General features: G+C 46.0%; 5 protein-coding genes and 1 non-coding gene across 12 annotated transcripts; 4 read left to right on the top strand and 2 right to left on the bottom strand.

Annotated features, from left to right (window-relative positions):
- Positions 1-1,958: 1,958 nt before the first annotated feature.
- On the top strand, positions 1,959-68,695 carry MTMR1 (myotubularin related protein 1). 5 transcript variants are annotated; one of them, XR_009698870.1, is made up of 16 exons: positions 1,959-2,116; positions 7,869-7,974; positions 25,651-25,726; positions 28,100-28,194; positions 28,582-28,689; positions 34,465-34,566; positions 34,885-34,968; positions 35,979-36,128; positions 36,940-37,128; positions 46,297-46,482; positions 46,933-47,139; positions 52,568-52,660; positions 57,174-57,287; positions 60,989-61,165; positions 66,627-66,903; positions 67,263-68,695. XR_009698870.1 is itself a non-coding variant. In XM_061177867.1 (16 exons), the coding sequence occupies exons 1-16, from the start codon at positions 1,959-1,961 to the stop codon at positions 66,786-66,788; spliced, it is 2,058 nt and encodes a 685-aa protein (XP_061033850.1). In that variant the 3' UTR covers positions 66,789-68,695. The 5 variants fall into 5 exon arrangements, 4 of the variants coding, with proteins under 4 accessions (XP_061033850.1, XP_061033847.1, XP_061033848.1 ...); XM_061177867.1 differs by adding an exon at positions 21,778-21,828 and having other exon boundaries at positions 66,627-68,695; XM_061177864.1 differs by having other exon boundaries at positions 66,627-68,695.
- LOC133081607 (uncharacterized) lies at positions 42,970-44,735 on the top strand. The gene is made up of 3 exons (XM_061177868.1): positions 42,970-43,083; positions 43,202-44,142; positions 44,259-44,735. Exons 2-3 carry the CDS (start codon positions 43,666-43,668, stop codon positions 44,472-44,474), a joined length of 693 nt encoding a protein of 230 aa, XP_061033851.1. The 5' UTR covers positions 42,970-43,083; positions 43,202-43,665; the 3' UTR covers positions 44,475-44,735.
- Positions 68,696-69,820: 1,125 nt separating the features above from the next.
- On the bottom strand, positions 69,821-174,241 carry CD99L2 (CD99 molecule like 2). The gene is made up of 11 exons (XM_061178870.1): positions 174,005-174,241; positions 122,557-122,616; positions 113,200-113,268; positions 112,064-112,138; positions 96,191-96,259; positions 95,981-96,076; positions 93,561-93,626; positions 79,377-79,415; positions 78,775-78,894; positions 73,604-73,669; positions 69,821-72,437 (listed from the first exon to the last, which is right to left on the bottom strand). Exons 1-11 carry the CDS (start codon positions 174,069-174,071, stop codon positions 72,370-72,372), a joined length of 795 nt encoding a protein of 264 aa, XP_061034853.1. The 5' UTR covers positions 174,072-174,241; the 3' UTR covers positions 69,821-72,369.
- A 1,862-nt stretch (positions 174,242-176,103) lies between these two features.
- On the bottom strand, positions 176,104-183,437 carry LOC133081940 (translationally-controlled tumor protein-like). The gene is made up of 6 exons (XM_061178246.1): positions 183,151-183,437; positions 182,910-183,060; positions 181,444-181,512; positions 180,246-180,344; positions 177,727-177,842; positions 176,104-176,157 (listed from the first exon to the last, which is right to left on the bottom strand). The coding sequence occupies exons 1-6, from the start codon at positions 183,421-183,423 to the stop codon at positions 176,104-176,106; spliced, it is 762 nt and encodes a 253-aa protein (XP_061034229.1). The 5' UTR covers positions 183,424-183,437.
- Positions 183,438-197,755: 14,318 nt separating this feature from the next.
- Positions 197,756-197,828, top strand: TRNAK-UUU (transfer RNA lysine (anticodon UUU)). Its single transcript has one exon. It is a non-coding gene; the product is annotated as a tRNA-Lys (tRNA).
- A 35,759-nt stretch (positions 197,829-233,587) lies between these two features.
- On the top strand, positions 233,588-238,532 carry HMGB3 (high mobility group box 3). 3 transcript variants are annotated; one of them, XM_061177878.1, is made up of 5 exons: positions 233,588-233,665; positions 235,859-236,013; positions 236,290-236,429; positions 236,907-237,081; positions 237,516-238,532. In XM_061177878.1, the coding sequence occupies exons 2-5, from the start codon at positions 235,864-235,866 to the stop codon at positions 237,654-237,656; spliced, it is 606 nt and encodes a 201-aa protein (XP_061033861.1). In that variant the 5' UTR covers positions 233,588-233,665; positions 235,859-235,863; the 3' UTR covers positions 237,657-238,532. The 3 variants fall into 3 exon arrangements, with proteins under 3 accessions (XP_061033861.1, XP_061033859.1, XP_061033860.1); XM_061177876.1 differs by lacking the exon at positions 233,588-233,665 and adding an exon at positions 233,798-233,887; XM_061177877.1 differs by lacking the exon at positions 233,588-233,665 and adding an exon at positions 235,243-235,265.
- The last annotated feature ends 49,826 nt before the right edge of the window (positions 238,533-288,358 follow it).

Genomic DNA, 288,358 nt, shown 5'->3' on the forward strand with positions numbered 1-288,358 from the left:
CTACTATGACCCAGACCTGTGTCAGCTGATCTTTGTTGGGAAACAAAACTGAGTAAAACAGTGGCCTCCTTTGAGTGTCTGGCCTAGTAGGAAGACAGTTCAGTTAACTGGTAATTCCCATGCAGGGTGTACCCTGCTCTAATAGAGGCAGATTGGGGGGCTTTGGGGCCAAGATAGGGGGTCAAGGAGGAACTTCTTGGGAATGCAGTCAGAACTGAGTCTTCTTAGTTAAATAGGAGCTCGGTGATATCTCATCAGGGGAATGTACGTTCGAACCACAGTGGGATACCACCCCACACCCACATATTGGCAAACCTTTTAAAAGTCTGGCAGGGCTTCCCTGGTGGTGCAGTGGTTAAGAATCCACCTGCCAAGGCAGGGGACACGGGTTCAAGCCCTGGTCCGGGAAGATCCCACCTGCCGCGGAGCAACTAAGCCCGTGAGCCACAACTACTGAGCCTGCGCGCCTAGAGCCCTGTGCTCCGCAACAAGAGAAGCCACCGCAATGAAGAGTAGACCTGGCTCGCTGCAACTAGAGAAAGCCCACGCGCAGTAATGAAGACCCAACGCAGACAAAAAAAAAAAAAAAAGGCACTAATCCCATCATTTCAGGGCCCTAGCCTTATGACCTTATGACCTAATCACCTCCCAAAGGCCTCATCTCCAAATACCTCAATACCAATTTGAGGTTTAGGGCTTCAATATAAATGGTGGAGGTGGGGGGAGAGACACAAACATTCAGTCTATAATAGTGGGTTAAACATTTGATTTAGTAATTTTGGAAAACCAGAAGCCTGCAAGAGGTGGGTCTCCAGTGTATCTGGAGATCTTCCCTTCCTTCCTCCCAGCTCTCCTCACCCTGTCACCCTTTCACCCCAGGCTCATCCCCTCGTGGGTGTTAGGATGGCTGCTGGGGTTTCAGGCATCACATGCTCACAGTTCAGTTGGAAGTTATTAAGCTGGGAGGGCAGGATGGGTTTGGGATGGGAACTAGTAACTCCTTGTCTACAGGTCTGCCTTTTATCAGGATGGGAAGTATTCCCTTTATATTTCACTGGCCAGACTTGGGTCATAGGTCATACCCAGGGCAATCACAGGCAAAGCGGCTTAGCCATGATTCCCATCCCCATCCCCATCCCCAACTAAATCAGGGGTGGGTTGAGAGGGGATGAGCCCGTTGGATATGCAAACCCTAACAAAATGAGCAGGGAAATAAATATTGAACAGGAATCAAATGTCCTAAATGCCTTTATCATCAGATAACTGCCCTGATTTTCACAAGCGGTGATTTAGCTGACAGAAGTTAAATGTTACTGTTAATATAAAGCAAGGGCGGAAGTTCCGAGGGCGGTATCAGAACACTTGGTTGCCCTACAGACGGCTGGGTAAGAACGGAGTGAGGAGGGGTTGCTAAAATGTGTGGAATTGCTCGGGGTTGGAGACGTCAAGACCAGGGAGGCCCAGGGGGCCTGGGCTTCTCCCACCGCCAAACTTTTCTGGGAAGGAAAACTGAGGGAAAACAAATCACGCTGAGTAGTTGAATTTCCCTAAACTTTTTTTTTTTTTTAACCCTGCATCTCTAATGTCAGTCTGGTAGTTTCCTGAGCAGAGCACGTTCTTTCTGCATAATCCATTGGTGGATTTCGACCCCAAGTGGCTGGGGACGTGCCCGGTCGCCCAGGCCCTACCTCGCCGGCTCGCGGGCCGGGCGCCCAGGTGGGGTTCGGGCGGGGCGGGGTGGGGGGACCCGGCTCCCGGCCGCGCGCCGCCCTCCCCGCCCCCCACCCCACGCGCGAGGCCTTGTGGGTAACGCGGGGCGCCAGGTGACAGCTAATGGCGGCGGCCGCCTGAGCCGGGCGGGCGGCAGATCGCGGCTGCCAGAGGCGCGCGGCTGGACCTTCCGGGGCGCCGCTCCCCTCCCGACGGCGGCTTCCCCGCGGCGGCGGGCTCGGCGCGCCATGGACAGGCCGGCGGCGGCGGCGGCGGCGGCGGCGGCGGGGGGCGGCGAGGGCGGCGGGGGCCTGGGCCCGGGGCCGGCGGGCGGCAGGAGGCCCCCTCGGGTCGCGGGGGCCCCCGCCGCCGGCTCCCGGCAGCCCAGCGTGGAGACCCTGGACAGGTAAGCGGGGCCCGGCCGCCGCGGCCTCCCGCTCCCCGACTCCCGAGGGCCCCGCGCGAGGCCCGGCTGCCCCTTCCCCGCGCGCCGGGCCGAGGCCGAGCTGGGGCGTCCCCCTCCCGCGTCCCCTCCGGAGCCCCGGGAACCCCCGCCTGGTCCCCGGGGCCCGCACCTGGCTCACTTCCGCCTCGCGCCGGAGCTCCCCGCACCCCGAGGGGCTTCACAGCTGTCAAACCGCGTCCCAGGCCGCTTCCTACTGCACCTTGGAGCCACCTCGGCAGCCCTTGCCCCGGCCACGAATCGTTTGGGAGGAAATTTCACCCCGGCGCCCCTTTTTTAGCGTGACCTTGCTTCGTGTGATCTGAAGACCCAAATCCCGCCGCCGCTGCTTGGGGTCTTTGATGCTGGGGTTGGTAGGGGGCAGTTGGGGGGCGGAACCCCGTGGGTGTCGGGCTAGCGCAGATAGAGGCAAAGATACCCTCATTTGAAAAGCTGGGATGGAAAACTTCCAAACTGCTCCCGATTCGAGAACACATCATCGTTTACTTTCAGTTCTTCACACTTTGAAGGAACCGGTTCATTGTTTTCACAAACACGTAAGCCTACTGCTTCTTAGGCAGTCCGAGAACTAAGATGAATCAGTTAGAAGCACAAACCGACCAGATCCAACTGGGAGGGCCACCGTGACACTCGGGGCAAGGGGTGGGTGATCCCATAGCCTGGAATGTGCAGCTTTTCCACATCTTGGCCATTTCGCTGACGCTAAACTGCAGTTAGGCGAGACATACTGTTGTAACACCACTGGGTCAGTTTCAGATGCTGGTTCCTGCCTGTCTTAGTCACACCCCTGAGCTGAACTTTTGGGAGTTTCCAAAGGCAGAGGAACAACAAGAAACATTCCCTTTGTTTCTACCTCAGTGTAATTACAATGTATTTTAATAAAGTAATTACCTAAGTGGTCAGCTTCACTGAAGACTAATCACAGCCAAGACAGTACGTGGAATGGTCAGGGTTTCACTCACCTGCAGATACTCTGCAATGTATGAGGGCTTGGAGAGTCAGAGAATAACGCCCGACGGCTTTCGCTCTCTGGCTTACCATCTAGTGGAGAATACAAACAAACCAGCCATTGAAATCAAGTGTGATAAGTGCCAGGGTGGAGGTACGCTTGGAAGTGCTCTGGATGTGGTGTGTGTGGGAATCATCTGAGTAGCTTTTTAAGAACACCAGGTGGCCAGACCCCAGTCCTGAGGCTTCTGATTTAGGAGGTTTGGGTGAGGCCCAGGAGTTAGAATTTTTCAAAAAGGCTCCACAGCCTCAGTTGTGATCCACTGCACTGTGGTACACGGAGGTGGGATATTCGCTTTAGTTTTTAGTGGCGGGACGGGGGCAGGGGATGCTTTTTGGCCACAGGAGTGGAACGTGCAGCCATGTGGGCTGGATGCTGGATGTGGGGAACTGGTAATAGAGAAGACTTGCGGGAAGGCAGGAGTTAGATCCTGAAGGGGCCTGTGTGCCTTCCAAGGAATTGTGCCTTTGTCTTCTGGGCCGATGCTTCTCTGCTCAGTTCTGTATAACCTGAGTCAGGATCACCTCCAGTGCTTGATTCAAATGCAGACTCTTGGATCCCACCCTAAATCTAATCCACCATTTCCTGGGTAGAGCCTGAAATTTTGCATTTTTAATAACCACCTTAGCTACAAGTAGGGTGGGCTTTGTGGTCTCTTTGGCCCCAGATGGTACAGGGTACTGGTCAAGCCAGTGTAATTACCAGTAGCATCCTTCTGCAACTCACAATAGTGTCTTGGTTTGGATGAGAAATTATATGGTCACCCTAGTTATGGGGGGCACAAAAGGATTTCCATCAGGGGAGCTACAGGATGGGGTAGGCATTTGAGAACAGTTGCTGTGCAGTAGTGTTGTGAATGGACTGCAGGTGGGCCGTCTCACTGAGTTGGGTTAAGTTGGTTCTGGAAATGCTATTCTCTCAGTCATTTATTCTGCGAATATGAGTGCCTGCTCTGTGTCCGGCACTGTGTTAGCCCTGAGGATACGGCAGGGAACACACACACACAAATCCCTGCCCTCGTGGAGCATCTTTGTAGTGCGAGAGAGAGAGAGAGAGAGACAAAAGAACACGTCAGATGTGTTCTGTGTTAGGTGCTGGGGAAGAAAAGTCAGCTGGGAGGGGGTAGGAAGTGGTGGGGCTGTGCATTCTGGGGAGTGGTTGGAATTTGGTGCAGGGTGGTCAGGGAGAGCCTAGTTGAGAAAGGTGGCCTTTGAGTAACACCCCAGAAGAGGTGAGGGGCCTAGTCATGCACATATCCAGGTGGCAGTGTGCTCCCTGAGGCGGGAGGGTGAGCCAAGGGTTCAGGGGTCAGCCAGGAGACCAGTGTCACCAGCAGGGAGGGAGCTAGGGAGATAGCAGTAGAGGACAAGCTCAGAGAGGTCACAGGGGCAGATGGTGGACAGTCATGGGAGCAGAGGAGGGACAAAACCTGGTGTGGATTTCAGGACGCTCTCCACAGCTGCTGTGTGGACAACGCACCGGAAGGGGAAGGAGTAGAATCAGAGTCTAGCAGGTGGGAGGCTGTCGCAGTTATCAAGGCGAGAGAGGAATGGTGGCTGCGACCGGAGCCGTGGGCTGGAGGAAGGGAGAAGTGATCCGATTCAAGATATCATTTGAAGAAAATCTGCAGGGTAGAGCCAGTAGGGTTTGCGAAGATTGGTTGCCGGGTAGGAGAGAAGAAGAATCAAGGACAATTCCAATGTCTCTGGCTTGCGGAAAACGATGTTGCTGAGATGGAGAAGCCTCTACGTGGAGCGGGGTTAGGAAGTTAGCAGGCTCTCAGCCCTGGATATAACAGTAATGAGATATCAGTTGGATTTCCCAGAGCAGATGTCAAAGAGGCAGTTGGTTTATTTAAGCCTGGAGTTCAGGGGTGGTGTCTGGGCTGGAGACCAAAATTTGGGAGTCACCAGCATAGAGGTGGGGCTTAAACTCACAAGGCGGGAGAACACGGACAAATGATGGGCGTCTGGAAAAGGTAATTGGAATAGGGATGGGCAAGGTGCGTTCTTATGATACTTAGAAGATAAGTGTGACGAGACTCGGTGAGCATTCAGATGTGAGAGCGAAGTGGGGCGTGGGCTCCAAGGTAAACCCCAGCTTTGGGGCCTGGGGCCCCTGGGTGAGGCTGTGCTTTTCCCTGACTTAGGAAACGTGAGGCCTGGAGGGGCAGGTTGCAGGCTGGGCGGCTGATGCTGGTCTGGACACGTGGAGCCGGCAGGGTCTCTGGGACCGACCAGTGGAGCTGTCTCATGGGATCCTCGGTGTCCAGATCGGGGGAGTCCAGGCTGGAGAAACAAAGCTGGGAGAACCCCAGACTGCAAGTGATTGTTGCCACCAGGACTGTGGAGGGAGACTGCACTGGCTAAAGAGCAGAGAGGGGAGAGGAGACGTGGCCTTCCTCCTCAGTCCCGTCGTTGTGACCGGCTCTGGTTCACGTTCTTCTTTTAAGAGACCCCCAGAGTAGACCCTGGCTCTGCAGCTGTGGCTCAGCCGTGGACCGTGGGCCCTCCCCTCTCTTCTGAATACCGTACTTCTCTTAATGCTGACGGAGTTGTGGGCCTGCTAGAGGATGTGGCTCGCTCGAGGTCACGGAGCTAGCTGGTGACAGAAACAGGACCCGGAGCCAGGCCTCCTGTCTACCAGCCCACCATGCCACCCTGTTTATAACTGTGTTGACCAGGATGCTTCTGGTTGCAGGTACCAAAAACACAGATCATTCTAGCTCCAGCCATCACTGCTGCAGCCAGGGCGAAAGATGGCCGCAGGCACATTCAGAGCCAGAGTTGCAAACAGTGTGGATGAGGCTTCCCACCTCTGTTTTCTTCATGTCTTACTCTCTGTCTCTGTGGGTTCCTCGAGGTGGTGGACGTGGGGAGTGGCCTCCGCCAGTGCTGGGGGCGGGTCTACACAGCTCCGGACCCAAGAGGAAAGCTTGGGGTTCCTCGCCTCCAAGTGGAGGAGGAGGAGCAAGGGGTTGCCTTCCCCCTCCTGCAGAATCCTGTGACATGCGGAGGGCAACTCCCTACCGTAGAGAGGAGTGTCCTCACTAGAAGGAAGGGGAAAGGAAGGTAGAGGATAACAGCAGCCCCCCTCCAACCCGCCCCGTCCGTGGTGGGTGAACAGGTGGGTTCCTGCTGTTAGATCTGCGCTCAGGCCCAGGTGCTGGCAGAGGAAAAGGCAGCTTGGCAAGAAAAGCATGGGAGAACCGGCCAAAAAAGGTGCCTTAGCCTTTAAGAGGAAACTAATATCCCTCCCTTTCCCCTCCTTCTTCCTCTTAGTTATTAATTGTGGTAAATAGAGTCTTGGCGTATGACAGGAATGTCTGCCCATTCAGCGAATGTTTTGACTTACATTTTCGGCCCCACAGATAACTACTAGGCTGTTCTGGTCAGAGAATGCAATTTAGATCGCTCGTAGAGCACATCAAATGTCTTTATTTCACTAGTTACGTTATTTTACACACTGCCTAGGGATTCCAGGTTTTTCTATCCTTCCAGTACACGAGTGTGGATTTAATTAGTGATGAGATTTTCAAAGGTCTGGAACACTGTTTACAGTGAAAGCTACCTGCAAGGTAAACTTTCATAAGTATCTTTTGCCCTTTTACTTGATTTCTTCAGTGCTTTCATGAGTTGAGAGAGGAGCCTGGCCTCTGGAGGCAATTTTCAATTCCCTCAGTGCTTACTTTGCTTACGTGGTCCTTTAAGTCAGATGAGCACAGCCTGACCACTTACCAGCCGTGTGACCTTAGTCAAACGCTAGAGCCTTAGTTTTCTCCTCTGTAAGGTGGGTCACTGTGAGGCTCGGGTGACGCTGTGTGCAGAAATGTGTTGAACATTTGAGAGCAGCACACAAGCGTGAGATGCCATTTTCTCTGCGTCCTTGTGTTCTCGTGTAAGGCAGTGGCTAGCATCTGTGGCGCCAGCCTCTGTTTTGCCCTGTGGTTCTGTGAGTTGGTCACCGTTGGTGGTATCATATCCTGGAAGGACAGCCCCACCACTTTGTGACGGGCCATGTCGCCTCTGCACCTCAATTTTCTCATCGCAGAAACCTGTTGGCTAGTCCCTGTTCTGCCTTCTTATCACATGTGGTTGTCAGGCTCTGATATCATAATGGCCTGGAAGAGCCTTTTGTAAGTTGTCAGAGCACTTAACAGAAATGTAAGGTCGCATTATTACTACACACAGGACATAACTTTTCTAGTCTGTTCTTTTTAAAATCATACAATCAGCTTTGCTCCATTAAGAGTCACTTTGATTCGCTTGAAACTACATCGTTTTCTAGATTTAAAACCACCAGCATGAAATTGATTGCATTTTTGAAAAGCATATGCTGTAAGATAAATATTTCACTTTAGAATTAATTTTCTACTAACATTAAGAATATTCACTCTATATAATTGTAATTGAGTGATATTTTATTAAATGCTAGAAAATAACATGCTTAACTGTCTGAGGCCTAGAATCTTAACCTTAAAATAAATTGGTTGATTCATTTCAAAACAACCTGGAACCTAATCTTACTTCCTAGTGGTCAGTCGATATTTCAGTTCTTACATTAAATGTAAAGGTAACCAAAGTTCATTCTCTAAAAAAAGAAATGTACATATATCCCTAGTCAGTGCTCATTTTTCTCACTCAGAGCCTATGTCTTAAAATATTTTAATTGCACTATTTCTTTTAGTCCTACAGGATCACATGTTGAATGGTGTAAACAGCTTATAGCTGCTACAATTTCTAGTCAGATTTCAGGTTCAGTGACATCAGAAAATGTATCCAGAGATTACAAGGTAAGCGGAATTGAGTCCTTAATTCATTTTCAATATGCTAAGTAGCCAAGAAGCATTGCAGTTTTAATTCGAGTGAGACTTTGGCCCCTTGATGCTCACCGGCCATTTGCTTGGGAACAAGGGTGAAAGGTTCTCTGTTGTTATAGATCTGAACTTTAGAAGAGACATTTTTACCAGGATCTAGTATATGTGATCATAGTTTTATAATTGAGAGGAAAAGCTGACTTTCGATTATGATCATTCTTTTAAAAATCCAGATCCATTTTATTATTTTATTATATATTATATTTTTAGATTTGATTATAATAAATGCCTATATTTTATTTATTAGTATTCTGAATTTCAGAAAATGTCTGATAGATAGTATTTCCTTAACTTCACAATTTGTTTCTGTATTTATGTACTACCTATGGGTTTTCAGCATTAATGTGTGATACTAGAATGCAAAAAACTTGCAAAATCTCAAGAATGTTGTATGGGCAGCCTCATTTTTTAGTCCTTATTGAATTGAGAAATCTCTTCTTGTTTATTTTAAAAGTTGGATTCCCTGCTTATTCTAAAGTTAAGAGTGATAAGCTCCTTGTCAGCAGAGACTGGGGCTCTTTTTCTCACCACTGCTCCCCCAGCACGATCCTGGAACATAACAGGTGCTCAATAAATTCTTGTTGAATCAATTAACACATAAAACGCTTGCGTGCTCCATCTTTGTTAAGGCTAAAGACTAACTTTGTTTTAATGTCAAGAAACTATTAACAGGTACATTAAGTGAAACCATGTTTACATTTCAGTAGTACAGTTTGCTTGAATTGAGGATTCAGTTTATTTTAGTCATTTTTGCCCACTAGTAAGAGAGAATAGATTTTCACAAGTATGTATGAATTACATTTTAGTATCCTGTCCTACCCTAGGTCAACGGCTCTCAAAATCATAGTCCTTGCCAGGCATCAAATCTTACAAAGAGTTCAAGAGCTACGATAACGATGTTAAGTCATTCTTAATAGCTGTCCGTGTTGAAGGGCCCTACGATCTTAAGTCATTCTTAATAGCTGTCCGTGTTGAAGGGCTCTAGCCTCACTTCCTCTTTAGCCCGTCCTGTAACAAGTGCAGAAACTGACTCCAGAGGCTGTGTAATTGAGATTTGGCTATGGTGCTGGACTTGCTTCGTCCAAGCCATTGGATGCTGTTGCTTACGCCTCCCAGAGGAAAGCATGGCTGGAGATGAACAGAAATTGGATAATATGGCCAGCCAGAAGAGCGGCAGTATAGTTCTTGATAGGTTTCTCCGCTATCTGGTTTTCGTGTTTGCCCACGTCGGAGGAGCTGGGGCTCCTGTTCCTCAGAACCTGACTGGGCAAAACGTGACTGCCGTTTCCAGGTGGGAGAAGCATTTGCTGCGTCACCTACACCTGAGTGGCTGGTCACTGGGCAGCTGCTGACCCCACTGGTCCCAGGTGCCCTCTTGCCCCACGTTAGCGGAGAAACTGCCCTACTGAGTGGAGAGGCTCAAGGACCCATATTAGCAGAGAATAGCTCTTAGACCTCGGATTGATTTTCTTTATGGACAATTATGTGTTAACTGTAATGTTTTCATTATGGTTGAATAGTTGTTAGTGCTGTGTGGGTTCTAGAAAAGGATGGTGACTGTGTGCATAGCTGTCTAACCTCTACATTAGTAGATCAGACTAAATCTATACTTTAACATGAAGCAACTAAGGTTTTTAAAAAAATTTTTTAGTTTATTTACAAATTTTGTATAGCAGAATTAGCTCGTGTTGGAATGGTTTAACAGATGGTATTCAGAGAAAAAGAAGGCTTTTCTATATTTTGTAAATTGAATTTTAAGTGCCTACGTCAGATCATTGCTAAAGCTTTAGATGAATTATTGTAAGAGAGCATTTTTAAATCATTGTCTTTGTTAGATTCGCCCTGTAACCAAGTCTGCAAATTTGGTGTTAAATTTATAATTCAGGAGTTGTTATGTTTTCTTCAAGGAGAGAGTTCTTTTAAATAATAAAAGCGTAAAATGTTTCTAAACCACAGATAATTTTACATGCTGTGTGTAAAGTAGTTCTTAGAATCAGGGTAACCAGCGTGGGCCTTTGGGACACCTCTGGCATGGGAGCCATGCATGGGGTTGGCCCTGAAGGTCCAGATACAATTCCTTGAGGATTTAATGTGCAGTCATCCGTTGATAATATTTGAAATTATATATTGTGCAAATATCTTATTTGAAATACACACTCAATTTGGGGGTTAATTTATTATAGGTTAAGCTCAGTGTCAGTACTGAAATGGGAGCAGATGTCTGTGGAGCAGAGCGCTTGCACCTCGATTTGGAACGCTGACTGTGCTCTCAGCCCTCTAGCACGTGCAGCGCTCTATGGTTTTGTAATACTTTTGTGACATATCATCCATTTACTTCTTAAAACAACCCAGTGAGATGGCTTTTATTATAATCATCATTTAACAGATGAGGGAAGCAAGGCTCAGAGCGGTTAAGTGACTTGCTTAGTATCATGCAGTTAGACTTGGGGTTTGAACCCAAGTCATCCTATTGAAAAGCTAGAGTGATTTTTAAAATTTTGTACTGCCTTCCTGTTCACTGTTTTTCAAAATGTGGCCCTTGGGTGTTCCCGCACCAGCACTCCCTGGGGTGCCTGCAGAAATGCAGCTTCCATGGTCCCCGTCCCCTCAGTGAATCAGAATCTCTGAAGGCGGGGAACAGTGTGTCTCATGCATTTCTTTCTTTCTTTTTTTTTTGATGGTGTATTGTTACTTATTTTTACAAGATTGGGATTATATCCTACACATTATTGTTAAATTTGCTTTTTTAAAATTGGAGTGTAATTGTTTTACAATGTTGTGTTGGTTTCTGCTGTACAATGAAGTGAATCAGCTATGTGTATACATATATCCCCTCCCTCTTGGACCTCCCTCCCACCCCCCACCCCATCCTGCCCATCTAGGTCATCACAGAGCATCGAGCTGAGCTCCCTGTGCTATACCACAGACTTCTACTAGCTACCTATTTTACACGTGGTAGTGTATTTATGTTAAACCTAATCTCCCAATTGATCCCCTTCCACCCCTGTGTCCACACGTCCATTCTCTACATCTGCGTCTCTATTCCTGCCCTGGAAGTAGGTTCATCTGTACCTTTTTTCTAGATTCCACATATATGCATTAATACACGATATTTGTTTTTCTCTTTCTGACTTACTTCACTCTGTATGACAGACTCTAGGTCCATCCGCATCTCTACAGATGACCCAATTTTGTTCCTTTCTATGGCTGAGTAATATTCCATTGTATATATGTACCACATCCTCTTTATCCATTCGTCTGTCGATGAGCATTTAGGTTGCTTCCATGTCCTGGCTATTGTAAATAGTGCTGCAGTGAACACTGGGGTGCATGTGTCTTTTTGAATTATGGTTTTCTCTGGGTATATGCCCAGTAGTGGGATTTCTGGGTCATATGTTAATTCTATTTTTAGTTTTTTAAGGAACCTCCATACTGATCTCCATCGTGGCTGTATCAATTTACATTCCCACCAACAGTGCAAGAGGGTTCCCTTTTCTCCACACCCTCTCCAGCATTTATTGTTTGTAGATTTTCTGATGATGCCCATTCTAACTGGTGTGAGGTGATACCTCATTATAGTTTTGATTTGCATTTCTCTAATAATTAGTGATGTTGAGCATCTTTTCATGTGCTTCTTGGCCATCTGTATGTCTTCTTTGGAGAAATGTCTCTTTAGGTCTTCCACCCTCATGTATTTCATTCATTCATTCATTCATTTATTTAATTTTATTTTATTTCACTTTTGGCTGTGTTGGGTCTTAGTTGCAGCTCGCGGGATCTTTGTTGTGGCATGTGGGATCCTCCGCTGTGGTGCACAGGCTCCTCGTTGCAGTGCGCAGGTTCCAGAGCCCATGGGCTCTGTAGTTGTGGCACGTGGACTCTCTAGTTGTGGCCTGTGTGCTCAGTTGTTGCGGTGGGCGGGCTTAGTTGCCCCGCAGCATGTGGGATCTTAGTTCCCCGACCAGGGATCAAACCTGCGTCCCCTGCATTGGAAGGCAGACTCTTAACCACTGGACCACCAGGGAAGTCCCTATTTATTTCGTACAATAAATTGTAAAAAGTTCAGCTTCCCTAGGTTTGTATCTGTTGAAATTGGTGATGAGACCATACATTTCTGGTACATTCCCACAAACCTGAATAATTAGCAACTCATGTTAGATTTTAGAGTACAGTTGTTTTATTATTTACCCATGTCATAAATTGACAGTTAGCTTAGGGTCAGATCACCCAAGGTGTGGTAAGAATATCACTGGCATCACATGAGATGAGTTTAGATGATATGCCCATGGACATGTTTTAACAGTTATGTAATTATTTTAATGTGTAGTAGAAAACCTGGCACATCACACTTGTGATTTAGTGGGTATTATTACTTAAAGCCAGGTGAAATATGAAAAAAGAGTGGATTTAAAGTCAACATAAAGGGTTTCCCTGGTGGCGCAGTGGTTGAAAATCCGCCTGCCAGTGCAGGGGACACGGGTTCGAGCCCTGGTCCGGGAAGATCCCATGTGCCACGGAGCAACTAAGCCCACACACCGCAACGAAGAGTAGCCCCTGCTCGCCACAACCAGAGAAAAGCCTGCGCGCAGCAACGAAGACCCAATGCAGCCAAAAATAAATTAAAAAAAAATAATAAATAAAGTCAACATAAAGATAAATACTAATATTAGTACAGGTGATATGCATATAGCAAACCAGACTTGTAGAGGTGGTATATAAGATGACAGAAGTTTGGAAAACATTGTCCCTGTTGAAAGAGTAGATAGCTATTATGTGGATTATGGATTAACTAAATTAATAAATGTATGCCTTAATGCCAAGTCATCCTGAAGATTTACCTGATAATTAAGAGTACTAGAAGAAATGTAATAAAATGTTTTGTTTGCCCACCCCCTACTACTAACTCAGTTGCTTCCATTTTTAACGGGCTAAGAAGGAGTACAAATCTCTCTCTTGAATTTGTCAAAACATTTAAGAACAAGATCTGAATGTAATGTTCCAAAGATTAGATGAAAAAGTACAGTTATAACTTGAAATGAAACATTTTTAGGAACTATTAGCAGAAGTGACACAGTTGATCAGCTTCCATTGTTTGCAAAGCAGAACTAGGCCAAGAAGAGGGAACATGGTGGAGTAGTACAGATGGTACTGGTTAGCTTTGTGACCTTGTATAACCTCTGAGTGTCTGTTTCCTTTTGTGTAAGGTTAAGAGAATTTGGATTAGATTTGAAGTCTCTAAATTCCTTTCTTTCTAGAACATTCTTCAATTCTGTTTTGTCCAAAAGGATTTGATTCTGGCCAGCCTTCAGGAAATTAGGACACTATAGTTTTAATGTGATCATACTCTTTCCTCTGGCTCCAACATCGTCGTCGTCGTCGTCGTCGTCATCATCATCATCATCATCACCATCACCACCACCCCTCTGTCCCTCTCCTCCTGTTTCTCTTACTCTCATCCCTGCACACGCATTAGCTAGATCTCTTCTATAAACATTCTGAAGAAAAAGGAGAAAATGGAGAGAGTCCTATACTAAATTTAATCATTTAATAGGTTAGTACAGTGATTAAACTCTGGATCCTAAACAAAAATTTCCAGAAGGGCTTTGGAGGGAAGTGGGATGCAGTGTGTGGGAAAGGCTTCATTATGCTTGAGCTCGGTCTTAGTTAATACTTCTTAAATTGAGTACTAGTCTAGAAGGAGGGAAGCTTGAGCACGATCTTTTCGAATCCATGACCATAGTCCACTGTTAATAGCTTGGCTTCGTGATCTGTTTATTAAATCAGAGTTTGCAAACACAGATGTCTACAGGGTATAGCTAACAAGCTAAACAGACGTGGCTGTGGAGAACTGGAGACTGCAGCATGTCCCCCTAAAAACAATTAAATTACAAAAACAACCCTGCTACTGCCTGTTTGAGCAATAGGCCTCCAGTTTGTAACCACTGTAATGTCAAAGTACTATCCTATCTCTTAGGATTACTTGTGGAGTAGAATTGTTTCTTAAAAATATCAAGATTTGGGCTTCTGCTTCTGGAAGGATGGAGCAGATGTACTTTTTTCTTATTTTTCACTCTCAGTACAAATAAAAACCCTGGACGTTATCTATAAAATAGACGTAAGAATGCCCTGAAAGGTAGAGAGAAGAAGGCAGACCGGTTAGGGACCTCAGGACCTAAGGAACGACAGGGTGGTGCTATCCCTAGGTTATGTTTTTGCCATATATAACCCAGACTTGTTGCTGAAGAAGCCAGCAACCCAGAAATGCCAACGGGTGCAGACAAGAAAAGCCTAGTCTCTCTAGCCAAAGGACAGGAAGGGGGCAGCCGAGTAGAAAGAAAACTTTTAGACACTCACCACTGTGCTCCGGCCCCACACCCACCCCGCCAGTAAGGCCAAGCGGGGAGCCTAGATTCCACCGTTGCCAGGCTGTAGCAAGGCACAATGACCCCTGCAGCTGTGGTGTCGGAGGCCTGGTGGAGAGTCAGGACTTTCACTACCGCCCACTGGCAAGGAGGCCACACCTCCACTGTGGTTACAGTGGCGTCAGTCATGAGTGCTCCTGCCACTCCCAGCTGGGCAGGTACGGGCGGAAGCCTAACTGGGAGCTAGAGCGCTCACCCCCACCCAGAAGTAACTAGGAGGCCCCTGTCCTTTGATGGCAGCGTTGGCGGAGAGGGGAACCGGGACTTGTACCCACACCTGGCTGTAATGAGGCAGTGCTCACCGCCCCTCTGCTCCTGGAGCAGGAGAAACAAAAAACAAAACAAAACAAACAAACAAAACCACCAAACCCTCAGTGGATGGGTTCAACAGCAGAACAGAGAGGACAGAGAAAACAATTGGCTAAATCTTAAGGGAATTACACTGAGTAGAAAATGCCACTCCCAAGAGATCACATACTGTATGATTTCATTTGTGTAACAGTCTTCAAATGACAAAATTAGAGAAATAGAGAACAGATTAGTGATTGCCAGGGGCTAAGAAGGGGAGGGGCTGGGAGGGAAGTGGATGTGGCCATAAAAGGGTAACATTAGGTGGTGAGGAAATTGTTCTGCATCTTGGCTGTGTCAGTGTCAGGGTCCTTGATCTGGTATTGTTCTATAGTTTTATAGTATGCCACCATCGGGGAAATTTGGTGACATGGTACACTGTACATGGAATCTCTATTATTCTCACAACCGCTTGTGAATCAACAGTTATCTCAAAATTAGAAATTTAATTTTTAAAAAGTCAAGATCTTTACAGACTGCTCAACGACTCTATATTGCATGTAGAATAAATTTTGATTAATATTTCTAACAACTCATGATATATCAGAAGTATTATTTAAATGGAGCATATAGTTATGCGAATAAAGATGTTAGAATCTGGTTAGTGGAAAGGGTATCAGCAGTTATCGTGTACTAGTTCAATTGCAAGTATGCTCATCCCTTTTGTACATGGCAGTTGGGGCCAGCATGCTTCATTGAACGGCTCATTGGTCACATTTCCTGGAGGGCTTTAGAGAGTGGAGAGTGATTGTTTCAGGCTAGGCTTTGACAAGAGTCAGGCCAGGTTCAGGTGTGGCTTGTTTCCCAAAGACCAGGGTTGTATTTGGATGACTGGTTGAGATTTATATTGGCCTGTCCTTGGCCTCTGGCTGCAGCCGGTGGTGAGGAATAAGTTGCGCAGACTCCTGCTTACTGAGGCCCCTGCAGCAAGCGGAGCGATCTCCTGACCCAACAGGTCAAACTCTTTAACTCATTTTGTAGTGGTCTGATTGCTAAAGCAGAATTACTTTATAGACTTTATGCCTAAAACAGAGAACAGTGGTGTTTTTACTCCACTATTACAATCTTTTCGTGAAATGAAGCCTCTTAGAGGCGTAAGCTCAAAGATAACTCATTTATAAAAAAAAAAAACAAAACTGATATTTATTTCACTTAGAATCATATGGTTTATCAAAAAGATCATAAAATTTGGAGTCGGGGCACTTTGCCTTGAGTCCAGCCCTGTACCTGACTAGCTGCCCAACAAGTTACTTTACCTTGCTGAGCCTCAAGTGTCCTCATCTGTATAGTGGGTGTTACAGCAGAGGTTTAATGTATTGAAAAGGGCAGCATATGTATGAAATGCATACAGTGCTCATTTACTGTATGCTATTACTCTATGAAAATGTATATATGTAAAAATGACTACAAGAGGAGTGTATTGTAATTGCTGAACGCCAGTCCACTTCCATAAATGTGATGTGAGCACCTAACATGCACAGGGGCGGGGCTGGGCTGGGCTGCGTGGAATTCATAGAAAAGAGACTCCAAAAAATACAGTACAGGGCATTCTGGGCATTAAGCCTTGAGGGCATTTGTCAGCCTGCTCAGAAAGGGAACAGGTTTAGGTGGGGCTGTATAGAGATTAAGAGCGTGGGCACTAAAACCAGTCAGCTTGGGTTTGAATCCCCACCCTCTTAGAACACTTGTGACACCAGATGTGTGGGTTTTCCCCCCCACTGACGAATTCTCCAAAACCAGCTGAGTGTTCTACAATTCAATTCGATTCTGATACTAACCAGAGTTAGTGCAGACCCCACAGGTTAAGGGCTCAGTCCCACAGAAGTTCTCACTTCAGATGCCAGTTTCAAGTAGTGGGTACCCAGGTTACCCACAACTTCTGCTTAGCTTGGCTACAAATCATGGGTTCCCACAAGTCCCTCCTTGAGTCCGATCATTTGCTAGGAAAACTGACAGAACTCAGGTAAACACTGAGGTTTACCAGTTCATTGTATAATAAAGAATATAAAGAAAGATACAGCCTGTGTGGCTGGCTGAGTTCTCGAGGGCCGTCAGCACTGGAGGCCGATTTGCCCCCCACCAAGTTTAGCTTGGGGAGATGTTTTCTGAAGTCTTCCAATGAAGCTTAAATGACTCCTAGGGTTTGAGGGCTGGTCAGGACCTCGCAGCCATTCGTAGACTCGTTTCCTTTTGTACGTGTAGAAACTGAGGCCGAGTGCAGGCACACGGAGGCCCAGAGTCTGCCGGTGAGAGCTGGCCCCAGGCCGCCTGACTTCAAACCACCGCTCTCTGGCTTCGATCAGAATCAGATTCAAGAAAAAGGAAATGAACCTCTCTGTGCGCCCGAAATGGCTTATTTCAGGAGAGATGAAAACTATAAAGCAGAAACACATGGGTATCAACTCAGGTGACCTCCATTGACCTTCCCGGCCTCCGACCAAGAGTAGTGAGGACTTACATACAGCAGGTGAAGAATTGTGTGGGTGGCAAAGCAGACGATCATCCTGCCCCTTTCCTTTTGATTTAGTTTCTCCTTCCAGTAGCAAAAGGCTTGTTGACAGTGGTATATCTCCTACATCTAAGGCCCAGTTATGCTGCTTGTGACTGCTGCTTTCTAGTTGTCAATTGTTACTATCACTTTATAGACAAAACATTACAAAATTAATTGCAGTTACAGAACAAAAGTGAAAATAATAACCTGTTGGAGCAGAGGTTTGGAGGGAGCAAGGAGAAGCGAGGGAAGAGGTTGTGGTATTGCTTTCTTCATCCACCCTTAAGGGAGTTAAGAGAAAGCAGATGAACATTTGAAGGCTTTAGTTAATGTGGGTTAATTAAACAGTGGCGCTAGGCTGAGGCGGTGTAGTAGACTATCTGGGTTATAAGTACTTGCTCTGAAACCTTGAACTTGGCCAGATTACTGAACTGTGCCTTGGTTTTCTCATCAAAAAATGGGGCCAATAATAATTTTTATCTCACAAGGTTGTTCTGAGAACGAAATGAGTTAGTATATACAAGGTTCTTAGAAGAGCGTCTACCACCGAAAAATTATTTCATGAGCTTTTTTTAAAATGATGCAGCTGCTGCAGAAGGACAACGATAAAAAACTAAAAATTACGATTTCAATCAGCAGAGATTGGGAAGAGGGAAGGAGTAGTTTGAGAAAGCATGTTTCTCATCTAGCTAGGCCACTAGGTACTGTTTAAAGCTGACAAATCAAGAAGTAGTGGTGTAAGCATACTCATGGTTATGGAGGCAGCCCTCAGAGTTAAAAAAAAGTCTCGTTAAACGTGGTTGTCACTGACAAATGAAGCTTGGGAGGGGAGACTATTTTGACTTTTTATTACCATGTATGTCCCATTTTGAGTTTTTTATTAACATAAGCATGCATTTTATTTATTTTGTACTAACTTTCCTGTTGTAATTAACAAATGATAAACTTCACATATTTAAAGTATACAGATTGATAAGTTTTGATAGGTGCCCACTTGTGAAACAAGCACCACAATTAAGATGATAAAAATATTCATCACCACCACCCCCTCAAAAACAAAAGCCAGGTTTAAGCTTCTTAGTCTAAGTAGTCTATATTTAGGAACTTCTGGGCTTTAATTCCCTTTGAGCTACAGCATCCCTTAATTCAGATACCTTTTTTACTTCAAAGAGTATTTTCTTTTAATGGTAACAATGATGACCTCTATATTCTCATATTCATGTGATCTTCTTATCTTTCCTGAGTAAAACCTATAAAGCTAATAAGAACCTACAGTGATTTTTTTTTTAAAGCGATCTGTTTTCCATAGAACTTCCAGTGTTCATCGTATGTAACAATGATCGGATTTCAGACTCGAGAGTGGGGAACAGATGATTCATGTCTTCCTCAGACTGTTAGCACTATTCGCTTTTCAAAAGTTCCATCCGTTCTCTGGGCTGTTTCCCCGAACTCTCATGCTGCACGTTCAAGTAGGAGTCACAGGAATAACCTCTCTAAAATCAGTGTCCCGATTTAGTAAAGCTTGGCTTTCCTTGCACGGAGTCTGCCCTCCCCGGCCCTCCCCTCCCCAGCAGCTACCCTTTCCCAGCTGAGGCCACCCCTTCCCCATGCAGTGGGGCTGGGCTGGCGTAAGGGACGGGCACCTTCTCCCTGTGGGGCGGCCGCATCGGGGAGTTTAATTCTGGAGTCCCAAGTGCGAATTGGAAATAGAATTCCTGTAGAAACCAGATTAAGATTTGTGCTTAATTAGGCTTTATGATCCCATTAACGCTGTGGCTGAGCTGTGCTCTGTGCCAGCTGTGGGCGCTTTCGTGGTTTCTTGGTTCGGATTTGTTTTGTTTCTGTGGGCTGCTTTGGGAGCAGAACCGCCTTTTCATATCATTGTTTCTATGCGGAAAATGCGTTCAGTATTCCAAACAGACACACAAATGAATTTTTCACACACAGCCTGTTCACACTGTCTTGTAATAGCCCTTGACAGAAGGGGTTTGTGTTTAAAATAATGTAGTTTGTCTTAGCCTAAGGGCAATAAGTTTCTCCAAGTCATAGACTTGCCTGCAAATTATAGGACAAATGTGTTAGGATTGATTGGATATCGAATGGAACTTAGAGGGCAAATGTGTTAGGATCGATCTGCTCGGTTTTATTTGGAGGCGTATGATGTTTCTTAGGGCATGGGCTGGCGAACTTAATGGCATCTTTCACAGGTCAGTAGTGACGTGTCCGTGCTGATGATGTTCTGTGTTCTAACTGACAGGTTCTCAGGAGGCCTGATACAAGGGTAAGGATATTTGGCTTTCAGCCCATGGGCCTCCTCCCCGTGTGTTTCTGTGCTTTATCGAACACTTAGTCTATTTAGCGTTCTTTGCCTTCTCACTGATTTTATGAGTCACTCAGATCAGTTTGCTCTGCTGTGTCATAGCTTTCAGTGTTCACTAGAAATGCTTTATTTGTTACAACGTTTCTATGTGCGGAAAAAGCCAGTGTGTGTGAGGGCAGGATGCTAAAATTGTTACCACTGTGCAATACTGACTTCTGTTGTGTTACATGAATTCTGACCGAATGGGTATTCATGGCACCGGGTTTATAAGGCTAGGCCTACAGAGTCCTCTTAATTTAACCTCGTTCGTCATGTAATTCATGCTAAAGTATTTAATAACAACAACAAGAACAACAACAAAGTGGTCAGTTGTCCTCCTTCCTGAGTAGGAGATCTAAGTAAAATTTCAAGTCTTGATTACAAGATCAAGTAAGATTTCCTGTTTGCATGCTGAATCCTGAAAGCAGAAGTGCTAATCTTGAAGATAAATTTAGCAAAATCAGCCCCATTTAGTATTTCTTAAAATATAGAGGTAGCTGTTACAGCTAGTAGATTATAGTTTCCTCATGATTTTCCTTCCCTTTATTTCAGAATATTCATAAAGCAAGACAAAGATTGGTAATGTGCATGCATTTAAACCTGAGTATCAGATGTTGAAAATTAACCTATTTCCATTAAATGACAACAATGTGGATTTTGACAGAATCATTTCATGACTTCAGTTTTAAAGTTTTAATCTTATTGAAGCCAATGAAGTAGTACAGAAATAAGCAGGTTAAATCAAATTCTTGTTATTCTAGTTGGTTTTTCTTTGTTTAATTTTGTTTTTATCATGTTTTCTTTTGCTCATGGGAATCATTTTCTTTCACTGATTCACATTGTTAAATATTAGTGTTTGGCTTTACACTTGCATGGACTTTGAAATGCTGTGGGTTTTTTTTTATTGTTGTTTAGTAATTCATTCTTCTGTTTTTAAAATTTTTATCAAAGAATGATTCCGTTTTCTTTGTATTTAAAAAAAGAATGTAAATTTTAAAAACCTGGCTGCATTTAAAAAATTGTCCTGCTCTGAAGGGTAGCAGTACCAACTGTGTACTAAATTCAATCTGATGATAAAGTATAAAAATATTTTAAGTAGCTATTTTATTGTATTGACAAAAATGAAAGGTGGGAAAGAGTACATTCTTTTAAAGCTTTGCTACTTCTTCACTGACTGCCTCTTAAAGAAATGTAGTCATTAGAACCAAAGTTTCTTGAAGGAAAAATATATTGATGCTAAATTTTAATATTTTCAGCCTCAGAGACTTGATACAACTTTTAAAAGGTGTTATAATCTTGTCATCTTCAATATTCATGCTCATTATACCACCTGCTAAACTAAAAGTCCAAGTTTTTAGAGTTTCAAAAACTGATTCCATAAAGAAATTAAATTAAGAAGAGTATACATGTAAAGGGATTGGAAAAAATTTAGATAAAGATATGTGACGCTTTTCTTCGAAGCGCGTTGATACTGTAATTAGAAAGATTTAATATGGTTTTGAGTCATAAATCACAATATTTAATTAGCAGTAAGTAACAGAGTGTATGTGTGTATCTGCATATGTATGACCCCAGCATGTGATATGCGCATGCACATGTGTGTGGGAATGTTGTTAATTCCAGTGGTGTTGACCCCTGGACAGCATAATAGTTCCTTTTTTAAAACACATGTCTATGAACTGCCTTTGTATTTTGGCTTGATTTTGTTCCTTGCCCTCTGTGGTATGTTTTATTTTCTATGAGCATGTTATGCGTCTGTTATTTTGTTTCTTGGCTGTATGCTGCAGTATTGCTTGATTTTAAAAAGACAGTACATTCTTTGAAACCCATGATGTTTGTTTGCTTTTCGTTTTTCTACCCCAACACAAACACAGAATAGATACTCCATTTTAGGCTGAGGATGCTATAGATGGCCTACACGTTCTTTCCTTAACTCCAAGGGGGAAAATGTTGGGATATGCAAAGCCATGAAAGGTGTGTCGACTTTTACATGCTTACTGTCTCTTTAAAAAAGAACTTCTGTCTTTCACCTGTCTGTTTGCACGTGTTTCTCTTTCCCCTCTTTGCCTTTTCTTGTCCATGCACCTGGTGCTGTGCAGGAGATTCAGGAAGAACACAAGGGCTACCCTTCTGAAGCTGAAGCTGATCAGGTGGCAAGTTCTACGTGTTCATCTGTTTGTAGTTACAGATCGTGTATTTAGAAGCCATTTCATACTAGATTTCTAGACAATCAGCAAATGCTTTTTCCACTACAGTAGTACTCTCCTGTCCAAGTTTGGTAGATTCCATTATGACATTATTTGCAAAAATTGGTTTATCCAACATTTTGTCAACCAGAAATTTGTTCATCTCTGCTTCTTGGTTTTCCCAGGTAGATTTACTGATGAGGTTAATGAGCCTCAGTCATGACGGGATTCTGAAGTGCCTTCACAAAGACTTAGAGGGGACAGATGCATACGCTAAGCGTGCTCCTCGAGGGTGCAAACTTTGCTTTATTCAAATTTGCAAGGTCTGTACCCAGCACAGCGCCTGGCACGCTGTAGGTGTTTGTGGAATGAGTCCATGTATTTTACAGAAGAAAAAAAATCATCGAGGTTTCTTGAGTGCTTACTCTTTGCTCAGTACCTCTGGACTCTCAGGAGTTTTTTAAAGCAGCAGAATTTTCCCCAAAGCTTATGTATGAAACCTCTAGAAGAGCTGCTCTAGGGAAGCATGGCAAATTCCCTGTGCTCAGTTGTGCCTTTGCCCAGCCCACCCTCCCTTGGTGACCCTGGGAGCACCCTGAAGAGCCAGTTTGAAAAGCACTGCTTTCGGCAGGCGGCTGTTACATCAACTATCCACCCAGCAGCCTTAGGTTCAGGAGGAGGAGAGAGTACTGGAGAGGCCAGGAAGTTGATGGGCCGTCAGCTGGACCTTCCTTCCGGGTCGCCGGCACAAGGTTGGGATGAGATCATCAGAGAGAATTCCTCAACTGGGCAACACCTTGAGCAAAAGCACCAAGAGGGCTGGGTGTGTTCACGAGACACATTTTATCCATAAGGACATTCCTTCTTTGATTATGCTGTACATGGGTTGGATAAATCAAGGGTCAAATCATGTCCTGTGCAACTTGGAAGTTGCAGTTAAAGCTTAATATAGCACAAGTGTGAGTGCTATCTCCTAACACCAGCTTTATAGAGGGAATCTACTGTACTCGCAAAACAGTGAGCCTTTAATAGCCATTCTCCTCTCAAATTCCTATGCTAAAGCTGAATGTCTTTCCTGTACACAGCGAACCTTTTATGGGGATATCTGAAGCAGTAGGATCAATTGATTTGTTTTATTCTGATAGTTGCTTTTTCATCACTTAAAAAAGCATGTCCCAGATTTCATTATTAGTAGTGAGAGGTTTGTCTCACTCTGTCTCACCAACACGTTCATGCTTCATATAAATGCACAAGTATTTCAAGCCAGATTTAACATGATTATCAGAAGAGAAGAGAAACCTTTGATCTCCAGCCTCTATCTTGAGAGCCTTGTACCTTCTCAAAATGGTCCCAATCACTGCGCCTCCCATCAACGACATTTTATTAGTTAGTCCCGGGTTGAGAACTTTAAAGTGTTTGACGTGACTTGCTATAAAGCTTAAAGTGAATCAGACTTCCCCTCACCTCTTCCAGATTCAATTGATTAGAACAGCTTGCTTTAGTAAATATATTTCAAAATAACCTATTCCCATTTATTTTTAAATATCAGTTAAGGAATTTAAGTCTACATGATAATATTTACCCATTAAAATAAGCTTTAACAGTGTAACATTTGAAGTTATTTAAAACTTGAATATTGATTAAAATAGCTTTCTGACTTTGTAACTATATTATAAAAATAGTCACTAGTTTAGGCAATAAATTAAAGAAAGCAGACTTTCAAAAAAAAGGCTTCTATTAAGATTGGTGATTTTTTTAGCGTTTCTAAAACTGGACATTTTTCAAAAAAAAGGCTTCTATTAAGATTGGTGATTTTTTTAGCGTTTCTAAAACTGGACATTTAAACTCACATTAAAAGTATAAATACTGGTTTATGCTTTATTGTGTCAAAGATGTATTTCCAAATCACGTGTGAGTATAAATGCATCCACAAACACTTCTCTGTGTCCCCTTTAACAGTTCTCTATGTCCCTAAAAATGTTGATTGAGAAGTGTCTTAAAAACCAATCTGAAAACTAACACACCATTGTAAAGCAATCATACTCTAATAAAGATGTTTAAAAAAAAATTGAAAAAAAAAAACACCAATCTGGGCTAAAAATTTAAACTGAATAAAACCGCTTAGGGGAACCATGAACACTAATCTGTATGATTTTAACCGTGTATCTTGAGGAGGAGGGCGGACTGTGTCGTTTTGTGCCCTCCCCGAACGGACATACCTTGACCAACATTTAGCATTGAGTTTGCTCTTTATATTTTGACATTTTCCCTTCTTTATTTTATAAAATTGGATGAACCTACTATATATAGTGTTTTTAAATGGACCTTTAAGTCCCTTTATAAAATATATTGAAACATTCTTATAACTGTAAAAAATAATTATTTTGAATTTTCAATAATTTTGATTAGAATTATACCAATTTTTAATATTTTGCTTTACAAAATTATACTGAAAACTTAGTATTGTCTAATCTGTTTTCCGCTGAACACTAGTGACCTCCTGATGTTAACAGGTATTTTTTGGAGAAAGCCCCTGATGACTAGGTAGGGGAAATACAGCCTACTCCAGCGCCCCCTGGCTGATTCGGCATGCATTAACATGCTAAAGCCTTGCCTCACAAACAAAAAACCCCCCCAAAAAACCCCAAAAAAACCTAGCTAAACTTGTTTCCTTTAACCCAGCATTTCCCAAACTTTTCCCCAAAAGTCCTATTCACATCTCTTGGGAATTTAATGCTCTATGAAACACAGCTTGGGAATTGCTGGGGTTTTGAACACCTTATTCTTATTCGTGACACGTTATGTCAGAGATGCCCAGGAGAAAGTGACCAGTTTCCTTGGCAGCATCTCACAGGGTGGCAGTACCTTGGAATAGGCACCGAGTTCAGGCTCTGGTCCCCAGCATTGTAGTTCAAGAACACCATTTTCTTAGCTCCCCTGAGTTATCTGGTACTATCCAACCAAGCTTGCAAGAGACTAGCTACTGGGCCACAGTGCAGATCTGGACATTTAGAAATGTGGGCATGTATCTTTCCAGCCATCCAAGACATCCTTTTCCTAGTGGCATTGTAGCAGGAACCCTGATACCTCATTAGCAATTTGCTTGGTGAGCGTGGAAACAGCACAGAGTGAACTGACTTGGGAGAAGCCTGATGAACACACCCTGCTCCACAGGAGTGGGTGAAATACTCTTGTCTGCCAGATGAGGGCGCATTCTTGTGGCCTGGATGGGATACACACTGACAGGACGACTCGCCCGTCCCAACTGTACGCTTTGTGCAGACGCAGGTAGCTGGGCTGCAGTACAGAAGCCTAGGGCTTTCCTTAGTAAGAGACCCCTCCCTGGTTTCTTGTTAATTAGACTTTGGGGTTTCCCACGCAGTCTCATAGCTGGGCCATTTCTACAGCTAACTAAGCATCTGCATCTAATGTTGATTTTATTTGTATTAGTTTCACGCTCAGAAGGTAACCTTTTTTGACCTTATTTCCCTATTCTGGAGGCACCTTGTAATAGCTGTCTGTGTCATGATCACAGTATCTATCTGTCACGTCAAGCCATTTCTGTATTAATGCTTTCTAACTGTGAACTTTAAATATGTGTAGCAATTTGCTAGACTATGCAGCATGGCGTCCTGTGATGCTGAGCTTTGAAACTGTCTTGTACGGGGAGGGGGGGCACACATTTTGCACGCTTCTGTAGCCTCGTAGCAAGAGCGCAGAACACTACCATTCTTCCCAGGTCTACAGTTGGAAAGTGAGATTTACTCCAGTTTGGTTTCTTGCCAGGCTCTAAGGGATGGAAATAAGCTGGCACTGATGGAAGAGGCACCCCTTTTCCCAGGAGAATCAATCAAGGCCATTGGTAAGTTTAACAAGTACACTTTGCTTATAGAGATCCATAAAATGAAATGGCACTTTACTCGCAAGCACAGATGATGTATGTGCTGGAGATCAGCCAGACCAATTTAATTAGGGGACAGATGGACTAGACCTAGTCATTCTTATTAATGTCACCATGACCTTAAGAGATAAGGGACTGTAGAGGACCCGTTTAAGCTCCGAGCGAGTCTTAGGTGGCAGTACCAACAGAAGAGGGGTCCAGCTTTTCCCCATGAACTGAAGGCTGATGAGACTCTCACGGTAACGTCAGTTCGCTGCTTTGTTGGAAGGCTTCACTATAAGGAAAACGTACTGACAGACGATCCATATCATACTTTTAATGACAGTTTTGAGAACTTGGCAAAGACATTTTAGTGGCTTATAAGAGTCCAGAAAGTACAATTTTAGTGCAGGAAAAGGGCATGTGTCGCCACCCTGGATTGTAAGGGCGACGGCCTGAGGCGGACTGCCGGGGCTGGAGGGGCGGGCAGCCGGCTGTGGCCTCTTCACCTCACGATTGCCGGGGTTAGGTCGGACGGCCTGCTTTGCGAGGCCGAGTGTCGCCTTCTTCCCTCATGGCTCTCTCCCAGAGGCGCGTGCCGGGTCTCAGAGCATGGTCATCTTGTGTTTGAGTAGCTGGGCTCTCCTATCAGGACCTCCAAACAACTACTCCTGCTGGATAGCCTAGTCTGTGGCTCAGGGCTCTGTTCAGCCCGACCTGAATTTCGAAACTGTTTTTCTCTTTGGCTTCTGGAACTTCATTCACTCCTGGTGCTCCTCTGGCCTCTCTGGGCTTTCCTCCTCTGGGAGCGTTTCTAGCCCTGCCTCCGTGCTACTCTGGGAATGATCTGACTACAATGCAGAGCTAATTATGTCATGCCTCTTCTTCTGCGGACAACAGACTGCACAGATTTAAAGTGAACGTGAACAGTTTTGACACATTTATACACCTGGGAAACGATCATCACAGTCAAGATAATGAACATATCCACCAGCCCCCAGAAGTATCCTTAGGCCCCTTTATATCCCTCTCTCCCGTGCCTTCTCCCCCTTCCCCAGGCACTATAGGCTAGTTGTTATTTTCTGGAGTTTTATAGAAATGGAATCATTGAGTATGTTCTTCTGTCTACTTATCCCATTCTGCATAATTATTGTGATAGTCTTCCATATTGTGAGTGCCATGGGTCAGCAGTCATGCCTTTTCATTGCTGCGTAGTACTCCATTGTGTGGGTACACCACAGTGTGCTTATCCATTCATCTATCGATGGACGCTTGGGTTGTTTCTGCTGTTTGGCTATTACAAATAAAACTGCTATGAACACTCATGAACAAGTCTTCTCTGGCCTCGTGTCCCATCATCCTCGTGCACCCTTTGACCCAGCCACACTAACCTCTGGCAACTCACTGATCTCTCCTCCCTTCCCCTCCCCCGCTTCCCTGCTGAGTTAAGTCATTCCTTTTCTGAGTTCTTATCACATTGAGTCCACATGGTTCTGATAGCATTTATCAGGCTATATGGTAATTTTCTGTGTAGTATCTCTCACGGGTCAGCTGGTGGGCAGGAACCTTGTCCAGGTATACCCAGAACCCCAACAATAGGAGCCGCTCGGTATATAATGAGTTACAGAAAAGTTTATGCAAGTGTTTTGAGAATTTGGCTGAATGACATCTTTAGTACCATTATTCATCCCCTCGGACTCATCTGTAGCTGTGTCCATTCCTGCCATTTCAATGGAACAGCACTTTGGGAAGATTGGGAAGATGTGGTATCTTTGTGATAGGCGTGAGCTTCTTAACATTCATAGGAGTCATATATGTTGTTGATTTTGATACGAAAGATATTGATATTGATATTAACATTAAGAAAATAAAATTGATATGGAAGCTGATGAAGAATTTGAAGCAGTCTTTTCCCACTTCATTGATGTGGTTTTGGTTTTTGTCATCTGTAAAGCAGTTTCTTTGGAGGTGCATCAGGGGACAGTGTTTAGCTTTAGTTAGTTTTCATTAGCAGTGATTTATGAAATGGTAGCCCAGGTTCTTCAGAGTTTAATTAATGTTTTTGAATGTGATTAATTTATCACTCAGGGAAAACGTGAACCACTTGGAAAAAAATGACAAAATGTAATTTATTATGAGGCCTTTTACTTAAAACCTCAAGTAGCAAATCAAAATTTTGTTTTAAAAAATGGAATTTTATTAGAAGACTGTCCATCTATGCCTTTATTTAAAGTAATGAAAGAATTTAAATTCCTAGAAAACTGGAATCACAAATTTATATATTTGGAAACTCATGTTAAGATTTATTGACACAAGTCAACGGCAGTAGATGATATTTTGGGTTTTTTCTTTCAGTGAAAGATGTCATGTATATCTGCCCATTTGTGGGAGCAGTGAGTGGCACCCTGACAGTGACAGACTTTAAGATGTACTTCAAGAATGTAGAGAGAGTGAGTATTTAAAAGTGTGTTTTATTTTTTAAAGAACTGCAGAAGAAAGTAAAGAATAAAGAAGACAATAAATAGTATCCTGAAAGCCCATCACCCTGAGAGAAACAGAGGGTCAGTTTTAAGATGTGCGCATTTGCAAGCAGATTTTGTATCTTAAAAAAAGGCTGTTAAAGTAGCACTTCCACCTGCGCTGGGGGTAAGGGGGTTGTTTAATTGTAGTCTCGACGTCTACTTCACAAAGCAGGTTATAAATCAGACTTCGGTGTCTTAGCCAGGACCAAGAGGAAACGCGAAGTAAGCAAACGTGTTTTAAGCCAGCGAAGACTTAAAATGGGAAGGCTCTGTTAGCCGACACTGATTGGCATTCATGTTAATTTGTGAACCCAGGACCCGCATTTCGTCCTCGATGTCCCCCTGGGAGTGATCAGCAGAGTTGAGAAGATTGGAGCGCAGAGCCATGGAGACAACTCTTGTGGCATAGAGATCATGTGCAAGGTACGGTCCAGACACGAGAGAAACTTAGAGGGGGCGGCTAGCTTGGAACTTCTTCACAGCCTTTGGACAGTAAGAGTAATTCGGACATTAGTGACTCAGATGTTTTCAGGACCCATACCTCTTCAACCTTTCATCAGCCAATTCAGACCATTATATAAGCCGTTGAAGTAAACCGCTTCTTTTCCATTGAAGTGTTCTAATTAACATGGACCTGTAACCTAGGCGGTGACGATATTTGCTACATTTCAGAGAAATCAAGTGGAAAGCAGAGATCAATATTTTTTCCAGTTTGTCGTGATAAGACTAGTCTTCAGTCAGAGACTTCCTAAAGGGACAACAATATTCATAAATTCTGTGATTAAAAACACAGTTAAGTTTCTTGGCTATGTTGGAATTTGCACATGAGCCATGCTTATTTTTGGTTTTCGCCCCTTCCTCCAAGGGGTTAAGTAAAATTTGTGCGACAGCTTTGATGAGGACTAGTCATTTAAGAAACGCCTTAACTGATGTTTTATTCCCAATGACTTTGCCTCATGGAATACAGTTTATTAACAAACCCACCTAAAATACCAGGCAAGAGAACCGGCCTACAGCATCATCAAGGTCCCTTCCCAACTTGGGGTTTGGATTAGATTCCTGCCAGTCTGTTTGCTTTAATCAAATCTCTGAGGAGACGTTCCTCTGGTTGGCCCTAGACTGCAGTTGAATCCACTTTTTCAAATAACCCTTTACCGTGCCAGGTCGGGAATCTGCTGGCTTACTAGGCTTACCTTGGGCACCACACGGCAGTCCTCCCCTAGGACCAATCACTGCTGTCCCGATTCTCAGTCCAGCGTGCCGCACGCAGAGCAGTGCGAAGCCGTTGCAGAACTGAAACCAGAGGGGGGTTTGATCAATTCTGCAATTCTGGAACAGGTCATTTCCCTACTCAGAACTCTTCATTAGCTGCCCATTACCCTTGGGCTGCAGGAAAAACTTACAGAGACCCTGCGGTGTGAGCCGGACTTCCTTTCCTCGGCAGCTCCCTCTCCAGCCACCCTCCCCTTGTTCTTGCCATCCAGGTTCCTAGAGTTGTTCACACTTGCCTTGTACCCCCCAATCCCCACCCCACACAAACTCCTGGGGCTTCACACATGCTGTTTCCTTTGCTTGTAACGCCTTTCCCTCTGAGCAATCCTAAATAGCAAGTCAGCTCAGTCAGTGAGCTGGCACGTGTGTAGCCAGAGTAGCTTGGAGGGGGGGCACAGCAGGAGCTTATGTCACTTAGGCAGATGTCCTGTGGCTGTTTTCCTATGGTATTTTTTGTGGCTGGGGTGAGTTTTTGCTATTAGCTGCTTTAAAATGTTTTCCAGCCTAGAATTACCAGGGCCGTGCTTAAACAGGTGATATGCAATTCAAAAAATACAAAAACTGTGTGTAGTAAAAAGTAAGTTTCCCTCCACCCAACACCCAGCCACCCTGATCTGCTCCCTGCAGGCACCTACTGTTACCAGTTTCCACAGATGGCCTATGCACACAAGTATGTATTTGAAAATGTGAATGGTTGTATATTACATACACTGTCCTGCCCCTTTTTTTCCCCCCTTAACCATGTATCTTGTGTCTCCTTAAGAGCAGTATATAACGAGCTGCTTCTTGTTTGTAACAGCTCCGTAGTATTCCATTAGTGGTACTGTAGTACATTTAGCCAGACCCTGTTTATTATTTATTTATTTATTTTAACATCTTTATTGAAGTATAATTGCTTTACAATGGTGTGTTAGTTTCTGCTTTATAACAAAGTGAATCAGTTATACATATACATATATCCCCATATCTCTTCCCTCTTGCATCTCCCTCCCTCCCACCCTCCCTATCCCACCTCTCTAGGTGGTCACAAAGCACTGAGCTGATCTCCCTGTGCTATGCGGCTGCTTCCCACTAGCTATCTATTTTACATTTGGTAGTGTATATATGTCCATGCCACTCTCTCACTTTGTCCCAGCTTACCCTTCCCCCTCCCCGTATCCTCAAGTCCATTCTCTAGTAGGTCTGTGTCTTTATTCCCATCTTGCCCCTAAGTTCTTTATGACCATTTTTTTTTTCAGATTCCATATATATGTGTTAGCATACGGTATTTGTTTTTCTCTTTCTGACTTACTTCACCCTGTATGACAGACTCTAGGTCCATCCACCTCACTACAAATAACTCAATTTCGTTTCTTTTTATGGCTGAGTAATATTCCATTGAATATATGTGCCACATCTTCTTTATCCATTCATCTGTTAATGGACACTTAGGTTGCTTCCATGTCCTGGCTATTGTAAATAGAGCTACAGTGAACATTGTGGTACATGACTCTTTCTGAATTATGGTTTTCTCAGGGTATATGCCCAGTAGTGGGATTGCTGGGTTGTATGGTAGTTCTATTTTTAGTTTTTTAAGGAACCTCCATACTGTTCTCCATAGTGGCTGTATCAATATTTATTCCCACCAACAGTGCAAGAGGGTTCCCTTTTCTCCACACCCTCTCCAGCATTTATTGTTTGTAGATTTTTTCATGATGGCCATTCTGACAGGTGTGAGATGATATCTCATTGTAGTTTTGATTTGCATTTCTCCAATGATTAATGATGTTGAGCATTCTTTCATGTGTTTGTCGGCGATCTGTATATCTTCTTTGGAGAAATGTCTATTTAGGGCTTCTGCGCATTTTTGGATTGGGTTGTTTGTTCTTTTGATATTGAGCTGCATGAGCTGCTTGTAAATTTTGGAGATTAATCCTTTGTCAGTTGCTTCATTTGCAAATATTTTCTCCCATTCTGAGGGTTGTCTTTTCGTCTTATTTATGGTTTCCTTTGCTGTGCAAAAGCTTTTAAGTTTCATTAGGTCCCATTTGTTTATTTTTGTTTTTATTTCCATTTCTCTAGGAGGTGGGTCAAAAAGGATCTTGCTGTGATTTATGTCATAGAGTGTTCTGCCTATGTTTTCCTCTAAGAGTTTGATGGTGTCTGGCCTTACATTTAGGTCTTTAATCCATTTTGAGTTTATTTTTGTGTATGGTGTTAGGGAGTGTTCTAATTTCATTCTTTTACATGTAGCTGTCCAGTTTTCCCAGCACCACTTATTGAAGAGGCTGTCTTTTCTCCATTGTATATTCTTGCCTCCTTTATCAAAGATAAGGTGACCATATGTGCGTGGGTTTATCTCTGGGCTTTCTATTCTGTTCCATTGATCTATATTTCTGTTTTTGTGCCAGTACCATACTGTCTTGATTACTGTAGCTTTGTAGTATTGTCTGAAGTCAGGGAGTCTGATTCCTCCAGCTCCGTTTTTCTTTCTCAAGATTGCTTTGGCTATTCGGGGTCTTTTGTGTTTCCATACAAATTGTGAAATTTTTTGTTCTAGTTCTGTGAAAAGTGCCAGTGGTAGTTTGATAGGGATTGCATTGAATCTGTAGATTGCTTTGGGTAGTATAGTCATTTTCACAATGTTGATTCTTCCAATCCAATAACATGGTTTATCTCTCCCATCTATTTGTATCATCTTTAATTTCTTTCATCAGTGTCTTATAATTTTCTGCATACAGGTCTTTTGTCTCCTTAGGTAGGTTTATTCCTAGATATTTTATTCTTTTTGTTGCAGTGGTAAATGGGAGTGTTTTCTTAATTTCACTTTCAGATTTTTCATCATCAGTGTATAGGAATGCTAGAGATTTCTGTGCATTAATTTTGTATCCTGCTACTTTACCAAATTCATTGATTAGCTCTAGTAGTTTTCTGGTAGCATCTTTAGGATTCTCTATGTATAGTATCATGTCATCTGCGAACAGTGACAGCTTTACTTCTTCTTTTCCGATTTGGATTCCTTTTATTTCTTTTTCTTCTCTGATTGCTGTGGCTAAAACTTCCAAAACTATGTTGAATAATAGTGGTGAGAGTGGGCAGCCTTGTCTTGTTCCTGATCTTAGTGGAAATGGTTTCAATTTTTCACCATTGAGGACGATGTTGGCTGTGGGTTTGTCATATATGGCCTTTATTATGTTGAGGTAAGTTCCCTCTGTGTCTACTTTCTGGAGGGTTTTTATCATAAATGGATGTTGAATTTTGTCAAAAGCTTTCTCTGCGTCTGTTGAGATGATCATATGGTTTTTCTCCTTCAATTTGTTAATAAGGTGTATCACATTGATTGATTTGCGTATATTGAAGAATCCTTGCATTCCTGGGATAAACCCCACTTGATCATGGTGTATGATCCTTTTAATGTGCTGTTGGATTCTGTTTGCTGGTATTTTGTTGAGGATTTTTGCATCTATGTTCATCAGTGATATTGGCCTGTAGTTTTCTTTCTTTGTGACATCTTTGTCTGGTTTTGGTATCAGGGTCATGGTGGCCTCGTAGAATGAGTTTGGGAGTGTTCCTCCCTCTGCTATATTTTGGAAGAGTTTGAGAAGGAAAGGTGTTAGCTCTTCTCTAAATGTTTGATAGAATTCGCCTGGGAAGCCCCCTGGTCCTGGGCTTTTGTGTGTTGGAAGATTTTTAATCACAGTTTCAATTTCAGTGCTTGTGATTGGTCTGTTCATATTTTCTATTTCTTCCTGGTTCAGTCTCGGCAGGTTGTGCATTTCTAAGAATTTGTCCATTTCTTCCAGGTTGTCCATTTTATTGGCATATAGTTGCTTGTAGTAGTCTCTAGCCAGACCCTGTTTATTGATGGACATTTAGGTTAGTATTTCCATTCTTTCGCTGTTACAAATAATATCACAACAATAACTTCCTCACTTCCCCAATTGCTCTTGCTTTAATTTGTTTGTGGTCATATTTATTTTCAAATCTGATATAAGGTTAAAGAAGAATGAGATTTTTGTGTTTAGCTAACGATGTAGGTTTAGAAAGGTCAGGGGGTAGTGCTCAGATCAGTCCCTGGAAGAAACTGCACCGTCAGAGCCACCTCGTTGGCATTGCTCCTGACAACTTCCACTTGAGCTTTGGGCCAGCAGCTCGCATGGCAGGGTGCTTTCAGAAACCGATCTTGAGAAACAGCATTATAATTTCTGTAAGGAAGTCACTGAGGGCCATACATGACACAGAGTCCTTGCTATGAGTTCAGAGGAGAAACCTCTGTCGCATTTCTATTTGATGGATGGTGTGAATTCCGTAATTGACTCTTTTAGCAGCTTAAAGCCCACAACTGATTCTATGGCACACCTTTAGCAAGTAAGTGCACAGGAGTTGATGGCATGTCTTTTATGTACTAACCTTATTCTTGGTTCCGTCTGATGAGGTTTTTCCCCAACATGTCCCCTTTGTTCCAATTTCCTCACTTTATCTTTTATTATCTTGTTGGAGGTGCTTTGCGAATTGCCTTGGTATCCACTGGTGATTGGTTACAGGACACCCCCCTCCCCCCAGCAAATACCAAAATCTGGGGCGCTTAAGTCCCCTTATATAAAATGGCGTTAGTATTTGTATACAGCCTACGCACATCCTCCTGTGTACTTCAAATTATCTCTAGATTATTTATAATACCTAATACAATGTCAGTGCTACGTAGGTAGTTGTTGGCACTCTGCTAATTCAAGTTTTGTGTTTTGGAGCTTTCTGGAACTTTTTCCCCCAGTGTTTTCGATCCGTGCTTGGTTGAATCTGTGGATGTGGAGCCTGCAGATAGGGAGGGCCGACTATATTTCATGAGAAATGAATAAAAATATTTTATTTATCTCTTCGTAGCGTGGTGTCTACTTCATAGGTACTCAGTACATGTTGAATAAACGAGTTTTGCTAATTGTTTAACAGGATATGAGGAACTTGCGACTTGCTTATAAACAAGAAGAACAGAGTAAACTAGGGATATTTGAAAACCTCAACAAACATGCATTTCCTCTTTCCAATGGGCAGGTAAGTACACCAAAATAAATCTTTTTATGTGTGGGCCTAAATGCCTTCGTGGAGGTCTAAAAATTTCATGTTTAACTATTCTTTCTTCCAGAGGTTTCCTTTGTCTCTTTTCTCTCTGTTGGTAACTAATATTAGAATATTTAAAATTTGTCAGTTCTGTGTAGGATGAAGAAAACTGCCAATTTGTTGCTTCAGAATTTACAGATTAAAGTAGGAATCTTAATACATTCAGCTCATAACTGAATGAAAAGCTTTAATAGTGGGCATATGACATAGCAAAGAAATGCTGACATATGTATTTTGTGGTTTTGTATCCAGACACTCTTTGCATTCAACTATAAAGAAAAATTTCCAGTGAATGGATGGAAAGTTTATGATCCAGTATCTGAATATAAAAGACAGGTAAAGTGTGTTGCTTATCAATCGGAAAATAATAGGTTGAGCATCTTTTTCCTAAAAGGGTAGAAATGTAGTGGAGAAGAAACCTTTTGAAACATGTTGTCCATGGGTGTAACTCATCTAGTTTGTGGGTTCTTCAGCTCTGGATGTCCGTTCTCCCCATACCAAACCTTTGGTTATGGCGCTGTTTGTTCTTCCTTTTTCCAGAGGGCAAGTGGAGTACAGGGACGGGGGTTGACAAACCAAAACAGCCAGATGATTTTTATTAGATATTTTGGTAGCAAATTGATGAGTAAGGATCAAAACCAATGGTTTAAATTCGATTTTAAGTATATGGCATGGCTACAGCGGTCCGATGAGGTGTCCCTATGCCTAGAAGCTCTTCAGTGCGTGGTTAGTTTGAAGATACTCCAATCAGACATTATTTTCATGACATTTACTCTTTGCCTGCACCTTATATTTGGTATGGTCATTTTATATTCCTTATTTTAGACATTTTTAAGAACTTTCTCCTTCTCTAAATGACTTCCGTGGGTATTTTTAGGAACAGCACTATGCTCGTTCGTTATAGAAAACATGACAAGAAATGCATACGACTGGGATTCAAGTATACAATTTTCATGTTTTAGTATGTTTGGAAATTATGCTTCATTAGGTTTTTTTTAAAAAATGAGTTAGGTAGGAAATGGCTTATATTAAATAAATGTGTATTTAAACTTTTAAGTGGCAATGAACAATGAATTACAAATGGATTTTAGTAGAAAATAAGAAATGGGGACTTCCCTAGTGGTCAAGTGGTTAAGACTCCGCGCTTCCACTGCAGGGGGCTCGGGTCTGATCCCTGGTCGGGGAACTAAGATCCCGCATGCCATGGCCAAAAAAACAATCAATAAATAAATTTTTGAAAAAAAAGAAAAGAAAAGAAGAAATGGATGTGGTTCACGCTTAGTACTTTTTGAAAGTGTAAAAGTGTGCTCCTCTCTGCCCCCTGACTTTCCTCTGACACCCTGCAGGGCTTGCCAAATGAGAGTTGGAAAATATCCAAAGTAAACAGTAATTATGAGCTCTGTGACACCTACCCCGCCATCATTGTCGTGCCAACTAGTGTAAAAGATGATGACCTTTCAAAAGTGGCAGCGTTTCGAGCAAAAGGCAGAATCCCGGTAAGTAATAAACATTGTCATTTAGATATAAATATATACTGTACTCGATCTAATATGGAAGAAAGCAAGACAGAAAAAATTTAGTGAATCATCCTCGAGAAAATGCATTCTTTCTTAGATACTGAGTGCAAGGCTCTACCTATACTGGAAGGGGCACCATTGCAAAAGTAGACAACAGCCAGCAGGGGGTGAAGTTTTTTAAACAGCTTTGTTGATATATAAAAAAAACTCCATGTGTTTAATGGATACAATTTGATGAGTTTCGATATATGTGTACACCCAGGATTCTATCACCACAGAGAAGCAGGGAGCGAACGTTTTTGAGCCCCGAGTTTGTGCTCTGGTATAACCCTGAGTCACTTGGCTGCTGGAGGAAAATGGGAGGTTTGGGGGCTTAGCTTTAGATTTCATTAAGAGACTGTATATTTTACTTTGTCCTCATACGGCCACATATGCCACTGTTGAGATCCAAAGGTGTTTTTAAATTAGGAGACAAAATAAAACTAGTCAATCAAATAGAAATGGGGCTTGATGTCAGTCATAGTTTGACTTAGTCTCTGGTTTTCTTAGAATCATAGAATTTTAAAGGTAGACGGGGATTCTTAGAGCTCATTTAGTCAGACTTCTTTCAGCCTGACCCAAACATTGAGTCCCAGGGCCACTATCACGCTGTCCTCAGGCTGACTCCTCCCCTTTGAGGAAAATATGCAGAAGCATCTGTGCTTGAGAAGAGAACTTGTTTTCACTACCTGGTCATTAGAGCACGTATTATTTTAGGACCGTACTAATATTTATGGTTTTCAAACACTAGGTGTTGTCATGGATTCATCCAGAAAGTCAGGCAACGATTACCCGTTGCAGCCAGCCACTTGTGGGTCCCAATGATAAACGCTGCAAGGAAGATGAGAAGTACTTGCAAACGATAATGGATGCTAATGCGCAGGCTCACAAACTCATCATCTTTGATGCCCGGCAAAACAAGGTCGCCAGCACCAACAAGGTACATTATCGATACTGCTACAGAAGTTTTTCTTCTGTACTGTTTGTAAATCATCATGCCGTTCAAATAGCCCAGTGAAGGTGGACTCTTTGCGGGGTAGCCCACAGCTGGGCCTCCTGGGTCCCTAGCCCTCGGGAATCCTGTCGTCTCATTGCCCCTCCACAATCCTGTCTGCTGAACTAATTAAGTAAAGACCCAGAAAGAGAATGATCGCCTAGAGAATCTAGTAAGTATTTTAATGAAAGGATCATGAGGCCCTTGGAAGTCCCTTTAACCTGTGAACTATGGTGATTACTTGATTAATTCATATCTGCCTGAAGTTCTGTTAGAATGGAGTCAGCTATGTGAAACAAGGCAGATACACAAAGTTGCCATCCACCAGCTCCCATCTGATCCCCACCAGCTGAAGAGGCCCAGGCTGTGCGGTCAAGCCTCCAGTACCCGCTTTCCAACGGGAAGGGCTCTGAACGGCGTCATTTCTGTTTCCCACAAATGACTTGCTGATAGTGTGGTCCTGCAGGCAGGCCTCTGGCAGTCAGAGTCCTGACCCCTCCACAAGGAATTTCAGGTATGAGGATGGTGGGGACAGCCCTTACCATCTCACGCCTACCTGTAAGGTGATGCTCGGGTAATAAACACGTAATGAGCATGTACTAGGGACAAGGTGCTGGGGGAAACACCAGGACAGACAAGGCTGCATGTAGGAGGTGTCAGCTCAGTGTGCTGGGGGAGCTCGTGCTGCTGGGTGAGGCTTCACAGAGGAGGTGACATTTGAGCTGGCTTTGGATGATCAGCGGGAAGAGACGGGCAGGGCATTCTAGACAGCACGGGACCCATTCAGCGGTGTGCCAGAGCATGTCATTCACGAGAATGGCAAGAAGGGGGGTGTCTGAGGGCTCCCCCGCCATGTCCCCCTAAGCAGTGCTTGGGGGTCTTTGTTTCTCTTGGCAGCTTGTGCCCCTTCTTTGCTCACTGATGATTCCATCGTTGACCACAATCTCCAAAGAGCCAACGTCTTGCGTCCCCCGTCTCACTCTCGGGAGGAGCCCTTCCCTCCTACTTCAAAGAGCAAACAAGCCGTCAGGTGCGCCCATGGCCCTTGAGGCACGTGCCTGCCATGGGCCAGGTGCACAAACTGCCAAGCGGCCCCCACCGTGAGGCGGGGTGGCGGGGGGTGTCCAGCGTGCTCCGCGGGAGCGTAGAGGCAGTGTGGTTGTTTGTACCTGACCGTGGGCAGTTACTGCATCTCTCTAGACCACGATCGCCTCATCTGAACTGGGAGTGGCAGCACACCTCCTTCCTGGAGTGGATGTGAAGGTTGCTTGGGTGCCTGTCCCAGAGAAAGCTTTCGGGTCAAGTTCGCCATCTCTGCTACTGACCCGGAGTGGACGGCCCCATTCTCTTGACTCTCATGACATCTCTGCCCTGGACCACTCCCTCTCTGCACCCTGGCCGGCTCAGCCTCCTTCACTGCTTCCTCTCCCTCTTCCCAACTGGCAGATGGCAGCACGCCTGGAACCCAGTCTGGGGTCCTCTTTTCTCCTTTGCCCAATCTCGCTGGGCCATCTCCTCCAGTGCCCTGATTCTCAACACTCCCTGTGTGTTCAGTTTGCCACCCAAGTTTCTATCCCGCTCTGATCCCTCCTGAGGTCCAGATGGGATTTCCATCCCGTCGTCTGGTTGGCATCCCCTCTTGGCTGTCTCCCAGGTAACAAAACCTCAGTGTATCCAGACCAGCCTAAGAGACAGGGTAGTGAGAACCCTCAGCTTTGTGTTCAGTTACATGTGGGGTTTCCTCCCTGCTCTGCCACTTAGTGCTCGATAGAACCCTGAGCAAGTTACTTAACCTCTCCAGAAGCCTCTTCTGTAACAGGGGAGGTGACAGTGTCTCATGTAGAGGGCTGCGTAAGGATTGAAATTGGGTGAGGAGAATGCACAGTGCCGGGTGTATCAGTATAGGATGCTGAGAGGCTAGCCCCACCCTGCCCCGGGGTCTGGCCTGGCAGTGAGTGGTGGTGTCAGCTACTGAGTCGGGGAAGCTGGGAGAGGACCAGGGTGGGGAGAAAGATGGGCAGCGCGTGAGTTTCCTGAGGTGCTGAACCAATGACCACAAACTTGGTGGCTTAAAACAGCACACATTTATTCTCGCACAGTTCCGGGATCTGGCAGCACTGTGCTCCTTCTGAAGGCTTCCGGGGAGATCCATTCCCTGCGTTTTTGGGCTTCTGGTGGCTCCTCTGTGCACATGGCAACCGCCCTCCAGTCCCTGCCCCTGTCTTCGCACGGCCTCCCCCTCATTGTGTCTCTGGGTCTTCTCCTCCTCTCTCTTCCAAAGGCACTTGGGATGGCATTTAGGGCCCACCCAAGATAACCCAGTATTCTCACTTCATCTCAAGAACCTTAATCACATCTGCAAAGTCCCTTTTTTTCCCCCAAAAAAGTCACATTCACAGTTGCCGGGGATTTGGTGTGGATATCTTTGTGGGGAGGGGGGAAGGCGGCATTTGTCAGCCTACCGCGGGGAGTCATGCTTAATTAGCTCGCCTTGCTCCTCACGCCTGGCGGATCAGCGACCCCTGTCAGTCTTTCTCCGTCTCTGCGTACTTCCTGTCACCACAGTAGTACTGTCCCCAGGAAATAAAAAAAGAAAAAAAAATGAGAAAAGCTACATTCACAGAGGCAATCTCTAAACATCCAATAGAGCAAGGGCAGTGCATTATATTTTATCCCATGCAGAGGAGACAGGAGCAGGACGCCAAACTGCATGTCTAGAATGATGTTAACTATAGTGGTGTATGTGTCTAGGAACCAGACAAGGATAGTTATCTGTCCAAGTCCCCATTAGCTCTTCTATATGTATCATGTCATCCGCAAGTAGAGAGAGTTTTACTTCTTACTTTCCAATCTGCATGTGTTTTATTTCTTCTTCTTGCCTAATTCCCTGGCAAGAACCTCAAGTACCATGTTTTGCTTTTTTTTTTGAAGATCTAATTGGCTTGATTAGGCAATTCATGAATCTGGCAGAATCCCATCTAGCAGCCAGCAGGGTACTTACTCTCTAGGACCATGTTGAATAGAAGTGGTGAAAGCAGGAATCCTTGTTTTGTTCCTAATCTTAAGGGGAAAGCTTTCAGTCTTTCACCACTGGGTATATTAGCTGAGGGTTTTTCATACATGCCCTTATCAGGTTAAGAAAATTCCCCTCTATTAGTTTGTTGAATGGTTTTATCATGAAAGGGTATTGGATTTTCAGGGGCCTTTTCTGTATCAATTGAGATGATCATGTGTTTTTTCCCCCCCTTTATTCTGGTAATGTGGTGTATTACATTGGCTGATTTTTGTATGTTGACTACTGTAGTGGAATGAATAGCATCTCCCCCAAATTCATGATCATCTGGGACCTCAGAATGTGACCTTATTTGGAAATTGGGTCTTTGCAGATGTAATTAGTTAAGATGAGGTCAGACTGGATTAGGGTAGACCCTAAATCCAATGATTCGTGTCCTGATAAGAAGGTGATGTAGAGACACAGACAGAGGGAAGGTGGCCATGTGATGATGAAGGCCAAGATTGGAGTGATGCAGCTACATGCTAAGCAGCCCCCAGGATTGCCGGCAGCCACCAGAAACCAGAGCCTCCGGAAGGAACTAACCCTGCCAATAACTCAATCTTGGACTTCCAGCCTCCAGAGCTGTGAGGGAATCAATCTCTGTCGTTTTAAGTCACCTGCTTTGTGGTACTTTGTTACTGCAGGCCTCGGAAACTCATGTAACCCCCTTACGTTTCTGGGATAAATCCCACTTGGTCATGATGTATAATTTCCTTAGTATGCTGCTGGATCCATTTGCTGGTACTTTGTAGAGGTTCCCTTCAATCCTGTCTCCACATCATGGCCAGAGTGATTTTCTAAAGGTCCAGCTCTGTGCGCGCCCTTAGTGCTTTGAGGCAGTGACATCCAGTTCCTGAACAGGGCTCTGAAGCCCTCCAAGCAGCGGGCTCTTTCCTTTCGGCCTCGCCACACCTCCCAGGCCCACCTCCCAGCTATGACAGGTGTCTTTCAGCTCCTTAAGCATATCCCAGTGTCGTCTCCCAGCCTCTGCCCACGTAGCTAACCACTACCCCGTCCTTCGGATGGCACTTCGAATGTCACTTCCCCAGGGCGGTCTCTCCAGATGAGCGGAAGTCTCCCGTGCCGTGGCGCTCTGCTCTTTCCTTTCTGTGGCCCTCGGCACACGGCGGATTCCTCATTCAGTGTGCGTCTTGACCCTCGGCCATAGGCCACGTGGTAGCAGGGACTGGAGGATCTTGAGCACAGCTGGATCCCCAGAACTGGGCCGTCACACAGTAGCTGCTCCCCGACTGGAACAAAGAGCTGCTGGCTGGTGGGCAGGGTCATCTCTCAATGGAGGACCTGTTGGTGAGTGGCATTGTATGTTAATTCAAAAGTCCAGACTCCATTATGGAGGTTTTCAGGTCAGCTTTCTTCTTGAGAAAGTGAACATGCAGGCAAGGAATTTCATTTTAACCTGTTGCAGTTGAGGAGCCTGTGTGGGGACGATAAAGCTCTGGAACTCAGAAAAAGGTCAGGTTGGAGGTCGAGTGGAGGTTGCAGCCTTGGAGGGGAGTGGATGAAGTTACCTAAGGAGCCTAGGTCATGTGAGCGGGGCCAGGCACCAGACCGCCTGAAATGCTGTCTGTGGAGGGTAAGAGAGGAACTCAGTGAAGGAAAGGGTGCTCCAGGTGGTCGGGAGGAGACCGCAGAGAGGGAGGGAGAGGTCCCAGATGCCGGGAGAGGAGGAGTGTCCAGGAGAGAACTAGGGGGAGGGGTGTCTTAGCTTGGACAGCTGTAACTAAGTATCATAGGCTGGGTAGCTTATAAACAGCAATATTTATTTCTCAAAGCTCTGGAAGCTGGAAGTCTAAGATCAAGGCACCAGCAGATTCAGTGCGTGGTGAGAGCCCGCTTCCTGGCTGTAGACAGCCCCGTTCTTGCTGTGTCCTCACACTGCCAGAGCAGAAAAGGGCAAGCTCTGTGCCGTCTCTTCCGAGAAGGGCACTAATCCCATCGTGAGGCCTCCTCCTTCATCACCTAATCTTTCCCAGAGGCCACACATTCTAACACCATCCCATCAGCAATTCAGGTTTCAACATGGGAATTTGGGGGGATTCAAACGCTCAGTCTGCAACAGGGGGAGGTGTGTGGACTTCGGAGTCTGGGGGCGTGGGAAACCTGTCCTGCCACTTGCTGCCTTTGGCCTTTGGGAGTTGCCAGCCCTCTCTGAGGCTTTGCTTTTCTCACCTGGGAATCCTCCCTGCTGCCTAGGATCGGCATCCCGGCGGGCCTTCACCAGGCGCTGAGCAGCTGGCTTGAAATCATGAACCCGGAGTCCATCCTTCAGCTGCCTCCGTCCCAAGGGGTGTTAGGCTTTCTTCTCCCTGAGGGTCGAGGATGGCCCTGCCGCCACTGCTGCTATGAGCTGATCCTTGGGGACTTGGGGGCCAGTGGGGAACAGTGTCCCAACATCGCTGGCTTCCCTCTGGAACCCTGCTTTGCCCCCATAGAGAGAGGTCTGGCCAGCAGGTTCGAGTCTTCCAGAACTTTCTGAGCCCCCTCCCCCTGTCCCTGCTGGGGTATGGGTGGGGCCCCTTCTCACCCTCCTTCCCCCTCTTCTGTCTCCAGACCTCCGGGTGCCTGCTCTCTGTCCTAGCATGGAGTAGGCACTTACGCTCATTTTCTCCCATGATCCCATTTTCTGATTGTCATTTGTCTTGTTTGGAGCTTTAGTAATCAGTTTCCAGGCAACAAACTGGCTTTAACTACATTCTCCTGGTTAACACCAGCCCTGAGCACGCACGCCCTCCATGCTGAAGTGCTTTCTGGGCGTGGGGCCTGTGCCCCAGCCTCAGGTCTCCCTCAGCGGGACGGGGTCCCTGCCCAGCTTGGGACTTTTCGAGGTAGGTGCTGGGGGAGGTCATAATACATCAGTGCCCGAGTATGGGGGGCGCGCACCGAGCCTCGCACGGATTAGCTTTCATTAAGATCGTTTATTTAGTTAGTATTTAATCCCCACAGTGAGCCCCTGGAGTCTTTCCGGTGAGAAAGCTGGGCGCAGAGAGATGGTGAGGACCCATAGCTACTTGAGTGGCAGACCTGGGATGACGAACCCACGCTCCGTGCCACCAAAGCCTGTGCCTTTAACCCCTCGGCCAGCAGTGTCTTCAGTGGGCGCCAAGGATATCGTTTATGAAAACATCATCCTGCCACGCAGGCAGGACCAAGCTCTAGGCTGCTTTGGCCACAGTTTGTGTTCAGAGAGTGTTCTGTTGAGTGAGAGCGCCTCACGTCATCCTGTGCCGGCCAGAGGACGGGTGCATCCAGACCCGATGACGACATTCTCTTCTTTCCCCGCCAGTTGTGTTTGCGGCTCCTGAGCTCGAGCAGGTCCTCGGCCCCTGCTCCGCCCCCGGTGGCTGGGCTCCGGTCCCCCGGCATGGCTGTGGCACGGGCTCGGGGCACACTCCCCTGCCCCCGCCTCCATGCCCGCCCGCCCCAGGCCCACACCTGGGCCGCCGAGCGGGACCCCAGGCTCAGGCCCCGGGCCGTGGGCTCCTGCTGGGCTCCCTGCCTCCCCTGGGCCCTCCAGGGGCTGGGTCAGCCCTTTACAACTCTTTCTCTCCTGGATGGCCCTGCCCCACGCCCTTCGTCCTCGACCCTTTGGCACAGAACACACCCAGCCTCAGACGGGAACTCCCTCCCACCCTGTCCCTACCTCCACGCCCCGGAAACTAGGGTGGCCTCCCCGCTGTGTCCTCCCCCGACGCCCTGCCCCTGTGCCCACTCCTTCCTGTGAAGTCTGTCCCAGCTGTGCAGATAAGCCCTCCCCGGAGTCACCGTCCCCGTCCCCTCGCAGCTGGCTCCACCGTTCCCCTGCCCCCGTGCCCGTCTTGGCCTGGACTCTTCACGGTAAGGCCACCGAGTACCTTCTTGTCACGACCTCGCGAGCTTTTGACACAGTGAGTACCCTCTCCTTTTTGAAAGACTCTCTTCCCTTTTCTCTTTATCCTCCAGTCTTTGGCCGCTCTCCTCAGTCTCTTTTGCTCTGCATTCCCTAAATGTCGGCCTTCCGCAGGCTCTGGACGTGACTGCTCTCCTCACCACACACGCTGTCCCTGAGCCCTGGACGCCGTCCCCAGAGCTGCCGCCCTGCCCCTCTTCCGTGCTCCAGAGCTGTGCGCCCTGCTCCCGAGAGGGCTCCACCGCTCAAAGCCCAGCACTCTGTTCCTCCCCCAGAAACCAGTCCACACTTTACAGTTCAGTGCCTTCTGGTCTGTTCACAGTGTTGTGAGACAGTCACCACTGTCTCATTCCAGAGCGCTTCCACGGCCCCAGATGGAAACCCTGTGCCCACTGGCAGTCGCCGCCCATCCCCCACTCTCCCCAACCCCTGTCCCCAACACCTGCCAACCACTAATTTACTTTCCATGTAGATTGCCTTCTTCTGGACACTTCATATAAATAGAATGATACACTGTGTGGTTTTATGTGCCAGGCTGCTTTCACTTGGCGTGATGTTTTTACGGTTCCTCCGTGTTGTAGCGTGTACCAGTACTCCGTGCCTTTGTGTGGCTGAAAAATAGTCCATTGTAGGGTTACAGCACAGTTTATCCGCTCATTCATTGATGGACATTTGGGTTGCTTCCACCTGATACCTGTTGTGGATATTCCTGCTATGATTTGTTGTGTACAAGTTTTCATGTGAATACCTGGTTTTAGTTGTGCGGGAGTTGGAATTTCTGGACCAGATGGTAGTTCCGTGTTTAACTTTTTGAGGAACCATCAAACTTTTTTCCACAGAGACTGTACAGTTTAAATTTCTGCCAGCAATGTATTAGGATTTCAATTTCTCTATATTCTCATAACAGATGTGTTTTGGATGTTGACCTCTGCAAAATATAAGCTAATTGTAGACCAGAGTTTGTTATGAGATTACCAAGGGGTGAGCCATATCCCTCTTTTTTGTTACACTTGCATTTTATTTTACTTAAATTACTTAAATAAATCTCACTGTTTGGGATTTACAAATTGTTTTATATAGAAGTTTTGTGGTAGTGCTTTATATTTTTTAATATTTATTTATTTATTTTTATTTTTGGCTGCGTTGGGTCTTCGTTGCAGTGCACGGGCTTTCTCTAGTTGCGGTGAGCGGGGGCTACTCTTTGTTGCAGTGTGCGGGCTTCTCATTGCGGTGGCTGATCTTGTTGCGGAGCACGGGCTCTAAGCGCGTGGGCTTCAGTAGTTGTGGTGCGTGGGTTTCAGTATTTGTGGCACACGGGCTCAGTAGGTGTGGCTCGTGGGCTCTAGAGCACAGGCTCAGTAGTTGTGGCGAACAGGCTTACTTGCTCCGCGGCATGTGGGATCTTCCCAGACCAGGGCTCGAACCCGTGTCCCCTGCAGTGGCAGGCGGATTCTTAACCACTGCGCCACCAGGGAAGTCCTCAGTACAACTTTTTTATTTAGATAGATGGTAGAACGTTTTAAAACCCAATTCGCCTTGTGTAAGATCCAGTTGTTAATCGTTTTTAAAACTGATGATGGATGATGGAAGATTGTTGTGGGTTGAACTGTGTTTCCATTAAAAAAAAATGTGTTGAAGTCCTAACTCCTGGCACCTATGACTGTGGCCCTGATTTGAAATAGGGTCTTTGCAAATGTAATCAAGTTAAGACGAGGTCGTATGGAATTAGGATGGGTCCTAATCCAGTCTGAATGGTGTCCTTATAGAAGAGATACAGACACAAGGAGAAGGCCATGTGAAGATGGGGCAGAGATTAACGTATCTATAAACCAGAAACACCCGGGGCCACCAGAAGCTGGAAGAGGCAAAGAAGGATCTTCCCCAAGAGGGTTCTGAGGGAACACAGCCCTGCCAGTACCTTGATTTTGGACTTCCAGCCTCTAGAACTGAGAGAGGAGAAATTTCTGTCACTTTAAGCCACTCAGATTGTGGTACTTTGTTCCAACAGCCATGGGAAACTCATACAAGGATGTAGGAGGCTTATTATAAACAGATGAGTTTGTCGCTTCTTTAATGGTCTCTATCTGGTTAACACTAGAAGGAACAGAAAAGTTAACTCAGATGAAGTGACATATATCTTTTGTTTTCACAGGCAAAGGGTGGGGGCTATGAAAGTGAAAGTGCATACCCAAACGCAGAACTCGTGTTCCTGGAGATCCACAACATTCACGTGATGAGAGAGTCGCTGCGAAAACTGAAGGAGATCGCGTACCCGGCCATCGACGAGGCACGGTGGCTGTCCAACGTGGACGGGACGCACTGGCTGGAGTACATTCGGGTACTTTACGTGCTTTCTGCTTAAGATTTCTCTGCAGCTGGGCCATAAAGCTGTCTGGCTGTCTGTCTATCTGGGTGGTTTCTTAGCCTTGCAAATGAGTGCATCTTTGCTGTGTACTTGGGCTTTCATAGTTTCCATGGGCAGCATCCAAACTGTGGTCTTTGTTGGGGGGGCTTCTGTGACGTAACAGAAAGCGATAATGCTTGCCTCAGATCAGGTTTTTAAAGTACTTTGTGGCCCTTTGATAAAGGACCCTATTTACTACTGTAGTTTTTTCTTAGTGTAAGTTTCTCTTTTTTCCCTCCGGTTACTAACGTTTCCTAGTGATTCTTAAATTGATTGCATTCTTGTTTGGTTCATTGACCTGAACTTCCAGTGTTCTCCACAGAATTCTTTTTGCTGTAATAGAAATTAAATGTAGCCTGGTTTAATGTGCCTTCTTTTCTGAAGATGCTTCTTGCTGGGGCAGTAAGAATTGCTGATAAAATAGAATCTGGGAAAACCTCGGTGGTGGTGCACTGCAGTGACGGTTGGGACCGAACATCCCAGCTGACGTCTCTGGCCATGCTGATGTTGGACAGTTATTACCGCACCGTTAAAGGATTCGAGGCTCTCATAGAAAAGGAGTGGATAAGCTTTGGACATAGGTTTGCACTGGTAAGTTGAGACAGTGAGGTGCACGCTTCATTATTTTGCTATATCATATGCATATTCGAATCACGCATCACACACACACACACACACACACACACACACACACACACACAGGAGACGGCTTTGTGCTCCGTGTGAGACCTGAATTGCCATAAGAGAATGCCATGGACCTCAGCATTGTATGTTCCTGGCAGGGCAATCTTTTTTATTTCCCATGTAGGTATGCCTTTATTTTTGTAAAGAATTAAGGTAAAATTCATATAACATAGAATTAACCATCTTAAAGTATATAGTTCCGTGGCATTTAGTGCATTCAGTGTTGTGCAACCACCATCTCTATCTAGTTCCAGAACATTTCATCACCCCCAAAAGGACACCCTGTACACATTAAGTAGTCATGCCTCATTCCCCTCTTCCCACCAGCCCCTGACAACCACTAATGTGCTTTCCATCTCCCTGAACTTGCCTACTGTAGATAACTGACATAAGTGGACTCATACAATATTTGTCTTGCTGTGACAGGCTTATTTCACTAAGCACAATGTTTTCAAGGTTTATGCATGTTATAGAACCTATCAAATTTTATCAGTAATTCCTTTTCATGGCTGAGTGGTATTCCATTGTGTGGATATACTGCATTTTGTTTATCCATTAACCTGTTGGTGGACACTTGGGTTATTTCCATCTGCTGGTGATTGTGAATAATGCTGCTGTGAACATTGGTGTACAAGATTTTGCCATACAAAGTACCATAAGACTGGGTGGCTTAAACAACAGAAATTTATTGTCTCATCATTCTGGAGGCTGGAAGTCCAAGATCAAGGTTCTGGCAGGGTTGGTTTCTCCTGATGGCTCTCTCCTTGACTTGCAGACGGCTGCCTTCTTGCTATGTCCTCACGTGGCCTTTCCTCTGTGCACACACATCCCTGGTGTCTCTCTGTGTCCAGACTTCCTCTTCTCATAAGAACATGAGTCAGACTGGAACAGCCTCATTTCAACTTAGGGCCTTTAAGGATTTGATTCTCTCCCAATGCAGTCACATTCTGAGGTACTGAGGGTTAGGACTTCAACAGTGCCGGACACACAGTGGTGCTCAGTTACGTGTATCCTCCAGTTTTAATCTTCTAGTGACCTTGCGAGGCAGCTGCTACCATGGATAGATGGGGAAACTGAGTATGAGCTATCTGCCAAGGTCACCCAGCTATTGAGGGTACAGCCAACCTTCAGGCAGGGGTTTCAGGCCTGCAGTCACTCACCCGCTGGGTCCGTCTACTATTCCTTCCCTCGAGTTTCTGTGGATGAGCTCCTACCTGAAGCCAATTTCTGTCCTTGCCCACCTGTCCCGTCATCCAGCTCACGGGCGGTTCCTGCCTCCATCCCCCCTCTCCCCTTGATCGTTTCCATTGATAGAAACGTGCTGTTACTTATCCCACCCTAAAACCCAACCCTCTTGACTGTACTTCCCCTTCCAGGTGCCACCCTGAACATCTGCTCCCCACTACAACAAATCTGCGCAGAACTAGTCTGTTCTGGCTCTCACTGTTTCTCCCCTTCTGGTCGCTCTTGAACCCGCTTCAGCCAGGCTGCCTCCTCACTCCCCGCGCCTTCGCCCTGCCACTGCTCTTGTCACAGTCACCAATGGCTGCCACTCTGCCAAGCGCTTCTCCTGTTTGGCCTGAGCATTTGATACTGGTCATTGCTCCCTTCTTCTGCGAACACTTTCTTCCCTTGGCTTCTAGGTGGCTACAACCTTCTGAATTTCCTCCTACCTTCTGGTCCTCCCTCTCTCCCCAACTTCTTTTTTTTTTAAACACCTTTATTGTTCATCACTGTTTGTTTGCTCTTTAGTTCTTCTAGCTCCTTGTTAAACGTTTCTTGTATTTTCTCCATTCTATTTCCAAGATTTGGGATTGTCTTTACTATCATTGCTCTGAATTCTTTTTCAGGTAGGCTGCCTATTTCCTCTTCATTTGTTCGGTCTGGTGGGTTTTTACCTTGCTCCTTCATCTGCTGTGTATTTCTCTGTCTTCTCATTTTGCTTATCTTACTGTGTTTGGGGTCTCCTTTTCGCAGGCTGCAGGTTCGTAGTTCCCGTTGTTTTTGGTGTCTGGCCCCAGTGGCTAAGGTTGGTTCAGTGGGTTGTGTAGGCTTCCTGGTGGAGGGGACTAGTGCCTGTGTTCCGGTGGATGAGGCTGGATCTTCTTGTCTTTCTGGAGGGCAGGACTGTGTCCGGTGGTGTGTTTTGGGGCGTCTGTGAAGTTAGTATGATTTTAGGCTGCCTCTCTGCTAATGGGTGGGGTTGTGTTCCTGTCTTGCTAGTTGTTTGGCATGGGGTGTCCAGCACTGGAGCTTGCTGGCCATTGAGTGGAGCTGGGTCTTAGCGTTGAGACAGAGATCTCTGGGAGACCTCTCGCCGATTGATATTACATGGGGCCAGGAGGTCTCTGGTGGTCCAATGTCCTGAACTCGGCTCTCCCACCTCAGAGACACAGGCCTGACACCCGGCCGGAGCACCAAGACCCTGTCAGCCACACGGCTCAGAAGAAAAGGGAGAAAAAAAAGAAAGAAAAAAATTTAAAAATTAAAAAAAATAAATAAAATTGAAAAAACTATTAAAATAAAAAAAATTTTTTTAAGTAATAAAAAAAGAAGAGAGCAGCCAAACCAATAAACAAATCCACCAATGATATCAAGTGCTAAAAACTATACTAAGATAAACATAAAAATCAGGAACAAGTCAGTTGCATACAGCAAACCCCAAGTCTACAGTTGCTCCCAAAGTCCACCGCCTCAATTTTGGGATGATTCGTTGTCTATTCAGGTATTCCACAGATGCAGGGTACGTCAAGTTGACTGTGGGGATTTAATCCACTGCTCCTGAGGCTTCACTCTCCCCAACTTCTTAATGTTGGGGTGCCCTAGGGCTCAGTCCTCACATCATTTCTTTTCTTTCTGTATGTTTCATCCCTTACTGATCTCAGCCAGTCCCACGATTTTAAATGCATGTATTTCAAATCTGTCATCTCCTCCCCATTGCCACTGGGTCCCCCTTAGTTCAGGCCTGGCCAGCTCCCTTGGAACTATTATGGCAGTCTCCCTGTCCCCTTCCAACCCCCTGTCCCCACTGTAGCAGATGGGGCATTACATAAAGCAGATCTGGTGCCGACTCTCCTCAGCACAAACCCCTCCGAGTCTGCCCACAGCCTATTGGGTTGTGGGCAAACTCCTCAGCGCCACGTTTGGGGCCCTTGGTGATCTGGCCCTGGCCCACCTTTCCAGCCTCATCTCACCTCTCTCGCCTTGCCTCAACCGTGCCCTGCTACTTACGGCACCCCCGGTGGCCACCACCAACCCCCCCCCCCCCGAGCCTCCCCACTGCTTCTCATAGAATCTATCCCTGGCCAGCCAGAAGCAAGTTCCTGCTGGTCCTTCAAGTTCTATCTCAAATAAGACCTCCTCCATGACTGTGACTCATGACTTTCCCTCCTAGCTTCCTCCTCTAGACCATCCCGGGATGGCTGCTTGTTCCTTTGCAGCCCCACCATATGCATCTCAGACTGGGAAGCCCCGGTGCACTTTATCGCCTCTGTTATTTACAGGTCTTCTCCTGCGACTAAACCACAAGTGAATTATTCATTGAGCCCAGATGCTGGGTCTCATGTGTCTTGGTACCCCAGGTTCCTAGCCAGGGGCCTGGCCTCCACTGGACCCCATGAAACCACCTGAAATCCTGAGGGTTGGGGTGGGGGACGCCTTGCACGCACCGTAAGAGTTCAGTGTGTGTCTGTTAAAAGAAAGAATGAATCTTAAATTGTAAACTGTCAGTGCAAAACTTGCCCTGGTGCCTGAAATACTGAGGAGCAGGTTCCACACATTATTTTATAAAGAAGTACAGAGATAATGCAGTGCACGCGGCCACTCGGAAAACAGTATGGCAGTGCCTCAGAAAATCAAACATAGAGCTGCCATGTGATCCAGCAACTCTGCTTCTGAGTATGTACCCCAAAGAAGTGAAAACAGAGACTCAAACACTTATTTGCACACCCATGTTCATAGCAGCATGATTCACGATAGCCCAAAGGTGGAAGTAACCCAGTGTCCATCAACAGATGAATGGTTAAATAGATTGTGGTCTATCCATACAGGGAATGTTATTCAGCTTTTAAAGGGAAGAAAATTCTGACACCTGCTACAACACGGATGAATTAAGAGGACATTATGCTAAATGAAAGAAGCCAGTTGCAAAAGGACAAATAAACTGCATGATTCCACGTGTATGAAGTATCTAGAGCAGTCAAATCTGTAGAGACAAAGGAGGATGAGGGGGGCCAGGGGCTGGGGGAGGGGAATAGGGAGTTACTCTTTCAGTTTGGGAAGTTCTAGAGACGGATGCTGGTGATGGTTGTACAACAGTGTGAATGTACTTAATGCCACTGAACTGTACACTTAAAATGGTTATGATGGTAAATTCGATGTGTATGTTTCACTACAATTAAAAATTTTTTTAAAAAAGAAGGCAGCATACTGTTCCTTTGAGGTGTTCATGTTGACTTGGTCATTTCCTTCTTTTTCTGTCTTTTCTTGGTGGCGATTTCATAGGCCCAGTATTTCTCGATCTTCCTGTGTGGTGATCGCCTTGTATCTTCATAACTTTCTTTTTCATCCTTTTGCTTACTCATCAAATTACTTGAAGTTTCTGTTAGAATGCTCACTCCTGAGCTGTTTTTAACTTGACATTTTCAGTGTTTTTGTCAGTCCTGTTTATGTGTTTGAAATTATCTTTTACCTTTTAATGTGAATCTATTAACATCTTGTAAAATATCAAAAGGTATGATATACAATACTGGATATCAGTTATGTCTTAAAACTGGAAAAAAACCTGGAGATACAATCCCGGACTGCCTCGAAGACTCCCCATTACCATTTCAACAGTGAGGCTTTGAGGTTCTCTGAGTCATGCAGAATTGGCTAAAACTTGTAGATTGTTAATTGTTGTTTTGATTCTCAGACTTCCTGACATTTCTGAAAAATGGGGGGAAAAAACTACACTTGTGGAGAAAACGGCAGTTGTCATGTGCTTTGTGAGCTGCTAACTGCTGGTCACATGTTGACACTGAGCACTCGGAGTGGTGGCTGGGGTGGACTGAAAAGTTGGCTGGCCTTTTGCTTATAACTTCTCGATCTCGACTATATTAAAGGGAAGTTATAAAACAATCAACATGTAAAAACAGTACACTGAAATTTTGTTTCCTAAGAGTAATGGCAGTCGGTTCAACGCAATGAACGTTTTTGAGTGCCTTTTATGTGCCAGGAATTCTGTTAGGCCTTGGGACATATAAATGAGACATGCTTCTTGCCACCAGGCAATTTAAAGTGACTTTGAGAGGACCATGGCACACATTAAAATGTTTAACCTCCTGATTGTTTTCAGCGAGTGGGCCATGGCAATGACAACCATGCAGATGCTGACCGATCCCCTATATTTCTTCAGTTTATTGACTGTGTTTGGCAAATGACGAGACAGGTGAGAGATTTCAAGTCTATTTCTGACCTTTATAGTCTCATCCAAACATATCTTAAAGTTGAAGACAAGCTTTAATTTCAGGTTCGTTCAAAGTGAAGATGTGTGTGTTAAATATGACCCCTTCTGTTATTTAACTCAGTTTGATTCTAATTACTTAGAAATATAAGCAGCCGTGCAAACCCTGCCCCTCAGTCCTTCTCTTTCTTTCACTTGCCCTCTCTCTGTCAGGGCAAGCAAGCACAGCCCGCTGCTGGGCAGGTGCTGGAAGATTCCCAGGTGTTAGAAATGGGGATGTGACTGAACAAAGGGGGTGGAGACCAGGGAATCCAGGACCCTCTACGCCCCGCCCCAGGCCACAGCCCCTCCCACCCCAAGGTGAGGAGGAAAAGGACTGTCCCAGGACCAGTGGCAGATAGGAAGCTGCTGAGCGTCTTGTCATTCCTTACCCGGCAGTGCATGGGGCCCTGGTAAGCCAGGTGGCCACGCAGGGGTCTCCCTTCCCTAAGCCAGTCGGCCCGATGGTCAGCAGGCCAGAAGGCATGTGCTGTTTCTTCCCTCATCTCCAGCGTCGAAACCCGAGTTTGGGGTCTTACCCTCATGATAGGACATTGTGCCGTACAAATGGACCTGGAATCAGAGCCAGAGAGCAAGCCAGAGTGCCGGAGAGAGCCAGAGGGACAGAGACAGGAGGGAAACCGAAATAGGGGCAGAGATACAGTGAGAGGGACAGAGGCGAGGGAGAGGGAGAAAGAGCAAGCAAAGTACGGAGCCCTTTCCAGAGTGCCTGCTTGGGTGGGATTGTGGGGAAGAGAGGATAGAAGAGCGTGGCCTGGGCTCTCTCCTTCCTGTTGACCTGGAGGTCTGGCCTTGACTGCTTCAGGCCCATGAAGGGGACCATATCATATTAAAGATGCACCTGCTTGGGCCCTGCCCCTGGAGACCCTTCTTCCTGTGGGCCTGGGGAGAGGCCCAGGTGTGTGTAGGTCTTAAAAGCTCCCCAGGTGGTTCTCATATGAAAATGAGCTACAGGACAAGTGATCCAGACAAGTGGTTCCCAGTGCAGTCCTGGGGCCAATAGCCTCAGCCTCCCCGGAACTGAGAGATGCAGATTCTCAGGCCCCGCCCCAGACCTGCTGACCCTGGATGGGGGGCAGCACTCTGTTTCACAAGCCCTCCAGGGATTCTGCTCTACTGGGGCGCTGCTTAAACTTCATTGTGCACACAAATCCCCTGGGGATCTTGTCAAAATGCAGTTCTGATTCATGGGTCTGGGGCAGAGCCTGAGAGCCTGCATTTCTAACAAGCTCCCAGGCTGTGCTACTGGTCCACAGATCACACTGGGGTAGCAAGGATCATGAGAGGATAGACAGATATACCTTCAGAAATTAGAAAAAAAGTGGGGTGGCGTGGGGTTCTAAGCAGCCAAAGTCGATTTCACAGAGTCCTCAGGCCCTCCCTTAGAACTTACTCGTACTTTTAGACCCAGCTTCCCCAAGCTGATTGGGCTCTTGCATCATCTGAGTGCTAGCTCACGGCTGATTCAAAGCAGCCAGTTAGGTAGAGGGGTGGGAGGTAGAGGAGGGGCGGTCTCAGGGGCAGGCACCCGATGGTATGAGTAACAGGGAACGGCAAACACATACTCAAAAGGCATGGACACTGGCCTGAAGTCTTACTGTTTTGTAGTGCCATGTACTCGCAATTTGTACTGATTCCAAGCCAGTAACAAAATTAAATGATGGTTACATTCAGGTTACATTCAGGTTAAGACAAGAAGGTATGAAATACATTTCAGAAAAATTACATAAAAAGGCTGAACACAGAAAATAATTCTGATGCTTCTGAAGGGATAAGCACCATTTTTGTGGATGTGAAGTAGCTTATTCCTCCCAAATGCCTAAAGTGTGTGTGTGTGTATATAGCATCTTCAAACTGACTTCCATTCTTCATATTGCTTAGTGCCTATTTTCATGTCTAATTTATATAATTTTTGTAATGTTTACTGGATTTTTAAGAAAGAAAATGAGGGGTTTGGGTTAGAAGATTTCAGATGCCTCTTACAAGCTTTAAGATTCTGTCCATGAAATGTGTATAATTAATTTCTTTTAAAATACCATTGTTAATGCATTAGAAGGAGACACACCAGTAATCAGTCTAACTATGAATTAAGTTACAAGTGAATTAGATATGTAGCTTGTCAGAAAAGATGCAGTAATGTGACAAGATTAACTTATTTTTAGGTTTCCTACTGCTAAATCAAATAAGCTAAGTCAGTGTAACGTTGTTAGACATCTCAATGAAATGAACTAGTCTGTGTGCACAAATTGATATCAAAGGAACTGAGGGAAAAAGTCATTGAAGGACTCCAGAGAAGAGTCTCAAAGACATTCTGCAATAACCTCAGTTTAACAGACTTCTTACCCTTTTGGATCGGTTTAATAGTTGATGTTTTTGTCCATCAAGAGGTGCAGAATTTCATTGTGGATTTCTATGGGGTTTTTGAGACCACACTTTTTACAGTATTTGGTATAGTTTCCAGGAGAAAAGGCTAAAACAAACTGTGAATCACAGAGGCTTAATCTTTAATCTGTATCTAGCGGTTGCTACTTCCTCTGATGAAATGTTTCCTGAACTGAGTTTAACACTACAATGCCCTTCGGATGCGAATAGCAGTCCTGACCTAACATGAATAGATGGAGCCTTTGTGTCCCCGTGTTGTGGGTGCCAACCGGCTTGGGCTGAGCCCCGCCCACCCTGACCTCCCATACCTGCTACCCACCTGGCCAGAGTAAGGCTTGTAGTCAGTGGCGATACCCACCTCCACGGCCCGCCCAACCAAGCTCCCAGATCCAGAATGCGGGCTCAGGGTTAGGACTAAAGACTCATATGACTTCAAAAATATGTCAGTAGAAGCTTTGCTGTCCTGTTGATAAATGTATATTTTTAAACGTTTGAAAATGAAATACAGACCTTCCATTTCTATCCTTGATTTAATTGCTTCAGTATATATGTAACTGTTATATTTTTGCTTAAAATTCATAAATTTCTTAGTGCCAATAACTTATAAATAGAGCATGACTAAGCTGCACAGAAAAATACTAGAAAAAATTGACATACTGTACTTGGCCAGATTTAGTTGTTTTAGTTCATCATTGATTTGGTTCATCTAAGAACAAGATTAAAAAAAAAAGTTATGTGTTTCTCTGAGAGCAATCCTTAAGGTAGAGAGAGGCAAATCTTAATCTAGGGCAGCTGAGCAGAATTCCTTAGGTTGGCTAATGTCATAGCCTGGTGAGGAAAATAACAATTTCAGATGGAGTTTGGACAGTCCTGAATTGACCACTGTTTCGAATTGAGAAGCTTGTCTCTGGTCTAGTAAAGTAATAAAGATAAGCTTAAAAAATAAACTTTCCATCAGTGACCCTGGTTGTCACTCTAGAGATGACAGAATTAGTTGTGACAGTGTGCAAACATCTCTGATTAGGGAATAGATCTTTAAAGTACGCTGATGCACAAAAATATGCTGGGTAGTTCTATTTAGTTTTGTTCTAATTGGCTTTGCTTCATTGAATAGGCGATGAATATTTCACTATGTTTTTACATTAGAATTCTGGTACATGGTAGGCTCCCAGTACATGCCTGCTGCTAGGATCATTATCGTCATTTCCAGATCGTCTCTATCATGGCTACTAAATGTCAGCTACTGGCTAGAACCTCACAGCAATGGTAATTCTTTGCTGGAATTTTGCTAGCCCCATTAAGAATTACCTGAAACAGCAACTGAGAGGATCGTGTGGTTTTCCTCCTTATTCTGTTAATATAGCGAATTACAATAATAGTTTTTTTTTTTTTTTTTTTGGTAACCTTGATCTTCAAATCTTAAACCAGCCTTGCATTCCTGAAACAAACCCCACTTGGTCATGTGGTGTTACCCCTTTTACATTATATATTGCCAGGTTCAGTGTGCTTACATATTGGTAAGAATCTGGGGATGTATGTCCATGGAGTTGTCTCTGTGGGAAGGTTTTTAATTTCGAGTTGTTTGTTTAATAGAAAAGGACTTTCTATTTCTTCTTCAGTCACTTACCTGGGAATCCCCCTCCCTTCTCCGTGACTCAGAATGTGCTTCCCCAACGGAAGCTGGGACAGTAGTAGGACTTGTCTCATTGGTTTCCATTCTGAGCTGGGTCATATATTTTGTCCAGCTCTCTAGTTGTTTCTGGCAGAAGGGTGAATGCAGGCTGTTCTGTCATCGTGGCAAGAAGTGGAAGCTCCATAAGCTTTCTTAGGCACTGAAAAGTACAACAGTTTTTGTTGCTTCAGGTTGTTTCTCAGCCAGATCTATAAGCTTGGCCCGGAAACTAGAGACAATTAAGTTCTACATGGCCTCAGTTTTCCTTTTAATCTTTGGCTATATTCCAAGTTGTAGCTTAGCTGTCTTTCACAAAAAAATTAGTACCAGTTTGTTTTAGAAATTGAACTTTAAAACTAAACCTTATTTCTCTCTCCATTTAAGTTTCCTTCAGCATTCGAGTTTAATGAACTATTCTTGATCACAATTTTGGATCACCTTTATAGCTGTCTCTTTGGGACTTTCTTGTGCAACTGTGAACAGCAGCGACTGAAAGAGGTAAGTGTGTTATATCCTCTGGCTTTCCTGATTGCTCGAGTGCCTTTCCCATTAAGTTCCACTGCAGAAGGGGGACTGAATGGAGAGGGGACTTGGGTCTCGCCCTGCTGCTGTCTGTAAATGGAGGGGTTGCACGAAATGCCCCCCCAGGGTTCACCAGCCCCAGCGCATGTGTCTAATCTTCCAGCTGAGTTGACGAAAGCCCCTTCCTTTACGGGTGCTGGGGCCCAGGGAGCCCACAGCTCCCTGAGGTCTCCAGGGTCAGGACTAGACTCTGGATCCCCTAATCTCCAAAATGCTATGATCCTGCTCGTCTTTCTCTGTGCTCTTGGGCAGAAGGGTACTGGGAGACCGTGGACAAGGAAGTCTGTAGATGAGCCCAAACCTCTCCCGAGGTAGCAAGCTCAACTTTGTTTCCATCAAGCTGATAAAGGAGCAGTTACCAAGCTTCTCTGTTAGATTTACCTCTTCCTTTTCTCCTCACTTTGGGATAAAAGACAGAAATGATCAAAAGTGAGGAAGCATTGGGGGAAGGCAGCTTAAAGAGTGTCCTCTGGTTCATAGAAAAGGACTTCTGCCAGCGGGTTTAGTGTGCTAGAACATTCGAGAACTTAGGAGAAAATGGCAGGCCCCCAGAGCCCACCTCCCTCTCTCTCAGTGCACAGCTGACCACTCCCTCACCCCATGCCCTCTCTGGTTCTCCCCCACCTCGCTGGCCTTCCCTGCTCAGTCTCTTTCCTTTTAACCCATCTCTAAACTTGGAGTCGCCCGGGCCCGGGTCCTCTTCTTGTTCTCTCTCTAGGTAACTTCATCTGTCTTGGGGATCCAAATGCTGTTTTCCTCTTCCTCCCCCACCCTTTTGCATCCCACTCAGTGGCACCTCTGCCCATCTAGGTGCTAAGGCCACATACATACATAGGGACCATCTTCAATCCCTCCCTCGCCCTCACCTCAGCTGCCACGTTCAGTCCCTCAGTGAGTACTGCCAGCCCTGTCCCCAGGATGGATTTGTAATCTGGCCACCCCTCACTACTCCACCACGACAAGCCTAGTTGAAGCCTACCCAGCCCGCGGTCTCGCATCTGGAACTAAGGCAGCTGCCCGGAAACGAGCATTTCTGACCTCCAGGGAATCCAAGCATAGCGACTAGGGCAGCGCTCCCAAACTTCAGACCGGTCACGTGCCTCTCCTCTGCTTGAAACCTCCCTGTGGCTTCCCACTGTGATCAGGGTCAAGTCCACATTCCTGAGGGCCCAGTGTAATGGGGCCCTGTTAACCTCCTAATGAAGAAAAAGAATTTAAATGAGTGAATTTTATGGTATGTGACTTATCTCAATAAAGCTGTTTTTAAAGAAAACGTCAACAGAACGATATGGTTCATATGTAGAATTTAAATCCTTGTGGTCTTATCTTTTTTTTAAATCAAAATGTACTCTAAAAAATCAGCTCTCTTGAGATATAATTTACATACCATACAATTAACCCTTTTAAAGTGGACTGTTCAGTGGTTTTTAGTATATTCAGGGTGCAACCATCACCACCATCTAATTTCATAAAATTCTCATCACCCCAAAAAGAAATCCCATACCCGTTAGCAGTCACTCCCCATTCCTCCCTCTGCCCAGCCCCCGGCAACCACTAATCTACTTTCCGTCTCTATGAATTCACCTCTTCTGGACATTTTGTATAAATAGAATCATACAGTATTTGTCCTCCTGTGTCTGGCTTATTTCACTAAGCATACTGTTTTCAAGGTTCATCCATGTTTAGCATATACCAGTGTGTCATTCCTTTTTCATGACTGAATAATATTCCATTGTATGGACAGACCACAATTTGTTTATCTAGTCATCAGCAGATGGACATTTGGGTTGTTTCTACTTCGGGCTCTTATGAATACTGCTGCTGTGAACATTCATGTTCAACGTTTTGTGAGGACATATGCTTTCACTTCCCTTGGGGAGACACCTAGGAGTCGAATTGCTGGGTCATATGGTAGCTCTATGTTTAACCCTTTGAGGAACCACCAGACTGTTTTCCAAAGCAGTTGCAATATTTAACGTTTTTACCAGCAATGTCTTAGGGTCCCATTTTCTTCACATCTTTGTAGACACTTGTTATTGTTTATCTTTTTGATTCTAGCCATCCCAGTTGGGTGTGAAGTGATATTTCATTGTGATTTTCGTGTGCATTTCTCTGATGACTAATGATGCTGAGCATTGCTTCATGTGCTTATTGGCCATCTGTATGTGTCTGTGGACAAATGTTTATTCAGATCCTTTGCCCATTTTTATTTGGGTTATCTTGTTATTATTGAGTGAAAGAGTTCCTTATGTATTCTTTACATATATAAGTCCCTTATCAGATACGATTTGCAAATATTTTCTTCCATTCTGTGCACTGTGTTTTCACTTCTTTGATGGTGTCATTTGAAACACACGTCTTTAATTTTGATATAGTCCAACTTATCTGGGGATTTTTTGTTGTTATTGTTGCTTGTGCTTTTGTTGTCATATCTAAGAAACCATTGCCTAACTCAAGGTCATGAAAATTTAAGCCTGTGTTTTCTTCTAAGAGTTTAGCTCTTATGTTTAGGCCTATTGTCCATTTTGAGTTACTTTTTGTATGTGGTGTGAGGTAACGGTTCAACTTCATTTTTTTGCATGTGGTTATCTAGTTGTCTCAGCACTGTTTGTTGAAAACGTTGTCTTTCTCCCATTGAATTTTCTTGGCATCCTTGTTGAAAATCAGTTGACCATAAATGTGAAGGTTCATTTCTCTACTCTCTATTCTATTTCATTGATGTATATGTCTATGTCTATCCATCCTATGCCAGTACCACCTGTATTGATTACTGCAACTTTGTAGTAAGTCTTGAAATTGGGAAGTGTGAGACTTCCAAATTTGTTCTTTTTTCCCAAGATTGTTTGGCTATTTGGGGTCCCTTGAATTATTGCTGGTGTTTCTCTTGTAAATATAAAATATAAAATATGAAAAGATCCTAATCTCTTGTGTCTAGATAACTTGGGGAGAAGTCAGCTGTCTTGGGAGCAGCAGAATGGTGGAAAACACTCCTGGCCTCACCGTTTTCTCACTTTGGCTTTGTACTTGATCCATGTTTAATGTCTGTCTGCCCCATCATGCCTGTGGGTTTGGGTGTCTGCATTCCGATGAGCAATGCAAAGTTACAGTGTACTGTAAAATTGGGAGGTGGGGATCTATAATTTAATGATATATTCTCTATATAAGGCTTCTTCAGCCTGCCACCCCACAGGTTTCCCCCCAGATAGCCATGATTTTCCAGTGAAAGGAATCTTATCTGTAGATTCTACCTATGGTCCTTAATATTAAGGGTCACACAAGCAAGGTGCAAAAAAGAATAAAAAATGTATTTGTTAAATATGGGCCCCATCATCCTGGGATTGTTAGAAAGTTCTAATTCTGCCTTCAAACAGACACAGTCGCCAGATGTCATCTGACTCAGCAATACGTTTTTCTAGGACAGTAACTGGTTTGTTTTTGGGTCACCCCAGCACGAGGCCGTGCGTGCAGAGGGATGCGGTGGGACTTAGTAAATGTTCCTGATTTTTATCAGTTGAACCCGCTTCATTATTCAAGTCCTTTTCTCCACGTGGTACAAATTCTTGAGGCTCTGAAGGAAAGTTGAATTTATTTCAATGTATTCCTTTTTTGTTTTTCAGGATGTATATACAAAGACTATATCTTTATGGTCTTATATCAATAGCCAGCTGGATGAATTTTCTAATCCCTTCTTTGTGAATTATGAAAACCACGTCCTATATCCTGTTACTAGTCTGAGTCATTTGGAATTATGGGTAAACTATTACGTGCGATGGAATCCACGAATGAGGCCTCAGGTACCTTTTTGTTTTTCTTTTCAAAAAAAGCATATCTTTCTGCCCAAGGAAACATGGTGGTGTAGAATTCTGTGAAGGTACACAGCTGATGAAGTGTTGTAAATTACTGCATTTGTCAGTCCTTCCGATGACTCGACTCGGTCACAGCTTATAGACTCTGGTAGCACAACAGAAAGAGGGCACGTGCCGAGTCACAGAGCACGCACCCCCTTGAGGAAGTGGTCGTTTCCCCCTCCCTTTTCACTGTAACATCTGCTGAGATTGAAGAAATATTACAGAACAGTGCACAGCAGGGCCAGGCAGCCGAGCTGTGGTCGCCCTTGGTGTTCAGTGGCTGAGCTCTTCCAGCTGGGTGGCCGGGATGTGGTGGGTGTGGGTGAGGAGAACAAGGCAGCCAGCCCTCACCTCCACGGGCAGATGGCTTCCTACTGAGGGTTCTGGGCTTTTTTTTTTTAAGTTGAATTGTCTTCGGGTTTACTGGCCGTGCACCAGGAGCATGTCTCCAGGGCCCAGTTTGACCTCATCACTTCTGTCGGCCCCAGATGTGCAGATATGCCTTTCCTCTCTGCCCTCCTCCTGCTTGGTCCCTCCCTCTTCTTTTTGCCTTCAGAGTCTCTCCAGGCATGTTTCATCTGTCTCCTTCTGCTTGGGCAGCCGTGACAAAGTCCCACAGACTGGGTGGGTCAAACAACAGAAATGTATTGTCCCCCAGTTCTGGAGGCCAGAAGTCCAAAATCAAGGTGTCTCAGGGTTGGTTCCTTCTGGGGGCCGTGAGGGCAGGATCTGTTCCAGGCTTCTTTCCTTGGCTTGTAGACGGCCATCTGCTCCCTGTGCCTTTTTTTTTTAAAGTTTCATTTTTTTAAAAAAAAATTTATTTATTTATTTATTTATATTTATTTTTGGCTGTGTTGGGTCTTCGTTTCTGCGTGAGGGCTTTCTCTAGTTGCGGCGAGCGGGGGCCACTCTTCATCGCGGTGCGCAGGCCTCTCACTGTCGCGGCCTCTCCTGTTGCGGAGCACAAGCTCCAGACGCGCAGGCTCAGTAATTGTGGCTCACGGGCCCAGTTGCTCCGCGGCATGTGGGATCTTCCCAGACCAGGGCTCGAACCCGTGTCCCCTGCATTGGCAGGCAGATTCTCAACCACTGTGCCTCCAGGGAAGCCCTCCCTGTGCCTTTTCACATCATCTTCCCTCTATGTGTATCTGTGTCCAGATTTCCCCTTTTCATAGGGACACCAGTCATACTGGATTAGGGCTACCCTACTGACCTCATTTTAACCTCATTACCTCTGTAAAGACTCTCTCTGCAAATAAGGTCACATTCTTTGGTACTGAGGGTTGGAATTTCAACTTACGAATTTAGGGGGGGGGACACTTGTAATAGTCCCCAAGCCCCACTAACCATGGGGAGGACTGAACTGTTCATGTCCCTCTCAGTTGCGTGGCATGTGAACGTGGACAAGGCCGTCACTTCACTAACCTTCCCTCCATGCTAGAAGTTCGCTTGCTGTAGCCTCGGCCTCGGGCTCCGTCCTGACAGTGCAGCCTGCCGCCTGGGGCACCACTTCCTGCTTGTGCGCGGCTCACCACTCACCTCGCCTCGCCTCGCCACTCGCCTCCTCTTTCCCTTACTCTGTTTCCTTGCTCTGTCCACCAGTTCCGTGAAGCTTCAGCTATGGAAGCCCTTTCGTCCTCTAACCCTCTGAGTTGGCTGCGCTGCCCTGGAGACCTGAGGACTGTCCTCCAGAGCGTCACTATCAGGGCCTGTTCAGCACAGTACTTGTCCTTCTCCCGGAGCAGCCCCTGAACCGGGCCTCCCGTCGCCCCCCACCTACGCCCCCGTCTCCTGGCCTGCGATGGATGCCGCATCCCGCCAGGGGCCCCTCAAACCCTCTGACCCCAGAACGCTTTCCCTGCCCTCGGCCTCACACCATGCTGACAGGGGACGCTCAGAGAACCTTTTCTTATGAAACCTTCCCTGACCTGACCCGCCCCTGCACTTACTCTGAGGGCCCAGCTTCTGTCACCGCATAGGAGGCAAATGTCTAACGCGGGCATGGGGCCACTAGCTGCTTCCCGCGTTGAAGTGGCCAGGGCAGCGGGCACGTCCACACCGGCGCGGACATGCTGGGCGCCAGCAGGGCCAGAGCACGTTTCTACCTACTGAACACCAGGGTACTGGATTTAATGTGTGTTTTGAGTAGCAAAAATGCCAACTTTTAGGAGTTGTAAAATGTTCCCTTTATTGAACAACATCTGAAGTTGAGGCACAGTCTCAGCTCTTTTCCCATGAAACCAAACAACAGTATACAGTTTTAGGCAACTTCTTTGGTCAGTGGTCAGTATTCGAAATACAGGTTTTCAGTTTCGTGGCCAGTAAGCCATCAGTCACTAATTTCAGGCGTCCTGTGCTCACACCTATACGGACAAGCACCCCTCCTGTTAGTTCCATGGCATCTGGAAAGTTAACAATCGGCCGTGGCCTTCAAAAAGCCACCTCACGAGCATGGTCCCCAAACCTGTCCCCTTCCCTCTTGTGAGTAACCCACGCGTCTTGTGACCCTGGACTCGTGCAGCCAAAGTCAGTCCCGCGACGGCCCCTTTGGCGCCTGGCGGCCTCCTGTCACCCGCCCCGCCCCCTCAGGCCTCTGGGTCTGTCATCTCAGCTCCCGGATTCCCTTCTCCGGGCCACAGGGACAAGGTGGTGTTCATCGCCATTTCCCTCTCCTCTTAGATTTGGCATTCTGCAAGGCTGGCCCCTGACACAAGCGCTGTCATGAGATTGAATCACCCCCAGGCGAGCTCCCGGCGCAGCGCTCCGCCCTGATCCGGTGCCCTGACCCGGTGCCCTGACCCGGCTCGTGGTCTTAGGCTGCCAAATCCAGGGCCCCTGGAGCACTGCTTTCCAGTCTTGAGTCGCTTAGGCACCCAAGCCTTCCGGCAGCTCCTTCCTGCGTGTTGTGTTGTTAGAAATACACCAGGGCTGAGGTCTCCTACCGCCCCGCCCCCCTCCCCCGCCCGGCTCCCTCTGCTGGCGCTACCAGCCTGGCCCTGTGCTGGTCACGAACTTGGTGAGGACAGGGCCCAACTCCTTCTTCAAGCCTGCATGCTGCACGCTCCTCTGTTCTCGAGAGCACTCGAATTCGTACTCATCTGAGCGCACTCAGCTCAGGACGATCGTGAGAAGCACAGGCATCGCTGCTCCGGGATGAGGCTCTCGGGGGCGCCCCGGCCAGGGCCAGACCCCGACCCTGGCAGTGAGTCAGTGCCCGCTGCGCGGAAGGTCCCCAGCCTCCTGAGACCTCGCAGGGGTGCGAGTGGCAAACGGATCCCTACAGAGCCCGGCACAGTGCTTGGAGGGCTCAGGGGGTGGTCTAGCTTTGTGCGTCCCCCCCTGCATCTTCAGGTGAGGACTTGATCGCAGGGGCTGTGGGCCACCGCGGCTTTGCAGGAGGCTCACGGTAGCAGCGCAACACAGCACAGGCACGGGAAGGGCAGCAGCGGGGCCTGGCCAGGGGATCAGCATGAAGGCTGGCGTCCAGTGATGGGGCAGGGAGCCGGGCTGGGCAGAGCAGAGGCGGGGGCAGGAAAGAAAGGCAGGGGCACAAGGCGGCTGGCCTCTTTGAGGAGGAGGGGCTAGGATAGCTGCCTGGAGGGGGCCGCCTGGGCCTCCATCAGAGGATGGCTGTGTGGGGACTCTCGTGGCGTTTTGTGTCACACATGCTAGCGCTGGGCGACTGGCCCCAAGATGGGCATTTTCTCAAACAAGCCTGCCTTTGATCTATTGTAAATGAAGATAACGTGTGAGAAAAGATAACGAAGGCTGCGTGGAGACTAAGATGAGAGTCTCGGGCCTGGGCGGGTGTGAAGTCGCGTGTCACCCACATGGCCCGCCTCTCTGACCCCAGGGCCTGGCTGTTGGTAATGGTAGCTTGATCGCAAAGCGACTGGAATCAAGTCCCACAAAACGGGAAAACACCCAGTAGGTCCGAGGCTAAGAGGGGAGCTGTTGTCCACCTCCCAGTGGCCTCTCCTTGTCTGGGGGCCTTTGCCATGGGCCTCCCCCACTGCCGCCCCCTCTCTCCTCCCTGGGGCCGAAGTCAGGAGTGTGTTCTGAGCCTCTTCTGGGCGGGTTACCGGGCACCCTCGCGCGTCGCGGACACCTGGCCGCCTCCCCCGCCGCCCCTGCCTTGTCTGGCTCTGTCGTCCCTGTCCCTCTGCCCCTCATCCCTCGCATGCGCTCACCTCTCTGGTCGCTCACTCTCGGGTCTCGCGTCTCTCTCACCTGTCTCCTACCTTCCCTCTTCGTCCACTGGGGTGCTCACCACTGGCACCCCTGATGGGATGGCTCCCAGACTTCGTGGGGAGGTCACGATGAAACACGCAGGCGTGGCAGGAGTGCAGAGTCTCCAGAAGGCCCCCGCCCAGAGCAAGTGCCCTTCCAGCCTGTCCCTGTAGGATGAAGCCCAGCCTGTGAGCGAAAAGGGTCGGGGGATGGTGCCCCAGGCAGAAGGGACAGCACACGTGTGGCATCTTCCAAAACCTGGAAGGTTCGGGAATGCAGGAGGGGAGAAGAGGCAGGACTTGGTGAGGGGTGACCAGGGGAGGCAGGCTGGGGTCAGACCACACAGGGCCTTGAAGCCAAGGTCAGGATCTTACCTTCAGGCCTGCAGGAGGAAGCCACTGGAGGCTGTTCATGGCGTCCCGGAGCCTGGCTGGGGCTCAGGACCCAGGCTGGTGGCTGCTGTGCAGAAGCTGGACGGGGGCCGAGGGGAAGCAGGGGGAGCTCCCCAGACCCCACCCCATACCCCCTTCGCCCCTCAGGTGGCGACTTCCCTCCCCGGTCTGCTTCGCTCCACGAGGGCAATGCCAGGTCTGGGCTGTCTGGGCTGCGGCAGGTGCCCAGGGCAGCTTGTGAACTGAGCGCGGGAGGGAGTGGGCGCTGTGGCCAGAAGAGTCAGGCTGGGAGGCTGGGAGGCCCCACAGCCCGGGAGCACTGTTCTCATCTCTGTGCTCCGCGCATCGACCGGTGCAGGAATCGGCTGAGGCGGGGGGCGGCGCTGGCGTGGCCGGCACAGGCTTTGTGAACAGGGACGGGAGCCAGTGGCCTGGGCCCCTCCCCTGGCACTGCCCCCTCCAGGGCCTTCTGCCCGCGCCCGTCCAGGCTGATGAAGACACGCGGCTGCGAGGTGCAGGAAGTGCTGGTTTAACAGCAGGGTTTTCAGTCAGCAGCGCGACGTACGGAGATGCAGAAACGGAGGTGCAGGGGGTGTGCGGGGCCACGGCCATCGATGCTGCTGGGTGGTGGCCTCAGCCGAGGGAGCACCCGCTGGGGAGGACGACCAGGCCACGGCTCGCGGGGAGGGGCCCCTGTGCCCGCGGCAGTGAGGGCGAGGGGCGGGAGGCGGGGACCGGGCTGGGGAGCGGCGGGAGGCGGCGCTGACCCGCGTCTCTGCCCGCAGACGCCCATCCACCAGAACCTCAAGGAGCTGCTGGCCGTCCGCGCGGAGCTGCAGAAGCGGGTGGAGGACCTGCAGCGGGAGGTGGCCGCGCGCGCCTCGGCCTCGTCTGAGCGGGGCTCCTCGCCGTCACACTCGGTCACGCCCGTGCACACGTCGGTCTGACGCCGCTGTCCCTGCGGCCCGGGCGGGGCGCCTGCGACTTGTCCGATTAAGGCCCGTGCCCGCCGCGTCTCAACGGCACTTTCCACCAGTGACCGACCGTGTGCTAGGGGACAGCGTAAGTGCTGTTGTGTCGTCAACACCCTTTTCCCTCCTGCCAGCGCTTTCCCAGGGCCGAGTGGGGGACAGTCGAGCGAGCGGAACGCAGGGCTCAGGCTCAAGGTGGGGAATCCTCGTGAAAAGCCACCCCGCTCCCCTAGAGGCCACGTGGCAGCCCCGTGGCTCCTTCCAGCTCTCTGCTCCCCCTCCAGGGCTTTTCAGTTAACTCTGTGCCAGGGAAGACAGGCCGTCACCGTCTTCCCCAGGGCCTCCTCGCGCCAGGGGTCCTCCGGTACCACTTCCTGTTGTGTACATATAAGGTATTTTTAAAAAAGAGAAACATGCCTTTATTTTCCTACGTCCTTTTTTTATGTTTAGACTAGTCACCCAAGGAGGCATCTGCTTGACGGGACTGGGTGAGGAATTTTCAAACCAAGCTCATGCTAACTTTGACGTGGTACATTTGAAGCACAATTTGAATGTGGCCACTTAAGGCCACGTGTTCCGTCCTCACCCGACTCTGGGACCTGCCACTTCCTACTGCTGACAGCTCTCTGTCACAGCGGGTCTGCTCTCGCCTGTTATCTGCTGTCTGAAATAATAATCGTTCTCGTTTTATCGAGATCCCTTCAACTCGGTTTATTCCCGTCACTGCATGTCGGTATTTTAAAGCAACCACTGCGCTGTGACTTCAGATGCCGAAAGCAGAGCACTCGCCTCCCTCCGTTTCCTCATCTCAGAGCCACTCGGGCCTCTCCTCCCCATCTCACACCTTCACTCACCGGCTGGGCTCTGGGACTCCATCATCAGTCTGGGCAGGAATTAATTGACCGTCAGCTGGTTCATCCACTAGAGCTAGAGCTCTGAGCTGCTCCGCGTGGCGCGTCATGCAGAATCTTGCACATTTGCGCCCCGCCCTCCTCCTCCTGGTGCCCAGGGCCGCGCCCATTCCTGCCAGCCCCGCCTGGGACCCCAGCGCTGCAGGAATTAAGCTGGCCTTTGAGTGGGGGGAGCTCATCGGGTCAGACCTGCATGCAACTGCCTTGTAGTATCTGGTTGGTTTCAAATTCCTGGATGCTACCCAAAGCCCTACACAGCGACCTGATTTTTGACAACATCATTCTTAAAGGTTTCTTACACTCAAATACTTACTTAGAGAGTAGATGTTTTTTCAACTTGGAACCTTCTGATTCTTATAGAAAATTATCTGGTATCTATAAGGTATCAAATATTTATTCGAGGTAATTTGATAACCTAAAATCAATTCTCCATTTTTATCATCTGGGGGATTTGCTTCTAAACTGTGTTTTAATTGACATAACTTTTGAGTCATGCTTCCCACATAGCTGAAACCTTATTTATGAAGGGATAAACTGGATTATTCATTGACATACTGATTTTTTTAAATGGGGAACCCATTTTTTCCCCAGAAATATCACATAATCCCCAGCTGCACTAAGACTGCCAACCTTGGTATGGGCTGGAGGCGGCTTTTGACAGAGCCAGCGAAGCCAAGTGGGCCATCCTTGCCAATGTCAGCATCCTGGGCCCTAGGAGGACCCCTAGAGGCTCCCATTCGGTTTGAAAGCAGCACAACAGATCATTTTCCTTTGTGTGTTCCTAGCACAGAACTGTTTCTAAAACAAACAACTTGAAGTACAGTTTTGTTACCTAAGCACTTCATTTTTTGGTTTTATTTAAGCGTACTAGAATGTAAAACCTTTACAGTTCAGATTTTTAAAGACTGGTGCAGTATTTTATTTGCGTCATCCGATGCACTGTATTTCAATCTGTAATTAAAATAACGTTTGCTCCGTGGTCTCATTTTTTGTTGTCCTTTTAAGTTTTTTTTTTGGTGATTTTTCCCTTGTGGGAAATTCGTAAACATTCAATACACGTCATTTTATTATATGCCAAGCACAGTTAGTGCATGTAAAGTACCCTTACATGATTTAATTCATTTACTAAGTTGTAAGTGCAATTTATCATAAGACTTGAGTGTTTTGGCTGAAATGGGTAACTATTCTGATTTTAAAATCTGAAACGCCCCCGCACCGTAACCTTGAGAAAATGCTGAAGGTGTGAGGAAAGGACTGGACCCCCTGAGAGGCAGGTGTGGCCCCGAGGAAGCAAGGCCAGCTTTCCAGCCCATGAGTCCTAGCTCTTAAGTGGGACAGACTTCTGCGAAGCCCTGGGGTCCCCCTCCCCCCGCTGCAGAGTCTCCGGAGGGAATGCTGGCCTTTACGGGGCTATAAGAGGCCTGGACGAAACCACGCCGGCCCCTGCGGCTCCCCCTTCTTCTAAGGCCTGGTGTCCCTCTCCTTCTCCACGCAGCGGTCACTGCAGCCATGGGCCCCGGCAGCGACAGCCGAGCGGCAAGGCCGGGAGGGCCACAAGTGCTGCCCGGCAGAGTCACGAGGGGGCTGGGTTTGAGGACTCGGTGCTGTTTTACTACAAGGCCGCTATGGCAGGAAGGCGCCACCCAGCGCACTGTGAAGCCCTGCCAGCGGCCCCCGCGTCTTCCTCACGCTCTCGTCTCAGTTCGCAAGGCGCACCGTGTGACAAGCGCACACCTCGTCCGCTTTCTCGGGCTCGAACAGCCACACGTCACCCGAGTCGACCCCGGCTACTGGCCTTCTTTGAAGAAGGCAGAGCAGTGGGCTTAGGAGTCGCGAGTTGCGGGCCTGCCTCTGCCCCTCCCTACCCCCGTGACGTGGGGCACGGCCTTAGCTCCCCGTGCCACGCAGGGGACCGCCGCCGGGAAGCCCAACACGAAGCCGCACAGCAAGAGGCGAAGTGCAAGAGCCCTAACCCTCTTGAGAAAGGCCCTTGGCTGGCGGGGAGGGGAAGGAGGTCGCCTCCATATAATTAATTAGGAAAAACCAGCATCACTTAACAAAGGGAGTGCCTTCACACCATCAGAATACAGGGATCTGTTAGGTTCCGTTTTGTTTAATGCGAACATGAGAGAGCTTACAATTCACAATTAAACACGAGCACAGAGAAAGTATCGGGGATCCTGAGGTCAGTGTCCACCTCTTCTTCCTCAGAGAACTGGTACTGACCCCCACCCCAAGCAGCCGAGGCGCTGCTCTCTGGGTGCCATGGGGGGAGGGTGCCCAAGCCGGCTAGGCAGTCCTGCCTCCTTCCCCCAGGGGCTCGGAGTTGCTACTGTAAACACTGAGCCCCCTCTCCCCGTCCCCAGTTAAGCTGACAGTGATCAGATACTGTCAGCTGGCCTTTCTAGCTCACTCACCATCTCCACTACCACCTGGGACGGGCCCAAGCCGGTTGATGCAGCCTCCAGGTGGACACAGCTACAAGAGCCCCCGGGCATCGGCCAGCATCGGTCCCCCACCCGCCCCGTCCCCAGGATGTGAGCCCTGCAAACGGGTGGGTGAGTGACTTTCAAGGCCTCTCCGGTCACTGGCACAGGGCTGGGTGCTGGGCTCTGGGCTTGCCACACAGGGCACTGAGATAGACAAGAAGAGCACGATGGGTCTCTCTTAACCAAAGTCAGTGCTACTGAGAAAATGGATTTGCAGAGGGCGCTGACTTCACATCACAGATAGGATTTCAGGGTCTTCACCATCAGATGAGCCTCGCCGCAGAGCTAAGGTGGCCCACCGGGGGCGCCGTGCCCGGCCATGCCCAGAATCACATGGGCCACGTCACTTCCTAGTCACTGCCGTGACTGACTTCTCTATAAATGTGCACCTTCCCAGTGGCTGAGACAGAAGCATCTTACCACACACAAGTGCTGCCTCGTCTCCTTCTTTAAAATGCCTGGGAACGTTGGTGAGCAGCCCTCCTAACGCGATGAGCTTCTGAGCGCTGCCCTGATCCGTCCCCAACTCCTGTTACTCAGGACACGGGCCCTCCCTGGGCCCTGAGGTCACCCTGTTTTGCATTCATAGCTTGATGTCACCTAAAGTCCCTCAGAGCCGCCTCCAGCCCAGCAGCACGGGGGTGGGGACATCAGCCCTGGCCAGCCTGGAGAGGGACGAGCCTGGCAAAGCTGACAACAGCCTGTCCCACGAGGGCAGGGCGGGGAGATCCTGGAAACAGGCAGACCTCACCAGCGACCCCTCTGCTGCTCACTTCCTGGAGCTCGGGGGCCGCACACGATCCAGCCTGCCTGGCATGAGCCTGCAGGCGGGGGCGTCGGGGGGCCCACGGCACGCCCTGTATAACACGAACACACGAGGCCATCTAAGCTGCGGGGTCTGTTCAGATGTCAACTGTCTCCCTAAGAAGTCGGAGTTGCCTCATCCCAACCTAGCGGACGTGAAGGGGCTGACACAGCAGTCCTGCAGCACGTGAAGCTGGATTAATAGGACCCCGCCTTCCTGCTGACTCACACGATGCTTCCAGAAGTGCTCTCTGACACCGCAAACTCATTATCCATAGACGGTGGCTCTAGACTCTAGCTCAGCCGGACAGCAGCGCTCCCAGGATCAGGACCACACGTGGGCCTGACAAATGTTCCAGGAAGGCAGCTCTGCTCCAGCCAAACACGACAGCGGCCGCCGGTCCGGGTGCCCGCGGGCCCCCACGCGCTGTCCGTCAGAGGACAGGCAGGATGACTAGAGACTCACCGAGTCCGGTGAGCTCCCACTCCAAGCCAACGTCCCTCTCCCCTCCCCTCCCCACTACGTACATCTTTAGGCAAACAACGGGCATGCTTCAGGCTCTGACGCTCGTTCCTGACGTCTGTAGCTTTTGCTGCCAAAATAAGCACACACATGCCCCCAGCCCCAGTAGAAAACTCACCGCCACAGCATAAATGATCCCTCAAACTAATCGTGTCAGCCTGGAGACCACGTCCGGTCCCACGGCATCATACGGGAATTAGGCCTGAGAGCCACAGCCTCCTACACATCCAGAAGATTCCTGAACTCTCAAGGCAGGGATACTGTGACATGCACGTTTTCACTTAAATGAAAGGCCACCACTTGTGCCAGCTCTTGGGAAGCCCAGCGGCATAAGGCCTGGAGCTGGAAAGAAGGATGGAAATAAAAACACCCCTGGGTGTGGCACGTGAGCGGTGTCACCCGGCACTCACCGGCGTGCTCCTCGCGGCCGCACCCCTGCCGACAGCCCTTCCAGGTCACCGCCAGGACTGCCTCCCGGCAGAAACCCGCCCAGCAAGGCAGTGCAGCGGAGGGGATGGCAGGGCCCCGGGTTCAGACTCTTGCCCTGCAGCACGCGTGGCCTCTGGCCGCCCTCCGCTCAGTCTCCCCCTTCCCAGCTCACTAAGGATTTCCGCAGAAAGGCTCTCCGGAGGCCGTGCGGCAGGGCGGGTGCACGAGCCAAACTCCCGAACACCCAGAGCTCGTCCGGAAACTGAGAACGACAAGAAGCCAATGACATCGAAGGAGCAGCGTGGCAGCCGTGGGTCCAAACGTAACAAGGAGCTGGGTCCCAAGCAGCGGCCCTGTGTGCCCACAGCCTGCCAGGCGGAGCGGGGCCTCGCGTCAGCCCCTCAGATCCGGGGCGGCTCCGGCGGCGGCGGCGGCTCCACGGACTGCGTCTGCAGCGCTGAGTATTTTACTAGGGACAGGAGAAACCCGTCAGCAAGGAGTCATGTCCAGCCCACACGAAGACACAGAGACACAATCATGTCCTTCCCTGGGCACAGAAATCCGGTTCCCCGTCTGTCTGTCCCAGACAACTGGCCCCTGGCGCCTGCTGTGGCCCTGGAGACGAGGAGGGAGCAAATGGACCCTGTGACCAGCTCGGCCTCCACTTTCTCATCTGTAAAGTGGGAATGGTCCCGGCGGAGTGGCTGGGAGGAGTTTTTTCGATTTTTTTCTTTTTTTTGGCCACGCTGCGTGGCTTGTGGGATCTCCGTTTCCTGACCAGGGATTGAACCCGGGCCCGGGCAGTGAAAACACCGAGTCCTAACCACTGGACCACCAGGGAATTCCCAAGGGAGGAGTACTTTAAATAAAGCACATAACACAGCAACTGGCCCATGGTAGGTACCAACACCGTGGTGGCCAAGAATTGAAAACATGAGTACAGTGACCGCAGCCGTAGAGTCCCTTTCCCCACGTTTGAAATCCAGCGCTATCGAGTCCATCCGGCATTCTATCCTAAGTGACCGGATGGGGCCCTGCACCCATCGCAGCCCTGGGCGGTCCCTCCGGCCGCAGCCTCAGCGCCCAGCCCAGCAAAGGCACGCCTGGGCTCCGGTCTCTCCCGCCCACCCTGGCCTGGAAGCCCTTCCCCGGCCTCGGCTGATGCCAAGCGTCCTGCTCCCCTTCTCCGTGAAGCCTTTCCCGGTCGCCTCGTTGGCATTCTGGTGCCACAGGCTGCATCTGCCCTGAGAGGTTGGCCACTGCAGGCCGGCAGCCTGACGTCACGCAGCCTGTAATCGCTCACCGCACCCGGCAAGTGCCTGACGATCACAGGACGGCGGGGGTGGGCCTCCCTCTTGCCTGTGGCAGTTTTCAGATGGAAAGGGCCCGGGTCTAGGTCTAAAGGTCCCCACAGCTTCCGTCGGCATCTGGCCGGCGCGAGTCTGTTTCCGCTGGCGGGGAGCTGACGGCCCTGGCTGTGGCCCCCGTGTCCCTGGCGTCAGCCCATCGTTCTGGCTGGAAGTTCTAGAAATGGATGCCTCTGAGCGTCCCTGCTTTCCTAGCCCAGTCCTGCTCAGGGCTGCGCCCACCCGCCAGGCGGCCTTCGGCGGGGGACGGTGGCCTGCAAGTCCTCACCTTGGGGCTCCTCACACGCAACGGCCTCCAGGTGCTCCCCCTTCACGTAGTCCGCATTGAGACCCTCTGCAAAAGGCAAAGGGCGGAGTTGGTGACTGACGCGGAAGCAAAGGGTCCCCGGCCATGAGGGGGAACTCCTGACCAGGCCCTCCGTCGTGTGAAAAAGCCCAGCCCCCTTGACGAACGCAGACCCCTGCAGCCTGGGCCCCCCAAACGTCTCTGTCCCCTCATCTGGGCGGAGAGCGGCTGGGAACGCGTTGCCCTGCCCTGGACTTCTCATCCTCCTCCTCAGATGTGATGTGCGGCAAAGGCCCCGACACCCGTCCCCGTTGGCAGGTGCCACCACGCTGTGAGACTGCGGGCCACACAGCAGCTCCGCCCGGCAGGGGGGGCACCCGATGGCAGGGCTCGGCGCCACCCCTGGGTCCACGTGCTGGCCCAGGAGCCAGGGAGGCAAAGAGGGAGCCAAGCACTGCGTGAGTGACTGATGGAGACGGGGCGGGGCAGATGGCTGGATGGGCTCCACCGGGCAGCAGGAAGGCGGCTGTCTGGGCCCCAGAGTGGAGGGCCCAGGACCCACGGACGGCTGCTCTGGTCTAGTGAGTTATTTGGGCTTCCTCCCCACCTGCGTCCAAGAGGGACCTGGGGACTCTACAAAGCATCCTCTGCAGGCCAGCACTCAGGCCGCTGCTTGGGGAGACTCAAGAGGCCATGTCTTGTCCCTGGATAAGCCCAGTTCTAACCAACCGACTGAGCAGGCGCCAGCGTAAGTCACTCCGCCATCCCGGGCTGCATTCAGGCTCCTCACGTAGAAGGGACGCCTGCCTGCCCTGGTGCTCGCTGGGCTCAAGGCGGGCACCAGATGGGCCCAGGGAAAATGCGGGTGTCGCTTGTTGGCAGGTGTGGGGCGGGATGGGTGACGGAGCCGGTGCAAGCTGTTCCCAGCGGATGGGCCAGGGCCAGGGCCAGGAGGTGCGCCCTGAGCCTCCTCATCGCTGCGCAGCTGCCAAGCTAGCATGCGCCAGACTGCCTTCTGCCCATGGGCAGGCCTCTGGTTGCTCCACGGGGATGACCACCAGTGGGCATCTGAGTCCTGAACAGGGCCTCCACGCCCGCCCCAGCACCCTGAAACGCACGTGGAAAACTAAAGATGGTCGTGGTTTCAGCCAAGTCGGTGAGCGCCAGGGAAGGGGACGGGCGCGGGGTGGAGAGTGGCGACAAGGAACGAGAGCAGTGGGGGGTGGGGGGAGGTGGGGGGAGGGGAGGGGAGGGGAGGGGAGGGGAGGGGAGGGGAGGGGAGGGGAGGGGAGGGGAGGGGAGGGGAGGGGAGGGGAGGGGAGGGGAGGGGAGGGGAGGGGAGGGGAGGGGAGGGGAGGGGAGGGGAGGGGAGGGGAGGGGAGGGGAGGGGTGGACGATGAAGTGTAGAGGCCAAAGCAGAAGAGGAAGATGAGTAAGTCAAAGCACGTCGTTACCTTGACCTTCTGCTGCATCTGAAGGCAAGACACAAAGCTTAGGACCCTGGAGCAAGAACTCAGCCCCCGGCAACAAGCCACGTGGGCTTTCCACGCGACACCCCGACCCTTGGCACTGAGGGCAGAGACATGGGGAGCAGAGGGTCCCCAAGGCTGGGACCCCTTTGGTGGCAGTCGATACCGCAAGCCCCTGAGCACCACTGCGGGGTCAGGCCCTCCCGGCAGTCACGTGCCATCCCCCAGGGCGTCCCCGTGCACCGGGTGCAGAGCAGCTTCTGCCCTGCCTTCCCTGACTTACTTCCCCGAGGAGGTGGCTGAGGCCACTCTGGGCAGGCGCTTAACAGAAAGCGTGGGCATGAGAGTCCTGTCCCCCAGCTTCTCAGGGGATTAACCACCCAACGGACATCCATGGGGCTCCTCCTGATGCCAGCCCAGCCTAGGTGCCAGGGACACATCAGTGGCTGAAACACACGCAGTCCCCCACGGACAGCGATGGGCTGGGGGGTGGGGCAGCAGCCGCGGACACAAGCCCACAAGCCCCGTCCCACCGCAGCGGCCGCACGGCGGGGCAGCAGGGGGCGCTGTGGCAGCGTGCAAGGCAGACATCTCCGCTGGCCCACAGGCTGGGAGGGCGGGAAGGCTGCCTGGGAGGGTGTCCCAGGCCTGAAGGAAGAGGGCTGCTAGGGGAGTGAACGGGACGCCGGGCGGGATGCTGGAGCAAGCGGCGCCCACTCGGGTAAGTCAGTGCGGCTGTGGAGAGGCTCCTGGGGACAGGGCCACGGGCGGGGAAGAGAAGGGATGCGGGCGGAGCCAAACCATGAAGGGCTGTGAATGTGAAGCTCAGGGGCTGGGCCGGGAGGAAGTGTGCATTTGAAATGGATCCCGCCGGCTGCTCAGAGCAGGGAGAAGGGTGGGGGAGACCGGGGCAGGCGGGGGGCTGATGGAACCATCCAGATGGAGGACCAGGGCGGTGGCGGTGGAGAGGTGTGGCCCGAGAGCAGAGCTGCACACGAGCCCCAGGAACGGGGACCCCGCTGATGTCATGTCAGGGGATGGAGGACCCAGGAGGGCTGGTGGGATTCATAAGGGGAGGCGGGAGTGGATACAACTTACACACTTGGAAAAAAATGTTGGTAGCACAGCGGGTGGACACAGAAGCAACGGGGGGCTTCTTCAAATGTGGGGATGCGCCACACTCAGTTCCCTTCTAAGGAAACTGGGGGTGATGGTGGTACTCGCACGAGTGTCCAGCTGAGGGGCTCAGGACAGTGTGGGTTTAGCAATGACAAGGACATCACCGACAGACTAAGGGGAGAGGACCGGGGGGAGGGCCACCCACCCTCAGACGGAACGGGGGGCTGGGAGAGGCCCGCAGGTTCCGTGAGCTTCCTGGGAGCCCCCGGGAGCCCCCGTCAGTCCTGCAAGCACGCTGGCCCCCCTAGCCTGGGCCCCCCGGCACCCAGCCCAGCAACATAACACCCTCACCTCCAGGCCACCCCCCAGAGAGAGAGGTCACATCCCATCGCTCAACTCTATGTAGCAAGGCCTTCATGTTCTCACATTTTATTGGGTTTTGCCCGCTAATCCAGTTTGCAAAACCTCACATCTGTTTGTTTCAGTAAACAAGTGTGAAAATAATGTACTTTCACCTGAGTGCCCCCACCGGGACAGACAGACACAATCCAGACATCTATTCTTGGCTTTGGACATCAACCTCTTTCCCCCTCCTTGTTCCCATCTACTGGCACCCCTTCCCTTCTACATTCACCGCTTCTCGTCTTGAGTGAGTTCCTTCAACAATCCCCTCAGCCTCTGTCTCCTCAGCTATAAAATGAGGGTGCCCGGCACTGCTGCCCCATTGGGCTGTGGCAGTGCTCAGGGCGGTGACCCACACTCAGTGCCGGGCAGTGTCAGGCGCTGGCGAGCGTGGAGCGTCTGGGAAGCCATGCTTACTATAAGTTTAGGCCCAGCTTTTAGTTTCTCGTTTACCCAACATGCATTTTAAAGTCTCAAAAGCCATCCCGTGGCACACGAGCCACCTGGCCCAGCTCTGCAGTGGCCATGTATTTGACAGCCGTGGATTGCACTCATCTCACTGCTAGGGTTACAATGCTGAACTGGGGTGAATGGTGGCCCCTAAAGGCTATGTTCATGTCTTCACCCCTGAACCTGTGGATGTGACCTTATTTGGAAAAAGGGTCTTTGCAGATGTGACAAAGTTAAGGATCTCAAGATGGGATCATCCTGGATTTAGGGTGGGGCCCACACCTAAATGACAAGTGCCCTTTAAGAGACAGAAGATGACACAGACACAGAGGAAAAGGCCACCTGAAGACAGACGCAGAGATCGGAGTGATGCAGCCATAAGCCAAGGGATGCTCGGGGCCACCAAAAGCTGGAAGAGGAAGGAAGGATGCTCCCCTAGAGCCTCCAGAAGGAACCAGCACTGCTGCCACCTTGATCTTGGATTTCTGGCCTCCAGAACCATGAGAGAATAGATCTGTTGTTTTAAGTCTTTTGAGCTGGGACAAGTGATAGCTCTAAGGCCAACCCAGCCTCCAGCTCTGCACTCCCTCTCACTCTTCCTGTTCACACCACTCTACAGCCAAGCTTTGGGCATGATAGCAAGTGGGTGGGAACTCAAGCAGGGCAGCCATGAACAGCTGTGCAGGTTGTGCGCTGAGATGTGAACCCTGTCCCTGGAGCACTGCTATGCACAGCCCGTGGAGCACCAAACACAATGGAGATGGCGGCAATATCCGCACACAAAGCATTCTGGGACCCAAGTCGTTTCCTGGGAAGCTCAGGTCCAGGCTAGAATTAAGCGCAGAGGCCCAGAGCAAGGGAGGGGGAAGCCTCACAGGGGATGGTCCTGAGCTGCAGGAAAGAGGAAAACTATGGCTGAGTCAGGGTCCCTCACTTGAACTAAAAATCGCCTGTCTTCAACCAGAGACACTCTCGGCAAACAGCGACACATCGACACTGTGCTTATGAAACCATCAACGATGGCATCCCCACGGGGCTCCCCCGACACGGGGCTCCCGTGGCTGGGCTTCTCAGACACATTCCATCTGTAACTATTCAGTTCACACACCTCGGATAGAGTCACAGCTACAGCCTAAAATGAAAGCCGCCTATGTTACGAAGCTGGTGTGTAAGGGGGGGCAGGGACCACACTCTCCTCTTCCTTTAAAACAATTCATGATTCTCTGGCTCACGGGGAGGAGCGGGGGCACCCAGGCAGCGGGCAGCGGCTCCTTGGGATCTGAGAGGGAGGGGAGGGCTGCCAGGACCTCCGAGGTCCCGGGGACGCCTGCCTTCTGCCTCCGAAGGGCCCACATCCCCTTGGGTGAGGTCCGAAGCCACGTGGATATTCAGGGGCTCTCCTGTTCTACGAGAAGCCCACGGCTCACCCTTGGAAGATGAAGGTCATTGGGCCCAGCCCAGTCCTCTCTTCCAGGCCGCTTTACACTTCAGTTTGGCCGAGGTCTGTCCCCAAGGGTTTTAAAATGTGCAGCACCACCTCCACCTCAGCCCGGGGAGATCTGCTGGGGAGGTGTCTTGGGCAGGCTGTGGAAGGTTCCTGAATCTTAACTTGCTTGGGGCTCTGCCCCTTCCCCTCCAAAGCCCTGGCCCCTCTGTTCACGTCGAGCAGCGGGAGGGTGCAGCCACAGGCGGCCGCAGGGCAGGTCCACTTACGCTGAATGCTGAAGCAGAACTTCTTCTGCTGGTAGGAGATATAGCTGGAGACAGCGCCGATCAGGGCCATGGCCAGAGCACTGGCCACGCCGGCGATGGTGCCGGTCTCTGCGGACATGCCTGGGGAATGGAGAGAGGCGGGGTCAAGCCCACGACGCCACGGGGATCGGCTCAGGCACCTGGCTCTCCTCTAGCCAGCGAGCTAAGCTTGTTCTAGGGCCCGTGACCCCCAAGCTAGTGTGCGGGGCTGTGCCATTTATACCGAAGGGCGTAAAATGACACAGTGTGCCCATGTGTCTACCAAGTACTTCCCGTTTGCCGTAAGGATTTCCATATTGAGCGGCTTGAAAGGTGGCCGTGGAGGTGCTGCAGCCTCCACCCCGCCAGCTGAGGCCCAGATAGGCCAGCGGGCTGCCCCTGGGGCCACTCCCCTGGGATCCAGAGCTTCACGCTTAATTCCTTTAAAGGGCTGCATTCCTCTGCTGGTGGCCTCACGGATGGGTCTCTACCAGGAACCGTCACGGGAGGGTCGGGAAGACCAGCTCTGAGAGAAAGCGGGCCAGTTTGTGGTTTCCAGCAGAAACCTCAGGACTCAAACTCACCGGATCCTGAGTCTTCCCCGTTGCCATACTGGCCATCACCTGCAGAAAGGACAAAAGCCGTCAGTGTCCTCCGTGACCACCAGCTCGGGGTCGGGAGGGACAGCCCCTTCCCGACTGGCTGAGCCTTCCGGGTCCACCTCTGCCCCAGGCCCCGCCAGCACAGCCCCCGTGGGCTCTGCCCTGACTGTAGCGAGACCTGCTTCCTTATGCCTGTCACCTGCCAAAGCCCAGGTGGGACGTTTTATTTTTGAAATGACAGCGACTGTGCACTGAGAACGTGTTACATCCTGGCTCTTCACACGCAGTCCGCTGGCACAGGTGCGCCCAGCAACCATCCCCAACAATAGCGCAGGGAGCAGAGGTGCACAGGCGGGGGACTTGCCGGCAGGTGGCGGAGCTGAGCCCACGCCAGGCGAGCCTGACTCTGAAGGATAGCACCGCGTGGGTCCCATGCATCTAGTGTCCCCTGTAAAATATATTTATCGTTTACCTAATTATAGAAACACGGTTATGTAAAACTTTGTTTTAAAAAAGGACGAAAGACTAGCATAAAAATATTTCATCATCCTACTACCCAAAGAGATTTACAGTTAATATTTCAATTTCTTTTCCTCCTGCCCTTCGCCCTTTACCTGGTTTTCTTCAAACCCAGATGCTTCTGCTCATGTAACCTAGGTACACATGCGGTGCCCTTACGACATGCTACAGGACTAAGTGATAATCAGGAGTTTTTTAGGGGCCATCCACCTCTGGCTTGGCTTATAGTTTGAGTTGTTCTTGGAACATAAATCAATGCAGGCTGACAATCGCCTATCTAGGATTTTGAAATTCAAAAGGCTCTGAAATATCACAGGGATGGAGAACAGACTAGCGGTTGACAGGGGTTAGGGAGGGTGAAGACGGAGGGAGTTGGCTGTGATGAAAAGAGGAAAACGGGAAGGATCCTTGTGGTGACAGAAGTGTTCTTTTCTTGACTGCAGTGGTGGTCACACAAACCTACACGTGATAAAATTTCATAGAACGAAACAGACACTCTCTCTCACACACACACACCCCCCGCAGCTCCCTAACAAGCAACCGGTGCCATTTGGGACGTTAATTAGCCTTGAGCCTCCCTTCACGGCGCCCTCCTCTTCGCAGGACATAATGCTCATTCATGGAGGGAGCCCGTGTTCCCAGAGCCCAGGGTTCTTGGGGGAAACTGCTCTAGTATGCTGGGGGGGGGGATGTAGGTGCATGAACTGTAACAAATGTACCCCCTCCGGTGGGGCATGCTGCTAATGGGGAGGCTGGGGGCGCGGGGAACTCTCCGTACAATGTGCTCAATTTTGCTGTGAACCTAAAATTGCTCTAAAAAATAAAGTCTTTTTTTAAAAATAAGAGTCTTGGGGGAGAAAATGAGGTTTGCTATGTTCCCACCTGGGACTGAAGCCTTGAGTTAAATGCATTTTACAGACATCCATGATTGGAAATGAATGGTTATTTACAAAACAAGGAGCACTGGCATTTTCAAAAACACAGTCACTGCTGTTGGAGGAAGCAGAGCAGAGAGGAGGACATGAGTCACCCTGTGCGTTAACGTGTGAGCAGCGAGGTCACCTGTGAGGACCTGGAGTCCGGCTGCGCTGGCCCATCACTGGTCCCTTCTGCTGCGCTGGAGGTGGCTGTCGTCAAGGGTAGCGGCGAGCCCCCTCACAGGCGTCCTCTGCTGACGTGTTCATGTCACTAGATTTCCAGATAGGAATGAGCAATTCAACCCACTCTTTGGTTCACCTTGAGCTGGAATGAAGCTGAGTGTTCCCAAGTCTCCCTTTCCTGATTAATTCTTGATCATGAGGATTCACAACAACTTGAACCTCACAATCTGTATGGCCAGGAGCTATGAGGGTGTTGCATGAAATGTAAACAGGAAGGCCCCCTGATCTCCAGGGGCATCTGGAGAGCTCTGGCTCCCCCTGGCTGTCAAAAATATTCAAATGCTCAATTCTTCAGTCTCTAGGAATCCCTGCCTATCTGACCATCTGTGATTGGACAAAAGCGTTTTTCTAAGAAGATGACAAATAAATGTTACTCCCTCCTCAAAAAAAAATGTGATCCCATCCTGTGGGTTACTCACTGCTCAGATGGGCACGTGGGCTGAGATACTAAGAGGTTAAAGAACAATTGGAAAATAAGACCCCAGTCATTCTAGATCCTTCCATCCCTTCTAGTTGCATGAGCCTGAAGTAAAGTCCGCCACCAAGGCTTGCCATTGGAGTTAGCCAAGCCAATGTCACGGTTTTGATCCCTATTTGGCTACTGAGCTCCATTCACTTCCTCTGAGCACAGGCTGAACCCATGCAAAAAGTGGTATTGGGACAACTGATGACTCACTGGCATAACAAACTTATCCAAACCAACACCACCAATGGAAGTAAGTTTCCAATAAATATAAAATGGATGAAGCCATAAGAGCACTACGAGAAAATGTAGGGCAACATTTATATTGTCTTGGGGTAACGAATGACTTTCTAAACCTGGCCCTCAAGCCAGGAGCCTGAAATGGAAAAGATTATATCAAAAGTCAAAACTTCCGTACTAAAAGCACAAGAAACGAAAGGGAAAAATGGATAAATCGGACTCTGTCAAAATTAAAAACCTTTGTGCTTCATAGGACATCATCAAGAAAGTGGAAAGACAGCCCACAGAATGGAAGAAAACATTGGCAAATTCTATATCTGACAAGGGATGAGTATTGAGAATAAAGAACTTCTACTACTCAATAAAAAGGCAAATAATTCAATTTTAAAATGGACAAAGGATAGGAAGACATTTCTCCAGAGAGATATACAAATGGCCAATAAGCACACGAAAGAGCTCAGCATCATTAGTCATCAGGGAAATGCAAATCAAACCCACGATGAGATACCACTTCACACCCATTAGGATGGCTAGAATCCAAAAAAAAGGTAAATAGGTGTTAGTGAGGATGTGAAGAAATTGGATCTTTCAGACAATGCTGATGAGAATGTAAAATGCTACAGCTGCTATGGAAGACAGGTTGGTGGTTACTCCCAAAGGTAAACACACAGAGTTTCCACAAGACTGAACAATTCCACTTCTAGATATATATATATATATATATATATATATATATATATATATATATATATATATATATATATATATACCCAAGAGAATTGAAAACACTTGACCACACAAAAACTGGTACACTGATTTCATTGCAGCATTAGTCGTAAAAGCCAAAAAGTGGAAACCACCTAAAGGTTCATCAATTGATGAATGGGTAAATAAAATGTGTTTGGAAGGTATGAAAAGAGATTAATAATCCCTAATGTAAAAGGAGCCCTTACACATAAATGAGTAGAAAATGGGACAATGGGCATGAATAGGCAATTCACACAATGTATTAAGAGTGTCTAATAAGACAGAGGTGAAAAGTGTTTCACTTCTTGGGTGCAAAGAAATGGAAAATTTAAACAGGATAGCATTTTGTACTGATCAAATCTGCGAAGATTACAAAACTAAAAATACCCAGTGAAGGTTGAGTATATGAGCAGACAGGCAGCTGTTTCCTTCCTAGTGGTGGGAAAAACCCTCTCTGTACAAATATAGGCCCTGGTTAAAGAAGTCACAGTGAAACACAATATTATGCAGTGGTTGACATGATTTTTTAAAGGACTCCCTAATACAGAAAAAGATATTCAGGGTATTACTGAATTTAAAATACTGGTTTTAAAAAGGTAACACGATCCCATTTTTGTAAAAACATTTACGAATATATACTTTATGCATAGAAAAAGTACTGTGAGCATATACTCCCAATTATTACTAGTGATTCTCCCTAGATGGTAAAACAATAAACAACTATTTTTCATAGAATTTTTCAAAGAATGTTTAAAATATGCAAGCCACATGCAAATCTATCTACATCGACTTCCCCACAACTGGAGAAATAGTTCAAAGAGGTTATTTCACAGGTCACTGGCAGGACCTTCATTTTCATGGACAATATGTTTTGTATCCTCACCTGCCTTCTGAGTTCACAATTATACATCACAACTACATACCAAAGAGTCTAGAGTCACCTTCTATTGTACTAGAAATTCCCCGGTACAGCATATCTCAGATTACAATTTGCTTTGAGTATAGACACCCATACATGTAGATAGTTATGGAATGCCAGAGCTCTAGGGACCACTGTCATAGCGATAGTGACTGCCATAGCTGTAGGAACTGCCACCATAGCTCAAGGGACCCCATAGCTATAGTGCCCACCATAGCTATAAGGGCTCCTATAGCTATAGTGACCACTGTAGCTACAGAGAACACTGTAGAACAGGAGGCATTACCCTGTTGTCAACAGAAATGTTACCTCAGCATCTTCCAACATAAAAGACAACAATGCACACATACTGATACATACAGACATATCAATCCTGAGTCGCAACAGCCGCATGCCTGTCAGACAGGGATGCAATGCACCGACGTGTCCCTCACTGACAACAGTGCAATTCCAGGCTCACAGCCAGTGCCTGACACGTCTGATTTGCCACGGGCATGGAGAGCCACGTGACAGTGGTAGATAGCAGCTAGAACGGCCGAGGGGGGACGTTCAAGTGTTTCAGGACCTTTGTAAGTATGCTAGACTTCCAGCAGCCACAGCTAGGAGTTTTAGATTTTTTAAAAAATTATCTTCATTATTAAAAAAGTGGCAGCAGAAATGCAAAGTAAAATTTTAAAAAACTGAAAAATGAATAAACAAAGACGGACAAACACTTGCTTCAAATGACCCATGGTTACAAAGTCAAATCGAACTGAAAAGAGTCAGCCAGAACATGGCTCCCTAGGCTAACCGCTGGGGATGCCATTCCTCACTGTTCCAGAAAGTCTCCAAGGCCCAGATCTCCTCCATCCCCCACCTCAGGGAAGAGAACGGTCACCCTACCCTCTAGATAACGTGACAGGTGCCCCAGCCCAACACTGAGCCGTACACCCCACCTACCTATGGCAAGCTCCCAAGACGCCAGAAGTTACCTCAGAGAAAAGCCCTGTGTTCACGCTGCACTCGTGCGTGCGTGTGTGTACGTGCACGTGTGTTGGGGGCAGGGGCTCTGAGGGAGCACGCGGGTTTTTTCACATTCTAGAACACTAGAACCAGAGAGCTGTTCTTCACATCTGAAACATCCTATTTCTTCATGTTGTGAAAGCTGAAAAAAATACAGAAATGGGTCCATAGAGAGACATGGAAAGGGCTGTCTGGGGGCAAGTCCCTAACTTTTTTCAGCTCCCAATAGAAGGCAATGTTTCTGGGGTAAGCCCTTCCACTTAAGCTCTTTTGCCATGATTATGTTCCCATTGAGACCCAATTCCCTGTTGCATGAGATCAACTTAATGGCTTGGAAGGGACCATGACAGGGCCCAGATATTTCGAGTCAGTGACTGTAAATACAGTAAAAATGGAAGAGGAACGATTTCTTTAGACTCGGGAGGGAAAGTAGATAAACACAACGTGGTATATCTATACAATGGAATATTATTCAGCCGTAAGAGGAAGTGAAGTACTGAGCCATGCTATAACGTGGATGAACCTTGAATACATGCCAAGCAAAAGAAGCCAGACACAAAAGGGCAAATGCTATACGATTCCACTTACATGAGGTACCTAAAGTAGTGACATTCACAGAGGCAGAAGGTAGACTAGTGGCTACTAGGGACTGTGGGGAGGGGAGAATGGGGCATAACTGCTTAATAGGTACAGTTTCCCTTTGGGAAGGTTCTGGAGATGGATGGTGGTGATGGTTGTACAATATTGTGAACATACTTAATGCCACTGAATTGTACACTTTCAGTGATTAAAATGGTAAATGTTATGTATGTCTTACTACAGTAAAAAAAATTTAAACTCAGTCAGGAACCCTGGGGGCCTGGAAGACTCTAGAAGACTGGAGGTTCCAGGTGGGGAGCAAGCAGAGGCCTCAGCAAGGCTTCCCATGCGTGGTATTAGAAGAGAAACAAATGGAATGAAAATTCAAAGGCAGGAAGCAGTCTGCCGACTCTGTCCAGGCACCTGCGAGACAAGAGGGGCGAGCAGAGGAAGCCGTCTGTGCGAAGCCCTGGAAGGCAATCCAGGACCGAGGCTCCTGGGCCCCGGAAGGCTGCAGCTGGAGGGAAAGGGCACTGGAAGCTACAGTCAGTTAACTGACCACCGCCAGAAACAGCTTCTCATTTAACCCTGGAAAGTAAAGGTGATGGGTTCCCGCTTCACACGTGGGGACACCTGCACACACCTGGAGGAGAACGTCTACATCTCTTTAGAGGTATGGGTTTTGGCTCTTGCCTCTGGTTTTAAGAACTACATGCTTTGGCCTTAAAAACTACCATCTGGGAGTAAAAAGAGTGCTCAAGCTGGTTCTAATATGAAATTTTCTTTTTTGACTAAAAACAATGATGCAGTATTTTCTGCTAATGACATCCCTGCTCCCCTCCACGCTCTTTCCCAACTGAGGACAGACACCAGGAGCCAGAGGAAGATCAGGTAAGGCGTTCGCTTCATGAACGGGGCTTCCGAGTACTTCTCCGCTCCCCGCCTGCCCCTCACACAACCACCTGGGGGAGAGCTGGGTTCACAGATCAGATTCATAGAGCTCACCTCCCGGAAGAGTGCACACTCACCCCCCAGTTACATGAGGGGCACGGCCTCCCTCATCGCTCCCTTTGGGGTCCAAAAGAAAGCATTTCATGCCACGATGCCATCACTCATGTGGCCCAGAGGGTCGTCAGCCTAGCCAATCAAATGTGTCACTCTTCTCTTCATGGGAAAGCGTGGGCGGGAGGGTAGAGAGCAAAGCCAGGTGTTTGGTCCGTCCTGGTCCCCTTCATTTCAGGAAACTTTTATTGGGGGTGCCAGGGATACACAAGGAAAAAGGTGCCTGCCTTCAGGAAGCCCAATCTAGCAGGAGTGAAAAAGCTACACGTGACTCGGTGTGACTCAGTAATGATACGGGCTATGCTGTACCAGCAGGATGACAGAAGTTCTACGAGAACCAAAGGCACGAGATGGGTGCTGTGCCACAGGGCCACAGGGCCACAGAGGGGAGGAGCCTCCAGAGAGGAGGGGATCTTTGAGGTGTCCCTTAAGGGATCAGTGGCTGAGCATTTGCTGGACATGAGTGGGAATTCATCTGGTGGAAGAAAGGCATTTAAACAGAGGAACAGCATGCGAAGGCACAAAGATAGGCACAGACCAGCTCATTCACATGTTTGGAGGGGAAATGAAGTTGACGGTCTAGGGCAGAAAGATATGTCAGCAGGATAAGGGGCTTGAACTTATCTTATAGGCATTAGGGAGCCATTAAAGAGACTTTTTGTTGTTGTTGTTTTGGCTTAAAAAATTTTTCCCAACAATTAAGAAAAAGTTCAAACGTTCAAAAAAGTTGAAAACACTGTACAGTGAACACTCATATACCCACCATATGGATTCTATAATTAACAGTTTACATTGTTCACTTTATCATATGTCCATCCATCCCTCTATCCATCCAATCTTATTTTTGTGATGCATTTCAAAGTAAGTCTCAGACATCTGTACGCTTCACCCATACACATATTATAACCTAGAGTTCCATGTTTGCTTGTGATTCTTTTTTTAAGGTAAAATTTACATATAATAAAATACTAATCTTACATGTACCATTTCGTAAGTTTTCGCAGATGCATACACCTGTGAAACCCATACCCCCACTGAGATACAGAATTAACATCAGTCCAGAAAGTTCTCTCATGTCCCTGTCCAATTAATCCCCGTTCTCACCCCAATCCACAGCAGCCATGGATCTCATTTGTAACATTAGAAATTAGTTTTGCAAATATTAGAACTTCACATGACTGGGCTCATATAGTATGTACTGTTTTTTCACTGGCTTCTTTCACTCAGCATAATATTTTTGACATTTATTCATGTTATTCTGTGTATCAGTAAGTCATTCCAATGTATGAATATATACCACAATTTGTCTATCCATTCTCCTATTGATAATTAGGCTGTTTACAGTTTCTTTTGTTGTTGTTTTGCTATTATAAATAAAGTCGCTTTTAGAATTCTGTTATAAGTCTTTTTTGGACATAAGTTCTCATTTTTCTTAAAAATAAGTGAAATTGCTCGGTTATTGGGGAGGTCTATGTTCAGTTTTATAAGAAACTTTACATTCACACCAACAACGTACAAGCGTTCCAGTTGCTCCACTTACGCACTAACATTCGGTATCTGTCAGTCTTTCTGATTTTAGCCATTCTGGTGGCTGTGTTGTGATAACTCATCATGGTTTTCATTCGCATTTCCCCAATAAAGATTTTGAGCATCTTCATATAACTTCTTTTATGAAGTGTCTCTTAGGCTCGTTTTTTAATTGGGCTGTTTGTCTTTTCATTATTACACAATAGCTTTAAACAGAGGACTAACAAGATCATGTTCCTGGTGATTCTCTCTGGCAGCTGCATGGAGGACAGGCTGGAGCCAGGAGACCAGTTAAGAGATTAAGGTAATGACCCAAGGGTAGGTGATATGGGCCTGGGCTTGAGGAGAGGCAAAGAGAAAGAATATTCCAAATTCAAAAGATACTAGCGGAGAGGATGTCTGGCATGAGGGGTTGAGGAGGTCAACAAATCCTCTTCTCAAAAAGCAACTATAACCCTGGACAATCAAAGACAGCCATTTCAGGAAACAGATTTAGTTCCTGTGAGAACAGCTGGAATCTGAGGCCTTTTCCCCCAGGGTTGCTCTCATTTCCCCTTCTCCCAGGTCTTTCAGCAGCTAGTTTAACTGGGGAGAGGTGGACAGGCCATGGAAATCAGCAACTGCACTGCAGCTGCCAAACGGGACCCACATGACTTGGAGCACCGTCGGTTAATGTAGCAGTCTCAGTGGCAAGTGAACAGGGAGAGCTAACCAGTCAACTAGCCAGGGATTTAACAGAGACGTGAGACAACCACAGGGGGCTTGATACACTCTCCACGTTGCCCCGAAGCTGAGGACATGCCCACCAGAGACAGTACTGGTATTGGCTGAAGGCCAGCTACAGACAACAATGGAGCAGAACTGAGAGTCCAGAAACAAACTCTTACATCTATGGTCAATTGATTTTCACCAAAGGAGCCAAGACAGTTTAGTAGGGAAAGGATAATCTTGTCAACAAGTGGTGCCAGGACAACTGGATATCCACATGCAAAAGAATAAAGTTGGACTCCTATTTCACACCATATACAGATGAACTAAAAGATGGAACAAAGGCATAAATGTAAAAGCTAAAACAATAAAACTCTTAGAAGAGGACATAAGAAAAAACCTTCATGAACTTAGTTGTTCTTAAAACACCAAAGCATGATCTGTAAAAGAAAAAAAATTGATAAATCGAACTTTATAAAAAAATAAATTTTATTATTTGATAAACAACACTATGAAGAAAAGGAAGAGACAAGCCACAGACTGGGAAAAAATATTTTTAAAATCATATACCTGAAAAAGGATTTGTATCTAGGTTAAAAATAGAACTAATAAAAGCAAACTGAATTTTTCACATGGGCAAAAAATCTGAACAGACTTCAAAGAACAGTATAAAATAAGAATATAAAAAGATGCTCAACATCACTTCCCATTAGGGAAATACAATGAAAAAACAATTAGATACCCCTACACAAGTATTAGAATGCCTAAAATGAAAAAAAAAAAAAAAACAAACCCTGACAGAACCCTCTTACACTGTTGGTGGGAATGTAAATTGGTGCAGCCATTATGGAAAACACTGTTACACTGTTACACTGTTGGTGGGAATGTAAATTGGTGCAGCCATTATGGAAAACAGTATGGAAAACAGTATGGAGGTTCCTCAGAAAACTAAAACTAGAACTATATGATCCAGCAATCCCGCTCCTGGGCATATATACAGACAAAACTACAATTCAAAAAGATACATGCACCCCAGTGTTCACTACAGCACTATTTACAAAAGCCAAGACTTGGAACCAACCTAAGTGTTCACTGAAAGATGAATGGATAAAGAAGTTGTGGTACATATATACAATGGAGTATTACTCAGCCATAAAAAAAGAATGAAATAATGCCATCTGCAGCTACATGGATGGACCTAGAGATTATCATACTAAGCAAAGTAAGTCAGAGAAAGAAAAATACCATATGATAACACTTACATGTGGAATCTAAAATATGACACAAATGAACTTATCTACGAAACAGACTCACAGACACAGAGAATAGGCTTCTGGTTGCCAAGGGGGGGGTGGGGGAGGGAAGGATTGGGAGTTGGGAATTAGCAGATGCAAACTAGTATATATAGGATGGATAAACAACAAGGTCCTACTGTTGTAGCATGGGGAACTATATTCAATATCCTGAGATAAACCATAATGGAAAAGTATATATATATATATATATGTATAACTGAGTTACTTTGCTATACAGCAGAAATTAATACTACATTGTAAATCAAATATACTTCAAAAAAAATTTTTTTAAAAACCCTGACAATATCAATTGCTGATAAGGATGTAGAGCAACTGGAACTCTCATTCATTGCTCATGGAAAAGTATTGGGTTGGCCAAAAAGTTCGTTCGGCTATTCCCATAAGATGTAAGAGGTTGGGTTTTCTCAAACGAACTTTTTGGCCAACCCAATATAATGGTACAGCCACTTTAGAAGACAGCTGGGAAGTTTACTGTAAAGCTAAACATAGATTTACCATATGACCCAGAAATTATATACCTAGGTGTTTACCCATGTGGATTGAAAACTTATGTCTGTACAAAAACCTGTACGCAAATATTTATAGCAGCTATATTTATAATCATCAAAAGCTAAATGCAACCAAGATGTCCTTCAATAGGTGAATGGACAAACTGTGGTACATCTAGACAATGAAATAATATTATAAAGAAATGAGTTGTCAAGCCATGAAAAAACATATAGGAACCTTTAATGCACATTGCTAAGTGAAAGAAGCCAGTCTGGAAAGGCTACATACTGTATGATTCTAACCATATGACATTCTGCAAAAGGCAAAAGCTATGGAGATGATAAACAGATTAGTAGTTGCACTAAGAGAGAATGGATTAGGGTTGAGGAAAGAGAGAGTGGCTGAGTACCAAAGGGGTATACAGAAGAACTTTTATGGTGACAGACTGTTCTGTATGGTACTTGGGTGGTGGACACATGACTATATGCATTTGTAAAAACCCATACAAATGTATACCACAAGGAGTGACCTTTAATGTATGCAAGCAAAACATCAACCAGGTTGGTGGGGGATCCCAGGATGGAATGTAGACTGTGACAAATGAATGTATCTGCATTATAAATGTATGTCAGAACTGCACTGAATGGAGGGGTAATAAAGGAGCTATGCAAGTAACTTTAAAAAAATGGTATTTTGACTGAAACTGTAAGGTAAAGACAAAAGAAGAAAAACAAACACTGGACTGTAGTTGGTAAAGCTGCGTCTCATAGGGGTAGGGGTTAACAATTACGATTGTGCTATACACGTATAATACCAGAATTGAGCAAGTAAGCAAACAGTTGATGGATGGTAGGTTTCTCATTGCCAGAGAGAGAAGTTAAAGATCAGCAAGAAAAGAATACTAAAATATGTCTCCAACTGTAGTCTACTGCCAGAAGGCTTAAGTATGAACTCATGTTTAGGTTAATACAGATGCTGATGAATAGATACAGAAATAATTATAGGTACATATATATACACGGTTTATTAATAAAATACACCCATGTACTTCCTGTTTCCTAGTTCTGCCCACTTAAAGGGTTTAGAAATAGCAACATCCCACTAATGAATACACTCAACACCCAGATCTTGGTTTCTAATACCCTTCCCTTTCAGTGGGGAAGAGAATGACACACCGAACTGGACGTCCAAGGAAAGAGACCCACCAGGCAACAGTGTTTAGGAAGAAGAAGTGAATGAGAACAAGAAAGTAGGAGAGTGCCAGGTAGGGCCCAGGAGGAAAGAATGTGAAGGAGGAGGTGGTCATCAAAGTAAAATGCTGCAGAGGTCACATGGGACAGAGGGCTGTGACCACCAAGAAATGACTGGGGACCAAATAGCAACTCCAGGGGAATGGGAGTAGAGGCTTACATACACTAAGGTGTAGACCACAGAGGGGACAGTGAGGAGATGAAACTGATTGGCTCCAGCTCTTCAGTCAGTGAAAATGCTAGGGAATGGAGGAGGCTGATGGGACCTGTTGACGAGAGACAGTCACTACTACCTACAGACAAAATGTGGGGCACCTACAGGGCCATTAGAAATGTTTTCTTGAGAAAAAATATACAACAGATAACATACTATCTCAGAAATACACTCCAAAACTATAATTGAGTCTGTGTGCCTAAAACCCACAGTTATAAAATGCATTAATTAGGATTGTTTTTATGCTGAAGATCATCATTTATTCAAATGTGGTGTTTTATCTTCATACATGGCATTAGCACGTTTGCATAGAGGAGACTGTCTGAGAACTTCATCGTGTGCTTATCATAACCTGAGTTTCAGTTTCACACTCGTATTTTTTGCCGGGACTCTCTGCTTTCTTTTACTGACACCTATAATGACAGAGAGTATATCTTACGCTAACAATTGATTATTCTTTACAAGAGAAATTCAAATATGAGCTTAATTAAAGAATTTCCTAACACTTCTTCCTTGTTAAAACATGTACTTTTAATAAGGAAACCCCTCTCTTCTCACCATCTGGAAATACCGTTTGTCACCTGGGAGTAATTGGCTAATTTGCTGGGTTTGCCCTTTAAATGTTCCATGTTCTCCTGGCACCTGTGAGTTTCATTTAGAGGTTTTTGGAGATTTTAACTCAAAATGACACTGTTTGGAAAGGTGGTTTGAAGGACAGATTTGACTACAGTATCCTTTGATCAGAAGACAACACTGTTCCCATACGAAAGGCACACAATTCCTACAAGAAAGAAGCAGATGCTAGTGCCACAGCCTAGATTGTGGGGAGTATAGCAGGCTGACACCGGATACAATCACGACATGTTACACTCAGAACTTGTTGTTACACTCATAACCACAAATCACAACCACAACAGGGAATCACCACAAAATGCTATACCCACAATTTAGCATCACAACAGGTTACCATCACAATAGTTACAATCATAAAAACTTACCACCAGAACTACAAGTTATAATCACAACATACCATCAGAACAGGTTACAACCACAAGTACCAACCACAAATTACAACCCTAACTTATTTTGCCACATCAAATCTGGCTAACACTGTCTCCATACTAGGATCAGATCTTGCCAACATATTAAGATAAAAGGTTTAAATCTTTGGGTGATTTGCGGGGGAACTAAAACTACCTGGCCTTGGGGGAGGGTGTGACTATGAAGGGCTGACACATCTGATACAATTCCATCGACCCAGACCCACGAGTGCATGTGTCCATGTGTATACACACACACACACACACACACACACAAGTGCCTGCAAAATCGGATGAAATCTGAATAAGGTCTGTATGTGACTTAATAACAATATTGTACCAGTGTCAGCTTCCTGGTTTTGACAATGTAACTATAGTTTTGTTAAGATATCAGGGGAAGCTGGGTGAAGGGTACATAGGAATTTTCCTGAACAATTTGTTTATTTTTACAACTTCTTGTGACTCAAACTATCGCAAAATAAAAAGATATTTTAAAAGATATCTGACTCGTTACGGGTGTCTTAAAAAAGTTCTTGTCATGATGAGTTTTGCTCCCCCCATCCCAAGAGTGACAGGCCCCCCAGGTTGGGAAAGCTGTTCCCAATGAGTCCTCTGACCTTCAGTTACTGTAACTGGTGCTGCCTTGGCAAACAGCTTCTGCTAGTATGGACACATTAACCCATGCAGCACCTTGGCTTAAGGAACATCAGGGAAAATGTGTGGCTTTTCCAAACTGGCTCATAAATCCCCCCCTTGAGCTGCACAGTCTCTGTATCATTCCAAGTCAACCCCAAACTGCAAGCAGGGATGTCTAGGAACTAACTACCTTTGATTTCCCAGAGTCTGAGTAAGAACAGCTCCAATCAACCTGGCTGCTGTATAATCCTGTCTTTAACGAGAATAAGGCATCTGGACAAATCGGTGCTCCTACCTTTACCCTTGTCAGGTTTGTATTCACCACCCCCTAATAGGTCTTCAAGATCCTTGTCTGAAAAACCTGGAGAAAACGAAACACACATCTCAATGTCAAACACATTGCTCAGAGACAAGAAATTTGTTACTTAATGTTGTCCAACATCCCCAGAAAGTGACTGCCACTTAAGAGGATCCCTGATGAATGCGTAGGCAAAACTCTAAAGGGGCCCCCAAGATTCCCGCCCACCAGTGTACACACCCCAGCATCCCATGACTGGGTGCGAGTGGAACCATGCATAGGATGGCTATCAACCCGTGATTAGGTTATATTACATGCCGAGGTGAACGGACTTTGCAGATGTAATTAAGTTACCGCATCAGTTTGACTTGGCATTAATCAAAAGGCAGATTTTCCTGGGTGAGCCTGAACTTAATCAAGCGAGCCCTTTAAAACAGGGTTGAGGCCCTCCTGAGCTCAAACACTAGAAGCAACAGACTTAGCCTTCCTCTCCCCCTCCCCGCTCTTCTCTACTCCCCCTCCCCCTCCCCCACCTCCCTTCTCTCCCCTTCCATCTAGTCTCTGTTTTTCTCCTGGTGGTCTTTCTTTCTTTTTTTTTTTTTTAACATCTTTATTGGAGTATAATTGCTTTACAATGGTGTGTTAGTTTCTGCTTTATAACCAAGTGAATCAGTTATACATATACATATGTTCCCATGTCTCTTCCCTCTTGCATCTCCCTCCCTCCCACCCTCCCTATCCCACCCCTCTAGGTGGTCACAAAGCACAGAGCTGATCTCCCTGTGCTATGTGGTTGCTTCCCACTATCTCCTGGTGGTCTTAAAGAAGCCAGCAGCCACTTGTTCTAGAACTGCAAGGAAACGGTTCTCTGCCAACGAGCACACGAGCTTGGAAGACAACCCAACCTCAGCTGAGACCCCAGACCTGGATGACACCGTGACTGAAGGTGTATGAGGTTCTGAAGAGAAAAACTCAGCGGAGCCGTTCCTGAACTCCTCACCAAAAGAAACAGCTTGTGATCATTTGTTATGGTGGCAACAGAAAACTAATACAAGGAAACCGAAAAATTAATTTTATTATAGCTCAACCATTGAGTACACATCTTTTAATATTCTGTGATGAAATGGGAAGCACGCTTACAGCATTTCTGTTCCACTCCAAAGTCCTATAGTTGACTCAAAAAAGCACATGTGTGACTGTTTCAATTCTGCTTTGTATTAGCTGCTTTCTGTCATGAAAGACTACTTTTACTAGAAAGAAAGAATGATGGGCTAACTATGGTTATGGCAGCTTGAGGATTTGGCAGATGTTTTCTTGAAAATGAATGAAATGGGGCTGTCACTTTAAAGAAAACCACTGGCAGTACTTGTTGCCAGTGATTATATTTCAAACAAAAAAGAGAATTTTGAAAAATCTATATCTACCACTGCGAGCTTAACAACTTTCCAATACTTAAAGACTTTTTCTAACGAGATGGTGGTGATATTAACAAATGTGAATTTGGGGCACTGCATAATGAAATATGGCATTATTTGGAAGGTCAAAAGACTTAAGAACATCAATATTTTCCAAATGACCAATGCGTAATGCACAAAACCATGAATGGGTAAAAGTTCCACTAAAAAGTATGTGAGAATCCCTGGGGAGTTTAATGAAATCAACTATGGAAAATTCGTTGATATGGTTTCACATTCTACACTGCACTTAACCTATAAGAAACAACCAGTGGTCGAGTTTGGGTGTCTTACCAAAGAAAAATGATGTGAATCAATGATCTGAAAAGTCTATTAAAATATTCTTCCCCTTTTCAATGGCGTATCTCTTATAAAGCCAGATCTCCTTCATGTACATCAACTGTAACAACATATCACAACTTGAGCCCAGAAGGAGATGGAGATGTGAGAGTCTAGCTCTTCTTTTTTTGGCCGCACCACAGCATGTGGGATCTTAGTTCCCCAACCAGGAAGTGCGGAGTCTTAACCACTGGACCGCCAGGGAAGTCCCCTAAGCTTTCCTACTAAGATAGGCATTATAGAAATTTGCAAAAATGTACAATGATACCACTTTTCTCACTAAACTGTCTTTATCTTGCCATAGTTATTTCTCATAAAATATGCTATTTATGTTACTAACATGTGTGTGTTTACTGTTGTTCATTTTAATTTTTTTCCAGTTTTAGATTCGAAGATGATAAATATCAATAGATGTGACCCACATCTCAATAGAGATTCTCAATAATTTGGGGAGTCCTGAGACCAAAACGCTTGAGAACCACTGTTGTAGGGTTCTCCTGGGCCTTGAAGTGCCCCCAGCTCTGCCAGGCCAGGAGTGGCTCTGCGGGCTGTTGTAGTTAATGAGCTACACCCTGACCAGGGAGCTACAGCACTGGCCTGTGCCTTCAACCAGTTATGACTTACCTCCTCCTCCTGCACTCGGCTTCCTGTGGCCATGATCTTGATCATTTCGATCATCCAAGGCATCGGCCAAGTCAAATTCTTTTTCTTCAGGGGGCCCTAAAACATAAAAGACAAAGTCAGTTGGTTAAATTACAGGTAGCTCATTTGGACATGGCCCCAGAGAGCTCCACGGAGTCTTCCTTAGTGCCCTCCTCAGAACAGCCGTGTTACCTGCAGGCTTTGCCGGAGCTCTGGTCGCTCCCGGTCTCCTGGTTGTGGTGGTGACATGGTCCCGTCTCTCTAAAAGGGGGAAGGGGGACAGCAGGGGGAGCACAATTAGTAACAACACACAGCAGCCACTGCACGGCTCAGGGAAGTCACAGCATGAGTACAGCACTCCTGTCCTGGTCCTTGAGGCCCCTCTAATGCCTCTGAAGAATCACCTTGAGGATGACAAAGAGATGTAAGAAGGTTTACATGAGACGAGTTCTGCTCGTTTTTCTTCACAGGATGGGTGGTGAGGTGGACATGATCCCACATTTGATCTGGTGATTAGTGGAGCTGGGACTTGAGCCCAGATCGACAGGAGATGACCACATGCTTCAGGGGGTTCCAGAGCTTGAGCACAACCCCTGAGAGCTCCAAGCCTTGGTTGTCACCACTCTCAACCTGGCACCGTAATCACAGATGATACTGCCCAGGGATGAAGTGACGTTATGTTCCCAGTAGAGTATGGGAGTGTCTCATAAACTGAAAGTGGTTACAACACCAACAAAGTATTTTATATAAGTGTGGTTACTGCTGTTAATGCTAGGTCTTTCAGCTCAACCATATTCCTTTAAAATTGTGGACTTCTTGCACATCAATTACGTAGCATGCCACACATGAGTTTTCCAATAGTTTTTCTTGAACTTCAAGACTCCCATAACTGTTCCTATAATTGGAGGTAGCAGAGGGACAGGAAATTTAAGGGAAGGGAAAGGCATAGACAGTGCTGTATACAGTAAGCACTTAGAATAGAAACAGCAATGCTTGTGGGGAAAAAAACCTCAACGACTTTTACAGATCAATAACGTAATCCTCAAACTGCCCAGGTAATTTACAATGCATTACCTATCTTTTTTGGATAGAGCCTTGGGGTTGTCTATGGATCAAAGAATTATAAGTCTGAATCTTCTGGAAAGAGTGTTAAAAACACAGTAAGACATGACCTGCCAGTTCTCACTAGCAATAAAGGGGGATGTCACATAATGATAAAGGATCAATCCACCAAGAACACATAACAATCATAAATGTGTATGCACCAAACAACAGAGTCTCAAAACACATGAAGCTAAAACTCACAGAGCTGAAAAAAGAAATAAACAAATCCACAAGTATAGCTGGGGACATCAATACTCTACTATCAGCAACTGACAGAACTACTAGAATGAAAACCAGCAAGGATATATAAGAACTAAACAACACAATCAGCTAACAGGATGTAACTGGCATAATGGACACTACCCAATCGCAGCAGAGTAAGTAACTATAATGGACTATAATGGAATCAAACTAGAAACAACCAAACCAAAAACAAATAAGAGAAAACAAGAAAATCTCTAAACACTTGGAAATAAACAACACACTTCTAAATAAAACAAGGGTCAATGAGAAAGTCTCAAAATGAAATTTTAAGAATAAATAGCCCTAATGAAAACAAAAATACAGCATATCAAAATATGGGAGATGTAGCTAAAGTAATGCTGAGAGGGAAGTTTACAGCACTAAATGCTTAAATTAGAAACAAAGAAAGGTCTCAAATCAATAATCCAAGTTCCTAACCCAAGATACTAGAAAATGAAGAGCTAGATACTAGTAAAACAAACCCAAAGCAAGCAGACAGAAGGAAATAATGTAAGAGCAGAAATCAATGAAATTGAAAATAGGAAAGTAAAATAGATCAACAAAACGGCTTGTTCTTTGAAAAAGTCAGTAAAATTGATACACCTCTAGCCTTACTAACAAATATAATTGAAGAAAAAACCCCAAAATACTAATATAAGGAATGACAGCAGATATCATTATAGATTCTGCACTATTAAAAGGATAATAAGAAAACGCTATGAACAACTTTATGTATTTGACAACTTAGAAGAAATGGACCAATTCCTCAAAACCCACAAACTATCACAACTCAACTCAATCCCGTGTTCACGTAATGTAAGACTAATATTGTTAAGATGACAATACTACCCAAAGTGATCTACAGATTCAGTGCAATCTCTACCAAAGTCCAAAACAGTCTTTTGGGCAGACTTAGAAAACCCCATCCTAAAATTCATATGGAGTCTCAAGAGACCCCAAATAGATAAAAGAATCTTGAAAAAGAAGAAGAACTCACTTTCCTCATTTCAAAACTTACTACAAAGCTACAGTAATCAAAACAGTGTGGTACTGGCATAAGAACAGACATATAGACTAATGGAACAGAACAGAAAGCCCAGACATAACTCTATGGTCAATAGGTTCTTGACAAGGGTACCAAGAAACTGAATATCCACATGCCAAAGAATGAAGTTGGACCCTTACCTTACACCATATATAAAAATTAATTCAAAATGGATCAAAGTCTTAAACATAAGAGTTAAAACTATAAAACTCTTAGGAAAAAACATAGGGGAAAATCTTCATGGTATTGGATTTGGTAATGACTTCTTGGATGTGACACCAAAAGCATAGGCAACAAAAGGAATAATAGATAAATTGGCCCTCATCAAAACTAAAGCCTTTTGTGCAAAGGACACTATCAAGAGAATAAAAAAACAATGCCAGAATGAGAGAATATATTCATAAATCATATATCCAGTAAGAGATTAAAATCCAGACTATATAAAGGACTCCTACAACAATTAAAAAAATGAGACTTAAAGATGGGCAAAGAACTTGAATAGACATATCTTCAAAGAAGATATACAAATGGTCAATAAGCACATGAAAAATGCTCAAAGTCATTGGTCATTAGGGAAATACAAATCAAATCCACGAGGAGGTACCACTTCACACTCATTAGGATGGCTATTATCAAAAGAAAAATGAAAAATAACAAATGTTGGTGAGGATGTGGAGAAATTGGAACCCTGGTATGTTGCTGGTGGGAATGTATAAAATGGTGCAGCTGCTGTGGAAAACACTTTGGTGATTACTCAAAAATTTAAACGTAGAATTACTATATGATCCTTTGATTCCACCTCTAGGTATAGGCCCAAAAGGACTGAAAGCAGGGACTCAAACGGATACCTGCACAATGTTCAATACAGCACTATTCACAACAGACAAAAGGTAGAAACAACTCAAACGTCTGTCAACTTATAAACAGATAAAATATGGTATATACACACAATGGAATACTACTCAGCCTTATAAAGGAATGAAATTCTGATACATGCAACAACATGGATAAACTTTGAAAACATTATGCTAAGTGAAATAAGCCAGACACAAAAGGACATATCTTGTATGATTCCACCTATTTGAGGTACCTAGAATGGGAAAATTCTTAGAGACAGAAAGTAGAACAGAGGTTAGCAGGGGTTCAGGGTAGAGGAAAATGAGGAGTTACTGTTTATTGGGTACAGAGTTTCTGTTTGGGATGAGGAGAAAGTTCTGGAAATGGATAGTGGTGATGGTTGTACAACACTGGGAATGTACTTAATGCCAATGAACTGTACATTTAAAATGGTTAAAATGGTAAATTCTATGTTAGTATGTTTACCACAATAAAAAAATAATTCAACCTAGATGAAAACACAATCTGAATATTTCTATAACCATTAATGAAACAGAATTTTTAATTTAAAAGCTCCTACAAAAAGAAATTTCCAGGCTTTTTGATGGTTTCACTGGTAAATTTTACCAAGCATTTAAAGAGGAATTAACACCAATTTTATAAAACCTCTTCCAGAAAATAAAGAGGAGGGATATTTCCCAACTTATTTTATGAGGCCAGCATTAACCTGATAATAAACACAGAAAAAGACTGTATTAAGAAAAAAACTACAGCCCAATCTCTCTCATGAACTAATATATAAAATCCTCAACAAAATATTAGCAAACTAAACAGAATGTATAGAAAGAATTATACATCATGAACAAATGGGACTTGTTCTAGTTATGCAAGGCTGGATCAACATTTGAAAAACAATGTGCCCTACAATATCAGCAGCCTAAAGAAGAAAAAAATCATATACAGGCATACCTCGGAGATATTGTGGGGATGGTTCCAGACCACTGCAATAAAGCGAATATTAATAAAGCAAGTCACATGATTTTTTTTGGGTTTCCCAGTGCACATAAAATTATGTTTACACTATACTGTAGTCTATTAAAGTGCAACAGCATTATGTCCAAAAAAAAATGTATGTACATTAAAAAATATTTTATTACTAAAAAATGCTATCCATAATCTGAGCCCTTCAGGGAGTAGTAATCTTTTTGCAACAGGAACATCAAAGATCACTAATCACATACCACAGCAAATATAATAATAATGAAAAAGTTTCAAATAGTTTTGAATTACCAACATGTGACACAGAGACACGAAGTAAGCAAATGCTGTTGGAAAAATGGCACCGATAGACTGGCTCAATGCAGGGTCACCACAAAACTTCAATTTGTAAAAACGCGATATCTGCAAAGTGCAATAAAGTGAAGCGCAATAAAACGAGGTCTGCCTGTAATCTTATCAACATGGAAAATCCAATACCCATTTATGAAAAAAATTCAGCAAATTAGGAATAGAGGGAAGTACTTCAACTTCATAGAGAGCATCTAGAAAACACCCATAGCTCTTGTCAGACTTAATGGTGAAAGACTGAACACTCTCTCCTGAAGATCAGGAACAGGCCAAGGCCATTGTTCTCACCACTCTTATTTAACATAGCGGGGGAGGTTCAACATTGCAATGAGAAATAAAAGACATACAGATTGGGAAGGAAGAAATAAACCTATCCCTATTTGCCGATGACATGATCATCTACATAGAAAATTCCAAGGAACCTACAAAAAACGATTCCTAGGATCAGTTAAGTGACTTCAGCAGGGTCTCACAATATAGGAGCAACAAATATCAAAATCAATCATATAATAGCAATGAACATACGGAATCTAAAATTAAAACACATAACCATTTTAAATTGTTCCAAAGAAAATGAAATACTTAGCTGTACACTTGAAAAACATGTACAGGACCTGCAGGCTGAAAATTACAATATGCTTAGGAGCGAAATCAAAGAAGACATAAATAAATGGAGAGACATACTGTGTTCATGGATTTGAAGACTCCCTTAAAGACATCAACTCTCCCCAAATTCAACTACGTATTTAACACAAGTCCTATCAAAATCCCAGCCAGGTTTCTCTAGACATAAATAAACTTATCCTAAAACTTGTATAGAAAAGCACAGGCCCTAGAATAGCTAAAACAACCTTGAGAAAGAAGAATAAAGTGGGGGGGGGGGGTAATCAGCCTACCCAGTATTAAGGCTTACTTTATAGTTACAGTAATCAAGACAGTGGCAGAAGGGTAGACACACAGAGCAGTACAACAGAACGAACTACCTAGAAAGACCCGCCCAAATATGCTCAAGATATTTCTGTTAAAGGTGCAAAAGCAACTCAATGGAGGAAGGACAGCCTTTCCAACAAAAGGTGCTGGAGCAACTAGGCATCTATATGCAAAAATAATGAACCTTGATCTAATCCTCACACACCTCATACAAACCCTAACTCAAAATTGATGACTTTTTTGGGTATTAAATGTAAATCTATAGAACTTTCAGAAGGAATGCTATGAGAAAAATCTTCAGGACTCAGGGCTTGATGACGAGTTCACAGACTTGACAATAAAACCATGATCCACAAAAGAAAAAAATGGATAAATCAGATGTCATCAAAATTTAAAATTTCCTTTTGTGAAAGACTCTATTAAGAAGATGAAAAGACAAGCTATAGAGTAAAAGAAAATATTTGCAAAACACATACCCATCTAAGGACTAGTGTCTAGAATATATGAAGAGCTCTCAAAATTGAACAGTAAAATCAAACAATCCGATTAAAATGGGCAAAAGACATGAAGAGACATTTCACTGAAGGGTTTACACGAATGGCCAATAAGCACATGCAATCAGGGAAATGCAAACTAAAACCACAATGAGGTATCACTACACACCAATCAGAATGACTAAAAAAAAATAGTGATAACACTAAGTGCTGACAAGGATTCAGAGAAAGTGGACCACTCATTTATTGCTGGTGGGAATATAAAATGGTACAGCTAGTCTGGGACACAGGTTGGCAATATTCTTAAAAAACTAACCCTATGACTACCATAGAACCCAGCAATTACCCACCTGGGCATTTATCCCAGAGAAATGAAAACTCATGTTCATACAAAAACCTAGAGCCCAAAACTGGAAACAACCCAGATGACCTTCATAAATAAACTGTAGTACATCTACATCATGGAATACTATTCAGCAAGGAAAAGCAACAAACTATTGATACATGCAATGCCTTGGATGGACCTCAAGGGAATTATGCTGACTGAAAAAAAGCCAATCCTCAAACATTACATACTACATGATTCCATTTACATAACATTTTCTAAATTGCCAAATTCTATAGATGGAGAAAAGATTAGCACTTAGGGACAGGAAATGGGGGTGGGCACAGCAGAAGGGAGATAGTTGTTTTTATAAAGCACAGCAAGAGGGTCCTTGTGATCATGGAACTGTTCTCTGTCTGGACTACCATGGTGGATATATGACCCTACACAGGTGATAAAACTGCATAGACGTGAAGACACACACACACAGACACGAGTACAAGTAAAACGGAACATCCGAATAAGATCACTAGATTATATCAACATCAATATCCTGGTTGTGACATTGTACTATAATTTTTCAGGTGTTACCATTGGGGAACTGGTATAGTGTGATGGGATCTCTCTGGAGTATTTCTTACACCTTCATGTGAATTTTACAGTTAGCTCCAAAGAAAATGTCAATCAAAAAATAGTTAATGATTGATTTGAGCATCGTAGTCATTTCTGATAGGGAAAAAAAAAAGGTCTGACACGTAAATGGCTGGTCTTCAGGGGTGCACAAATGTCTATTATCGACCTTAAAAACTAAGGAGCAAATCGTGTAGACCTCACCTTAGGGGAAAAGAGCAGTAGGTAAGAACATCTAGAAGGGAGGCGGTACATACAAGGATGTTTTCCAGACAAATGAAGCCGATTCCTTCCTGATCCCAATGGTTCATACAACACCGAAAATCTTCCAGAGAGAATATCTTTACAGAGCAAACAGCACAGCTCTTTTTCTCTTTGAAATGAAGATACAACGTACACACTTCCTAGAGGGCCTGGGTCACTACTTTTCTGTTATCACACTGTGCTTACCTCTTAAAGACCAGCCCCCTTTTCAGCTTTCTAGATCACTGGAGCGAATCTTCCACGGATGAGGAGGCCTGTGCCGGCACCCCTGCGGCCAGGTGCACGAGCTGACCCTACACTCACCTTCAGGTCATCACCACCTTCCTGGGCAAACACTTCTAAGAGCCACACACACAGAGGAAGAGGCCCTTGGGGTGAAGCCAGGATGCCTGGGCCCGGGCCAGCTACACTGCTGGCTTATTATAAACGTAATATATGCTCAGTAGAAAAACGAATCCAATGGTGTAGAATCCTAAGAAAGAAAATATAAAAGGCAGCCAAATCTATCCCCACAGGTAGCTACTCTCAATCTTTTCAGATCTGCATGTGTCTGTCTCGCTCTCTCTCCATGTCTCTGTGTGTGTGTGCCCCTCTCTCTGTGTCTCTCTCTCTTTCATGTCTCTCTCCGTGTCTGTCTGTGTCTCCCTGTCTTTCTCTCCCTGTGTCTCTCTCACCGTCTCTGTGTGTGTCCGTGTCTCTGTTCGCATCTCTCTCTGTGTGTCTCTGTGTGTCTCTCTGTGCATGTCTCTCTTTCTGTGTCTCTCTCTGCCCATATGTCTCTCTGCATGTCCGTGTCTTTCTGCGTGCGTGTCTGTGTTCACATACTCTTAAATTTGATAGAAATCGATTCATACTACATATATCCTGTTCTGTAACTTGCTTTTCTCATGCCAGTTCCAGAGATCTACCTTATTCTTTGAAATGGCTGCAGACTATGAATGGTTTAGAATTTATGTATTCAACTGTGTTATTTAAGAGTGTTTTAATTTTGGGCCGATACAAAACACAAGAAAGCTGCAAACACCATTTCAAATGTACCTCTGCACGCATGCATAACTGTACCCAGATGGAAAATGCTTTGAAGTAGAACTACTCAAAGATGTTATCAAATTGCCCTCTCAAAAGGTTGAACTAATTTATACAACTGTCTAGAGAAGTGAAACTGTAAAGGTATAGCTCAATACAACAGAAGACATAAAATGATCTTCCCGCTCGCCCCAACTCCACAAATACATGTTCACTGCACATTAACACTGACGAGATCATGGATTCGAATGAAAACACACTGATGCCACATAAATATGTAAGGGCATCTTCTCAGTCAGTAGTTCACAAAGAGTGTTCCATGGACCCCAGGGGTCTGTCAGGTCATAACTATTTCCATAATCATCCTCAAATGTCCTTTGCCCTTTTTACAGGGTTGACATTTGCACTGTGATACAAATGCAATGGTGAGTAAACCTCCCGGCCCTTTGCCTGAACCAAGGAAGTAAGGAGCACCAAACGCTATGAGAAGTCATTAGATCCTTCGCTATACAATAACAGTTGAAAGAGAAGGCCAGTTTCACTAGTGTCCTAGATGAACACGGTAGGCAGAACTCGAAGATAGCTGCCGAGACTCCCGCCCCCTGGTGTACACACCATGTATAATCCCAGCCTGCTGAGTGTGGGAGGGACTGAGTTACTTCCATGACCAGGTTATGACATGGCAGAGGTGAAGGGATTTTGCAGATACAATTAAGATGCCCAATCCATATGACTGAATTACTCAAAAGGCAGAATATTCTGGGTGATTTGGACATAATCAAGTGAGCCCTTGAAAAGAGGGCTGTAGGCCTTCCCTGAGCTAACATTAGAGGTAGCAGACTCTCATTCTTTTGCTGACCTTGAAGAAGCAAGTGGCCATGAGTTCTATAGCTGCACAGAATGGAATTCTGCCAACAATCCCAACCTGTGAATATGTCACCTTATGTGGGAAAAGGGACTTGGCAGATGTAAGCTAAGCACCTTGAGATGGGGAGACTGGTCTGGATCATCTAGGCAGGCCCAGTGTGATTACAGGAATACTAGTAAGAGAACGAGACCAGCAGGAGAGTCAAGGAAGGAGATGTGATGATGGAAGCAGGGGTGAGAGTGAGAGAGAAATCTGAGGTTGCTATTCTGTTGGCTTTGAAGATGGAGGAGGTATCCAACAAGGCAAAACTGCAGGCAAAGGCGAGGAAACAGGCTACAGCTTCCAAAAGGAAGACAGCCCTGCCCGTACCTTCACTGTAGCCCAGTGAAACGCAAATCATATTTCTCACCTCTAGAACTATAAGATAATCAGTTTGTGCTGTTTTAAGCCAGCACATTGTTGTAATTTATTACAACAGCAATAGGAAATACCTAAATAAATACCTAAAACTGTGGAAGCAACTTTGGAATCGAGTAATAGACAAAAGCTGGAAGAATTTTGAGAAGCATGATAGAAAAAGCCTGACTGCCTTGAGCCGACTTAGTAGAAATATGGATGTTAACAACTAGTAACAGCTAGTGAAGATTCAGAAGGAGGTCAGGAACATGGTAGAGGAAACCTATATCATACTAGGGAACATCTAAATCAGCATGAACAGACTGTTGACAGAAATGTGGATGTTAAAGGCTTTGCCAGTGAGGTCTCAGATGGAACCAAGGAAAATGTTATTGGACGCTAGAGGAAAGAAGATCCTTACCATGTAGTGGCAGAAAACTTGGCTGAATTGTGCATCCTGTAGTTACGTGGAAAGCAGAACTTCTAAACAATGAACTTGGATGTTTTATCTGAGGAGATTTTCAAGTAAAGTGTTAGGGGTATGGCCTATTTTCTTCTTGCTGCTCATAGTAAAATGCAAGAGGAAAGGAAGAGATTGAAGGAAGAACTCTTGAGCAAGAAGGAACCAGGACTTGATGATTTGGAAAATTTTCAACCTATCCTAATTGCCAAAAAATGCTAAAATTAGGGGACTCACTGTCAAGAAAGCAGGCTCTGGGGAGAAAGTCAATGGTGTGGCTGGAAAACATTATACGAGTACCTTGGAAGGGTCAAAAGGTCAGATTAAACATAAGATTATTCATGGATCCCCTTCGCCATCTCAGCAGAAGCCAGAAGTATAGATGGCATTATCCAAGAAAGATCTGTGGAGGAGCCTCTTTCCCAGTGGGTGATCACCACTACATACATGGGAAACCCATGGAGTTCTTGAGAATTTTACAACAGCAGGAACACTGCCAGCCTGGAATTAAAAGGGACAGAAACAGAAAAAAATGTAAGAAGGCTGTTAGACGCCCCAAATTCTACAGGCAGAAAATAGGCTGATATAACTACTCAGCTGCAAACATGTGCTATTTTTCCTGAAAAAGGGAGGCTGATTCTGAGGGCAGAGCTGCAAACTCGGAACGTAGAGCTGTGAAACACAGTGCATCATCCCTAGGCCTGGAACCTAAAGGACTTGGATTTGGGAATTTCTTGAGACTGGTGAAGTCTTCTTCTTTTTTTTTTTTTTTTCCACTTAAAGCTTGAAATCTTTTTACCTGATGTTTTCTCACTTTTGTAAATTGAATGCCTATAACCATTATTTTATGCCTGTCCGTTGTATTTTGGGGAGCAGATAATTTGTTTCTTGACTTCCATAGGTTTGTAGATGGAGAAGTGTTAGAGCCAAAGCTTCACCCATGCCTGACTTATATAATTTAGATGATGAGATTTGGGACGTTTCTGCTTATGAAATTACGATGAGATTTTGCAATTTGAGTTGACGATGTAATGGGATGAAACTTTTAAAGAAGTTGGAATGGACAATGTATTTTGCAGGTGGAAGGGACATGAAGATTTGTGAGCCAGACGGCAGATGTGTTAGCATTAAAATGTCGCCCCCAAGATGTCAATGTCCTAATTCCCAGAACCTGTGAATATGTTACCTTATGTGGCAAAAGGTTTTGCAGATGTTTTTAAATCAAGGACACTGAGATGGGGAGACTATCCTGGATTATCTGGGTGGGTCTGGTGTAATCACAACGGTCCTTAAAAGAGAAATAGAGAAGCAGGAGGGTCACAGTCAAAGTAAAGATGTGATGACAAAAGTAGGGGTGAGAGAGAGAAAGATCTGAAGATGCTACCCTACACTGCTGGCTCTGAAGATGGAGAGAGAGGGCCATGAGCCAAAGAATACAGGCATCCTGAAGAAGCTGGAAAAGGCAAGGAAACAAGAGACTCTACAGACTCTACTAATTCTGTAGAGTCTCCAGAAAAAAAAACAGCCCTGCTGACACATGGATTTTAGCTCACTGTGATCCATTTTGGATTTCTGACCTCAATAATTATAAGATAATAAATGTGTGTTTTTTAAGCCACCAAGTTGCCAGTAATTCGTTAGTGCAGCAACAGGAAACTAACACAACCTCAAACCTCAGATGAGACTCTAGCCCCAGCTGACACCTGCATGGCAGCCTCGTAGGAGATACAGAGCAGAGGACCCAGCTAAGTAGAACCCAAACTCCTGACCCAGGGAAATAAGAGAATGAATGGAAATTGTTTTAACTCAATAATTTATGGTAACTGATTATGAGGCGATATAAAATTAATAGGAGGGAGTAGCAAAAATATTTCATTAGCGCTCAACCTTGAGTATATCAACTTTTTAACATTCTGTGTTATGAAATGGGAAGGACTGTTAAAGCATTTCTGTTGCACACCAAAGCATCACAGGTGACTTGAGGAAGGTCACTTGTGTGATTGTTTCAGTTTTCAGCTGAATTAGCTGCTTTTCTCATGGGAGAACAAATTTATTTCAAAGAGTAAATCACAGCAAACTGTGTCTATTCATATTTGAACATTTGCCAAAAATTTTTTTGGAAAATGAATTAAATGAGCCTGTCAATTCAAGGAAATCAACCGACAGTATTAGCTGACAATAAGAAAATTTAGCTTTCAAAAAAATATACACAACTTTGGAAAATGTGTAACTGGCACCATGAGCCTGTCAGTTTCCCAATAAAGATTTTTCCTATCAGATCACTGGTGATATTAACAAATATGACTTTTGAATATTGCATAAGGAAAGGTGTCATCATTTAAAAGCTCGACACAACTCAGGACACTAATGTTTTCCAGATAACGTATGTAGGACGTTACAAAATCATGAATGGGCAAAAGATTCATTCAAAGCGTAAGAAAGTCCAACGAGGTTCAATGAAAACAAATAAGGAAAGTTTACTGATATGCCACTTAGCCTTAAGAAACCACAGCTTCTCCAGTTCTGGTGTCTAAATGTGCATGTGAACATTAATTAAAAAAAAGAATAAGCAGGAGTGGCTATATTAATAGTGGATAAGGGAAACTTCAGAGCAAGGAAAGTGCTAGAGAAAAAGAAAGGGACATAATGATAAGAGGATAAACCTATCAGGAAGACATAATGATCCTAAATTTGTATGCACCAAAAAATCAGACTCAAAATACATGAAGCAGAAACAGAGAGCTAAGAGGAGATACAAATCCACAACTACAGTTGGGGAATTCAACACCCTACTCACAGCAATTGACAGAACTACTAGACAAAAAATCATCAAGGATGTAGAAGAACCAGTAAACACAACCAACCATCAAGATCTAAGTGACATATAGAGAACAGTCCACCCAACAACAGTAGTTATAATGATGGAACCGTTCTGTGCCTGACTATCATGGCAAATACACAAACCTGCACATGTGATAAAACTGCAAACAACTAAGCACACACGCACACAGAGGTGAGTACAAGTAAAAACTGGGAAATCTGAATAAAATGGTTGTGACAAACAAAACAAACACACAGATACAGAGAACAGAATAGTCATTACCAGAGTGGGGGGGGGGTGAAATGGGTAAAGGGGATCAACTATATGGTGATGGAGGAAACTAAATTTTTGGTGGTGAGCACCCTGTAGTGTATACAGAAGTAGAAATATAAGGTTGTACACATGAAACTTATATAATGTTATAAGCCAATGTTGCCTCAATAAAAACCAAATTTTTAAAAATACATATGAGTTTTTTTACAAAACAGACAAAAAAAATGTTTGTGATATTATAGTACAATTTGCAACATGTTACCACTGGGGAAAACTAGGTGAAGGGAATAACGGCTCTTTCTGTAGTATTTCCTACAACTACATGTAAATCTGTAATTATCTAAAAATAAATTTCTTAAAAGTAGGCAAAGGGGACTTCCCTGGTGGCGCAGTGGTTAAGAATCCGCCTGCCAATGCAGGGGACATGGGTTCGAGCCCTGGTCTGGGAAGATCCCACATGCCGCAGAGCAACTAAGCCCGTGTGCCACAACTACTGAGCCTGTGCTCTAGAGCCCGCGAGCCACAACTACTGAGCCCATGTGCCAAAACTACTGAAGCCCGCATGCCTAGAGCCTGTGCTCCGCAACAAGAGAAGCCACCGCAGTGAGAAGCCCACACACCGCCATGAAGAGTAGCCCCCGCTCACCACAACTAGAGAAAGCCCGTGCGCAGCAACGAAGACCCAACACAGCCAAAAATAAATAAATAAAAATAAATAAAGTACAAAAAATAAAAAATAAAAGTAGGCAAAGGGAAAGTTGAGAATCAAGGTCATTTTGTCAAGAAAGGTTTGACAGTTAAACATCTGGACTTCAGCAGCACAGAGAAACTTAGAAAATATAGGGTTGGACTCTTCCACTGTTGGTGGGAATGTAAACTGATACAGCCACTATGGAGAACAGTATGGAGGTTCCTTAAAAAACAGAAAATAGAACTACCATATGACCCAGCAATCCCACTCCTGGGCATATACCCTGAGAAAACCATAATTCAAAAAGAGACGTGTATCCCAACATTCATTGCAGCACTATTTACAATAGCCAGGACACGGAACCAACCTAAGTGTCCATCGACAATGAATGGATAAAGAAGATGTGGCACATATATACAATGGAATATTACTCAGACATAAAAAGAAACGAAATTGAGTTATTTGTAGTGAGGTGGATGGACCTAGAGTCTGTCATACAGAGTGAAGTAAGTCAGAAAGGGAAAAACGAATACACTATGCTAACACATATATATGGAATCTAAAAAAAAGGTTCTGAAGAACCTAGGGGCAGGACAGGAATAAAGATGCAGACGTAGAGAATGGACTTGAGGGGAGGGGGAAGGGTAAGCTGGGACGAAGTGAGAGAGTGGCATGGACTTATAAATACTACCAAATGTAAAATAGATAGCTAGTGGGAAGCAGCCGCATAGCACAGGGAGATCAGGGAGATCAGCTCAGTGCTTTGTGACCACCTAGAGGGGTGGCATAGGGAGGGTGGGAGGGAGACACAAGAGGGAGGGGATATGGGGATATATGTATACATATCCCTGATTCACTTTGTTATAAAGCAGAAACTAACACAACATTGTAAAGCAATTATACTCCAATAAAGATGCTAAAAAAAAAAAAAAAGAAAATATAGGATTGGCAAAAAAAAAACCAACAAAAACCCCGAACGAACTTTTTGGCCAATCCAATAATTGAAAATTGTTTTAAACCAGCAAGTTTGTGGTAATATGTTAGGCAGTACTGGAAAACGAATATGAGCAGAAAAATTATTACTTTTATGAAAGTGTGCCCTCTTAATATTCTGATAAAACAGCAAGTATGTTTAAAGCATTTCTGTGCCACCTCAAAATACAGAGGTTGACACAGGAAAAGCATTTGCGCGACTGTATCAGTTCTAAGCAGTGCTAGCCACTTCTCTCATACAAGGTTCTTCCTTGAAGGATTCAGTAGTACGACTACGGTCATACTGACTTGAAGATCTGACAGACATTTTCTTGAAAATGAATGAAGTGAGCCCATCACTTCAAGGGAAACAACTAACAGTATTTTTTGCCAATGGTAAAATTTAAGATTTCAAGCAACATTAAGAATTTTGAAAAACTACTACTTTGAGCTTGACAGCTTCCCAATACTTAAAGACTTTTTCCAATGAGATGGGTGGTGATAGTAACAAATGTGATGTTCTGATGTAGAATGAAATGCGTCAACACCGGGAAGGTCTGCATAAGGCAGGGCACCGACATTTTCCCAGGGACCAGTGCACGATGCTCCCAAACCACGACCAGTAAAAGATCCATTCAAAGGATAAGAGAGGCGGGTTCACTGGGGTCAAGGATGGAAGATTCATTAATACGGTTTCATACTCCACACTGCACTTAACCTGTAAGAAACAACCAATGGCTGAATTTTTGTCTCATATCAAAGAAGAATGTCCATAATTACATGAATAGTCAATTGAAATATTCCTCCTTTTTCCAGCTGCATATTTATAGGAAGCCAGATTTCCTTCATATACTTCAACCATAACAATATATCACAACAATTGAATCTAGAAGCAGATGTGAGAGTCCAGCTCTTCCACTAGGACAGAGATCACAGAAATTTTCAAAAATATACAAAAAAATCTTCCCACTAAATTCTGTTTTTGTCTTGCAAAGCGTAGTCATTTACCATAAAAATATGCTATTTATGTTAACAGATATGGCTGTATTATTGTTCATTTAAAATTAATAAAAATATTAAAAATTTTTTTTTCTGTTTTAAGTTCAAAGATGATAAATATTGATAGACGTGACCAACACCTCAATAGAGATCCTCCATAATTTGAGGAGTCCTGAGACCAAAACGTTTGAGAACCACTGTTGTAGGGTTCTCCTGGGCCTTGAAGTGCCCCCAGCTCTGCTAGGCCAGGAGTGGCTCTGCGGGCTGTTGTAGTTAATGAGTTACACCCTGACCAGGGAGCTACAGCACTGGCCTGTGCCTTCAACCAGCTATGACTTACCTCCTCCTCCTGCACTCGGCTTCCTGTGGCCATGATCTTGATCATCCAAAGCATCAGCCAAGTCAAATTTACTACCTTCAGTGAGCCCCAAAACATAAAAAAAAACAGCCAACTGATTAACAACTGGGTACAAGATTCCAAAAAAACAAGTCAACATTCATGGGCTCTGCTGATCAGCGAAATCAATGAGTTAAGACAAAGAAACTTAAATTGGGGTCTGACTCCTTCTACAGACACTGATAATGAAAATACCAACAGGATGGAGCAAGTTACTGCTTTCTGCCTTTGCAATTTATTACCAATTTTCCACTACTTTATATTCCCACACATGCTTTGCTTAGGCCAGCAGTCAGACCATTTTAACAGTAAACTCACTGATTATAGGTATTAACCCAAGATTCAAAACCAGCTGCATAGAGTCAGAAACTGGACAATCAAGAGGGAGGCTACGTGGTCACAATGCACCTCTTTGAGGGTGCAGATGTGAAGACGTGAGGGCAAACTGTAAAGCAGCACTCACTCTTTTGGGTCATGACTGTCTCTTCAGAAGAAAGGTAGCTATCCACTTCAAGGAACATGGTAGCATGCTCCTTAAGTACTAGTAACAAGTTGCCAGATGGGAGCAATGACTGCGCTCCCCACCCCGAGGCTACGTTTCTCTTTATATCAGTGAAGATATCTGAATAGTAAAATGGCCCATCTGGAGAAAAGTTAAAACAGCTCCAGGAAAGAGTCACAAAGAAGCAACAAGTTCCAAAATCCTTCAGTGAAAGATGACACTGTTAAGCAAATGCCATTTCAAAATGCTCCAACTGCCTAAAGAAAATGTTTGATGGGCTTCATAAAACCTAAACAATTATATCTTCCCTGATCTTAGAGTGTAAAATGGTTGAAAAGGGGAGGAAGTCCAAATGCATTTTTCTCTTGAGATTCTCCCAAGCAGGACTTTTCATAAAACACACAGAAGTCATAGTGACTGGTCATACTCTATTAAGTTAAACCCAGTGTTCAGATGAAGGTCTTGGTTGGCATTGCACACACAGGACTTAAAACTATGGGTAGTTCAACTGGATACTACCCCAGAGGGAGCTCCACGGGGTCCCTCCTTAGTGCCCTCCTCAGAACAGCCGTGTTACCTGCAGGCTTTGCTGGAGCTCTGGTCGCTCCCGGTCTCCTGGTTGTGGTGGTGACATGGTCCCATCTCTCTAAAAGGGGGAAAGGGGACAGCAGGGGGAGCACAGTTAGTAACAACACACAGCAGCCACTGCACGGCTCAGGGAAGTCACAGCATGAGTACAGCACTCCTGTCCTGGTCCTTGAGGCCCCTCTAATGCCTCTGAAGAATCACCTTGAGGATGACAAAGAGATGTAAGAAGGTTTACATGAGACGAGTTCTGCTTGCTTTTCTTCACAGGATGGGTGGTGAGGTGGACATGATCCCACATTTGATCTGGTGATTAGTGGAGCTGGGACTTGAGCCCAGATCGACAGGAGATGACCACATGCTTCAGGGGGTTCCAGAGCTTGAGCACAACCCCTGAGAGCTCCAAGCCTTGGTTGTCACCACTCTCAACCTGGCACCGTAATCACAGATAATACTGCCCAGGGATGAAGTGACGTTATGTTCCAGTAGAGTATGGGAGTGTCTCATAAACTGAAAGTGGTTACAACACCAACAAAGTATTTTATATAAGTGTGGTTACTGCTGTTAATACTAGGTCTTTCAGCTCAACCATATTCCTTTAAAATTGTGGACTTCTTGCACATCAATTACGTAGCATGCCATGAGTTTTCCAATAGTTTCTTTCCTTAAACATCAAGACTGTGTTGTTAAAAAAATAAAAATAAAAATAATGAAGCCCCCCAAAAAAGACTATGCTGTAACTGTTCCTACAATTAGAGGTAGAAGAGGGAAATGAAATTTAAGTAATGGGAGAGGCAGAGATGAAACAGGTTTGGCTTTATGCACAGCAACCATTCAATAATTAATCAACTACTCAGAAAAAAAACAGCAAAAATAGAAATTGGTTGAAAGTAAAAGGATGGATAAAGGTATACTATGCAAATAGCAACCATAAGAGAGCTGGGAGAGCTACACTATTATCAGATAAAATAGTCTTTAAGACAAAAATTGTCATAGGAGTCAAAGAGTGACATTTTATAATAATAAAAGGATAAACCCAGCAGTGAGATATAAAATTTTAAACATGTGCACCTAACAACAGAACCCCCAAAATATATGAAGTAAAACGTAACAAACTGAAGGGAAGGATAGACAATTCAACAATAGTTGGAGATCTCAATACAATCCTTTCAATCATAAATAGAACAAAAGGGAAATACAAGATTTGAACGACACTATAAACCAACTAGATCTACCAGACATCTATAGAAGGCATGCCCTCAAAATAGGAAACACATTCTACTCAATTACACATGGAACATTCTCCAAGAAAGACCACAAGCTAGGCTACAAAACATACCTCAGTATATTTTAAAAGTCTGAAATCATACAAATTGTGTTCTCCAACCACCATGGAATGAAAATAGAAATCATTAACAGAAGGGCATTTGAAAAATTTCCAGCTATATAGCAATTACACAACACACTCCTAATAACCAATGGTTCAAAGAAGAAATCACAAGGGAAATCATAAAATAAACTGAGATGAATGAAAATAAAAACACAACATATTAAAACTTCTGTCACAGCAAAGGAAACCACTGACAAAACGAAAAGACAACCTACTGAATGGGAGAAAATATTTGCAAATGACTGATCGATAAGGCATTAACATCCAACACATACAAACAGCTCATACAACTCAACATCAAAAAAACAAACAACCCGATTAAAAAATGGGAAGAACTGAATAGACATTTTTCCAAAGAGGAAATGCAGATGGCCAACAGACACATGAAAAGAGGCTCAACATCACTTATCATCAGGGAAATGCCAATCAAAACCACAATGAGATATTACCTCACACCTGTCAGAATGGTTATCATCAAAAAGACCACACCAAAAAAATGGTGGCAACAATGTGGAGAAAAGGGAACCCTCCTACACTGTTGGTAGGGATGTAAATTGGTCCAGCCACTGTGGAAAACAGTATGGAGGTTTCTTAAAAAACTAAAAATAGAACTTCCATATGGCCCAACAATTGCACTCCTGGGTATATATCCAAAAAAAACCCCAAAACACTAATTCAAAAAGATACATGCACCACAATGTTCACAGCAGTATTATTTACAATTGCCAAGATATGGAAGCAAACTAAGTGTCCATCAACAGATGAATGGAAAAAGAAGTGATGTGTATATACACACACACACATACACACACACACACACACACACACACAAATGGAATACTACTCAGCCATAAAAAAGAATGAAGTTTTGCCATCTGCAACAACATGGAAAGACTTGGAGGGTATTATGCTAACTGAAAGACAAATACTGTATCATAGCACTTATATGTGGAATCTAAAAAATAAAACAAACTAGTGAATACTTAAAAAAGAATCAGACTCACAGATATAGAAAATAAACTAGTAGTTACCAGTGGGGAGAAGGAAGGGGGGAGGGGCAAGATAGGGGTAGGGGACTAAGAGGTGCAAACTATTATATATAAAATGTGCTACAAGGATATACTGCACAACACAGGGAATACAGCCAATATTCTATAATAACTATAAATGGAGTATAACCTTTAAAAATTGTGAAGCACTAAACTGTACACCTGTAACTTACATAATATTGTACATCAACTACTATACTTCAATTTTAAAAAATGGGCAAAGGACTTAGACATTTCTCCAAAGAAAACATACAAATGGCCATCAGGTACATGAAAAGATGCTCAACATCACTAATCATCAGGGATATGCAAATCAAAACCACAATGAGACATCATCTCATACCTGTTGGGATGACTACTATCAAAAAAACAAAAGATAATGTGTTGATGAGGTTGTGGAGAAAAAGGAGCCCCTCCTACACTGTCGGTGGGAATGTAAAATGGTACACCCACGATGGAAAACAGTATGGAGGTTCCTCAAAAAAATGAAAAACAGAACTATCATTTGGGGACTTCCCTGGTGGTGCAGTGGTTAAGAATCTGCCTGCCAATGCAGGGGACACGGGTTCGAGCCCTAGTCTGGGAAGATCCCACATGCCGCGGAGCAACTAAGCCTGTGCGCCACAACTACTGAGCCTGAGCTCTAGAGCCCATGAGCCACAACTACTGGAGCCCGTGAGCCACAACTACTGAAGCACACGTGCCTAGAGCCCGTGCTCTGCAAGAGAAGCCTGCGCACCACAACGAAGAGTAGCCCCTGCTCTCTGCAACTAGAGAAAGCCCGCACAGCAATGAAGACCCAATGCAGCCAAAAATAAATAAATAAAAAATAAGTAAATTTATTAAAAAGAAAAACTATCATTTGATCCAGCAATCCTACTTTTGGGTATATATCCAAAAGAAATGAAATCAGGATCTCAAAGAGGTATCAACATGTCCAAGTTCACTGTAGCATTAATCTCAATAGCCACAATATGGAAACAACTCAAGTGTCCATTGATGGATGACTGGATGATGAAAACGTGGCATATACATGCAATGGAATAGTATTCATCCTTAAAAAATAAGAAAATCCTGCCCTTTGGGACAACATGGATGGACTTGGAGGACATCATGCTAAATGAAGTAAGCCAGACACAAAAGAACAAATACTACATGACTCTACTTTTATGAGGAATCTAAAATAGTCAAATTCATAGAGAGTAGAATGGTGGTCACCAGGGGCTTGGGGGAGAGGGAAATGGAGGAGGTGTCAGTCAAAGGGTACAAAAGTCTGGGGGGAAAAAGGAAAATAAGCTGGTGAGGATGTGGAAAAATTGGAATCCTCATACACTGCTGGTAGGAATGTAAAATGGTACAGCGACTGTGGAAAAAAGTTTGGCAGTTCCTCCAAAAGTTAAACACAGAATGACCATATGACCTTGTGATTCCACTCCCAGGGTATATACCCTAAAGAATTAAAAGCAGGTATTCAAACAAGAACATGTACATGCAAACAAAAACATGTACATGCATGTTCACAGCAGCATTCTTCATAATAGCCAAAAGATGGAAACAGTCAAATGTCCATCAACTGATGAATAGATAAAACTGTGGTCTATCCATACAATGGAATATTACTCAGACATAAAAAGGAATGAAACACTGATACATGCTATAAGGTGGATGAACCTCCAAAACATTATGCTATGTGAGAGAAGCCAAAGACAAAAGGTCCCACATTATATGATACTATTTATATGAAATATCTTGGAGAGATCAGTCAACTGATACAGAAAGTAGACTGATGATTGTCTGGGGCTAGGGGGAGGGAGAAATGAGGAGAAACTGCTTAATGGGTAAGGGTTCTTACTCTGGAGTAATGGAAATGTTTTAGGACTGGATAGAGGTGGTGGTTGCACCACGGTGAATGTCTTAAAATGCTACTGAATTGTTCGCTTTAAAATGGCTAATTTTATGTTACGTGAATTTTACTTCAATAGATTATTTACAAAGAGGGAAGGGTGGGAAAGGAGAACATCATCACAACTGCATGTGCATTCTACCACAATTCAGTTTCAGTAAAAGTATATAGGGAAGTTGAGAATATGGAAAGTCTTTCTCTTAAAATGATCATACTTCCTTCACTCTTTGCGAAGGCTTTGGGTACACGAATGCATACTTCAATGTGGAGGCCACACCAGTGGATGGATTTTTACGGTAAGGGAACCACAAGTGATAATCTGTTGTCATTATGTATTTTTTAAAATCTAGATCATCAGTTTAGAGATAGTTTTATATCTATAATTTCCATTTGACTTTGCACCTATAATACGAAGAAGTACAGCTTACCTGTCTAAATGAGGCTCCTTATGTATACCTTATATTATGGTGATATGTATACTTAGGAAAGAGCAATGACATTACTGAAACCATTATTTGTGCAACTTTCAGACAAGCAATTGCCACTTATATAATATTAGCTTAAAATCCGTATGCTTCATGCAGTGCTTGTGTAAAAATATTTCTTCTTCCAGCTTAAAAAAAAAATCAACTGAACGTAGATGTGAAGGGTTTACTTGGGGGACTCTGATTTCTGTTCTATCCTTATGCTGTGCCACACCGTCTTGATCACGATAGCTTTGTGGAGCTCTGCCCTACTACTCACAGCTTCTGAGGAGCCTGGTTTCTCGGAAGATCTGCAGGTGCCAGTTCAAGAGAGTGTGCTCCTTACATGTCTAGGGAACCCGATGCTGTGCCAGAGCCTGAGCCTGCAGTGATACAGAGCATGACCTTGGATTTGTGCACTTTTAAGATACCATTAACTACAGATTTTCTTGTTGTGAGCCTTTGAATGGGATTTATTATCATCCATAATTGAGATGAGCAAAGTCTAGCTACTTATCAAGGAATTAGAATAGTAGGTCACCGTCATCAAAGCAAAGAGCTCCTAAAATAAAGACATCTGTTTCTTTGAAGCCTTGCTCAAAATGACAAACTTAGAAAGGATTCTCTGATGCTCAGCAAATGCTGCCAGCAACACTGCACTCCTGCCGGAGCGCCTCTTTGTAAGGTGTGCCGCACCTCTGGGTGTGGCTTAACGACAGTGCCACGGCATTCGGAGAAAATCGGGGCACTCATAAGAAGCTTGATTCGGCAAAAGCAGAAGTGGGTTCCCCGTGAGATGATTGCACACAGAGAGAAAAAGGGAGAGATGACGGGAGAGATGGAGGGAAGTGGGGAGTGAAGGCGGGGAGAGGGAGGGGCAAAATTCTGAAAGCAACATGGTGAACCTTGAAAGTGTTATGCTAAGTAAAAGCAGCCAAAAGTAAGTCCACATATTATATGACTCCACTGACATGTCCCAGAACAGGGAAATCCAGAGAGACAGAAAGGAGATCAGTGGTTGCCAGGGGCTGTGGGGGGAGGTGAAGAATCAGGGGATCAGAGGGTAATAAGTCAAGGGTACAATGTTTCTTTTAAGGTGATAAAAATGTTCTAAAATTGGCTATAGTGATGGTTGCACAACCGTGTGAATATACTAAAAGCCACTGAATTGTACATTTTAAATAGGTGAGTTGTATGGTATGGGAATTATCTCTAAATAAAGCTTTTAAAAAAATATTGCAGGAGCTTCCCCTTGTACTTAGAATAAAGTGGTCACTGTGCCCAATAACAACCTATATGATCCAGCCCCTGCCAACTTCTCCTTTTCTCCAACATCCTCCACACTCTGGCCACACAGGCCACCTTCCAGGCCTGAGTCAACCCAGTTCTTTTCTGCCTCAGGGCTCTTACACTTGATCCCTTGGCCTTGAAGGCCCTTTCCCTGCTCTTGCATGTCACCTTTCCTCAGAGAGGTCTCTACTGCTTGATCTAAAGTAGCCAACCCTTTTTGGGGCCCTCCCTGCCCCATCACCCTACTGTATCTGCTCCAGAGTACTCTATAATATCTGAAATTATTTTATGTACTGTCTGTGTCCTTCTGGAGAGAACAGCTCCATGAGGGCAATGACCTAGTCCACATGGTATGCCCAGCAACTGGAGAAGTGCCTGGCAACAAGCAAGCACTCAATAAACACTGTTGAATGGATGAATGAATGTCATGTACAAATACCCTGACCAAGGTGTCAGGGACTTTTTCAACAAGAAATGTACAATGTACAAAGTAGAATGTTCTCCAACCGGAAAAACAACTGAGCCAAGGAGAGATGGACGGGCCTATCTCTTTGAAACCTCAGTTGCATGAAATGCAAGCCAAGATAGAAAAAAAGGATGGCAGAGTGATGTGGTCTTGAAGGATGTCATTCAACCGAAGACACCATGTGCTGGTGGTCCTACAGGTCCCAGACACACTGGCTGATGGGTGCTGATGAAGATCAGAAAAGCCGGTGCACAACTGACAAAGGGATATAAATATTAAAAAGTCCTCCATCAGGAAATTAACAAATTTACTAGTTAGGTGTCTGTTTATACTTACTGTGTTTGTTTTGTTGTTTGGTCATGATTGGTTTCGGAAATGTTAAACAATTCCATTAAAACCATCACTGCTAATAAATTAAGTATATTTATTTTCCTGGGAATCTAAAAGGCCACCTGCATGTACAGGACTGTGGACATGCTCAGGAAAGACCTGAGAATGCTCAAGGCTCTCACCTCACACCACACACAAAACTATAAAGCTCTTAGAAGTTCATTTTTAGGTATATGATCCATTTTGAGTTAATTTTTGTATAATGTATAAGGCAGGGATCCAAATTCACTTTTTGCATGTGGATATCCAATTGTCTCAGCACCATTTATTGAAGACACCATTCTTTCCCCATTGAATAGTCTTGGCATCTTGGTCAAAAGTCAACTGGCCATAGATGTAATGGTTCATTTCTAGACTCTCAATTCTATTCCATTGAACTCTATGTCTATCTTTATGATAAGTACCACGCTATCTTGATTACTGCAGGTTTGTAGTAAGTTCTGAACTTTAGAAGTGCGAGTCCTCCAACTTTTTCTTCTCTTTCAAGATTGTTATATAACCCTTACAATTATTATTAATTTATTATTATTAACCTCATGCAACAGATGAGGAAACTGAGGTGCAAAGAAGTCAGATAACTCACCCAAGGTAACAGTTAATAAGTGGCAGAGGCAGGGTTCAGACACAGGCAGTCTAACTCCAGAGCCCGTGCCTTTCTCAGTCCTGAATATACAAAGAGACCTCTCAAACTCATTAAAAAAAAAAAAAAAAAAAAGACAAGCAACCTGGCAGAAAAATGGGGAAAGGATATGAACAGACAATTCACCAAGAGGAAAATGCAAATGGCAAAAAAATATATGATTTTTTTGTCCATGATACTGGTAAAATGTTTTTGATTGGTAAAATCTGGCGATGGTACGGGTCTGGGGGAAAAAGGTACTCTTGTAACAGTATCGGTGGGAGTAGACGATGGCACATGCATTGTGGAAACAATTTGTCAAAATCTATTAAAATATAAAATACATAAACCCTTTGGCCTGATAGTTTCATTATACTTGGACACAAAGGAAATAGACCAGAATGTTCACTGAAGTCCCATTTGTAATTGTGCAAAACAGAAACAAACCACGTGCCTGCCAGTAAGAAGTGGCATCACTGGCCATGGCCAAAGCCACACCACTGGAATGCCAGCTCCATGAAGCATACGCTTGTGAATGAGATATAGGTATAAAAATACAGATATATAGATAATATAGTGTGTTTAATAGTGGCCCCCAAAATATATAGCCAAGTCCTAAGCTCCAGAACTTACGAATGTGGCCTTATTTGGAAAAAGGGTCTTTGCAGATGTAATTAAGTAAAGATCTTGAGATGAGATCATTCAAGATTATCCAGATGGGCTCTAAAACCAACAAAAAGTGTCCTTATAAGAGACTGAAGAGGAGAAGACACACACACAAGGAGAAGGCCAAGTGAAGACGGGGGCAGAGACTGGAGCCATGCAACTGCAAGCCGAGGATCACCTGGAGCCGCCGGAAGCTAGGCTAGGCAAGGAGGCATTCTTCCCCTAGAGCCTTCAAGTAGGCGTATGGTCCTACCGACACCTTGATTCTGGACTTCTGGCCTCAAGAACTGTGAATAAATTTCTGTGGTGTTAAGCCACCCAGTCTGTGGTACTTTGTTACAGCTGCCTGTAAGAAAGGAAACTAACGTAGATAGCTATATTCACTCAGGTCTTCAATACATATTCAGTTTTTTTAAAAGTTGTGAAATACATATAACTGAAATGAAAAACAGCCCTACACATGTTATGTAAAACAAAATCACTGAATAATCTATGAGTACAGATGTTCACAACAGCAGAGAAACCTAGTTGGGACCAGCATATCTCAAACTGACTTAGGAAGCTCCCTCTTGGGATGGGAGTGGGTATTGTAGGATGGGGAGGGATCAATGGAAATATCAACTTTACTTTCTAAGCATTCATGCATTTTTTTAAAAGAATGGTTTAAATTTTTTTCTCAAAAAAATGTAAAGAGAAACTGATGACAAAGCTTAGCATTTGAGAGACTACCTGTAGATACCGTTCTAAGAATACCTGTTATAAAAAGATCTAAAAGGAGAAACAAATCCTTTATCCATTTCCAAGTATCTTTTTCTGAGCTAGAAAAAGATAGTCCTTGGAGGCCACTGCTGAGGTGTCACACCAGTAAAGGCTATGACTTGAGCCAGAGAAAATCCTGTATCAGTTATTGCACATTTTTGGTATTCTCCACAAAGGAAACAAAGGATTTTAAATATTCAGATTTTCTTTAAATAATGCAATTTATGATAACCATGTTATACCTGATCAAGTGAAATACAGGCCACCTATTGTTTTCCCTGAATGTGTATTCTGAATGGGTAATGCCTATTAAGCATTATTATTTGCTTTCAATAGTTTGATTTACTACTCACGCTTTACTGAGGAAGTTTCTTCCAATGCATCCTCCAGACTGAAACCAACGTCCCCAGATCCTAAAAATTAAAAAAAAAAAAAAAAAAGATTTTTAAATGTAACTGCCTTTGCAAGACACAAAATAATACTGAAATACTCTTGTAATGGTCACTTCCCTTTAGACAGTGTCATGAAGATAATGCCACAAGAGGAAATCAGTTGAAACCACCCAAAGATATATTGAATTGATATCCTTTGACAAGTAACCTATTGCTACCAAAACAACAACAACAACAAAACAGTCTTCAGTCTACTTGAAGGCTGAAGGCTCAACTGTATGAAACATGAAGTACAATCTTACTAAAAAAAACTTTATAGTATGACTTTTGCAACAGGGAGTGTCAGAGCCCAAAAACTCCACTGATAATGGACAAGTTCTTCCACCCCATCCCGTCTCTCACACAAAGGCTGCTCTGCATTTTGGCAACCCAGGGCACCTTCCCCCCTGATCCCAGCAACTACACCTAGACTAGTATCTCTGACTAATTACACATAACTAAAAAGGCGCTGAGGAAGAGTTTTTCACAAGAGAATTTGTCCTCCGAAGTGGACCCATCTGCCCAACCCTGACTGCTATTGAACTTGACAGCTTTCATTCCCTCTAGATGGGCATGTAGTTTCCCATGGGGGTATATACATTAACTCTCAAGCAAACCACTATGCATATATACTGAAGTTGAACAAATAAGTAAATGGACAGTGGATTATAAAAGCCAGGTTTCTCACTGTTGGAGAGGGAGGTTACAGATAAGGAGAGAAGGCTAGAATGATCTATGTGATAGTGGATCGGAGTTGGAGACCTCAGTATGAACCACATTTAGCTTGATATATATACAGATGGTTACATACAGAAATATTCATAAACATGTGTATAAACATGGGTTAGTATGCAGATATATATTCCCTTGCTCTGTCAGGTGAAAAGACCTAGAAGCAACAACACCCCAGTAGCAATGAACACACCGAGCACCCAGATCCTGGTTTCTAAATACCATTCTCCAGTAAATGGAACCAGAGCTCCTTGGAGATATGGCTGATTCTAGAATTGGGGCAGGAAATATCTAGATGAGTTTGGAGCATCTTACAGTGCTAGGAAGTACTTTAAAATATATTGATATTGGTTGGTATATGTCAAAGGACCACAGGGCCGACTGAAAGAGTTCTCAATGGCTAAAGCTGGAACAATTTTAAGCAGCAAAATAAAGTGGTATTGGATTATGACCCTAAGTATAAAATAAATTTCCATGAGTCCAGGCTGATATAAATAATTGAACAAAAACATAAAAAGGAGGGAATAGAAGAATTCAAATTAATTTATATAGATATTTCTCCTCTCCGTAAGTGTTGACTTCCTTCCAAGATTACAGTATGAGAAGGTGGGGGGAAGAGATAGTAACTTTACAGTGGAGAAACCTGACAAACTCTACATCAGCCAGGCGATCAAGGTTAACTTTAACAGTGATGAGTCATATTGATACTATATTCCCTTGATATGATGTGATGACAAGGGCACTATACCTGTGTGGTCTTCCTCTCAAGGAAGTGTAACTCTATAACCCCAGTATAATCATAAGGAAAACATCAGAGAAATTCCAATTGAGGGGCATCCTACAAAATACCTGACTAATACTCCTCAAAACTGTCAAGGTTGTCAAAAACAAAGTTTGAGAAACTGGCATAGCCTGAAGAGCCTAAGGAGATGTAATGATGGAAAGTCATGTGGTACCCTTGATTGGATCCTAGAACAAAAAAAGGACTTTAAGTAAAAACTAAGTAAGTATGAATAGAGTATGGACTTTAGTTAATAATAGTGTATCAGTGTTGGTTCATTAATTGTGACAAACGTACCATGCTAATATAAAATGTTAATAATGAGGGAAACTGGGCGTAGAGCACATTAGAACTCTTTGTACTAGCTTTGCATTGTAAATCTAAAACTGTTCTTAGAAAGTTTATTTTTAAAAATACATTTTCTATAGCAAAAAAAAAGGGGTAATCACTAAAAGAAGAGTTATATGATATATAACCTCTAACTTATTCAAGAAAAAAAAAGAAAGGTCAACACCAACAACTAAAATTCAATTCAACAAAAGTCACCAAACAGAAAAAAGAAACAGAAACATGTTAAATAGAAAACATGGACTTTAACATAATATGTACAATCATATCAGTAAAAAGTGAGTGTAAATAGAGTAAATCTCCTATCAAAAGATAAATGGGGACTTCCCTGGTGGCACAGCAGTTAAGAATCTGCCTGCCAATGCAGGGGACACGGGTTCAAGCCCTGGTCCAGGAAGATCCCACATGCCGCGGAGCAACTAAGCCCGTGCGCCACAACTACCGAGCCTGTGTGCCACAACTACTGAAGCCCGTGCGCCTAGAGTCCATGCTCTGCAACAAGAGAAGCCACCGCAATGAGAAGCCTGTGCACCGCAATGAAGAGTAGCCTGCACGCCACAACGAAGAGTAGCACCTGCTCGCCACAACTAGAGGAAGCCTGTGCGCAGCAAAGAAGACCCAACGTGGCCAAATAAATTTTTTAAAAAAAGATAAATGGGATAAAAAATTACTATATGCTGTTGACAAAATATACACCTAAAACAAAACATATATATATAAACATATATATATAAACATATATATAAGCATATATATAAACATATATATGTATATAAAATAGAGAAATATATCAGGCAAATGCTAACAGGAAGGAAACAATATTAATATAAGACAAAGATAAAATTTAAGACCTAAACCTCTAAACAGGAAAAGAGCAATATTTTATGGGAATAAAGCATATAATCCACCAATAAAATAAAAGTCTTACACTTAATAACCTAGCTTCTAAAATTCTAAAGTAGACTTCTGCTTCTTGCTATGATGAAATAATTGGTATCAGATTAGCTTTCCCATCATAAACAACCATAAAATAGACAAAACACGAGGCAACAGCTTTCAGCACTGAATAAGCACTGAGAGACCGCAGTCCCTGAGATCAGGGAAATCATGACAGCTAAATCCAACAGGTGTTCCTGGATTGGATCCTGAACCTATAAAGATCATCATTGGGACAACCAGTGAAATCTGAATGAGGTCTGTGGACTAGATGGTAATACTGGATCACTGTCAATTTCCTGATCTTGATGGACGTACTCTGGTTGTGGAGGAGGGTGTCCTTGTTTTTAAGAAATGCACACTGAAGTATCAAGAGGTAATGGGCATCATGTTTGGGACTGATTGTGAAATTGTTCAGAAGAAAAGTATTTGGAGATACATATACACACCAGAGCAAATGTGGTAAAACTGGGAAATCTAGGTGAATAGTAAATGGGAATTCCTTGTATTAGATATTACTGGAACAACTGGTGAAACTTGAATGAAGTCTTAGGATTAGGTAGTATTAACGGATCAATGTTAATTTTCTGATTCAGATGGTTACATTGATGATATACAAAAGGATGTTTGTAGGAAACGGACTGGAAAGTATGCTGTGGGAGAAGAGATGATAGGGCATGGTAACATATTCTTAAATTATTGGGGGGAGAAAAGTTCCATGTACTGTACTTGCAAGTTTCCTGCAGGTCTGTAACTGTTTAAACATTTAAAGAATTAAAATAATTTAAATATGCATATTTCTTAATCCAATAATTGTACTTCCAGGTACGTGTTACAGAAAAATACTTATACATGTGCCCAAAGAGTTATGTACAGGATGTTCATAGCAGTACTGCTTACAACAGCAAAAAGAAATGGAAACAGACCAAGTGTGCAAAGAGTTGAATTAAATATGGTAAATATGGTTCTTCAATACAATGAAATGTTCTGTAGCTGTTTAAAAGAATGGGATATTCTCAGTAAACTAGGACTAGAAGGCAATTTCCTCAACTTGATAATGAATATCTACAAAAAACCTACAGCTAACATAATATTTAAGGGTGAGAAACCAAAGCTTTAGAAGATCGGGATCAAGGCAATGATGTCCCTTCTCACCACTGCTTTTCAACATCATACTGGCAGTCCCAGCTACTTCAATAAGAAAAGGAAAAAAAGGTATAAAGATTGGGAAGGAAGAAATAAAACTGTCTTTGTTTGCAGAGGACATGATCATACAAAATAATCCACCACCCCCCCAAAAAAAAACCCAAAACAAAAAACTCCTGGAACTAGTAAGTAACTACAGCAAGGGTGCAGGATATAAGGTTAATACAAAAGTCAATCAATTTCCTATGTATCAGCAATGAACAAATGGAATTTGAAATAAAAAACACAACACCATTTACATTAGCGGCCCCCCCAAATAAACGCCTGATATAAATCTAACAAAATTTGCACAAGATCTATATAAAGAAAACTACAGAACTCTGATGAAAGAAATCAGAAGAGAACTAAATAAATGGAGAGATATTCCATGGATAGGAAGACTCAATACTGTCAAGATTTCCGTTCTTCCTAATTTGATTTATAGATTCAGTGCAATCACAATCAAAATGTCAGCAAATGATCTTGTGACTGACAAACTGATCAAGTTTATATGGAGAGGAAAAAACCCAGAATAGCCAATACAATACTGAATGAAAAGAACAAAGTTGGAGGACTGACAACTACACAGCCTCAAGACTTACTATAAAGTTAGAGTAATCAAGATAGTGTGGTATTAGCAACAGACAAACAGATCAATGGAACAGAATACAGAGCCCAGAAATAGACCGACATAAATATAGTCAACTGATCTTTGACAAAGGAGCAAAGGCAATACAATGGAGAAAAGATAGTCTTTTTAACAAATGGTGCTAGAACAACTGGACAACCACATGGGAAAAAAATCTAGACACAGACCTTACACCCTTCACAAACATTAACTCAAAATGGATCATAGTACATTGTCTTTTTGTTTTGTTGATAAAAGCTTTTGCACAGCAAAGGGAACTAAGTTGAATTAGTTTCCATTTATTTTTGCTTTTATTTCCTTTACTTCAGTAGACGGATCCAAAAAAATATTCCTGCGATTTATGAGGAGTGTTCTGTCTATGTTTTCCTCTAGGAGTTTTATAGTATACGGTCTTCCATTTAGGTCTTTAATCCATTTTGAGTTTATTTTTGTATATAGCATTAGAGAATGTTCTAATTTCATTCTTTTACATGCAGATGTCCAGTTTTCCCAGCACCACTTATTGAAGAGACTGTCTTTTCTCCATCATATATTCATGTTTCCTTTGCCATAGATTAATTGACCATAAGTGTATGGGTTTATTTCTGGACTCTCTATTCTCTCCCATTGATCTATGTGTCTGCTTTTGTGCCAGCACCATACTGTTTTGATTACTGTAGCTTTGTAGTATAGTCTGAAGCCAGGAAGCATGATTCCTCCAGCTCTGTTCTTCTTTCTCAAGATTGTTTTGGCTACTTGGGGTCTTTTGTATTTCCATACAAATTTTAAAATTATTTGTTCTAGTTCTGTGAAAAATGCCATTGGTATTTTGATAGGGATTGCACTGAACTGGTAGATTGCCTTGGGGAGTATCATCATTTTAATAATACTATTAAACAGAATACTGATACCCAGAACACAGTGTATCTTTCCATCTCTTTGTGTAGTCTTCAATTTCTTGCATCAGTGTCAAAATGGATCACAGACCTAAATATAACACACAAAGTGATAAAACTCCTAGAAGATTAACACAGCAGAAAATATAGATGACTTGGGTTTGGTGATGACTTGTTAGATACAACCAAAGGCACGATCCACGAGAGAAAAAATTGATAAGCTGGATTTCATTTAAATTAAAAAATTCTGCTCTGCAAAAGACACTGCCAAAAAATGAAAAGACAAGCCACAGACTGGGAGAAAATATTTACCAAAGGCATATCTAATAAAGGACTGTTATCCAAAATATACAAAGAACATTTAAAACTTAACAATAAGAAAACAAAGAACCCCATTAAAAATGGGCCACATCCCAAGGGTCCCTGGTGACTAGTCTTCTCCTGCAGACCTGGGATCCAGGCCCAGGTATATGAAAAGATGTTTTCCAAAGAAGATATACAAATGGCCAACAGGTATATGAAAAGATGCTCAACAACACTAATCATCAGGGAAATGCATATTGAAACCACAATGAGTTATCACCTCACACCGGTCAGAATGGCTAGAGTGAAAAAAACAAGAGCTAAGTGTTGGTGAGGATGTGGAGAAAAAGGAATCCTTACGCACCGCTGGTGGGAGGTAAATTGGTTCAGCCACTATGGAAAACAGTGGGTCTTCAAAAAATGAAAAAGAGAATTATGATCCAGCAAATCCCACTTCTGGGTATACAGCCAAAGGAAATGAAATCACTATCTCAAAGAGATATCTGCACCCCCCACACACACCATGCTCATTGCAGCATTATTCACAATAGCCAAGACATGGAAACTACCATTGACAGATGAATGGATAAAGAAAATGTGGTATATAAATACACACCATAGAATCTTATTTGCCATTAAAAAGAAGGAGATTCTGCCTTTTCAACACATGGATATATCTAAGAAGGTATTATGCTAAGTGAAATAAGCCAGACACAGAAAGACAAATACTGTATGATCTCACCTGCATGTGGAGTCTAAAAAAGCCAAACTCATAGAAACAGAGTAGAATGGTGGTTGCCAGGGGCTGCAAGGGTGGGGGAAATGGGGAGATGTTGGTCATAGGGTATAAACTTCCCGTTATAAGATGAATCAGTTCTAGGGATCTAATACAGTATTATTAGACAGTAATATAGGTGACAATAATTAGCAATTTTCAGGTATATAATACACTATTGCTAAGAGGGTAGATCTTAAATGTTCTCACCAGACACACACAAAAAATGGTAATTAGGTGAGGAGGTGTTAACTAATCTTATCATGGTAATCATTTCACAATATATACGTGTACCAAATCATCACATTGCCAATTATATCAATAATGCTGGGGAAAAAAGAGATAAAGAAAAATTAAAGATATGAACCATGTGAGTCAGAGTTGGTGTATGCCTTGTTGGAATGTTTCTCTAAAACTATACACATAAACAAAAGCTGACCAAGAAAAACACAACGGGCCAAAGACCTTAACATACACGTCACCAAAGAAGATAGACAGATGGCAAATAAGCATATGAAAACATGTTACACATCCTGTCATTAGGGAAAATCGAATTAAAACATCCAAATGGCCAAAAATCCAGAACGCGGACAACAGCAAGCACTGACAAGGATGTGGAACAAAAGGAAATCACATTACTGCTAGGAATGCAAAATGGTACAGTCACTTTGGAAGACAGTTTGGTGGTTTCTAACAAAACATACATACCATATGATCCAGCAATTCTGCTCCTTCATGTTTACCCAAAGGAGTTAAAAACTTATGCCCAAACAAAAACTTACACAAGGATGTTTATAATTTCTTCATTCATAATCGCCAAAGCTTGGAAGCAACCAAGATGTCCTTCAGTAAGTGAGTGGATAAATAAACTGTGTTACATCCAAGACAATGGAATATTATTCAGTGCTAAAAATAAATAAGCAATCAAGCCATGAAAAGACACAGAGGAACCTTCAATGCCCATACTCAGTGAAAGAAGCCAATTGTAAAAGTAACACAGTGTATGATTCCAACTATCTGACATTCTAGAAAGACAAACATTAAGACAGTAAAAGGATCAGTGGTTGCCACGGGCTGTATGGGGTGGAATGACTAGGTGGAGCACAGAGGATTTTTACGGCAGTGAAACTACTCTGTATGATACTCTGATGGTGGATGCATGTCATTATACATTTGCCTAAACCCACAGAACGTACACCACCAAAAGTGAACCGTAATGTAAACTATGGACTTTGGGTGATAATAATATTGTCAATATAGGTTAATCAATTGTAACGAAGGTAGCATTCTCGTGGCGGGGGGGGGGGGGGTGTTGGTAATGAGGGAGGCTGTGCATGTGTCGGGGCAGGAGGTATATGAGAAAACTCTATACCTTCTGCTCAATATTGCTGTGAGCCTAAAACTGATATAAAAAAATTAAGTCTATTTTGAACAAAAGAATGGCATAAGCCTATATACTGACATGGGAGAAAGCTCCAAGATACAGTATTAACTAAATAAAGCAAAGTGCAGAGAAGTATTTTTCCATGAGTGTGTATCTACATTTATAGCTGTAAAAATCTTCTGGAAGGTAGCTTACACACAGTAATTGGTAACAGTGGTTATGTTTAGGGAATGAGAAAAGTGGTCAGGGAGGAGCACTGTACTATTAATTAAAACCCTTCTCTTTTTTTTGTTTTTAATCATGTATAAGTATTTATATTATTATTATTATAAATAATTTTTAAAGTTCTGTATCAACCCCTCCAAAATCATAAGCCAATCATCCTACAAAACTCTATCCCTACTTTTTCACCCAAGAAGTGAGAGAGTAGGTTCTTCCAAATAACACCTTGTACAAGTAATAATGTTTTTAGCCTCAGCCATTCCCCTACTGTTTGCTGATATATCCTGCTACATGTCATTAAGAGTTAAGAGCAATACAACACACATTTTTCCAAAGAAGACATGCAGATAGCCAGTGGGCACATAAAAGGACGCTCAACATCGTTAATCACAGGAAAATGCAAATTAAATCCACGATGAGATCACCTCACACCTGTCAGAATGGCTACCATCAACAAGAACACAAATAACAAACATTGGCGAGGATGTGGAGAAAAGGGAACCCTCCTACACTGTTGGTGGGAATGTAAACTGATGCAGCCACTGTGGAAAACAGAATGGAGCTTTCTTAAAAAACTACAAATAGAGCTACCATATGACCCAGCAATTCCACTCCTGGGTACATATCCCCCAAAAATGAAAACACTAATTCAATAAGATACAGGCACCCCCCAATGTTCAGAGCAGCATTATTTACAGTTGCCAAGATATGGAAGCAACCTAAGTGTCCATCAACAGATGAATGGATAAAGAAGATAGAAGATGTGGTGTACACACACACACACACACACACACACACACACACACACACAATGGAATACTACTCAGCCATAAAAAAGAATGACATTTTGCCATTTGCAACAACATGGAAGGACTTGGAGGGTATTATGCTAACTGAAATAAGTCAGACAGAGAAAGACAAATACCGTATGATACCACTTATATGTGGAATCTAAAAAATACAACAAATTAGTGAATATAACAAAAAAGAAATAGACTCGTAGATATAGAGAACAAAATCCTGGTTACCAGTGGGGAAAAAAGAAACAGGGTAGGGGCCAGATAGGGGTAGGGGATTAAGAGGTACGAACTAGTATGCATAAAATAAATAAGCTACAAGGATATATTGTACAACACCGAGAATATAGCCAATATTTCGTAGTACCTATAAACAGAATATAACATTTAAAAATTGTGAATTACTATGTTGCACACCTGTAACTTATAAAATATTGTACATCAACTATACCTCAATTTTAAAAAAAGAGCAATAACACAATTCTGCAGTATTTATTAATCCCTCGTTGACCTTGGATTCAATGGACCCAAACCATCTGTGGACAAAACCATTCAAAATCTCAATCTACATCCTGAGCTATTAAGACTTCAGAGTCTATAACCAAGCACAGCTGCTAAAATCAAGATGGGAACAAATATTCTGAGATACCACACCTCAAATGGTCTAAAATAGGGTTGTATTGTGGTGATCATTTTGTAAAGTACAGAAATATCAAATTGCTATGTTGTGCACCTGGAACTAACAGAGTTGTAGGTCAGTTATACTTCAATAAAAAAATAAAACTGTACCAGGGAGATAGCTCCATATCAGAAAAAAAGAAATAAAAAAGGGTTGTATCCCACAGCTCTTCTATGTAACGTGTAACTCAACGACTCAGTTTGGGCATAGGCAGACAGGAATCCTGTGCATTAGGGACACTGGCACAAGGCACACCCTAGAAAGCAGCTGACTCATCGTAGGCTCAATTTACAAGGCCCAAATCACTGTACCTGGGGGGCCAGTGTTCTGGCATCCAGCAGAAAAGTTATCTCGTTCCACTGCAGAGGGCTACAAATTTCTTTTAATGGAAAAAGCATGTAGTGAGCTGGTCACACCTATCTGAAAACATACGGCAGAACTTTGGAAATCGTACCCACAGGCTTGTGTGTGTCCTTGAGAAGATACATCTAATAAGGAAAGTGCCGGTTCTATCCACAGATGCCCCGGCAGCCTGAGTCTGTCCTGAAGTGGATTGTGTCCCTTTGGGAGGGAACACAAACTTGACCTTATATTGCAACCTGACCCACCGTGCCTGGGTGACTGGTGTCTGAAGCTAAGGGCACATTTAATGAGGGCTATAAAACCAGGCACAGCAGGCCCTTGTTAGAGGTTTCTGCCATGAAGTGGCTGAGATCCAGCACCTGCCCAAGCCTTGACTGGAACATCTCATCCACGAGAGAGCCCATCTGATGTGCCCCTTAAGTACCTTTCATGTGGATTTGATCACTCCCTCCCTCCCTCCCTCCCTCCCTCTCTCCCCTGTCGTCCTCCCACCCTTCTACTGAGCTCATCCTGAAAGCACACCCACCCCTGTCAGGTGTTATGTTCATCCTCTCTAGACCTGCCCTGTCCAACATGGTAGCTCCTAGCCACATGCGAGAAGGCCCTCCCTCAAGGTGTGTTCCCTGTGACCATCCAAACTCTGTCCCCGTGCTGTGAGAGGGCTACCAGTAGATCGTACCTGATATGACTTTGTAACAGATCCATTTGGGTCTCATGCCAAGAGCAAACTCATCTCTGCAGAGGGAGAGACTGCTCCCTCTGCTGGATTCAGAACTGCAGGGGCAGCCGGATCTCTGCTTACCGAGGATTTCAGCGGCAAAGTCGCAACCCAGCCAGGCAGATGCGTGCCTCTCGAGTGCGCAGTCACATCCATCGCCCTGCTCTCTAAGGATGGTTTCTTTTCCACCTTTTTCTTTTGTACGTATAAGCAGTTTTCAAGTTTTGGGGAATGGGTCCGGTACAAATCCTAAATGAATAAATATTCACCCAAACTGCTTTGGTTCTCAAATTCTCAAATGTTGTCCCTTTTCTGTGACTGAATAAGAACCCGAGGGAGAGAGTGGCATGGACATATAGACACTACCAAATGTAAAATAGATAGCCAGTGGGAAGCAGCCACATAGCACAGGGAGATCAGCTCGGTGCTTTGTGACCACCTAGAGGGGTGGGATAGGGAGGGTGGGAGGGAGGGAGACGCAAGAGGGAGGGGATATGGGGATATATGTATATGTATAACTGATTCACTTTGTTATAAAGCAGAAACTAACACACCATTGTAAAGCAATTATACTCCAATAAAGATGTTTAAAAAAAAAAAAAAAGAACCCAAGGGACATCTGAGACTAGTAAATTGTAGATGCCTCATCTTAGGATTTCCCATTTGTCTGTCCGAGTGAAGCTTCCATAAATACTGAAACTACATTTAAGTTTGTCCGAGAAAGCCAGGACAACACCCACCTGCCTGGCATCGGGGCTAGTGCCTGCATCTATGCCACAACTGCAAAGGAATAGAGTTATTTATCCAAGAGGAAACTGACTCGGTCAACAGCGAGGCTGTTAACAAGTACAGAGAAGATCCACACCAGAAGACGGGTCAAAATGAAATTCACGCTGGAGGGGTCAAATCATAACCCAGTAAATATAACCGTGGCACAAGCCCCTTGATCATCTGAGTTCGGGGAATAAGACTAAAATCAGCCCCAGAAGACTGAACCTCCTGACGTAGGGGTGGGGGGACAGCTTGATTGAAGCTGAAATGAACCATGGAATAAGGATGTTCTACTTTAATATGACAAAGACCTCGGCTGACACGGCTGCGTGTAAAGCCATGCATTTCCCCAGCCCTCTGGCCGGGGACCACTGGGCCGCGAGTAATAAAAAGCAAACCTGCAGGTCAGAAAAACAACTTCCCGCCCCTCTGCTGCAGGGGCTCCCTGCCGACCACGGAGATGCTCCTGAAAACTGCCTGTGGGGAACCTCCGCAACAAACTCATCGGCACGCATGGTCAATTTTACAAGCGTCTCTTTGAACACACTTTCTCTGTCTCCCGCCTCGTGCTAGAGAGGGTGGGAGCAAACTGAAAACGCTGTTAGGCTCGTCCCCGATTTCCCCGAATTTCTGCACTGTTTTAACTCTTGTTGCCTCAACCTAGATTCAAACGCATGTGTCTTGATAAATTTATGCTTTTACACCTCCAAGCATGCTGAGTAATTAATATCCTCTGGGTTAGCTAGACGCTGCAGCCTTGCAAGGGAACATGAAAATGGCTTTCCTCTGATTCCGATTACTAAACGGATTTAGCTACTGCCACCTGAGCTCGCACCAGTTTCATGAATAAATTTAAAGCAGTCCCGGAGAGGACAATAATAGCGCAAAGGCAGCAGTTCACCAGAAGGCAGGGATCAGCATTTCAGTCCCCAACAGCCACCACCATCAACACATCCGCAGTGTCCAACCCAGGCAGCTGGCTGCCCGTATTCACAGGGCACACCTCTCGCCAGGCACCTGCTGTGTAAAGGGGAACTTGGTAACGCAGGGAAGGATGTAGATGCGGGTGACGTGGCTAAAAGTCTTTTTACATATTTCCAGGAAGCATCTAAGTGTCCTACATACATGGCAGGTAGCTTGATTTTCAATGTCGGGGGAGGATTTTTGTTTGTTTTACAAATTGCATAAGTCACTTTGCTGATTGAAAGGACAGTTTCAAAAAAAATAATTAAGAAAAAAGAAAGGACAGTTTCTTCCTTTCCACAAAGAAAGGTACATGCCTATGATGGCTGTTCAGAGGAAATTCCAAAGGTTCTCGGAAAGCCTGCAAGGATAACCTTTAGCTAAAGAAAACTGCACTGGATACCAGGGGCTGGGGGACTGAGGACTGACTGCTAATAAGTATGGGGTTTCTTTCTGGGGTGATGGGAATATTCTAGAGGTAGATAGTAGTGATGGTTGCACAACCTAGTGAATATACTACAAACCGCTGAATTGTTGACTTTCAGTTGGTGAATTTTATGTTATGCGAATTATATCTCAATTTAAAAATGCAGTAGCTGTCACCAGGTATCGTCCCCAACATTCAGCTCTGCAAGGGGGTACCCTGGGACCTTAGAGATCAGGGTGGGGAGGTGAGGACCACAGCAGTTAATCATTCGGCAGCAGAAACAGAAATGGTCCTGGAGCCAGCAGATACGATGTCTCGTCACAGCTCTGCCACTCACCGACTGGGGGTCCTGCAGTGTTCACTTGACCTCGTAGAAGGGACCTGCTTCCCGTACGTAAACTGAAGCTACCACATCTGGTTGCTCAACCCCCAAAGCAATAAGGTGGATGGCATGATGGAAACAAAGCCACCATGGACAAATAAATAAAGTGCCAAGATGATGTACCAGGAGGCTAGGGGTCTCAGGATAGCCCTACGACAAGAAGCACACTGCTCTTGGGGTCACAGTTTCTGAGAAGCAATGCGAGATACTAAGTGCCTTGCCAAAAGCAACCCTGCTGGTGTCACATCAAAAACTGGAGCCTAAGGCTTCCCAACTCTGGTCCAAGGCCATTTCAAGACAACACATGAGGATATCAACGCTGATGACCAGCTTTGGAGTTAAAGAGCCTGGGGTCAGGTCCCTTTCTGCCATTCACCAGCAGAGACACCTTGGACAAGAGCCTCGACAGCTCTGTGCCTCAGTTTCCTCATCTGTAAAATGGAGATAACAAGAGATTCTACTGCAGTGGGTTGAAGCGAGGAATAAATTGATCATTATATATAAAGTGATTAGCCCACTATCTGACACATAGGAATCTCTCAATTATCAGCTACTATTACTATATTTGGTACTAAGTAAAGTAGAATCGCCTGGTAGATCTACAAGTAGAAGGCCCTCAAAAAATATGTACGAGTAAATAGCTTACAGGAGAGTATTAAAATGTTCAAAAGCTTAATAGATGCAGACAGAACAAAGTCACATTCTGATCTGAACTTACCCAGTGTCTGATGAACCTCTAGATCCTACTGAAGTGATATAAGCCTGGGAAATCGAGGCACAAGAACATCACAAGGCCATCCCGAAACACTTCTAAGTCACAGGCTCTTGACTAATAATCATCAATGCGCATGGCATTTCCTTCCCCTTTAGCCAACATAAACATAAACACAAGTGGATATTGGTGTAATTAAATTTTTTTTTTAATCCTGTGTAATTCCTTAAGTGAGGAAGCTGTCTCTGGTTGATGCTGCATAGATGGAAATTTCCCAATCAGGGCCAGGCAGCGCTGAACAAGACCTCAGAGATCGGCTAGTCCAGCCCACTCATTTCTGAGGTAAAGAGAATCCATTAAAAGGTTGATATAGTTGAGGGGGTGGGTTGTTTCAAGTTGGTTAAACAAAAACAGGAGAATCTCATTATAATACAGCTCATTATGCAGTACACATACGTTCTGATCAAGCCTGGGTTGCATCATGGGCCCTCAAAGAGCCCGCCTGGATCGAGAGCCTGATCTACCCAGTCAACTTCAAGGGCAAAGCCAAGCAATCATGTCATGAGGTACGGCAATAAGCTAGGGGCTTCCCTGTCCGTGTTCATGAGTAGGATCGGCGGTGGAATCTGAGTCTACGCTTAAGAGGCCCATCAAGATTTCGGCCTTACCACCTGGCCAGGCCAGCGCAACGGGAGAGAGGCGCTGCCAGCCCAAGGTGGCTCCTGTACATCCACAGCCCAGATCTTTCTCCCGAAATCCAATCCTGCAGGTCACGCTACCCAGGGGAGATTTCCACAACTCCAAAGAAACGTGCCCAAACTGGCCTCTGTCTTCCCTTGTCTTCCTAGCCTGGCTTCCTCCTTTTGCACAGAAGAGCTCAAGTGAACGCATCACCACCTACCTAGGCACCAAGTCAGAAGCATGGCCATTATTCTTTTTTTTTTTAGAATTTTATTTATTTTTTTATACAGCAGGTTCTTAATAGTTATCCATTTTATACATATTAGTGTATATATATTCTTGGCTCTTCCTTCCTCATTTATGATTCATCCAAGACCAAATTTTACCTATTTTACCACCAAATATTTCTCATACCCATTCCATCACCTCCACTTTTGTGGTCACCCCCTTAACTTCTCACCTCAATTATCACAACAGACCTCTAAGTGCCCTCCTTAGCTTGAGCCTTCTATTCTGCTGCCAGAAAAATATGCTACATCAAAAGATCTAGTTGGGTAACCCTTGTTACTCAAAAATTACCGATTTCTCTCCATTCTTGCCTAAAGAACAAGTCCAAACTCCTTGCATATCATTCAAAACCCAACCATTCTCTGCACTTTTCTACCTCCCCACCCACTGCTCTCTTTTCCCAAACCCCTTTCTCTTCCTATAGATGCCGTCAGCATCCTCAGAGGTGCCCATTCCGTGGAGCCCATTGATGCCCGCCCCCTTTGCCAAGTAAAACTTGTCACATGGGTCATCCATCTTTCACTCTAACTGTATCAGATACATCTGGGCCTGTCACCCTCACATTTGACTGTAAACTCTTTGAAGACAGGAGAAAAGCACAAGGACTTGTCCTATAATATCACTCAGTTCACTGCCCCAAATCAACTCCTACTCTTCTAGCACATGCTTAGATTGGAAACCCAAGACCATCTACGTTCAGGGAACCAACACTTACAACTTATTCTTTAAATTAGTGAACAGACAGATCTTCTGCCAAGGAAATCCATAGTTTCTCCCGTAAGCGCTGAAGTTTTGATAAATAACTTTATAACAAGCTGGTGCCTGCAACTTAGGAAGACAATGAACGTATAGGCCTCAAACTTCAATTTTTTTTTTTTGGGTGTTTCTTTAAACGTTATCTACCCCTTCTTGGTTGCTGAAAACATTCTTTATTACTAAAGTTCAACAATTTAAAATATTTATTCAGATTTTTTGTTTTAAATGGTAATATTTGACAGGATCCTGGGAACACTTTTGAACTTCAGGCTCAGCTTATCTTTTGTCAAACCTCAATTCTGAAATGCTTCCTTACTAATCCATCTGTTCCTGATAATAAGTCTTTGAATCAAATGGCAACCTTTTGGATCAGTCAGAAAACATAAGTCACTTTCAGGGAAAATACTCCCCCGATTAGTGGCCTAAAAGATGTGAAAACTTCTCTTACCAAAGAGTCCTCTATGCCATAGGGCTAGTGAGAAGAAAAGAGAAAAAGGTCCATGAAGAGAAGTATGTAGATTATTTGCTCATTTTTCAATCACGTTGTATTTTCTTGTTGAGTTGTAAGAGTTCTTTTATATAATCTGGATACAAGTCTCTTACCAAATATGTGATTTGCAAAAGTTCTCTCCCATTGTGTGGTTTGTCTTTTCACTTTTTGGATGGTTTCTGGTGAAGCACAAACGTTTTTTATTTTGAAGTCCAATTAATTTTTTTTCTTTTATCACATATGCTTTTGTGCCATATCTAAAAAGGCCTTGCCTAACCAAGGTAATGAACATTTACTCTTATATTTTCTTCTAAGAGTTTTATAGTTTTAGTTGTTACGTTTAGACCTATGATCCATTTTCAGTTAATTCTGTGTATGGTGTGAGGTAGAGGTCTAAGTACACTTTTTTTTTTTTTTTTGCATATGGAAATCCAGTTGCGCCTGAACCATTTATTGAAAAGATTCTTTCTCCCACTGAATTGCTTTGGCACTTTTGTCAAAGTTCTACTGATGGTAAATTTGAGGGTTTATATTCCAACTCTCAATTCTATTCCATTGATCTATATGGTTGTTCTTGTGCCAGTACCATCCAGTCTTGAATTCTGCTATGTTGTAATAAGTTTCGAAATCAGTAAGTGTGAATCCACCAACTTCATTCTTGCTTTTCAAGACTGTTTAGCTATTCTGGGCCCCTTGAATTTCCATATGAATTTTAGGATCTATTTGTCATTTTCTGCAAAAGAGGCAGCTGGGATTTTGACTGGGATTGCCTTGAATCTGTAAATCAACTTGGGAAGTATTATCCCGTCTATTTTTAAACATGCTCAAATCTCTCTTTTGACTGTACATCCCTAGCCCGATACTGCCTTCTCTCTCCTCCTGTTCATAACCAAACTTATAAAATGGCTGGTTATACTCGATGCTTCCAACCCCCTCCCCTTTCAATCACTCCTCAATGTCTCACAGCCACCTCACACTCAGCAGGTGCAAAACCAAATACCTGCCCTTGCCCCTCCGACCCAGACCCCTTTCTGGGTTCACCTGTTTCACTGAATGGTACAGCTACACGCTCCACTGTCCATGCCAGAAACCTGCACATCATCCTGGACAGCTTCCTTCTCATGCTCCACAGCCACACCATGAAGCACGGTCAATTCTACCGCATGCCCTCGGCCATCTGCATCCACTTCTCCACATCTCCGCTGCAGCCATCATCTCTTACCTAGACAACCACAAGAGCCACCTACCTGGTCCTCCCAGGTCTGCTCCCCATCCCAACCCATTCTCCGCACAGCAGCCAGGGAGACAACCTTTTTTATTTTTTTAAACAAATATCACAGCACATCATTTCCTTCCTCAAAACTCTCCAAGACCTCCTCACTACAAGGAGTATACACTCCACATGCCTGATTACAGCCTGCGAGGCCCAGTCCGATGTGGCCCCCGCCTCTCTCTGTAAGCCTCTCTTGTACTATGCCTCTCACTGTTATGTGATTTTTGTTACTTGTTTTCAAGTAAGGTATGTCCATTGTGGAAACATTAGAAAATGTAGAAAAGAAATAAAATACAAGCAAGTGATTATAACACAGATGAATCTTGAGGACATCATGCTAAGTGAAAGAAGCCAATCACAAAAGGACAGATACTGTATGATTCCACTTACACGAGGTACTTTAGAGTAGTCAGATTCATACAGACAGAAAGTAAAATGATGGTTGCCGGGGGCTGGGGTGGGGGAGGGGAGTCGTTGTTTAATGGGAACAACATTAGTTGTTAGTTTTACGAGATGAAAAAGTTCTGGAGACTGGTTGCACGACAACGTGAACATGCTGAACACCACTGAGCTGTACCCTCAGAAGTGATTAAGATGGTAACTTCAGGTTATGTGGGGTTTTTTTACCACGCTTAAAAATAAAGAAATAACAGCAAGTGATGGTTTCTTGAAAAGAAACTTCACAAAGACAACCACCTCGGGCATATTAACTTTGGGCAGAATCTGTAATGTCATCTAACCAACTGTCCCTTAAAATGCAGCGAACTCATCTCCCTGTATAACTCGGAGGTTCTCAGCCAGGAGGGGCAGGCTGACTAAGTTTAGGAACCTCTTCCCTCCCAGAATCACCTGGGTTGGGGGACCAGGCAGGTGCTTTTGAAGGTCATTCGTTGGAAGAGTCAGGTTGTTGGAAACTTCTTCTTTGTGTTCACCTCAAAACTGGCCCTGATCCCCTGGCATTATAAAGAATAAGCCCATCCCCTGTTACCCATGACAGTCCTTCAGACATCTGAATCCTGCTATACTCCTCGCTTCTTCCTCAACACCTTCCCCCTTTGACTTGTACGACTTTTCTCCATGAACCTGTCCACGTGCATCATATTTGCAGGAAATGGCTTGCTCTAATTCTTTCCCTGATATACCCAACGGCAGATTGCTGCTTCTATCAACAGCCCTTGGCACTTGTGTGGTGCTCTGTAAAAAGTGACTAAGCAATCCGAGGAGCAGTGTCAAAACACAGAACGAGTCAGCCTGTGGGTATAAATACATCCCGCTCCGTAACCTCCTCCTGGGGCTAGCTTACCACTGGAGCAGGCAATCCATCTGGCTCATCCTTCAACACAAATCCTCAGAAGGAGTGAGGTCCCCCACCCCCATGGCTGCCATTTTTCACATCTGTGGAAAAAGAGAGACTGCTGTCCTGGGTTACGCAGCAACTCCCAAGAACTTATCCAAGCCTGTGTTTGCTTGATTTGGCCAACCAAATCCCTAAATCAGCCAGTTCTATGGGGGAGTATAAATCAAATAAGTGAATTAATACTATGCAAAATAAAATCACAGCTGTTCAGCTGACCTTTCCCCTTTTTACCACTCTGTGCTTGTGCCTCTGCACACAAGCTGGTGGTGGGTGCTAGGAATACAGATGTGCACCACGGAGCAGAATCCAACTTACCCACTTTCTAAGCTTCTTTCCAGCCCAAGTGCGTCCCTTGAAACATGAACCACCCAGGCTCAGCAGCAGGCATGCTCACCTTTAAGAACCTCAGCAACTTAGACTATGTTTATTCCCCAACTGCACCCGACATGGATCGCCCACAGTTAGAAACGTACTTTGCATCCCCAACCAGTACAGGCAAGCAACCAGCAGACAGCAGACAGCAGACAGCAGACAGCAGACAGCAGACAGCAGACATCTATGTAGCAACCAATGTTGCAACACAGTGCTACTGGCTGAACTGTCTTGGCAGCTTTGCCAAACAAAGGAACAGATTCAGCAAGTTGAATTCTAACTTTGTTCATGGCCATGTTCTCCACAGAAAGGGGGTCTGGAAGGTCTGAGGCAAGGCTGGGCGTGGCACAGGTCCACTGGGTATTCAGCACATTTTTCGCATGAGGTCACCTAGCCTGTATATATATAATATATATATAATATAAATATATTATATATATATATATTTTTTTTAATTAACACCAAACCTTCAAAAAGGAGACTTGCCTCATTTGAGGGAGGAAAAGGAATGAATGATATACACACCAACATGGATAAATTTCAGGGTAATTATGCTGAGTGACAGAAGCCAGACCAAAAAGAAAGAGTAAGTGCTGTATGACCCCATTTCTATAAAATGCTAGGAAATGGAAACCTGTGGTGACAGCAAGCAATACTTGGGGATGGGGATGGGGATAAGGGCAGAGAAGGATTACTAGGGGTACAAGGAAACTTCTGGAGCTGATGCCGACAGTCATGATCTCGACCGTACTGATGGTTTCACAGGTGTATACATATGCCAGAACTGATCAAATTGTACACTTTAAATGTTAAAAACAATGAGATATACATCCCTTGTGAGGAAAAATGTATGTGCCTAAGTCCTCACAATAAGCCCCTGCTTATGAACCTCTTCTTCTAGGTTTTTTCATTTCTTGTTTTCATAAAGTCTGGAATAATATATACCAAAATGTTAACTGTAGTTATCCACAGGTGATGCCTATTTTCTGAGAATCTATTAATTCTACATTCAAAAACAAAACTATTTTTTAAAAGCAATGTAACATAATGCAAAGTTAATGTTATAACAACCAATACCCTTTGTGGCAGGCAGGACCCCTCAAGGATGTCCACATCCTAACCCCTGGAACATGTGAATATGTCACCTTATATGGCAAAAGGAATGAAGGATACTGAGATGAGGAGATTATCCTGGAGTATCTGGGTTGGCCCAAGGTAATCACACAGGCCCCTGTAAGTAAAAAGAGGGATGAGGGAGGGTGAAAGTCAATGGGATGGGAGGAAGGAGGCCATGAGAGAAGGAATGCAGGTGACCTCCAGACGCTGGAAAAGCCAAGGAAACAGATTCTCCCCTAGAGCTTCCAGAAAGAACACAGCCCTGTCGACACATTCATTTTAGCCCAGCAAGACCCAAGTCAGCCTTCCAACCACCAGAATGTAAGAGAATATATTTGTGCTGCTTTAAGCCTCCAAGTTGGTGGTAAGTTGTTACAGCAGCTACAGGAGACTAATAGTCCCTTCCTTTCTTCTATGTACAGGTTTATCTCTTCTGCCAACACGACTTTGCTGAGCTTCTACTTGTGTCAGATATCATCCTAGGCCTGGGGAATAGCAAGAACAGTACCTTACCTGCCCAGAAAAGTCACCAGAACAGCCGGCATCTGTTCAAAAGAAGCCAAGTGTCCACCTCTGTTCGTAACTGTCATGCAGTACTCACTTGGAAATCTTTCCAGATCCTATTCTGCTAACCCTGTAATGTCGTTATTTCAACAGGCAATTATTCTTTAAAAAAAAAAAGTCCTGCTTACAATTATGTATATTCTAATTGGGCAATATGACTGACAAAGGCCTTAATTATGGTCCATAATTCACACTTAGTATATTATTAGACCCTTGCTACAAGTTGGCATTTGTGAGCATTACACCATTGTTCTGTCATTTGTGCAGCTTTCTCCAATTATTGTACTTGCAGGGCATTAGTGCAATACAAGGTGAAAAACAATGGACAGTGGTCCAACTACCAGAGCCTTTCATTTACCTGAGAAAAACATCTTTTGGTGACTCTAACCCAAAACACACAGGCTTTCAGTGGGGATCAAGTATCCACAAGGAACTTGATTTGCTAATCTTGTGAATTATCACAATACTCATGTAAAGGCAGGCTGACTATATTCCCATTTTCAGGTGAGAAGACCAAAGCACAAACCAGTCAAAGGCAGCAAGTTAAGAAATGAGAATTCAACGGGTACCTGTCTCACATTTCCATGTAGATCTTGCAGTACGGGCTCAACATGATCAGCCACGTGGACTTCCTTTCCATCAGGACATGAACAGTCTTCTTTTGGTGGTTTTTGTACACAGTTGACCCTTGAACAACATGGGTTTGAACTGTGTGGGTCCACTTCCACATGAATATTTTCCAATAGTAAATATTAAAGGACTACATGATCCACAGGTGTGGAGGAACCACGGATACCAAGGGCTGACTGTAAGTTATACTTTGATATTCAACTGCAAGGGAGGTCGGTGTCCCTAACCCCCGTGTTGTTCAAGGGTCAACTGTACTTCTCTTTGCTGTAATGAAGTCTACCTATAACACTGTACTGGGTTGAATAGTGTCCCTCCAAAATTCATGTGAATGTGACCTTGTTTGGAAACAGGGTCTTTGCAGATGTAATCAAGTTAAAACGAGGTCATACTAGATTAGAGTGGCCCTTAATCCAATGACTGGTATTCTTATAAGAAGAGAGAAATTTGGACACAGACACAGGGAAGAACTCCGTATGAAGATGGAGGGAGAGACTGGAGCGGTGCAGCTGCAAGCCAAGGAATGCCAAGGATTGCCAGCCACCAAGAGAAGCTAGGAAGAGACAGGATTCTACCCAGAGTCTGAGATGGAGCAAAGGAGCACAGTCTTGCCAACACCTTGATTCAGACCTCCAGAATTCTGAGAAAATACACTGTTGGTGTTTTTAGTCATCCAGTTTGTGGTACTTTGTTAGAGCAGCCTTAGGAAAGCAATATAAGCACACATTACCTAAGCATTCTAGAATAATTCAGAGTCAGGAGTAGAGAAGGTAGGGTTAATCTGCTAAGACTTCCTGGAAGCTGTAACCTTAAGAGAAGCTTCTAACAGTAGGAAGAACATAGCTTGGGAAGGAGAAGGACAGGGGACAAAGGACATTCAACCAGAATACAGAATCCCTCCCCAGCCAGGAGATGGCAAGACATCTGCACAGGCGTGCATGAAGCACGATGGGTAGGACCACAGAGGTGAAATCTTTATCAGAGCTGCTCAGCACGATGAGATACCACTTGATACCCATGGTGAAGGCAAGAGTGAGAATGACGGACAAAGCTGAGATCTGGAAAGAATGTGGGAACACGGGAACCTCTGGGTCCTGCTGGTAGGGGTATGAACCGGCATAGCCATTGTAGAAACAAGCTGGCAGCACTCGGGCGAATCCACATGTGTGCACCCCATGACCCACAGCCCTACTCCTGGGCACGAATCTCCGGGAGGGTCTTGTGCACAGGGCCCACAGACACAGAGGAGGACGCTTGCTGCAGTGCTGAGCACAAGGTGGGAAACTGGGTACAACTTGCGTGGGGGTCCATGACTGGCAGAGCACGGAGGTACACGTGGTGATGCTTACAAAAAAAATCCATACCCTAGGGCAGCTGGAAGCAACACACCCAACGTAGCAACACGAAGAGGCCTTGAGAACACCATACTGAATGCAAACAGGAAACAGAAGGGCACGGTACAATTTATGCAAATCCCACACTCTCTCTACATATTTCAAAGGGACATGTGCATATTTAATGACACATATCAAGAACAAGTGCTTAATGGGGGGAGGAGAAAGAAAGTGGGGATGGGAGATGAAGGGGAATAGAAACTATGAACTGAAAGAGGGGCCTCGCAAGGCCCCCATGGTGACAGTGGGCCAGGACCCTGGAGCGAGAGGAACTCCATTCTCCTCACTAGAGAGCCGAGAGAGAAAGATTAATGAGGCAAAGATGACCTTGGCCCATCTCAGTGACTGGTGCACAGGAGGTCCTCCGGAAACGGCAACTCTCCCCTCCCCAGCAGTAATGCACTTTTCCACAGGCATACTTGGAAGCAGAATCACTGAGTAACCTTGAACTCCATCAATCGTAACAGCAACAAGAAAAAGAAGATGAAACCTACATCGAAGTTTGGGTAGCAGTGTTTTTAAAAACCCAATTTAGGAAACCTTCAACCATTCAGACTGTGGAGGACCCAAAGACACTGGGAACTCCAATCTTGGAATTCTTGACTATTTGGCCCAGTAATTCTCAGAGGCAAAATGCCAGGTAGGGGATTAGATCCTGGAACAAAAAAGAGACATAAGGGAAAAACTAAGGAAATCTGAATAAAAGCTTGGACTTTAATAATAATGTATCAATATTGACTCATTAATTGTGACCAATGTACCATACTAATGTAAGATGTCAATAATAGGGGAAACTGGGTGTGGGGCATATGGGAACTTTCCACGCTATCATTGAAGTTTTTCTGTAAATCTAAAACTGGTCTAAAAAGTATTAAAAAAAAAAAAAAGTCCAGGCAGGGCCCTAGACTTACTTCATCCCACTTCTCACCCCAACTTTAAAGGAGGACAGAAGCTCAAGGACGTAGGTGGCTTCCTATGGAAACTTCATTCCTTTGAATAGAGCCCATGGAAGCATATTTGCAAAGGTCTCATTACAGAAGATAATTAAAACCGAATCAATAAATGGTTGGACTTCTTTGATTTCTTTTGTAGTCTGCTGGCTTTTCCGTTCTTCTATAGGCTCTCTCACAGTCAAGGCAAATGAATGGGACTTTCCTGGATGATCAGTTGAAAGGTTCTGGGAATGAGCCTGTCCTGATGTGGGTCCTGATGGTCCCTGCGCTTCTCCTTGGGTCCTCGAGGAGGCTGTCGCAAGCAGGAAAGCCTGGAGGCCTTGAATTGGGTTCCGTGTCCAGCCTAAGAAACCTCCTTGAAATGTTCTTTCGTTTGTCTCAGGCAGGGTCTAAGCTCTTGCAGATATTTTAGATTCTGCCTTCACTACACAGACAATTCACCCAGGCTCATCGCCAGCCTCAGTTGTGGTGATCAGCAGCTCTGATTTCGCTCAGAGAGGGCTGCCCTGCCCTCAGAAGTCAGGTCAAAACAGGAAAAACATACAGGAAAAAAAAAATCCTAACTAAGAGCAGTTACCGAAAGCATCAGCTCCAGGGGAGACACTGTCTTTGCAGTACTTGCCACAGGGAGGTTTCTACAGGGACGCCTGCTGCAGCACCGCTACACAGAAGCGCTGGAAACAGCCCAGCTGAGGATCAACGGAGCAGTACCTCCATCTAATCAGGTACAGCAATAGTGTGGATGTGAGCCAGCAGTGTATATGAATGACAGAGATCTACATGGAAAGATCCTCAAGACATACAACTGAGTGGAGCAGTGATGCACAGAGTATAATGGCATTAATGTAAAATCAACTATACGCCAATAAAAATTTTAAAAAACCCATCCATCAACAGACGATGGAGGAAAAAAAAAGTGGTACATCCCTACAACAGAATATTATTCCAGCATACAAAGGGATGATGTACTGATTCATGCTACAACATGAATGGCCCTTGGAAACATGATGCTAAATTAAAGAAGCCAAACCCCCAAATCCACATATCGTATGATTCCATTGATGTGAGATGTCTAGAATGGGCAAGTCCATAGAGACAGAAGTCAGATTAGTGGGTAACAGGGGCTGGGAGGAGGAGGGGAGAAATGCGGAGTGACTGCTTAACGGGTACAGGTTTCAGGCTGGGGTGATGAAAATGTTCTGCAATTAGCAGTGGCGATGGTTACACAATTGTGAACGTACTAAAAAAAAATCCACGGAATTGTATACTTTAAAGGGTCAACTGTACGGTATGTGAATTATAACTCAAAGAAAAACAACAGATGCATGGGTGAACTTGAGCAATTAAACTGGGAAGGTTATTTGGGGACAAGGATGAGAGAGTGAAGGGGCAAGGTGATACGAGAGGATGTGGAAGTTTCTAGCTCACTCACAGAGCTCCCCTGTAATACATTTCACTGGACCCCTGGGGATCTGAGTAGCATCTGGGTTTCCCTGTGTACGTCAGGTCATTACCAGTAGTAGGCCTGCCATGAATCTAGTAGCTAGCTTTAGGGGCTTTGGTTGGGGTGACCGGCAGAAGAGGCACAGGGGACCCGCTAGGCTCAGGACCCATTTTTGGAGCTGAACTGTCTTTGACACACAGGTCCCCAGAAGCAGCCAGGGAGCCACGAGTCCCCACCCCCAACAGTGATCACCCAGTCCCAGAGCCCAGCCCCGTGGTTCCCTCATCTTTGTAACTAACACGAACCGACAGAGGGATAACTAATCCCACAGCTGCCACACCCACTCAATCGGGAAGGGGGAGGCAGCCCAACCAAGGGGATGGGGAGTGTGCAGGACAGACAGACTGGGGGCCCTGTCCAAGTGCCTGCTGGCAGCCCGGTCAAAGGCCAAAGTGCTAGGCCAAGTGCATCCAAACCCAGCCCTGCCACTCACTAGCTACGGGACTTCGGGAGGGTTTCATGCGTCTCCCAGAACCTCCGTTTCCTCCTTTGAGGCTCATCACTGTAGGTCCCTGAGGCTACTGGGAAGACAAAACGAGATCGTGGACAGGGATGTGAGTGCGCCTGGCATGCAGGGGCACCCCGTCCGGCGACGTCACCCTCCCCCAACCTCCAGCTCCAGCAGCTCCTTCTCTGCAGCCTGTGAAATGCTCAAGCCTCCCAGCCCCTCCTGCCCCTTGGCTGCTACCCTCTCCATCCTGCCCCTCACAGGCGGGAGGAGTAGGCACTCTGGGCCTCCTTCCCTAGGGTGGCCTCACTCCATCACCCCCTGCAGGCTGGCTTTGCCCACCGCTCCTGGAAACCGTTCTCAGGAATGTGAGCTGGAACTCGGACATGGCTTCTTTTTCTTCTGATTTTCTTTCCGCCTCTGTGGCCATCCCTTCCCTGGCTCCTGACTGGCAACTCTTCCTCAGCCTTAACCTGTGCTGTCACCCTCTCCATCCATCCTTCCTTCTTTCTCCACTCACTCCCTGGGTGATGTGGTCCAGGCCCACGACTTGGTTTCCACCTCATGTTGAGACCTCCAGACTCCTGTTTCCAGCCGCCCTAGCCCAGGCCACCATCACCTCTCCCACAAGCACAGTCATTGCTGAGACTTGGTCTCCTCCTCAATACACTGGCAACGGTAATCCCAGAGCTGCTGTTGTGCCTGGCACACAGCAGGTGCCGACTCCAAAGCTCTGACCTAATGTGCCGTGTGACCCTCTGCAGGCCCTCAACCTCTTTCTCCCTCGAGTTCGCCACGTCTCAAGGACATGGTACTCAGGACAGTAGCCCCAGGTGCAAAAATCAGACAGCATGTGCTAAAATACTTAGGAAGTAAAAGGGCTCTGAAACACAAAGCATCTCGAGGTTATCAGTCTGTCAGTATTGGCAAATCGTTCCACTGGGCTAACACTTTCTGGGCCTCCTTGCCAACTCCAACTCTAAACCTCTCTGCCGATGGGGAAGACGGGCTGTCTTCCCTCTGAGGGTTGTTGCTGCAGACGGAAGGCTCTGGAAGAGGCTTCTCATTGGTGTTTGAGGGCCTCCTCCATACCAGGCACCGTGCGAGGTGTTCTACATCATCCATAATGTCCCCAAATGCTCTCATGACTACCCCTGCCAAGTGGGTCTTATCCCAGCCCTTACTGGGGAGTGACAAGGCTAAGAGAGGCACAAGCATAGCCCTGGGGTGAAAGCGCACAGCCTGGCATGACTTCAGAGTCTCTCGCTGGTGCTCCAAGCTGCCTCCGTGTGGGGCTAAAAGCAGACATTCTCTTTTCCTTCCCCAGACCAGGCTCCCCAAATGACCACCAACTGAGTAACCGGAACCCCCAGTTACTGCTGCCCAAGCCGGAAATGTGGGCGTTATTTTGCCCTTGACCCCTTCCCCTCCCCCTCCCACCCATCAATGAGGTCAGTCAATTCACCTGAAAAAAAATCTCTGGAATCTAGCCATTTCTTCCATGCCCACCGTCACCACCATGCTCTAGAGTTACCTTGCATTTTGTGTCTGTCTCATCTGTATGTGAGTCTAATGCCTTGTCCATACGTGTGGTCAGGCTTCTTGCACATCTTCCCGAGGTGCTCAATGACCCAACAGAAGACACTCTTTAGACGGTCTGAATCTCTGCCAGGTCACACAGAGCCCACCATGAGATGGCAGGTGCTCTTGTCACTGTCACCAGCTGAGACCTCTGCTCGGGCCCTTTCCTTGCCTCCCTCAATAAAGAGCTATCTTATAACCTTTGCACTAAGGACAGAGGCAAATAATCAGAACCCCTCTTTGAGAGATTGTCTTGAAAAATGACTATCCGTGTAAGCAAGTTGGTTTAAAAGAGAAAAACCTTTCAGATGTGTTTGCATCTCTGGCCTCTGGAAAAACGGGTGGAAGGGAAGAGAAGGCCCAGCGGACTGAGAAGGCTGCTCTCTTCCCCACCGCTGGCGAGGCATTTGATTTCATGAGTATTAATCAAAATCACTCTTGATTATAGCAAAAACAACCTTTGCTATAATTTTAATGCAATTAACTGGAATATATGGTAATTCTGAGCAATCCTGCTCTTGAGATTAAAGAACAGCCTGCCAGGAAACAGACGAATAAAGCTTTAAGATCAAAATTTGCATAATTAGGTTTCTCCCCTGCTCTCCACCCCCATCCCCAGCCTCTCGGGCTGTGAGAGGTTCTATTGAAGGGAGGTGTGTGGAGTCGGCACGCCGACAACCTGGGCTGGCACCGTGCGCTTCCCTCCCGGGCTGGAATACACCTTTCCAAGAGCGCGTTCACATTTCTCCAACACATCCCTGATGGACTAACAGACAGCCAAAGACAGGCGGACAAACGACAGAGGGCGGAGATTCTGAGCCGCCCTTGCAGAGCTGGGGGCAAAAAAAGTAGCAACACATCCCGCTCTGAAGACGTAGCATACTCTATTCTGCTGCTGCTTTTTTTTTTTTTAAACATCTTTATTGCAGTATAATTGCTTTACAATGGTGTGCTAGTTTCTGCTGTATAACAAAGTGAATCAGCTATATGTATACATACATCCCCATATCCCCTCCCTCTTGCGTCTCCCTCCCTCCCACCCTCTCTATCCCACCCCTCTAGGTGGTCACAAGGCACCGAGCTGGTCTCCCTGTGCTATGCGGCTGCTTCCCACTAGCTATCGGTTTTACGTTTGGTAGTGTCTATATGTCCATCATACTCTATTCTTGAAACCATAACAACCTCAGCAATACTTCAAACCCCAAACTTAGAGTTTTGTTGATGACACGTTTTAATGTCTGGTCACAGGCTCCCGCCAGCCCAGGCCCAGGCATTGCTACCACAAGGCCCCACCTCCTACCACTGTCTTACAGGGGCTGTGACAGCCAGAGCCACTGCCTCACTCCACTGCATCCCCTCCCTACCAGCCCTAGAGTCCCTAACCCTCTGGGGAGAGCTTGCATTACCCCGGGAGGGAAGGAAAAGCATCAGTTACTTTTCTGAAGACATTACAAGCAGGACCATGCGCACTTCTACTCCTAAGAAGCAGGCTGGGGGCTGAGTATTCCCAGAACCTAGCGAAACAATTCCTACCCCTTGCCTTCGACCTCCATCTCATACAGAGATTTTCCATTCAATCCTACCCATGAAAAGATCTTTAACATTTAAAATCATGTAAAATGTCAACAGTCCCATTTCCTCTTAAGTAAGTTATTCTTGGACCTGCAGTAAAGTTTAGGCTGAAAGGTTAATACTCCTTTATCAGAAGGCTTGGAGGAAACAGACATCATCACTTTTGTTCTTTGCTGCTTTGAAAACAAATGTGGAAAAGAGGAAGAATACAAAACGGGAGAACAGTTGGTCCTTTCTCACAGAGACCTTCAAGATGTAATGCCACACTAGAGACTGCTCGGATAACGAAAAATCCGCCCAGATTTTCCGTTCCGGATGGTGGACACCAAGCACATTTATACCCCTGTCTCTCAAAACCACTGGGGAGTATCAGGAAAGGAGCGCACAAGTGAGTACATGCAGACGAGCCCTAGGAACAAGGGGGTGGGGAGAAAATGGGCAATCCAAGGACGAAGATGAGCTTCCAGAAGAGCAAAGGTGGATGAGATCAGAACAACAGATAAATCAAAGTCAGAGGAGCTGAAGAGACGTGGAAAAGGAACAGCTGACGCGTATTATAACATGGATGGACCTTGGAAATATTATACTGCATGAGAAAAGCCGGACACAAAAGGGTAAATATGATATGGTTTATTTCTATGAAATTCTAAAAGAGACAAAACTAACCTGCGGTGTAAAAATCAGCTCAGTGGTTGCTTGGGTGAGGGATGCTGGGAAGTGATATGAAGGAACTTTCTGGGATGATGAAAATGTTCTGTCTTGACATGCGTTCGTCAAAACTGATTGAACTTAAGGATCTTAATACCTTAGCATTTAACTATATGTAAATCATACCTCAATAAAAAATACTTAAGAACCTTACTAGAACCAAGTGCACACAAATTTTTAAAACGCTACTGAAGAACATTCCTGAAAATCTTAACATCTGAGGTATGTAAATTATACCTCAATTTAAAAAGATCCTTAAGAAGTATACTAGAACTGAGTGAAGGAAAAAAATGAAACCAGTACAGCTGACCCTCAAACAACGCAGGGGTTAATCCGCATGCAACTTACGGTCAGCCCTGTGCATCCACGGAGTCAACCAGCCACAGACTGTCTGGTACTGTAGCATTTACTACTGAAAAATATCCGTGTATAACTGGACCTGCGCAGTTCAAACCCGTATCGTTCAAGGGTCAACCGTACTGAAAAACACAAAAGACGACTTGAACAAATGAAAAGACTAGGTTGTGGATAGGAAGATGCGATATCATACAGGTGCTAATTCTCCCAAATTTCTAACTATGACATGTTTCCAATAAAAATGGTAATGACAACAAATGTGGGAAGGAGCCAAGCTCAGGAGCACATCCCCTGTCCAGAAGGAGATGTGGAAGCTGGGTGGAAGACCCCCTCCCTCTCCCCCTCCTCAAGTCAGTGTCGGGGAGGAAGACAGCGGGAGAGGGGAGGGGAGGAGCCTAGGGAACCGTGTGCAGACCTGCTTCTCCCCTCGGCCTCATGCGCAGCCCCCTCACGACAAGAGAAGCTGGACATCTTCCCTCCAAACTGAGCAAGCTGGCGAGGAGGAGCCGGCGGCCCAAATGGGCCTGGGACCCGGAAGAGGGTCTTGTTCAGGCTACCCCAGCCTGCTCACTGGTCCCTTCCCTACCCACAGCCTTCCCCTCTCCACACCGCGAGCTCCCATCCACCGGGCTGCAGCCCACCGCCGAGCCCCGGGCGAGGAGATCCCGGCTGCGTCTCCACTGACAAATACAAGCAGACCCCCAGAATCACTGAACAGGAAGCTCCATTCATTCATCCAACAAATAGTTCCTGATGGGCAGGACAGGGTGCTCAGCTCTGATCTCGGCCCTGGGAAACGTCCACGAAAAAGGCAGCTACAAACGGTGGCCTCACAGCACAGAATTCTACTGGAAGCGGTCTATCCGTGCCATGACATTATTTGGTGATAAAAAGGAAAAGAAGGACTGAGCCAGGCTACAACCTGCATGAGCCTTGAAAACCTTATACGAAGTGAAAGAAGCCAGAAACAAAAGGCCACATAGTGCATGATTCCATTTATATGAAACATCCAGAATACGTACATCCACAGAGACAGAAAGCTGATGAGTGGTTGCCAGGGGCTGCGGGAGGGGAGAATGTAGACTGACTGCTTAATGGGTATGAGGTTTCCTCTTTGGGCGATGAAAATGTCTTGGAGCTAGACAGAGGTGACGGTCATACAACTTGGTGAATGTCCTACATGCCACTGAGTTGTACGCTTTAAAGGGGTGAATTTTATGTTATGTGAATTATATATCAATTTCTTAAGCCATTAAAAAAAAAAAAAGGAAACCTGCATTTCAGGATGACATTCACAGGGAAGCCAGTGGAAAGATGATTTGAGTCAGAGACTACAGGGAACCGGGCGGAGCCAGCCCACAGGAGGGGGAGTGGGAGGACGGGCGTGAGGGGGAGGAGAGGGCAGATGTCTTGCTCTCTGTAAATACACCTGGCCCCGAACCAGGCTCGGAGCCTGACTGCCCAAACACGAAACAGGGCGTACTTCCAGGGGCTGCTAGGGTTTGCTCAGACATAACACAAGTCTCATTCAGATTTCTGCAAATCCAAATCATATCGTCAATGACCTAAGGAGTTTTCGTTTGAAGGCAATCCTTCGGTGAATGCTTTTCATAGGATTATAGAACCAAAAAGTTAGCGCAGGACTATTCAGTCACCAAACACCACGGACCAGGGACTGGGAGAGAGAGAAAGATGAGAAAAGCAGAGTTCTTGACCTCAGTCCAGGGGTGGAGATATTTAAACAAATGGGGTTATGACAGCTGCGTGTGCCAGGCGGAGCTGGTGACTGACGGCTGCTGTGATTGTGTGGCAGGCTTCAGGGAGTGGGCGGCAGCTGAGCTCAGATCGGAAAGGGAAGCAGAGGGAGAGGGCCTTGGGGCATAGGCAGCCTCCCGAGTCAAGCCTCAGGGGTGCAGGAGCCGGCCATTCGCGGAGAGCAGGGGGAAGTCAGGAGGGCTGGAACAGAGTATGCGGCAGGGAGTGGTCAGAGAAGGCGGCAACAGATGAGGAAGGCCAGGCTGGGGAAGGGCAGTGGGGAGACTTAAGAGGGGTTTCGGGGGGGAGAGGAGTGCAAGGATGACCTACATGTATCCCTTGGCATATGGACGAGAATGGCGACACCATCCGCCCAGCTGGGGAGCACGGGGGGAGAGGTCAGCCTGGGGGAGAAACACCATGTCCAGGTTCACATGTGGTGGACTTCAGGGCTCCTCCTGACGCTCCACCAGCTCTGACACCACTGAGCAACCTTCCTTGAAATCTGTGTCCTGAAGCTGGTCCTGCTCTGTCCCCCTCTTCAATTCTGGGGCTCCCCAGGTAGCTACCGCTCACGTTCACCCAGTCTCCCAGCCAGATCCCACCTTCTCCTGTGACTGCAGCTCTTAATGCCCACCACACCAAACAGAAATCCCCATGGGCAAAGTGGCTCTGAGCTCTGGGCCCAGGGTTTCCTGCCAGACACCTCTCCCTCCCTGTGTGTCCCCTGTTCAGAATCATTATTTTGAATCACCTCTTGCTTAGCTGTTTTGTATTATTAAGTAGATGTCTCCAGGAGGGTTGCTGAGTGACATATAGCTTCCAAAGCATTCCATTTTTTAACTGAAATTTTTATTGAGATAATTATAGATTCCCATACAATTATCAGAAATAATACGGGGGGGAAGGATAAATTAGGAGTTTGCGATTAACATATACACACTACCAAATATAAAATAGATAACCAGCAAAGACCTACTGTATAGCACAGGGAACTCTACTCAATATCCCATAATAACCTATAAGGGAAAAGAATCGGAAAAAGAATCTATGTATGTATGTATGTATAACTGATTCACTTTGCTGTACACCTGAAACAAACACAACACTGTAAATCAACTGTACTTCAATTTAAAAAATTAAATAGTCAAAAGAATAAAAATACTGTTATCCACACCTATTAACCTAATTCTATGTTAGTATTACATTAATAAATATTGTATATTAACTATAAAAAATAAAATGTTAAAAAAAGAGAAATAATATAAAGAGATCCCTTGTATCCCTCGTATACTTTGCCTAGTTTCCCCAAAGGTCATATTATGCAAAATAGTATACTATCACAATCAGGATACTGACATTGATACAACCCACACATCTTATTCAAATTTCCCCAGTTTTACTTGCACTCATTTGTGTGTTTATTAAGTATCATACAGTTTTATCACATGTGTAGATTAATGTGACCACCACAGTCAAGATAAAGAAGAGTTCCATTGGCACAAGTATCCCTTATGCTGCCTCTTTATAAGCATACCCACTTCTCTCCCACCTTTCCTCTTCACCTCCCCTACCTGTGACCACCACTAATCTGTTCTGCATCTCTATATTGATGTTATTTCAAGAATGTCATAGAAATGGAATAATGCAGTATGTATTCTTTTGAGACTGGCTTCTTTCACACAGCATACTACATCTGAGATTCATTCATGAGGTTGTTGTGTGTATCAACAGTTTGTTCCTTTTTCATTGCTGAGTAGTATTCCACAGGGTAGGTGTACCACAGTTTATCCATTCACCCATCAAAGGGCATTTGGGCCGACTCCAGTATTTGGTAATTACAAATAAAGCTATCAACACTGGGGTATAGGAAGCCTTACATTTTTCAGAATGCCTTTGTATTGCCTCTCCATGAGAATGACAACTTGATCCAAACTTTTCCCCTCAAAACTGTGTAGAGGTATTAACCCCATGTCTTCCAGCATCAAATACTGTCATGAAGCAGGGTGACGTGAACCCGACTTATATTTCTTTCCTCTAATAGGCGACTTGCTCCTTCTGCCTAGGTTTCTTTAAAAAATCATCACCAAAGCGCTAAATCACTCACCAAGCTAATCATGGAAAAAAAAAAAAAAGAACTGATACCCAAATTAGGAGTGAGAAAAAATACAAAGGAAATCAAAATAATAATACAAATATTTATAAGTACCTACTATGTGCCCTGCTTTGTTCTAGGTCCTAAGGATACACCAGTGAACAGACAAAAAAATCCTGCCTTTATGGAGCTTATATTCAACTAGATTAAATGGATATTATTCTAGAACTACATAAATTTTTAAAATTTAGTTAAGAAGAAAGAAAACCTAACATATAGACAGAATAAATATATATAATAGAGAAAACCTAAATAGAGCACCATGAGGAAAAAACTGTGAAAGCTGTGTATGAATACTGCTCTAGAAGAATCAACCAGGCTCAATCCACATGAGAATTATTTCAATCCTCAAAAGACAGATGATTTCTCTACTGTTCAAATTTTCTAGAGCAGAGAAATGAGAAAAACTTCCCATCTTTTAGTGACACCTGGAAAAGGTAGCATAGAAAAAGCACACTATAGACCAATCTCATTTTGAATACTGATATAAAAATAAAGTGTGCATTGGGACTTCCCTGGTGGCACAGTGGTTAAGAACCCGCCTGCCAATGCAGGGGACACGGGTTTGAGCCCTGGTCCGGGAGGATCCCACATGCTGCGGAGCAACTAAGCCCGTGCGCCACAACTACTGAGCCTGCGCTCTAGAGCCCGCGAGCCACAACTACTGAGCCCGCGTGCTGCAACTGCTGAAGCCCGCGCGCCTAGAGCCCGTGCTCTGCAACAAGAGAAGCCACAGCAATGAGAAGCCCACGCACGGCAAGGAAGAGTAGCCCCACCTCGCTGCAACTAGAGAAAGTCCGCGCGCAGCAACAAAAACCCAACACAGCCAAAAATAAATAAAATAAAAATTAAAAAAATTTTAAAAAGTGTGCACAAATAGAATCCAAGCATGTATTCAAAATGAATACGTCCACAGCACAGTGGGATCACCTGGATGCTCACCAGGAGAGGCCTAGGGATAGGATTTACTATATTAATGGGTTAAAGGGGAACACACAGATCTTGAGATACCAAACCACCACTAGAGACAATTCAGTGTCTAATTCTGATTTTTCAAAAATCCCAATCCTTTGTAAAACAGGAGGGAGGATTTACCCTTAATAAGACAAAGCAATATATCACAAACCAAAGTCACAAACAAGCAAGGAGGTCCCTTAGCACCACTATTGTTATTTAACACAGTCCTGGGTGTGGCAGCCAGGAGAATCAGATAAGAGATTACTAAGGGGCAAAAAAATACTGGTAAAGAGGCAAAGTCATTGTTATTTTCAGATGATATGATCATATACCTGGAAATGCCAAGAGAATCAAGTGAAAAACTAGAAGAAATAAAGATTGTTTAGTAAGGTGGTTAGTAATAAAAAAATTACATATATGTACAAAAATCAGTAGCTTTCTCAGACACCAATCATTACTTAGAAAATTTAATGAGAAAAAAATCCCATTTATAACAGGAATATAAAGTACTTGGGAATAAGTCTAACAAGAAATGTCAGGTAGAACACGAAGAAATATACAAAATGTGAAAGAAGAACACAGAACTAAATTGAAAAACCAGTTTGGATGGGAAATTTTAATACTGTTGTTTAAAAAAAAAAAAGTCAGCTTTCTTAAAAATCGACCTAGTCAACGCAATTCCAATCAAAATCCTAACAGACTTTTTTTTTTAACTTGAAAATTTGACCCTATAGTCTGCATATGGGAACAGAACGTTTTAGAAAGAGTAGTTTAAGAAAAGCCTGTCCTATCAGACTCTAAAATTTCTGCAATTTGTTTCATCAGAGCAACATCTAAATACATTTTTAACTCCAGTACATGAATGACCCAGCTGCATCACTGATTGTGTTTACAGACAACACTGGACCCCAATGTCAGTTCAAAGGCCTCAGGGGCCCACTATTTGAATATCACTAGTCTAGACATTTCCTGCCACCAGTTCTATGCACCCCTACTTCCACTGCCTGCTCTCTACTAAACTAATTCAAGAAGCTCCCTGTATGCATCTTCCCAAATAACCCTACAGTAACAAGGGAGAATCACCCCACTCCTTCCAATTCCACACCCCAATGAGGTCACCAGTATCAATGATCTGGGACCTGCTACTTCAATATCTACTTAAAAAATACATTTGCCCTGATGGTCTCAGTGAAACCTCTGAGTAGACCAGTGGGGCAAATGACGGAAGCCACACTCCAGTTTGATTGAGGAAAAAAGGGAGATGAAGAGGAAGGGCAGGGACTGGAGATCTGGAGGAGGAAGGGATAGGGTATTAGCTTAAAAGGGAGGCAAGGGAAGGAGAGATTCTGCAGGATGAAGGAAAACTTAAGCATGTTCTTAGGTGAGTGAAGAGAACCAAGGAAAGGGAGAGGGTGCTGACTGAAACACAGACAGTAACTGATGGATCTGATTAACAAGGTCCCTGCTCTCAAGAAGGGATGGGGATGGTAAGATATATTTGTAACAGGAACAATATACCATAAAGGACCTGTGACTCAATCAATCTAACAAGCAATGTTAGAAGCGCCCACTGTGAAACAGAGCACGGCTACAGTTAGCTCCAAGCCTCCTGGTTCCCACTTTAGTGCCCTCTGCATTGGAGAGACTTTCACTCAAGAACATAACCCAATAAGCACAGGAAAGGACGCTCAACTTCATTAGTCACTAGGGAAATGCAAAGCAAAACCACAATGAGATACTACAACAACAGAAAATAAGCATTGGTGAGAATGTGGAGAAACTAGAACCCTCACACGCTGCTGGTGGGATTGTAAAATGATGCAGCAGCTTTGTAAACCCGCCTGACAGTTCCCAAAGAAGTAAAGCACAGCATTACCATCTGACCTAGCAATTCTACCCAAGATAATTGAAAACTTACATCCACACAAAAGTCTGTACATGAATGTTTACAGCAGTATTCATAGTAGGCGAAGTGTAGAAACAACCCGTGTCCATCATCTGAGCCATAAAAAGGCATGAAGCACTGACACGTGCTACAATATGGATGAACCTTGTCAACATTATGCTGATTGAAAGAAACCAGATACAAAAGGCTACACACTGCATGATTCCACTCCTATGAAGTCTCTAAAATAAGCAAATACACAGATACAAAGCAGACTAGTGGCTGCCAGGGAGGAAGGGGGGTGGATTGGGAGAGGGGCTGCTGAAGGGCATGGGGCTTCTTTTTGGGGTGACAGAAATGCTCCAGAATGCAATGTGATGGTTGCCCCACTCTGAATATACTAAAACCCACCGAATTGTACACTTTCAGTCGGTGAATTGTATGGTATGTGAAAATGGAACTATTTCAACTTGTGGGAGGAGAAGGGAAATCAACCTGCTACACAAAGGCTTCTGCACTTCAGAGGCAGTGGTTATAAAGGTTACCATCTGTGACCATGGGCAAGTACCTTTACGACATTTTGCCTGTTTCCTCCTCTCTAGGGAAGATCAGGCCCTCCAAGAAACCCACCCTCACCCTCAGTCAGCCCTCCCTCCTCTTGTGAGGCTGCAGCTACCTAGCTGCTGCCCCTTTCCTTAAGGCCATCCTCTCCTGACTTCCAGCATATTCCCTCCGAGTCATGGAGCGAGTGGAGCCGCCCGGCAGTGGCTGGGTTCTCCCTCTAGCCCAAGTCAACCTAGTATGCTAACTGCGGCCTGGGTATCCTCCAGATCCTGCCCTCGGCCCCTTCACCACCTTCCGCATCTCCAAAACCCTTCACCCACCTCACTCTGCTAAAGGCAACTGCATCCCCACTCGGCACAAGAAACTGCACCACCTTGGAAATCCCACTCTCTGGTCCTGGCCCCATCTTCCCACTCCCGGCCGAACCTCCTGCCCCAGCTGACCTGCAGAGCCTGCCAGGCAGCGCTTTGGCAGCCCCTCCTGCTCCCCTTGGGGTACAGCCCCAGCGTGGTCACAGCAGAGACCCGAGTGAGCATCAGCAATCCGTGTCACAACGTTCTGCTCTCACCCTACTAATCCCCAACCTCGAGAGGAGAACCCACTCTCTAGCCCCACTACGCTGGGACCTTCTGGAAGCGAGGCCAGTGCCCGAGTCACCTCCGTTGGCCCAGTACCGAGCAGGGTGCCTGGAGGCACTTAATTAACACCTCCTGGAGGGGACCGAACATATGCCCAGCAACCAGCAGCCTGGCCACGCTGTCTCACACCCCTGTGCTGACTGGCATTGGCACAGCTGCCAGTTCAGGGTTTGTGACTCGAGCCAGGCCCTCAGGGTACCTTGGCAATCCACGTTCCTTAATCGGCTCCCTTTGTCACCTGACATTACTCCTCTAACCCTTAACTGTCTAGCTGGCTCCCCACACGCTCGGCACGAGACTGTCTCCTCGTCCGCAGGCCCCCTTGGCCACCTCATGTGTGTATGTGATAAGAAAAGGAACAACAGTTGACTTGAATGGAGCGCTAAGGTTCACACCCTCTCTCTCCGCCCTCTCCCAGCCACCCTGTCATTAGGTACCATTATCGTCAGCCAAATATTATGTACAAACGTTTACTGAAATGTAATTTATAATAGCAAAGACCTGGAGTCCACCTTAATATCCATCAGAAATCATGTATTGAAAACAATTTTAATTACACAAGAAAATGTAAGGTTACATAAACAGGATAAAGATATATCAATTTGTGTTTCTAGTAATGGCAGGACAGATTATTTGGAGCAACCTTCCAATTAAGAACAACTAAAATGGGTGATTTTAAAAAAGTACCCTTAAAAACACTGAAGAACTGACAAAATGGTAAAAAACAACAACAACAAACATGGCAAAACCTAAGAGACAGCAGGAAATCCAGAGATGCGGGAACCCATGCACACCCAGCTGGACAAACTTTGCCTTTGATTTTGGCAACCTTCCAAGACAGGCAAAGGGGACTGTAGTTTGGGACCATGACCACCTAAATTGAGGAATCTATTTAATAGAAAAATTCTTCCCACATTAAACTGGGACACCAGAGGGCTATACCCTTGGGGTAAGGGTGACTCAGAAACAAACTTGCCCCTTCCCAATTCAACCTCCAGAGGACTGCAAGGAAGGCTGCCTTGGTGCTGTGGAAACAAAGGGAAAAAATTAGACACTTGTTTTAAGTAGTCCCAGGCTAATAATGTCCTAAGGGCACCTGACAAAGTCAAATACAAATCTTCTCTGGAAGAAGGTACATTTATCCTAGACTTCAAAGCATCCCCACATATATAGTTCAAGGGCAATGAGTAGTACACAGCCAAAAATAACCAAGCACATGAGGAAATAAAGCATCGTGTGTGAGAACCATAGGAAAAGAATAGATCAATGAGCCAAGACTTGACCAGGCAATTCATAAAGAAATCAAATTGGACAATAAACATATGGAAAGATGCCCAACTTCATTAGTAACCAGAGAGATGCAAACGAAACCATAAAAATATAAAAGTACACACCCACTAGTAGCTAAAATTATACAGAAGTCTGACAGTGCCAAGTGTTGGCACAACCACTTTGGAAGACGGTGTGGCATCACCTGCTAAGACTGAAGTTACAAATACTACATAACCCAGAAACTCCACTCCTAGGTAGAATCCGAGGACAGCAATGTTCAAACTTTTTGGCCTTATACGCTCAAAACTTGAGAATCTCAAAAAGCTTTTGTTTATGTGGGTTATATCCATTGACATTTATCATATTAGAAATTAAAACTGAGAAAAATGTAAAACACAAGAAGACGCAAGCCCACATTCCATTAGCCATCAGAGTAATGTTGTTACACATCACATCAACTCTGGAAATAACATACACTCATGAGAAAATAATGCAAAATGCATTTAATATCGTAGTGTTATTATGAAAACAGCCTGACCTTGTGGACTCCTGAAAACACTTTGGGGGCCCTCCAAGGGTCCCCAGACCACAGTTTAAGAACCAGCACCCTAGATATATATATACAGTGGAACTCTACTCAGCCATAAGAAAGAATGAAATGCCACTTGCAGCAACATGGATGAACTTAGAGATTATCATAAGTGAAGTAAGTCAGAGAAAGACAAATATCATATCACTTATATGTGGAATTTAAAATGTGACACAAATAAACTTACCTACAAAATAGAAACAGACTCACAGACATAGAGAACAGACGTGTGATTGCCAAGGGGGAGGGGGGTGGGGGAGGGCTGGATTGGGAGTTTGGGATTAACAGATGCAAACTGTTATATATAGAATGGACAAACAACAAGGTCCTACTGTAGAGCACAGGGAACTCTATTCAGTATCCTGTGATAAACCATAATGGAAAAGAATATGAAAAAGAATGTATATATAACTGAATTACTTTGCTGTACAGCAGAAATTAACAACATTCTAAACCAAGTATACTTCAATAAGTTAAAAACAAAAAAAGAACCAGTACCCTAGAGAAACTTGTACATATCTACGTAAGAATGGTTATGACAGAACTGCTTGAAACATTCAAAAACTGGAAACAACCCAAATATCCATCAGTAAGAGAACAAGGGACTTCCCTGGTGGCACAGTGGTTAATAATCCTCCTGCCAATGCAGGGGACATGGGTTCGAACCCTGGTCCGGGAAGATCCCACATGCCACGGGGCAACTAAGCCTGTGCGCCACAACTACTGAGCCTACGTGCCACAACTACTGAAGCCTGCGTGCTAGAGCCTGCGCTCCACAACAAGAGAAGACATGGCAATGAGAAGCCCACGCACCGCAACGAAGAGTAGCCCCTGCTCGCCGCAACTAGAGAAAGCCCGCGCACAGCAACAAAGACCCAATGCAGCCAAAAATAAATAAATAAATAAATTTTAAAAAAATAAAGAAGAAATGAATTTTTTAAAAAACTTGTGGTATATTCAAACAGTGGAGTAATACATAGCAATGAAAATGAATGAGCCACAAATACACACAACAGATCATTAGCAATGGTGGGGGAAAGAGGCAAAACACAAAAGCCTACATAGAGCGTAATTCCATTTCTACAAGACTACAGGACAGGCCAAACTAAACTATTTAGGGCCACATGCATAGGTGGTAGAAGTATCAAGCAAAAAAAATGACTGCACAAAAGGCAGGCTAGTGTCACCTCTGGGGGGAGGGTGGGTCTGTGATCAGGAGGGGCACACAGAGGTCCACCTGGGTGCTGTCAACATTCTATTGCTTGGCCTGATTGGTGATGACACAGATCTTCACTTTATACTTATTTGTTAAAGGCCTTGCACACTTTTCTATATCTATGTCATATTTCACAATAAGGGAAAAAGCTATATACACAGGTCAATACTAATAATGTGAAATATATATTTCTACAGAGAAAAAAACTACTACTGAAATACGGTATTCCAGGGAATTCCCTGGTGGTCCAGTGGTTAGGACTCAGCACTGTCACTGCCAGGACCCGGGTTCAATCCCTGGTAGGGGAACTAAGATCCCGCAAGCCATGCAGTGCGGCAAAAAAAAAAAAAAAAAAAAAAAAAAAAAAAATACTGTATTCCAACATGTTAACAGTGGTTAACCCTGGGTTATGGGGTTTGCATTTTCTTGACACCTTTCTACATTTTCAAATTTTACTACAAAGAGCACATATTACTCATGTAACCATGTAAACACCTGGTATTGTCAGACTTCATTATAGTTTTTAGCTTACTGGAGGGTATGTAATTTTATCTTATTATAGGTTAATTTGCATCTCTCCAATTACTAATGAGGTTGAGCATATTTTCATGTTTGTCGTCCAATTTGATTTCTTCTTTTATGAATTGCCTGGTCAAGTCTTTGGCTCATTTTTCTGTTTATTCTTTTTCACCGGTTCTCAGAAAATGGTAAAACGTATTTAAAAAGACAAGGTCGTCAGCTAAAACTGAAGCTAATAAGGATCAACACAAACTAGATGGGACAAGCCATCTGTGGGAATCTATGCAGAAAATAACTACCTAAGGAGATTGGTGATGCACCTGATCTAACTAGGATGAGCTCAAAGCTCACCGAGGAGCCTACGGTGTTTTCCTGGTTGGCTGTGATCGGATTTACTCTCACATGTGTATCCTGAGGCAATGTGACGATGACAGAAAACTCCAGTGACTCACGAGGAACTGAAAATGGAGAGTGGAATCACAAAGAATACGTCTGTCTGTTCAGCAGCGGGTCTCAACCTGGGCGGTTCTGCTCCCAGGGGCCATTGAGCAATGTCTGCACTCATTTGGGGCTGGCTGACTTGGGAGGGGGTACTACTGGCACCTAGTGGGGAGAAGTCAAGAATGCTGCTAAGTATCTCATGATGCACAGGACAGCCCTCCCGCTGAATTCTCCCACCCCAAATGTCAACGGTGCCATTGTTGAGAAACCCTGCTCAACAGCCTCTATCTGGGGTAAAACTGCTCCACCTTTTGTGACCCTTCTCCAAGTAGAAACAGTCAAAGCCCCGAGCTGTCCCACCTTGATGGGGGTGCTCCAAAGCCCTCGAGACCCACCATGCAACTACCTGGGGGAGGAACTTCTAGCCAGAGGAGAGGGCAAACAGGAAGATGCCAAGGCGATGGACTGCTTAGCATCCTGGAGAAGCAGCAAGCCAGCCCCGGGCAGGGGTGGGAGCCAAGGTCAGAGCATGCGTAGGCCCCATTCTGTTGGAACTTGTAGGCCACAGAGGGGTTTAGGTTTTATTTTCATTACAACTGGAAGCCACTGGAGGGTTCTGGGCAGAGGGATGCAATGCGATTTAGGTCTCTAAAGATGGTCTGGCTGCTGTGTAGAGACTGGACCGTAGGGGGCAGAAGTGAACCCTGAGACACCTGTTGGGAGGTCACTGCCAGGGCTCCAATGAGAGGGGACAGTGGCCCAGCCAAGGGAGGTAGCCAGAGGAGGTGAAACAGGTGGGAGTCTGGATGATTCCGAGGGTGGTCACAGGCGTGGTCCGCTGACAGATCAGATGGGGGCCATGAGGGAAGGAAGCCATGGAGGAGTGGCCAGAGCCCCTAGCAGCATGGGGATGCCAGTTACTCAGGTGGGAGGGGCAGGCTTGGAGGCAGCCAGCAGCAGCTCAGGTTTGCACTGGGTCTTCTGTGACGCGTATGAGCAAGGGTAATAGTCAAAATAACTTAACATGGCTGCACACGGCATGGACCCTTTGGTTGCTGGATTATGGGGAGGTCCAGGAATCCTGAGCGAAGGGCGAGGACTCAGTTGGTGGGAGGGGAGAACAGATGAACCGGAAGAATTTCAGTAACTTAACACCAGCAAGACATCAGACGACCACGTGGGGATGCTGAATGCAGGCGCCTGGAGGTCAAGAGAGATCAGAGCTGGGGATAGAAACTGAAGAGTGAAAAGCATGCAGATGGGATTTCATTTAAAGCCATGAGGCTGGTGAAAGCACCTGGGAAGCGAGTGCAAGTAAAGCAGGTGGACTAGGCCCAAGGCATCCCCACAAGCCCTAAGGTCAGAGGTGAGGAAGAATGGCAAGGAACGACCAGTGCGGCTTCCCAGAAGCCAAGGGGAGAAAGTGCTTCCAGGGGAGGGTGTCAGATGACCCTTGGACCTAGCCACACTGAGGTCATCACTAACCTTGGCCAGGAGCAGCTGCGGGGGAGGGGTGGGAAGCCAAGTGTTGGGAGGAAATTAATGGGAGCCCCAAACTTCTGCAAGTCCACATGGTATACTGTATTTTACGAATGAAAGATTAAAATATAGTTCTTGTTTGTTTCTTTTTAGGCACTACTTTGGATTTTTGCTTTTTTGTTTTTAAGCTGGATGACAGAGCCAAATGAATGAATGGTGAGAAAGTAAAATGGATTGCTCCCGAAAGATAGCCCAGAACTCTGCAGGAGGCCAACGGGATATGAAGAGCAACTAAATTAGAATTGCTCCCGGGACAGTTCTTCCTCTGAGCTCATTGGGACTCTGAGCCCAGCTCAGTAATTCGGTGGGCATTTTGGTTCTGGTCAATAAAGGCTTTTGTAAACGAAAGCCCCTGAATGCTCATTAGAACCAATGCAAGCAAGCAAAGAAGGCAGCCCTTGGGCAGGTGGCCTCTTTCCCATTCTCTTCCCCTCTGGGGAGCCTAACTTGGCTAATAGCTGGACAACACAGCCTATTTGCATTAGCAGTTAATTGGCTACTCCAACAATTCTGTGAGGCCGACAAAGCAGAGGTCAGCAGCCTCTTGGTGCAGATAAGGCAACTGTGGCCAGCAAATGGTGGGGCCACACTGGAATGCAGGCCCGTGTTAATTCCATCATCCCAGGCTAGCTGAAGCAGCAATAAAAATAAAAAGAAGGTCAAAATGAGCCCTCAGTGCCTTGGCACTATTTTGGGGGTCATGAATTCCACACTGCAACAATGTTTCTTGCTGAGGGTACCCCCTCTAAGTTGGAAAACAGTCCCAAACAGAACCACCTTGCAATGCCAGCCAGAGGCTGTCTGGCCGCTCCTTTAAACAGATGTTCACTGAGCTGTGGCACTCCTCTCTGTGGGATTCCACTACAGTTTTCAAAGTGTTTTTGTTTTAAAGTTGCAGAACCCTCTGACATCTGATGAGCAACCCCATGTAGAAAACAAACAAAAACAGAGCTCAAAACTACTCGAGGGCTTACTTGGTGACGCAGCGGTTAAGAATCCGCCTGCCAATGCAGGGGACACGGGTTCAAGCCCTGGTCCGGGAAGATCCCACGTGCCGCGGAGAAACAAAGCCCGTGCGCCACAACTACTGAGCCCGCGTGCCACAACTACTGAAGCCCACGCGCCTAGAGCCCGTGCTCCGCAACGAGAGAAGCCACCGCAATGAGAAGCCCGCACACTGCAACGAAGAGTAGCCCCCGCTCACTGCAACTAGAGAAAACCCACACGCAGCAACGAAGACCCAACGCAGCCAAAAATAAATAAATTCATTAAAAAAAACTAGTTGAAGGTGGAGTGGCGGTCCAGGACCACCCATTTCTGCTCTGGTCCTTTCCCCCAACCCGCCTGGGGACAAAGGTGAGCCGGCAGCCCACTTCTCCTCCTCAGCAAAGGGGCAGGCACAGCCCAGACAAAGAAGAAAGCCTGTCTGCTGTACCCAGACTGCACCTGCTTCAAACGCAGCCATCATGACTGGGGGGGGGGGCGGGGGCAGGGTGTAGGAAAGGCCTTTTGGGACACAGCCGGGGGCCCCCGATACAGGTGGCCCACTACACAGGGCGCACTCTGCAATCTCCTTCAGGAGTAGTTTAAAATCAAACCCAGGCAAAAGAAATCCAGCTGCCTTCCAGGGCCCTCAGAGGTGCTTCAAAGCATTCATTGCCGCACCAAGGCCACCACCACAATCCAATTTTCTGCACATTTATTTTAAAATCCTGAACTGAGAGCAGATTGGGGGTTGATTTAAAATGGCAAAATTGAAACAATGTAAAGAAACACCACAAGCTAGTTTTTTCAAAGAATGAAGAGGACGCTAATATCCACCCCTTAGCTTCTCCTAGCTTCCTCTTGCTGCTGTAATAAATGATGGCCAACGTAGTGCCCTGCAACGCACACTTTTATCTTACAGTTTGGGAGGTCAGAAGTCCAACGCGGTCTCACTGGGCTGAAATCAAGGTATTGCCAGGGCTGCATTACTTCTGGAAGCTCTAGGGCAGAGTCTGTGTATTCCTTGGCTCCTGGCCCCTTCCATCTTGGGAGCCAGCAAAGGCAGTGGACTCTTTCTCACGTGGCATCACTCTGACCCTCACTCCTCTACCTTCCTCTTCGATATTTAAAGGAACCTCATCCTTTAATTAGCCAGCATAACCCAGGAGAATCTTATTTTCAGGCCAGCTGACTGGCAACCTAATTCCACCTGCTACCTTAATTCCCCTCTACTGTTGAGGAAGGAGATAGATAGGCCCTGGGTTAACCTGCTACAACTGGTTTCAACTGGTTTCATGCTGACCCTTTGAGATAAACTACCAACAAGAATTAAGCGCCGTGATTGGCTGAAAGACAAAGCAGCCCACCACAGCCTCCTCATTTTTGTGGTCAATATTTCCCAGCCCGACACATGTGCAGAAGGGGTCCCAGGTCATCCTCTAGTGACCTTGGCCACACTGTAATATCATTAGCATTGTGGTTTTGACCCTTCCCCCTCTCCCCCTGGGTTTTGCTTAGGTGCTCACGAGAAAGATTCAAAATAGTGCTTGAGGGGCTTCCCTGGTGGCGCAGTGGTTGAGAATCCGCCTGCCAATGCAGGGGACACGGGTTCAAGCCCTGGTCCGGGAAGATCCCACGTGCTGCGGAGCAACTAAGCCCGTGCGCCACGACTACTGAGCCTGCGCTCTAGAGCCCACGAGCCACAACTACTGAGCCCACGTGACACAACTACTGAAGCCCATGTGCCTAGAGCCCGTGCTCCGCAACAAGAGAAGCCACCGCAATGAGAAGCCCTCGCACCGCAACGAAGAGTAGCCCCCGTTCACCGCAACTAGAGAAAGCCCGCGTGCAGCAACGAAGACCCAACATAGCCAAAAATAAATAAATAAATACATAAATTTATTAAAGAAAAAAAAATAGTGCTTGGTGGAAGCCCAAATAAGGAATTGCAGATGACATGATCATAGGGGAGAAAAAAGGAGGGTCACCCTCATCTAAACCCCAGAAGACTAACCCCATATTAACTACCTAAGCTACCCCAGAGCGCAAGGCATTGCTACCCCTACTCCATGAGTTTGCCTGTGTGCTCTCCCACATGTACTGTGCTTCTAATAAAGTCTGTACCTGCTTTGCAGTCTTGGTCTCTTTGCTGAATTCTCTCTTCAAAGAAGACAAAGACTGAGGTCCTCTTGCCGGCCGAAATCACTATGTAACCTCCCATAGTCACAGGTTCCAGAGATTAGGGCATGGACATCTTTGGGGGCCATTTGGAACACTGACCTGCATGAAAGATTTCTCCCCTGTTTCTATTACGCGTTTAGGATGACTTTAGGCTTTTACATGCAAACCAAGATTGGCCAGTCAGTGGACCTGCGAGCCAGCCTCAGGGAGGGCCCAGCCTGGGCTGGGGAACAGGAACCTCCAGACAGAGCCGGGCCTCCCCCCACACGCCAAGAGCAGCAGAGGAATACATGCCAAGTGCAAAGGGGAGGAGTGGACACACAGCAGGGAAAGCACCAACACCAGGTGGGGGAAGAACCCAGAACGGGAGTCAGTGCGCCTGGAAAGGATCTTTCCTGAACTCACGAAAACCAAAATCAGCTGCTCCCCACACTCCCCTGCGAGCTGCCAACAGCCTCTTCACCCTCATCGCCGTCACCTCTGCTGAAGGACCCTCCTCAGTGCCTCCTGACACTGACTCTTGGGTGATTTCTGTGTGTGTGCGCCTGTTTAAGAAACACACACATTTTTGTTACCTGGTATCCAAAATGATGGAGGGGATGGGATGTGACCCTTGCCAGTGAGGAAGGGGCTGCAAACCAGTCAAAACAGGTGAGACTAAAAGGCAAACAGTCCCTAGACCCTGTCAGTCCACTGCAGTGACTGGGGTGCATAAGGGCAACCCTGAGCCACGCAGGACAGGGAAGGTTCCCCCCTGCCCGGGATGCACCTTTGCAGGGGCCACTGCTGCACTCAGGCGAGCAGGGTTAAGTAGCTCTGGGCCAACCCTGCAGGTGCCCCAGGGGTCTGTCTGGCTCAAATCCAATAGCCCAAGTCAGCCCACAGGGCTTCTGCCTGGATCCCAGCGCCACCAGCACTCGGGGCCCCCCCTGCTCTCGCTCTCCCTGGCCCGACCAAACTCAGGGGCCCTGAAGACCAACCCCAACCCAGGGGTCACATGCTGCCACCTCCCTCATTTGTTCTGCTTGGACTGCAGTGAATGTTTTAAACGGAGATATAATCCACATACCATACAACTCACCCTTTCAAAGCGTACAATTTAGTGGTTCTTGGTACATTCACGAGGTTGTACAACCACCACCTCTATCCAGTTCCAGAACACTTCCATCACCCTAAAAGGAAACCTGGTACCTATTAGGCAGTCACTCTTCATTCCCCTTAGACCCTGGCAACCACTAATCTACTTTTTGTCTCTATGGATTTGCCAACTCTGGACATAACATATAAACGGAATCATGCAATATGTGGGCTTTTGTGTCTGGCTTCCTTCACTTAGCATAATATTTTCAAGGTTTGCACTGTGTATTTTTTAAATGTGGCTTGGAATAATAGTTACTAGCACAGAGCTCACTCGGAGCCAGGTGTTGTGCTAAGTACTTTATCCATTTGCACTCATTTAATCCTAGTAACAGCCCCATGAGGCGGATGGTGGTATTATCCCCATTTTCCAGATGAGAAAACTGAGGCAACAAGCAGTTAAGTGACTTGCCCTGCACCGTGGTAGCGCTGGGCAGGCCTGCTTCGCAGACTGGCACTCTCCCTCTCTTGGCCGGGCTGCCTCTCTTTAAAGGAGCAGGCACTTGGAGATCTGCCAGCACGCTCATCACACATTCTTGGCCACGGCTCCCATTTCTGTCACCTGCCCCATCCCTGGATATATCTGCATTTATGACCCCTCCTTTGATTACTCAGATAAACCTGAGTTCAAGTCCAAAACCTCACTGGACCACGTTTTTCATCTGAGTTATGGGTTACCACTCAGTTACTTTTCAAGGCTGTATGCAAACAGCCATTACGAACATCAGGAGACAAGATGGGTCACAGTGCCAAGCTTTCAGGGTAGTTGGGAGGTGTAAATGTGAGGCCCTGAGGGCCTGGCGCGTGGAAGACACTGGGGAAGTGGAGCCCTCGTATGATTGTTACCCACCCGTACAACTGAGATTCTTCTCCCCGGAAGTCAAACGCGCAGCTTCCATTTCTGTAGGTGCAGACAGGGGACATACCTGTCCTCAGACGATTTTTCAGAACTAGTAAAATACACAGTGAACTAAAAGCCCATCTGTAATTAGACCAGGAATGACTTGTTAACCACCTTTTAAACTCCTGGGAGCCTAAAATCTGTCTCAACTTGCCCGAGTCTGTGCGGATTTCACAATCATGCTTCGAGGTTCTGAGTGTCTCCTGAGGCCTGCCAGGCTTTCTAGGTCACACCTCATTACTGAGGACCAGGACCAAGAAGAAAGTGGCTCTTGGGCAGACCCACCTGATCCACCACCTGGGGGCTCCCGGAGAGCCAGTGGGTACCTAACTGAGACCTGCTTTGTGTTTGTTCATTTTGACACAGTAGCTCTGAAACTAACTGCCCGGATCCCCAGAGGGGACCACCAATGCAAAACCCGTATTTGTCATGTTGTTCTGCACAAAAGATCCAGGAAACTGGGGCCCTACCTTGAAGCAAAAGCTTCTTCTGGTTCAGCGTTAATTAACATTTAAAAAGATCACTGGCTAGCAATCTTAAATGGGTGGGATTCTGGCTCTATCCTTCCGAGTTATGTGACCAGGGACCCCTCATCTGGAAGGCGGGGATTATACCTAACAAGCCAAACTCCTGGGGCAATTAAAAAATATATATGTGAAGTGGTACACAGCAAGCACTCAGGAGATGGTAGCTGGTGGCAGGGCTGCAAATCTGAGGGTGACACACGCCTGGTTCCCTCGAGATACCTTTATGAGTTGTTAGGCATTATACAGATGAGCAAACCGAACCAAGTTCAGAGCACTTTCCCAAGGCCACTTGGCCAGTAACGCGTAGGAGGAGGGCAGCCTCCAGGTGTAAAGGCATTATGCCTAATACTTAAAAGCAAGGACAGTGGAATCAGACAAGCCTGGAATCAAATCTTAGCTTTGCCACCTGAGGCAAGTTACTTCGCCTCTGTGCGCCTCCGTTTCCTCATCTGTAAAACGGCTGCACCCATTTGCAGTTTCCCCCACCGCTTTGTAAATCACCTAGTGTAACCCGTGATGATGAAAACCTGACACCTCATCATTTAAATTCCTCACCTTCTCAATGTGCCTACCATGTTGAAGACTTGCAGAAGACAGCCTTGAAGGGAGCATCATTTTTCGAACTTTTTTGCGCTTCCACTTTCAAATGTCCCATATCATTAGATGCAAGTTAATCAAGTGATCATACTTTTCCCCACAAATGCATCATAAACAAAATAAAAATCTTAACCCCAAAGGGAAAAATGAAACAAAATTCAACAACCCTGTAACTTGCTTTATTATTCTTCACTGCACGAATAGTATATAGATTGCGATGTTTGCACTTATTTTCTCCCGCATCAGGATGTCAGCTCCACGAGGACAGAGCCTGAATTTTGTTCACTGCTGCAGCATCAGTGTCTAGAACAGAGCCTGGCACCTTTGTAGAATGCTGAATGGCTCTTCTTGTACAGACTCCAGGAGGGCTGCCCGCATGAGAAACATTTCTACATCTTTTGCAAAACTGCTTTGGACTGTCTGCTGTTTTCCAGTGTTCCTTATAAGTAACATAACCCTCACTAGAACGCACTTATAGGACACGGTTTTGTTTTTGCTGAGCTCATGTGTTTTTAACTAGCTGAATCTGCCTTTGTGTCAGGAAGCTCAGAGCACAATTCTGTGCTCAACTGCAGTGTTTTCCTCAACCTCTTTTTCTGATGTGGAGATGAGATAAGTAAGTGTAAGAAGATTCTGCTGGGACTCCTTGGCGACCCGATTTTTAACCACAGACTGCATTTATTCTAAGAAGATGCTTCTCAAACATAAATGTGCCTGCGAATTACCCGGGGATCTAGTTAAGGCAGAATCTGACTCAGTAGGTCAGGGGCGGGGCCTGAGATGCTGCATTCCTAACAAGTCCCAAGAGATGTCCTTGTGGGCCTTGGACCACACTTTGAGTAGCGAGGGTCTAAGAAACTTGCTTCCTTGATTTGGTAGAATTTCTCTGTCCTTCTCCTTGGCAAAATATCACCAATGGCTCGAAAACTGGGGCGGGTACCAGAAGCTCCTGGGGAGCTGGTTAGACTTACACGCCGCCGTTCCCCGTCCACCCCCCGTCCACCCCGCCGAGATCCTGACAAAGTAGGAGTGAGCACAGGAAGCTCCCCAGGTGCTTCTGCTGCAGGTGGCCTGGAAACACATTTTGAGAAGCCCTGCTCAGGGAATGAGTGCTCTCTTCAAGGTTTTTCCAACGGCAATCTCCCGGGGACAGGTGTTGTCACCGGCGGAGACACCTTGTTCAGGATTTTAAGGGGGGAGTATCCCGCTGTTTCTAGCCCAGCACCAAGAGGGGTCCCGGTCCCTCCCCACCGGCCACATGGACTGCGGCAGGGTCAGCCCCCGCGGGCTCGGGGCTAGCACCCCCGCCCCATCCTCCCGCACGGCCCCGCCTGCCCGCCGGCAGCCTCCGCAGCAGGCCCTCGGGCGGGGGCCGAGCCGCTCATGCGCACCACCGGGCCCACGGGGCGCAGGGCCCCCGCCCCATGGGCCCAGAGGGCGGGGTCCCCGCGTGCCCCCCGCCCGCCTTACCTCTCTGGACCAGAGTGGCCAAGGAGAAAGCGAGGCAGATGAGGAACGCCGAGTGCCAGGCCACCATGGCTGGGAGCGGGCGGACGGGGCCCAGAGAAGCACAGTTAGCGCGAGAGCGCCGGAGGGGGTGGTCGGGGAGGAGCCGGGAAGGAGAAGGAGGAGCAGAAGAGGGAGGAACCCTGCCGCTACTGCAGGGCCTCGCCCAGAACCGGCGCGCGCGCGGCGCGGCCCCGGGAGGGCGGGGGAGGGGCGCGCGCGAGCTCTGGCGGGGCGTGCCCGACGGAGACGAGGTGAGGTGGGGTGGGACTGCGACTGTGGTGCGAGGGGCGGGGCGAGCCTGCAGTCTAGGGGGCGGGGCCTATGCGCGAGGGGCGGGACGGCAGCCTGCGGGCGGGGCTGGAGCTTGAGGGGCGGAGCCCGCGGGCACCCAGCAGGTTAGGCTGTCTGGGTCCCGGCCAGCGCCGGCCAGCGGCTCGCGGGCCCATTCACACCCCGCCCTCGAAAGGGAAGTCTCAGAGGTGGGCCCTGCGGGCCCGGAGCAGTGAGTCAACAGTGGCTGGGGAGCCGGAGGCGCCGGCAGCAAGGGTGTGCGGTGATTTCCACCCGGCGCGCCAGACTCCTCTAGGGCCCGGAGCAGGACCCAAGGCGGCGCACAAGCCTGGTGCGTTCTGCCAGCCGGGTGACCTTGGACAGGGCTCTTCCCCTTCTGGCCTTGGTGTCCTCCCGGTAAAGCGCTGTTCCCTAGGGGTCCCTCCAGCTGCGGCTCCAGGACCCGGCACCCGCGCTCCGGCCCCTGTCGCCTTGGCGGAACTTGTTTGTCAGAACCGCCGGCTGCCCTCCCACTTAGCTGATCCTGCAGTGGAGCCCTGCCCAGAGATGAAAGAAAAGGGCCATTTTCGTGGCTGGCCGCGGTTGGCAAACAGCGGCACGTCTGGAGGAAACGAGCCTGAGGCCGGGGGCGCGGGGGACAGGCGAGAGGGAAGTTGCGGGGTGACCTGGAGCCGAGCGCCGCGGGCCCGGGGGAGGAAGGAGGAGGGACAGGGTCAGCTCCCCCGAGGCTTTGATGAATGCGCTGAAAGCGCGAGTTCACATCGGCAGAGTCGATCTGTAAACGTGCTCAGTGATCGACACACGCGCTGCAGTCCTTTCCCATGAACCCCTCCAACCGAGCCCATCTCCGGGACCGGGTGAAATCAGATTCCGACACTGACTGTAACAGCAAAATGCCCGCTGCAGCCTTTGACGTGAACGCTCTCAAGAAGGGCTCCGGCTGCAGCCGGCTTTCAAAGACAAAGAGAAAGCGCCGCTGCTCCCCGGAGTCGTCGAGCCTGTCCCTGCCATTATTCGACACAGGCTGCCCTGGACCACATCCTCCTTGAGGGTGGCTACTACCATCTCCCCCCAGTGTCCCTTCGGTAGGCTTCCTGTGTCTCCCACAGGGTCACACCTCCATACCCCCCCCAGAGGCTTCCCCCACCCTCTGAGCCATAGTAGGGGGCGGGGGTCTCCCTGAGATGGAGCCAAAATCTTTCCCTCTGTGACTTGTATCCATTGCTCTGAATCTTGGGGCTGCAAAAACAAAACATACAAGGAGTGAGCGGATATTCTGATTTTCAGGGCAGTGCTTATTCTATGACACTAGCAGGAGAATTAACAGAAATAGCTAGTGGTTATTGAACACACACGATATACATGGCACATTCCAGGCATTTTATTCTTATTTTTTATTCCCACAACAACTTCATGTATCACCTCAATAATTAATGAAGGAAAAGGAGCAAAATGGAGATTCCTTGAGGTTGGGGAGTTAACCAGGTCCAGTCCCATAGTGTCAAAGGGGGGCACGGGGATCACCAGGAACCCCAGCAGGTGAATGGCTAAGAACATGTGCTTCCGAGCCAGACAGAGTGGCGATCCTGGCTGGACGCAATAAGGTCGTGCTAAGGATTAAATGAGATACTGGAAAGCAAGTAGTCTGGGACACAGTGAGCTGAGACGCATTACTTGTTACTCTTATAACAGCTAAAGAAATACTGGCTACTGTGAGGTTGGGAAGTTGCTGTGTATTCCAGGATGCGAATATGCCCCCAACTTTCCCACTAACTCTGGGTGCCCTGTGCCATTCCCTTGCCCTCGGGCTTCAGGAGTCCCACCTGTAAGGAGGGCACTAGACATCATGCTCTTTTAGAGTCCTTCAGGCTCTGATGGGTGAACCTCAGCACCTACACACTCAGCTACACTGAGGAGGCTTGAGGAGGTGAGGAAAATGCAGCCTCTAAGTGAGGCATCTCAGTCACACGCAGCTGGGGCTCTAACTGGTCAATGTGTAGTAGAGATACCTCAATCCCAGCAGCAAGACACTGGCCACAGTGTAACATGCAGGAAGACTGTTTTCTAGCTCAGGGGTGGTTGGCACACTGGCCTGCAGGTCAAATACAGCCCACCCGCCCGTTTGTATGACCTGCAAACTAGGAATGGTATTTGTACCTTTAAATGGTTGAAAAAATCAAAAGAAGGTTATTTTGTGACAGGGGACATTTAGACAAAATTCACGTGTCAGGATCCACGAAGCTGGTGGGAACACAGCCACGCGCATTCGTTTCTGTATTGTCTACGGCTGTTTTTGTGCTACCACAGCAGAACTGAGTAGTTGCAACAGAGACCATGGAGCCCACACAGCCTAAAATATCTACTACCTAGCGCTTTACAGAAAAAGTGTGTTGGCCTCCATTCTAGCAGATTGAACTATGGCAAAGGATGAATAGTAACAGGCGATGGTGCGGGGCCTAAAGAGTGTGCTCCTGTAGAACAGGGGATGAGCACAGGAGCTGGCACGGGAACAAGAAGCAACAGAAAAGGATCGTGTTTATCATGTGCCAAAAGACACCCACTCAAAAAAACCCAAAGAACAAAAAAACAGGCCTTTAGTCAAAATATTGCAAATGTCTGAGGTCAGTTATCCTGCCAGATAACTCTCCCTATGTAAAATGACTCATCTGAGGCCTGGTTTGTCTCTCAGTCTCTTATAAGTTAGGTTAGTGTGAGTCTGAGGGAACCGATGACATCAGGCCCTGAGCCTACCAGGCTGAGGACCTCCCTGGAACTTGGTGAGCCTCTCAAGTAGCTGCTACCCTGCTGAACTGCAATTGATCATGGAGCTGATTTACATACAGGAAATTCTACACTTAGAAACCATGATTCTGTGCCCCCCGAATACACACACTCCCCACTGCCACTGCATGTGGGTGCTGGGACTGACTCCTGGCCAAGCCTGCCTTGTCTCCACACCACCCTCCTTGTCCTCACCCTCTTGCTACTCCTCACCCCTTCCTGAACTTCTCATATCCTGCAGATGTTCACCACTTGGGAAGCCATTTGGCCTGACAAGCTCCTCTCCTAAAACGCCCACCTTTCCTCAGCACTGACCTAGGCAGAGAAGTGTGACATGGACAAATGGCCACCAGGCTAGTCTGGGAGTACAGGAGAGGCACAGATGGAGCTGGGAGGGCTTACACTAATCTGAGTTACGTAGGCTTCTGAGGGCAAGCCTGGTCTTCCGTCACACCCCACCATATCCTTAGGAAGATGTGTTCTAAATTCCAAAACAGCTGTTCTCTCACTATTAGCACAGAGTTCCTGTGCTTGCTCCCAAGTGCCACAAACCGCTCCTTGCAAAGTCCCCCAAGGGGGCCACCCTCACCTGTGGCCAAAATTAGACCCACCTGGTAGCATCTGCCCACCAGGGCTCTAGGAATGGCCTTGCCATCAGCCCCATCACTGTTGAAGGTGCCCATCTGGAGAGCACCACTCTCCATGTCAGCAGTGCCGATTCCTGATCCTTGGGGCGCCAGAGTGGAGAGGGAGTCCACGTGAGGGCAGGGGCGGGGACAAAGGACTTGCCCTGACTCAGAGTCACCCTTTGGCCCCGGGGCCCAAGGCAGCTCAGCTTGTGCTCAGGGCTTCAGCAGCCCTTCTGTCTGCTTCCTCTCCTCCCACAGCCTTGGGTCCTAATCCCTTTAACCAAAGTAGTTTGAGGGGCCGGGATGGGCTCCAGAGTAGGTGGGAAAGGGACCAGCACTCTCCCCACCCACCCAGCTCCCCACCCGCAGGCCAATTAAAAGACATAGCCTCCCTGCGAAGCGCTGGAATGCAGACAGCCAGCTGTGGGAGCCAGTGCACCAGGGGCTACAACAGTTCCCCAAATGCCTGATAGCAGGGGCGAGTCTTTACCAGTCTCAGGCAAAAGAAGAAAGTGAGACTGTTGCGGTAATTCCCCCCCATAAAGCGAGAGTGCTGACCTTTATCCTGAAATCGTGGACTTTTCTGGGTACACAGAAGTCCTTTATTTCACGAAAAGATGGCAGTGTTTTGTTCAATGTGCCTGCTTTGCAAAATAAAAAGTTGGCAACCCTGCCCGTCCCCAAATTTAAAATAAAGAAATCTACTCACCAGTGAAATTCACAAGTCTGCGAGGCCCTGGCTATGCCAGCAATATTTAGCCCATCCAGGGCCCTGATACATGGGGATTTTTTGGAACACACCCCATATGTAAACAGAAGCCCTGAAAATGGATTCTAAAACAATGTTCCCTCTCATATTTTTTGAGTTGTAAGCAAATTATCCCTCTGTCGCCTCCTCCTCTCCACAATGTTCGTATTCTCTCCTCTCTTGGATTTTCTAGTAAGGCAAGGTCAGGCAGAGCCTTGAATGCCATGCTAATGAGCAGAGCTTTGATCCTGAGAACAGAGGGAAGCCACTGAAGGGTTGTAAGCATTAAGCAGCAGAAAGACAGGGAAAGTGAGGGGCAGGGAAAGTGGTCCACAGGAGTGGCTACTGGCATCATCTCGGCAGAGAAGCTGGGAGCCTGGGGCTGAAGAGAAGTGTCTGGATTCAGGCTATGTACGTGGCAGAGGCAACAGTGGCCATAGAAAGGAGGGGATGGCTGTGTCCACCTGGCCCTGTTCTCAGGGAACAAAGGATGTCCAGGGTGCCCTGTGGGGAGGAAACAGACAACAAGCAGTCAAGTGATAGAGGCAGTTAGAGAGGGGAGCACAGGGCACTGTGGGAGCATGGAAGAGCTGACTTAAAGGAAGAGGAATAGTTCACTGTGCAGATGGCGGGGCATGTGGGTTCCAAGAGAACCGCTGAAGCAAAAGCCCAGAAATGAGCCTTTGAATTTGAACTGCCTGGAGCCAGGTCATGCAGGGTTCCTAGAGCAGGTGAAGTTTGGACTCTATCCAAACGCAACTGGGAACCCCAAAGAGTTTTAAGTGGGGCTCGGGTGAGGCTGCAGGGTGACGAGATCAGATTGGTATTTCATGGTTCCATTTCTTTCAGGAGACTCAGGACTCTGTTGTACAGAACCCAGCATCTGCCTCGGAAAATGCTGCTCTAGGCGCCAGAGCCATTGAAGAGTGAAAAGCTAGGAGAAGTGGGGAAGAGATTGGGCAGGGGCATGGAGACAGGGAGAAGAGTGAGGAGGCCAGTGCAAGGGTCCTGAGAGATGGGCTCAGGAAGGGGGCGGGCTGGGATTCCGCTCTCCAGCTCTGTCGCCCGGAGACAAGGCAGTGTGGCCGGTCAGGAGCTTCAGCTTCACAGACAGCGGGCAGATTTGCATCCCGTGTTTCCACAGAAGCCCCCTCCCTCATTCATTCCTATGGCTACTGCATGCGACAGTTGCTCACCCCTGGAAGGGACCCTTTGACCGGAGCATTTTGTAATCCAGTGCAACAAATTCCCAGGAGACACAAATCATCTCATCCTTTTTGATCCCTGTTAGAATTCCCACTGCGTGTTTGAAGTGTTTCCTTAACACATCAAGGACCATACTACAGTGACGATCATGTCAATGATGGTCACGGTGACAAGAATCCAGAAGGAAAAGAAGACAGGTGCAAAATGCCAGTGGGTCACCACCTAGTTTCAAGGCTCATTACCATGAGAAGGAGTCCTCTGCTCTGGAAATCTAAATGCAGAACACCAACCCGTCTTCTGGAAGCCTGCGTGCCAAGTCAAGCAGGGCAAAGCCTTATACCTGCATATTTTCCTAATTCGAGAGACTGTTCCGTAAATTTCTTTCTAGGGCTCAATCGAGTTAATATGGAATTTGCATAAGCACTTGGCAAAAAATAACTTATCTCTCTGTAATATTTGTGAGGCAGCATTTCCCACTCTGAACCCTGACCTCTGAAGGACTAGGACTTAACATTTGCCTCCCAAACGTGGACCTTATTTAACGCACCCGGTGAAGTCTCCCTGAAGCACTCGGGAGACTCAAACCACAGAAACCAGCGTTTGGCCTCTTTATGCCTTTGCATGTCATCAAAGCAGTTGAAGAAACCTCCCGGAAAAAGTTACAGAACGCAAGTGTGGAAACAGCATCCGATTAATAGTAATAACATCGTGTTCAAAAATACCTCTTGTCGGACTTCCCTGGTGATGCAGTGGTTAAGAATCTGCCTGCCAATGCAGGGGACACGGGTTCGAGCCCTGGTCCGGGAAGATCCCACATGCCGCAGAGCAACTAAGTCCATGCGCCACAACTACTGAGCCTGTGCTCTAGAGCCCATGAGCCACAACTACTGAAGCCCGCGCGCCTAGAGCCCGTGCTCCACAACAAGAGAAGCCACCGCAATGAGAAGCCCGTGCACCGCAACGAAGAGTAGTCCCCGCTTGCCGCAACTAGAGAAAGCCCACGCGCAGCAACAAAGACCCAACGCAGCCAAAAATAAATAAATAAAATGAATTTTTAAAAAAACAAAAAAAAAAGTTAAAAAAATTAAAAAAATACCTCTTGTCGGTTTTCAATAGGCATCGCCTTCCGTTTGGGGCACTAATACATCAAACACCTCCCTACACACACATACACAGACACACACGTGCACACACACGGAGCACTAGTGTATGTGAATTCAGATATTATGGGAGCCCAATCCCAGTCCAACCAACAAGTGAATGATTCCCTTAACTCCTATGCAAACATCAAAGCTCTGTTTGAGTGCAGACTTTTCTCACCTGGCCTGGGTAAACTAAGGCAAGGAAAAATGAGGGCAGCATGGATCTACCTCTCACAGACTATGTGAATTTGAAGAAAAACATGATGAACATGTATCCACTGAGGTCTTCAAGACTTCTCAAAGCTCCCCTTTCTCTCCATCCCCACTAAGGACACCTGTGGAAACAGGGCATCTTAACTGGGGTCCTTCCTTCTCCTTTCCCTGCTCTCCCCCACTCATGCCCCGCCGTGCCTTCGTCCCATTGTCCTTGGGATGAGTCTGAGCTCCTGAGCTCGGCATTCAAGGCTCTGCAGGCCCTGGGCCCAGATGACCTCTCCAAATGGTCTCCCTCCCACCACTCCTGGCCCCAGGTTCCAGCCTTACCAGAACACTCCCTGTTCCCCAAAGCTCGGTGTTCCTTCCTGCCTCTGTGCTTTTGCTCACATTGCCCCGTCTGCCAGGCCCCGTCTTCCTCTCGCTCTATCCCCGCTCCCTGGGCCATCTCATCCACACCTACGGGCAGATCACACCCACCTGCTCCTCCTGTGAACCCAGATATGTCCATTCAAAGGCCTGTTTTGCATTGTCTAGTGGCTTTTCAGAGGGCACTGCAATGTCCAAAACAGGACTGTCCAGCCTTGTCCCCGAAATCATCCTGCCACTCCCTCGAGTGGTCCCCATCTCAGGAAATGGCACCACCGATCTCCCAGTTGCTGGGGCCCCAAAGCTAGGAAGCAGCGTCGACCCCTCTCCTAGTCTCACCCACTCCATGACTAAGGCCCGCAAACTCTGCCCTCTAACCAGCCTTGGATGTGCGCACCCGTATCTGTCGGGAATAACTGCAGCCCGTTCTCCACCCAGCAGCCAGAGGGAGCCTCTTAAAAGGTAAATCTAATCATGTTTTTCCTTTGCTTCAGATCCGTCAATCTCATGTTAAGGGCTCTCCATCTCAATCAGAGCAAATCTAAGCTCCTGCCCACAGCCTACAAAGCCCTACATGAGCTGGCCTGAGCCTGCTGTACTGCTCCGTGCCTCCAGATTTTCCTACATGTTGCCCCTGTCGGCAGTGACCTTCCTGCCGTTCTGGCTGGCTCCACTTTACCCCTCAGGCCTTACTAGAACGTACTGCCGCTCCCAGCCCAGGAAGAGTTAAGGGCCCATTCTTTCTACTCCCAAGGCCTCTGCACTGGACTCTACCTCACTTCCGGCTTGCTGCTTTGAAATTCGCTGTCTCCTTCCACTGGTCCCCTGGTTCTCAACCCTAGTGACATGATAGGATCATCAGGGAAGCCTTCTTTCTTTTTAAATTGAGGTAAATTTCACCCTTTTCAAGTATACAATTCAGTGGCATTTAGTACATTCACAGTATTGCATGACAATCACCTCTATTTACAATACTTCCAGAATATTTCCATCATCCCCAAAGGAAACCCCAAACCCATTAGCACTCACTCCCTAGTTCCCCTCCCCCAACCCCTGGCAACCATGAATCTCCTTTCTGTCTCTGTGGATTTGCCTATTCTGGACAATTCATACAAATAAATCACATAATATGTGACATTTTGCGTCTGGCTCCTTTCACTCAGCATAATGTTTTCTCGGCTTATCCATGCTGCAGCGTGTATTAGAATCTCGTTCCTTTTTATGGCTGAATAATATTCCATTGTATGGGTGCACCACATTTTTTTTTGACTTTAAATGCATTTTATTTTTAGACAACCTACATGACATGTTTTTTTTTTTTCTCAAAAACAATGCCTCCGCTCCAAACAAATCAACATCAAAATGAAGAGGTCAAGACGGCATCAGTCCCATTTGTCTAAGTCCTGGTGTTGTGTGGATGAAAGGCAGCAGCCAGCCAGTTATGACGAGCAGGTGATAGATCCAAAGGAACAGCCAAATCTGTTGACATTTTTCCATTTCTAAACCATCCTTAAAGGAAATCATACACGGGGTCACACCATCCTCACTGTAGTCCAGCAGAGCAGCCACGCCATCTGGAGTCATGCTTTCACCAATAAAGAACTGATCGTTTTTGAAATTAGCAAGGATGTGCTTGATTTGTTCTGCAGCCCCTGTCATAAAAGGTTTTACTCTTTCTGGTCTCTGTTCTTCAAGCTTCCCTTTGATTGACTTCATGTAATCTTTGATGTACTTCTTGTAGGCTTCTTTTGTGAAGCTGGTTTCCTGCAAGTGATGGTTCATGACAATATCCACACCAGTGATTACTGTGCTTTCCATACCTTCTCCCTCGGGGCCTTCAGCGGAGGCGTTTCCACCAATGAACGAGTCATCAATGTTACCCCCTGTGCTACGGACCATCTTCCCCTCCACCCCCAGACACAGGCCGTCCTCGACCTCCCGGATCTTGTAGATGTCGGAGAACATCTTCTCATGGCTGATGAGGTCCCGGTGGATGATCATGATGGCGACTGGATGGAGACGATGGCGGTGCTAGCTTAGTAGGAGCCCGGAGCTCAGAGCGAGCGCGGTGCAGCCGGAGCGGTGCTCGGGGGGAGGGGGGAGAGGGCGGAAAAAGGGATGCACCACATTTTGTTTATCCAGTCATCAATAGATGGATATTGGGTTATTTCCAGTTTGGGGCTATTATGAGTGATGCTGCCATGAACATGTATGTAAAAGTTTTTGTGGGGGTGTATGTTTTCATTTCTCTTGGGTCTATACTGAATTGCTAGGTATCAGGGAAGCTTTTAAAATTATCCCCTGCCAGGCACCACTCTGAGATTTTGATGTGCTTGGCCAGGGTGGGGTAAGGCACTCGTGTTTTTCTAAAGCCTCCCCTGGTGATTCTAATACACAGCAAAGGCTGAGAATCACTGACTGAGACCATGACCGGCCAAACTAGGGCCCCGGGGCCAAGGGTCGCCTACTGCCTGTGTTCACATGGGCTGCCAGCTAAGAATGCTTGAGAAAAATTAAAAAGAAGAATATTTTGTGACACGTGCAATGATGCAACATTCAACTTTCCATGTCTATAAGTAAAGTTTTATTGGCACATAGTGACACCCATTCATTTACCTATTGTCTATAACTGCTTTTGTTATAGACAAGGGCAGAGTTAAGTAGTTGTGACAGAGATCGTATGGCCCACCAAGCTGAAAATATTTACTATCTGGTCTTTTACAGAAAAAGTTTGCTTTCATCCATTCACAGTCCTCTCATACTTGGTCTTTCAGCAGCGGTCGGCACCGTTGATCACCCTACTGCTTGAGATACTTCCTTCACTTGACAGCTGGAAACCCGCTCTCTCCTGGAGCTGCCTCTCTGGAGCTTGGGGAAGCCCCATGGGGGTGGATCTAGGTGCCCAGTGTTTGGGAGCTGGGCCACTTCCACCCCTCATATGGGCGCTGGTGGGGGTGTGTGTGAGGGTGAGGGGAAGGTGTTAGGAGATCACTCGGAGGCTTTGGGCAGCTCACTCTCCTTCTGGGTTGGACAAGACTGTCTCTGAGGTCCCTTGCAGTTCTGAGTTCTCTGGTGGTCATAGTGCCAAGCACTGTCACCTGCATCACCTTGTCGAGTTCTCCCAGCAACCCAATGAGGAGGGCGCCATTTCTATCATTATCACAATTTTACAGAAGACAAAACAAATCTTCAGAGAGGAAAAGTGACTTTGGCCAGGTTGCCCAGCAAGTCTGTGGCCTTCAAACTCAAGTCCAGCCCACCTCACCCTGTCTAGTAAGATGGATGTACCAAGTGCCTATTGTTTAAGCTGATGAGATCTCAGAGAACTTGGGGTTGCTGGGGAGGGCACACTGGCAGGTGGTGGCTGGGTCGGCTCTATGTTGTGGATGTGGGCAGCTGTGAGTGGGACCCAAGATGAGAAGAATAAATTCTTGAGAGGCCTTGGGCAATGCGCCCAACACCGTGATATGTACTTGACTAGGATCATATTTACTAATTTAAATACTCCGTGAGGGAGGATTAGTTTTTCTGTGGCTGCTGTAATGAATTACCACAAACTCTGGTAATTTGGTAAAACAACACAAATTTCTTCTCTCCCAGTTCTGGTGGTGAGAAGTTCAAAGTCAAGGGGTAGACGCCTTCCTTGCCTCTTCCAGCTTCTGGATGCTGTCAGGCAATCTTTGCTGTTTCTTCGCTTGTAGGTGCATCACTCCAATCTCTGCCTCTGTCTTTGCACAGCCTTCTTACAAAGACACCGGTCCTTGCACTTAGGGCTCACACTAAATCCAGTATGAGTGCATCTGGAGATCCTTAGCTAAATTACATTTGCAAAGACCATATTTCCAAATAAGATTGCATTCTGAGGTTCCTGGTGGATATGAATTTACGGGGACACAATTCAACTCACTACAGGGGAAAATATTAGTCTCAGTCTACAGTTGAGAAAGCTGAAGCCCACTCTCATGACATGAGAGCAGTTACCCCCTTAGCTAGCTCCTTAGTGACTTAGGAACCAATGCCCAGTCCTGTATTATTTTAATGCCTCAGTTCTCATAGATAGGAAAAAAAAGATATACAAAAAACCCAAATCACCTTTACCTTACATTGTATACAAATAATACCTCAAATTAGATCAAAGACCTAGACTTGAGAACTAAAAACTATAAAACTCTTAGAAGAAAACGTTGGTCAAATTCTTCATGATGTTGGATTTAGAAATGACTTCATGACTCTGACACCAAAAGCACAGGTAACAAAAGAATAAAGATAAGTTGGACTTCATCAAAATTAAAAACTTTTGTGCGTCAAAGGACACTATCAACAGAGTGAAAAGGCAACAACCTACAGAATGGAGAAAATATTTGCAAACTGTATATCTGACAAATGATTAATATAAAGAACTCCTGCAGCTCAAGAACAAAAAAAACAAGCAACCCAATTAAAAAATGGGCAAAGGCCTTGGAAAGACAGTTCTCCAAAGAAGATATACAAAGCCAATTAGTACATGAAAAGATGCTCAACACTACTGTTATTAGGGAAATGCAAGTCCAAACCACAATGAGATACCACTTCACACCTATTAGGATGACTATAATTTTTTTTAAAAACTGAAAATAATAAATGTAGACAAAGGTATGGAACACTAGTACATTGCTGGTGGGAATGCAAAATGGTGTAGCCGTTATGGAAAATGGTCTGGCAGTTCCTCCAAAAAATCAAACATAGAATTACCATATGATCCAGCAATTCCATACAGATAGATATATAGATAGATATAGATAGATAGATATAGATATAGATATATCCTGAAGAATTGAAAGCAAAGACTCAGTTACTTGTGTATCCATGATTATAGCAGCATTATTCACAATAGCCAAGAGGTGGAAAAAAACCCAAGTGTCCATTGACCGATGAATGGATAAACAAAATGTGATCTATACCCACAATGGAATACTATTCAGCCAAAAAAGGAACAAAGTTCCTACACCCGAAACTAACACAACATTGTAAATCAACTGCACTTCGATAAAAATAAAAAGGAACAAAATTTTGATAGATGCTACAACATGGATGGACCTTGGAGAGTTATGCTTAGTGAAATAAACCAGATACAGAAGGACAAATATTGTATGATTCCACTTACAGGAAGTATCTAGCTGGAATAGACTAATTTATAGAGACAGAACATAGAATAGAGGTTACCATGAGTTGGGGGTTGGGGGAAAGGGAAGTTATTACTTAATGGGTAGAGTTTATGTTGGAGATGATGAAAAGTTTTGGGTATAAATAGTGGTGATGGTTACACAACATTGTGAATGTAATTAATGTCACTGAATTGTGCATTTACAGATGGTTAAAATGATAAATATTATGTACTATATTTTACCACAATTTTTTTTTCAAAAAAAGACTGTTTAAAAAGAAAACAAACCATATGAGCTTCAAGGAAAGCATTTTGGAAGAGAAAACACGAGGCTCCCCGAATGCATGACAGCCAGCTGGGCACAGTTCCTGCCGCCTCGCCTTGCCTCCCGTGAATGTTCCCCGAAGCTGGTTCTTTCCCTGGGGTTTCACCCTATTTTTTCTGCTTAGGCAGAGTCCTAGGAGAAAGAGGTTTTCATGTACCTGTATCTCCTTCTTTTATTCTCATCACTCTTTATCGTCCTCTACATCCCGCCCACTTGTGATCACGGATCCCCACTTCCTGTCACTTCTCTTTGGTCCCCTGCCCCAGTCTGACAGAGCCCTGAGAGTGACGTTTGCCGTCTTGCTGCTCCACGCGCTCTGGCTGCTGGTGAGTGGTGGCTTGTCTTTGAGAGCGTCCACCACCCCAATCATCTCCTCCTTTGGATGTAACGTACCCCTGCTTCCCCGTTGCTTATGTGATCAGGCTGCATGCCTTGACCTGGCATTCAATTCCCAGCCTGCCCCGCCTTAGTGCATCTGGCTCAACAGGTGACCTCACCGTCTCCTGAACAGGCTTCATGCCTCCCTGCCTCCTTGCCTTTTCTTATGAGGTTTCTGTTGCCCATCATGCCTTCCCTTAGCCCCTCTATCTTGCTATCCAAACGCTAATGTCCCCTAAGCCCAAGGTCAACATAAACCTCTTTCTCGAAGCCTTGGGAGGTCAAATATTATCTATTTAACAAGGAATCATTTGTTACTGCCTTGGGTGGGCATTTCCATCTTTTGTTATTTTCAAATATACCCGGATGTTGATTTTATCTATCGAGAAAGCTTGTGGAAGCCAAGGACACATCTTATTCCGTGTTTCTCTCTGGGAGGCCTGCATTTCATTGCCATGAAATGAACATTGTTTCCACGCAGGCTTGGTGGAGAGGAGGGTACTTCTAAATATTTGGTGCTCCTGGCACTTCGGTCCCTCCCTCCTGTGCCAGCTTCACACTTTCCATCAGACTCCAGCAGAGGGTTGAGACCTGGGCTCAGAACATAGGGAAGTCAGTAGTCCCCCCCCCACTTCATCGGTGGGAATTTTCCTTTAGAAACTCTGACCTTTGAATTTTTCCAAGACTTTCTGTGGCAAAAAACAGTGAAAGAACTGAGTGAAAGTACCCCACTCAGACGCCTTACTGTGTCTTCTGGGACTGCTTCCTCCTCACTGCCACAGCTGTCTCTGCCATGGTTCCAGCTGTCACCATCTTGCATCAGAATTGTTGGACCAGCTGTACCCTGGTCCCTCTGACTCCAGCGCTGCCCCCATGAACCGATGCTCCACACGGCACTCAGGGTGGCTGTCCTAAAACAGATTTCTTCCTTTTACTCCCCAGCTGACAAATGGCAATTTGTCTCCGAGAAAAAAACCAAGATCCTGAGACTGGGGTTCCAGGCACTCTGACCATCTGACCCCCAAGATGCAGCCCCTGTCATAACTCCTATGATTCTGATACTTCACTTATGTCACAATTTGTTTATTTCTAAAATGAAATGGACATATCAATGCCTCTGGTGCTCAGTTCAGGCAAGTCTCCCCTCCTGGAATGTCTGACCATCTGAGACAAATTCTGAAAGGTTCACCTCCTCTCTAAGCTCCATTTCCTCAGCTCTCCTCCCACCTTGGGGCTTTGCTACAGTACGAAGCCAATAAATAGTCTCTGAAGAAAGCAATTAGGCCACAATGAGATCCCACTTCATACCCGCTAGGGAGACTATAATGAAAAGGCAGATAATGACAAGTGTCGTTGAGGTTATGAAGAAATTGGACACATCCTACGTTGCAGCTGGGAACATTGTCTTAGTTCAGGCTGCTGTAACAGAATATCATAGACTGGGTGGCTTATAAAAACAGACATTTATTTTTCACAGTTCTGAAGGCTGAGTAGTCCAAGATCAAGGCACCAGCAGATTTGATGTCTGGTAAGAGCCTGTTTTATAAAGGGCTGTCTTCTCACTGTGTCTTCACATGGCAGAAGGGACAAGGGATCTCTCTGGGGTCTCTTTTATAAGGACACTAATTCCATCCATGAGGGTTCTGCCCTCATGACTTAATCACCTCTAAAGGCCCCACCTCCAAATACGGTCCCATTGAGGGTTAGGATTTCAACATGTGAATTTGGTGGGGGACACATTCAGTCTACGACATATGTAAAATGTTGCTGACGCTATGGAAAACTATTTGGGAGATCCCCATCAAGTTAAACGTAGACTTACTATATGACCCAGCAATTCTACTCCTAGGTATATACCCAAGAAAAATTAAAACGTATGTCCATGCAAAACTTGGACATGAGTGTTCATAGCAGCATTATGCATAATAGCCAAAGTGGAAACAGCTCAAATGTCCATCAGTTGATGAATAAAGAAACAAAATGTAGTGTAGTCATACAATAGAATACCGTTAAGCCTTCAAAGTATTATGCTAAGTGAAAAAAGCCAGACCAAAAAGACCACATATTATATGATTCCATATATACGAAATGTCCAGAATAAGCAAATCGATAGAGACAAAAAGATGAGCGGTTGTCAGAGGCTGGGGGTGGGGCGGAGGTGGGAGGTGATGGCACCGAGGGGCAGGGTTTCCTTTGGGTGTGATGAAAATGTTGTGGAATTAGATAGTGCTGATGGTTGCACAACTTTGTGCATATACTAAAAACCACTGAACTGTGCACTTTAAAGGAGGAAATTATACAGTGTGTGCATTATATGTCAATAAAGCTGTTAAAAAAATAAAGAAACCACTTGGCAAGTGTATATTGAACAGTTACTCCATGCCCAACACTGAGCAAGTATTTTCCAGGCATTAAGTCCCTAATTCTCATCAAAATCCTATGAGATAGGGGCTTCGCTGGTGGTGCAGTGGTTAAGAACCCGCCTGCCAATGCAGGGGACACTGGTTCGAGCCCTGATCCGGGAAGATCCCACATGCTGCGGAGCAACTAAGCCCGTGCGCCACAACTACAGAGCCTGTGCTCTAGAGCCCGCGTGCCACAATTACTGAAGCCCGTGTGCCTAGAGCCCGTGCTCCGCAACAAGAGAAGCCACCACAATAAGAGGCCTGCGCACTGCAATGAAGACCCCAGGCAGCCAATAAATAAATAAATAAATAAATAAATAAATAAATTCTTTAAAAAAAAGAAAATCCTATGAGATAGTGTTATAGACTGAATGAATCACTGCTAACTTCATATGTTGAAGCCCTAATTCCCAATGTCATGGTATTAGGACTTGGGACGTTTTTGGGGTAATTAGATTTAAAGGAGGTATGAGGGTGGAACCCCATGATGGGATTAGTGCCCTTTTGAGAAGAGACACTGCAGCTCTCTCTCTCTCTTCCATGTGAGGGCACAGCAATAAGCCAGCTGTCTGCAAACCAGGAAGAGAGCTCTCACCAGAATGTGAACATTGCCAGAACCTTGATCTTGGACTTTCCTGCCTCCAGAACTGTGAGAAATAAATATGTGTTGTTTAAGCCACAAAGTCTATGGTATTTTGTTATAGCAGCTCAAGCTGACTAAGACAGGTAGGTACTATGTTTATATCCATTTTACTGCTGAAGAAACTGAGGCACAGTAAAGTAGCTTGCCCAGTGTCACTCAGCCCATAAGGGGCAGCACCAGGATATGAACCCAGGCAGCCTGGCTTTCAAACTCCTGCACTTGACTGCCTCTCAGGTAGACAAATACGTGCTACTAGGGGTTCATGGTCAGAAAAGGAAGAATTGGTTCCTCCTTTGCACTCCAGAAGAGGGATTCAAGGGGGTCCCAACCCTTAAAAGTTGCTTGTCCCAGGGGGTTCTGGCAGAATAAGCCCCCAGATCCTGTTTACAAAGAGATATGCCTCTGCTGCCCTCCATCCATCCTCAGCCTTGAAATTTGAGCCAGTAGACCAAGCCAAGCCAGCAGGGGTGCTTGTCATCCCAGGGGACATGTTCTGGAGGGCCAGGAGAGAACCAGGGTGAGCATCACTGGCCTTCGGCTTTCCTGATGTCAAGGGCTGGGCCTCGGCCTCTGTATGTGCTGGACCTTGCATCATGGACCAGAGGCATAAGGAAAGGGGGTCCTGAAGCCGATATTGGGGCCTGGCACAGCTTGTTGCTAGTGGGAGATTAAAGGCACGGGGTCACTCAGTGTATAGAGGATGGCATTCAGCCGGAGAGGTAAAGGTAGAAAGCGTGGACGCTGCAGCCAGCCCCTCTGGCTTCCAACTGTGGTTCTGCCACTTACTAGCACTTCCTGTGTGACCTGGGGCAAGTCACCTTGCTTTTTGGACCTCAGCGTCAGGATATATGAAATAGAGAGGAAACACGTTCACACGCATGCAAAGTGCACAGAACAGTGCCTGGCACATCGTATGCTCCCAACAGTAGTAGCTTTTTGTTTCATCTTGTTTTAACTATTATTATTTTGGCTAATCAGATGGGAAGGGAAGGAGACACAGTAAGAGATACATCTGGGTTATAGATGCTCCCTGAATCACCACACAAATAGTTTGACATCTTTTTTCCATATATCCTCTTGACAGGCCTCATTCTGATCTAGAGGGAGGCAGGTAACAGTCTGACGGTCACAGTGCCTGGCCGTCTGCCCTGTTCTGGCTCCCAGTAACCTCGCTGAGAGATGTTAACAAGCTGGATTTACCTCAGGAACCAGTGATCAGGATGTCAAAGGGAACTCAGGATGCTCATCCAAGGAATCATCTTGGGGAGGGTTTAAGCAAGAGAAAAAGATGACTTTAAGGGATGAAAGGGAGAAGAGTGATGAGGGAGAATCCTGGGAGGAGTCATGAGGGATTTGGTCTGTGCTGTGTGTCTGCTACTTTTGGAAACAAGGATAAAGGGGACAAGCTATGGGACGATGGATTCTGGCACCTTCTAAGAGGCAGGACAACCTCAAGATGGAAGAGCCGGCTGGCCTCCTGGGGACGCTTAGTTCTGGTTCTCTGGCCCCCCTTGGATGCCTCTTCTAACCTGGAGACCCTGTGAATCACTCCCCTCCCCCACCAGGTTTGGGCCAGGACAAAAGTGAAGGGCTGGTTTCCAGAACCGCTAGAGCAAAGCAAACAGGGGGTTTGGCAGGTCCTTTGTTTAGTCTAAGCCCGAATTTGAGACACACCTTTGAGACTCTGCCACGTGCCGCCTGTGGCCAAGCTGAACGTAAGCTGCTTTTCCTGCCCTCCATCCCCCCGCCGCCTTTCTGCTCTTGCCCTGTGAGCCCAAGCTGAGGGAGCGAGGCTGGGAGGGAGCTTCTGCCAGGAGCTTTTACTTGTCATCTTGTCTTTAGATACAGGATGAGTGGGTGAAGGGGAGAGCATGTGTACGGAAATAATTCCTGGGATCCTATCTAGATCAAGGCCAGTGTCTAGCTGCTAGTTCCAGAGAACTCCACTCTAAAGTGCATTTCTCAATGCGCCCCTTCATCTCTTGAAAATGAAATCCTGGCTTTTAAATGTGATCCATGTCTTTTACAAAGTTCTTCGTTCAGATTGGTGTTGAAAGGTACATGGGATGCTTTCCGAACGCAGCCCAATAGTGCAGAAGGTGCCTTCCTTCAGTGTCATCTAGTTCAGCAGCTCCTCATTTACAGATGAAGAGACGGAGGCCTAGAGAGGGGAAGCGACTTGTCCACGGTCACACGGTGAGGCATCGGCAATGTAAACCAGGCCTCCTGCCTTCATGTGGAGTTGTGGGTGGCATGGCTTCCTGCGCTGTGGCTTGTGGCGGCTCAGCAGCACCCTGGGGGCCACACCTGCCTCCCCGATCTCCCAGCTCTAAGGCCTTTCATTTGTACCAGCTTCTTCTGCCAAGTTTAGCTCAAGCAGAATCGTTTCTAACCAGCAGCAGGGTTTTCACTTGTAAATAAACCACAGAAGAGACCAGCTACTGACCCGACAGAGGAACAACTCGACTCTCTCGAATGGGGCCCAGCGTTTGAAGGGGTGATCATCGTTGATTTAAATGTTAGTAAGTTAACACTTGTAATTTACAAGTGATGCTGTTTCTCTTAGTGCCGTTTCTTGTGGACAGTTTGGAAGTGCAAACGATACTACCCTTTATCAGAGGATTTGTGCCTATTTTGGGTTTGGCTTGCCCATCTGCTCAGAGAGAGAGAGAAGTGTGGAGAGTGTGCGGAGTCTAATTCTGCTGTGCCCCACGATGAGCCCATGTGCGGCGTTCTACTTGCGCTCTATGAATCAAGTGCTATTCATGGGCACTGAACAGAATGAACCAAGCCAAACCATTTAGCTTGCTAGCCATGCGTTAAATCCCACTCCCCACTTTCAACGCACAAGCTCAAGGCCTGTTTCAAAGGGTAAATTTTGTAAACACGAAGAAATTGTCACAGGTTGTACTTGGAAAGAGTTCAGCTGATGTTGAACTACCCTGACCTGTAGGTAGTATGTCTTCAAGGAGCTTCACTTGAATGGATTTAGGTTGAGTAACAGTCAATAACAAAAGAGTTATTCCTACATTCAATGTGGACACATTCTCACCACATAGGGAGTCTGTGGGGCAGCCCTCTCACAGGTTGATCTTGGATTATGGTCTAGGAGGTCTGCAGGTAAAGGTTTTCTAGTCTAAAGCAATGATTTAAAAAGATAATAGCCAAAGTCAACTCCAGATTTACCAGTTGATGTCCCTCCCCTGTCCTCCCCCACACCTGAAATCTGATTTAGGGGTCATTTCATGGCTCAGGAGGGGAGCTAAGATGCAAACTAGTCAATTTTGTAACACAATAACAGCCCCAGTAGCAGGTTGCCAAGGGGAGAGAAAGGGAAGTAGGAGCTAAAAAAGGAAATTCTTGCAATTACCTTTGTTTTTCTGTTTTCTAGGCTGTCTGTATCCTCCATCAGCATAGAGATCCAGAGTTGAGGCACTGGATTCTACTGCAAGGTGCATCTTGATAAACCTAGAGTTACCATCTGACCCAGAAATTCCATTCCTAGGTATCAACGCAAGAGGAATGAAAACATCTGTCCACACAAAGACCTGTACACGGGTGTTCACAGCAGCATTATACATAATAGCCAAAGTGGAAACAAATCAAATGTCTATCAATTGATGAATAGATAAACGAAATGTGGTCTATCTAGAGAATGGAATATTATTCAGCCATAAAAAAGAATGAAGTACTGATACATGCTGCAACATGGATGAACCTTGAAAACATTATGCCAAGAGAAATAAGCCAATCACAGAAGGTCACATATTGCATGAAACTGTTTCTATGAAGTGTCCAAAATGGGCAAACCCATAGAGACAAAAAGTAGAGGGAAGGGGAGGGATGAACAAGGACTGCATAATAAGGGTGGGATTTCTTTTTGGAGTGATGAAAATGTTCTAAAATTGATTATGATGGTGATTTCACAACTCTGCAAATGTACTGAAAGCCAATGATATAGTACACTCTAAAATGGCTAAAGTGGTAAATTTTGTCTTTAAAATTTTGTTTTATTGTGGCAAAATACACATAACATAAAAGGTAGCCATTTTAAGTGTACGATTCAATGGTGTTAATTACGTTTACACTGGTATTCAACCTTCACCACTAGTCACCTCCAGAACTTCTTTGTCATCCCAAATTGAAACTCCATACCCATCAAATAATAACTCGCTATGACCTCCTCCCTCCAGCCCTTGGTCATCTCCATTCTACTTTCTGTCTCTATGGGTTTCACTGTTTTAGGTCCCTCATAGAAATGAAATCACAGACTATTTTTCCTTTTGTGTCTGGCTTCTTTCACTGAGCATAATGTTTTCAAGGTTCATCCATGTCGTGGATGAGTACATCCATGTTGTAGCGTGTGTCATCCATGTCGTGGATGAGTACATCCATGTTGTAGCGTGTGTCATCCATGTCGTGGATGAGTACATCCATGTTGTAGCATGTGTCATCCATGTCGTGGATGAGTACATCCATGTTGTAGCGTGTGTCAAAAGTTCTAAACTGGTAAATTTTATCTTATGTGAATTTTCTCTCAGTAAAAAACATTGAGTCCTGATGGGAGACAAAAGTAGTCCAGGGAGGCAGGTGTAAAGGCTGCAGGTAGTAAAGGGAGGTGTTGGTAGACACGGGGCTGACCCATTTGCAGGGCTTGATCGTGGAATGCCTTGAAGCCAAGTGGGGACGTCGATTTTGGTCTCACAGTCAGCAATGGGGAGCCACTGAAGGACTTATCAGGTGTGATGTGGGGAGACATGGGCGTGAGCAAGTTCACGCTGGGGCGGTGAGGGGTCAGGGTGTTCATCAGAGAGACCGGTTAGCAGGCTGGCATGCCATTATGCCCTTGCAAGAAGTTTAGGTGTTGAGAGTAGGACTTTCCTCGGGGGAATAGATGTGCCCAGCTCTGCTGTGTCTGTAACGGCTCAGTTACATATATGAAGGCTGGAAAGCTCAATGATACATCGACAAGAAAAGCAGGTGGCCTTCTGACGAGAAGCACCAGCTTACAAACAATAATCAGGGGATGTGGGGCTGACTCACTGTTCGGGGATCCACAAGACCTGGGACTGGTGGTCACTGTTGGCCCCAGGAGTGGAGCAGATCTATAGCCAACTCGAGGCCCACCAGGTGGCTGCTCTGGTCTCCACTCAGACCAGCAGAAAGGGAGCCTCTTGAGGGATCCTGGAGTCTCTATCGTTGCTACTTAGGGGAGAAGGTTTGGGTTGGTCAATGTAGGTTCTAAACCCACAGGCAGACGTTTTCACCTCCATTTCTGTGGGAGGCTGAATAATGGCCCACAAAAATATCTGAATCCTAACTCTGAGAACCTGTGAACATTACCTTATATGGCAAAAGAAACGTTGCAGACTGTGATTTAATTAAGGGCCCTGGGATGGAGAGATTATCCTGGATTATCCAGCTGGGCTCTAAACATAATCACAAGCGTCCTCGTAAGAGAGGCAGGGGGACATTGCCCACAGAGGCAATGCCACCACTGAAGCAAGATGCTCCGCTGCTGGCTTTGAAGATGCAGCTCTAGATGCCGGAAGAGGCAAGCAAACAGATTCTCCCCGAAAACCTCCTGAGGGAGGGTGGCCCAGCCGACACATTGGTTTTGGCCCAGTGAAACTGATTCTGGACTTCTGACTTATGGAAATGTAAGAGAATAAATGTATGTTGTTTGAAGCCACTGAGGTGGTGGTAATTTGTTACAGCAGCTGAAGGAAATGAATACAACTCCCATGATGTGATATGCTTCGAGAAGGTGCTGTGGTCACAGGAGTTTGGGCTCAGGAGTAGGGCATTCAGTGTCCATTTGCTCCTTGCCAAAGACAGTCTACACTGGCCTGCCTGTGTTCCTTTATGTACAATGCCCTGGCTGCTCTGGAACTTGCTGGAATATTCCATGGAATAATGGGAGGCATGGGAAAGGACCATACTCTTCAGTCCTAGCAGACCAGCTTCCCAGTATACAGAATCCTGCTCCCCTAGCCTGGGGTTGTGGGTAGAGCCTGTCCTGCCCAGCTCTGCCATCTGCCCTGCCTGTCAGTGCAGAATATGGTCAAAAAGAGTATTATCCTTTCATTGTCTTAACAAATCTACTCTGCAGGGTAGAGAAATGAACTCCTGATCCAGTGGCTTTTTCCTAAGTATCTCTTGGCTTGTCTAGTAACCATCAGGCTTTTATGAGTTTCTACTCTGTGCCCTCAACTATGCTTGGGTTACAGTCTGAACTTTGTTGATTCATTCACCAAGGGCCACGTTCCCTCTAAAGGCTCTAGGTAAGGGTCTGTTGCAGGCCCCTCTCTTAGGTTCTGGTGCCTGCCATCAATCCTTGGTGTTCCTTGGCTTGTAGTTGCATCACTCCAATCTCTGTTTCTGTCTTCATCTGGCCTTCTTTATTTTTTATTTTTTGGCCATGCCACACCACGCCACATGTGCAATCTTAGTTCCCCAACCAGGGATCGAACCCAGGCCCCCTGCCTTGGAAGGGCTGAGTCTTAACCACTGGACCATCAAGGAAGTCCCTTCATATGGCCTCCTTACAAGGACACCAGTCACTGGCTTTAGGGCCCACCCTAATCCAGTATGAACTCATCTTGATTTGATTACATCTGCAAAGATCCTATTTCCAAATAAGGTCACACTGACAGGCACCAGGGATTAGGACACCAACCTATCTTTTGGGGGGATATGATTCAACCCACGATACCTTCTAAACAGTCTTAGCAATGTCTTGCTGCTTTGAGGCAAAGCTGACTGTTCCTCCCATTCAATATCTGCTGTGTTTCTCTTCTTCCTGCTAGCTACAATACTGGGATAGGAAGCAGCCATCTCTAGGGCCTGGATATTCAAGACTGGCCAGTGGGCTCAATGGACCTTCAAGACTGGCTGACAACAGATGAAGAAATGTGTACAGCTCCAGACACCATGGAATAATCAATCTCCTGGCTGGCTTCAATCAAGCAGGCCTAGCTAGGAGGGGCTGTCAGCAATGGTGCGTATTCCCCTGCCCCAAATTTAGATCAAGTGAAACCTGTATACTGATATTCACAGCAGCACAATTCATAATAGCCAAAGGGTAGAAACAACCCAAATACCCATGAACATTTGACTGGATAAAGAAACTATGGTCTCTCCATACAATGGAATGTTATTCAGCCATCAAAAGGAATGAAGTACTAATACGTGCTACAACATGAATGAACGTTGAAAATTTCATGCTAAGGGAAAGAAGCCAGACACAGAAGACCACATACATATTGTATGATTCCATTCATAGGAAAGTCCAGAACTGGAAATCTATAGGGACAGAAAGTAGAGTAGTAGGTGCTTAGGGTTCGGTGGGGGGATGGGCTGGAGGTAAAAGACAGTGATAGCTGAAGGGTACAGGGTTTCTTTTTTAAGGTGATGAAAATGCTCTAAAATCAAGGAATTCCTTGGCGGTCCAGTGGTTAGGACTCGGCACTTTTACTGCCGAGGTCCCGGGTTCAATCCCTGGTCAGGGAGCTAAGATCCCGCAAGCCACTGGGCGTGGTCAAAAAAAAAAAAAGCTCGAAAATTGACTGTGGTGTTTGTTGCACAACTCTGTGAATATACTAAAAACCATTGAATTGAACACTTTAAATAGGTGGATTGTATGATATGTGAATTATATCTCAATAAAGCTGCTTAAAAACATACATTACAAATTCTTGCTATCTGTACATAGTATGTACTATATATATATTATATTGTTCCCATTCAGTTATGCTTACATGAAGGTCTCAGACTCAACTTTCTTGTCATTACATGGTTGTTTTCTTTAATTAATTTGGGTTTATTTTAAAATTATCACTTGGATTCAGTCGACATGCAACAGAGAAATCTAATTTTACTAAATCACCTACACTTAGTTCTTTAAGATAATTGGTATTTACCTGCACTATGTTCTGTTCTATAGTATTAAGGCTGGCCTTTAGCTTAGTGAATGCTTTAGCTTCTTATTGCTGCTGTAGCAAATTCCCACAAACATAGTGACTTCAGAGGACACAAATTTATTATCTTGGAGTTCTGGATATCAGAAGTCTTAAAATCAAGGTGTCAACAAGGCTGCATTCCTTCTGAAAGCTCTCAGGGAGAATCCGTTCCCTGGCCTTTTCCAGCATTTAGAGGCCACCTGCATTCCTTGGCTCATGGCCCCTTCCTCTACCTTCAAAGCTAGAAACATAGCATCTTCCAATCTGTCTCTCTCTCTGACTCTGACCCTCCTGCCTCCTTTTTACAAGAACTCTTGTGATTACATTGGGCCCACCTGAATAATCCAAAATAACCTCCACATCCCAAGAGCCATGACTTTACCACATCTGCAAAGTCCCTTTTGCCATATAATAAGATAGTCACAGATTCTGGGGCTTAGGAATGGACATCTTGTGAGGCCATTACTCAGCTGACCACAGTGAAGTCCTCCTGCATCTTCTGTAGATGCCTCTCCCATTTGGAAATGCCATGAGGTAAATCTACTTTCCTGTGTGCAGGCTCGCCACCAACTGAAGGATTGCTGCCTTGAGTCCTGGCCACACCGCTTTGCACACACTAGGTGCTTGGTAACCGCTGGCTCAAGGCTGACTGGGTCCCGGTTGATGGGCTCTTTCAAGGTCATCACTAAGGAAACTTCTCAGTTAACAACTCCCCTCATGGAAGCTCTTTGCTGGAGCTATTTTAAGTCTCTCATCCCACGATGGAAGCCAGTTTACTTTGCTCTTGTGTAGTTCTTAGGGCAAGTGTACGATCGCTTCCGAACAGAGCATGCACAGACTGGGAAAGCACCACTAATTTACTTAGGCCATTTGAGCAGGTGAAATCATTTCAGCTCCTTTCTGCTTTCTGTGCAGGGCCTTCTTTCTCAGGAATTACCCACACTGCAAAAAGCTTTACTCCAGTTTTCCTAAAAGACCCAGAAGTTCTCCTACGTCCAATCTCTCACTGCTAACAGATACCCACTGAGTGGTCTGCTGTGAACTCCCCTTCCTTCCATCTCTTCCTACTGGGTTTCTGTCCCCTGCTGGTTCCTATTTGTTTCACTGAAGGCAGGCATCACAGCAGAATAGAAATAACGTGGGATTTGGAGCCGGAAAACATGAATTGGAGTTCAGCCGTGAACCTGTTGGCTGTGACCTTCAGCCAGCCACCTCTCCTCCAGAGCCTTATCTCTTCATTTGAAAGGGGGCTGGGGCTGGGAGTGGGAGGTGGTTGAAAATTCCAGGGCTCATCCCCTCCCTCCAAAGGGGTGAGAGGCTCCTCCGGCCCTGCTGACGAGTCTTGCTTTGTTCCCCAAGCCTCCTGATCAACTTCTAGCAGAACTTAGCACTGGTTGAACATCACCTTTAGAAACTCAAAATGAAACAACAGCCTTAGCGAGTAAGACTTTGAGCCAGACAGAATGTAAATCAGGCCAGCCATCCTTGCTATCAACTCAAAATGGATTAAGGCTTAAATATGAGAGCTACAGCTATAAAAGTATAAAATTCTTAAAAGAAAACACAGAGGCAAATTGTCACGACCTTGGCAATGGTTTCCTAGATACAACACCAAAAGCACAAGCTACCAAAAAAAAAAAAAAAAAAAGATAGATTGGACTTCTTGAAAATTAAAATCTTTTCTGTTTCAAGGATACATCCTGGCAAGGATATATCCTGGCGAGGGTACTTCTTTGCCATTATATTGTTTCGATAGCCCTGAATTTAAAATTGCATAGGTATGATACTGGCATAAGAATGGACATAGAGATCAATGGAATAGAATTGAGAGTCTAAAAATAAACTCTCACATTTATGGCCAATTGATTTTCTACAGTTGTGCCACAACAATTCAATGGGGGAAGGAATAGTCTTTTCAACAAATGGTGCAGGGAAAACTGGATATTCACATGCAAAAGAGTGAATTTGGATCCCCTACTTGTCACCATATATGAAAATTAACTCAAAAGGGATCAAAGACCCAAATATAAGAGCTAAAACTATAAAACTCTTAGAAGAAAACATAGGTGCCAATCTGTATGACTTTGGATTAGGCGGGCAGTGGTTTCTTAGATATGACACCCAAAGCACAAGTGACCAGAGAAAAAGTAGTTAAATTGGACTTCATCAAAATTTAAAACTTTTGTGCTTCAAAGGACACTATCTAGAAATTGAAAGATTGGAACCCTCCTCTATTGCTGGTGGAATTGTAAAATGGTGTAGCCATGGTGGAAAACAGGTTGGCAGTTCCTCAAAAAAATAGACATAGAACGTATGACCCAGCAATTCTACTTCTAAGTATATATCTAAGAGAATTGCAAACTGGTGTTCAAACAAGTACTTTGTAAACAAATGTTCATTACAGCACTATTCACAAGAGGTGGAAAACAACATAAGTATCCACCTATAGATGAATGGATAAACAAATTGTGGTGTATCCATTCAGTGGAATATTATTCAGCCACGAAAAGGAATGAAGTATAATACATGCTACAACATGAATGAACCTTGAGAACATCATGCTAAGTGAAAGAAGCCAGACCCAAAAGGCCACAGATTGTATGATTCCATGCATACACAATGTCCAAAATAGGCAAATCCATAAGAGAGAGCAATAGATTAGTGGTTGCCAGCACCTGGGGGAGGGAAGAATGGGGAGTGACCGCTTAACGGGTATGAGGGTTCATTTGGGGGTGATGAAAATGTTCTGGAATTACATAGCAGTAATGGTTGCGCAACCCTGTAAATCCACTAAAAACCACTTTAAAAGGGTGAATGTCATGGTATGTGAATTCTAGCTCAATAAAAATAAGCTGCACGGGCCGCACTGAGGGCGGGTGGTGGGTGCATGGGTCAAGAGCATGGGCTTCAGAGTCGGAGGGACACGGATTCAAATCTCAACTCCCTCCCTTCCTAGCTGAGGTCTGCTTTCAGTCTCTGCTCCCTGAGACCTGACCAGTAAAACGAGGAACTATTCATTGAAAGATGTTGGGGAGAATTTTCTACAGGGCTTTACCCAGGAGGCAGTGGGCCGCCTTGAGAGGTAGTGAGGAGCGGGTCGCTGGAGGTGTGCAAGCAGAGCCTGGACGGGTCCTGGGCCGGTCTGAGCCAGACAACCTTGGGCAGCTCAATGTAAGGGATTCCACAGTGAGTCGGGGGATGGCGCTCTCTCGTGACCTGGAGGAGAACGCCAGTAAATAACGCGGTGACAGGCCCCGTTCAGGAAACAGACTCTGTAAGGAGGTGGCTGCCTGCATGCGTGCGCGTGTGTGGCCCTCCTCCTGGGGTACAAAGAAAACCCTGCTCTCTCCAGCCTCCTCCTGAGAATTAAACAGGTAGCCCTCCTTCTCCTCTTCTCTTGGGACGCAGCTCCAGGGAAGGCCAGCCTGGGGGGTGCGGGGTGAAGACGCAGGGAAGGGTAGGTGTCTGCGGGGACGGGGACGGGCCCCTCCCCCGGGGGAGAGGCTGCGGCGGAGTGGGGCTGGTCCACGCCCCCGAGTGAAGGCGGGTCGCCTTCAGGCCTTACCTCTGAATGCTTCTCCAATTATGGAGTCTGCCCTCAGTACCAAGGAACCCAGCCCCATTCCCCAAATCCTGCTCGTCAAGCCTTGGGCAGGTTTCCTGTTGAAAAGTTGACTATTAAAGTTCACATGTTAGTTGCTTCATTAACAAATATTTTCTCCCATTCTGAGGGTTGTCTTTTCGTCTTGTTTATGGTTTTCTTTGCTGTGCAAAAGCTTTTAAGTTTCATTAGGTCCCGTTTGTTGATTTTTGATTTTATTTCCATTACTCTAGGAGGTGGGTCAAAAAAGATGTTGCTGTGATTTGTGTCATAGAGTGTTCTGCCTATACAAGCAGCTCGCGCAGCTCAATGTCAAAAAAACAATTTTATTTTTCTCCAACCCTTTCAATAAATGTGACCACCAAGATGCAGAAAAACAAAAACAAAAACAACAAGCCAATCCAATAATGGGCAGAAGACCTAAATAGACATTTCTCCAAAGAAGGTACACAGATTGCCAACAAACACATGAAAAGATGCTCAACATCACTAATCATTAGAGAAATGCAAATCAAAACTACAATGAGGTATCACCTCACACCGGTCAGAACGGCCATCATCAAAAAATCTACAAACAATAAATGCCGGAGAGGGTGTGGAGAAAAGGGAACCCTCTTGCACTGTTGGTGGGAATGTAAATTGATACAGCCACTATGGAGAACAGTATGGAGGTTCCTTAAAAAACTAAGGAATAGAACTACCATATGACCCAGCAATCCCACTACTGGGCATATACCCTGAGAAAACCATAATTCAAAAAGAGTCATGTACCACAATGTTCATAGCAGCTCTATTTACAACAGCCAGGACATGGAAGCAACCTAAGTGTCCATCAATGGATGAATGGATAAAGAAGATGTGGCGCATATATACAATGGAATATTACTCAGCCATAAAAAGAAACAGAATTGAGTTATTCGTAGTGAGGTGGATGGACCTAGAGTCTGTCATACAGAGTGAAGTAAGTCAGAAAGAGAAAAATAAATACCGTATGCTAACACACATATATGGAATCTAAAAGAAAATAAAATGGTTCTGATGAACCTAGGGGCAGGACAGGAATAAAGACGCAGATGTAGAGAACAGACTTGAGGACATGGGCAGGGGGAAGGGTAAGCTGGGACAAAGTGAGAGAGTGGCATGGACATATATACACTACCAAATGTAAAATAGCTAGCTAGTGGGAAGCAGCCGCATTGCACAGGGAGATCAGCTTGGTGCTTTGTGACCACCTAGAGGGGTGGGATAGGGAGGGTGGGAGGGAGACGCAAGAGGGAGGGGATATGGGGATATATGTATACATATACCTGATTCACTTTGTTATAAAGCAGAAACTAACACACCATTGTAAAGCAATTATACTCCAATAAAGATATTAAAAAAAAAAAAAGTTCACATATTAGATTCATAAGAAAGTCCAGACTAGGGGAGTCTATAGAGCCAGAAAGTAGATGAGTGGCTGCCAGGGGCTGGCAGGATGGAGAGGGTATGAGGTGTCTTTAGGGGGTGAGAGGAATTGACTCTGGTGATGGTTACACATATCTGTGAAGTCACTAAAAATCATTGAATCGTCCACCTCGAATGGGTGAATTGTATGGTATGAGGCATATGTCAGTAAAGCTGGGTTTTTTTTTTTTAAAGAAAGCCTTTTTTAAAGGCAGTCCTTTGTTAGCTGACTTACCTCTCTTGAAATTTCCAAGAACTCTCAGAGGAATGCATGCCGTGGGTCTGTCTGTCTGTGCCTGGCCTGCATGGGCGTCGTTCTCGGGCCTGTTGTCGCTGGCGCTAGGGGCTGCACCACGGGGCCGGGCGGCCGCAATCTGATTGCAGATGGCTGGCCAAGCACACTGTGTGCGGGCAGCGGTGAGAACTCTCTGGAAGGCATTTAATATAGTGACTCACAGGGTCATGCTTGGAAAACGAATTCAAATTGGCTTGGCATCGGGCCAAGAAAAACTGTCTGAAGAGGCTGTAAACAGAAGGTAATGGATTGAGTTGAAGGAGGGCTAGCGGGAAGGCAGCGCAGGAGCCCGGCCACACGGCCCCCAAGGCAGCTAGCTGGGGGCTGGGGAGTGGGGCGCCGATGTGGTGACTGGCACGCTCCGTGCTAGACTGGGCACTGGGGACTGGGGCCTAAGTCCCGGACCTCTGGCTCCCCGCACTCCCACTCTGGAGGCCCTGGTACCTGGTCCCTTCCCCCAGGCCACACTGATCCCTGTCGCCCCGGCTCCCCCTGGCATTCCTGATGCTGCTGTTTGCACCTCATCTCCCTGCCCACGTGAGCTCCTGGAGGGCAGAGAGGGGCAGCTGCAGACAGATGATCGCTTGTGTCTGCCCCAGAGAGGCCCTGGAGGGCTGCCGAGGGGCCCCGTTTTTATAAGCCCACCCCACACTAGACAAAAGTACTAATGCAAGCCTTTACTTCCAGTCGTCTGTGCTGGGAAAATAATAGGTTTCTTTATGGGTTTTCCAAAAAGGTGTTATAATGTCTTTGTTTTTTTCCCAGATTCATTGAGGTTTAATATAGATAATGTAAATTGAGGTGTACAATTCAGTGATTTTTAGGAAGTTTGTATAGTTGTGCAACCATCACTACAATCACTTTTTAGAACATTTCCATCACTGAATATGTCTTTTAAACTCCACATTGCCCCCGTATTCTGATAAACCCAGAGATGCAAAATGTCCCCTTTCTTCCCCTTCCCAGCTCCTGGAAGTGAATGCTCAGTGACCTGGGGGCCAGCCCCCCGGGTCCTCCCCATAGCTCTGCTACTAAGTGGTTGTGTGACCATGGAGAAGCCGTTCCCCTCTCCGGCCAGTTTTCCCTCCTGGAAGGTGGCGAAGATGGCACTGGGGAGGGGACGTGGCTGTCCTTCAGAGGGCCCTCCAGCTCCGGCACCATGTGAGCATCTCTGCCCTGGCATGAGGGAGCTGCAGAACCCTGCAGGTCTAGAGCCTATCACCTGGGCCCAGCTGGCACCTGCACAGGTCAGAGCGGGGGCATGGAAGGCTCCAGAGGCTTCCTGGGCACAGTGCTTGCGTGTGGGACTCCTTCCCCAGGCAGTAAAATGATCCCCCCCCAAACCGCAGGCACACTTACCGTCCCTGCAGCTGGAGGTGTGGCCCATCTTGGGCAAGCAGAGCAGAATGTAGGCATCTTTAGGAACCCTGATTCCTTCAGAGGGGCCCCTGGGCGGCCTCACACATTTGCCCTGCCCCTGTGGCCCTCACTGCCTCCCCTGGCTGAGTGAATTCAAATAAATGTTTCCTGAACATCTACTAAGGGCCAGGGCTCAGGTGGGGAGGCCCCGCAAGGGATGTGGACGTGAGCAAGACATTTCAGGCCCTGGAGAGCCCCAGTTCTGCGCAGCAGAGGAAGCGGGGTATACAAGTTTCCTATTGCTGCGGTAACCAACTGTCACCATTTAGTGGCTTAAGACAACACGTATTTCCGACCTTACAGTTCTGGAGGGCAGAAATCCGAAATGGGTCTCCCTGGAGTAAAGGCAAGGTGTTGGCAGGGCTATGTTCCTTCTCTCCAGAAGAGAGAGCCCTTCTCTCTAGGGGAGAGGCAAATGCCTTGCCTTTCCCGGCTTCTAGAGGCTGCCCCCATTTTTTGTCTTGGGACCGCATTGCTGAACCTCTGCTTCTGTCGTCACATCTCCTTCTCTGACTCTGACCCTCCTGCCTCCCTCTTATAAGGACACTGGGCTCATGCAAATAATCCAGGATAATTGTCCTATCGCGAGATCCTTATCATCTCTGCTAAGTTTCTTTTGCCAGGTAAGGTATGATATCCAAACGTTCCCAGAATTAGTATGTGGACATCTTGGAGAGTCATTATTCTGTCCACCCTACAAGGCTTCAATTGAGCAGCCCCTTTGGGTGCCACCCAAGTAGGCCAGGTGAGAACACTCCAGATAGGGAGACCCAGCCTGACAGCACGTGTTCACACACACACACACACACACACACACGCTCGTTGTCATTTTTCCCCAAACCATTGGAAAGTAAGTTGCTGACGTGATGCTCCATTACCCCTAAACACTTCAATGTGTATTTTCTAAAACCCAGGACACTCTCCTATATAATCACAGTATACACATCGGAAGCGGGTAATTAACATTTAACACTACTACCTGATCCATAGACCCCATTGAAATTTCTCTGATTGTCCAGTCATCAATGTTCTTTGTAGCGAAAGAACAAACGAACAAATAAAAACCTACTTGGGTCCAGGCCTCCCGGGCGCGTTCCGCCGCGGCGGTCCATCCTTGCAGCCCCGAGTTCCATCCACCGCCTCCACCTTCCACCCCGCGCCGGTTGTCGGTGCGACTGTCGCCACCTTCCATCGTCGCGCGGCCCTTGCGGCGGCGCCCAAGCCCACATGGGCCCCACCGGGGACCTGGGCATGCCGGTGGAGGCGAGGCGGGCACAGAAGGCGAGGACGACGGCTTCGGGGAAGCAGGATACGCTGCCATCAACTCCATGTTGGACCAGATCAACTCTTGTCTGGACGACCTAGAGGAGAAGGACGAGCACCTCCACGCCTGCCTCCAGGAGCTGCTTGAATCCAACCGGCAGACGCACCTGAGTTCCAGCAGCAGCTTGGGGAGGCCCCCCGCGATGCGAGCCCCTGGCTCTGGGAGCCCCCAGCCAGGCCCCAGCCCGGCCTCACTGGGCCAGGCTCTGGCCTGAGTGCTCACCACCTGGCTTAGACACCTTCTCAGGGGCTGGCCTACAGATCTCCTGGGGGGTCTGCCTGCCTAGGCCACCCTTCTGCTACTTCCCTTGGCGTGCCTGGGCCCACCCCACCTCCGGGCATCCTCTCCTGGGGCCAGGTGTAGGCCAGCGACCCACCCACCTTGCCTGCCCGCCCAACTCCTGGACACTCCCCACGCTGCCCAGGCCTTGAGTGTCCACATTAAATGGGTCTCCAACAACAACAACAACAAAAACCCACCTTGGCCACCAACAATAACAACCCCCGACACAAAACCCTTTCGTTTTTCCCCTTTCCTTTCTGGTCTGAGATCCAATCCTCAACCATATGTTGTATTTAGTTGACATTTCTCTTTAGTCTCCTTCAATCTGGAATGCTTTCTCAGTCTTTCCTTGTTTTTTATGACCTTGACCACTTTTGAAGAGCACAGGCCAGTTATTTCGCAGATTGTCTCTCCATTTGGGTCTGGCTGATGTCTCCTCAGGAACAGCTGAGGAATGATGTGTCCTCAGGACATCATATCAGGAGGTATAGGATCTTGATTTGTCCCATTACTGAAAAAATTAACTTTGATCACTGGATTAAAGTGTTGTTTGCCAAGTTTTTCCACTGTAAGCTGAATTAGCAAGGATTTTATATTTATTAATTTATAAGTAATTAATAAGTATTGGGGGAAATACTTTGAGATTATTAGATATCTGTTCCTCATTAAACTTTCACCCACTGGTTTTAGCATCCATTCATAATTCTTGCCTGAAGAATCAATTATTATTATCATGGTTGCCAAGTGAGGTTTTCCCAATTCCATCATTCTTTCTACATTTATTAATTGGCATTCTACTATAGAAAAGGCTTTCCCTCCTCTCCCACTTGTTTGTTTGTTTGTTTATATCAGTATGGGCTCGGGAATTCCTATTTTATTCAACAGATAATATATCATTCATTACTATCATTTTTTATTTTGACACTCATATTGTCCCAGACTTGGTCCATGGGAGCCCCTTCAAACTGGCTTCTGCATCCTCTTAACCTGTCCCCATCATTCTTTGAGTCCATCCTTACACTCTTGGCAATACAAGATGTTCTAGGCTCATCTGGCAGCTTTACTGCCACCAGGGAGTCAACAATTTCTCTAACTCTGGTTCATTTAAAATTATTTAGAAGCTAAGATCTAGGGGCTAGGTGTGCTCGTTGTTACTGGGATGTCATGGTGTCTAGGCCCTCTCAACAGACAGAGCAAGGAAATATATGTGTCTATAATCGCACACGTGTGCGCACACACACACATCTACACCCATATCTCTGTATCTCAAACTGGGAATACACACCAATTCCCGCCTTTCGAATCCAACAGCCCAGAGTTTATTCTTGCCCTCCACTTTTCCATATTTGCATTTCCCTTTTCCAATAATGAGAAACCTGGTCCTTATTATTCTCAACATATTAACTTGTTCACTCAGTTCCCCCATATGACACTAATGTCCTGGTCACAAAGGCCGTCTCAGCTGTGGTCCACTGGGCCTGCCAGCTGGACCTGCTGAGGCCCTGCCCTGGCCCTGCCAACGCCGCTGGACCTGACACCAACGTGCTGTGGAACCTTGGCCCCCTCTCTTCGCTCCCTTCATCTCACCCAGGCAACAGGAGTGGCAGGTAGAAATCTGTGCCTCTTCCAAGCAATGTGTGGGGCTAGAGCTTAGGCTGGGGCATGAGAGATGTGAGTTAGCGCTTCTCAAACTGGGCCTCACAGAGTCCCCAGGGCGGCTGCTGACTGCGAGGGAGGGCTGGACAGCTCCGGAGGAGTAAGGAAGAGTGTGAGCTGGAGGGAGGAGATCAAATGTGTATTTTCTTTGGAGGCTCTGGCAGTCCTGGGAGAGCGTGAGGGGAAGGGGCAAGCGGATGGGAGAGAGGGATAAGACAGAAGGCAGAGACCAGTTAGAAGTTTGCTGCAAGAGGCCAGGGAGAGGGAATGGAAGTAGAAACTAAGGTAGTGGCCATGGAAGAAGAGGAGCAAACGAGAGGGACGGCCAAGTTCAGGGAAACCTTTTCCTTTCTGTGGCACTTAGAGGCCAACCTGAACGGTGAGGCCTCAGTCAGAGCCTGGGACTGGGAGGGAGGGCTGTGGGGAGGGGAAGGGCAGAGGGAGGGAAAAGGAGGGACTCTTGATTTGGAGACGACAGCAGGACTTCAAAGTAAAGCCTCTGCACCGGGCAGGTGAGGATACAGAACGCAGAAGAGGCACTCTACCGGGGACAGTTCATCAAGGCCATGGGAAGGGGTGAGCTCCTTGAGGGCCAGACAGTGTGAGGCCCAAGGTCAAGGCCTGCATTTTGGGGTGGTGGGAGCGTGGGGCAGACAAAGAAGAGCTCGGGGAGGGAAGGAGGGGGGACAGGAGAGAGTGTGACGCGCCCTGAACAGCAACGCGCCCAGGCTGAGCCAGATCCCCATGTGGAGCCTTGACGCACCATCCCCGAGACAGGAGGCTGTCTCACCATCCTGGGCCTCTAGAGTGGCCCTTGTCCTTTAACTCCAGTGAACATTCCAACCCCCTCCTCCCCCCCGGGAGATCATCCAGCACGAAGATCCCAACCCTCTCCCACCTGAAGGAAGGCTCATCCATATGGGCCCCATTCAACCCCATGGATTCTGCAGTCGTTAAGCGCCCTCTCCTCCGTGCAGGTGACCACAATTTGCAGGAGGCTCTGAGGATTCAGATGTTCCCGAAGAGTCACATGTAAATCCAGTCTCACACCTTGTACTCCCCATGGTCAGTTTCAGGGGGGCCATCCTGCTTCGGCATCACTCGCTCGGCCCCAGCGCTGCACAGCGCCTTCGCTTTCTGTCTATCTCCCGTCCCTTTGTTGAGCAGAAAGCGGCAGCAAGACTTCTCTTCTCACCCACTCCTTGTCCCGTGTAAAGCCACCAGCCCACCTCTAACTCCCCTGCTGCCTCCACCCTCCTGGGAAGGTCCAAAACTCTCTAAGAGGTCACGTTCCCAGGGGATCACGACAGCAGGGGCTGGAGCCAGAGTGGAGGGCGAGGCCCCCAGGGCCCGGTTCTCCTGCTGCTGCCTGCGCAGAGCTGCTCCCCATCCTTGCCAGGAGCACCAAGCACGTGCTGCCACAAGCAGGTGCCACCTCCCCAGCTGGCGGCGCGGGACCCACCTCCACAGAGCTCACAGGCCGGCTTGCAGGTGGCTTCCTGTAAGCCACAAGCCGCCTTAGGCCGTGTTGGATGCATCCAGCTTCTCACAAGCGTGTGCTTTATAGACTGTCAGCAGTCAGTGATTATTTGTTGCTGACTTCCAAAGCCGTGTCATATCCCACTTAGCGACTTGGGGAGGTCGATTCATTGATGGGCAGGCGCGGATCTCAGGGCGATCGCAGGCCTGGAGAGAGGAGCAGGGAAGGGCCCGGCAGGCAGCCAGGCCGGCTCACGGCGCCTGCCCCGAAGCCGGTGGTAATTAACATCCCTTCAATTCCAGCCACGGTTCCGCCGCTGCCCCTGGTGACAGGCCCAGGGCAGGTGCTACGGGAATCCAAGGTGAGGTGGCAGCTCCGGTGCTGACCTGCTCAGCACTGCTGGGCCCGGGGCCAGGGGGCACGTGACCCCGGGGCCCAAAGCCCACAGGCCCGCTGGGACCGGGGCGCTCTGCTGGGGGCTGGGGGCTCCGTACCTCCGGCGCCTCCCTCCCTCCCCCCTCCCTTTCCCGCACTCACACCCAGACACTCTCACACCACACATGGCCAACACCAGCCCTCCCAGAGCCATGCTCACACCTTCTCACGCTCACACACAGATGCCCTCACGTACACACACACTCACACACTCATACACATGTGCCCTGTCACACACCCCGGAGCTGCCACATACACACACACGCTCACACAGGCTCATGCAAACTCTCACTCACATACATGTCTGCACTGACACACATGCACATCCACGTCCCTTCACACAGCCACACCCTCAGGCTCACACTGTCACACAAGCACACACCCATCCACCTTCCCACTCCCTCCTGCCAGGTCTCGGTCTCTACACTGTCGTTTGTGGCCGTTGACAATGCAGAACGTGGTAGACAATACAGTACACAGTGCTTTGACCAAGCCTCGAGAGCCCCCTGCCAGGTGACAGGAAACGCAGGGGCTAGACACACGTGTCCCCAGCACATGCGTTCATTCATTCAGTCAGCCTGTCTGTCACATACTCCTAAACATTGACTGAGCACCTACTGAGAACCCAGATGTCAAGAATACGCACAACCTCGAAGAAGAAGACACAGTCCCTGGCTGGCAGAGCTCACGGTCTAGTGGAAAGGCATACATCCACATTCCACTTTCTGGTGGAAAGTGGATGGCAGTGTGGCCCAAGGGCTGCTGGGACAGCTGCTCTGTGGGCACATCAAGGAAAGGGCCCTCCCTGACCAGGGTGACCGTGTAACAGAAGTCCCTGCTTGCTCTGTGCTTGGGGGATGGGGGAGGCATACGTGCAAATAAACGAGCTCTGTGGTCGGCAAACTTGAGGGCACATCAGCATCCCCTGGAGGGCTTGTTACAACACAGATTCCTGGGCCCCAGCCTAGAGTTTCGGAGTCTGTAGGTCTGGGGTGGGGCCTGAGCACGTGCATTTCTTACACGTTCCCCGGTGATGCTGATGCCACTGATCTGGGGATCACACTGGAGAACAACTGCACCAGCTCAGGCCCTGCCGTGGACGTCTGTGTGGGGAGGGGCAGGAACACATCTGGCTTAGGGAAGCAATGGGCTCTGCCAGGAAAGGCTCATAATTATACAAAGACAGCTATATTCGTTTCCTAGTGCTACTGGAACAAATTACGACAAACTGAGTGGCTTTAAATAATACAGATATATTGCCTTATCATTCTGGTTGTTGGAAGCCTGACAAGGGTCTCACTGGGCTAAGATCAAGGTGTCAGTAGAGCTGTGTTCCTCCTGGAGGCTCTAGGGGGGAATCCATTCCTCCCCCTTTCCAGCTTGTAGAGGCCACCTGAGTTCCTTGGGTCATGACCGTATCACCCCAACCTTTGCTCGGGTCATCACATCTTCTCTCTGACCCTCCTGCCTCCCTATTCCCTATATAGGACTCTTGTGATTAGATTGGGCCCACCTGGATAATCCAGGACAATCTCCCCATTTCAGGATCCTTATTTGAATCACATCAGCAAAGTCCCTTTTGCCTTGTATGGTAACATATTCATAGGGATTAGGGCATGGACGTATCGGGGGCGGGGGCATTATTCAGCCGACTACAGCAATGGAGGTTAGAACCAAAGAGTAATGCCAGCTAATCCTAAGAGAGCACCTACTACAGGGCAGGCACTGCCCTAATGGTTTCACACCCACCATCTTGAATTTTCACTGCAGCCCCATAAAGTAGATCCAGTGGGACCCCCGTTTTATGGCTGAGGAACCAAACTTAGAGAGGTGAAGTGATCTTGAAACCCACGTGGTTGGTACGGGGAGAGGGCCAGGGAGCTGTTACAGGAAATCCAGATCTCAACCTGGGACCCAGCAAGGGGAAATGGTCAGCTTTAGGTTTATTATGTGTTAAAAGTGGATGGTGACCTCCCAGAAGCCCCCTAGTCCCAGGACAGCATCCTAAGATCGTGGGAGAGGTGTCTGCATCTGGGTACTTATCCTTCTCTTGCAGATTTATCAGTTTAACCCTACAGGTGTGCCTCCAGGGCAGAGCTTGGACCTTGTTCTTGTAGCTGTCATAAGAAATTATCACAAAGTTAGTGGCTTAAAATTACAGAGATTGAGTCTCCCTCAGTTTTGGAGGCTAGAAGTCCAAAATGGGTCTCACTGAGCCGAAATCAAGTTGTTGCAGAGTCAGAGTTCCTCTGGAGGTTCTATGGGAGAATCTGTTCCTTGCCCTCCTGCAGCTTCTGGTAGCTGCCAGAATTCCTTGGCTTGTGGCCACATCACTCCAGTGCCTGCCTTCATCTTCACACGGCCTCCTCTTCTTCTGCGTGTGTGTCATAAAATCTCCCTCTTATAAAGCTACATGTGATGGCATTTAGAGCCCACCTGAATAACACAGGCCAAGCTCCCCATCTCTAGATCCTTAACCTAATCACATATGCAAAATCCCACCTGCTATATAAAGTAGCATTAACAGGTTCCAGGGATTAGGACCTGGATATCTTTGGGGCATTATTTACTCTCCCACAACCCTCAAGTCCCTAGCCTGGAGCCCGGCTCACAGGAGGTGTTCAGAAAGATGTTTGTGGGCTGGCTGAATGAATTGCAGTTTGAACTCTAAACTCTAAACCCAGTGGCTTCGATGTGGATTCTGGGCCCCCAAGCAAAGGTTTATTTTGGAGTTAATTGTTTACTTGTCCCTGTACTGGGGGAAGAAGCTGTTATAGTTAGTTGTGGGCTGTAGGGTATAGAGACAGAGGAGTCCAAGGTCACGAGTACTAGGTTAGCTGGGCTCCTTAGAGTAAGCTGATCACCCTCTCTGGGCCTTGGTTTCTGCAGTGGTAAAATCAGATTTGCAGTTCTTGTCCTGTCTTGCACTAATGCTTCCAGGCATTAGGGCAATGACTATGTGAAGTAGGAATGTCGTGTGTTATATGAATTTCAAGCTTGTTAGAAATATTGTTATAGAGTTTAAAAGGGGGTAGAGGGGAGAGGGCAACGTTCTACTCAAAGGATTGCATCTCTAATGGTGGAATTTAGGTCTGTGGGAGGCCTGTAGGAGCCTCCCAAACCCTGTGGCCTCCTCTAGCTACCGTTAAAGTGGCCCCAGTGGTTCAGCTACAGCCTCTTCACGCTATTCTGCTGCCCTGGGTACAGGGCTGGAGTGGAAGGCTGCCCTGAGGGCTGATCTGTTGCTAGCCTTCCCTCTGCTTCCCCCAGTGTATGAGCTGAAGCCCAGAAAGCCACGCCACCCCTCGTGGCCCAGAGATGGGGAAGCGCCGCCCCAGGAGCCCAGGAACCCAGCTCCCAGGCCAGGGCGCCTTCCTTGGGGACTGAGGACACCTGAGTGGACCAGGCCCTGGAGAAGAAGAAACGCAGCAGTGAAGTTAAGTCAGATAGTTTCGCTCCTGAGGCTTCTCTGTGAGCCCCAACATGCGGGCCCCTTCTGCAAACCAGGGCAGAAGCGCACAGGAGAAGCAGCTGAGTCATTAAGAGCCACCCTCAGTCTTCGTCTCCCACCTGTGCACAGCGGGTTTTTCATCCAGGAAGCACTGACTCAGGCGTGGCTTGGCTACTGTGCTGCCAGGGGCCATTTATCAGTGGCCTTTGGGTCCTGCAGTGAGTGAGAGGGAGGGCGCGCCAACTCTGGCACCAACTCCGGAGCCTCAGGGCTGCAAAGACCCCAGAGGCCATCTAATTCAAGCCCCCAGGAGCAGCCAGAGATGAGAAACAGGAACCAGTGAGGGCAGGTGGGCCAGAAAAGATGCTGAGAAGTGGGAAGGAAGGGTCCAGGACAGAAGAGGCACCCACCTAAGGGGCTGGAGCCAAGGTTTGCGGTCTCCACTCGGTCACTGACGGGCCCTGGGACCTTGGGCAAATCACTTCCCCTCGCTGGTCCTCAGTTTCCCCATCTGTCAACGAGGGGGTGGGACTGGATTCAGTGGTTTATTCACTGGTTAGCCAAATATGCCTTGAGCACCTCCTGTATTCCGGGCTTATTCCGGGCTCTTGGCGCAGAGGATGCTGGGGGAGCAGAGAGGAAAGAGAGTGTTATCGTTGGACAGGTGGATGGGGAGGCAAGGTTGCACAGCGTCCCAACGATCCAGCACCTGAGCTGAACGTTGCAGGCAGAGTAAGGGTGTGGAGTGAGAAAAAAGGGCCAAGGACAGAAGGAGCTGGATGTCGACATGTTTCTTCAGCGGCAAAATACACAAAACATACAACGTACCATTTTAAAGTGTACAATTCAGCAATATTTCATTCATTCACAGTGTTACGTAAACACTACCTCTATCAAATTCCAAAACCTTTTCATCATGCCAAAAAGAAACCCCCTCCCCGCTGAGGAGTCACTCCCATTCCTCCCTACCTCCAGCCCCTGGTGAACACTCATCTGCTTTCTGTCTCTGTGGATTCGCCTACTCTGGACACTTTCTATAAATGGAATCGTACAATATGTGGGCTTTTGTGTCTGGCTCCTTTCACTCGGTGTAATGTTTTCAGGGTTCATCCATGTTGCAGCTGTGTCAGTACTTCGTGCCTTTGTATGGCTGAAAAATATTCCATTGTATAGAGAGACCACAGTTTGTTTATCATTCATCATTGATGGACATTTGAGTTATTTCCACTTTGGGGCTACGATGAGTAATGCTGCTATGAACGTTCATGTATAATCCCTGTTTGGGTGGACAATCCTGGTCCCTGTTTGAGATCTTTGGGGTCTATACCTAGGAGTGGAATTGCTGGGTCATATAGAAGCTCTCTGTTTCACTTACTGAGGAACTAACAGGCTGTTTCCAAAGTGGTTGCACTAGTTTATTGATACATTCCCACCAGCAGTGAATGAGAGGTCCGATTTCTCCACATCTTCACCAACACTTGTTATCGGGATGCTGACTTGTAAGGGACAGGTTAAGGAGGAGGAATCTGAATGAGACCAGGAGGAGCAGCTGGGGAGGGAGGAAGGTAAAGCTGGGGCAGGGGATTGAGGTCTGGCAGGAGATGAGGAAGAGGAGAGAGTGTGTGTGTGTAAACGCAGATGGCGGGGCTGGGAGGGCGTGGTCAACGTGGTGCGGAGAGTGGGGTGGGGAGTGCAGAGGGGGAACGGGGTGCAAGGGAGCGCTTTGGTCAGGGCCGTGGGACTTGCACAGTATCTTTTGATCTGGCTCCCCAGCTGGAGCAAGTGCTGAAGCCGAGGCCCGGCTGGCTTGACAGTTTGTTGGAAGAGAGACTGTCAGGACCCAGCAGCCAGGAAATCTGGCCGAAGCGGTACTAGGGGAGCCAGGGAAGACAGGATCTGGGGAAAGTCCGGAAAGCGGGGACTGTGCTGGAACCATCCCCACCATTGAAATGACAGGTCCCTCTCTCCGAGGGGAGAAAGTCCCAGGGCCTGGCTCAGTGCCTGGGAAATGGTGGAACTCAATCATGTGTTTGGGTGAATGAGGGGAGAGAGAGTCTTCCCAGGAGTCCATTTGCATGAGATCCTGTGAGGTTCCTGGGGTGACCCGCAGGGCTCAGGGGGCGGGCGGTGGTGGCAGCTGCTGCAGCTGTGGGCAGCTGGGGGCTCAGGAGACGAGAGGCTGGCAGGCCAAGCAGCCTATGGGTCATTCCAGGCCACGTCCCCCTGCCCTCTTTTCCTTGGCCTGCTCCCCACCACGTGATGTAAGGGCACCCAGTCCTGAGCCCAGTTGGCAGGGCCTGCGCCTGACCTCATTCCGTAGCGCCTGGTGCAGGCGGGGGCCCAGTGAGTGGTGGAGGCTTGGACTGGCCTGGTGGGGGAATCCCAGGGCCCTGGACTCTCTGAATGGCCTGCCCATCTCCCCAGGCTGGTCAGCTTTTTACTGAAACCTGGGAAGGCTGGACTTTTAGAACTGAAAGTAAGACCTGGAATGCAAGATGGGGAGATCTGGCAAGGACGCGGGGGGAGGGCTGGCAAGGACTGGTGGGGGAGGGCCGGCAAGGGGGTGGGGACCATCCTGGTGTGCTGCTTCTTTTCCAGATGGCATGTCACCCTTTCCAAAGCCTTCCCCCTACTCCGGAGGCTAGGCCAGCCTCCTAGCGCCCATTCTGGCGGGGACACCAGGGGCCTTTCCCCCCATCCAGCGGCCTCCCTGCAGACGCCTCGCCAAGGCTGTTCCCTTTTCCTGTCCCTTCATCCTCCTCCTTTCCCTTTCCTCACCCCCTTCCGCATTTTCCCTCCCCTTTCCCCTCCCATCTCTGTTCTCCTCCCTCCCTGCCTGTTTCCCTCCCTAACCTCCCCCCTTCTCCTTCTCTTTTGTTCTCCTTTTCCACCTTTCCTCTCCCTCCTCTACTTCCCTTTCCTCCCCTCGCCCCTCCCCCCAGTGCCCTCCCCCTCCCCCCCCAGCACTCTCTCTCCTCCCTTCCCCACCCCCTCTCCGAGTGGAGCTGGATGGAACAGCAGGAGTTGCCTCACCTGCCTTCAGCCTTTCGTGCTTTCCTTCCAATCTTCGCCCCCAGCTCTGGGAACATACCAGTTGGAGCAGGAGGCTGGACCCAGTCTCCATGCCTTCTTCAGGGGCAGGGGGCACAGCAGAGGGAGGGTGGGGGAGGTAGGCAGGGAGGAGCCTGCTGCGGGCTGTGGGGTGGGAGAGGTGAGTCCTGTCTACACCTCCCCCTCCACCATGCCGCGCTCCCCTCCTGCACACACCCGGTGGCCCCGGTCGGGAAAGGAACTGATGACTGAAGGCAGGGCTGCTGTGTCCCCTGGATGCTTTCCGGGCACCTCTCGGCTTCTTTCCGCTGGACCAGCCGTGATGACAGCAGTGCTAATGGAACACACTACAGGGTGGCTGCCGGGAGTCCCTTTGGCCATTCGCCAGCAAGTCCCCATGCCGTGGAGGGGCACGTGTGTGTCCTAAAAGAGTCCTTTTGAGGTGAGTGTATGAAGAAATGAAGAGAGCGCTGAGCAGGCCGTTTGGACTTGGCCACCAGTGTGACCGTGGGCAAGTCACTGACCTTTTGGGGACTCTCCCCGAGCGGCTCTCCAAGTGTGGTCCCTGGGCCAGCAGCAGCATCCCCTGGGAGCTGATCAGAAAGGCAAAACCACAGGCCCTCCTCCAGACTCGCTGACTCAGCAACTCTGGGGGTGGGCCCAGGAATCTGGGTTTTAGCAAGCCCTCTGGGTGATTCTAATGTGCACCCAAGTCCGGCCCATGTTGTACATGTATGTGTGTGCACACATGCACTTACTCTGTTTGCACAACAGTCGCTGACAAGCTCTGCCCCCCACTCTGTTGACAGGCTTCCTTTAGATAGATTTGATTACAGCAAAATTCAGGATTTCTTTCCATGAAGGACAGCACAGGTCGTTAACAGACAGACAACAGATGGGGAGAAGATATTTGCTGTTTAGAGCTGACAAGGGATTAATGGGTAAAACATACATGAAAATTCTGCAAACTAACAAGAAAAAGACCCAACAGGAAAATGAGCAAAGCATATGAATAGGCAATTCCCAGAAGAAGAGACCCAAAAGGCTAGAAAGTAAGTCTGTGAAGAGATGCTCGGATTCATTAGTAATCAGAGAAATGCAAATTAAAACAATGAGATAGGATACACACATGTCGGATTGGCAAAAAGCAGCTATATGATGCCAAGCGTTGGCTAGGATAAGGAGAAAGGGGAACCACTGTGTGCTACTACTGGGAGTCCAGCTAGATTGGTGCAGCTGCTTTGGAAAGCCACCTGGTGGCACCTACTCAGGTCAAGTGTACATGTCCACACTGACCCAGCAATCCGCCTTCTGGGTACCACCCCAAGAAATTCTCCTGCGGGCCCACAAAGGGGCTATTAGTTCACCATGGTTGCTGTAACAAATTATCATAAACTTAGTGGCTTGAAACAATAGAAATTTATAGTTCTGAAGGCCAGAAGTCCAAAGTCGGTATCACTGGGCTGAAATCAAGCTGTCAGCAGGACCACACTCCCTCCAAACACTCTAGGAGAGGATGCTTCCTTGCCTCTTCCGGTTTCTGGTGGCTGCAGGTGGTCCTTGGCTTGTGGCCGCATCACTTCAGTCTTCAAGGCCAACATCTTCACATCTGTCTCTGTTCCGTCTTCACATCGCCTCCTCCTCTGTGTGTGTGTGTGTGTGTGTGTGTGTGTGTGTGGCATCTACCTGCCCTCCCTTTTATAAGAATACATGTGTACCGGTCGAATAGTGTCTCCCCAAAATTCATGTTCCCCCAGAACCTCAGAAAGTGACCTTAGGAAATCGGGTCTTTGCAGATGTAATTAGTTAAGTGAGGTCATCCTGGATTAGGAAGGACCCTTCATCCAATGACTGGTGCCCTTATAAAAGGAGGAAAAGACACATGGAGACATAGGAAGGCCCTGTGAAGACGGAGACAGAGACAGAAGGGATGCTGCCACAAGCCCAGGAACGAGCGCATGGGGCCACCAGAAGCTGGAAGAGGCAGGAAGGATCCTGCCCTAGAGCCTTTAGAGGCCGTTTGTCCTGCTGACAGCTTGAGTTTGGACTGCTAGCCTCCGGAACCATGGAAGAGTAAATGTCTGTTGTTTTAAGCCCCCTGGTTTCTGCAATTAAACTTCAGGCCCACCCTGGTAGGTGGAACACCTCTGCAGCCCCCGAGTCTTGAGTTAATCACATCTGCATAGTCCCTTTTTCTATCTAAGGTCACATCACAGGTTCCAGGGATGAGGACCTGATATCTTCGGAGGCCATTACGCAGTGTGCAGCCTACACGGACCCACACAAGGAAGGAGATCATCACGCACTGCTGTGCTAACAGAGGGTCAGAGGCAACCTAGGTGTTTACCACTGGGGAAAAGGAGAAGCAAACGAGCAGTTACAAGCAATAGACTGAAACACGCAGCAGCGTGGAGTGGTAACATACACAGGGCTGAGTGGAAAAGGGACCCAGGAAGACAGTGAACAAGTTCTCCAGGACACTCTCACTTGTGTTTATTGAAAACACATGGACACACTACCCTACATGTTTGCCAGAGCACACACTCAAGTGTTTGCTGCTGAGGGGAGGGAAATTGGGGTGGCAAACAGGAATTACAGGGACTGGATGGGTGGCTGGATTGATCCAGCCAGAGTGGGACCTCACACACCAGTGATGGTGATGCCACGAATTGAGGACCGTCATTACCTGAAGGCCAAAATAAACCGAGGAAAGTAGAAGTCCCAGATGAGTCGTTTCATGAAGGCTGCCCCACTCTGGAAGCGCCTTGGCTTGTTTTGCATAAAGATATCTTTATGCCAGTGAGCTTCACCTTTCCTTTCCTTTTGGGAAGGGAGGAACCACATGGCCTCCAGAGTGGAGGGAGAACATCCCCCTAGCAACTCCAAGGAACAAAGAAAGCCACACGAATGCCATGTGCCGTTGCCTGACATCGTCGTTGGCTCACCCACTGGTCTTGGTTCAGACCTCCCATGGTTTTGTTCATTCTTGGAACACGCAGAACACACCCTGCCTCCCTTTTTCCAGATACAATACTTCTCCCAATGCCATTTGATCAAGTAGCAGGAGTGCAGAATAGAACGAGGCCAGTGGCCCTGGAGACAGTCATATACATCACCATGGATTCCGAATCAGTTTGGTACTTGGTCTGCTGTTTTAACCTGTGTGGATGGGGTGGTGGATCGCGTTTGCTTCTTCCCCATTGGGTTCCTCTTAGTTCCCTGTAAAGTTCCCTTTGAAAATGCCATCCTTCTTGCCTATGCTTGGGAAGAAAAGAGAATGTTTTGTCTGTTAGTACTAAGGCCAGCGGGAAAGGGGGGCGGGTTACATTTTACTGTAACCTTTACTTTATCCCCTACAAAGGCCTTTTAGCAGAACTGACCTTCAGTATTTCTGAATCGAGCAACAAGAATAATCTCATTGTGACATTCAGCAGCGTTCTTGTCTGGGCTCTCTTTGATCCACTTAAGGATTCATATTTTCGGGTACACTACCAGCTGCTTCATTTTGCTATTCATTCCTGCCACCTCATCCCTCCTGTTACAGGCATACCCGGAAGACTAAATTTCCAAACACAGGTGAGGAATCAAGCAGTGGCTTTTCATCTCTGAAGATGCTTTAACAGCCGGCTCAAGGTCGGGGCTCTTCGTGAACGAATATTTCACTTGAGCCTTGCCGCGTTTGACACGGTTGGCAGTCCTTGTTCAAAACAGAAACTCATCTAGAGACGCCAATGTATCCTTAGCTATTTGCCTGGGAGACAGGGTTTTCGTCCAACAGGAAAGGGAAGACGAAAGAGCAGACAGAGGTAGCTTACCTCATTCACTCCTCACAAATATTCCTTGTCTGCCTACCAAGAGAGGCCTTCAGCCAATCACCCAGCCCCCCAGAACCTCGGCCTCCCATTTGTAAATGAGGTGCTTGGAACTAGGTATGCGTTTTTACAGTCTGTTGGTGGAGAGTTCTGGGAGGTGCTTCAGGAGCCACCACGGAGAAAGGAGACCTAGCAGGTAGGGATCTCGCCCCCTTTGTCCACCACTGCCCCTGTACTTTCATCTGTTATCTCAAAAGCCCGTGGCATATGATTTCCTTCCTAAAGTCCTTGATTTTGCTGCTAAAAAGGTATGGAAACCACTGGACTAGATCAACTCTAAGGGCCCTGTACTTGTTTCCTGTGGACGCCATAACAAGTGATCATAAATTGAGTGGTTTGAAAAAACAGAAATTTACTCTGTTCTGGTTGTGAAGGCCAGAAGTCCGAAATCAGTATCACGGGACTGAAGTCAAGGTGCTTCAGGGAGAATTCATTCCTCATCTCTTCCAGCCTCTGGTGGCCGCTGACATTCCTTGGCTTGTGGCTGAATCTATCCAATCATCAAGATCTGTGTCTTCAAATCTCTGTCTTCTCTGTCTTTACATCTCCTTCTCCTCTGTCGGTCTAGCCTCCCTCTGCCTCTTCTTATAAGGCAACATGCGATTGCATTAGGGCTCATCCAGGTAATCCAAGATAATCTCCCCATCTCAGTATCCTCAACTTCATCACATCTGCATCTCCATAAGCTTTTTATTTTTTTCCCATATAAGTTAACATTCAGAGGTTCTGATGGTTAGGGCAAGGATATCTATTGGGGGCCCATTTTGCAGCCGACCACAGACCTTTCCAACAATAAGATTCTAAGAATCACCTCCTCTCCCCCGAATTCCCATCTTAGTAGCCTTCTCTATATTCCCATGCCTTAAAGAACCTAAAAATACAGCATTATTTTTTCATTCAGCTCAGAAGTAGGGAACTCAAACTTCATTCTTTCATCATGAATGCATGTAGATTTGAGTGCCCCACCCGACCTGGGTGCTTTTATTTCTATAAAAGTCTCATGGGAATTATGAGTTGGTTTTGCATTGGTTGGCCTGGCTGCTGGAAGATGCTGTGCTCCATGCATGGCCACCAGGCAGCATAAAGGGAAGCACCGGTGCTGGTCCCAGGGCTCGAGACCACAGTCTCGGCACCTGTCTCCCAGCTTGGCCTCTTTCCTCTGCCCTGTGACCCGGCAGCATCTGTCTGCCCTCTGACAATAGGGAGAACACCTGCAAGGCCTCGCAGCGGTACCTTCTAGAATCCGTTTGAAAAAAAATTGTTTTTGCAAGGATAGTTTTCTCCCCCTTCTATTTTTTTTCTCGTCATAAAGTAATCCCTGCTTAGGGTCAAAAAGTATAAAGAAACAGAATAAAAGATGGCCCATAATTTCACCTTTCCAAGACAACCACATGTACTGAATGCTTCTTATCTGCCCAGACGCAGGCTAAGCGAACTCCATCCTTTATCCTCTGCCATCCTCACAACTACCCTGTGAGGTGGGTCTTATCAGACCAATTTTACCTATGAGGAAACTGAGGCACGGGGAGATTCAACAACCAGCCCAAGGGCATGAGGAAGGGATGGAGGTGAGACTTGAACCCAGGTACTCCTGATTCCAAAGCCTGTGTTCTGGGGACTTCCCTGGCGGTCCAGTGGTTAAGACTCCGCGCTCCCACAGCAGGGGGCGCAGGTTCGATCCCTGGTCGGTCACTAAGATCCCGCCTGCCGCGTGGTGTGGCCAAAATAAATAAATAAATAAACAAAGCCCGTGCTCTCTACCTCTGCACCCACCACGCACTGTAAGTACAAGTTTGTATTCGGAGCTGTGAAAACAATCCGCCGGTAAGGCTGTATGCTCGCAGGGGCATTAGCCCACCAGGACACACCCTCGCTGGGATGCGTTCTTGCAAGAGTGTATCCTCACTGGGATTCACTTTTATTCTGTTCTGCTCAAAGCTTTGTTCCGTGAGGTGGTCGCACTACTCTGGGTTTCTGGAGGGGAAGTTCGGTTGGCGGGGTACTCATCTGGCTACAAGTTGACCAGCGGCTTGGGCAAAGCAAGATTACATCAGGAGGGCCTGAGAAGTGCATGAGACCTCCCATGCCCCACCCCGGGACTCAGTTCCCCATCTAGAAAAGGAAAAGTTCACACTAGATGCTAATGGTCCTTCCACCTGTAAAGTTCTATGATTTATCAAGTGTCAACACTCTGGCATGCTAAGAGGGGATTTGAGAACCCATCATAAATATTTAAATTAGCTAGCAACACACGCTGGGCTCATCACAGAATCACCAGCACCCCGATTACGGAGCGAGACCTGGAAGAGAGAGGGTGAGGCCCGATTTGACACTCCCTTTGCTCTAGATCCCCCAATCAAGTGTTCCAGAAGCTGGATTTCCGTGTGATCCCTGGCTCACCGTCATCGTTATCATCATCCCTCTGCTAAGATTAAAGGCAGGAAGCTAGCGGGAGGCATTTCCCAGAGGCCGCAGCGGCGGCAGCAGCAAGGCCACTGCGGATCTCTCCCCTCACCCTTGTTTTTCTTCTCAGAGCTTTTTTTTTTTTTTTTTAAACTTTGGGTTTATTTATTTATTTATTTATTTATTTATTTTTGACTGTGTTGGGTCTTCGTTTCTGTGCGAGGGCTTTCTCTAGTTGCAGCGAGTGGGGGCCACTCTTCATCGCGGTGCGCGGGCCTCTCACTATCGCGGCCTCTCTTGTTGCGGAGCACAGGCTCCAGACGCGCAGGCTCAGTAGTTGTGGCTCACGGGCCCAGCTGCTCCGCGGCATGTGGGATCTTCCCAGACCAAGGCTCGAACCCGTGTCCCCTGCATTGGCAGGCAGATTCTCAACCACTGCGCCACCAGGGAAGCCCTCTCAGAGCTTTTAGTTGGCTGCACGCATTACCAAATGCTGCCCCTCATCTCAACGCCGGCAAGCCAATTCTACCTCACTCAAATTTTACTCCAAGATCCTAGCAGGGGCCAAACCTTTTGTGGGGCAGTGGGCTGTTCTATCCCTGGGGCAGGTACAGAAACAACTAGAGCCCCCGGGGCTTTCAGGCCCTTAGCAGGAGTGTGAGAAGTGCAGAGGAGGGTCACAGGGTCTCTGTGTGTGATTGGGGGTAGGGCGGCAGGAACCTGGCTGGAGCCAGATCTTGAGGGGGTCTTTCTGCGGCTTTATCTCAAGGTTCCAGGGACTCACGAAAGGATTTTAAACTGAGCAGTAACAAGACAAATGCACATTTATAAAACATCCCTTGGGTCGCTGGCGTGGAGAACGAATAATATGTGAGGCTGAGCAGGAAGACCGGTTAGGGGTCCGTCGTGGCGGTCCAGGGGAGCGATGATCACGGCTCAGTAGTGGGATGGCGAGAAGCTGCTGGACTTGGGAGATACTTAGAAGAGTGAATTGCCAGGTTTTGGGGACAGCATGCATGTGGGAGATGAAGGAGTGATGGGAGCCAGGCAGGACGGGGTTGGGGGAATGGCTGAGATTGGGGAGCTTGGTTTGGGACACACTGGAGTGAGGTCCTGGGGGGTCACTCATCTGATGACTGCAACGATTGCCCTCAGTCCCTTTGACTTTTGCTGCCCTTCTCTCTGGGGCTGTAGGCAGGCAGAAGGCTCCTGGATGGTCATTGTTTGCCCACGGGAAACATTCTGACATTGAAGCCTGTTAAACAGACAGGGAGGCAGGAGACACTGATGGACTCCCGACTCTGCTCCTGATGGCCTGCTGCCCTTCGGCAAAACATTTGCTTTCTCTCCATTTCAATTGTTTTTCAAAATATGCCTACATATCTCACAGGACCTTTGTGGGGTGCAGGTTAGATAGCAGATATGCAAGCACCTTGTAAACTGTTAAGGGACAAAATACAAGGTAGCATTAGACCATCATCATTATCATGTTCTCTGATCTGACTTGGGCCATTTGTAGTTTATGTTTACAGTTCCTTACCCTTATCATTTTATCTGGTTGTCCTTTTCTCTGATAACCAGTGAATGTGCAGGTCAGGTACCAGCATATCCAAAAGTAAGTGGAAAGTTAAGATGGTAATCTACGTATATCATGTTAAAAAAGAAGGCTTTTACTTGAAACCTCTCAAGGCAGGCTGATCTGAGAGTCACATCATATTGAAAAAGGTGTCTAGAATCATTTGCAAAGATTACCAAGCAAAGGAGATCCGTTTATGAATATAAACACACTTTTGTATGAATATAAACAGCCACCTCACAGCAAGACCGTAGAATCTGAGCATCTCCACCCATTTATTCATTCCACCAATATTCACTGGGCATTTACAGCGTGCTTTCTTCTAGGCATTTGAGAAAGCGGGTGGGAGGATGGCTGCCCACGAGGAGCTTACGCTCCAGCGCCCTGGAGATCATCTAGTATCTAGTGCAATTCCCTGACTGTCCAGAAGGGGAAACTGAGCACCAGTGAGGGTCAGGGGTTTGTCTAGGGATTTTCCAAGGCCTCTTGCAGCTGTGGAGGAGCAGAGGGCAGAGCCCCTGCCTGTGATCCTAGGATGATAGTCCTTCTAAGATACCTCTGTGTGTTTGGATTTGGAAATGCAGAGCTATTTGCCTAGTACTTCATCAAGCGATATTCCTTGTCGCCTCAGAATGCAACAGTGAGGTTGGCCCTTGTCAATTACTCAGAATGTCCATTTCACAAATGCACATTAGTTCTACCTTGGACAAAACTCTCCCTCTCAGCAAACAATGGCCGGCTGAGCCTAGACTCTGTGCCAGGCCGTGGAGGTGGGGCCGTTGGGAGATGAGGAGCTCAGTCCTTTCTCTGAACCTGGCGATTACAGTACCATGTCCTACCTGCCCCCTTGCTAGGGTTCTGGCCCCTCCCCACTCCCCGCTCAGGTGCCAGGAAGTCAGGACCAGGAACCCACTAGGTATTTAGAGGACAAATGTTTGTTGTGTAGGACTGGTGTGGGCGTGAGGGCGGGTGTAGGGGCGTGCATTCAGATGCACCGGCCCAGCTTGCCTTGATCCTAGAGTTCAGGTCGCAGACAGCCCAGAGAGAGTTGATTTGCTAAGGAAGATGCAATTCCCAGCATAGACAACTGTTTCTTGGCTGTGGACAAATATGGTTCAGGCTTGTGCCGCCTATGTTTGGGCTGTCCTCTGACTGCTACTCCTCTGCGTTGTCTGAAGAGCTCAGAGTGAGATCCAAGGCGACCATTAGAACCGTGAACCCTTCTCGAGTGAGACATCGCACTGAGTGCTTCATAGGATCCCACAACAACTTATGATGTGGGTACCATCACTACTCTCAATTTTGCAAATGGAGACACTGAGGGACGGAGAGCCGAGGTTGCTTGCCCGAGTTGCACGGCTGGCATGTGGCCCCTGCTCTTTCCCACACACCTGACCTAAATGCTCCGCGGTGCTATTCGGACTTGGGAGCTCCCTCTGTGAGCCAGAGCCCTAGGGAATGCTGCAGGACTCCAGGGCTGAGAAACAAAGAATGGGAGTCCCCACCCTCCCTGCGGTCCCACAGCACTGCCCTGGGTACCAGGCAGCCAAAGGGGCCTGCCTTGGGCTGTCTTCTATGAGTGGGGTGGATACATGCAACTCCCCTGCTTGGCTGAGTGAAGTCCTTTGTGGAATTGGCACTGGTCCTCTAGTTGTCTCATCACCTCGCCCCCTAATCAGAGAGCGCCGCCGCCTCCTTCTGAGAGGGCGTGGCCTCCACGCCAGCATCGGACAACACAGGCATGCCTTTGCTTTCTCAGGCCTTCGCTCGTTCATCTAGTATTTCTCTGAGTGTCTCCTGGGTCCCCAGCCATGTGCTCGTTGGGCAGAAGCCCAATTGAGACAGACATTCAACAAGCAATCGCCTAAAGAGTGGCCAAATGACATTTGTGAGGCACGCCACAAAGGAGACCAGAGGGAAGCAAGGAAAGTGCGGGCAGGGGATGTCCCCTCACCGGCTGGGGACTGGGCTGAGGTCTCACGGGTGGCGGCACTTGCTTAGGAGTGGAAGGGGGAGGGGGTCCCAGGCAGCAGGAACGGCAAGTAAGCACACACTCCCAGGGACGGGAGAGAGGATGGCCTGCGGAGGGAACTGGCACTAAGAGTGAAGGGGGCCTTCCCTGGCGGTCCAGTGGTTAAGAATCCGCCTTCCAGTGCAGGGGACGCAGGTCCAATCCCTGGTCGGGGAACTAAGATCCCGCGGCCCGTGCGCTCCAGAGCCTGCGCACTAGAGAGCCCGTGGGCCGCAACGGAGATCCTGCAGCCAAATAAATAAATATTTTTTTAAAAAGAGTGAAGGGGAGTTGGGGTTAGGGAGCAGAGGGTGGGGAAGAGGTTGCAGAAGCACGCAGCGTGTGCTCTGGTCTGCAGAAGTGGGGAGGAGAGGCCACGGAGGGCTCACGTGACAGCCAGATTTACAATTTGGAAAAAGATCACGCTGGCTCTGGCTGGGAGGTGGGCAGGTCACAGATCCGGCTACTTTCCCCACCCTCACTGCCAAGGTCTCAAATCCAGGCCCACGCCAGCCTCTGGCCCCCTCTGGCCCATCCCCCCGCAGCGACAGGGGAGAGCTTTCTCGGAATTCTGCCGTGGCTGCCCATTCTCCGGAGCCTGTGAAAACCCACTGCGTCTGCCAGGACAACCTCTGTGTCTCCAGAGCGGTTCTCACTGCCCCGATCCCTGGCCACTGTAGCTTTCGAGTCCTCACGCCAGTTCAGTGCACACTTTCACACCTCCGTTCACGGGTCCTGCTTTCCCCACGGCCTGTGGTAATTTGCTCCGTCTCAGCCCGTGGAACCCTCACTAACCCTGGATGCCAGGCTCAAAGTGACCTCCTGTGCTCAGAAAGCCTTCCCAGACCCGCTCCACCTTCCTCTGGCCTTCACTTGTTCTATTTTGCTGGCATTTATTTCATCCTCGACCCGTTTACTGCTGTTGGTGTGTCTGCTCTCTCGAGATCGCAAGCTGCCTGAGGGTGGGGACTCTGCCTTAAGGATGTAAGTGGTCAAGGTCGATGGAAAACTCATTGTTAACAAATCTGAATGGAGTCCCCGCTCTGTGCTACACGCTGGGGAGACGGCAGAGAACAGAGCAGACACAAGTCTCTGCTCTCATGGGGCTCGCTGTCCGGTGGGGAGACTGACAATCAGCAAGACAAATGTAAAGGTACAGTGAGTGAGCTCACGAGCTCGTGGTAAGTGTATGTGGATAAACAAAGCAGGGGGAAGGAAGGCAGGGGATGTGGAATTGTGGCTTTCGGTTTTCAATAGGGTAGTCAGGGAAGGTGACATTGGAGCAAAGATCTAAAGGAGGTGAGGGCAAGAGCCTTGCAGATATAGGGGGGAAGATCGTCCCAGGCAGAGGGAAGAGCATGTGCCAAGGGCCTGGGGTGGCCTTTCCCGAGTGAGGTGGGGGCAGGGTGAGGAGAGACTTGAGAGGTGGAATCAGAGGTGAGTGTGGTGAGGGGGAGTGACTTGGGCTGTACCCTGAGGGGACAGGGTAAAGGTCCGAGGGTCCTGAACAGAGAAAGGACAGGGTCTGACTTAGCAAGTTGCCTCTGGCCGCTGTGCAGAGACAGACTGAAGCTGCTGGGGCAGATGACATGTATGCTGATGACAAGTGTCATCCTTGGCAGAGTCAGGTTCTATCACTGGCCACTGGGCCTGTTTCTAAAGCCCTTTTCCCAGAGGACTGGGCATATGGAGGGCCTTTGCAAGGCCACATTTCAGGTTCTTTTTGGTTTTGGGGGAGGGGCAGGGTGGGTGAAGATAGGAGAATCATTCTCTTTGTGAAGCCCCATCAGCCATCCTAAGAACGATGATGCCCTAAGAGATGCCAGGGACCAGCCGCTGCCCCTCCTTCTCATGACGGGAAACTTAGGCCCAGAAAGAGGGCATGGGGAGCATTTTAAAAGCAGCAACTTCTATCCCGTTTTCAAAAGTGGCAATCTTCAGCTCTCCCCCTCCCCACCGCAGGAATCCCTTTGGTTCAAGTGAGGAGAAACAGTTTGTACCGTTTCCCAAAGAGGGGCATGCTGGCCCATTGGCTGCTCAGTGAGTCAGAGCCAGGCCTTTGCATCACTTGGGTGGTCACAGAAGGGCCTGCGGTATCTGGTGGTCAGAAACCCGGGGCGGCTCTGAGAATCCGGCGCTGCGCTCTAGGTGGGAGGGGGTCTGGGGTGAGGCCGTCTAGACCCAGTCACCCAGCAGTGGGTAAAGTCTTCAAGACCTGACAGGGCAGGGCTGTTCCCGTAACGGGCTGGGTCAGCGGAGGTGACCCCGCTGAGTGTCTCCTCCCCTCCCCGCCCTTCCCCCATCACAGCTCTCCCAGGACTGGGTGCCTGGGAGAGCAGGGACCCTTCATTTCATCTTCATCTTCCCCAGGAACCCTGGCCTGCCTGGCACGTCCTTGACTCGGGATGGGCTTGCGTGGATGAGGATCGTGTGCCCACAGGGCAGCAGTGTGGGCAGTATCGTGGAGGAAACCCTTTGGTCGTTGCCCCACTTCTCACTTTCAGTCAATGTGAAAGGGGGGCCGGCAGGCCTGGAGGCGCTGGTGCGCCACGTCATGTTAAAGAGCACTGGCTCCCGCACTCCCTTCCCAGCGGCCTGACCCATGGCCTTGGGGGCGGGGGAGGTGGCGCAGGCCGGCCTCGCCCTCCCATCTGTTCCCCACCTGGAACCCCTTCTTCTCGAGGGCGCTGGCTGCCCCTGCCACCTCGCCAACGGCTATTGCACCCACAGTGGAGCTGAGCTACCAAGAGTAAGACAAGCGTGGGATTTCCCTGGTGGTCCAGTAGTTAGGATTCCACGCTCTCACGGCCAAGGGCCCAGGTTCAATCCCTGCTCCCTGATCGGGGAACTGAGATCCCACAAGCCCCACGGCGCGGCCAAAAAAAAAGAGAGTAACACAAGCGTGACACTAAGGGTCAAGAGACCAGTCTTCCAGCCCCTGCTCAGCCACTGACTCCTGCGGGGCCCTCTGTGGCAGGAGGAGGCTGGGCTAGTGGGCTTCCGAGGTGCCTCTACTGCTCTACCATCCCATTAGAAGCGCGCCGGAGAGCCTCGCTAGGAAAACACTTTCCTCTCTTCGGGAAAAGAGTCCAGTTGGAATGTAACTCCCACCCAAGAGCAGAGGGAAGGTGAGGTGGAGGCGCCAGGGGAGGCCCCAGATCCCCTGGGAGCGAGCAGAGGAGGGCAAGGGCCCTGGGAAGGCCTAGAAGCCAGCAGTTAAAGACTCCCTACCTGTGAAGACTGGAATTTACAAAGGCTCCCAGATCGCTAGTGAAAGGCTGTGCTCACTGTGGGATCTTCACAGCAAGTGCCCTTAACATATTTTAAATGATTCAACAATCTGACCCCACCTCTGCTCCCGAAATCCACCCTGGCGCGTTTCCATTGATTCTTCAAAGGAGGCTGGCCTGGTTGGGCCTCGGGGATGTCACCTTTAAGCCCTGGGTGCTCAGATGGAGACCTCGGGTGGGGTTGGGGGAGGGTGAGGTCTAAGGAACCAGGGTTTCATTTTTGTTGAATGATGAAGATTCCTCTTAGTTTTGGGGGAAGGGGGTCTTGAACTGACAGGCATCGAAAACCTCTTTACCACACTCTGTTATATTTCCTATTGCCTTTGAATGTTTTCCTAACATCTCCAGGCAGCAAAGTGGCTTACAGGATTCTGGTTTGAGGTTCCCCTGCATGGATGCGCCTGACCTCAAAGGGGACTGATGTGGCTAAAGCGCTTTCCAGCGCCTTGACCAGCTGGAGCGACCCCAAGCCACTGGGCACCGAACTTTGCTGCAGACAGAAGAGGCAACTTGCCTTGGAAGCCCTGAGTCCAGGCCATGGCCGGGCATCCCTGACTTTCTGTCACTTTTTTCCCCTTCCAGGCTGTTTCTTAGCCCTGCCCTGGGTGGCCTTTTACAGGTGACAATTTGATCACTTTCACACACACCCTCACAAGCAGACTGGACAGCGGCTGGGGTGGATAAGGCAGGTCGAATCACCTTTGACACATGACACTGAGGCTGGCAGAGCTGAGGTGACATGGCAGAAGGCCCACCATGAAGTCAGTGACAGAGTCCAAAGCCACTGCCTCGCCCCTGCCCTCCAGTCCCACCCCCACTTCACCCCATCTCCCTTCTGTTATTTATTTATTAGTAGACATTCAAGACGTGTACATGGGATTGAGTTATGAGAGAGTTTCTGCTGAGGTAGGGACCTGCCAGGCACCGCCTGCGCTCCCGCTGCTGCCACAGACAGGCCGTGCTGAGGAGAAACCTAGGCTGTGAGGAGCCTCCCAACTGAGGCTCACGTGGAATAGGCGGAGGAACTGGGGAGACTGGGCCTGAAGGAGACATGGAGACTTGGGGTGATGTGTGTGTTTGTTGGGGGCAGGTCAGGGAACCATGGCAACAACCTTCAGATCTCTGACACGGGTCAGCGATGTCATAGACACTTTCTGTGAAGTTCTGATGTCGGTGACCACAGGTCGAAGCTTCAGGCCAAGCGCTTCAACACGATAAGAGGAGTGGCTTTCTCGGGAGCAGACATGGAAATTCTTCCTTTGAAGAATAAGAGGAAGCCTTTCGTCATTCGAAGTAAATACACAGAAATCGGAGGCGGTGGGTAGGGAAGAGGGGGTCTTGAGGGTGGTGTCTGGACACCACTTACTGTAAGCTCTCTTCTGGCTGGGAGAGGCTCTTATTTCTCTGGCTTGGCTTTCAAACTCCTGCCCCTGGGAATGCCCTGGGTGTGCCTGGGTGTGAGTGTGTACACACGTGCTGCTTGTGACTTCCCTGTGCTTGTAAGTGTGACCCTCACCAACCACTCGAGGGCTCGCCAAGTAGTGCCCGTGGGCTCTGAGGCTGACCACTCCGGTTCCCCCAGCTTGGTGCTTGCCAACTTCTAAGGGCAGCTTCCCACTGTGGCCAGGACACCAGGCGGTGGCTGGACCAGAAGGAGGCCCCTGCCCTGCCTGAGACCCTGACTCCCATCTCTGGCCTAGAAAGGCCTGACAACATTGAGAGGCTAGGGCACTCTGTACAGTGGTCAGGCCATAAGTGGAGGCCCTGCTCCCCTCTGGGAAGGGTAGAAACAGAAGAGGGGGGAGTGGCTTGGGCAGATCAGACCCTGAGAACCTGATCGTGGAAGAAGCTGGAGCTGTCCGCCTGGAGAAGAGACTTGGCCTGCTGCGAAATCTCTGAAGGGTAAGGGATTGGACTGTGTGTAGGATGGTGACCCCAGGGCTCAGAGATAGCCCCAGACGGAAAAGACAGCCCAGAAGGGAGGTGGTAAGCTCACTGTGAGTGGAGGTATGCAAGCAGAAGGTAGGCAACCACTCAGCTAGCTCTAACAGGGCAGGGGATTAGACGAGGGAGCCTTAAGATGTCTGCATTCCTGAGAGTCTGTAAACTGGGGACCTAGGAAACTGACTTGATACCTGTGGCTCTTGTCAAAAGAGCACTATCTTTGCCTTTTGGTCTCAATTGGATCCCTAATGTTGGAAGCCCAGCAATGCCAGCTGCAGGGGCTCAGACTTGCCCAGGACATTCAGAGGAGTTGGCAAGAGCTGGGTGGGGGTGGGGAGGTAGGTGTCTTGTGAGGTCAGCTCCCTTGCATACCTCAAACTCAGCTACAGTTTCTGGAAACAGCATTTGGAAAACTCATCTTTTGGTGGGTCTCATCTCTAACTATGGGAATTATAAATAGCTGGCTATCTTGGCCTTCCAAAGTGCTTTAGAAAGGGAACTTCGATAGAAACTCATGATGCCTCTTCTACTATTTTCTCTAAATTTCAACCCTTGAAATGTGCTCCTTTTTCTCCCCCTTCCTTTTTTCTTCCATTCTTTCCAGGATGCTCATGGTATCTCCAAGAGGGAAGGGGGCTCTCAGATATTTTTCAACAGGGCTGATACTAGCATTTGGAAAGGGGACATTTCTTCCTCCTGTGTGACTCTCCTTTACAATGCAGGACATTTGGCATCCCTGGCCATCCCGTCCTCATATTAAATTCCAGCAGCAAATCCCAGTCATGGAGCATTTCCCAACATCCCTTAGAGGTGACACTGTCCCCCCCAACACACGCATTTTGAAAACCATTGCCTGAATCCCCCCAAAAGAATTGACTTGCTCAAGGCCAAACCACCCAGTGACAAAGCCAAGGCCAAGTCAAATCTCATTCATTTATTCCAAGAACTTTTATTCTTCAATAGGGTGTGTGTCAGAAGAGCAAAGGGAACGCGGGCCTGAACTGAGGCAGTGGAGAGGGGACTCCCCGCCCGCAAAACTACTACTTCCCAGGATTTCTCTCCTTTTGCCAAACTCCGGTTTCCTCCTCTAGCCCACCTAGCTCGCCGTTTCCGCAATTGCAGCACAAATTGACTTTCTGGCAATTAGTGGAAAGAGTCTAGTCGAGCGCGATCCGCGGGAGGAGAATCAGGTGCTTTTCAGGCGGGGCAGGGGAGTGCGAGTGCCGAAACCCAGAGGTCTCGGGAGCGAGCAGCCGCCTTCCGCCGGGCATTCGAGAGTGAGCTGCCGCCAGGCCCCTGCGGCAGAGTCACGGCGGAACTCGGTGGAGGTGGAGAACCGTCGACCCTCGCGGTTGATCCCTGGAGGTGTCCCGGGGCGGGGGGGTGCTGTCTGGGGGCCAGGGGTCGGGGCTGGGGGCTCACAGGCCGCAGCGCAGAGGGAGCAGAGAGCAGCGTAGCCGGGCTCGACCTCGCCCTCCAGACACCAGAGGCCGAGGCCGCTGGGAATGGAGGGGCCACCTCTCCAAAGTCCTTTGAGATCCCAGCTCTGTTCGAAGAGGGAGGTGCGGGAGGTGGGAAAGCGAGATTATTATTATTCCTCTGTTTTGCCTCTGCAGCCAGCGCCGGCGGGTTGTTCTGTTTGAATGAATGATCCCAGCGGCCGCGCCCAATGGGCGCCCGCGCCTGTTTAATATTCATGAGGCCCGCAGCCAATGGCCGGGCGAGGAGGCTGTTTTAAACGGCGGAGCCCGCTGGCCAATCAGGCGGCTCTCGTGGAGGCAGCTAGCGCGAGGCTGTGGAGCGCTGAGCCGCGCGTCGTGCCTTGCGCTGCCCAGACTAGCGAACAATACAGGTACGTTTCGCACCGCCCGCCGCTGCCGCCGCCGCCGCCGCCGCCGCCGCCGCCGCCGCAGCAGAAGCAGCGCCCGCACAACTTTCCGGCCCGCGCCGCCGCGAGCGCGCTCCGCCGCCGCCGCCGCCGCCGCCGCCGCCGCCCCCTGCCTCTCCTCCCCGCGCCCTTCCCTCCCCCTTCGCCTCCTTTCTTGCTAGGTGCGGGAAGGAAGGAGCAATTCAGGTGTTTCAACTTTTCAGTGCTTCAAGCTGAGCTCCCCGCTGTCGGGGCTGGGCTCCCTCCGCGGAGCCACCCTCGGCCGACGCCCCCGGGGCAGCGGCCCAGGGACCGAGGCCCCCTGAAGCCAGATGTTCGGGGGGCAGCTGCGGCGGCGCGAGCCGAGGGGCGGCTGCGGGTTCGGGTGGCGCGCGTCCCGGCGCGGGGCGGCGGCCCGGGGAAGGGGGCCGGTGCTCCCCGGCCCGGGACGGACTCCGCGGGGGGCGGGCGACCGCTGCCCGCCGGGGGCTACGGCGCAGGCAAACTTCGCTCCCGGGCTCGGCGGGCGCCGCGCAGACCCGCGGGCTGCACTGCTGCTTCTGCATTAACATGGCCGTCGCGGGAGCGCCTGGCGTCCCGTGGTGGGGGGGCGCGGGCCAGCCGCCCCCCGCTTCTCTCCTGCCCGCCGGGCACCGCCGCCGCCGCCGCCGCGAACATGGCTGGCGCGGCGCTCGGCTCGGGCGAGCGGAGGACCGGCGGGCGGGCGGGCGGGGTGGGCGGCGGCGGCGGCGGCTCCCGGGCGGGCTCCGGGCTCGGCCCCGGTGCTCGCGGCCTGCGGCCGGAGGCGTGGAGAGCCGGGGTCGCCGCCGCGGGCCCCGGCGCGGCCGAGCGTCATGGCCGCACGGGCGCCTTTGTTATCCGGAGCAGTGCGCCCCGCGCCGGCGGGGGGGGAGGGGGCTCCGGCCCGCGGCCTCCGCAGCCCCGGGCGGGGCGGGGCGGGGTGGGGGCTGGCGAGCAGGCGGCGGCGGCGGTGGCGGGGCCCGGACCGCTTTGTTCGCCGCCGCCGCCTGCGCCGGCCGCGCGCGGATCAGCCATTTTAGCGAACGGGGCTCGGAGGCACGGCTGGCGCCACCGTCGCCGCCGCCGTTGCCCGCCCGGCTCCGCGCCCCCGGCGCGCTGCCGCCGCCGCCACCCCCGGCCCCGTGCGCCCCCCGGGGGTGGCAGCGGCGGATTTCAGGGGCACTTTCTTTCATCAGGAAGCTTTTGACAAAATGGAAGGTGAATTATGTGTGTCCCGGTGACCCAGCGCGGGGCCGAGCCCGGCTGCCCGTGGCCGGCCCGGGGTTCCCCCGCGACCCGTCCCGCCGCACCCATGCCGCCGCCGCGGGGCCCTAATTCAGCCCTTCGGTCTGTCCCTGCGAAGGGGAGCGCTTTAGTTTTGCGTGATGACCTTGGGTGTGGGAAAAGGAAAAGATGGCGGGAAGCAGGGGGGTGGGACAGGGACGATGACACGCCACAGCTGCATTTTTATTTGGAAACTTTGGAGAAAGTGTTCCTGGCTGGACATGCGTTCCGCTTTACCGACGAGCAAGACAACCCCTTTTGGTCTCCCCTCCCCCTTTAGGTAACGATGAAGTGACAGATTTGAACTAGTAGTGCAAGGGATATCTGCTTACTTGCCAGCTCACGCTTCTTGTAAAAGCCATTTTTATAAGCCAGAACGCTTCAAAAATAGTGAAATTTCAAATGTTCCCTGTTTACAGTTCTCTTGCTTGGATCTTGTGTTTGGCAGTGGTGACAGTATTTTCGTCTCTAACATAGTAAAACAGATGACCAGCTAGCCTTAAGTCGTTGGTTTCAAGCTTCTGCCATCCACCTGCACCCTCTACAAATGTGTCCTCCCCAGTGCCCTTCCCATTATGTGATTGTAGTTTTCAAAACGTAGTAGTTCTGAGTCGGAATATACCTCTGAGCCACCCCACTTGGGTTGGTTCCATTTGGAGAACTTGATCTCTCTCAGAGAAGTAACTCGCAAACCAGCGCACTTCGTGCTGGTCAAAAGTTAAATGACATGCGACAGTGAAACTGATTTCCTCCCCACTCTGCCTTCAGCTGCTAGTGGCAGCTGCGGGGAGGAGGGTTCTTCCTAAATGGCCACCTTTGGTATATCTTGTATATATTCATTGTATTTGTTTTTGTCTCTCTTCCTTTCATCAGTCAAGATGGCTAAAGGTGATCCCAAGAAACCAAAGGGCAAGATGTCTGCTTATGCCTTCTTTGTGCAGACGTGCAGAGAGGAACATAAGAAGAAAAACCCTGAGGTCCCTGTCAATTTTGCAGAATTTTCCAAGAAATGTTCTGAGAGGTGGAAGGTATTTTTCTTTTGTATCTTTCAAGCCAGTCCTAGTTGGATTTCACACTTTGTGTTTACTTACCTTCAGTGTAGCCCCAGGTGGCTGTTTTCTTCCTCTTAGACTCATCTTGCCTGTCTTTAGAACTTTGCATGTGTGCTTTTATTTTCGAAGACTCTACCAGGGTTTAAGTCCCCTTTTGCAAGTGATTATAGCAGCTGCCACTTTAATTACAGGACAGCTGAACAGGTATGTGCTCAATGCATTGAGGAATTTAACAGGTCCTATTCTTTGCAGACAATGTCTGGGAAAGAGAAGTCTAAATTTGATGAAATGGCAAAGGCAGATAAAGTGCGCTATGATCGGGAAATGAAGGATTACGGACCAGCTAAGGGAGGCAAGAAGAAGAAGGACCCGAATGCCCCCAAGAGGCCACCGTAAGTGACTATAGGATTCAGTATGACAGTTAAGAGCTTTCCTTCTGCTTGAAAGATTTTTTAAAAGATAACTTTACCTAAAAAATGTTGAGATACCTCTGCAAAACATTCTGTACTTTGAGCTTTAAAATGCAGGGCCAGGGAAGTCCGGAGTTACGGCTGTGTTTGTGAGCTGTGTGCCTGGTTGGCTGTCGGCCTTTCCACTGGGAAGGAGGCAGGCAGCCCAGTTCTGGGTGTCAGGGTCCATAGGCGTGTTCTCTACCCTCTTCCCAGGAACTGAGAAAGCACCATATATTTCTGAAGCATCTTAAGCATTGTGGTACCTACAACTTTGTAACATTGTGCATGGCATCACACATTTCTTCACTTGGCAGGAGTCATAGTGGTAGGAATTTGTGTATTCAGGAACACGGGATTTCGACTTCAGCTCCCATTTTGGTGGGTTCTCATCTAATGTATACCGTTCTCCCCTCCAAGGTCTGGATTTTTCCTGTTCTGTTCTGAATTCCGCCCCAAGATCAAATCTACAAACCCTGGCATCTCTATTGGAGATGTGGCAAAGAAGCTGGGCGAGATGTGGAATAACTTAAGTGACAGCGAGAAGCAGCCATACATCAACAAGGCAGCAAAGCTGAAGGAGAAATACGAGAAGGTGAGGGGAAATCAGAGTGCCCTGCGCGGGCTGGGGCCCCTGGGAGCCTGGATGGGTGAGCAGTCAGCTGCCCTGGCTGGGGCTGGGCTGGGGGTGGAAGGCTGCAGGACCCGTCTCCGCTCCAGATCAGCCTGGTGTGCTGGTGGTCTGGCTTCTGACCGATGTTTGTGTCTGGGGCAACTTTTCAGGCAGGCCTCGAACTTGGATCGTGGGGGATGCCCCCGGGGAGAGGGTCTGATAGTGCTATTCACGGGACTTCGCGAGCGCTTGAACACCCGTTCATCCGCAACTGGAATGGCTGAGAACCCAACTTGAATCTGGAAACAAATACTTGAAAGAGCAGCCCTGTTTTCCTCCCTTGTTTTCTTATTCTGGGGCGGGGACGGCTGGCTTCTCCCCTTGGCTCATTGCGAATGTGTCCCTGTTCCTTCCAGGATGTCGCAGACTATAAGTCTAAAGGGAAGTTTGATGGCGCCAAGGGTCCTGCTAAAGTTGCCCGGAAAAAGGTGGAAGAGGAAGATGAAGAAGACGAGGACGAAGAAGAGGAGGAGGAGGAGGAGGAGGAGGATGAATAAAAAAAAACTGTTGATCTGTCTCCTTGTGAATACCTTAGAGCAGGGAGCGCCGTGATTGACACACCTCTCGCCCGAGACGTGTCTGTTGCCCTCATTAGGTTGAATTACCCAGTTGGATCATGATCATATCGTAGTCTCAGAGTGCTCTAGCAATTGTCAGTGGTTTACATGAAGCGGCCATGGGTGTCTGGAGCACCCGGAAACTGTATCAAAGTTGTACATATTTCCAAACATTTTTAAAATGAAAAGGCTCTCGTGTTCTCCTCACTCTGTGCACTTTGCTGTTGGTGTGACAAGGCATTTAAAGATGTTTCTCGCATTTTCTTTTTTTTTTTTAATTTGTGAGGTGGTGTGTTAACTCTATGGTCGTTGACTAGGAATCCCGAGTTCTCAACTGTACATATCTATAGTTTGTAAAAAGAACAAAGCAACCGAGACACACTCTTGACGCTCCTTGCTTGGCGTGGAGGCTGTAGGAGCGATGCCTTCCGGAGGGGCCGTAGCTCAGGGCGTGCACTGTGGGGCTGGACCTGTGGACACTGCAGTGGGCATCCATTTAGCTTCAGGTTGTCTTGTTTCTGTATATAGAGACATAGCATCCCGCTGCCATTCTTAGCTGTGGAAAAGGGGGGGGTCAGCTGGCATGAGAAGTGTTTTGGATCCTTTTTAGTTGAAGTGCGGTAGTTTTAAACTGTTTGTTTTTTAAACAAACCATAGAACTCTTCATTGTCAGCAAAGCCAAGAGCCACTGCATTGATGAAAGTTCAAGAACCTTCTGTACTAAACACGATCTGCAATGTTCTGTTATTTTTTTTTTGTATGTTTAGAATGCTGAAATGTTTTTGAAGTTAAATAAACAGTATTACATTTTTAAAATCGTGCTCTGTGATAGTCTAAATGTCTGACTCAGCAGTTTTAGCAGGACAACCTACTCCATGGTATCTGGTGACTAGCCTCCTGGTGAATCTGGTAAATGACTGACTGACTGTGGCCAGCCTCCTGAGGAGGGAGATGGAAGAGGGCTACTTGAAGCTGCTGCATGATTTTGTTCGTGTCTGAGAGGCATTAAGATGAAGTCTGAGCTGTTGAATAGGAGCTAAGGTCATGGTACAGGCTAGGTTTAGCACCCTTCAGAGGTTCGGGAAGGTGGGTGGTTAGGATTAAGGCTGACTACTGTGTAGGGTGTTTTTGTTTTTGGTCTCCCACTCTGCCCCCCACGTTGTGGGTGTGAAATTCATTGCTGAACAGCAAAAAAAAAAAAAAAAATCTTCTGGGCTTTGTTTTTCCTTTCACCACCTGCCCCTGCCCCCCAGTACTCATACTAGAACATTATCTGTTCTGCTCAACAATCAAGGCGGTCTTGAGCTGTAACAATCTCTCCTGGACCCCAGGGAGGGGTGTGTGGAGGAGGGAGCAGTGTCTTTTTTTTCCCCTGACTTAAAGAAACCAAACACTCCAAGGAAGATGGCTGGGCTCCTGTTGCAGTTTCCATCATGGGGCACCTGCAGGGCAGGGCGATGGAATCAACTGCTTCTAAGCACTAAATGCATCAGAAGAAAAGACCCGTCTACCCGTGGTTTGACCTCTGGAACACAGATTGTTAAAATGTTAAATTGTTGTTAAGCTGGAAGAAGCCTGGTGTAAGTTTCAGTGGTTATTTCCAGCCTGGTGTATGTTTCAGTGGTTATTTCTTGTTGGAAGATGTAGCATTTTGTCCCAAGTTGGGCTGAGGGGTGATGGCCATAGTGGCAGATGGTGATCTTAAATGTTTTGAGTGCTGCTGTGTACGTGCGTTGTAACTGTTGGCCGTAAGGAAGGGGACTATATTGTAGGTGAGTGTTGGTATTGCCCAGCGTTAGTCCACGGATGTGTGTGTTGGAGACTGAAGCGCTCGGGTGTTTTAATGACACTGAGGAGAAAGCAGTTTATTTAAAATTCACTATTTAGAAGCTTGCATGTCTGCAGGCAGCATCCTCCACACGCTGTCAGGGACATGGTCATGGTCACCGGCCCGATCTCTAATCTGCATTCATAGCCATTCCTTCTCACATCACAACTGTTTGTCCTAAATGTGTTTTTCTAGTTCTAGAAAATGACCACTAATTAAAAAACCCTTGGTCCTGAGGTTTGCCCAGAGGTACTTGTCCAAGATCGCCCCTCCGTGCCTCAGCTCTGCCTGGTCACTTCCCTCCAGCCATTGTTTGGCATCGTTGGGTAAAGCCTCTGCCACCTGACACACAACCGACCAGCCTAAGACGTGGGAGCTGTGACCAACCTTGTCAAATACGAGAGAGAAGCTCAACCGGTAGTCACGAAGGACAGATTTCTCGCTAAGAGGTGCCCCTCTATCTGGTGGAAACCAGGCAAGTCACCTATGGAAGGGAAAGACTAGAAAGAGATGACTTTCTTTTGTGCTGCTACAGTAGTTAAACCTAAGTGGGGGACCTGTTAAGTGGTCTTTGATTAAGTGAAAATCTCTTGATGGAATGATGCCTCATAGCTTCTCTGTGATGCTACAAGTGGCATGGTGTCACCACCTAAGGCTTCAGCTTAGCCTGATTTCTGGGCCCAGGTATGTGTTCCTACAATGCCAACCTGTTATTATTTTTTAATCAAAAGGACAGTATTTGCTTTCTCTTCTAACACCCTCACCCTATTCTCGAATGATGTTTTATCCTTGAAAGAACAAGGCTGTGATGTAGCAACTATTGTCTGTGTCTCCTGTGTGTCTGTTCTTGTCACAAATGTATTTGGGGACGTTGAATGCATTCATTTTCTGTAATAAAGTTTCTTAATCAGTCTTCCCCAAAAGTAATCAGTGGGCTGTCTGCAATCTGTTTGAGATACTGAGCCTCTGTATTTTGGGCTGATTATAATTAAGGTTTTAAAAGTACAAGCTTCGCTGTAACTATAGATCTAAACTAAGGTTTAATGGAAAGATGCCATCAAAAAGAGCAAGTGTTAAGGGCTCCAAAGCCCCTAACTCGATCAACCCTTCAGCCAGAGGGGTAGGGGGAGAGTTGGCTCTGGAGCCCTATGCCTGGGTGAATATGCAATTTGCAGGAGCTGCTGTTGATAAAGTGGCTGGGTACTTGTAATCGGCCAGCCCTGCCAACCAGGACTCCCTGAGGCCAAGGGTCCGGGCTCAGTTGGCTGGCAGAGCCAGGCCCAACAAGGAGTTTTGGATGAGAGCCACAGGGCCACTTGCTGTACTTGGCCCCTGGCTTAGTTTCAGTGGAGCCCAAAGCTATTTGGGAGGAGGTGATCTGTGGGCCAACTCTGCAGCCCCAGCCTTCCCTTCCTGCTTCAAACAGAGCAACCCCCGCCTTGTTTTGTATCTTGAGCATCCTCCTAAGATGTTAGCCTAAAAAAGAAACTGGGGGACTTCCATGGTGGCGCAGTGGTTAAGAATCCGTCTGCCAATGCAGGGGACACGGGTTCGAGCCCTGGTCCGGGAAGATCCCACATGCCGTGGAGCAACTAAGCCCGTGCGCCACAACGACCGAGCCTGCGCTCTAGAGCCCACGAGCCACAACTACTGAGCCCGCGTGCCACAACTACTGCAGCCCGCGTGCCTAGAGCCTGTGCTCCGCAACAAAGAGAAGCCACCGCAATGAGAAGCCCGCGCACAGCAACGAAGACCCAACGCAGCCAAAAATTAAATAAATAAATAAATTTATTAAAAAAAAAAAAAGCTGGGATACCATATTGATAAAATAAGGGAAACATCATCTCAGTAGATACATTAAAAGTGATAAAATCCAACACCCTTCTGTGATAAAAACAAACAAACACTCTGAAAGCTGGGAATAGAACGGAACTTCCTCAGATTGAACACTTAGGAAAACCACAGCTAATATCCTACTCAATGAGAGACTGAGAGCTTTCCCCCTAGGTTTAGGAACAAGACAGGGATGCCCACTTGTGCCACTTCTATTCATCATTGTACTGGAAGTTCTAGCCAGGGCAATTAGGCAAGACAAAGCAAAAGCGTCCAGACTGGAAATGAAGGAATAAAGCTATGTCTATTTGCAGGTGAGATAATCTTGTATATAGACAATCCTAAGGAATTCCCAAATAAAACTGTCAGAACAAATGAGTTCAGCAAAATTGCAGGACACAAGATCAATGTATAAAAATTGTTATATTTCTATATATTAGCAATGAACAATTTGAAAATGAAACTAAGTAAACAATTCCATTTATAATAGCATCAAAAAGAAGTCCTTAGGGCCGGGTGTGGGGGAGGGATAGTAAGGGAGTTTGGAATTGACATGTACACACTGCTATATTTAAAACGGATAACCAACAGGGACCTAGTGTATAGCACAGGGAACGCTGCTCCGTATTATGTAACAACCTAAATGGGAAAAGAATTTGCAAAAGAATAAATACATGTATGTGTATAACTGAATCACTTTGCTGTACGCCTGAAACTAACACAACATTGTTAATCAACTATTCTCCAACATAAAAAGTTAAATAAAAATACTTAGTAACAAACTGAACAAAATAAGTGTAAAATGTATATGGGGAGAACTACAAAACATTACTGAAAGACCTTAAATACCTAAAGAAATGGAAAGACATGCCATGTTCATGGGTAGGCAGAAAAGATTGTTAAGATGGCAATACTCCTGAAATTGATCTATAGATTCAATGAAATTCCTATCAGAATCCCAGCTGGCTCCTTTGTAGAAATTGACGAGGTGATCCTGAATTTCATATGGAAATTCAAGGGACCCAGGATAGCCAGAAGAATCTTGAAAAAGAACAAAGTTGGAGGACTCGGACTTCCCAATTTCAAGACTTACTACAAAGCTGCAGTAATCAAGACAGTGTGGTAATGGCATAAGGACAGACATATATACCAATAGATTAAAATTGAGAGTCCAGAAATGTACCCATATATATATAGCCAATAGACTTTCAACGAGGGTATCAATACAATTTTATGGGGAAGAGGATAGTTAAAAGACTATCCTCTATCCAAATGGTGTTGGGCCAACCGGGTATTCACATGCAAAGAAATAAATTTCGACCCATAACTCAACGCCACATACAAAAAATTAAAAATGGATCAAAGATCTAAATGTAAGAGCTAAACTATAAAACTCTCTTCCTAGGAGACATAGGTGTAAATCTTTGGCAATGGTTTCTTAGGACACTGAAAGCACAAAGCAACTAAAGAAAACAGATAAATTGAACATCAAAAAAATAAAAAACTTTCATGCTTCAAACAATGTCATTAGGAAAGTGAAAAGACAATCTACAGAATAGGAGAAAATATTTACAAATCATATATCTGATAAGAAGCTAGTATCCAAAACATATAAAGGACCATTATAACTCAATAATAAAAGGACAACCAAATTAAAATGTGGGCAAAAGATCTGAATAGACATTTCTCCAAATCAGATGTACAAATGACAATATGCCCATGAAAAGATGCTCAGCATCATTAGCCATCAGGAAAATGCAAATCAAAACCATAATGAGATACCACTTCACTCTTAGTAGCATGCATTTAATAATAATATAAAAAAGAAAATAACTAGAATTGGTGAGGATGTGGAGAAATTGGAACACTTGTACATTGCTGGTGGGAATGTAAAATGGTGCAGTCATTGTGGAAAATAGTTTGGTCCCTGAATCAGAGTTATACATAGAATATGAACATAGACTTTGACCCAGCAATTCCATTCCTAGGTATACACCCAATGAATTGAAACCAGATCTTCAAACAAATACTTGTATGTGAATATTTGTAGCAGCATTATTCATAATAGTTAAAAAATGGAAGCAATCCAGATGTCCATCAAGTAATGAATGGATAAACAAAATGTGGTCTATCCATACAATGCAATATTACTGAGCCATAAAAAGGAAGGAAGTACTGACACAGAGGCCACATAGATGGACCTTGGAAGCATTGTGCGAAGGGAAAGAAACCAGTCACAAAAGGCCACATATTGTATGATTCCATTTATATGAAATGCCCAGAATAAGGCAAATGCATAGAGTTAGAAAGTAGATTAGTGGTTGCCAGGGGCTAGGGGTTGCTGGGGGGAAATGAGGACTGACTGCTAATAGGGAGATTCTTTTTGGGAAAATGAAAATGTTCTAAAATTAGATAGCAGTGATAGTTGTACAACTCTGTGAATATAGTAAAAAGTGTATACTCTAACTGGGCGATGCAGCGGCAGAAAGGTGTTTTTTGCACTTGACAGCGTGGGGAACTGGGTGGTCCTTATGGACAGCTGGTTCAGGGGAGTGATGCCGATGGAGATCTGACTCCAGAGTGGAGACAGTGGGGGGCGTGGGGTGAGGAGCAGAACCAGGGTAGGTGGTTTTGTTTGTTGCTGTTCTTATTTTTGAGATAGGAGAGACATGAGGGGTCGTGATCCATGATGACACTACCTGTATATCGCCAGGCAAAGCCTCTCCCCCGACCTCCAGACCTCTAGATCAAATCATCTCTTTGACAAGCCACTTGGATGACCCACAGGCACCTTGAACTCCATATGTTCAAACGTAAACTCCTCATCTTCTCCCAAATCTGTTCTTCATCCCAGCCTGCAATCTGGAACTCCATCCCAGCTTATATTTACAAATAACTATTCACTTAAAGACAAATTTCAATTAATAATCACAATGGGAATTTAGTTATTTAATGCAACCACTAATCTAATGTCACCAATAAAATCTAAGCAGTTATCCTGGGCTCCTTTTCTCACACCTCCTCTCATTCATGCTGTCAGTGTAGGTAAAGCTCTTGTCTCCAAATTCTCTCATACCCTCGTAGAGCTAGCCTAGAACTTAAATTTTTCAGGCGTTTGCTCACCAATTTCCCACCAGGGAAATCTCCAACTCTGATGCCCTGGTTGTATCTGTCTGGTATGATACCGTCAGAGCCGGAGACAAGCTGTAGCTCGGGCCCTTACTATCTTTTGTCTGGATGAATGTAACAGCTTCCCAAATGATTTCCGTGCATTCCCTCTTACCCCTCCTTCATCCCCAGACCTAGTAGAGCCACTGATGCATACTTGGTGCTAAATATGTATTCATTGCCTAAGTAAATGAATGAAGAGGGACAGATAAGGGGAAAATTCAGCAGAGCCGGACCTCATAGGCCATCTTAAAAATTTGAGCTTTCCTAAGGTCAAGGGTGAGCGTTGAAGAATTTTCATCTGTTGGTGTTTGGGGTGTGGTGGATGATGACATGGTCAGATAGGTATTGTAGTTAAATTACGATGGCATCTGTGAGGAGGTTGGATTAGAAGACACGGGGAGGGGCAAGAGTGAAAGCAACTCTCAACTCTTAGTGACTTAACACAACGGAAGGGTTACATCTCACTGACATTACAGTCCAGTCAAATATTTGGCAGGTAGCCCTCCATATTGTGACTCAGGGATCACAGCTCCTTCCATTCGGTGGTGGGACCATCTTCAATCCACGGCCTCTGTGTCACTGCAGAATAGGCTTTATTATTTTTTTTAATTTAATTTTTATTTACATTGGAATATAGTTGTGTTAGTTTCAGGTGTACAGCAAAGTGAATCAGTTATACATATACATATAACCATTCTTTTTCAGATTCTTTTCCCATGTAGGTTATTACAGAGTGTGAGTAGAGTTCCCTGTGCTATACAGTAGGTCCTTGTTGGTTATCTATTTTATATATAGTAGTGTGTATCTGTTAATCCCAATCTCCCAATTTATCCCTCCCCACCTCTCCCCTTTGGTAACCATAGGTTTGTTTTCTATGTCTGTGAGTCTGTTTCTGTTTTGTAGATCATTTGTGTCATTTTTTTAGATTCCACGTATAAGTGGTATCATATGATATTTGTCTTTCTCTGTCTGACTTACTTCACTTAGTATGATAATCTCTAGGTCCATCCATGTTGCTGCAAATGGCATTATTTCATTCTTTTTTATGGCTGAGTAATATTCATTGTAGATATATACCACATCTTCTTTATCCATTCGTCTGTTGATGGACATTTAGGTTGCTTCCATGTCTTGCCTATTGTAAATAGTGCTGCAATGAACATTGGGGTGCATGAATCTTTTCGAATTCGAGTTTTTTTCTGGATATACGCCCAGGAGTGGGATTGCTGGCTCATATGGCAACTCTATTTTTAGTTTTTTGAGGACCCTCCATACTGTTCTCCACAGTGGCTGCACCAATTTACATTCCCACCAACAGTGTAAGAGGGTTCCCTTTTCTCCGCACCCTCTCCAGCATTTATTGTTTGTAGACTTTTTGATGATGGCCATTCTGACTGGTGTGAGGTGATACCTCATTGTAGTTTTGATTTGCATTTCTCCAATAATTAGTGATGTTGAGCATCTTTTCATGTGCCTGTTGGCCATCTGTATGTCTTCCTAAGAGAAATGTCTATTTAGATCTTCTGCCCATTTTCTGATTGGGTTGTTTGTTTTTTTTTTTTTTGATATTGATCTGCGTGAGCTGTTTGTATATTTTGGAGATTAATCCCTTGTCGGTTGCTTCTTTTGCAAATATTTTCTCCCATTCTCTGGGTTGTCTTTTCACTTTGTTCATGGTTTCCTTTGCTGTGCAAAAGCTTTTAAGTTTCATTAGGTCCCATTTGTTTATTTTTGTTTTTATTTTCATTACTCTAGGAGGTGGACAGAATAGGCTTTAGAATGAATCCCGGAAGTGACATTACTTAACTTTCACCCACATTCCAGGGCTCCCGAATGAACTGCAAGGGCAGCTGGGAGATGTGGTCACTCTGTGTGCCCACGGAGAATATGAAATGGACTCGTGAACACATAGCATTTTCCATTCTATTCAGGGAGATGGAGTAGGGGTGGTTGTGGGAGTCCATCTAGGTGAGGGATGCTGGGGGCTTGTACAGAGTGGTGCTGATGGGGGTAGAAAAGAGTAGTTGGATTCAAGAGATACTTAGGATCCCTAGGACTTGGTGGGGGGTTGGATGTGGGGGGTGAGGAAGAAGGAGGTATTGAGAATGAGCCTATTTTTCTCACTTGGGGCACTGGAGGGGTGGCAGAGTCTTTCAGCAAGATAGAGTCCCTGAGGAGAAGCAGGTTTGAGAGTGAATCATCTCCAGGATTAGCAGTGTTCAAAAAGGGTAACAGGTTCAAGCTCTCGTTTCCCGACTAGGGAAAATTTGGAACTTGGAATCACAGACCATTCATGCTGTCAGCCTCACTCTTTCCCTCTTAGGACTAGTCTGGAAGTTGCATTTTTCAGGCTTTTTTTCATCAGTTTCCCTCTAGGGAGATCTCTAGCTCCAACCCCTGGTAGGATCTGTCTGCTCTGGTAGGATCTTACCAGAGTGTCAGAGCTGGAAATGTCCCTGGAGGGAAACAAAATCCCTTGGGCTAGAAGAGGGCTTCCCCCTTTCCATACTCACACTTCTCAATCTGTTTCTAAACCGGGAGTATTTGAGGAAAAGCTCACAGAATCTTCCTGCTGTTAGCCTCAGGCCACAGTTGGTTTTTTTCAATCCGCATAGGAAATATGAGATGCACACTTTCCTAGGCTGTGTATTTTGTTCCGGGTTTGTGGTGGCTTTTTGCATGCATGTCAGCTCTGATACCGTGGCAATGTTGTTTGCGACATTTGACAGTTCCCATTGCAAGATGTGTAGAACATATGATGCTTCTGTCCTCTGTCCAAACCCTCAGTCATTTACATGAAAAAGGGCTCCTATTTCTGTGATGAAACATTCACAGAAGGCTGAAATATGTCACTTAAAAATATTGGGTTAGCCGTGATTTTTTTTTTTAATCCTCTTGTGCTGGAGCTGCTTTTAACTCCTCTATCAAGAAACACTCTTCTGCATACATTTAATTGATCAAATGAAAGCAGCTGATTGAGGAGCATAATCCCCAAAGTTTCTACCTTGATTTAGACTGGGAAGATCATCCTAAGACTAAGAGGCCACACGGGATTGTAGAGGGAACATCGGATACCTAGCTCGGTGTCTGGAATGCAGGAAGAGTACAAATATGAATTTCCCTCCCGGAAGCTGCTCACTCCCATCCGCACTCCAGGAAGGAGGAGGTCTGGGGTCTAGAGAGTCTAAGTGACTCATCTTAGGTTCCACAGATAGTTGGTGGTAGAGCCAGGATTCAAATTGATGTCCGTGGACTTCAAGGTCTGTGCTATTACCCACCCTGCCTATAAAGAACACATACTCTGTGCCAAGTATCCCACTAAAAGCTGGGGATATGGACATCATGGCACTAGAGCATGACCCTGGGCCTCGAGTTGCTCATAGACGGTTGCAGAGTTAAGTAAACTGGTAATTAAAATACAGCAACTGTGCTAATAGAAGTCAGCAGGGGGTTCCTAGGGAATAAGGAGGAGGAGCCATTTATACAGTGCTCAATTAGGGAAGTCTTCCTGGAGGAAGAGATGCTTGGGCTATTTGTTAAAGGCAGAGGAGTTAGCTAAATGGAGAGGGATGGGCCGAGGGGATAGCACACACAAAAGCATAGTGGGGGAGAAGCAGCCTGGTGAGTCCCGGGAATTTGCAAGCGGTTTCCTCTAGTGAGAACTGTCTTAGTTATTTATGGCTGCAGAACAAACCACCCTAAACTCTAGTGGCTTAAAATATAACAAAATTTATTAGCTCACAGCTCTTTGGGTCAGAAATCCAGACCACTTAGCTGGATCCTGTGGTTCAAGGTCTTGGCCAGGGTTACAGACATCTCCAGTCTTGTCTGGAGGAGGATTGCTTCCAAGCTCACTCACATGGTTCTAGGGAGTGTTTAGTTTCTCATTGCCTGGTGGTTGGAAGCTGACCTCAGTCCCTTGTCACTTGGGCCTCCCCATAGGGCAGCTCACAACGTGGCAGCTTGATTCATTCAGGGAGAGCAAGTGAGAAGAGTCAGACAGAGTGCAGGAGCAAGACGGAAGTCAGTTTCTTTGGAACCTCATCTCAGAAGTGAGATCCCATCACCTTTGCCGTATTCTATCTATTAGAAACAAGTGACTAGGCCCAGTCCCCACTCAAGGGGAGCAAATTACATGAGGGCATGGATACCAGGTGGTGGGGATCATTGGAAACCAAGTCAGAAAATTTCAGTTGTATTTAACTTTACAAAAAGGTACCATTCTATATGCACTCTTTTAAGGCTTGTTTTTCACATAAAATTACGACAAGGATTCTTGCATATTGTTTTGTTGCTTTAGTTCATTCATTTCGACTGCTGTATTCCATTGTGTGTATATATATATACATATATACATGTATTCCATTGTATATCTATATATATGTATTCCATTGTGTGTATGTGTGTATATATATATATTTATATATATATATATATATATATATATTTATATATATATATATATATATATATATATATATCTCATAGATTATTCGTTTTCTCCCATGATGGGCATTTGAGTTGCCTGGGGCTGAGGAAGGGGAGTTGGGGAAAAATGGGGAGTTACTGCTAAGGGTTTTCTTGGGGGAAGGGTAATTAAAATGTTCTACAATTACATGGCAGTAATGGTTGCACAACTTTGCATGCTAAAACCCATCAAATTGTGCACTTTAAATGGGTGAATTGCATGGCATGTGCATTATATCTCAATAAAGCTGTTGTTAAAACTCTATGGCAGGGCTTCCCTGGTGGCGCAGTGGTTGAGAATCTGCCTGCCAATGCAGGGGACACGGGTTCGAGCCCTGGTCTGGGAAGATCCCACATGCCGCGGAGCAACGAGTCCCGTGAGCCACAACTACTGAGCCTGTGCGTCTGGAGCCTGTGCTCCGCAACAAGAGAGGCCGCGATAGTGAAGAGGCCCGCGCACCGCTATGAAGAGTGGCCCCCGCTTACCGCAACTGGAGAAAGCCCTCGCACAGAAACGAAGACCCAACACAGCCAAAAATAAAAAAAATAAAAATAAATAAATAAATAAATAAAAGATTACTATTTAAAAAAAAAAAATTAAAAAAATACCAGTACCCAGGCCCCAATCCAAGGCAACTGAATCAGGATCTCTTAAAAAAAAAAAAAAAACAACTCTATGGCAATGAATTTGAAAATGTAGAGGAAAAAAACTGATGATTTCCTAGCAGAATATAAAATACCAACATTGACCCAAGAAAAACTGGAAAAATTAAAGATATAAATAATCATTCACAAATTATAAAGGAAATTAAAGGTCTACCATAAAAAAATCAGAGTGGCCAACTAGCACATGAAACAATGCTCATCACCTAATAGGGAAATGCAAGTGAGAACTACAATGAGAAATCTAAAATATGACACAAATGAACTTGTCTACAAAACAGAAACAGACTCACAGACACAGAGAACAGCCTTGTGGTCGCCAAGGGGGAGGGGGGGTGGGGGAGGGCTGGATTGGGAGTCTGGGATGAGCAGATGCAAACTAGTATATATAGGGTGGATAAGCAACAAGGTCCTACTGTGTAGCACGGGGAACTCTATTCAATATCCTGTGGTAAACCATAATGGAAAAGAAAAAAAACCTACAATGAGGTATTACTGCACACCCACCAGAATGGCTAAAATCAAAAAAAAAAAAGATACGACCAGGTGTTGGTGAGGATGTAGGGCAACTGACCTTCTTATACAAAAATCTTATACACATTTGCATATCCTACAAAGCAGAAATTCCATTTCTAGGTGTGTATACCAATAGAAATGGCTCCATGCTCATAAGCCATGAACAAGATGTTCGTTAGGGCGCTATGTGTAGTAGGCAAAACCAGAAACAACACAAATGCTCAGCAACAGTAGAAAGGAAAAATCGACTGTGGAATACTCATGCAGTGGAATACTGTGCAATAATGCAAGGTAATGAAATATATGTACATACCACGACATGAGTGAGTCTTGCAGACATAATGATGAATGAAAAAAAGAGTACTTATTGAGTGATTCCAGTTATATGAAGCTCAAAACAAGCAAAAGTAATGGATAGTGATAGTGGATATTCCTGGGAGCAGGGTACTGACTGGGAAAGGGAAAGAAGAAAGCTTTTGGTGTGCTAGAAACACTCTGTGTCTTGATCTGAATGATAGATATATGGGGGTGTGTATACATATACATATATAAATGCATCTGGATGTACAGTTAAGATTAGTAGACTCTGTACACTTTACTGTATATTCATTATCCCTTAATAAAAAAGTTACACATATATTTTTTTTAAAGGAAAAATGATGTACATATTCTGGATTTTCATTTCTGATCATGGAAGACTAGGTAATGTGAACCAACCCTCCTGTTGAAAAAACTGGACAAAATCTTTGAAAACATCACTTTAAAAGCATCAGTGAGCTAACTAGAGAGTCTAAAAAATGACTGAGCCAAGATCCAGGAGACCGGAGACTGGAGAGAGGTGAGCCTGGCACTTAGAGCTGTTTTTACCCTGAGATGTTTGGGGTTTGCTGACCTAGAAGAAGCAGCTGGGGGCTTAGGACAAGGAGTGACAGTTCAGACTCCACCAAGAGCATATATGGACACTTGACCTGTGACAGATGTGTCACTGTGCTAGGGCGAGTGTGTAACAGTGCTAAGACAATGAGAGATCCATACGAAAAGATGAAATTAAAGCCCTGCCTGGCACCACACACAAAAACAAATCCTGGGTGGGTTGTAGACCTACGGCTAAAAGGTGAAACAATAACAATTTTAGAAGGTAACGTTGGGAGAATGTCTTCATAAAATAAGGTAGGGAAAGACATTGTAATCAACACTCACAAAACAAACATTAACAGTAGAAGACTGATCAATTGCACTACAATAAAATCCAGAACTTCTGTTCATCAAAAGACATCAGCATCAAAAGGCATGAATAGGCAAGCCACAGAGGGGGAGAGGATATTTGCAGTACATATAACTGCAAAAGGCTTGCCTCCAGAATACACAAAGAACACTTACAAGTTAATACGAAAAAGTCAGACAACCCTGTAGAAAAATGGGCAAAAGATTTGTTAGTAATAATGAAAATGAAATGTTTAGATCACAATGAGGTACCTTCAGATACTCATCAGATTGGCTAAAATGGACAAGTCTTACAATTCTAAGTATTGAGGAAGATGTGGAACAAGGGGAACTCTTGCACTGCTCATGGGACTTTATGTTGGTACCACCGCTTTGAAGCATGGTTTAGCTTCATTTAGCAAATTAGGTGTGCACTTGACAGAAGGGCAGGCCTGTGAGGGCTCGGAGATGCATTCACAGCAGCACAGTCTGTAATGTGCACGAAGTGGAAACAACCCTAATGTCCATCTACAGCAGGTTGGATCAATAATCTGTGGTATATTCCCACAGTGGAAATGAATGAACTTCAGATACCCTCAGCAACATGGATGAATCTCACAGGCATTGTGCCTGAGGAAAAGAAGCCGGATGATTCCATTTATACAAAATTCATAAGCAGGCGAAACTAAACCCTGTTGTTTAGAGATGTACGCAGAGATGGCTCAATTATCAAGAAAAGCAAGTAGTGGATAATCTAAAAGTCATAATGGTGTTTACCCCTGGTGGGGGATGAAGACGATTGTTACCAAGAGGGGTGTTAGGGGCTGAGTTGTGTCCCCCAAGTTCACATGTTGAAGTCCTTAGCCCCAGGACCTCAGAATGTGACCCTAGTTGGAGCTAGGGTCTTTAGGAGGCGATTAAGTTAAAGTGAGGTCCTTAGGATGAGCTCTAACCCAATGTGACTGGTGTCCTTATGAGAAGAGGAGATTAGGACACAGACGTGTACAGAGGGAAGACCATGTGAGGACACAGGGAGAAGATGGCCATCTCCAAGCCAAGGAGAGAGTTCTCAGAAGAAATCAACCCCGCTGACACCTTGATCTTTGACTTCCGGCCTCCAGAACTGGGAGGGATAAATTTCTGTTGTTTAAGCCACTCAGTCTGTAGTACTTTGTTATGGCAGCCCGAGCAGACGAATACAAGGGGGCATCTGGGAGGACTTCCGGATACTTCCAATTTTCTATTTCTGGACTAGGGTGATAATTGCACAGGCATTTGCTTTACCATAGATTGTTAGGTTGTATATTTAAGCTTTATTTGCTTTTCTGTACATGTATTATATTTCACAATAAAAGAGTAAACCAAAAAAGAATGGCTTGGCCTGGGCAGGGAAAAAAGATTTCGCTCTCATTGGATCTTCACACCAATCCTATCAGAAAGACTTGGAAAAGACTCTATTTAGTAAAGAGCTTTATTGAGATATAATTCACATACTACACAATTCATTTATTTAAATTTAATAATTCAGTGGGCTTTAGTATACGTACAGAGTTAGCAGCCGTCACCATAGTCAATTTTAGAATATTTACATCGTCTCAAAAATAAACCCTGGACCTTTTAGCTATCATTCCCCATCCATACCAGCCCCTGGCAACCACTTATCAACCTTCTGTCTCTACAGGCCTATTCTGGACATTTCATACAAATTAAATCATGTAGTATGTGGTCTTTCTGTCTGGCTTCTTTCACTTAGTTTTCAGGGTTCATCCACGCTGTAATGGGTATCAGCACTTCATTCCTTTTTATGACTGTATAGATAGACCACATCATGTTTATCCACTCATCAGTTGGTGGACGTTTGGGCTGTTTCCACTTTTTGGCTATTATCAATAACGCTACTATGAATACTTGTATACAAGTTTTTGTGCAGATATATGTTTTCAGTTCTCTTGGGAGTGAATTGCTGAGTCATATGGCGATCCTGTGTTTAACTTGCTGAGGAACCACCAAACTGTTTTCCCCAGAGGCTGCACCATTTTACATTCCCGTCAGCAGTGTATGAGAGTTCCAATTCATCCTAGTAGGTGGGAAGTGGCATCATTTTATGGTTTTACAAACAATTTTTTTTTTTTTTTGGCCACGCCACTCCGCATGTGGGATCTTAGCTCCCCCACCAGGGATGGAACCTGTGCCCCCTGCCGTTGGAAGCACGGAGTCTTAACCACTGGACCACCAGGGAAGTCCCTCTTTGTGGTTTTGTTTTGCATTTCCCTAATGACTAATGATGTTGAACTTCTTTTCATGTACTTACTGGCAAGGACTGTTAACTCCATCTTCCCTGATGAGGAAATCGAGACCCAGAGCCGTTAAGTGAATCATCCCACATCATGCAGTCCAAGGCTCCTTTTTCCTTCCAGTACCCCCCTGCCATGTCCATGGAAGGCAGGGTTCTCTCCGCAGGTCAGCCCCACGCTGGGGCCTTTGGTTTGTCTGGGTCAGTTTCTGCTGCCGCCACCACCCCCCTGAAATCTTACTGGGTCTCCTTGTTGCCCAGGACTTTCCTACAGAGGGAATCGTGGCTTTACCAGAATCAGGTACTCAAGCATCCCAGCTTAGCAAACAGAGAATTCCAGAAAGCCAGGGCTGGCAGGACCCTGTGAGGGCATCAAGTTCAAACCCTTATCATTCAGAGAGGGAAACTGAGGTGCTGAGAAGGTGGGGAACTGTCTGGGGTCTCACAGGACGTTGGTGGTGGAGCTGTGGACAGGGCAGAACTCTTCCTGATGTGCACATGATGGAAGAATTAGAAGAACATCCCTCCCTTTACCCTCTTCTCCAGCAAGGGAGCACGCAGCAGGGCTGTCTGGAGGGGGAAGGGCAAGCGCCTGCTGGTTGCCTCTCAGCCTAGAAACGAAGCCAGAGCTTCGTGTTGATGGACAAACTGGGCAGCCGCCAAAAGCTGGATTTGACCTGCACTAGCGAGCGGGTGCCCTGATCTGGTAGAGCAAGGTCTTCTGCCCTGGTGACAGGTTAACCACAGTCACTTGAGAAAAGTAAAGATAAATGGATTTCTCCTCCAAACCCTCTGACCTCTGCAAACCAGGTGCAAAGTATGCTTAGCCCCGGCGGAGCTTAACCTCCAGGGGGAGGGAGGGAATAATAGGTCTTTTCTTTTTCAGTTTTACAAGCTTTGACCTTTAGCCAGTTCACTTGTTTCCTCAAACCTGCGGTGGGAGTGGAAAGCCTGGAAAGTCTGCTGGGACCCGCGTCCCCCGCTCCGCCAGTGGTGTCGTTCACGGTCTCCTTAGAGGAGTGGGCTACTGGGGCTAAGATTCAAGCTTCAGGTCAAAGTCCCATGGAGGTCATCTTTCCTTCTGGAATGTCAGTGCTGCAAGAACCCCAGGGTCTTGAGGAAATGCCCTGGGCTGGGAGACAGAAGCCTGGATTCCACCCTCAGCCTCTCCTGGAGCTCACTGTGTCACTACAGGCACACACTTTTCTGAGCCTCAGTTTCCTCATCTATACAATGGAGTTAAGAACAACCCTATCATACCTTCCTTGCCGGAGCCTTATGAAGATAAAATCAGACCGTGCATGTTGACAAACTTTTTAAGTCCTGAACGAACAGATAACCAGTTAACACCCTTTATCTAAAAAGAGCCACTAATAGCCAGAGATAAAAGACAAATCCCACATTTGAAACTGGAAAAAAGTTATGAAAAGGATTTAGCAACATGTATAACATTTTTGAAAAGTGCACATGCTTTACTCTTGGGGTGTACCCTAAGAGCAACTGAGATACATCAAAAATGTAAGTACATACCATCATATTATTCTTTTAAAATTTTTTGAATAATTCAAATTTTTATTAAAAGCAAACTTCTATAGTGCTTTAAAAATATAGCCCATTCATATACCCTGAGAAAACCATAATTCAGAAAGAGTCATGTACCAAAATATTCATTGCAGCTCTGTTTACAATAGCCAGGACATGGAAGCAACCTAGGTGTCCATCATCGGATGAATGGATAAAGAAGATGTGGCACATATATACAATGGAATATTACTCAGCCATAAAAAGAAATGAAATGGAGGTGTTTGTAATGAGGTGGATGGAGTTAGAGTCTGTCATACAGAGTGAAGTAAGTCAGAAAGAGAAAAACAAATACAGTATGCTAACACATATATATGGAATCTAAGGGAAAAAAAAAAAAAAAAAAAAGAGGTCATGAAGAACCTAGTGGCAAGATGGGAATAAAGACACAGACCTACTAGAGAATGGACTTGAGGATATGGGGAGGGGGAGGGGTGAGATGTGACAGGGTGAGAGAGTGTCATGGACATATATACACTACCAAATGTAAAATAGATAACTAGTGGGAAGCAGCCGCATAGCACAGGGAGATCAGCTCGGTGCTTTGTGACCACCTAGAGGGGTGGGATAGGGAGGGTGGGAGGGAGGGAGATGCAAGAGGGAAGAGATATGGCAACATATGTATATGTGTAACTGATTCACTTTGTTGTAAAGCAGAAGCTAGCACACCATTGTAAAGCAATTATACTTCAATAAAGATGTTTAAAAAAAAAAATATATAGCCCATTCAAAAAAAATATATAGCCCATTCACAAGCATATTTGTATTAAGGTAAAAAACATTTTCGTTCTAATTTCTCTTCCAACTACTTACTAAGTTAAAAATTTCAGAAAACTGACAGATTTTTCCATTTGTATTCCTTTATTGTAGAATCCCAAAATTCCCAAATTACATATTAAATATATTTAAGTGGCAGAAACTGAGACCCCATTCGGAAGTGGACGCATGTGCCCGATGTCCTACAGATGTAAAACCTACGATTGCAAAGGAGAAGTCTACACAGGTTTAAGACTACACATTCTTAAACCTGGTACCCCTACTGCTTTTTATGTTATTTTCATACTTATCGTATGTATGGAATACTTCACAGTACATTTTAAAAAAGAAAACGCATCATCAACGAAAAATTATCAAATAAGGTTGATTGCCATGGCCTTGCTTATAATGGTAAAAAATGTAGAAGAATTTTTACTTAGTATGTGGTTATAATAATGCCCTCTGTGAATTACACCCCCCCGTGTCCATCCTCCTTTGCAATGTAACCCCACTACTCCTTCCATCAAGAGGAAGAGTGGATTTTCCCACCCATTTGGCTCTGGGCTAGACTTGTGACTTGCTCCCGCCAATACAGTGCATCAGAAGTGGTACTGTGTGACTTCCAAGGCTAGGTCTTAAGAAGCCTTGCAGTTTCCATTTTCACCCTTGGAATCCTCAGACCACCATGGTATCCTCCAGTACCGGAAGATTAGAGGTGTGCAGTAAAGGGGGAACCCAGCAGGCTCGGGATGCTCCAAAGCTGCATACTCCAAAGAAAGGGCTAGCCCTCTCCTGCCTCCTGGGAGACAGCTCTGAGCCCCTGGCCTATCCTGCCTGAGAGCGTTTATGTATGCCTGAGGCTTTGGACTCTGCTGTATGAATTTGACCTCTGGGGAGCTGGGGTCTGAGTAGCCGAGGTCAGTCACATGGGTGCTGCAATAAAGACCCAGAACACTATGGTTTGGTGAGCTTTCCTGGTTGGCAATACTTTGCATGTGTTGTCACACATCACTGCTGGGGGAATTCAGCATGTCCCCAGGAGACTGCACTGACGGGAGATACTTGGAAGCTTGTGACTCGTTTCTGTTGGACTTTGTCCCATGTGCCTTTTGCCTTTGCTGATTTTGATCAGCATCCTTTCACCATAATAAACCATAACCGTAACCACAACAGCTTTTCTGAGTCCTGTGAGTCTTTCTAGTGAGTCAGCAAGCCTGAGGGTAGTCTTGGGGACCCCTGTCACAGAGCCTACATGGAGAAGTGAGGCGCTCTGGCCAACAGCCAGCACTAACTGCCAGACAACTGACTGAGAACATCTGGGGCCTCTGAGCCCCAGTCAAGGTGTTGGGGGTCTGTAGCTGCATGAGTGAGCCCAGGAGAGCCCAGCAGAAGGATCGCCAGCCTCCCAGCAAAATCACGAGAAATAACACATTACTGTTATTTTAAGGCATTGATGTTTGCGGTGATTCATTAGTACCCGTAGGTAGCTGAAATGGTAAATGACTGAAAATAGGCAAACAGTTAAAGAACTTATCATATATCTATACATTGAAATACTAAGATGTCCTTAAACATGCTGATATACACTGCGTATTAACATGGAACTGTGTTCACTGTATATTTCAAGTAATGAAATGTTGTAAAAAATAAGTATGTATTTATAATATAATCCCATTTTGAAAAATAGATATGTATTTATAGCTAAATGTATAATTAGGATGAGCCACATGCAATTGTTGATATTCAACCATTTTTGACCTACCAAAACAACACTTTCCTGTGATCAACTAATACATATTGATAGAATCAAGGCTGGAAGGCCCTGTAGCAAACTGTCGCCTATGGCTGTGTTTGGGTGGTGGGTAATGGGCACTATTTTCTTTTTGCTCATCTGTATTTTCTCAGTCTTGTACATCGCACATGTAATTCTTATGGTAATATGAAGAAAAAAACAAAAGGGAGCTCATCTTTTTATAAAGTGCTAATTAAACACGTGAACAATGGTGACTGGACGAGGAAAGCAAGCTGAGAAGGGGGATGGGCGTAGCTGGGGCCTGGAGCCAGCTCCCCCACCAGCCTGGGATTCGGGCTTTCGCCCTGTGACTGAGAGCAAGTTCACACAGGCTCTGGGTAAGGCGAAAGGAGGCTGAGGCCCAGGGCGGAGGCTTCTATGTTGGGTGGCTGGCTGGAGCTGGGCTCGCGCTTTGGGTCAGCTTGCCCGGAGCCTCGTTAATCATTGCCTTTTGTTCTCCACAGCACCGTGAGCCTCAGTCCTCCTCAGGGGCTCTTACCCATGCTGGAGCCTACTACCAGATGGCTGCCTCTCCCTTCAAACTGGAGCATCTCCAGGGGCGGAGGCCGGGGGGTGGGGCGGTGGTGTCTTAGCTCTGGAGGGAGCCTTGGAGATCATCTGGTGCCTCCCAGCACGATGTGGGACTCCCCCCAGCAGGAGCTCCCTCCACGCCCCGCAAAGGTCAGCATCCTCTGCCTGTCCGACCACAGCCTTACACTACGCCCAGAAGCACGCACGCTATGTGGCAGTGACCAATAGAAAATCCATCCTTACTGGTGATAAATGGAACACTGCCTGCTATATCGGTAAACAAAGGATGTCACGGTCGTCAGCGATTGCAGCCCTCCAACGTGAGCCCTGAGAGAACTCAGGAAGGAAAGAACACCTGCCATCTAGCAGCCATCAGACTGTAGCCACTCCCCACGGTGAGCCCTGAGGATGTGAAAACACAGGATACTGGCCCCAGAGAGCTGGGGTGCATATCAAAGGAATGATTTCAATGAGCCCAGACTCCTGCATCTTCCCATACACAGAAAAGTGCTAAATTCATTAACTTGAGATGTCTGGTTTTCTTTAATTAACAGTAAACTTTTTTTTTAAACATCTTTATTGGAGTATAATTGCTTTACAATGGTGTGTTAGTTTCTGCTTTATAACAAAGTGAATCAGTTATACATATACATATGTTCCCATATCTCTTCCCTCTTGCATCTCCCTCCCTCCCACCCTCCATATCCCACCCCTCTGGGTGGTCACAAAGCACCGAGCTGATCTCCCTGTGCTATGTGGCTGCTTCCCACTAGCTATCTATTTTACATTTGGTAGTGTATATATGTCCATGCCACTCTCTCACCCTGTCACATCTTACCCCTCCCCCTCCCCATATCCTCAAGTCCATTCTCTACTAGGTCTGTGTCTTTATTCCCGTCTTGCCACTAGGTTCTTCATGACCTTTTTTTTTTTTTCCCCTTAGATTCCATATATATGTGTTAGCATACTATATTTGTTTTTCTCTTTCTGACTTACTTCACTCTGTATGACAGACTCTAACTCCATCCACCTCACTACAAATACCTCCATTTCATTTCTTTTTATGGCTGAGTAATATTCCATTGTATATATGTGCCACATCTTCTTTATCCATTCATCCGATGATGGACACTTAGGTTGCTTCCATGTCCTGGCTATTGTAAATAGTGCTTCAGTGAACATTGTGGTACATGACTCTTTTTGAATGATGGTTTTCTCAGGGTATATGCCCAGTAGTGGGATTGCTGGGTCGTATGGTAGTTCTATTTGTAGTTTTTTAAGGAACCTCCATACTGTTCTCCATAGTGGCTGTATCAATTTACATTCCCACCAACAGTGCAAGAGGGTTCCCTTTTCTCCACACCCTCTCCAGCATTTATTGTTTGTAGATTTTTTGATGATGGCCATTCTGACCCGTGTGAGATGATATCTCATTGTAGTTTTGATTTGCATTTCTCTAATGATTAATGATGTTGAGCATTCTTTCATGTGTCTGTTGGCAATCTGTATATCTTCTTTGGAGAAATGTCTATTTAGGTCTTCTGCCTATTTTTGGATTGAACAGTAAACTTTTGATGCTCTGACTACCTACCCTTTGTTGCAAACCCCCTACGTATCCTGGTTCCCCCCCTCACCTCCTCGGAGCAGTCCTCTCAGGGTTACTTGAGGTGCTGCCTCCCGGGCTTGAAGTCCTAAAAATTCCCGCCGAATAAAACATAACTCTCAACTTTTAGTTTGTGAATATTTTTTTTGTCGACACTGGGAATCCCAAATCGGCTCAAACTTTTCCCTGTCGGAATCCTCTCTCTTTACTTTGGGCAGCAGTAGTTTCCTTTAAGTGTACAAATCCTTATTGACCGTATGGTACATTCCAGGCATGGAGCTCGGTGTTGTGATGTATATATGCTATTTCCTTTAATTATCCAAACAACCCTGTGACTGAAATATTACCATCTACATTTTACAGATGGAGAAACTGAGACCTAGCAGGGGAACATGAATGCCCAAAGTGTCATACTGGGAAGTGGCAAAGCTGGGGTTTGACCCTGGTCTGTCTGTTTGAACCACTATATTATACAGCTGCCTCCGTGTCATTGATTGACACCCGACTTCATTCGACAATGAATTTGAGATAGCTTAGAATATGCACAATTTAATAAAATAGAAATAGAGAAACAAGCCTAGAGAAAACACAAAAAGCAGTAGAAAATCAAAACAAAGTAAAGAAATGTATGAATATGCAGAACATCTGGGCTACAGTTGACAGGGTTATCAGAGGCTGTCAGGCTGCCCAGCTGAAAAGGGAAAGCCAATTATCTTTATAATTCTCATTACCAGTAAGAAGTTCTTTAGAGAAAATGTAGCAAGCAAAGAATTCTAAAAACCATGTATGAATACCATTGATGATATTGTCAACTGTCAGCATTTGGCACCTCCCAGATGCCATTAAGCTCACCTTGGGTCCTGATATCAATGATGGGGCAGAAGTATATCTATACTTTATCTGTGTCTCTATCTGTACCTGCATCTATTTCACTATCTGGATCTGTGCCTTTACCTGTCCCTGTATCTTTATCTGTATCTTTGTTTATACCTGTATCTGTGTGGCTATAAGTATGTGTATCTATGTTTCTATTTGTACTTGCATTTGTATCTCTAGAAATTCTTATTTCTGTGTCTCAGGCTATACTAGTAACTGTGTCTCTCTCTGTGCCTGTATCTTTTTCTTTATTTATACCTGTATCTGTTTCACTATCTGTACCTTTATCTGAGTTTCTATAAGAACTTGTATCTGTGTCTCTATTTGTATTTCTTTGTGAGTCTCTCTCTATATAACTGTCAGCGTTTCTATCTGCATCTGTATCTCTGTCTCTGTATATTCCTGTATCTGTGTCTGGGTTTCTATATGAAATTGAATCTGTGTCTCTATCTGCACCTCAAACTGTGTCTCTGTCTTTAACTAGTACTTGGTCTCTATCTGTACATGAATCGATGTCTTTACCTGTGCCTGTATCTGGGTTTCTACCTTGTAGATCCGTCTGTGTCTCTACCTGTACGTATATCTGTTTCTATATCATACCTGTATCTGGTTCTCTGGTTGTACCTGTATCAGGGCTTCTACCTGTAACTGTATCTGTATATGTGTCTCTAACTGTACTTGTGTCTGTCTCTGTAACTACCTATATCTGTACCTGTATTTTTGTCACTATAAGTACCTGTATGTGTCTCTCTATCTCTACCAGTAATCGTGTCTCTATCTGTACTTGCATCTGCGTCTGTAATTGTATCTCTAACTATGTCTCTATCTGCCCCTGTATCTGTGTTTCTATCTGTTCCTGTATCTGGGTCTCTGTAGGTACCTATATATCAGTGTCTTTACCTGGATCTGTATATGGATCTATCTCTTTACCTGTGTCTGGGTCTCTATCAGCCTGTACCAGTATCTTCATCTGTCCCTCTATCTGTAAATGTATCTTTGTCTGTACTGTACCCTGTAATGCTTTCTTGGTATGTATCTCCACCTGTATCTGGGTTTCTGTATGTATCTATACCTTTGGCTCTCTCTGAACCTTTATCTGGTTTGCTATAAGTATTTCTATGTGTGTCTCTATATCTACCTGTATCCGTGTCTCTATCTGTATCTATTTCTTTATCTTTACCTCTGTTAGTTCCTGTGTTTGTGCTGCTTTTGCACTTCTTTTGTGTGTCTCTACCTCTATCCTATCTATATCTGCATTTATATCTGTACCCATGTCTGTCTCTCTGTGTGTTCCTGTATCTGGATGTCTATCTGTACCTGTATCTCTCTCTCTCTCTCTGTGTACCTGTATCTACGTTTCTATATGTACCCGAATCTGTTTGTCTACCTATACCTGTATCCGTGTCTTTATCTGTCCCTGTATCTAGGTCTGTATCATACCTGTATATGTGTCAAGGGAACTTGGAGATGCTCTGAGACTTGCAGGAAGAGTTACAAAATTTGCCTGTTAGCTCTGTTGCTAGTTCCAACATTGCTTCTTATTATGCTAGTTTCCTGAGACCACTGTAGGAAATTACCACAAACTGGGTGGCTTAAACAAGTGAAATTTATTGTCCTAATGTTCTGATGACTAAAAATCTAAGGTCAATGTTTTGGCAGGGATAACTCCTTCTGAGGGCTGTAATGGAGAATCTGTTCCATGCCTCTCTCCTAGCTTCTGGTTGTTTGTTGGAAAGCTTTGTCATTTTTTTGCTTGTAGAATCATCACTGATGTCTGCCTTCATCTCCACATGGCATTCTCCCTGTGTGGGTGCCTCTCTGTCCAAATTTCCCCTCTTTATAAGGACATCAGTCACATTAAATTAGGGTCCACCCTAATGGCCTTATCTTTTTTTTTTAATTAATTAATTAATTAATTTTTGGCTGTGTTGGGTCTTCGTTGCTGGGCGCGGGCTTTCTCTAGTTGCGGTGAGCGGGGGCTACTCTTCGTTGCGGTGCGCGGGCTTCTCATTGCGGTGGCTTCTCTTGTTGAGGAGCATGGGCTCTAGGCGCACGGGCTTCAGTAGTTGTGGCTTGCGGGCTACAGTAGTTGTGGCACATGGGCTTAGTTGCTCCACTACATGTGGGATCTTCCCGGACCAGGGCTCGAACCCGTGTCCCCTGCATTGGCAGGCAAATTCTTAACCACTGCACCACCAGGGAAGTCCCCTAATGACCTCATCTTAACTAATGACATCTATTGATACATTGACTCTATTTCCAAATAAGGTCACACTTTTGTGCTTAGGACTTCCTATGAATTTTAGGGGATACAATTCAACACATAACACTCATCTTAGTCCTTCATTTCACTGCCAAGCTCTTACCTTGACAAGATTCTGACTCCATCCTCCAGACTGGCTTTGCTCTGTGTTCTCATTTGGGCCTGGGACAGCTAGTTGAGAAGGCCACTACCATTATTTGGGGAAGGTAGCTCTAGGGCAACCCAGGGCACAGGCCTATGAGGCAGAGGTCTGGGGGAAGGGTGGCTCCTCAGACCTAGAACTGGAAATTGGGAGGACAGTCAGTCAGGTTGAGTTAGGTGGTGCTGCAGTAACAAATAACCCCAAGATCTCAGTGCTTAACTCAACAAAGAACTATTTCTCACTATGCAATATGTTGATCATGGGTCAGTTGGAGTGTTTAGCTCCATATCCTCCTCACTCAGAGCCCAGGCTGAGGAAGGCTCTGTCATCATGGTTTCACTATCCCCAAGGCAGGAAAAAGGAAGCATGGCCTATTGTATACTGGCTGTTGATGTTTCTGCCCAGAAGTGAGATGCCACACTTGTATTTATACGCCATTGGCCAAAGCAGGTCACATGTTCACACCTAATCTCAAGGCATCAGGGAAACAATTTTACTACGTGCCTGGAAAATGAACTGGAAATATTTGGAGAAAAACAGGCCTTAGGAAGCCTGGGAGGGGCTTCTGCTTCTTTCTCTCCCTTGTGTCTCTCTTTGGGAGGGTTAACATATGTCCTGGTTGGCCAAGGCAATTTACACATGCTGCCCAGCCTAAATAGTAATAGTGCTTTCTTTCAGCCTTAAAAGAGTCCCTCTTTGGATACAGATTCTATGTTTCTTAACTTCTTCTTACCCTTCAGCCCTCAGGTGAGCCTTCTTTAGATACCCAACATTGTCTCAGTTGTGTCCTAGGACTGAGGAAAATGACATGCATTCAGAGAACAGAAAAAGAGTGGTGTCCTTCAGAGGCTGGCATGGGGGTGGCAATGGTGATAAGCAAGGGGCATCCATGGGAAGGAAAATGATCAGGGTGAGTGTCTGGGGCCTATGTTACCCTCTCTTACCCCTAGAAGTCTTCTAGTGATGACCAGGAGTTTTGGGGGTTTCTTTTTTAAGGAAGATGGCACTTTCTCAAAGATATCTCCACAGTAACACCCATTCCTCCTCCATTTCATCTTTCCAGACTAGCAAGGAAGCCACTTCCATCCCAGTGCTGGCATCCCAGTACAGAGAGGCAGGGCTGGCAGGGAACCCCTTACCATCTTGTGCCAGGATAGACAATGGGGACTCCTCTTGCCTATGGAAGGGCAGGAGTGCCAGCGTAACCTCCTGGTTGCTGGGGGCGTGGGTGTCATCCTTTTTCTCCTCACACCTTCCTGCCTCAGGGCCTTTGCACCTACTCTTCCTTCTGAGTGAAATGTCCTTCCCCTCCTCTCTTCATGTCTAGCTTCTCATCCTTAGAGACATAGCCTGTTAGTATCCTCTCTCCCTAGATTACCCTTTCCTTCCATCCTCTGTCATGGCACCCCATTCATTTCCTTCATGACAATTGTCATGGGTTTTGAATAACTATTTCCTTGTTAACCTTTGGTTTCCCCTCTAGACTATAAGCTCCATAAGGGTGGAAACTCTACCTGTTTTGTCCATCATTGTGTCCCACAGCCTAGCACAGTTCTTGTCACGTAGCAGGTCCTCAGCACCTGTTTGCTGAATGAACGAAAGAATGGTTAAACAGATGAATGAGTGTATGCACTTGAACTCAGTTTCTGAGGATTTGCTGGCCCTGGACAACAACGTGGGAAAGTGAGGGACACCCTGGAAAACCGAAATTGAATTCAAGTTCAAAATGGCCACTCCTAGCAGGTCAGACACAGAAAACTGAGAATGATCTAGATGTCAGAGTAGAACTCAATACATATACAGAAGCATCACGTTGGAATTTATCAAAGGACAGTGTCTGTCTGAGAAGAGCAGCCGGCCCTTTGGAGTATTGATTGATTTTATCAGTAATACCCATTCCCCCTCGCGGGCAAGTTCTGTGGCCGTGAAGATGGTGCCAACACAGGGGTGACATGTGTGAGGTTGACCAGAGATGGCGCTATATAGAAGGAAGGGTATCTGTCGGTGGAATGTGATAGCTCAGTGGAGAGACACAGTGCCGAGAATCTGTCTCAGCTGGATGGAAGTGCAGTCTGTGTGACTCCAAATGGAGCTATCACATGAGGCCGTTTTCAGGTGGCTCTGTGGCAAATAGCCGTCCTTCCTGCATGTAGGAAATATTCAGAGACCGCTTTCTGCTTCTGCAAGTTCCTCTTGATGTCTCATCCCTGCCCTATTCAGAAGGTTCTGGAAAGAACATGGGGACACGGGTTCGAGCCCTGGTCCCGGAAGATCCCACATGCCGTGGAGCAACTAAGCCCGTGCGCCACAGCTACTGAGCCTGCGCTCTAGAGCCCACGAGCCACAGCTACTGAGCCCACGTGCCACAACTACTGAAGCCCGCGCGCCTAGAGCCCGTGCTCCGCAACAAGAGAAGCCACCGCGATGAGAAGCCCGCGCACTGCAGCAAAGAGTAGCCCCCGCTCGCCGCAACTAGAGAAAGCCTGCGCACAGCAACAAAGACCCAACGCAGCCAAAAATAAATAAATTAAAAAATTTTAAATACATTTTTAATAAATTTAAAAATATTTTAAAATATTAAAAAAAGAGAAAATATTCAGAGGCACTCAGTGCGGGGATTATTGGCCCCATTTTACAGAATAGGAGACTGCGGCTCACAGATGTTAAGCTTGTCTAAGGTCCTCCCGTGAGTGTGTAGACGGCAGGCAGGCTGATCTCTGCCACCCTCCTGCCCAGTGTTGGACTCTGAGTCAGTGATGGGCGGGGATTGAAGCTCAGAACTTGTGCCTGATTGGCACTAGCGTTAGCGATGCAGATATAAATGTGCTTTGTGATCCACCATGCAAGGGTCTGAATCTCTGGCTGTGGTGAGTGAGGGTATCCACATTGAAAAATGTCACCAGATAATTTGGAGACCCTCCTCCTCGCAAGAGGGCTTCTCCCAACCCCCTCACCCTTTGAGAACTACCTCATTGGAAGGTACGTGGGCAACAAGTTCTTAAGGAACTTACTTTCATTTAATGAGTTCGTTATAAAGGCCACGGAACACGTTCCCAACTAGAGGTCAGTTACACCCACATTCCTGACTCACAAGATCTCTGACAATTAACGATCCTCAAGGTGCCTGTGAGGCTTGCAAGAGGCTTGGACTAACCAGAACATACCATCCTGTCTCCCAGGCTACTGCAGAGATTTTACTGAAAATATATTCAGTGGGTTTCCCAAACGTTTCTCACATGGGGACAACGCAGATAGGAAGGACACTACACTTGAATTCTACCCATCACACAAAGGCCTTGTGTGCCTTGAAAAATGTTCAAGGCAAAGATTTCTGTTGACTGTAAAACCTGTTTAGAGAGTGCCTTTTCCATATATGTGTGGGCCCCCGCCTCCACCCACATTCCCCAAGTGCTCACACTTGTGAAAAAATGAAAAAAATGTTTTTTCTGCGGGGCTGTAAAAGAAATTAAATGAAAAAACCTTCTAGCCTTAAACTACTCAAAAGTCTAAGATGGAAAACTCACAAGTCAAATGCCTGGAGACACTTCAGGGAAAAAAAACCCTAAGGTCACTCTCAGCTTAGCTGGCCCTTCCTTCAGGAAATCTTTCAGGGCCCCTACCCCTGTTTGCCCTCATTCCCCTATGGGTTAATTAATCATTCATCCATCCTTTCATTCAATAAGTATTTACTGAGAACTCTATATGCCAGGTACGGATCAAGGTGCTGGGCAAACAGACAAGAGAGACAAAAACAGACAAAATTCCCTGACTTCGTGGAGCTGATGCTCTAGCTGGGAGATACTGACAATATACAAGATGAAGAATTGTGTTCCATAGTGCATTTGAAGGTGGTAAGTGCTATGGATAAAAATCAGGCATGGGAAAGGCCAGCAGGTGCCAAGTGGTAGAGGTGATGCTGTAATTTTGGACGTGAAGGAGGAGAGGCGGGGTGCCACGTGGATGAGAGAAGTGCGTCCCAGGCACGGGGCAACAGCATGTGCAAAGGCCCTGAGGAGAGGCATGCTCGGTGTGTATGAGGAACACAAGGAGGCCTGTGGGCCTGGAGTGGAGTGAGTGAGGTGGAGCTACAGGGAATGAGATCGCAGAGGGGTTCCCCCCATTGCACCATGGGAATGCTCCTCTTGCAGTGCAACCGTAAGGGTCGTTATTGTCACTCTTGTTAGTTGGGTTCCCTGGGACACAGGCTTTGGGGTGGAGCCTAGTGTGCTCTCAGGATCGATATTTGGGCAAGGGAAGGGCAGGAAGCAGCCCTGGGAACAGAGAACAAGGACTCAGCCAACCTGATGGGGAACTTTGGAGCTGGGATGACCCTTTAGCATCACCCTGCATTGTGGAGAGGGGGCTGGGCCATTATTCCCCTCCCCCGTACATCCACCAGTCACTGGATGGGGCTGCCCTTCAGAGGGGATGTGACCTGGGGCCAGGCTGCTCTCATCAGGGGTGGGCCATTCCCGCAGAAGCCGACACTCAGGGAAACTGACACTCGAGAATCCACATGCCCAGCAGCTGGGGAGGTAAGTGCTTTAGCCCTGAAGGGAGATTTGGGGGATGCACCACAGCGTCCACTGCATTGTCTAGCACCGACAATTAATTTCACTTTATAGAAGAGACCCAGAGATTGAGTAGCCTGTCCAAGGTCCACGCTACTAGGCAGCTAAATGGGGGTTCCAGTGCAGACGTATCTGACTCTAAAGAGTGAGCTCCTAACCGCTGGATTCACCTCCCTTGTTCCGAATGCCTTGCCTCTGTTGATACAGCCCAAGGGCAAGGCCACCACTTCACTACGCTGACTCATATCGGACAGTTGAGTACTCCTCCTATCTTCCTGGCCCACCTCTCTGTCCTGCCCTGGTGCTGTGGAATTTATGGGCCCTGATACAGGGTCCCTAATCCTTCCTGCCCAGATGCTCTCCTAAGAGTCAGCCTCTACTCCAGCATACAGGGGTCCCTTGGAAATTTGCCCAGCCATAGACCTCTGATGAGAGGGTTTATGACATTGAGGATACCAGGGTTGAACAGAGCCTTAGAGACCTTGGCCAACTGTCTTCATAGGGAGCAATGTTGAGGTCTGGGAGCTGCCTGAGGCTGACAGCCAGGAGTTGCAGGATGGAATCAGACTGAGTTGTATCCCTCAAACATCATACATTGAAGTCTTAACACCTAGTACCTCAAAATGTGACTGTATTTGGAGATAAGGTCTTGAAAGAAGCAATTAAGGTAAAATGAGGCCGTTAGAGTGGGCTTTCATCAAATCTGACTGGTGTCTTTTTAAGAAGAGGAGATTAGGACATAGACGTGTGCAAAGGGAAGACCATGTGACCTTGGTGTTGAACCTAGGTCTAGCCCAACAGACCTAGACACCAGGCCTGTGCTCCTCCCTCAGCCCCAATCACTGTGGCTTGGCATCACTCTGGAACTTAGCTTGGTGTAGGGCCAAGAGCACTAGTCTTGGAGTCAGAAAATCTGAGGACTTTCTCTTCATCTGTCTATCTGTGTGAACTTGAATAAGTCACTTAACCTCCCTGAGCTTCTATGTCCCCATCTGGGTATTGGAAAGAATGAAGGAACACTTCCTTCCTAAGGGCCCATTCGACGTGCTGGCAGTTTCAAGGGCCTGGTGGGAATGTTGGAGGACCCAAGGACAGACAGCTTTTTGTCATCATAATCCCGAACATTTGACCAGAGCATTACGTTACATAAAAAGAGCCTGGCCTGTAATGGATGGTACCACACGCCTAATCCACTTCCAGGGAAAAGAGAAAAGCACACATGGGTGGTCCATCAGGGCCTGGATTACTGCCCTGGGCAACTGGCCACGCCCTGCAGGTGGGAGGGTGGAGAAGGAGGGGGAGGGGGAGAAGGAGGAGGAGAGTTGAGCAAGCTCTCGCCACCTCTGAGCCTCTGAAGGGGACGGGCACAGCTATGTAGTATCGACCCTGGGGCTCAATAGGAGTGGGGATCATTAACCCCTCGGAACAACATGGAATGAGCAGGTATGCCATACAATAATCATGATACTAATAATAACATTAGCAGTTATTACGGGGGAGGTAATCCATCACTCAAACCCATGATTTCTTTCCTTTAAATTTGCGGAACCAAAATATTTCTCTTGTCAGTTCACCCTGAAGTTGGAAGTTCATAGTGGGAGTGAGGAGAGACAGTAACTCACTCTACCTAAATCCTCAAGTGATCGGTGCTTCATCCCTCTGTGGAAGAGCTATACAGCGATGGGAGCCTGCTGGTCAGGGGATTTCTGTCTCACTCTCAGGGCGCTTGGAAAATCAAGTGAGTCAGTACAGATCTCTCAGGAACCAAGGGGGTTGGTTGATCTTGAAGTAACTTTTATACAGGATTTTTTCATCATAAAACAACTTTTATACAGGATTTTTTGTTTTTGGCTGCGCCATGCGGTATACGGGACCTTAGTTCCCGGACCAGGGATCGAACCCGTGCCCCCTGCATTGGGAGTGCGGAGTCTTAACCACTGGACAGCCAGGGAAGTCCCAAAGATTTTTTTTTAATTTTGTGGGGTTTTTTAAAATTTATTTTTATTTTTGGCCACACCGTGTGGCATGCAGGATCTTAGTTCCTCGACCAGGGACTGAACCCGTGCATTGGGAGTGTGGAGTCTTAACCACTGGACCACCAGGGAAGTCCCTTGGAGGCAAATCTTGATAAATTGTCCCAGTTGCATAGCAGAGTTCTGAAACTTTACCTTGCTAGGAGTCAGAACCCTGGGTCCTCTTCCTCACAGCTACAGCAGAATTCACATTAACACAGTTTTACTAACCGTAGTGAATACATGCTTGTTTATTGGGCCAACAGCACCCTCCTCTTCAGTCTACCACCTGCTAGATGTATAGCCTTGGGCAAGTTACTTAACCTCTCTGTGCTTCAGTTTCTCCATCTTTAAAGTGAGGCTAGTAACAGTACCTCCCTCATAGCGTTTCCATGAGAAATAATACATTATTCAAATAATACAACACACTCACTTAATATATTAAGTGCTTGGAAGCGTGCTTGAAGCATACTAAGCATTCAATAGACATTACTACTATTATGAGTATCACGATTTGTTATATAGTGTCCCCATCTATTCTACTTGGTTCAGAGTGGTGAATGGTCCCCAAGCTACTTCAGCCTTATGAGTGATATTGCATGACTCAGTCCTGGTCAGTAAGAGTACTCTATCTCAGGCAAAGGTGAAGTCAAAGTAAAAGAGAGCTGGGATCACAATCTTGTTCTCAGAGAAGGTTGAATCAAGAAACAAAGGAAGGGATATGATCCACAATGATCTAATAGCCCAGAAAAACTGTGAACCAAATAATAGAGTATCAAAGTTCATGCAGAGGGCTTCCCTGCTGGTGCAGTGGTTAAGAATCCACTTAACGCCAATGCAGGGGACACGCGTTCGATCCCTGGTCCGGAAAGATCCCACATGCCGCGGAACCACTAAGCCCGTGCCCCACAGCTACTGAGCCTGCGCTCTAGAGCCAGCGAGGCATAACTACTGAGCCCGCATGCCACAACTACTGAAGCCTACATGCCTAGATCCCGTGCTCCACAACAAGAGAAGCCACCGCAATGAGAAGCCTGTACACCGCAACGAAGAGTAGCCCCCGCTCGCTGCATCTAGAGAAAGCCCGTGCACAGCAACGAAGACCCAACGCAGCCAAAATAAATAAAATAAATAAATCAATAAATTTATTAAAAAAAAAGTTCATGCAGAAAAGAGTACAGAAAGTGCAAGGAGAAATAGAAACACATTTGTAGTAAGGAAATCTATCTCTCTCAGCACATAGGAGAGCAAGTGGACAAAAGATAAGCAAATATATAGAAGACCTAAAGAATATGATAAAGTCTATCTATATGTATCATCTTTTATTAGGTTATGCTGTGGTATAACAGCAACTTCCAAGGTTCAGTGGTTTGCAACAGCAAATGTTTATTTCGTGATCACATCACATGTTGGTTAGTGTCGCCTTTGGCTCTCATCCATCGGTTTTCTTTATTCTGAGATCCAAACTGAAAGAGGAGCCCCTCTCCAGGATATATCAACATTGTGGCAGAGGGAAAAGAGCAATGGCACAGCCAGTGATGGCTCAAAGCTTCTGCTCCTTGTGGCTCAGATCACTTCTATTCATATTCTCCTGGCCAAAGTAAGTCACATGGCCAAGCCTGATGTCATTGAGATGAGGAGTTATACTCAATCCACAGGATGGCAATGCAAGTCATGTGGCAGCGGGCAGGAATTGTGTAGTCTTTTTACATGGATGGCAGCAAATGGTTGGGAACAATAATACAATCACAGTATCTTCAGGGAGAGGGAGTCCCAGATCCACACGGGGGTCTCTGTGCTGCCCTCTGCGCTCTTGCTGGCCGCTGTGGCCATGTCCTTTGTCCTACCTGGTCACTGAGTGTCTTGCTGGCATCTGCTGCTGAAGGGTGCATTAATGAAACTCGGGAGGTGGACCACCAAGCCCTGATCATGCCACCACTGCCCCACTCAGCCCAACCTTGGGTCTTATTGGTGCTGAAGATCTTCCCCAAGCACGAATGTGTGCAAAGTGCTGTGGCACCATGATTTCAAGAGAATGGGTAATTGGACAGTTTAATACTCTGTATCATTGAATTTAAGAAGCACTGTTATTTTGCATACCCCTAACAAAGTGGATATGTTGCCAGCTAAACCATGAAATACCATTGCTTGTAAGATGCGTCTCAATTTCAGAGATGAGAAAACTGCATCTCAGAATCATTAAAATATGGCATTTTGTAATTAGTGTAATGGTAAAGAGCCCTGATACTAGAGCCAGGCTGCTTGGGTTTGAATCCCAGCTCTGCCATGTCCAAGCTCTGGGGTCTTGGGCCAGTCACTCACTATCACTGTGCTTTCGTTTCCACGACGGTATAACGAGGATAGATCAACTTCCTGGTGGTGTTGTGAGGATTGAATATATGTGTAAAGCATTCCAAATAGTGCCTGGCACATAGTAAGCACTATATGTGTTTGCTATTTCTATTATAAAATATCCATGACATCTGCAAATAAGGGATAAACCGCTTTACCACCACCTCACCGGGTAAGCAGGGCTCTTGCCAGCCCTCCACAAACCTCTTGGCAGCCCTTACCAAGAAGGGGTTCCTTGCTGCCCCACTGCCAATTTGGGGCTGTCAGGCACCAGTGGGACCATAAGCCAACCTGGGCATGTCTGAGGCCCGTCATTTCCAACCAGATCTCTCATCACTGTAATCCTCAGACACTTCAGGAAAGACAAGCCCCTTCCTCACCCAATGTCCCCATCCCCTTATCGCTATGACCATTCTCACCTTGGCTTCTCCCAACTCTTGCCCCTCCCCGTCAAGCTCTTTCCAAGAACTCCCATTCCACTGCAAACAAATGCCACTACCCTCTCAGTCTCTTCCCAGAAGGCTTTCTTCACTGTCTTGCAGCCCTAACTGGAGAATGGCCACACCCCCGCCCTGCCACTGTTAGGGTGCCAACTCCTCCACCGCATCCCATCTTGGGGAGAGAGGGGGCAGGTTCTCCCAGCTCCTTTATGCTGGGTCTAGACTAGAGCATGATTATTCTACTGTCAAAGCTGACCCTTCTATGAGCCTTAAACTATCAAGCTGAACATTTTGTCTTAAAAACAAAGGAGTTTTAAATTATGCAATTAATACATGATAAATCTTCCTTTTAAAAATGTCATTCTTCCCAGATAAAGCCAGCCCTTGGCCCTATCCTTGGCTGCTCTTCAGTGAATCCCAGCTATCTGGTTGGTGCATCTCTCTCCTGACCTTTTCCTCTGCAGTAACCCATATACAGAAATGTAGAGTTTTGGTGTGTGTTAAAAAAATCCAAAGCTGCAAACGGCTTCTTACTATAAACATCGTTCTGTGACTTGCTTTTTACACCTATCTGTCCCGGCAGTCTTTCCAAGGACAATTCTACTTAATTTTTTAAAGTTGCTGCATTGTAGCTCTTTTTGCAAATATCACATTTCTTTAGCCATTCCTCCAACATGAACATTTATGTTGTTTTCATTATTCCCCATTATAAGAAAATGCAGTGATAAACGGTTTTCTATGTGTTGGCTTGCACACAGGGAGAATGCTTCTTCATTCTTAATAGTTTTAAGAGAATAATCACTTTATTGTTTTTATAAAGTACGTAATGCAGATTACAAAACTGAAGCAATTTAAGAATTACAATGAAGAAACAAGTAGATCGCCAACAATTTCATTACCCAGAAAAGAAAGAAATACGGTTACCATTTGGGGAATAGCTTCCCAACCGTCTCTTTATACACATGTCCAGGTAGAAGACAGCAAGCTGTCTAGAAAGAATTTTATAATACTGGGATCATACCAGTCATGTTGTTTTTAATAAAAAGTGTGAAATTTGGTTTTACTTGAATTTAAAGTATAAAAAAGGAGCTAGTGTAAAAATAAAGGTACTGCTGAACTTGATGTAAATGTTCCTTCCCCCTAAGGTTTATTAGCTCCAGAGAGGCCCCTCTGGGGGACAGAAGGATGATCAAGTGGGTTAAGTGATTGGAAAACATTGTTTCCTTTTCCTCCTCTCCCCTCCCCCCTTTTGAAATCTACATAGCTACTATCAATTGACTCTCCACAGTGGAAGATGAGACTTGTTCTCATCTATTCAATCTTTCCACCTCATTTTCTTGTTCTCCCACTTTCCAATTTTTGTTGGTTATTTTGGCTTCACTTTTTAAATGGTTATAATGCACTCTATTCTGCAAGGCTGTGACTCTTCCGGTCATTTAGTGGAGATTCTATAGTTAGCCTTAGTTTCATATTTTAATGGATTCAATAGAAATAGATAGCTAATGCTCATAGCTATCTATTTCTGAATTCTGATCTACCCCTTGGTTGGCAAGATTTTTCTCATTGGGTATGTTTTTCAAGAAGGGCTAATGCATACTCAATTCCCTGAGTCTTTCCTGACTGTGAATAGCATTTATCCTTGAATAATAAATTGGCTGGGTGAAATATTCGAGTCATACTTTCTTTCCCTCAGAACTTTGTAGAACATCGCTCCACTGTCTTCTGGCACTGATAGTATCTATGGAGAAGCACAGGAAAGTCTGGTTTTTATTCCCTTTGGTGATTTGCTTTTTCTTCTTGACTATCTGAAGAACGCTCTGCTTCAAGTTAAATAATTTAATCAATACATGCCTCCAAGTTAATGATTCTGTATCCATTTTTTCTTCATATGTGGTATGCTTTTATGACCTGCTGATTCAGTTCTTGCTTTATTTTGAGAAAATTTATTCTCAATAGACCTCTGAATATTTTCTCCTATTTTATTTATTAAGTTCTCTTTGAGCTCTTATTTTATTAAATCCATTCATCCACTCAGTCAACAAATATTTATTAAGGGTCCACCAAGTGCCTGGCATTGTGCCAGATAAAAATCCCTGCCTTCTTGTAGTTGACATTTTAGTGGGATGAAGATAACAGGAAATAAACAAAATAAACACATATAGTAGATAGTGTATTTGATGGTGATAAATGCTGTATAAATCAGGGAATATATGGGGCTAGAATCCTAAATAGGGTGACCAGGGAAGGCCTCCTGCAGGAGGTGACATTTGAGAAAGGCTTCAGCTTCTCTTGATTTGCATTTCCCTGATCAATAATGACGTGGTCTCTCTCTCTTTCTCTCTCTCTCTCTGTGTGTGTGTGTGTGTGTATACAGACAGTAGAGAGAGACAGAGAGACAAACAGAGACACAGAGAGACTATACATATTTCCTTTCCTGTGAAATACCTGCTCATGTCCTCTGCCTGTTTTCATTGCAACGCTTACCCACTTTTTAATGATTTGTAGTTCCTTGCCTTGGATATTTTGTTGTTTATATGTGTGGCAAAAATCTCCCAATCTCAGACTAGTCCTTTCGTTTTGATTATGGTGTTTTGTTTTTTAAAAAAATATTTGTTTATTTGTTTATTTATTTGGCTACACCAGGTCTTAATTGCACCACGTGGGATCTTTAGTTGTGGTATGCGGGCTCTTAGTTGAGGCATGCGGAATCTAGTTCTCTGACCAGGGATCGGACTCGGGTCCCCTGCATTGGGAGTGTGGAGTCTTAACCACTGGACCACCAGGGAAGTCCCTTATCGTGTCTTTTGAGTAGGAGAATTTCCTACTTATTGATCTTTTCTTAGTTAGTGCATTTTGGGGCTTGGTTAAGAAATTCTTCCCCACCCCAAAGTCAGAACGCTATGGTCCACTAAAAGTTTTTAAGTTTTACTTTTGCCATTTGAGCATTTGATCCATCATCTGGAGTTGATTTTGGTGCGTGGTGTAAGATGGGGCAAAACATTCGGAAGGCTGCATACTCAACAGTTAACAGTGGTGACCTCTGGGGGTGGAGGACTTTCAGTTTTTGTTTTTGTTTTTTTTTAAGATTTATTATTTATTTAGTTAGTTAGTTTATTTTTGGCTGCATCAGGTCTTAGTTGTGGCAAGTGGGATCTTCGTTGAGGCATGAGGGATCTTTCTTTGTGGCGCACGGGCTTCTCTCTAGTTGAGGCGCATGGCCTCAGTAGTTGTGGCACACGGGCTTAGTTGCCCCGCGGCATGTGGGAATCTTAGTTCCCTGACCAGGGATCGAACCTGCATCCCCTGCATTGCAAGGCGGATTCTTTACCACTGGACCATCAGGGAAGTCCCGACTTTCAGTTTTTTTTTTTTTTAATCTTTTATCAGTGTAATATATAAATGCAATTTAAAATCGTAGCACTTTCCATATAAGTGGACTGATCTTGAAAAACAGCAGGGCCCACTCTCCTCCCCATTCCTGCACATCACTCTACAGAGATAACATGTTCAAATCACATCTTTTAAAACTGGTATTAACCTCCTATATTCAAAATAACATTCTTATACTAATATTCCTTGATTTTTCATTTTACACATGATTTAGTAAGGCCTAACTATTTTAAGATGAGGAGTGGTCTCTCTCACACTAGTGAGCACCCCTATACTCCCTCTTCCCCCTGCTCCCAATATAGTTCTATCATAATCTTTGGTGGAATAAATGTTCAGTGTTTACATTATCATGACTATGTAGATATCGTTCACAACCGAACGATATCTTTCTTTCCCATTACAACACACCTTTTGATTTTTCCTGGAGTCAATACTTGCTGCCTTTAGTTGATTTGCTTTCACTTTCTCTGCACCTATGATTCAGTTTTCTTCCAGGCTTTCTAATCAGAGATGTAAAATTCCTTGTAATACAGCCACACACATCAGATTTGCTTCCTTGTTTTTCACCCTTGGAGGTGGCCTTCTTACAATGACTTGTTCTTTAGACGTAGTGCACAGCTCTCATCCTGGAGATTCTCTTCTGCTCCCTCTTTCTCTCCCATTTTCTTAGATCACATGTTACCCTCTTTTATGTTTTAATTCTTCATTTTGAGGGGGCATCCTCTGGTAGCTTCCTGAGAAAGTGTGCATGGGAGTTACATATTTTGGGGGATTGTATATGTTTGCAAATAGCTTTATTTCCCCCTCATATGTGATTGATACTTTGCTGGATATAGAATTCTAACTTGGAAACAATTTTCTCTGAAAAAATTTAAGGCATGCCTTTATTGTCTTCTAGCTTCCATTACTGCAATTAGTCAGTCATGTACCATTCTGATTACCAATCTTTGGAACCACCTTTCCTTTTCTGAAGCTTTGAGGATCTCCTCCTTATCCACAGTATTCTGAACTCTTATGATGCTGTATATTCATGTGGGTATTTTTTTCATTTATTTTGATAGGTACTTGGTGGGGACTTTTCAACTGCACATCTTTCATGAAGACTCATGTCCTTTAGTTTTGAGAAATTTCACTGTATTATTTGTTCTCTCCTCTATTTAGTCTGTTCTCTTTTGTTGGAACTCCTATTAATTGAATTTTGGACCTCTTAGACTGATACCCTAATTTTTAAAATATTTTCTTTCTTCTCTCTCTATCTCTTGGAGAGTTTCTCGACTTTATTTTCAAACTTCCTCTTGAATTTTAAATTCCAACTATCATATTTTTAAAGTTACCAATAGCTTTTCCTTTTCCTCTTTCCTTTCCCATAACCTCCTCTCCTTCTTTAATTATTGCAACATCTTGCTGTTATCTCCCTTAATGTTAATGTTTGTTTGAAATGTGTCTTTTCTGCTTCCGCTGGAATCTGTGTGTGGGGATGTGTTGCCGGCGGGCAGGTGGGAAGCTGGTCACCTGGTGGCCTTAGCTTCCAGAGTTCTGGGAGCTGGGGGAGAGGGAGACATCACTTAGCGTGCAGGTTTGCTAATCTCTCTGTTTGCCCTCCCATCCTTCACAGTGCTTGGTGTTCACAGTTTCACAGAGAATAAACCTCTTGTCTCCTGACTGGAGGTATGATACCTGACTGGCTGGGATAGAAATGGGGACCTGCCCCTTATACGATTTTTAATAAACCCTTGTATTTTCAGCCCCATGCATTACCCTGCCTTCCTTGGTGCCTGGCATCTCCAATTCTGAAGGATCTCTGGGTTCTCTGGAAATCAGCTTGCTTCTCTCCTCTGATGGCTTCCTCTAGCTGGTTAAGTCAGCCACTGTTCCTCTGTCCATGTTCCAGCTTCGGAAAATTGCCATTTCTCTTGCAGATCTTTTCTTTTGCTCTTTTTGCCATTGTGAGTTTATAATACTTTAAAACATCACTTTAGACTCGATCTGGGTGAGGTTTCTGGAGGGAGCAGAATAAACTCATCTGTTCAATCTGCTGTGCTTAACCGGAATTGTTAACCAATTCTTTTTCTTTTCTTTAGAACCTCTGTTACAAAGAATTAGATTAACCATAACCCTTGGTTTACAATGCACTATCACTACTGTTTTTTTCACGGCCTTAATATATTCATTTTAGTTATTTAAATTAATATAAAGACTGCCTATGATCCTTATATCCAACTCGAGAACTAAGACATTACCCTTATCTGACATCTGGCTTTGTGCTCATCTTCCATCCTATTCCCTGTCTCTCCCATAATTAAGAGGTAATCACTATCTTGAATTTTTGTATTTATAATCAACATGCATATATATATGTAATTTTATCATATGTATGCAATAGATTGTCATTTTCTTTTCGAAATTCATAAAAAAAGGGTCATACCATATATGTAATCTTGGCTTGCTTTTTTCACTCAACATTGTTACTAACATTTTTCCATGTTATTGTTTAAAATTTTAGTTCATTCATGTTCACCACTGAATAATATACTATAATTTGTTTATTCATTCTCCTGTTGTCATTTGCGTTGTTCTTGTTTTGTGCTATTGTGGGCAGTGCTGCTGTGAACGTTCTTATACAGGTCTCCTATTGTACTTAGAAGTGACTGCTACATTGTAGGGGACACGAACATCCTACTCCACAATATTAGGCCAAATTGTTTTGGCTAAGTGGTAGCACCAATTTTCACTCCCATCAGAAAAGCATAAGATATTCTGATGTCCCTCATCCTCTCCAACGATTGCCAGACTTTTTAATTTTTGCCAGTTGAATGAGTGTAAAATGGCATCTCACTGTAGTTTTGGTTTTCATTTCCCTGATTGCTAATGAGGTTGAGCATCTGCTCATATGGATATTGGCCATGTGTGATTCCTCTTTTATGACATGTCTGTTCATGTCTTCTGCCTCTTTACCTGTTGAGTTATTTGGAGTTTTTTCCTTATTGATTTTCAGTCCTTTATATACCAATCTTTTGTCAATCATACGCACTACCAAATATCTTCTCCCAATTTGTAGCTTGTCTTTTCATTTTTTTTAAGGTGACTTTTAATGAGCCAAAATTCTGTATTTTAATGTTGTAAATTTGTCTTCTTTTAGATAGTGCTTTTGTGACTAATTTAGGAAACCTGTGCTGGCCATTTGCCTGTTTGCTCTCAGATTCATTCTCTGCCCTCTCCCTGCTCTGGTTTGAAACACCAGGGGCTGGCATCCTTCAGGCTCGCATGTCCATTGGCTGCCAGTTAGAGTTTGGCCAAAGGGAGGAACTGGCCTGACATCTAAAAGCAAGAGGAGGGAGAAGCCAGGGTACTTTCTCCCTTCTCTCTTTGCTTTGGGTGGCATCTCTGGCAGTGGCCATGTCTCCTCCATAGTTATAATTCCTATTAGGCAAGCCTGTTTCTGCCCCACCTGAATAGTCTGTACTCTACAATTCCAGCTCCTACTGTGTGACCCCAGCTCCTGAGATCTGGTGATATCATCTCTTCCCTTTTTCCCCTCCATCCATAGGGGTGGAAGGGGCTTTCTACAGTTGTTAATCTCTGGGTTGCTTCATTGTCCTTTGTTTGCCTTTTCACCTTTCCAACACCTTTGCAACTAGTTTTGTCTTAGTTTTCCTCTCGTGATCTACCAGTGTGGATTTTGTTTTTATAACTGGATCACCACTCCAAGGTGGAAATATATTCATCTCTAGTTTTAACTAAAAGTTTTTCTTTTGATAATCAAATTTTAATCCATCTGGAGTTAATTGTTGTGTAAGGTAGTTCATTTCATTGTGGTATAAAGTAGTGACCAAATTTCATCTTTTTATATGGACAACCATTGTTTTCCAGCTCAACTTATCAAATAATCCCTTTATCTCTACTGATCTGTCATGCCCCCTCTTTTATATGGCAAATGCCCATATATATCTGAATCAGTCACTGGTGTCTCTAGTTCCTTTGGTCTGTTTAATTGTCCCTGTAGAAAACTTTAATACCCACTCTCAACAGTGGATACATCATCCAGTCAGAAAATCAATAAAGAAACAGCAGATTTTAAAAACACTATAGACTAAATGAACCTTACAGACATATATACAGCATTCCATTTAACAGCAGCAGAATACACATTCTTCTCAATCACACATGGGACATTCTCCAGGACAGATCATGTGTTAGGCCACAAAACAAATCTTAAATTCAAGAAGATTTAAATAATATCAAGAATCTTTTCCAACCACAATGGTATGAAACTAGAGATCAGTCGTAAGAAGAAAACTGGAGGACTTCCCTGGTGGTGCAGTGGTTAAGAATTCGCCTGCTGATGCAGGGGACACAGGTTCAATCCCTAGCCTGGGAAGATCCCACATGCTGCAGAGCAACTAAGCCCATGCATCACAACTACTGAGCCTGTGCTCTAGAGCCCACGAGCCACAGCTACTGAGCGCACGCACCACAACTACTGAAGCCTGCGTGCTGTAGAGCCCGTGCTCCACAACTACTGAGCCCATGCCCCACAACTACTGAAGCCCACACACTCTAGGGTCTGTGTGCTACAACTACTGAGCCCGTATGCTGCAACTACTGAAGCCCGTGTGCCTAGACCCCATGCTCCATAACAAGAGAAACCACCACAATGAGAAGCCTGTGCACCGCAATGAAGAGTAGCCTCCACTCGCCACAACTAGAGAAAGCCCGTGTGCAGCAACGAAGACCCAATGCAGCCAAAAAAAAAAAAAAAAAAAACTTTATACAAATTGTAAAAAAAAAAAAAAGAAGAAAACTGGAAAATTCACCAATATGTAGAAATTAACACATATCTGAACAGTCAATGATCAAAGAAGAAATAAAAAGGGAAACCAAAAAATATCTTGAGATAAATGAAAATGGAAATATAACACACTCAAACTTATGAGATGCAGCAAAAGCAGCCTTAAGAGGAATATTTATAGCTGTAAACACCTACATTAAGAAAAAAGAAAGATCCCAAATAAACAACCTAACATTACACCTCAAGTTATTAGAAAAAGAACAAACTAAGCACAAAGCTAGCAGAAAGAAGGAAATAACAAAGATCAGAGCAGAAATAAATGAAACAGAGAATAGGAATACAATAGAAAATATTGATGAAAATAACAGTTGGTTTTTTTAAAAAGATAAGCAAAATTGACAAACATTTACCTAGACAAACCAAGACAAAAAGAGAAAAGACTCAAAATTATAAATAAAAGAGGACACATTGCAAATACAAATGATTTGTATTTGTAAAAGACACAAAAATACAAAGGATGATAAAAGACTACTATGAACCATTATAAATCAACAAATTAGACAATCTAGAAGAAATGGATAAATTTTTAGAAACATACAAACTACCAAGACTGAATCATACGGAAACAGACAATTGAATAGACCAATAATAAGTAAGGAGATTGCATCAGTAGTCAAAACCTTCAAACAAGGAAAATCCCAGGATCAGATTGTTTCCTTGGTGAATTTTACCAAATATTTAAAGAAGAATTAATGTCAATTCTTATCAAACTCTTCAAAAAAACTGAAGAGGAGGGGACACTCCCAAACTCATTTTACAAGGCCAGCATTACCATGATACCAAACACTAAAAGAAAAGAAAACTACAGGTCAATATCCCTCATGGGTGCTAAAATTCTCAACGAAATACTACCAAACCAAAGTCAACAGCACATTAAAAGGATCATACATCATGATCAAGTGAGATTTATCTCTGGGGTGCAAGGATGTTTCAACATATGCAAATCAATAAATGTGATACACCACATTAATAAAATGAAGGATAAAAATTACATGATAATCTCAATAGATGCAGAAAAAACATTTCACAAAATTTAACATTTGTTTATGATAAAAAACTCTCAACAAATTTGGTATAGAATGAATGTACCTCAACATAATGAAGGTCATATGTGACAAGCCCACAGCTAACATCATACTCAATGGTAAAAGTTTGAAAACTTTCCTTTAAGATCAGGGACAACACAAGGGTGCCCACTCTCACCACTCCTATTCAACATAGTACTGGAAGTCCTAGCCAGAGCAATTAGGCAAGAAAAAGAAATAAAAGGCATCAAAATTGGAAAGGAAGAAGTAAAACTGTCTCTGCAGATGATATGATCTTATATATAGAAAACCCTAAACACTCCACCAGAAAACTGTTAGAACTAGTAAACAAATTAGTAAAGTTGCAGCATACAAAATCAACATACACAAATCAGTTGCAATTCTATACAATAACAATGAACTATCTGAAAAAGAAATAAAGGAAACAATCCTATTTATAATAGTATCAAATCCAATAAAATACTTGAGAATAAATTTAACTAAGGAGATGTTACACTGTTAACACCTCCTAATAAATTTAACTAAAGATCTCTAAATAAATTTAACTAAAGAGCTGTACACTGAAAACTATAAGACATAGCTGAAAGAAATTGAAGAAGACACAAGAAAAGGAAAGGTATCCCATGTTCACAGATCAGAAGAATTAATATTGTTAAAATATCCATACTACCCAAAGTCATCTATAGATTCAATGCAATCCATATAGAAATTCCAATGGCATATTTCACAGAAGTAGAAAAAGAATCCTAAAATCCATATGGAACCACAAGAAACTCTGAATAGCCAAAGCAATCCCAAGAAAGAAGAATGAAGCTAGAGGCATCACACTTCCTGATTTTGAACTATATTACAAAGCTATAATGGTTAAAAACAGTGAGATACTGGCATAAAAATAGGCACAGACCAATGACCAGAATTGAGAGCTTAGAAATAAACCCATGTATATACAGTGAACTAATATTTGGCAAGGGAGCCAAGAATACTCAATGGGAAAAGGATAGCCTCTTCAACAAAAAGTGTTGGGAAAATGATGTTCACATGCCAAAGAATGAAATTGGACCCCTATCTTACAGCACTCGCAAAAATTAACTGGAACTGGATCAACAACTTAAATGTAAAACCTGAAACTGTAAGACTCCTAGAAGAAAACACAGGGGAAAAGCTCTCTGACATTTGTCTTGGTAACAAGTTTTTGAACATGACACCAAAAGCACAAGCAACAAAAGCAAAAACAAACAAGTGGGACTACATCAAGGTAAAAAGCTTCTGTACAGCAAAAGAAACTAACAATAGAGTTAAAAGGCAACCTACAGAGTGAGAGAAAATATTTGCAAACCATATATCTGATAAGAGCTTAATAGCCAAAATATGCAAGGAACTCATTGCAACTCAATAGCAAAAACCCAAATAATCTGATTTTAAAATGGGCAAAGGACCTAAACAGACATTTTTTCCAAAGAAGACATACAGATGGCGAACGGGTACATGAAAAGGTGCTGAATATCACTAATTATCAAAGAAATGCACATCAAAACCACAATGAGACATCACCTCACACCTGTTAGAATGGCTATTATCAAAAAGACGAGACATAACAAACATTAGTGAGGATGTGGAGAAAAGAGAACCCTTGTACACTGTTAGTGGGAATGTAAGTTGGTACAACCGTCATGGAAAACAGTATGGAGGTTCCTCAAAAAAATGAAAAATAGAACTATCTTATGACACAGCAATTCCACTTCTGGGTATATATCCAAAGGAAATGAAATAATTATCTGGAAGAGATATCTGTACCTCCATGTACATTGCAGCATTATTCACTACATCCAAGATACGGAAACAACCTAAATGTCTGTCAATGGATGAATGGATAAAGAAGCTGCTATAGAATAGAATATTATTCAGCCACAAGAAAGAAGGAAATCTTGCTATTTCTGATAACACAGATGAACCTTGAGAGCTAAGTGAAATAACTCAGTCAGACAAAGAAAAATACTGTATGGTATTACTTATATGTGGACTCTAAAAAAGCCAAACTCATATAAACAAAGAGTAGAATGGTGGTTGCTAGGGGCTGGGGGGTGGGAAAATTGGGGAGATGTTGGTCAAAGGGTACAAATTTTCAGTTTTAAGATGAATAAGTTCTGGGGATCTAATGTACAGCATGGTGATAATAGCTAACAATACTGTTGTATAGTTGAAATTTGCTAAGTGAAGATTGTAAATGTTCACACATACACATAAGTAGTAACTGTGAGGTGATGAATGTGTCAACTAACCTTAATGTGGTAATCGTTTCACAATATATCATGTATATTCAATCAGCACATTATACATTTTATTCTTACATAATGCTCTTTGTCAATTATATCTCAATAAAGCTAGAAAATAAAATAAAACTCTGACATTGCAAAATCCCTGTATTCTTGGGATGAACTCAAATTGGTCAAGGTATGTTATCTTTCTTGTAAACTGTTTTTGTTTTTCTGCTGATACTACTGGTACATCCGGTGATTGTCTGTGGTCTGTTCTTTTGTCTATTGGTATTGGCAGCTTGTCTTGTGTTTAAATCTGCTGCCGCCCACCCCCTGTGTTAGGTGGTAAAGCTCTACCTCCCTTTTTTCACAATTGCAAGCTGGTTTTAGCAGAAAAAAAAATCATAATTACCCAGTAAGATTTCTACTCCACTCCCCAGTGATTTTCAGTGGAAGAAACGGCTTAAGTTGAGGAGTGTTTCTTTTCCTTTCTGAAGCACTTTTTATATGTCATCCCTCCAAACCAGAGAGAACTAGTGAGACCAGCTGGAATTATCTTCATTGCCCTGTGGCCAGGAGCTGGAGGGTTGTGTGTTGTCTCCTAGAATCCTCTTTCACTTTAGTACAAGTTATATTGTGCCCGGCATATGCATTCACCAGAGAAAATTTTTTCTTCTTTCTTTGGGCCTTTTTGTTCATTTCAATGGGAGATTTCTGTCAAGGCACACATATACTGGCATCTTTCCCAGAAGTCAACCCCTTTTGTAAACAAGTAAGAAAGACTAACAAGAAAAGATTGGTCATTGAATTCAAGAAGTTAGAGAGAAATTATTACATCAACAATAATGAAAAATGTAAGGAAAATAAAGGGAAGGAATTAACAAAGACAAAATAAATTACTGAAGTTGAAGACAATTGAAAAATAAATTGAAGAGCTTGTTCTTTGACGAGATAAAGTAAAATTGTCTAAACTCTGGCAAATACTATCAGTAAAAAAAAAAAAAAAAGGATCATACAAGTTTACGTGACTCAGCATGCCAAAGGATAGTTCTGGCCAAGAGAGAGAGATTTCTTTTAAATTATAAGATATTATTATGCAAATTCTATGCTAAATTTTGAAGACCTGGGATGCCATGGATGGTTTTATAGGAAAACATAAATGACCAAAATTGACCAAAGGATAAATAGAGAGTTGAATGGATGAATAATATTGAAAGAAATTGAAAACATTAAAACACGCTATATGGTCCCTGGACCACCCGCATCAGAATCCTATGGACTGCTTTTTTTTTTTTTTTTTTTTAATAAATTTTACACTTTATTTATTTATTTATTTATTTATTTGTGGCTGTGTTGGGTCTTCGTTTCTGTGCGTGGGCTTTCTCTAGTTGCGGCGAGTGGGGGCCACTCTTCATCGCGGTGCGCGGGCCTCTCACTATCGCGGCCTCTCTTGTTGCGGAGCACAGGCTCCAGACACGCAGGCTCAGTAATTGTGGCTCACGGGCCCAGTTGCTCCGCGGCATGTGGGATCTTCCCAGACCAGGGCTCGAACCCGTGTCCCCTGCATTGGCAGGCAGATTCTCAACCACTGCGCCACCAGGGAAGCCCTGGACTGCTTTTAAAATGAATATTCCTGGGCTCCAACCCAGACCGATTAGATAAGAATCTTTTGCATAATTTGGGTTTGAAAAGTTGAAAATGATAGCCCAAGAAGAAAAGAAAAAAAGTGCAGACTAATAAAATAAAAATTCCTAAATAAAATGCCAAAAAATAGAATTCAGCACAATATTAAATGAATGATGAAGCACATCCAGCAAGTGTTATTCCAGATGCATGTGTCTAAACAGGAACCCCAAACTCAACATGTCCCAAACCAAACTCCTGATCTTCCCTCCAATACCTGCTCTTCCTGCAGTCCTCCTTATTTGAATATATGCAAATCCATTCTATTACTTGTGACACCTCTATTTGTCTCATGCTCCACAGCCCATCTGTCACTGACTCTTGCGGGCTTTCACCTTCAAAACATATCCAGATATGTCCAACACACACCTCCACTGTTAGCTCCATGGTCCAAGCTCTTCTCCAACCCATTTCCCACACAGCAGTCAGAGGGAAATTTTCCACACATAAATCAGACACCCCCTCCCCCCCATACTCACCAAAGGCTTCCAGCCATGCAGGTCATCTTGTCATTCCTCAAACAATGCCCAGTGTATTCTTGTCTTTTGCATGGACATTCTATATTTGTTTCTTTATTGACTCTCCCACTAGAACGAGAGCAGCGACTTGGTTCGTCTTGTTTGCTCTTGTGTTGTTGCATCCCCAGAGCCTAGAACAGTGCCTGGCACAAAGTAGATGCTGAATAAATATTTTCTCACTGAATGAATCCACGAACGTAAGGGTGATTCAACGTCAGAAAATTCACTGTTAACATTAATCACATCAACCAATAGTTCAGAGGTGACTGAGCACATGATAATTTCAATAGATACCAAAGAGATAGTTGATAAAATTTAACAAATATCTCTAGTAAAGATTTGGTAAGCTCCCTGATTTAAAATACCAATTCCAAGTGAATAGCTCAAATTGTAGCTAATTGTGAAACCCTAGAGATTACCGACAGTAGTGTAACACCAACTTATTTTTTCTTCTTGCCCTTTTACTAGGACTTACTAAACACTAGATGCTGTGATAAATACCTTACACATACCATGCGATTAACCCTCATGCCAATCTTATAAGGTCTGTGGTATTTTCTTTTTACAGTCAATGACATGGTGGCCCTGCAAAGGTAACCCCTGTCCCAAAGTCACTCAGCGAGTTTGGGAGGCAGCTACGACACAAAGCCAGTGGCTGGCAGGGGTGGGGGTGGTGGTGGTAAGGATTGGGCTTGATTGTGCCCTAGAATAACAATGAGCATCAAAAGAATAAACTACAATCGGCCCACAGATGTGAAAAATAGTTCCTCTTCACTAATAAGCAGAGAAGTGCAAACGAAAGCAATAATGCCTATCAAATGAGCAAGTATTTTTAAGAACGTAGAACGGCCAGTGTTGGTGCAGGTACAAGACGGTGGGTGCTGTCTTTCAGCACTGGGGAGTGCACATGGTTCAGTCTTTCTGGAAGGCAACTGTCAGCCCACAGTTTAAGCCGTGTGACTGTTCATTTTCTTTGACCCAGCAATTCTGCTTCTAGTAGTTTATCCTTAGGGAATAATTCTGGATGTGGGCAAAGACTGAGTTACAAGGATATTCAGTGCAGAGTAATCTTACAAAATAACCTGTACAGCATGAATTCCTTTTTTTTGAGGTGTGTATACATATTTCTATACATATCTATCTCTATTTATCTATCTATATCATCTACCTACCTATCTATCCATCTATCCATATATAGAGGGGAGGAAAGAGAGAGGGAGAGAAGAAACATATCAAAATAGTAACAGTGATTTTTCTCAAGAAAACCAGATTACATGTCATTTTTTGTTTTGTTCTGAACACTTCACTCTATTTTCTAAAGGCTTATAATGATCATATATTACCCTTGTAATCAGAGAACACAATAAAATTATTTTCCTTCTGGAAATAGGTGGGTGCTTTCTTTTCTCGTACTTTGGTTTTTGAGGTGGGATTACCTGTGTTTGTTCATCCAACAAACCATCCCTCTGCCAGGGATGGGGATACAGCAGTGAACGAGAGTCTGAGCCCCCGCTTGTGTGGAGCTGACATTCTAGTGCAGTGCGACATTAAACAAACAACATGCAGATACATAGGAGCCACGTCTACAAGGGATGTGTGCTATCAACGACAATCAAGATGGAGCGAGGGGTAAAGGGTGCTGTTTTAGATTCAATGGTCAAGGAAAGTCTGTCTGTGGAGGTGATATTTGTGGAGGAGGTAGGGGAGCTAGCCCCCTGGGTATCTAGGGGAAGAGTGTTACCGGCAGAGGGGACAGCACATGCAAAGGCCCTGAGGCAGGACTGTGCTTAAAATGTTGGAGGTCCAGCAAGGAGGCTGGTGGCCCGAAAGCAGAGGGAGTGAGGAAGGGCGGGAGGAGCTAACTTCAGACAGGTTATGGACACCAGATCAGGTGAGGCCTTGTTGGCCCAGGGGGTGATGTGGCTTCTGGCTGCCTCTGCAGGAAGAGATCAGTTCCTGCTGGTCCTTGGTGGGAGCAGCCCACACACCCAGGCCCACACTGCTTGTG

Source organism: Eubalaena glacialis, chromosome X, assembly GCF_028564815.1.
Source record: "Eubalaena glacialis isolate mEubGla1 chromosome X, mEubGla1.1.hap2.+ XY, whole genome shotgun sequence".
Classification (NCBI taxonomy): domain Eukaryota; kingdom Metazoa; phylum Chordata; class Mammalia; order Artiodactyla; family Balaenidae; genus Eubalaena; species Eubalaena glacialis.

Coding starts and splice junctions, on each gene's coding strand:
- HMGB3 (XM_061177878.1), top strand. CDS start 235,864: ATGGCTAAAGGTGATCCCAAGAAACCAAAGGGCAAGATGTCTGCTTAT. Junction 236,430..236,906: donor AATGCCCCCAAGAGGCCACC/GTAAGTGACTAT, acceptor CTCCCCTCCAAG/GTCTGGATTTTTCCTGTTCT. Junction 237,082..237,515: donor TGAAGGAGAAATACGAGAAG/GTGAGGGGAAAT, acceptor TGTTCCTTCCAG/GATGTCGCAGACTATAAGTC.
- CD99L2 (XM_061178870.1), bottom strand. CDS start 174,071: ATGGTGGCCTGGCACTCGGCGTTCCTCATCTGCCTCGCTTTCTCCTTG. Junction 122,617..174,004: donor GGCCACTCTGGTCCAGAGAG/GTAAGGCGGGCG, acceptor TTTAATTTTTAG/GATCTGGGGACGTTGGTTTC. Junction 93,627..95,980: donor GCCGAGTGCAGGAGGAGGAG/GTAAGTCATAAC, acceptor CGTTTTCTCCAG/GTTTTTCAGACAAGGATCTT.
- LOC133081607 (XM_061177868.1), top strand. CDS start 43,666: ATGCCCGCCCGCCCCAGGCCCACACCTGGGCCGCCGAGCGGGACCCCA. Junction 44,143..44,258: donor CCTCGCGAGCTTTTGACACA/GTGAGTACCCTC, acceptor GGCCTTCCGCAG/GCTCTGGACGTGACTGCTCT.
- LOC133081940 (XM_061178246.1), bottom strand. CDS start 183,423: ATGATCATCCACCGGGACCTCATCAGCCATGAGAAGATGTTCTCCGAC. Junction 183,061..183,150: donor AAGAAGCCTACAAGAAGTAC/ATCAAAGATTAC, acceptor GCTGCAGAACAA/ATCAAGCACATCCTTGCTAA. Junction 176,158..177,726: donor TGGTGGGCAGATGCTACCAG/GTGGGTCTAATT, acceptor CCCTCCTTACAG/GTGGGACTCCTGAAGCCCGA.
- MTMR1 (XM_061177867.1), top strand. CDS start 1,959: ATGGACAGGCCGGCGGCGGCGGCGGCGGCGGCGGCGGCGGGGGGCGGC. Junction 2,117..7,868: donor AGCGTGGAGACCCTGGACAG/GTAAGCGGGGCC, acceptor TATTTCTTTTAG/TCCTACAGGATCACATGTTG. Junction 28,195..28,581: donor ACTTCAAGAATGTAGAGAGA/GTGAGTATTTAA, acceptor TTGTGAACCCAG/GACCCGCATTTCGTCCTCGA.